Source organism: Oryzias latipes, chromosome 12, assembly GCF_002234675.1.
Source record: "Oryzias latipes chromosome 12, ASM223467v1".
Taxonomy (NCBI): domain Eukaryota; kingdom Metazoa; phylum Chordata; class Actinopteri; order Beloniformes; family Adrianichthyidae; genus Oryzias; species Oryzias latipes.
The window spans coordinates 6,295,869-6,530,879 of record NC_019870.2 but is presented as its reverse complement, the minus strand read 5'-3'; the positions used below and the strand labels follow the sequence as shown (position 1 = coordinate 6,530,879).

General features: G+C 39.6%; 5 protein-coding genes, 1 long non-coding RNA gene and 1 other non-coding gene across 18 annotated transcripts; 2 read left to right on the top strand and 5 right to left on the bottom strand.

The window, feature by feature from the left end:
* Positions 1-2,563: 2,563 nt before the first annotated feature.
* dab2ip (DAB2 interacting protein) lies at positions 2,564-156,237 on the top strand. Of its 8 annotated transcripts, none has more exons than XM_023960457.1 (17): positions 2,564-2,933; positions 50,114-50,223; positions 59,890-60,008; positions 111,935-112,088; positions 117,235-117,333; positions 121,621-122,175; positions 135,293-135,437; positions 137,960-138,104; positions 139,310-139,546; positions 139,624-139,825; positions 140,194-140,381; positions 142,766-143,642; positions 145,950-146,087; positions 149,066-149,131; positions 150,078-150,280; positions 151,448-151,535; positions 153,027-156,237. In XM_023960457.1, exons 2-17 carry the CDS (start codon positions 50,149-50,151, stop codon positions 153,192-153,194), a joined length of 3,459 nt encoding a protein of 1,152 aa, XP_023816225.1. In that variant the 5' UTR covers positions 2,564-2,933; positions 50,114-50,148; the 3' UTR covers positions 153,195-156,237. The 8 variants fall into 8 exon arrangements, with proteins under 8 accessions (XP_023816225.1, XP_023816224.1, XP_023816222.1 ...); XM_023960456.1 differs by having other exon boundaries at positions 50,114-50,232; XM_023960454.1 differs by lacking the exon at positions 2,564-2,933 and adding an exon at positions 28,068-28,728 and having other exon boundaries at positions 50,114-50,232.
* On the bottom strand, positions 138,093-186,336 carry ttll11 (tubulin tyrosine ligase like 11). Of its 3 annotated transcripts, XR_002874249.1 has the most exons (12): positions 185,320-186,336; positions 175,694-175,793; positions 175,424-175,557; positions 173,811-174,101; positions 173,447-173,731; positions 170,882-170,977; positions 170,701-170,813; positions 165,191-165,433; positions 163,705-163,811; positions 161,714-162,034; positions 160,685-160,764; positions 138,093-138,175 (listed from the first exon to the last, which is right to left on the bottom strand). XR_002874249.1 is itself a non-coding variant. In XM_023960464.1 (11 exons), exons 1-10 carry the CDS (start codon positions 185,794-185,796, stop codon positions 161,724-161,726), a joined length of 2,157 nt encoding a protein of 718 aa, XP_023816232.1. In that variant the 5' UTR covers positions 185,797-186,336; the 3' UTR covers positions 160,322-160,764; positions 161,714-161,723. The 3 variants fall into 3 exon arrangements, 2 of the variants coding, with proteins under 2 accessions (XP_023816232.1, XP_023816231.1); XM_023960464.1 differs by lacking the exon at positions 138,093-138,175 and having other exon boundaries at positions 160,322-160,764; XM_023960463.1 differs by lacking the exons at positions 138,093-138,175; positions 160,685-160,764 and having other exon boundaries at positions 160,766-162,034.
* Positions 186,337-187,603: 1,267 nt separating this feature from the next.
* Positions 187,604-194,355, bottom strand: fam69b (family with sequence similarity 69 member B). The gene is made up of 5 exons (XM_004074675.4): positions 194,006-194,355; positions 192,731-192,865; positions 190,952-191,059; positions 188,926-189,102; positions 187,604-188,818 (listed from the first exon to the last, which is right to left on the bottom strand). Exons 1-5 carry the CDS (start codon positions 194,069-194,071, stop codon positions 188,006-188,008), a joined length of 1,299 nt encoding a protein of 432 aa, XP_004074723.1. The 5' UTR covers positions 194,072-194,355; the 3' UTR covers positions 187,604-188,005.
* Positions 194,356-196,430: 2,075 nt separating this feature from the next.
* On the bottom strand, positions 196,431-196,558 carry LOC111948395. The gene has a single exon (XR_002874387.1). It is a non-coding gene; the product is annotated as a small nucleolar RNA SNORA17 (small nucleolar RNA).
* Positions 196,559-198,488: 1,930 nt separating this feature from the next.
* On the bottom strand, positions 198,489-200,071 carry mrps2 (mitochondrial ribosomal protein S2). The gene is made up of 4 exons (XM_004074529.3): positions 199,963-200,071; positions 199,667-199,783; positions 199,480-199,600; positions 198,489-199,266 (listed from the first exon to the last, which is right to left on the bottom strand). Exons 1-4 carry the CDS (start codon positions 199,985-199,987, stop codon positions 198,720-198,722), a joined length of 810 nt encoding a protein of 269 aa, XP_004074577.1. The 5' UTR covers positions 199,988-200,071; the 3' UTR covers positions 198,489-198,719.
* Positions 200,072-201,118: 1,047 nt separating this feature from the next.
* Positions 201,119-210,073, bottom strand: ppp1r26 (protein phosphatase 1 regulatory subunit 26). Of its 2 annotated transcripts, XM_011481506.3 has the most exons (6): positions 209,641-210,073; positions 207,496-207,596; positions 203,896-207,100; positions 202,017-202,131; positions 201,866-201,930; positions 201,119-201,796 (listed from the first exon to the last, which is right to left on the bottom strand). In XM_011481506.3, the coding sequence occupies exons 3-6, from the start codon at positions 207,027-207,029 to the stop codon at positions 201,757-201,759; spliced, it is 3,354 nt and encodes a 1,117-aa protein (XP_011479808.2). In that variant the 5' UTR covers positions 207,030-207,100; positions 207,496-207,596; positions 209,641-210,073; the 3' UTR covers positions 201,119-201,756. The 2 variants fall into 2 exon arrangements, with proteins under 2 accessions (XP_011479808.2, XP_011479809.2); XM_011481507.3 differs by lacking the exon at positions 207,496-207,596 and having other exon boundaries at positions 209,641-210,072.
* On the top strand, positions 208,788-213,602 carry LOC105355196. 2 transcript variants are annotated; one of them, XR_909676.3, is made up of 2 exons: positions 208,788-209,291; positions 213,137-213,602. It is a non-coding gene; the product is annotated as an uncharacterized LOC105355196 (long non-coding RNA). The 2 variants fall into 2 exon arrangements; XR_002874258.1 differs by having other exon boundaries at positions 208,788-209,395.
* Positions 213,603-235,011: the final 21,409 nt, after the last annotated feature.

The following is a 235,011-nucleotide window of genomic DNA, read 5'->3' as shown; positions in this document are numbered from 1 at the left end:
TGACTGAATAATCATGTATGCTTTCCTGTAACCGAGCTACAACTACCGTTCCTATTTTCTGATGTAGCACCAGACTGGAAATAAACGCAGGCTTAGTCCCCACCAACAGTCCCGCCCACAACTCAGAGGCTAATTTCTGATGAACTCCTGCCGCTCTGCAGAAACTATGTCCTGGAAAACATAAAAAGTTTTTTTTTAAAACAGCACAATCATAATTATGATACTTAAAGGCAGGAGACGCAGAGGGCAGGTCCATCATTTTTAACACACAAAAATAAATAAATACTTCTTGGCTAATAAATTTCTTTTGTTTACGTAACAACAACAACAAAAAATTCATATTAAGGTTTTCAAATCATTTCAAATAAACATGATAAATGAAGCGACAAAGCATACCAGGGCTTGCCCACTCTCTCCATACATTCAATACATTTTGTTGGAAGTTTTTATTCTGCTCTTTTTACATACTTTTCACCTGTTGTCTCGCAAGGCTTTTGGATCTTTTTTTTTTTGTTTTTCTTTGGATAGTCCACTTTGAACAGTGTGTATGAAAGCCCACTTCAACTTTGATGATGACTCAAACAACAAACCTGGGTCCAAATAAAAAGATGGGTGTCTGTTTCCTAGAAATAGACTATTTAGTGCACCAAATATTGTAAATTAAGCAATTCAATTTAATGTATACAGCCTATTTGTCTTAACGGGCTTTACAATTGTACCAAACAAAAAAATCTGTTATAAAAAACAATAGCAGATTGCTAAACTAACCAGACTAAGCTAAAGAGGGCATTTATGCCCTTTGACCCTCCTTTTCGGAGCAGAACATCAGAGAAAGAAACACAAATGAAGTGTCTTTTAAGTGGAAAAAAAAAACAACACCCAACAGTTAGAATCCATAGAAGTGCTAATGAGGAACATGTTGGTTAATGTGGCTTAATGAGAAGATAAAAGCTCTGTTGTTAAATGACAGTCTTAGTATTTCTTGGGACTTTTTTATTGCTATTTTTTGGTGTCTTTTGGAAAATACCACCCCCAGATGAGCAGCTATATGTGACATTTTCTGAAGATTCATTTCGCTTAAGTGTAAAAGCGAACCAAACTGAACTGAGATGTGAAGGCCTTTTTTTGGCTGTATGACTGGATAGCTTTCATATAGCTCCCCATTTTTGTTGCACCCCTATGCTAGGTTGGAGTTTTGATGGGTTGTAAATTTGCGGGAGAGCAGGTAAGCAAAGGGATGATGGGAAACGATAGCCTCCTCCTCCACTATGTACCAACAGTCCCACATAAAAATGGCAAAATCAGAATTAAAAAACCCCGCGGAACGCTTTTACAATTGATCAAAGAAGATCAGAGCGTGAACTTTAGCCAAATATGCATCTGTAAATCCAAATATATACCTTATACCTTTACATTTCTAATCAGCCAGCCTGTAAATCTACACATCACTGTTTATAGTAGGAAAATCCTGTATATTATATTCATGCCCAACTCATATCTATACGTATATTTTTCTTATATTTATTATATCTTGATATCCTGCACTTACCACTTTTTGCACTTAAGTGGTAAGACATAAACAGCATTTCATTACCTTGTACCTGAACATGTGTAATGACAATGAAATTGAATGTAATCCCAAAAAAGGGTTGTTATGCGGATGGATTAGCATCACAACACATTGATTAAAACACTACTGTGTTACCTATAAACTCTCTAAAGTTTCCATGGTCACCTTTTCCGATATTCACTTCTTTTTTTGTGTTAGTTTCGGTTCTGAGCCATTAGCTGTCAAAGCCAAAGGGCTCTGCAGTGAGATCATCACGGGGGAGCTTAAGGTGGTCAGATGAGTGACAGTAAAGAGAAAAGCAGCCTCAAGTTAGCTGGTGTGAAAACAAAGGGAGGGATGAGAGGGGGGGCTGTCGCTCCTATAGACAAACGCCTTGACAAATGTCTTACTGGAGCAGAAACATGAGAGCGTTCCTCTGTGGGCAGAGTGGGGGGACCGGGGTGGGAGTTGAGAAAACAAACATGTCAAAAGAGGCTTGACCTGTTCTATCTCATGCACTACCTGGATAGTTTTGTTCTAAATCTGGGCTTTTGGTGGGATAAAGGACTATTTTTGTCTGTTTATGGATTATTTTTGGAACTTTTGCAGCACTTTGTTTTGGTTTCTTCCTGGAGGCGTGTTGGATTCGAGGTTTAAAACCACGATGATGATCTACATCCCTGTGGAGGGTAGCAACATACCTAGCAAACTTCAGCTAATGCTTTAAAGCTGGCGTTTGGTCGTGAGGCCCGGCCTGACCCAGTGGTTTTTGGTCAGCCGCAGCAACGTCTCTGATTGGCCAAATGGGAGGTATAGGAATTCAGCCTTTCTGAGGTCTAAACCCCTCCTCCTCCTCCTCCTCTTCCTCCTCCCAAGCTCCAGCCGCTGATGCGCGACGGCATTCCCTGTACATGAGCATGCACACATTGGCCCTATGCGAGGGGGTTTGGAGAGCAGGGAGATGTTTGAAGACAGAGACGGGAAGTGAGGGAAAGCAAGACAAAGAGAGCTCTCTCCTGCCCTCTATTTGTGTGAATGAGGGTTTTTAGGTTTTTTTTTATTTTAACCCTCTATGATTCTGAGAAGGGGGGGAGGATCTGCGTCCTGTTAAGAGTCAATACCCCTACAGGAGTCCATAAGGACCAGCCCCACTCCCTAACACATGCACACACCACACAAACACTAGCACACTGCAGCCCCTGCCGCCCAGAGGAGAACACACACAGACACACACACACACACACACACACAACAAAACCAGCAAGGAAGCAAGAGTGTGAGAGGGGAGGAGAACATTGTTTGGAGTAACCACTTGTTGCTGTTCTCTGTGGGTCGGAGATGATTTTGCTTCAGTGTTCTCGTCACCGGAGGGACCTCATCTGAGGTGAGCCGATTTTTTTTCCACCCTCTTCCCTGTCTTTTCATTCCTCAAGGGGAAAGAGAAGAGTTCCAGCTCTTGTGAGGTCTTCTGTGGGATTCCTTTCTTGCAGAGAATGGCGGAGGGAGGCGGGAGGGGAAAGGAGGAGGTGTGCAGGGAAGAGTTTCTTGTGGAGGGGAAAAATAAAATTATCACTCTGATCTGTCAGGGAAAGTCACAAAGTGTAAGCGGTGAGGATAAAAGTGCTGCTGAAGAAGTGTTTGTCTCAGAGACACAAAGAGCTGCGACATGTGATCCTCCGCTTCTCCAAGTGGGACAACAGAGTAAAAAAACATGTGCCGGCTTGGACTCCCTGACAGACATTCATGCACCTCCTCCGGGCTGAAGTAGTAGTCTCGTTTGGACTCTTTTGGATCAGTCTTTGAGGTGTTGTTCAACTGCTTTGACCGTGTGGAGTCCCCGTTTTTTTCTTCTTTTCCCAGCTTGATTATAGTGCCGTTGTAGATATTAGCTCACTGAAGTGTGCACCCTCGTCATCATTCCACCGCTAACATGTGTTTACATGCTCAAGTCGATTACCCACACACAGAGGGCTGAATGTCAAGCACTTAAAAAGTTGTTCTCTTTCAGTGAAATGTCAGTCAGTCGGGGTGTTCTTTTTTTTTTTGCAATCTTACCACTTTTTATTTAATGACGTTACTTTTCTGAGCTTGTGTCAATCTGCAGCAAAGTTTGGGAGTTTTTCACCAAGAAAACCCCCCAGAGTTTCAGATGTTAGTGTTTTTTTTTTCTTTTTTTTTTTTACAAAGTGATAGTGAGGAGCAGTGCGTCTGGGCGTGGGGCGGGCATTGTTGTGCTATTATTAGCGCGAGCCGGGCCGACCAGCAGCTGTGGGGAAGGAAGTGGGCTTGGGGAAGAGGGATTAATGGGAATTCGGAGCGGGAGCTCTGGGCCGACTGCTGGAGCGGCATTCCTCAGGCAGGAGAGTCATTGGAGTGGACGGATGAGTGAAAAGAATGACCCTGAGGTTGGAGGTCAGCGGTGCTCTGGACTGAGGCTCTGAGCTGTAACTGCAGATTGCAGCTGTTGTACAGCTGGATGATTTAGTTGCTGACTGAAGCCTCTCCACTCTTCCTCTTAAAGCGCCTTATCTGAAACCATCCAATTTCCAAGTAAAATGTGAGAAAACAAATGTCTCCCAAATGAAAAGAGTGGTGACAATAACAAATGTCCTTACTGTGAATGAACAGTACTGCTTTGTACTTTGAGATTTTAAAATTTGCATTTAAAAAATATTATTTTAATATTAGTATTTTAAGTAAGTTAGTGTTATTATTATTTTTAGAATAATAGTAATCTTAGTATTTTAAGTAAGTATTAGCATATTAGTAATTTTAGTATTTTAAGTTAATATTGTTATTTTAGTAATAGTATTAGTAGTATTTAAATTTGGTAATAATATTTTAACAATGATTATAGTAGTATTTTGAGTTTGCATAAGTAGTTTAGTAATAGTATTACTAGTATTTTAAGTTAGTACTAGTATTTTAATAGTAGGCATATTAGTAATGGTAATACTAATATTAGTATTTTAATAACGTGTTAGTATTTTTTAATAATAGTATTTTAAGTAAGTATTGTAGGAATAGCAATTTAAGTTAGTAGTAGTATTTTAGTAACACTAATATTTGTACTCTAAGTTAGTATTAGTTCATTTGTTATAGTAATATTAGTATTTTAAGTTAATATTAGTGTTTACTAATAGTAATATTTGTATTCTGAGTTAGTATTGGTGCTTTAGTAATAGAAATATCATTATTTATGGTTTGTACTAACAATTTAAGCTTTACTATTTTACATTTTACTACATTTCTTTTACTAAATGTGTTCCTTACGATGAGCTGTTTTGAACTAGAAATGATTTATTTTTGATTATTTAACAAACATCTAATGCTTAATAGTATAAAGTGTAACTGTAAGCAAATGTTCTACAGGACTGCAGTTGGCTATTACTGCCAAAATACCTGCTGTACTTAAACTGGACTCTTCTAATCACAACTTAGGTTACACTGTTGCCTCATAGCAAAAAGTCCCTGGTTCAAATCCCAGCTGAGTCCTTTCTATGTGGTGTTTATGTCACTCAGTCACATTTGAGATCTGGTTCAACACAGTTAGAACCTTTTCTGAGTGAGTACTCGAAAAGTACCACTTACTATTTGTAATGCAAAGGGTCAGGTAATGAGAGGACAGTTGTTAAAACGGGTCTTTTGGCCAAATATTTTTACCAAAAGATGCAGAAGTTTAAAAAGATTGCCTTATTAAGAATACTCTCATAGATCCTATCCTTAATAGCACTGCGCTGTATTGTCACATCAAAGTAACCTTCTTGCAGAATTGATGATACTCTTTAGAAGGTGAGACTTTTCATTTTTGTGCTTGACAGTGAAAAATTAAAAAAAAAAATGCTGGAAAAAAAAGACATGAATGACCTGGGACATTTACATTTAAAGCTATGCTATTTGTGCTGCTTTTGTTTTATAACATATTTTCTTTATTCTTTATATAGTTTAACCCTTTAACACTGGAGATGTTGCCAGTGTTGAAGGTTTTAATCATTATTTACCGTAAATCAAGTCTTCCAGACTGTTTTAAAGTGAAAACTCCAAGGCAGCAGCTTTTTTGAAGGCAACCCAGAACGGCCAGACATAATAACGATTATTCATTTAGTCCCTGAAGGTCATTGCAACTGAAGCAGTAGATTGTTATAGCATATTTTTAAGCAACTCTGTTCCTTTCTCTCGAGTTTGTCTCCACTTCTTTTTGGATTTCCATTACTGATGAATGTAAAATAGGAATGGATTACCTTGAAAGTGCTGCATTTGCAAACATTTTTGCCATTTTATTAAGGAAAGGCCTTCAATTCAAGGGATTGTAGGTCACAAACAGGCTCCATCCTTTACCATTTTTATATGACGAGTGACCAAACAAAAAATGCATTTTATTTGCAGTAAAAGTGAAATGCAAGCAAGCAAAGAGCATGCTTGCATGACTTGAATTTTGCTGTGTTTTCATCATGAGTCTAGAAGGAGAAAGGTGTTTGAGTGTTTTAAAGCAGCTAAAAGTTGGAGCTGTTTCCAGTACGGATGGGTGACATAGAGTTTTTATATCAGACCATAACGATATATATCACAATATAAACCTAGCCATATTTGTCAAATTTAAACACTGCTCATAAGAGAACTGTGTAATCATCAGCAGACTGTTTAGATTTAAATATTTCTGTCTGAAATATTAGTCATCTTTAAGCTTAACAGGAACATGATTAAAGCATAAGCTTCAACTTTCAAAAGAGATAATAAATAAACCAGAATGCTAAACTGCTTGATCAGTTCCATTTAAAAACAAAACATTTATTCTACAAAAAAATGGTAAAGTTAAATAAGCCAGGAACTACAAGCAAATTCTTAGAATGTATTGTAATTTAGACTGTTGCTGTTGTGCAGGTTTGAGACCTTTGTTGTTTTTGCTGGAGAATCGTCATTTATTTTAGTCTGAGATTGAACTTGTTTGGTTCGGGTGATAAGAAAAGGTTGGTGGTATTTCCAGTTTTAGCAGAAACAAGCCGTCTGCACAACTTGCAGTGCACCCTACTCTGTTTTTTGTCAGATTTTAAATAACCGAAGCACCTCCACACAGGGGCCAAATTTGATTTTTGAGTCACCGGCCAACTTAGCCGCTAGATTAAAAAAATCCACCGTCTAAATTTATTTTTCCCAGCTAAATTATAACACTATTTTACAAAGAAACACCTTCTACCTTCATTTTTTTTTTTTGAGAAAATTACATTGGATAAAAGTAGTTTATAAACGGTATAAACACGTCTTTTTTGTCATCTAACTGTATAGTCTATAATATCTATTAGATATTTCCTACTTCCAGGTACATTTTATAGTAAGTTATAACAAGAAACAGCTGAAAACAGTATAATGTTTTGGATTATTGTCACTATATGTTGTCAACATTAAAGCTGCAGCTCTCTCACGAGGGAAGTGGGCGGAAGGATTCAGCACAACATCTGACAGGTCACAGTAGCTACAAAGCACAGTGGATTCAATTCTGTCATTATTTAGAAAATACTGTTTTTTTATTATTGTCCTATGAATCAATCTTGTTTTAAACCATGGTCCAAGTGAATGCCCGATTCTGATTGGCTGGTGGGTGTGGATTAAGTAAGGGTTAACGGCTGACGAAGTGTGCATTATCAGAAATTAATGCTCGCCGTGAAAGTCTGAACCGTCCGACGCGAAGCAGAGAATGGTTGCTTCCGCGAAGTGCGTTGATTCTGATAATGCACAATTCGAAGGCCATTAACCCGCTTCTACCATGGTCACTTACAAAAGAAAGAAATAATCAACCAGTTTTTAATACTTTATGCTTGTCATTTTCTCGGTTTGGATCGCTTTTTTCACTAAAAGCGGGCTATTTGTGATGTGGTGCGTCACAAATAGTCTATCATGATAGACAAATAAAAGTCTATCATGATAGACTCATTCTTTTATCGTGGAAAAATTATATCGCAACATATTTAATCACCGTTTTATCGCCCAGTCCTAGTTCTCAGATTGTGATAAACACTTTTTCTCTTTTTCCAAAGGAAACGCGCCTGGAGGGCTTTTAAATAAATATGCCTGCAACTGCAGTTTGCCTGGATGGTTTTTTTTTGTTTATTTTGCATGGATTTTCATATGAAAGGCCTTGGCTCGCCCTCTCTCTCTCTCTGTCTCTCTCTCTCTCTCACATGGAGTCCATGTATTCATTCATTCTTTTCATTGGTTTCTAGTCCATCACAAGTCCAGACAAAAACAAGAAAAACAAGACAAACAGCCATCAGCATTCGGCTTTGCTAAATGCACGCTGTAATTTGTTTCATGGTGAGTTTCTTTTTGGGAAAAAAACAGCTAGAACTGTTGTGAAACTCTTTTGTTAAAACTTGTCTTGAGCGTATTCACTGCATCTCTTTTCCTGAACATACTTGTTTAGATATTTCGGATGGTTGTGAAACCGAAGCACAGATGTGAAAGGTGCCTTTTCCTAAATTTGGAAATTTAAAGTGGACCTGATGCAAGGTGAATCAGGTAAAGAGGGCCACTCTGTCCTTAAAAGTACCCTCTAGCCTGTCAAAGCCTTCTGCTCCCTCAAAAGAACAATACCTGCCCTCATTTTTTCTAATTTCCTCTCTTCCATCATAGCCAGAAAAACAACTATCCAAGTGAGATTCACCAATCTATATCCAGATACTGATTTTGTTTGACAGTAATAGGTGGCCTGAGCACATACATGCAATTTGGATTGTGGTAGAAGGAGCTGGAGGTTGTTTGCTCCATAGCATACCGTGTAATTACAGTACATGTGTTTGGCAGGCTGCATGATGTCCATATGTGCCCTGATCTCCGCTTTACTGTGTCCCAGTTTCACTCGGGCTTGAAGAAATGCATGTGGTTGTATTCTTAAAGGCACCTTCCGGACTATATGAGCATCAATTTGCCTTTTCTTTGTTTTTTAACGTTCGAAGCACTTAGGATTACAGTGAAACCTCTCAGCCAAAGGGCTTTATCATTTTTTCCTCTTACTTTATGGACCTTTAGACCATAAAGGTCTGAAAAACTTCACTTAAACGTAAAGGACTTCTAATTAGGGAACAAAGTAGCTACTTTAGGGTTTTGGGGGAAAAAAGACATACATTGATTACAAAACAAAAGAAAATCATACTGTTTTGTAGCTTGTGGGCCACTCAATCTGTTTTCTACTCTGCAAATATAAACTTTTCCCAACATTTTTTGTCAACTGCTCCAGATTAATAATAATAAAAAAAGAAGAAATATTGAGAAATACAATTTTAAGCTTAACTTTCTTTTATATATGCCGTCCATCTTCAGAAAAAGGTCACAAGAACCTGTTAAAAACAACTACATTTTGATCAGATTGCGACTTCGGAGTACGGGTTTGCATCTAATCTGTACAAAAGAGTTAAAGAAAAATGTCAAAGAGTTAAGAGTTAAGACAGTATAGAGCCTAAACCATGCAATTCTTCAGCCTTTTATAGCAAACGAAATCCATGTATGTGATTATATATTAATTTTGGCACACTATTTTTAATAAAACACATTACTTATTTTCCTGAGTTCTTTTCATACCTGGAATGAATCGACTCGATCTCTGAGGCTCCGCCTTTCTCTCTGTGTGGGTGCCACCCATTTAATAATGTCAATAATGAGTAATTTCTCACGAAAATACCATTTTAATACACTTAAAAGCTAAAAAAAAATGATTTTGGATGATTTTGGCCCTTTATGACAAAAGATTATTTTAATATTTTTTTGTAAGGAAGACAAATTAATTCAGAAAACATCATTGCGTAACACATTTTTGCTTGATTTAAAAAGTGCACATAAAATTCACTATAAATATGATCAATTACAATTAATTTAATTAAAGGTAAACATAACTCACTGCTAAAGCAGCTGGAATACAGATGTCTCTGATGTTTCCTAAACAGTGGCCCTTCTCAGCACATTTGTGTCTTAAACTTTCCTAAACCCTTTGTTATGTGGACATGTTTGCTGTTTGTGTGAGTGCTTTTTCCATTGTTGTGTGCTCAATTTTTAGTGTCGCCATTCTGCATGCAGATGTTTCTACAGCTGCTGTTAATACTTTCATGAAAGGCCATAAAGGTCCTATACAGGAAGAAGCCTCCATTAAGTTTTATGAAATATTTATGGCAAGTAATACATCATTTTAGTCAAAAGATCAAACCCATTGTTTCATATCAAACTCAAATGGGATCATTTCATGGATGATTATTGTGTATTTTTTTTAAATCATTATTTACAATAAAATGGGGGGAAATAAATAAAATAAACTAAAATGCTACATTTTTCCAAACTTTCTTTTGTTTTTTAAATTTAGGCAAAGCAAAAAATAAATAAATAAATAAATAAATAAATAAATAAATAAATAAATAGGTGACATGACAATTTTACCCAGTGAGAAAAAAGAAACTCATCGCATAAACAATGAGAAGAAACTACAGACAATCTATTGACCAATGTTTTATGGGTAGATTTTAAGGTGGTGTAGTTGCTTGTTGAAAAGTGGTTAGTAGCCCAAACCAAATGAACTCCTGGGAGAATCCTTTCCCAAACAATCAAAACCTGGATCCTGGACTTGTCCAATTCAGACATAGTTATACAAAGCAAATAAGTCTGACAACTTGAAATATATATCGTTTCAAATGTTCCACAAATAGTGGATGTTTGTGAGATTGTGTGAAGGCGGGCCATTTTCCGTCCTCAACCTCTCTTTTGATAAAGCTTTAATGGGTTCATGCAGCAGCAGGGGTTGACCCCCAACTGAGGTTTTAATTGGGAAAAGCATTGAGAGCAAAGGTCAACGTTAGAATAGGATCTTGGCCTATAAACTGAAGTTCAACATGGGAATTCTCCTAAAGAGAATGAAATCTGGATGGAAAATTCGATGACAAGACGCTGTCAACCACAATCAATCATTATTTGAAAAAGTATTGAGAAAAAATTAAGTGTTTTGTTTGCTTTCCACTCAGTATTTGAAAATGACTAATCTGACTAGTTGGTAAATAACATCGTTGGTCTGTTTTTTAATGTAATTTATCCAAAAATCGTTTGTTTTTCAGATAATCTCTTTAGGGGTCACAGGTATTCAAGCAGCTCCATCTATCCCTCTTCTCCAAGTCCTCATCCTTTACAATAACCTTCAATACATCCATCAACCTCCTCTTGGTCTTCTTCTAACCCTCTTTCCTGGCATCTCCAATTTCAGCATAGTTTTACCAACGTAATCTAAGGAAATTCATTCATTCATTCATCTTCTGCCGTTTTTTCCCTTTCGGGGTCACGGGGCTACCGGAGCCTCTTCCGGTCACTTGAATGCAGGGGACACCATAGAAAGTTCGCCAGTATGTCGCAGGGCATCTAAGGACATGTATTTTCTTTTATAGTCATAAACAACAAAGTTTTCAGGAAAAACGCAAACACTACGCTTTTTTTTTGGCCTTACTGAAATTAATCTTTAGTCTGTTCTTAGATGCAAATCTACTATTTTCAGGAAATGAAAAGGAAAAACGTCAAGTTTTTTTTTTTTTGTAAAAGGATTACCAAGGTTAGTAATGTTCTACAATGGATGATAAAAAACTGAGAGAAAAGGTTCTAATCAGTCCAGAGCAGTTTTTTTCAAACCTGTAAAAGCAGTGCATGTGTAGTTTTTAAGATTTTTATCAAGTTTTCTTAGAGTAAAGTTTATTTAGGGCGGCCGTGGTGCAGCAATAGGGTGGTCGACCTCATATTGGAAGACTGCAGGTTCGATTCCCCCATGTGTTGAAGGTGTCCTCGGAAAGACACTGAACCCCACCTTGCCTCTGGTGGAAGGTTGGCGCCAGTGTGTGAATGTGTGTGAATTGGTGAATGGAAAAAAAAAAAGTAAACTTAATGAGACGGTTGAAAACGCAAAAACCAGACAGTCCTGCAGACACAACATGCTGACATCTAACAAAGCAATGGCTGTATTGGAAAGTGTATGAAATATTTGGAACTCGTACTTGTTAAAAAAAAGTTCATTTGACTCTATATGCAGATTTATTAGGATCAAGACAAAGAAAAAGGCATTTTGATATAGAAGTAGGGAAATTAGATAGAATCACTTAACAAGGCAGATTTGTGATCAGCACAAAGCTATGACTTTTTTTTTTTTTAATGAGGCTCTCTCTTCACGATAAGGGTGTGGACTCTTCACTGCTAACTCCACCTCCTAAAACCGTCTGGTAATGAAAAGAAAATGCTTTCAGAGTGTAATTGTACACTATGGTATGCTGACCTAATGTTTGTCATGAAAGCTCAGTGAGGGTTCACCTGTAGGATCATCAGCAAATTCATAGAAACCAGAAGCAAAAAGAGAAAAGTGTTTTGTTGCTCTGAATATACTGTACCGGGGGGTAAAAATGAATGAACAATTCTTGAAGTTCTTTATGAATTAATCATGCTGCACAATGCTATTTTACGAGAGCTTTGGGGCTTTTTTGTCAGTTTTTCTACCAGTTTAACAGGAAAAGGTTGCTTTTTGTTTACATTAGTTAAGTTACCACATTCTGTTTGCTAATTTGACAAAAAATAAATAATCTGAAGTAATATATGTTGACCGGTAGTCTAACTTTATACAAAAAACACGAATACTCTAAAAGATTTAGGGATTTTTTATTGTCCTGTCATTACAGGTGTAGGGAGTTTTTCTTTTCTTTTACAGCTCAGATTTGAAATGCTGTGGATTTGGGTTTTTTTCTGTATTGGGAAGAGAGTGAACCCAACAGAGCTTCAAACTTTACTTACTGTTTCTTTTTTAACTGCTGGTTTTGGAACATAGTAGTAAATGCCATGGGTCTCATTACAGGTTATTTATCCAGTGAATATGGTTTTCAAATAAAAAGGGTACCATATTTTCCGCACTATTAGGTGCACCTCAAAGCTTTAGTAAAAAAAAAAAAATTTAAACTTATATTCTGCATTGCCTTTTATATGAGTTAAATCTGGTTGGGCTTACTGGTGCCAAAGTTATTCTGAGAGGTACACAGTCAAAATGTGTGGTTGGACAATATTGTGAATACACCATCACGGCTAATATGTAGTGGTATTGGAATTTTTTTTTTTTTTTACGTATTACTAACAAGGTTGCAAGTTAACATAGTCACAGAAACATTTTTTTTAGTGGCATCAGTCTGGCTATGTCTAAATTCCTTCCCTACTCACTACATAGTGCACTATATGGTGCATTTAACGTTTTGTAGAGCTGTCTGAATCTACAATTTCAAAATCCCCTCTTTGCGAAAAACAAGTGTGCATCGCAGCACACTTGACCACAATGCATTGCAATTTAACAATTTTTACGAAAAAAATATGTTTCAATGTTTTTTTTCAATTAACAATCAACATTTTCAACATCAGAACACAGTGGATTCATAAATAGTCGTTGCAAAACGCTCGTATTGATTAGATTGTCACTTTGTGTAATTGGTGACCTCATAAAAAAAAATTTGTAGTGAGCTTGGTGTCCGAATTGCCTTTAAAGTTCAGGACACTGAATAGTCCCGCACTATATCGCTTTTTTAGTAGTTAGGGTGGGAACAAGTGTTGTGTTGCAAGTTTGGTAGTTGTAGGTGTTGTGAACATGCCAACAAAGCTAACGTGTAGCCGTGTTGGACTGTGTTGCAACAAGATTGGGAGTGAGCGTAGCCACAGTAACATTTGTTTCAGCTGTATCAGCCTGTTTTTTCATGTGTTGCCTACAAGGTTGGTCGTTGTATGTACTGTGAATAAGCTAAAGCAACTAATGTGGCTAATGCTTCCTACCGGACTAATGTGTTGCAAAGTTCTAGAGTTACTAAGAACATAGTTAATAAAATCTGACTGACGGACAGACTTATCTCTGACTATTTTTTTTGCTTAATGTGGCTTATCAAAGGACAAAGTTCGAAAACAGAAAATTGATTGACTGTGTGCCTTTTAATCGCGCCCTATAATGCCCGAATACATTAGCTAGAAAACATAAGAGCTAGGGAAAATACAAATCCATTGTTTTATTGATTTAGTTTTATTTTGATGAGAAGCAAATCCAACTACATGCTTGGAGTTATTTCTTAGCTGTACTCTAAGTTTATTGCACGCATTCCAATAGAAAAATCCTGCTCGTGATTTCAAAGGTCGACTAGAATGTCAAGAGGCAAATCTCACAGCAGGACAGAGGGAAATATGAAGTTCAAATCCAGAGTGCTTCATTTCCTTTCAGGAAGCTTCTTACGTCACATTTACCTGGCTAAATAAAGAAAAAGAATAAACAACAAAAGAGACTTGACATAGTCACATGTAAATAAAACCGCCCAAATCTATTTCAGTCACTGCTAAACAAATAAAATGTCCTCGCCATACTTTTAATTATCTATAAAGGAACTAGGGGGTGTATTTTTAACTCCAACACTAAGATTTTTTTAGCCTTGATTTCCAGTAAACATTGAGTGTCTGGCTTGTCTTTATGTGCTCGAAAAACTCCTGCAAACTGCTATGTAGCCCATCTTTGCTCTCCTCCTGTGTCCTGTCCTCGATCTCTGTGTGGCTTCATGCAACGTAACTACTTTAACAGATGAAGACGCTCCGCTTCGGTCTAGTGAGGAAGGTAAAATATAAGCTATTGAAGTATTGCTGTTGGCAATGACAAAGAAAATCCACTCAAAGCAAAGTTATATCCCAAAATGTTCTTAGTGGTTGTAGCCTGTTTGTGGATTCCAATAAATGGTTTTCTTTGCTTTTTTTTTTTTTGTTCATCTGTCTTTGTTCTTGTCAAAGAAAGAAAAAAACAACATTCTTGTCTCTTAATTCTACATCCTGTTGCAGTAAAGTTAAATAGACGTACCTCGCCTGCTTTTAAACAGAGAAAAGCAATTTTCATTTGTCTTGTGCTGCTCAGAAGCTGCGTGTTATGTTTAACTGTCATACCGACAGGAGCCATGCTGCTCTCCGGTTTGTTTTTCTGAAAACAACCAACCAAAATGGAGTGAAACCAACGTTTGTGCTGCCAGAAATTAATTAACTTGTGTTTGCTAAGGGGGACAAAAAAGTACGTTTGGTAAAAGTTTGTTCTTCTGGTTCACTGTAAAGTCTCTCTGCATCTCAATTAGTCTCACAGCACAACGTTGATTTTCGTTTTTCTTTTCATATGGTGGTGTGTGACTACAGTATTCAAACAGTGACTGATGCTTAGGAAAACACAAGAAACCTCATATGCATTTGTGAGCCAGTTCTGTCGGCGACTTTATTGTGAAAGGTTTCTCTCCACGCGTCAACAGTTCACAGAAAATGCCAGAAAATGTTTTTTGATTTGGGCTGTTGTGCGGCAGAATTCAAGAAGGTGTGACTAAGCTTTAAGGCGATAAAAATCCAAAGGTTTGCACCTGCTGTGGTATTTCTTTCTGGGTTTTAAATTCTATGAGATCTGACTATTTTCTAAAACTTCACACTTTGGCTTTTTTTTTTTTTTTTTGCTTTGGATCAGATTGCATGTTTTAGGGATATAATTTTCATTGTAGTGACTTGCAGAGGGAACATATTCAAAGTACAGCGGCAGCTAGTAATTGGACCTAAACAAGGGCTTTCTCCTGAAGTCTCGACGGGACATGGTTCCTGGTGCTCTCCAGTCGATCATGTCAGTTCCACAGGTTCATTCTGGGACTACAGGGGAGGTTGAATCGGGGATACCATCTTATTTACCATTTATCACTGAGGGTTCGGTGTTTTGGCCAAAGAAACTACCCTATTTTCCACACTAAAAGGCACACTTAAAACCTTAATTTTTTTCAAAATATGACAGTGTGACCTATAATCTATAGGGCCTAATAGATTATTTTTTTTCTGCTGCAGACAAGATTGGGTTTTATTGTAAATATGCTAAGGCAGCTGACATGTAGCGGTTCTGGACTGTGTTATTTTACATGTCACTGATAAGGTTGGAAGTTAGCGAAGTCTAATAAAAACCCGGTTAATGCTTCCAACATTTCGAATGCCTAGCGTCTTACAAACAAGTTCTCGAGTTTCTGTGAACGCAGATTATAAAGTCTTATGAATGGGTTTATCGTTTAATGCACTTGGAATTCAGTATGCCTTATATATGATATAAGTTTGACGGTGCACCTTTTAATTTGGTGCGCCCTAAAGTGTGGTAAATAAAGTCTTTTTTTTTAAATAAATAGCTAGAACCATGAAAGTATTCTCCCTTGGGACCAAAAATTGACAAAGAAATGCAACTAAGCCAAAGGTTTAGATGCAGTCCGGATCTGCCTGACTTCACATGCTCAGATTAAAAAAAAAAAAAAAACTTTCATACATTCAGTATATTTGTGTGGCATTTCTTGACAGATCTCAGAGATTATTGTGCATTCAAATTGGCTGTTGAAAGTTGCATTTTTCAGATTAAACACTGAAACAGGGACATCCTCAGAAGTTGAATTTCTGACAGGTATTAGAGCATCTTCTAGCAGTGTAAAAATCAGTATGATCGGAATTTGGAAACACGCTCTTAAATGAAACAAAGTGTTTTTAAATGTGTGTCAAACTGAATATTTTATAGGCAATTGACAGATTGCTTTACAAGCAATTATTATTAATCTGAACTATTTATTAATAGCTTAACCATACTCTTTTCAACATCAACATTTCCAAATGGGGCTACACGCTGGCACAGTGGTCGTGCCTCACCGCAAGAAGGCCCTGGAGGCCCTGGTTCAAATCCCGGCTGGGACCTTTCTGTGTGGACTTTGCATGTTCTGCTTGGGGGTTTTTTTCTGGGCACACTGGTTTCCTCACATAGTCTAAAACATACTTCATAGTTTGATTGGTATCTTTAAATTGCCCCCGGGTGTGCATGTAAGTGTGTGTGACTGGCAATGTGTTAAGGGAAGTGTTTTCAACTGGTGTGCCGCGGCACACTAGTGTGCCGTGGGAGATGGTCAGGTGTGCCGTGGGAAATTACCCATTTACTGATCTAAAAACATTTCTCATCTCCAGGATTTCCGCTCTTTGTTCATCCAAACAGGCCATGATAAAACACTGAGTAGTTAGGAATGTGAAAGTTCGTAAAATACTGTTTTCTTTGTGTTTATTTGATTCTATTAAAGACATTTTGATAAGAAAGACGGTACCGTGATTTAGCCGTAGCTTCAGCTCTGTTTACGGAAAAGTCCCGCCCCTTTAATTGTCTCCACCAATTAATCTTGGAGCCTTAATCATACGTCATCAGTCTGACCAATCAGAAGTGGTTAAAGTCTTCACTTCCTTGTTCCGTTTCTGCTCATAAAGTCTCTCGGTTCCAACAAAAATACCAGCTAAAGCTCGTCTTTAGCGGTGTAGCTTTCCACGGGATCCGGTGTCAGACCGTGGAACAAGTGAACAAAACAATGAAGCTCAGAGAGTGTCTGCGATCGGCGGCAGTTTCGCACTACATCTCCCATGATGCATCAGGTCAAAGTGACAGCGTCTCAGCGTACAATGAATAGTCCCTGTAAAATGTCTTGAAACCACAACGAACACACATCAAACAGTTTTCTAAATCTTCTTGATGAAATCAGAAGAGTTCTCCTTCAAGGTTTGTGTTTATTAACAGCCAAACATCCCAGAGTTTGGTCCAAGTCATCTTCCTAACTGAAACACTTTTCTCATAAGGTCGGTATTATTTTATGCGTTAGATTTAAGAAGAAGTAATAACAACAGCTTTAAGGTGAAGTGGCCAACAGACACAATTAAGCTAAATTGAAACAATTTAATCATCTAAAAAGAAATAAAACATTTTTGTTAAAGTTTTCAAAGACTGCATCTTTAATTAACAAGAGAAAAAGTAATAAAACTTCAACAGGTTAACTTTTTGTGTGACATTGATATGTCTTTTTGTGTAAATTCTATCAAACATATTGCGATCTTATAATTGTTCAAAAATTACAGTTGCCTTTGCATCAAAATTGAAAAAAAATATTTAAAAAAATAAATCACAATTTAGAAAGATTTTTTTTTTTTTTGTGAAGTCACATAAAATTGTATTTTAATAAACAACTACCAGGGTAAAATGTCAAATAATTTAGTTGAAAATTATCACTGAAAACTAACATCTTTTAGAAAAAAACATTGTGGAGGGACTGTACATCAATACAGACTATAGAGTTGCCTTGGCTCAAAAAAGGTTGAAAAACACTGTTTCAGGATGTACTCTGCCCTTGCGCAACTTTAGCTGGGTTGGCTCCAGCAGCCCCATGACCCAAAAAAGAATGGATACATTTCAAAATAAAGTAAAATGATTGATTACCTTTTTCTAATTAGTTGCAGTTCGGTCTCCTGCGAGATTTACAAGGTAAACCGATAAACACAAATGTGGCATTGGAGTAGTTCTTTACTTTAGCTCTGTTTTTAACTTTAATTTTTAATGGTTAGTTTTTTACCATTTCTGCATGTGAGAATTGGGTGCATCAAAACTCTATTTATTGTATTTATGGATTCAGCCAAAGGTACAAACTTCTTTGGTCAACAATAAATGTGTTTTTATTCTTTAGTCTTGTACTTAAAAACAACTCAAAACACATACATGCACTTTTTTGTAATCTGTCTTTGCACATATGCTCATCAAAAGTTACCTACTAATTCATCACATAAACCGATGAGATAATGTAATGTATTTTTATGGCAAGACGAAAAAATCCTACTCTTTTTTTTGACGGTACAAAATGTATTTTCTGACATTTTTGCAATGAAATTTCATCTTTTACCTTGTTTACCAATATTCCTTGTAAAAAATCCAAAGTAAAGAAATGCTTGGTGAAGAATAGTACCGTCTTTTTTCTGTTTGCCCCCAGCAGACGGGGAAGTTCTTTGAGGTCAAGTCTAGTGACAGTATTGCTAAATTCAATGACACGTACAGCTTGTATTGTTGCCTGATCTCTGTTCCCCTCTGTAACCTCCTTCTTTGGTCCACTTTGGTTTCTCATGGTCATTCAACAAACTTTGCCTATTGTTCGTGTGACAATGGGGTCTCTATGACTGAAAGGGGAGAAACAATCCTTACATGCGCTGGGTCTAGATTCCCTAAATTCCAACATAAAGAGCATTAGGTGTTTTGCCATGCATTTGGAAACATGATCAGGTGGTTTCATCCGTTCTGTTTTGTTTAAGCTTTTCTCTGCTGATGCTTTGGCCAGAGCATGCATGAGCTGTAGCTGGCAATTTTAGTCAAAAAAAAGAAAGAAAGTGGTCAATTAAAGACCCAACAAGAAATGGTAAAGTAGAAGGTGGGTATAAAGAGCAGCAATGAAAGCTTGAGGAATGAACTAAGTGGAGGATAATTGAGGCACTTTGGTAATTATATGTTTCTTTACCTATAACTGCTCCACTGCTTCTTTCTGTCCTTTAATTTTTTTTTTTACATCTCATTTTTTTAAGCATAATTTCCTGTTCTGACAAAGACTGAAGATTACAGATTATTTTGATGACAGGATTTGCTCACAGTGTTTGGGAACAGACTGGAAATGTGTCATTTCAGTGCAGATTAGGACACCACAAACAAACAATAAAAGGGAGAAAAATGTTCATTATTTCTTGTTCCTGGCTTTTCGGTCCTTAGAAGCTTCCTCCAGGGAATCCCCAGCTGCTCCCAGGTCGGTGTGAAAATGTGCCCTGATCCCCCAGGATGTCCTGGGTTTGTCCCTGGGGTTTTAGTCCTCAGCTGTGTGGGACTTTCTAAGAGGACAGACTTTCAGTATGTCACGTTTCAGAAACTGGTTCAGATTACAGCATCATTAGCGACCTAGGATTAGTTTTTTTGTTTTGTTTTCTTTCTGCTTGGGAGTTGTAATCCAGCAACAAAAGTTTTTATTAGTTTCCTGTAAAGTTCCAGATAGCGGTTCAGGGACGAGAATGTGTGCAGACTTTCAGAAGGAGATCGTTTTTGCTTGGTTATTCCCATAATTTACAGCAGTGGTTCCCAACCCCACTGGTTGCAGACCGGTACCGGTCATAGAACAGTTGGTATTGAGCAACAGAGGGGAAAAAACAGCATGACCTTCAATTTTTTCCGTTTTATTTAGTTTTATTTTGAAAAACGACTGGCCTCTCCACCACATCCGACTCATTTTCAACACATCCACTACTATTTTGAAGCAGCTGCTCCAAATGCTAAATTGAAAACCCCAAGTTAGCAAAGTTAACCAAAAGAAAACATATTTGGAAGGTTTCTTTTTGGTAAAAAGAGCCAGTGAGGAAACAGAAGAAGAGGCTGCGTTTAAAGACCCACTTCCGGGTTGCTCCTCTGCCTAGCATGATAAGGCACACCATAAGAAGCACGCATTCGTTCAACACACCTGCTTATTCACTTTTGCACAAATACGGGCATGGGTACTTGTGTGTAGCTGTCGGTGTGCAAACGTCTTGTCAGATAAATCTTCCATTGTTAATGTATGAATATACATCCAACCTCTAAATAGTTAACCAACGGTTGTGTGCAGACGATTTGTAGATGTAGAAACTAAGTCATGCAATTTACTTATGACAGTCTTATGTTTTGACTTTGTATTATAGACTGCCCCCCCCCCCCCCCCAATCTCTCCCATTGTAACTCCGTATCCCCCATCTCTAACATCCCACTCTATTTCTTTCTCTCTTCTTCTTTCTAACGTGGAAACGCTGTCTCACATTAAACCGGTACGTAGCCTTAAAAGGTTGGGGACCACTATTTTACTGAATCAAAATGCAAAGAGGCTCCCAGGCTTGGCTCCAGCGGATTCCCCTGGTGTTCAGTGAAACAGAGGTGTGCACGGGGGCATGTGTTCCCAGTGATCTGTAGCTCTGACACTGCTGAAATGATAAAAACAGATGGCCAGTCATTTAATCTGTGCTGGACTGATTGGAGCAGACTTTGCTGCGCAAGCGTTTGCTGAAATGTCAACAGCAGAATGGTGGCTATTCAATCCGTAATCCTGACATTATCCTGAGATATTCTCACCACACTGGCTCCAATGTTTGCACTGGACAGACAATCTACTGTGGAGGTACTGTAGCTCAAGCTGTTTCATTTCTCAACAGGTAATAGAAAAAAAAATAATTAGAAAAACTAGTTTACGTTTTTTCATGTAGTTCTTTACATATTTCCGTGATTTTTTTCCCCCCCAAAAAAGATGAGCTAAAATTAAGATGAACTGAATAAGTAAACTATTTGAATTATTCAAATCTTATAGTTCTTAATATGTTCAGAAAATGTTGCATGTCTGATATCCCGCTGTTGTCCAGGCATCATCTGTGTTGGAGGAAATGCAGTGGTGTCAGAGAGAAAAACTTCCTCCTTATTGCATTAGCATCATTCAAGTAAATGTTATTATGGCCACACTTCTAAATATAGCTGTGAGCTGCAATGAGAGCAGCTCCTTGGAACCACGTCACCATGGTAACCCCGTCCAACCATGTTGAAAAAGTTTCTAGAGGCATGGAAAGGTGTGCATTTTTGCTCATGACTGCAGCCCTCCTGGGATTAAATAGGAAAAAAAAATTTGTGGTGTGAATTTCTCCCTGGTAAATGGATGCATAAGTCTACTATTTAGCTAAAATCTTACAAAAACCGTATAATTAGGCAATAGATAAACATCCTGTTCATCCACTAGCTTTTTGTGGTGGAAATTAAAAACTTAAAGGGATGTTTAGTGGATTCTACCTTCAAACTATGGTACTAACATTTTCCTTAAAGGTCACACAGCCACTACGTACATGGTTCACATAGTGCATGGATGAAAATTGGTCATTCGTGAATATATCCGGAAAAAGTAAGGAAAGTTGTGGTCTTTCTATCTAATTTTCTCAGATCTATTATGAATGAACCACGCTAAAACAACAGAATAAGCAGAAATAAATCACACAAAGAACACGTAAACCAAAGTAGAACATGATTATTACGATTATTTGATGTTTATATGCATTTCATTAGTGAGCCGTGTGTCAGTTATGTAATATGAACGTGATATGTGCTCCGTATACGCGTCATCAAAGTTATATATTGGTGGTACATGGGTGAAAAGTCTGTTAGACATGCGTGATATGGTCTTGGAAAGCCACAAATTTAGCAAAAATCATGCTTAAGATTTACGCAATAATTGCGTAAAACTACGTAAAAAGCACATTAATTGCGTCATTCTCATCCGAGCTAATATTTTGAACGGCTCAAAACCAAATTCACGTAAAGACCAGTTGGCCGAAACCATCAACGGGCATCTGCGCGTGTCAACGCATGACGAACGCAAGAAACACTTGTGAGTTAGGTATATCACACATGTATCATGAAAGACCGAAATTTCATACGTGGAAAATGCGCAAAATGTTCAGTCACTTACTACATCCTGAGTAGCTTTCTGGTGTAAGACATGCAGTTGTGCAGCAGATCTGAAAAAACTCTCTCTGGAGTTGAGCCCATTTGACAAAAGAAACAAAGTTTTTTTGGAAAAAAGGCTGCAATTTCTGCCTATTTGTCGTCACACTAAGAATAAAGGTTAAAAATGTTTCATCTATTAGGTATTTCTGCATCACTGGGATCTCTCTCACGCCTTTTTTTTCTACTCTCTAACTTCCTATTGGTTCCTTTTATTCCTTGTACCCCCCTTCTCGTCTCTCCTGCCCTCTCATTTTGTGTATGGGCCTGTTTTGGGCCAGCGCGTTCACACAGCCTCCTCTGTCCTCCGTGTCTCTGGCCTTGTTTAATGAGTTCTGCTTGGGACGGGGCACTGCAGTTCGGCCTCCTTCTCTGGAGGCTAGCTGGAGTGTGATGCATGAATGAGAAGAGGAAGAAGAGGCCAACCAACACCAAAGCAGAACCAGTTGGCATGAAGAAGCTTTTATCCCAGAGAATTTTCACGGGCTTCGGTTTCAGTGATGTTTGCAGCTGCAGGTTCCACCATAAAGGGCTGCAGTGGATTCTTCCTCATGATGATAACGACATTAAGGCTCATGACCTTTTCTGTAGTGGAGAATGTGGGATGATGTTATTTTCAGGCATTTATGGTTAAATGAGACTATTTTAAACCAGCTTTTATAAACGTTATTATAATATACATGTTTATTTTATTATTTGCTCATAAAAAATGTCATTTGAGAGTAAATATTCAAAGAATGATGTGAAATCTAAAGAGACATTTGTCATCATTTATAAGATCTCAAAGAAAACTGTTGGAAATTCGAAAAACGTAATATAAAAAAATCAAAAAAAAATTTTAGGTTTGTGGACAGTTTTTTTATCTGTTCCAGGAAATTTTGTTTAGTATATTAGAAATCCAGTTCCTTGATTATTATTTCACTTACTTTATTTATATAGAACAAATGAAAAATAACATTCCTAGATATCCCAAGGAAAAAAAGCTTACATAAAAAAAACATCATTTCAGTAAAAGTAACAGTTAAATTTGTTTTACAAGAAAGCAACAGATAAGACGTCACTTAGATTATTTGGTTTATATTATAATTATTTTTGTGTAATGAACTGTACTTTCACTAAATCTATTTTGTTTTACCCAAAGAAAATCGACACATTTGTAATTTATCCTTGTCACAAAAGCAGTTTTGTTTTGTTTGTTGGTTTGTGTAAAGCATTAAAACATTTTAACAAGGGATAATACGACGGGAAACCCCCAAAAAATAAATATTTATGTAAATGTCATCATTATTTAGCATGAAATGTCATCAAGTAAACGTGAACGTTAGGGGTTTTTTTTTTGTTTTTATTTACAAAAAACGTAAAAGAATGAAAGATGTTCTTATTCCTAAATGTTTTAAAACCTTAAACTGGACCCCAAAATAGCTAGTGAGTCGATGTTTTAGGAGCAGCAGCATTTATCAGGTCCTGATGGTGAGCAATGAGATCCTGTTGCCGCCTGCAGCTGTAGTTCTCCCTTTCTTCCACAAGGGGTCACTGCTGCAACAGACCTGACCTGCTACTTCACTGACTTCTCAGTCAATTGAGCGGTTAAATGAAAGGATTCGAACAGATTTAATCCAGAAATCATTTTACACTTATATTTTATTATTCTTAGCAGTCCCATTGCGTTGTTTTTACTCCACTGGATAACTTTTTTTTCCATAGATGATTAGTCCCCACTTTCTATTAAACATCTAACAGATTTCAGTTTAAGAGGGCTGTGTAAAAACTTTTTTTTTTTTTTTTTTATCTTCTGTTAAAAGTGGAAGTTGTGACAGTTTAATATCAGCAGTGCTTTGTCTTAAGGTTTCTGTCTTGGTTGTTTATTACGTACCCCGCCTTCGCTCAGCAGTAGCTGGGACAGGAATATAGAAAATGGAAATCCATATCATATATCTTAGTTGTCGGTCATCAATGCTATCCCTGAACATGTAAACAGTTCTGCTTGTGCGTGCAGTAGATTTGCATAAGACAGAGTTGTTAAAACTAAAATTAGTGTCTCCAGTGAAGTGATCATTCAGGGAATCATCAGAATCTGATAAAAAAATGCAAATAAAAATACAATGTTCAGGTTGTATTTCTTTTTCTTCACATAAACAACTGTGGCAGCTGATTGCTGACTTTGTGTGACTCATTTATGAGAACTAGTGTTTACGATAAGTTTGCATCCAAAATGTTTCATAATATTGCACGTTTTTTTCTTTTTTTTTCCTGCTGTCTTCTGAACCTTTCCAGCTCATTTCTCGCATTCATTCAGCAGGTAAGACAAAAAAATTTAACTTATCATTGCTTTTCTTTTTTTGATGAAACCAAAAATTACCTTTTTTATCGTTTCTGCCTGATTTCAAGAATAGACTGCAAACATTTGTTCATAAAATTAAAAGATGTTTAATTAAATGTATATTTCCTGGTTGGATGGAAAAACAGAAAACTCAGTTTTATTTCACCAACTACAACAAAAACTCAATCTTTTTTTTTTTTTTTTTAACTGGCTGGGGTCGTCGTGTCCGCCTTTAATTGTTGCATCTGACTGAGTTCAAGTCATAACCAAAAGCACAACAGAACAAAACAATAATAGCACTTTTTTTAAGTTTAACCTAACGTTTTGAAAACTTAAAAGTTGATTCAGGTTCCCGTCTGCTGAGATCCAACAAAGAAATGATGATGATTTCAACAGATGTTCAAAAATGTCTTCTTCTGCTGCAATATGTTGTGTTGTTACAGTAAAAGACCATCCGGTGGCTAATTATCTATATTATGGCTATTGTGGGGTATGTTTTTTAATCACAACTTTGTGGGTTTTTTTAACAAATCATGCAAATATTTGTAGTGCAGGGTGCTTATGTTCATAGTTTTTAAATTTGGGAAACTTTTCTGTGGACATACTTACATTTCAGTAAGTATTCCAGACATGACAATGCAGCATATAAATTAATTAAATCACTACAAATCATAACTGCAATGTGACATTTTAACTATTTGATGTTTTTTTCACTGGAACTGTTACAAAAAAAATCCAGAATATTGATTATTTGAAGGAAAGAAAGAGGCTTCTTCTCTCCACTCTGTCCTAAGGTTGCAGCTGGCGTGCACAAACCCCCCCAAATCTGTGGCTTTTTCCATGTATTCATCCTTTCACTGTCCCTTTGTGATAAAATATAAGGAAAGCCATTATCAGCACACAAACTGCACGGCCCTGACTCGCCCTTGCCTGTGTGCAAACTCCTGGCCAGTCTAACAAGATTCCATTGTGAGTGATTATTCCCACAGAGATTGCAATGCAAATAGAGAAGGCTGGACAAACCAGTCTGCCGTGGAAAATAATAGGATTCTGTTTGTCCTGTTTTTTTAGAGAGGTGGGGGGGTTATGGACAATTCAGGAAGCCAAATCAACCCCACTATAAACCTGCCTGTTTGTATTTATTCAGTGTGTGTGCTTAACTTGGGAGTAAAACTGCTTCGGCACAAGGTTTTATGTTTCCTGTGGCTCCAAACACAAGACTTTCAGCTCTACCTTAAGTGATAAATCCCCACCAAGGTCCAGTGAAGTCTCTCGGTGGAGCTGGAGGCCAGCAGCCCACAGTGGATGTTAGAGACGCATTCTCCGCTCCACCCTGTCGCTGAGGGGTTACGGGCTGAGGTAATGACAGAAATTCCGCTGTGAGTGCAGGGTTATGGCCCCCAGCGGCTCCCACCAGCAACCGGCGGCATCACAGCGAACAATTGAGCAGCAGCTGAAAGGAGTAAATGCAGTCCAGAGAGTGGGCACAGAAAGACTTTAATTAGGAGGAATCAGCATATCAATGCACCTTAGAAACGGCCAGAGGTTGGAATTTTAGCTAACTCTGCAGATGATTACCCCGGATTCTACGTGTTGTTCTGGAAGTTTTATGCTCAGTCACAGCTGGCCTTACGGGTGGGTACGGGCTGTCTGCAGGGGGGGGGGATGGGCAAACCTGTACGAGGCAAATTTTAAGAACCTAGACCACTCGGTGAGTCTGTATAGGGAAAAAAACTGTTTGTGCAGACGCTGTAGGTGACAGGTCATTGAGAACATTGTTACAACACATAAGGGTGAAATAGCTGAGACAGAGGTACATCGGACCAATTTTTCCTTTTTCAGGCCCCCCAAAACCTGCTAAGGGTGTCCTTAGCAGGGGTCTAAGGGGTCCGTTGTGCACTCAATACTTGCAGCCTAACTGTTAGAATTTAGGCCATTTCAGAGTGTAATTTGTGTGGGCGTCCTACGGCCTCTAAAGTATCATCTGTACACCCCGTGCATGCACATTAGCGTGTATGCAGCCAGTGCGCCCACCTTACTAACAGCTAGAGTGCAGCTGTACATTGTTAGTGCGTGTTTACTTACATTATCCTTAAAGATACACTTTCCCCACCCACAATGGTACGTTAATGTTCCTTTAAGTCTTACTCCAATCATCTTTTGATCTCCTGTAAAAGCGTTCCCAATGGTCTTTTAATTATGACATTATGGGCCAAAATAGGAAAAACGTGTGCCGTTTGCTGAGACAGAATTTCTACAGAGCGGCAGTAGTTCATTACAAATTAGCCTCTTAGTTGTGGGCCAGGACTGTTGGCATGGGGTGAGCCCACCTCTCTTTCCATCATCCATCTGTTTATATACTCTCCCACTAGTTTACAGCCCCTCACAACCCCAAGCTAACATTATCGGTGCGACAAAATGGCTTTCCAGTTGAAGCCAGATGACAGTTCAGATGAGGAAAACAAAGATCTAGTCGTCTACAAGTGGATGGATCAGAATGGAACGGAGCTGGGAGCTTGCAGCTGTTTTAGGTCCTACGTCACACCTACAAGCATTTTCCATCTGCATTTTTTCATCTGCTCTTAATAGACAACGATTTGAACAAACAAATACTCAGAAGTTCAATTTGAAGCATAATTTTCCTAATATATGTCCTCCATCATCAGAAAAATGCTGCAAGAACTTGCGACTTACAGTCAGATTAGGCAAGATGTCATTTTTACAACTTTTTCCATCCTCTCTAAATGTCAACAGCCTGCACTTCTTCAAAAATATGAAGACTTTGACTCCTTTCGTGCATATAATCACCATAACGTCTTGACTTCCTCCTGTGTCTCCAACTTTTCACAATAGATCTGAGTCACAGCCATTGATTTTATTTTTGTCACAATCATGTGCATTCACACTCACACAGACACACACTGTCCTCTGGACTCATTTGGCATCAAATAAACAAAAACAAAAAAAACTTTTTTCAGTGATTTGCTTAAAAAAGTCTTTTATTCTGAAAGATTTTAGCCAAAAAAAAATTAGAGGTAAAAACTGGTTGAAATCACCTTAGCTGCACTTGAAGCTTCTGCGGTTTGACTCGAAATCAATATTTCAAACCACTCTGTCTGAACTTTCTGGCCACTGCTGGGAACATAATAATGTCTCACAGATACAGTGGGATTCTGCCTTTCTTAAATGTGAAAGTAGATTGAGAGAAAATTAAGAGAAAAAGAGCCAAAGTTTAAATGATGTTTCTTTAACACATCAGTGAAGCTTTTAAACTTTGTTATAATTAAGAAATAAGAGATGATCAGAAAGGGGAAATATTTACTTTTTTGTTGTTTTTTTTAAGAAAAGCTTAAATTTCCAGAAGCTGTAAGCATCCTGATGTACAGACACGTGTGCTTGTGCGTTTACTTGAGGACTCTGCTCTGTCTACACAACCCTCATCTCCTTTCTATTGGTTGCCTAACATGTTTACATCTGCTTCTGGCAGTCTGTCACTCCCAGTCATGCCTTTCTTGTCTGGGAAGGCAAATTTAAGTGGACGTATCGTAAAACCAGGAGCCAGACTTTTAACAAATCAGGAGCTAGGAGTTTGATCGAAAGTGGGGACATTTTTATCAGTTAGGCTTGTCCCACAAAGTTTGATCAATATCTGTGAGTCAGCTGCAAATCTGGCTGGATTTGAGGAAAACTTTAAAAGCTGTAAACTGATTGCTGCGTTTGGAAATCCGTTCCACCTTGTCGATGCGTGTTTTCTAGGCATCTCAAAGTTTTCGTCCCGGTGTTCTCATCCACATAGCATGCCTTCCTCCTCTCTTTGTTTAGTTGTATACATTCTCCCCCTGGTCCCGGGAGGTGAGGATGTATGAAGCTGTGCTGCAGCGCTGTATTTTGCAGCGTTGTTGAGCTGAGGGGTTGGTTTTTCTGACCGTCCCTGACATTCCTTCTGTGCTCTTGCACTCTGGGAACAGGAACAGCTTTCCTGTCATTCAGGATACACACTCGCACAGTATTCCGGACGGCGTACAACTGGTAGCTTACTGTGGGAAACTTTGAGGGGGAGTTCAGAGCTGCAGAGCTCGTGGGACTGGATTCGCCTGCGTTGGACACAAGTGGATGCTTGATGTTTTAATCCTCTCCTCAGCAGCGGGAAGTGATTTCACAGAGGAGTCGATTTGAGCCCAACGCCACCCAAGAGCTCTGACTCAACGTCTGCAGAAGGACTTCTAAATGAAGTTTGTGGTGAACTGAGCTTGACCCCATGAGAACCTCGCCTAGAGTTGATCGGACATTACGAGGAAGAAAACTTGTTTCTGTTGAAGTGGTGAGCTGAGAGTGGCACCATGGCGGGGGTCACCAGGAAGGCATCAGGAAGACCCTCGTACTACTACAGGTTCCTGGGAAAGTCCCGACTGCAACGTCAGCGAAGCCGGTCCCGCAGCCGCACCAGGTCGTCTGCCATGAGGGGTAATAAACACTTGAATGATACCAAAGCTGCTCTTTTGGCCTGATATTTCCCTCCCAGGCCTGTTACAGAAGAGATGCAACCAAATACTGCAGCAGCTCAATGACTCTGACAGTCTCTGTTCTCAGTAGGGTTTGCAGATCTATGACGACTGCAACATGAAGCTAAAAATTGAGTTCTTCTTACTTTTTTCAGGACAGATTCTGTGGCGCGTTCACATGAGAACAAGTCTTTTGGTATTTTTAGGACCTCATGGCAACGCTCCCTTCATGTTGACGTTTTTCTAGTCAACAGTTTGGCGTCACAGTTCACAGAGGGATGCTTTTTGTCATGCGTGACAGCTCCCAGTTTGCTGCAAACCTGCCAAGTTCTACCCTGCTTGGGTGCTACTCCTGCAACTAAATTTGCTCTTTTGCAAGGCTTTCGGCTGCCTGATTTTTCTCACTGAATGTAGTTTTTTTTGCCCAATGTCCTCCAGCAAAATGCTTTTTAGTAGTAATGTTTGAGCTAACAGTTCTGTCCAAAAGACTGGATTTTTGTGATTAAGGGTGATTCTTCAGGCAATTTTTTCTCATTTTTAAGAGGGTTATTTTTAAGGCATTGCTAATAGAAGAGAGTTGCTCCGAACTCAAACTTATTTAGGAGCTCTAAACATCAGGAGCACTGCATCTCCTCCAGACTGCATCTCGATTTGTCCTCCCGTGTCCATCTGTGCTTGGTTTCTGCCTTCAGATGAAAGAGGAGCTTTGAAGTCGCTCCACTCTATCATTCACTTGTCTAAAGAGCGCACACGTGTGCATTCGAGCTGGAGTACAAAGACGAATGCAAACACGCCGGGCCTTGATCTTTGTGGAGCCCTGTCCTCTGAAAAACTTTTGCATTAAGGGACTCGCATGCAGGCGAGAGGACAAACTAAGGCTAAAAAAGACGTTTTATTTGTTTTAGTGGAAAAAATAAAAGCCTGAAAGTCGGTGGATTTATAAAATATTACACTAAAAACAGAAAAATACATTGTAGGTGTAGAATTTCAGATAGAACATTAATGCTTTTTTGCATTGATAGACAAGAACAGTCTAATCAGGGTGTTTTATTCTGGAAACTTCCTGTTGCTCATCTGTGCAACTTCCTGGCACTTTACCCACTTTGTGATTCGTTACAAGAAATAGATAAAAGTCTAATTTATTTAAAAAGAGCAGAGCAGAGAAGCACTTGTAGGATGTTAGGAGTCATAAGCGTTTTAATGAGCTATGGTGCTACAAAACAATGGAGCTCCATCAGAGTCCACAGCGGTCAACTAATGTGGATAATCCAAGTGTTAATGGTGCTTATTTATGTGGCAGGAAGTCTGTCCCCAAGGCAATTTATCATTTGAATGTCCAGCAACAAATGTTGGAGGTGAAATTAATACTAACAGTGGTCACATTGTCTCGAAAATAATGTCTCAGCCAAAGGATGACTAGATTTCTGCATGTTTTTTGCTACCAGATTACAAAACGTTCAATCCAAGTCTTGTTGAGGTGTGAATTTATACAACTAGGGTCAATTAAAGAGCAGGAATTAACCTTCAGCGTGTCAGAATAAGTCCGAACCAACATCTGCTGGTCATGTAGGGAAGCAACTCAGATTCAACCTTGATGTCATATAATTCCAGTTAATTTCTCCTTCATGATCAATTTTCAAACGGTTGGTACTTCCATGTTTTAACCATACATGACCACCAAATTTGAGTCCCTGATCGGTCGAAGTTCAACTTTGAAAGCATATTTATTGTCCTCGTATTTTGTATGTAGAGCCCACTTATGTACTTCTGTGAGCTTGAAAGTTTTTAAGCCCGAAACGTGCAACGCAGCTTTATATAGACCTTTTATTGGAAGTGGTCATTGGAACATGTGTTTCCCAGGCCAATGTGAACGCAGCATTAGGGGTTATTAAAATGCAGCTGTGGCTGGTTAAAATGTTGAATATCTCTTGGCACAGTTGTGAACATGAAACAAATGTTACAACGTACAGAATTACAGGATTTACTGCAATTATGTGTTTTCGAGGCACAAATGTGATCAAGTTTTCATTCATCTACATTTTGGTTTTATCGTTACTGTTTTCACTATTTTTATTCAAACATTTTGGATTTTTAAAAATTTTTCACACCAATAAACAACCTTTTTTTTTTTTTTTTTTTTTTTTTCTTTTTTTTAACTTGTCCTGTCCAACAGCTGGGCAGACAGATGAGAGCTGACGGCCTCTTGTGTTGGACATATTTTACTTTAACAATAGACAGCCTTTAATTGTGAAGGAAAATGTGCTGTAAAATCAAAACTCTTATTCACGCTTGAGCCAGTAACAGAAGTGTGACTCTGTCCTGAGGATGTGGCGGCAGCCCCTCCTGACGGACAGCCCGTCCGTGTGTCAGATCAGCTTACATGAGCTCATGTGTTATTGTTTTCACAGCGTGCACATCTGTGCGGGCTGTTATCTGTGGAACAAGCTGATGTCAGGGGCAGAACTGAGTCCTTTTCCTGTCTCGTGCCCCGGCTGGTGACACTGACATGCAAACTCACGCTTTATCTTTAGGGAAGATAGGAAGGTGGGCAGGTAGAAAAATACGACGGCCTTGTCCGATGTGAGGACTCGCACAGAATGTCCTGACCTCTTGATGCAGGCAGAAGATGTATTCCGACTTGTGCTGAGATTGAGCTCCTGTTCAAGTTGTCATGGCAGATTTTATCGTTCATCCACGCTTCAGTGTGACAGAAACGCTTTAATTCATTAATGCAAAGCAAAAAACTTTACATTGAGACATTTTTGGAGGATCTTAGAAAAGGAAATCAACTTTTTCTTTTGAAAACTCTTAAAACACATAAATTCCTACCATTTTAATATAGTCTCCAACCACAAAGAAAACCAGAAATTGTTTTTTTTTTATATTTTTATCAAGTCTAGATAAAGAGGTATCACCACTTCTTTATTGGCAATTATTGCTGAGGGCATTGATGGCCTATTTCAGTCAATCAGTCACTAACAGGCTGTCGAACAAAGGTGCTTAACAAAAAAAACATTAGTTAAAAATAATAAAAAGTCTTATACCATGGTCCGGGTGATTACTTGATTCTGATTGGCTGCTTGGGTTGCTTTAAAAAGTGATATACCACAGGGTAAAAAGAAGTTCCGGTCACCTAGCTTAAACGTTTTGTATCACTGCGCCGCCTTCTTTAAAACAACCTTTTGCTTCATCATTTGGACAAGAACAAGCGGTAAGAAGTGAACTTTCTCTCTGAACTGATGCTTTAATCAACCCATGGAAAAGATCAGCATTGATAACTCTTTATATCCCTGAGTCTTGACTGCAGCGGTGGTGCGGCGCGACACGAACTATTTGTTACGTGGTGCAGCGCCGCGTCGCACCACATAACAAATAGTTCGCTTTTTGTGAGAAAACAAGAATTAAGGACTAAAAACTGGTTACTATTTATTTATTTTGTAAGTGACCATGGAAGCAACCGTCCGACGCTAATTTGACAGGCTTCCACGGCGTGCTTTAAAAAGTGATAATGCATACTTTGTCGACCATTAACCCTTACATATTAGACACATGAGATTATAAGCAACAACAATAAATTTGAGAAGACACTGCATGGATCAAAGGATAAACAGGGTAAAAATGTACAAATAATATGCAATAAAAGCCATACATAAAAGCCTAATGAATAAATATGTTGATTGAATTACTTATTTAAAAGCTAAATTAAAAGATGTGTCTTTTCTCCATACAAATCTAAAAGATACAGTAATGGAGCATCTATACAAGTCAACACAAAATAACAATTCTTATGTTCTCAAAAAAAAAATTGAGCATTTTCAATCATTTTTTCCTCTTATTATTTACTGATCCACTAATTAAATTTGCATTAACAGGAACCTGCAGGTACTTCCTGTTTGGAATGCAAAGGGGGAGGGGTCACTTAATGGTAATGGTATCCAAAAAGTAATATTTGTCCCAAACTACCTTCATTTTTCAAAATACCTGCTTCCAATGTCATATCATATAATAACATAGGACCACAACGCAAAAAATGAAATCTAAAGCTAAATCTGGAAAAAATGTCTCATTTGCTGTCTTCCCAGAAAAAGAATCTTATTTAGAAAGTTTTTCAATTGCAAAATAATCTTTGTTATAGATAAGTCACTAGAATTTTTTAAAACTTTTTTTTAAAGAAATCTTGTTGAGACAATCTTTCTTACCCCATTGTCAGATTTTTTTTTTTTTGCTAGTCTAAAGAACAAGGTTTAAATTTGATAGAATTTAAAAGCTCATGTTTGGCTACATAAAAAAGTAAAGAACAGAAAAGAAAATCTGACAGGAAGATAGAAAGTCGGTGTAGTATAGGAAGAAGGGGGTTAAAAGGAAATGGTTTCAGGACCAGGGCGATCTGTGTCAAAGAAAACATAACCATGACGTGAACACGGTTCAGCAGTGGGACAATGGGAAGGCTGGTTTGGATAGAACACAAGTTCATTCTGGTGATTCAAAAATTGCTGTCAGTTCTTTGTAAAGCAGAAACGTTTCCACAGAAACATCACAGATAATCACTGTGATTCAGTCACAAAAAGGCAAAAAATAAAAAAAAAGTCAGTGTAAGTAGGGATCTGAAAGCATTCATTTGCTTGAAAAAAACAAGGACAGAAAAAAAAGAGAGGATATCAAGCGGAGCGCCAATGTTCAAACTTAAAAGTTCGCTGCTGATGGAAACATTTTTCCAGTTTCCTCTAAAACGAAGGAGCTTTTTCCCGCTGTTAGTTTCAGAGCACTTCTCTCTCTGATTAGGCTCATACTTGAGGGAACAAAGGCAGCACTAATCATCACACGCAGCCTAATTCTGTCATCGTTTTGACTTCATTTTCCCTGCATACATTTAATCTGGCCAACAGGCTGAAGACTATGTGAGATGAATTAGCAGACATTACCACACCGCGAAAATATTCCTTGTACTTCTGCCAGTTCTGCTTTGAAGGATAAAACTGATAATGTAGTTAATTAGCTTTCGATATGGTATCAAAGAAAGCAGAGATGTCAGTCAAAGAGAGAGGACACTCAAAATGTGCTACGGAGTCATAAAGGAAACCTATAAGGAATTCTTGCCTTTATTTTCAATGTTTAACCTGGGATTATGCGCTGATCTCTGTTGTAATCTCTCAAGTCTTCTCACCCGCCTGCTACTCTTTTTTTTTTTTCTTTTCATTTGGCGTAGAGGCTCTCGTCGAGGGATCTGGCTGACGTAATGTCTCTGAGCAAGCAAAAGAGTCCAATAAAAGGGGGGACAGGTGCAGGCTAATCCGCTTTAATCCACACATATCAACTCAGATTACACGCCTCAGTTTGAGAGCAATTTTAGAGAACTCACTGCGAAACTATGGGGGAGTGATCAACAAATCAAATAACAGCATGAACTGGTTATTTAGTGCAGTTTGAAAACGTCAGATTTTTGTTGTTATGCTAGCATACCCTGAAAATGGGAGTCTAGATCAGTGTTTTTCAACCAGTGTGCCGCGGCACACTAGTGTGCCGTGGGAGATGGTCAAGTGCGCCGTGGGAAATTGCCCTCATTCACTGATCTAAAAACATTTTCCATCTCCAAGAAATCAGCTTTCTGTGCATCCCAACTGGCCCTGATAAAACACTGAGTAGTAAGGAATATAAAAGATCTTAAAATTACTTTTTCTTTGTGTTTATTTAATTCTATTAAAGATATTTTGATAAGAATCACGGTACCGCGATCTACCTGCAGCTATAACTGTGTAAGGAAAAGTCCCGCCCCTTTAACTGTCTCCGCCAATCATTCTTGAAGGCTTAATCACATGTCATCAGTCTGACCAATCAGAAGTGGTTAAAGTCTTCACTTCCTTGTTCTTAATTCTGCTGATAAAGTCGCTCAGTTCTAACAGAAATACCAGCTAGAGCTCGTCTTTAGCTGGTTGTTCATCTCTTAGAAAAAAAAGCCGCAATTTCCTGCTTTTTCTGCCACAATTATCACAAAAATCCACGTGAGATTGCGGGGGGGGGCTGTCGATCAATACAGACCATGAATTTCTGCTTCTTTTTTTTTTGGATGCTGGTGTGCCGCGGGATTTTTGTCAGGGTTAAAGTGTGCCGTGGCTCAAAAAAGGTTGAAAAACACTGGTCTAGAGGACGCTACTGTGGATAACTGCCAATCTACCGCTACACACAACTCTTGGTTTGCATCAGAAAGTTGTTATTTTCTTCAAAAATACTAAAAGCAGACCAGCTGCTATTGTGACTAGTGCTAGCTTCTTGATTCTGGATAAAAAATAACCAATTGATCTACTACGTCTGTCTGGTCTAGAACAGCCTACCTTCCTTTTTTTGCCCAACACGTTTTTCTCATCATAACAAGATAGTAGAGTGTTGTTATCACCATATAACTAATGTGTTACGATTGTGAGTTAATGAAGGATGTTCTTTTTTTCATTTATCTACAGTCCGCAGTAAAACAAACCAGTTTGTTAGAGAAAATATCGAACACCAGAACTTATCAATTTTTCATTAATTACTTTAATCGTGGTCTAACTCAGGCGGCGATTGTGCTGATGTTGTTGGTCGTATACAACATTCAAATCAGTCATCATCATTTGAGATGGTCGACCCGGCTGAAGCTGCACAGGCGGGTCACTCTGTCTATAATCAAAAGAAAAAAAAACAATTTTTTTGTAATAGTAAGATAGTAAATGTCATTATCATGAGAAAACTGGAAAAAAAATAAGCAAGGTAGGATGGTCTCAGCTTTGTTTGTCCACAAAATCTTTTCATAGAGATGGATTTGGGGAAAATGTCTCAGATTGTCCCCCCAAAAAATCCATCCTCTAAGTCAGTTTTGGCATTTGCTCTTATTTCCTTATCCTTGTTTAAAACCCCTTATTAAATTCTGATCTAATAAACCAGATATTCATTATGGCATTCATTTACTGTGATTTAACACAAGAAGAAATCCAGACCTTGTTTGTTAGATCTAACTGTAATGTCCCAGCGGTCAAATAAAAACAACCCTTAAACTTTCCGGTGACACATAAATAACATGTTCTTTGAAAATACTGTAATACTTAAGCGTAGCACTGGCTGATTTAGATGCAGATTAAAGGGGCGTTTCATATCGACTTTGCACCGATATGAAACGCATTACTAATATAAACTGTTGGATATGGGATATCCTCTTTAAATCAACTGCATTTTAGCGCAAGGCTGCTTTTCTCCACTTCCAAATCCGCTCGAATTACATTACGTACGTAAAAAGTAGAAGAGTTACGGTGCTCGAAAGAATGTTTCTCAAGCCACTATATTTTTGAAAAGTTGCGTCTTCTAAAATCAGATTTATGCTAACGCACACATTCTTTAAAATTAAAGTAAAATCAGGGGAGATAATGGGTTTTTGGACCCTTTATTCTTTATCCTTTTTTCTTCTGATTTTTCTACGGTTTTCTACATATTACTGCCTCCACAGGTAGTGGTTGGAACTGCAGTTTTTCATCCAATGCGTGATTTGTTTATTAATTGGTGGGCTGCGATTGCATGCATGTATTTTCAAATATTTATTGGTGGACTCTTGTTCTTCACCTTTCATTGTGTTCCACCTTTGCTTGTGCTTTTTTTGTAAATAAATATGAAGAGCTTCTATTTATCGGAGGGCAGGTTTGACGACGTTTTTGTTAGTGGAAGTGTTGACAGCAAGTTCAAACTTTAAATTATTGTATTTAGTTTGTTATCCATTGGCACCAAGTCTGTGCAGTGTTTTTCTTTTCTGGCCAAGCGTCTGATGTTATTAAAGTCGAGAGGATCTTGGTCGGCGGCGGCACAAAATCTGCACAAACACAAACTTCCTTCTTCTGTGGCCCACTTCTTCTCCCTCTGCCCTATCTTCAGCTCCCTTCCTCTGCCTTCCCGTAACAAACCGCAGACAAAGGCGAGCATGCGCCAAAATAAACACAAAGCACAGCACTTTTCTTTGCATATCACTTGAACAGATGCGAATGTGGAGTCATTAAGATACTTAGATGTAGCACAGAATGTCTTATGCATTCTACACTCCTGACAGGTTGTCCGTGTTCGCAAAAAGTTCAGTGACTCTTGGTTCTTTGTGCTCTGGTAGTTTTAGTCGAGTTGCTTGTTTCCAGTGTTTCACCAAGGAGAACTGACAGCACCTCTTAATCAGCCTGTCATCTCTACACTGAGTAAATACAGAATCTTAGAGGTCAGAAGTCCAGTGCCGACCTAAGGGTTCAATGTTAAAACCTTTTAGTCTCTGTACAGCCCACTCTCCTCTTTGTCACTGAGGGTTTTGGACAAAAAAGTGTGAAAGTTCAGAGCTGCAACATGTGGGACAGCTTCCATGGAGTGGAATCCAGAGATCATTTACTGTATGTGAGAACTGGACTGAGTGAAACCTCCCCCATGGAGTCCCAAACAGGACACGTCTATGGGTCTATGGAACAGCTATTACTCAGTCAGTCTGTGTGTCAGAATAACCATTCTTGCTCTGCTATCTTTTTTAACATCTTCTTCCTAATACTCATCTTATTTAATAATGTTTTTTTTTTCCTGTAGTGCAAAATAGTCAAATTATAAACTGGCCAATTAAATGCCTTATTAAAAGTGGTGCTTGATGGTACAAGTAATGGCTACCTGATCAGTCCCCACATGCGCGATTATAACGTCATTTTCTCTTTGTGGCCAACATTACGACAGTTAAGGATTTGATTTAGATTTGCTCCTGTAGTTTGTGTATTTTTTGTACATTTGTTGTTCCTAGAATGTACACCTTGTAATGTATTATTAAACAATGAGAATATATAAAGATAATAAGTTCCCATTAGCATTCCCGGACTGTTCTACTTCATTTACAACTGTCCAAACCATTTAAACAGCGGATAACTCCATGATCGCACAAATTTCTGTTTTCTTACTTTTCCCATGACTAAATTACATCACCCTAAAATACAAGAAGGGGCGTGGACTTCCAACAATCTCACTCCTGATTGGTGAGAGTGGTTGCCATTGAAATGTTGACTCGAATTCTAACTCGAACCAATCACTGCTTACTGACGACAGCTAGCCAGGGGTGCGTCCTATACACAGGTGGGACTTATATGTGATTTTTAATTAATGAATCACAGTTAGAGGGCGCTGCAGATGTGTGTATATCACTGTTGGCTTCTGACAGCAACTCAGAAGAAGAAGTGCCACTCACTCCTATGGTGGGCTTGGTGGAATGTTCCAAAGCGACACAGATTTTGTGATTTGAAGTGATATGAAGAATTCAGTTGACTTAATAGCATGTTGTTTATAAGACAATAGTCTATATAATTATTCATATGTTACGCTGAGATTCCTCCTGTGTTTCATGAAGCTATATGCATAAATGTGTTACAGTATTGAAGCGTGAAAATATTCAGGTTTTTTTTGTTATTTATTCCTTTAATATGATTTTTATGAATGATTTTTTTTTATTACAATACAATTTTTGACTGCTGTAACTTATAGTCAGAGAAAGAGTTATTTTCTATGGGTGCACCGGACAGACGTGGTTTCAGCAGCGCCGCCAGCCGGTCAGCAAATGTTCCAGTCATCCTTTAGTTGTAAAGAAAATCATAAAAGAGAAGCGTTTGCAGGGATGCCAGTGAACTGAGAGAAGATAGACATCCAGGTAGAGAGAACACGGTAAACAACTTGACAGCCTGTGATTTTTTTTTTTTTTGCTGCAGATTTCAGCGGCCCGCGGAGAATCTGTGTGTGTTTGAAATCGCTTTTACCTTCCTGTCAAAACACTGGTCTGCATTCTGTGTGGATGCTCCTCTCCACTCCTGAGGGTGCAGACTTCTTAAACTGCAAACACATGCTGCTGTTTGAAGCAGGTTTCATTCCTCATTAAAACACACAGCTAAATTGGATCTAATAAATGTTTTAATGTTGACAGTTTGAAGCATTTTCCAATCATTAAAGTCTCTCTATAGTATTTTTTATTATAGTATGTTTTAGCTTTAGTTTTCTGACCAATTACCAAGCCTGTAGCCCCTCATTGGTCTACAACAGGAAGCTTTTTCATGTTGCAGTGGTTTGCACCAAAAGGCAGACAGCTGGTAAATGTTGTGGAATAATAAACCAGAAAGGAGCTTTATGTTTGCTGTTAAAGTTTCAATTAAAAGTTCGCATTAGACTTTTTATCTTTTTAGAGTGGATTACAGCTTATCAGTGTGCAATACAAACCCATATTTGGCCTTTTTGACATTTTTTTGGCAAGATGAATACAGAAGTTATGGTTAATTGGGTTTTTTATCTGATGCAGGGATCTCTGGAGCCATATTTGACTCTTTTACCTCTCTTCTGGCTGAGCAAAAACAAAATAATAGCACATTTTAAAAGTAAGGGTGACTAAATTAATTTAATTTCTAAATTAATTAATTTAATTTAGATTCATTCAGTTTAAAAATGTATGGCTGAGATGCACCTAGAAGTGAGATAAAGTAAACGTTTTTACATCCCTGCTGACACCATGAGGCCTTGTTCATTCAGGGCTTCCTCCAGAATGTACAGATTTCAAATACTAAGCAACACTTTGGTTAAAAAAAACGGACTATTTTCCTGATTGTTCAGTTTATTTTACGAGTTTATGGCATTTATTATTTTTTGTTGCACAACAGATAGGGGAGTGGCTAAAATATATATTTGTATATTCTTCATATACTTTCTCTACTCGATAATAAACCAATGAATGCATGTTTCTTCCTGGGATTATTTTGAAAGGAAGCTATACGAACTTCTGTCAAAATAATAATAAAGACCTATTATATATTTAGAAATAACTAAAAAAATTCCGTGTTCTCTTTATATTTCTGTTTTCATGCAAGCCAAAAAAGAATAAGAATGTATATTTATTATTATTTTGGATCATTTTGTTAGTCATAAAGGCTTTTATTTTTAAAGGAAGCCACACGAGTTTCTGTCAAAAATGAAAAAATAAAAACTATTTGACAATATGAAAAATGCTAGTTTCTCTTTATATTTTTTGTTAAATACAAGCCAAAAAAGAAATACCATTTATATTTATTATAAAAGTGAAAACGTAATGAATGCAAAGTGATATCAAAGTAAGATTTTTCGTCTCCTACTAGGATTTGAATGTCTGCAACCCTTAACAGTAACAGCCCTAAATGGTTCTTTTGCGGTTAAGGGTTGCAGACAGTTCTGCTTTAAAGTTCTGTTTTTTGTTTCTGCTTTAATGTTAAAATCTGCAAGATTAAATATAGAAACCAGCCTATTTTTAAGATGACTGGGTTTGTTACTCAGAAATTAATAGGCTCATCCTGGAACTGAGGACCCAAGGTCATAAAATGCACAACCATTTCCAAATGTCTGACATCACAATCATAGATAGAAACTTATGCAACTAATTGATGCGTAAATTATTTGGGAAATCTTCTTGTAAATAAAACTTTTAAGGAAGTCATGCAGCCATGAAAGAAGGAACAACCTCTTTTGAGAACATTTTTTTCCATTTTCTCATAACTCATAAAAATATTTGTTTCAGATCAAAATTAGATCAAAATCAGTCAGCTGAATAATTTTCTTCCACGGGATTCATTAATTTAAGGGACTAAACTATGTGCAATGACCTCACAAGGTTTAAAAATCAATAGAATAAATTGGTTGTCTAAGAAACAGCTGGTAATTGTCAGTTATAGTGTTCTGGCATTCAGGAATAATTATTTCTCTGAACCGGTTCATTTTTAAATTATTCTTCTTTTAAAGGTCCTAATTTGTTAAATCTTGTTTTTATGTGTCTCATTTGGTTTTAGGTGAAGTCGATACCTATTAACATTATGTTAGATCCCAACACTTCTTAGTTTTCTCACTCAGATGCTGCAGACTGTATCCAGAAATCACTAATTCCATCCACTCCATCTTTTTTTCACAGCTGGTGTTTGTGCAGGGATTTTCTCTTTGCTGGTCAGGTTACAGAACACATCTGCTGGGTTTGATTAAAATATCAAAAGAAAAAAGAAAAAAAAATCCCCAGCATTTAATAATTTTTTTCCGCTTCTGCTTTGTGTTGTCTTTTTTCAGATGAGTATTATTCAGTCATTGTGACCTCGTGTTGTTAATGGATCAGCTCGTGACTCATTCCATCTGAGGTCACATTCACCTGAATGCCACTGTCTCATGCAGGAAACCAGCTCCATGCTGACCCTGGAATAGACAGAAAGGACTCAGGAAAACGATTAGTCCTGCAGGGCATTGTTGTATTTTTAGTGCTGAGTTGATAAAATCGATTAATCAAGCTTAATTGATCAATAATCAATCCATAAAAGTAGAGATCAATCTTGTATGTCTTTCCTTTTCCTGTGACCTAACGCATAACAGCAGTAAAGCCTAATTTGATGCTAACGCATAATGGAATCTAACTATCCGTCAACCTAAATATACATTGCTGACTAAATCTGAATATCTTCAAACATTTATGGATTATTAAAGTATTTTAAATATGTCTAAATGTGTAAATTATAACTTGAATTGAATTGAATTTAATCGAGTACATTGAAAGAATCAAAAAGAAATTGTGAATTGAATCGATCCAGGCTCTGGTGACACACAGCCTTACGTATATTCCCCACAAACTTGAAGATCATTTTTTGATCCTTTGTAAAATCCTTCCCATTGGTTTCTTAATTATGATAATGTCATTTTTGGCCAAAAATCGAGAAACCTGTGTCGTTTTCTAGGACAGTTTCTACAGAGCAGCAGTAGTTCATTAAAATTTCCCACTGTGTTGAGCTGTTGGTGCGGAGCAACCCCGCCCCCCCTTCCCAACACCTAGAACTGGGAGAACCATCTGTTTACCTGTTCTCCTGCTAGCTTACAGCCCATCACACCCCAACCTAGCATTACCGGTGCAACAAAAAACTGAATCTATCTAGACAGATGCCAGTTCAGATGTGGAAAACGTATATGGACTTATCCATCTACAAGTGGATGCATTATATTTAATACATAACAAATATAATCTTTTTTCCAACAATTATTTTCCAGATTCACACCTAAATAAATAAAGAAACACTGAGAAATGCAACTTTAGCTTAATTTCTTTATATGGTCCTCCATTATGGGAAAAGTGTCATAAGAACATGTTAAAAAGCAACAAAATCAGTTTTTATTGAAGTGGATCTTTAAACTGACTACTTCATTAGCTTGCATTAATAATTGTATCAGCAAGAACATTTAGAGTCTGTTTTTGTTGCCATGTTTTACATGTCAGACAGTTTAAAATAGTGAAAATGTGGCTTTTTCTGGGCACTAAAATGGCAGTTCCCGCCAACTTATTGGTTCCTTTTTTTTTTCTAAAGAAAAGTGTGAGGAAAGGCTTTTCGGAAAGATTTTCGGTTTTAGCTTAAAACCACTTGAAGAACATGAACAAAAAAGTGAAGAAGTCATCACCAGGCAAGGACAATGAGTTCCCCTGAGCGGAAAATCCATTAACTCATAATCCGTAAACCTATTTCTCTGATTTAATAACATGCTGAAAACTCTACACAACAGCCTCATCCTTGCATCAACTCATAAATTTTTTTTCTTTCATTGAAAAATCCTTAATCAGAGCCATCATCTCCAGTCAGAACATTCCATGAAACAGTCCTAGTAGAGCGACTATATGTGTCTTAGGAGTCAATTTTTATTAACATCATGAGATACAAGCACAGCACTTCAGCGGCGCCACATAAAAGAAATTCATTATGCAAGAAAAATATAATCTTTTCTGTTCCTTTAAATATATACTGTCTGCGGCAGAGTGTGTGACATATAACCGCCCACCTGTCGGGCTTGAAGAGGTCTGGAAGCCTTGAAGGTGACATTTAGCTTTTAGTGGATGAATCTTTTGTAACCGTTGCCTCCATCTCTGCTGTCTATACCTTTCTGGACAGCTGTTCTTGTCAGATTTGAGATGAAGGACATCAATGCTGTGATAAAGTTTAGGTTTACTTCATTTTACATTTAAGCACTAATAGTGATGGTTGAGGGGATGTTGGCAGTCCATCCAGCCTGTTATAGGCAATGCCCACCCTTGTTGTTTTCGGCTGTAATGAATACCATCTAGTTATTTTTCTATTTTCCTTGTTTTGCTTATCATGACATTTATAAGCCTTTCAGAGTAAACTATATCAATATATAATAGTATACTCCCTTTAGCACACAAAAGAAGACATTTTTTATGAAATATTTATTTTCGCAGCTCCTTTTCCTATCTGGAAGGAAAATGACTGGATGTCTGAGGCAACGTCTTTCACTCCTTGTGGGTACCGACATCATGACATCCAAGCTGGCCTCTGCAGCGTGTTTGCGTTTCGCCCACGAAAACAAACAACTTCTGAACTTTTGCATAGATGGATGTGCATATACAGTAAAAATGAAAGGTGTTTAGCCAATCACCGCTAGCTCCATGGAGAAAAATGGTGTTTGTGTTAGCCTGGGGGCCTTGGTGGCAGTGGAAGACTAATCCCTCTTCCTGGAAGGGGCCGTTCCTCACTTTGTGATGTCACAATGTGAGAACCGCTTGTTTTCATGGATTGGGATGGGCTGGTGTTAAGAGAGCAGGTTTTTATAGGAATACTCAGAAATGCGTGAATGGATTAAAATAGCGCTTTGGGGTAGTTTTTCATGAGAAATTAACTTAGCTTAGCTAAAAGTTGATTTTGCATGATATAGGCCGTTGAATAAATACATATATTCTCATTAAAATGCACATATGTGAAAAAAGATATGATCATGTCCAGACAAACATGTCAGCTTGGAAGCAAAAGCACTTTTTTCCCCATGCTAGATACGGACTTGGCTTGAAGTTGGGGACATGTCTTGCTAGCTGTCCACAGGTGAGCTTGATGTGAAATAGTCTAGATAGTAATAGTAATAGTAATAATAGTATAGACTATTTCACATCAATCAATTTAATTGATTGATCGATTGATTGATTGATTGATTGATTGATTGATTGATTGATTGATTGATTGATTGATTGATTGATTGATTGATTGATTGATTGATTGATTGACAATCAAGTAAAAATAATAATAATAATTAATACTTTATCCCACAATGGGGAAATTCTTCTCCGCATTTGACCCATCCCCTGGGGGGAGCGGTGAGCTGCAGTCTGGTCGCGCTCGAGGGACGACAGCTGGCTGGGGAGAGCGGGGATTGATCTGCCAACCCTTCGGTTGTGTTGTTGGACGAACGCTCTACCGCATGAGCTAAACTGCTGCCCTAAATACTGTAACTATCAACTAGAAAAATTGATTGTTAACTATTAACTAGTAAACATAGTTGATAATTAGTCATATATGGAGAAGTTTGATGACTGTAGCTTTAATATCTTCAGAACTATTGAACATTTTTGATCCGATGTGATTCATATATCCATTCAAAATTCTTAAAAATGAGTTGTGACGTTTTTTTTTAAAACGTTCATATTTCTTGTGACTCATTGCTGCGATCCTGATTGGGGTACAACAGCAAATTTCGATTGAGTCGGAAACTACATCATCGGGTCCTATTTCCGATCTCTTGATCAGATCGAGACATACCTGGTTACATTAAAACCCTTCTATCCTTATGTTCTGGTTGTTGGTAACTTTCCAAAAGGTCTCTGTGAGATTTGTAGAAGCCCCCTCATATTTGGCCTTCCACATCACCTTTTCCTGTAACCACTACCAGGACCCTATAAATGGATTTGAAGGTGTTCAAAGGCAAGTAATAACAGAAATAGAGCGTTTCACTTGGCATTTGTCTACATTTTTGAATAGAAGCATACTTAACACTTTCATATGACTCTTAACTTTAAAGATTTAATCCAAATGTCTGCGAGTTGCTGCTTTGCCCCAAATTATCATCCGTCTTCTGAATCTCACATAAAAAGCAAACCCTCTCTTGAGAGTCCTTGAAGCTGCATTTATATGAGGACGCCTTCATTATTAAAGGTGAGTTTGGTGCACATGCTCACCTCTTGCTCTTTGTGTGTCAGAATCTCCTTACTTGCTATAAGAAGAAGTTAGGATAACAGGATAGTCATTGATTCTCATCATTAAAATCCAATTTCCTTTCTTATAAATGTATGAGAGAACTAGACTGATTTTTGACAGCATGAATCTCAACTTGCTCCTGCATCTACAAATGGGCGTGTCATCCATTCACGAGCATGTCCTAATGAAGTCAACGGAAAAGCAACAGCAGGGCGTGAATGACTAAATGCCACTGCTTTATTAACAAACCAGTGATAACTGCTCCTGCTCTGTTGTTTTTGAAGGGACTTTACGGATCACCTCATAGGTGGTGGTCACATGACCGTGTAAGAGGAGCTGTTTTTAACGCACTCGTGCCTCTGGGGCTGCCACTGATCTTGTGTGGAGAAAGTTCATCTCAGTTGATAAGACACTGATTTGGTCTGATGCAAGAGATGGTCTGAAAGTTTAAAAGAAAGAACTAATATCACCAACAGGAGCAAAATAAAAAAAATAAAAAACAAAGACCGCAGAAAACCTTAAACGTCTCAATCCTATTGGCTTAAAGAGCTCAGGTCACTGCGGTTATTTTTGAACAATCGGATGCCTTCATATTCTGAAGGAGTCGTGGTTAATTTAGATCTTCGCCAACCTTTGCACACCTCAAATATAGTTCACTCAAAGTGAATAATTTTGTTTACAATCCAAGATCAAACCCCCCACGTTGTTCTAAACTTCTCTTTAATGGTTTTCCTCTGGAGATTGTGTTTTAATGGAAGTTTTTTAGAGTAAGTGTGTGGTTGTTGGTTGCTAACACAAAGAAGAACATCGCAGCAGTGGAAATTTCCCATGATTTAGTGGAGATGCATTGCAGACAGATGTGGAAAGCGTGTGGAAGCATGCGTCTCAATAGCAGTTGTTTCACAGTTAACCCGTCTGCGCCTGTGTGCATGGTTCCAGTTGGCTCCAGTTGGCTCTTGCAGCAGCCAGCTGTGCACGAGTGGAGCGACTGGCCTTGTGAAACGAAGCCCCAGAGGAGTGAAGTTATGGAAGTTGAGCTACTCTAGCTTCGCACTGTCACAGTTGTCAGTTATAACTTTTATATCACGTATAAAATTATTACATATCATGTAAAAATTACATAATTGACACACGACACACTTCTGTGACTTAAACCTGGTTCATTCATGATACATGTGTGAAAAGTTCATGTAAAGACCTGATCTTTCCTCTGCTTTTTTCCCGTATATCCATTCACGTATGACCCATTTTCATCTATGCAACATGTGCAAAAAGTACGTATTGGCTGTGTGACACGTACTTTAGGTCAGCCACAAACTATCAATTTGTGCCTTTTTTTTCTCTCAGTTACTAAAAGTAAATCTTGCAAATGTTCAATTTTTACATTTCGGTTGATTTAAATCAGGGGTGTCCAACTCATTTTCACTGAGGGCCACATCAGCATAGTGGCTGTCCTCAAAGGCCCAGATTTAACTTCTACAACGAACTAAATAAAATGAAAAATAAACGTAACTACTCCTTAATGTTAAATAACTCATTATTTATTTATTATAAGATTATTTATTTATTATAACTTTAAAGTGACAATTTCAGTTGCATAGAAACATATGTTTGCTTGTTACTCTAGCATAAATCCTTATACATTTGATTCTGTCAGGTTAGGTTATATGGACAGTGTTTAAGTCCTAAAGTATAGCTGCTCAATCCGATATTTCAAGGCTGTTACCTCCTAGATATGAATAAATACACACCAATTTTTATTCTTTATTTTAAGAATTTAAAAACTTCTTTGCTCTCGCGGGCCACAAAAAATGACATGGAGGGCCACATTTGGCCCCCGGGCCTTGAGTTTGACACATGTGATTTAAATCATCATCATATTTGTTGAATCTAGGGTTCATACGGTCAACCTCTGATCGGAAGATCACCGGTTTGCTTCCTGCCGTGACTGCCCTGACAGGCTGCACGACACTGAACCACACATTGCTGCTGGTCCTTATAGGTTGGCAGTAGTATTCAGCAGCAGAGTGTGTGCTTGGATGATTTGGACTGTGACTGTAAAGCAATACTTCACGACAAACTTAACACACGTACAACAATGGTACGTTCAATTTTCATGACGTCCCTTGAGATTGCCGCATGACAAGAAACACCTACGCTCCCCTTAACAGCAGCCACTCATCTCTACAACCCTCTATGTGCCCAAACAACCCCAACATTCACATACACTCGTAGGGGTCCAGCCCTCCGTTTGACTAAGGCTTCAAAATAACATTTTTCTACATTTTTGTCTCACTTTAAAATGGTTTTAAAACCACATTAAATGTTCAAAGAGGATGGGGAGATAATGGTTAAAGTGAAACTATCTGACATCTACATTCCACCCCAAATCATTTTTATTATAATTAATTCACTGTGGGTCCGGCCCTCTCGACCTTACAAAACAAGATTGAAACATGTCTGTAGGAAAGAGCATAGCCAGAAAACTAGTAAAGCAAACAAAGTGCTGTCACTTGATTTAAAATATTGAATAATTTCTGCACTAAAAAGCAGCTTAATACAGATTTGTATGTCTCCACTTCTGGCAGTGCTCTGTCAGATTGTTTTTTTTTTTTGTCTTTGAGAAAAAGACAAATCCCCTTTGAAGACTGAAAATGAACCGAGAGGGCAGACACTAATTCTTATCAGTTGGTGCGTCTTCCAATGCCAAGCTGGGTTAGTTTAAGTCTGCGAAAAAATGAGAACAGTAATACCTTCTGAAGAAATGAAGAGCCAATTATCCGTACCGTGTGCATGCGTGACAAAAGGATTTACAGCATAATTCTGCTTTATTCTTAACGCAGTCTCACACATTTACTGTAATTCTTATTCCATTAGTCAGTTTTGCGACTCATTTGAATGATCTAAAGTCATCGGAGCGACGCAGTGACCTCACAAAGACCTCCTAAATGTGCAGATTACGTTAGAGGACCTCTGAGTTCACCCCATGAGACTTCTTTTATACTTTGTTGTAAACAGCCATGTAACAAAAGCCCAGGTAGAATAGTTTGTGTTTCTTTAGTGCGGATGAACTACCATGGACCGCTCCCAGATGTCTGAAATGTGTGAGGTCTGCAATCCTCAGCATCTCTCACATTCCTCTTAGACGTGTCCAGATCTGCTGCTTCTTCCCTCCTACAAAGACTTTTGACTCAGAAACCTCCATGATAATCATAAATTCTTTTTTTTTTGTATGCTTTTGTCTAGCAAACGCGCAAGATTTTATCATTCAGACAATGCTGTTCTTATTTAATCCTTGTGCTATCCTAGTCACTTTAACATTGGGAGTTGGGTCATCTAGACCCACTAGACAGTGCTCTGAACCTTTTATCTTTAATGATTTGTGATCTTCACTGGTGTCCATGGATTACATGAAATCTTTTCACCTTTGTCATGGTAGGGAGAACACGTCAATGTAAGGGTGGGGTCATCTAAGATATCACAAGGGTTAGAAATAAACAAAGGCTAACATTTTAGGTAATTTTGATTTTTTTTTTCAAAATAAAGTACTATTTTTTAGGAAAACTCTTTAAAATACAGATTTAAAAAATAATGTTAAACATTGACAGAAAACTTTCAGGGAAAAAAATTTGTTTTTTTGAAATAAATCTGAGTTAGGATTAAGATTTTTATCCTTAAATCATGAAAAAATGTTGTCATATTCAGTGCCCAGAACATTACATTGATTTGGATTTTCTTCAATAAATATACTTTCAGTTTTATAAGTCAGCCACATTTTCTCAGACTTTCTGATCCAGAAACAATATAAAGACTAGCTTTAGGCTAGTTTAAGAAAGGTACTCCTGTAGAGGCTTCACTGCCTTTAAGGAAAGTTTTTGAACTTTTTTTAAAGTTTGATAACCTCAAAGGTAAGTCTGCTATAGTGCAAAGAAAAAGAAAACATTTCAAAACTTAAAAAATTGTGAAAATTGTCAATTTTTTTATTTGATTTGATTTCCTTTTAATTTTTCAAATGCAAAATCAAAAAAGGATAAATATTAGGATAAACATGAGAGGGAAAGTGATAGAAAGCTAAAAAGAGGAGAAGCAGAAGCCTCAGTCTGCTATAAACTGAAAGTACACTTTTTTTTCTCAACACGTGAGATTAAGACTAATTGTTGAGCTTCAGAACTTTTTTTCTCCTTAGCTTGTAAGACATACCAGACTGCATGGTGGGGTAATGGTAGCACTGGTCCGTCACGGTACATCTGGGATGAAAAAAAAAAAACAAAAACTAAATTTCTAAATGATATTCTCAGAAAAATCAATTTGTGTTATCTTTCTCATCTAAGATTTCCTTGTTTCAGGGATGCATGGACGTTTAGTAGTTAGTACTTTCAATGGCCTTTCTGTACACATTTAATATCACTTTGAACATCACCACTGATTGATCTACGTGACATTAAAAATATGTTTAAACCTATTTATAACTATCTACTTATGTTTAGAAACTCCACACATTTAAGAGACTTTTAGATGCCATAAAAAGAAAGTTTCAATGACACAATTTCAGCCAAAGGAGCAAAAACAGCCAACAGAAGGTCCCAACTTTGATGTCCATTAAAATATGAATGTTGGCTATGAGGATAATAATAGTAATGTTTAAGTTCTATTTTGTTAAATCCCTTTTTTTGGAGGGAAATTTTTCAAAATATGATTTGACATTAATATATGAACATTTTTTAGGACAGAGCTGATTATTTAATGAAGGTGTCCCTATTTCTTGACATGACTATTTTTGTTTGAAAGGAGCTTGTATGTGCTGCCGTCTAAAGTAAAAAAAATGTTAATAATATAATATATTATATATGTATACATATATATATAGAGAGAGAGAGAAAAATACAGCACTTTTTGATTACATTTTTGTATATATTTAAAAGCTGCATTTGATAAATGAGAAGCTTAATGGCCACAAAAACATTTCTTTTGTTTTTCTTCAAACTGTGAAGTAGGACTAGCTAAATCTTGTTGGGAGTTTTGGTCAGTAAAAGGCTTTTTAGGCTAATTTCTTCTGCTCACTGTGCTCTGACTAAAGACGTTCCCAGTGGTTCCTTCAGAAACAAAACAACCTTTCTCTTCACATTTTCTGCAGCAGACACCTTTTTTCTCATAACCGAGTCACATAAAAGGACGTGCTAAATGACTAAGCATAACTAAAAGTTTTTTAGTGGACATTTAATAATAAGCTAGTATTATTTTAATCCAACAGTAGAAAACATAAAATCGCCCCAATCTCTGTAGTCCGTCATCCTAAATCTCTTTTTCTGTGTGCAGAGTCTCCTCCAGAGAGGACAGGACGTCGGCGCAGCATGCCCGGCTCCTCCGACAAATCCTCTGCCACCATGGAGCCGTCCTCCACTGCCGCTACGCCTTTCAGAGTCACAGTGAGTACTGTGAGTGCGCTTTCATGTCCCCGCCTCTTTGCTCCCCCCGACTTTACCTCTAGCTTGAGCCGGCGGTTCTTCACGGTCCTGGTCGAGGAGACTTTGAGGTGTCCAGACGCCAAATGTGGATCTCATTTAGCGTGACCATGGAGTTCTGGGAGAGCTTTGCCGTTTGATGTCTGCTCATGCACACACTGCATTCTGCACTCAAATCCTCCATTTAGCATCCAGTATGACTGACAAGCTTCAAGTAAGCTGTCACACACACACACACACACACATCCCAGCATCATGCCTCCACTCTGTCAAACACACAGCACTTCTTTGTCAGTCATCTTGCTGCAGAAGATTTCTGCCATGTTTAATTCAAAAGATAAACAGTGAGTTAATGAAGCAGAAAATTCTGCCATGAGTCATCGGTTTAGAGATAATTAGCAATTAGCATAGTGTATTCCCATTAATAAATAACTGGTGGGGAGATGACAGCCCAGAGGTGAAGAGTAAACACTTAGAGTCATGCCAGCAGGGCTTGTCTCATTACCAGGCCTCCTTGGAAACTCTGGGCGTCTCTGTGAGGGTCTCTGTTGTTTTGCTATTGGCTTACTTGGTGAAATATCACCTCAGAACAACAAGTTTACCCGATGAAATATCAGGGGTTTTACTTGTTGCTTACAAAAAAACAAAAACACTGAAGGAGCTAAGCCTACAACTCAGCTACTGAGGTTGTTTTTGACCCAGGTGAGGTTGACGCGCATCTGTTTGCTCCAGTCATTAAATGTCCACTCCCATTTTGTATGGCGATATTGACATTTATTTGCTGTCATTTTACATACATACTTGCGTGTGACATTGACCAGCCTGCGTTCTTACGCTCGTGCGATACTGTGGTCAAAACCCTTTGCCCTTCCGGGCCAAAACACCTGACAAACACTGTGACGTCTTCCTTTACATACAGAATCTCCCTACTGGCAGTAAGGTGAATTACAATCACATTTATGGCTCCTACAAACACTTTCAATTAAAATGTGTTTTTTTTTTACATGGCCATCTGATGATGAAGGATGTATATGCAAACAATAAGCTCAAAATTGCATTTCTGAATATTTCTTTAATCAAGTCATTGTGATTAAGGAGGTGATGCAAAAATTCAGTTTCCCAAAAAGCGTAATTGTGTCGTAGAAAACTTAGGCTACAAGCCGCCGATTACAAGGAAAAGAGTGGCGGTGTTGCTCTGCGCAGACGGAGCATTTTTTCAGAAACAATGTCCTAGAAAACGACAGAATATTTGATTTTGCATATAAAAAGCACAATCATAGTAAATAAAACAGTGATAAAGCTTTGAAAATACATCAAAAGACAGCGGGACTTTAATAGTAACTAGTAACATCTAAGTCAGTGATAAGTCAGTTATTTATTTAAAATTGACAATCTTTTGGCAGTTTTTTGACAAAACTAACATTACATGTTTGATAAAATCCAAATATTCCCTTCTAACTTTGAACAGTTTGTAGATTTAGACGGCTAACATCTTTGACTGGCTTTTGGGATGTATATTTTTCTTGTAGGGTAAAAAATTAAAAAAACAAAAAACAAATAAACATAATTAATTTATCCTAGCATATCCATCCAGATGATTTTAGAGCTGAAAAAGAGGTAACAGAGTCAGATGTGGGGTGAATGTTGACTAATTGACTTTGAAACAGCGTCTTCAGGTAAAACATAAGGATGCGGAGGCATCCTGCCTGAGTCACATGACCTCTTAACTCCCTCTATAGATCTAATTAACCCTTGTACTATCCTAGGCACTTTAACATTGGGAGTTGGGTCATCTGGACCCCACAAGACTGTGCGCTGAACCTTTTTTCTTAAATGATTTGCGATCTTCACTGGTTTCCACGGATTACATGAAATCCTGTTCACCTTTATCCACCTTTGTCATGGTAGGGAGAACACGTCAATGTAAGGGTGGGGTCATAGGATAGCATAAGGGGTTAAAGGCTGTAGTGATGTGTTACAGCTGCCCCCTTATGGATTTTCTGGGTATCACATTCAAAATTGCAATTATTTGAACACCTTTTTTTTTAATAAACATTGAACTACATGAAACATTCTGGTATGAAAATGTTCTTTTTGGTACCTATGATTTGGCTCACTTAAATGCTTTTTCTCTTACGAAAACAGAAAAAGAAAACTGGGAAAAACTTGAACTTGAAAATGTTGTAGTCTTTAAAAGCTAATCGCAGACTTTGAACCAGAAAGCCCATCAATACATTATATGTCTTTATTTTGAAGTTGTAAAATAATAGCCATATATGCAAAATAGGTTTGGATCTGCTAAACTAAATTTGTGGATCTGTAAAAAAAAAGGATTTGTTGACTAATGTTGTGCTTTTACAATAACAATTTGATCTTTTTGCTAATAGAATAGATGTTAATTGAAATTATAGTGTTTCAAACAGAAGCATAAATGTTTTTTGTCATGACTGTATGTACTGTAGTGCAGGCGAATCAAAATATCCGTCACTCTCAGTGATGAAGGGCGTCTGCCTTCATGGACCATTTTTTGAAGATTCAGTTCACTGCAGTCATAACGGTTTCTCCTGATGAAAAAATAGACTGGCAGCAGAATATAAAGCCAGGTTTAAGTAATGAATATTCAAGACAAGAAATGATGGAAGGATCCAATTATTAGAATCATTTAGCGATCTGATTGGCTAGTGAGAGGCAGGATGCCAAGATGGTTCATTTCAAACAGTCAAAACAAAACTAAAGTAGACAAACAACAGAAATATATAGCTATACATAAATAAAAATAGGAGTTAGCTTTAGTTGTTTTTTACTACTTTAATGGAAGAAAACAGAGTTTCTGAGGTTCACGCCCCGCTGATTGCTCCCACTGACCAATTGATTTTCAGGTGGGTCTCAGTTACCCCCTCACTCCCTTCTCTTTACTCGCCGTCTCCTCAGAGAGGAGCTCAGGTGGTCTAATCGAATCACCCCGTCCTTGTTTTCATCACGTTTTAGTTTGGGAAAGACACTCAGGCTTGTTGTGAAAGCAGGGAGCCCCCTGCTGATTGGCTGAGCACTGATTCCATCAGCCCCATTATGGGAGCCTCAAACTGCAAGAGAAGTGAAATGAAGATGTTTCAAGCATTTTAGGAGCAAATGGAAAAGAAAACTTCAACTCTGAGCAGATTTATTGTTAGAGTGTTTAAAAAAGTAAAACAAAAAAATCTCCATGCCTGCTTTGTGTTTTGCTCGCCGTATGAGAGCTGGTAAAGACAAACGTAAAAACAGTGTGATTCAGTACATATTGATGGGATTTCTCAATAGCCTTGAAATTTGTTTGATCCATTAAATGGAAATGTGATTTTTACACCTCCTCCTCCTCTGCTGTCAGCTATAGAAACATGAAATGAGGCTGGAGTAGACACATTACTATTAAATGCTAAATTTGTTTTACAAACACGAAAAGAACAATGTGGATTTATTGGTTTATTTCACGCAATAAAAAGAAGATGCATTGTATAAATATATATATATAATATAAAAATATATATATATATCAAAAATCAACAAGCTATAACAGAAAATATGTTTAAAAAATAGATTTTGTTGTGGCTAAAGTAAATCCTACAAATTTTAGTGCTATAGTAATGAATTAGTAAAATAAAAATAGTATTGAGAGCATTTATTTTATTGTTCAAATAAAAAAGAAATACATTTATTTTTGAAAAAGCACTTTCTATTCATAGCTGTAATATGGTAATATATATATATATATATATATATATATATATATATATATATATATATATATATATATATATATATATATATAATGTGTATATATGTATGTATATATATATATATATATATATATATATTTATTACTGTTATTTTTAAGAAAACTTTGTAAAACCAATAAAAATTTGTCTGAAAGCTTTTTATGAATATTTGAAGTATTTTTCTCTGAAACAAGCGTAATTGATTTCCACCCAAAAAGAAACATAATTTAACTGCAACAAGATAGACTTTGTACTGTTGCCAGATGGGCAGTAATATCTACTTTCTTATGACTATGTATTTTAATTTCACAGTATTCAAACATTTTTAAAATTTCCGGATCAGAAAATTAAATAAACTTTTTTTTAGATTTTCTCTTAATGATTATTTGAATTATTTGGACCTAAGAATCCACTTCATTTTGGACTTCTATTTTATGACAGTGCAATAAGCCAAATCTACTTTATTTTGAAATATTAGCATCTGGATGGTTCAGTTAGCTGGGTGTATGACTGACGAGCGAGAAACCAGGACTCATTTCTCAGGTGGCGCAGTGACTTTCATCCAGAGTCGTCCTTGGGCAAGACCCATCACACTACTTCACACTACGTAGCCACAATGGAGCCCAAATCTGGATCTACCTGTGCCGGTTCCCACCCTGGATAAAAACGCAGGGCTGTGTCTGGGAGGGCATCTCTGCCAAACCACCTGTGCAAAACAGTGAAAGCTGATTCACTGTGGCGACCGCTGACGCGATGTCCTGAAACGTAAACCACAACTTTATTTTGAAATATTACTAAAAGCCTCAGTCACTAAATCTATTCATGTATATTCGTGAGACAAAAATAAATCAATAAAGACTTCATCCATATTCCAGCTGATTGCAGGCACAGCTGTGGGACCATGTGGATAAAACGTTCCAGGATCAGCTTTATCTCAGCCTGAGTTGTGCGCCATAAATGGTGTTTGTGGGGGCTCAACAACCTGGTGGAGTGCAGGGGTCTGACAGCAGTTACACTCTGCAGACCCCTCCAGACTTCTGCACAGGACTTTCCAACCTCAGCCCTACAGGAAGGCGCGCTCCATCCCATGGTGCTGTCAAACCTCTTAGTTTATCCCATTCAAGACCAAGGTCTTTAGTTTGGTCACAAACTCCGTCGACGTTGATAGAATTTCATGGTTTCTTTTGTACACAATTGGAAAAGACAAATAACCGCAAGAACACACAACAGAGAGGAACCAATCAAATTCCGTCCTCCTCGACTATCTTTTGTCTCCCATCTGTCTGAACCGATTTCCACGGCAGAGCTGTTATCCTCCGCTGACCTTGTCACTTGTTAGCTTTAGTTTTCTCCTCACTTTCCTCCTCATTTAGCTTCATTTTGCTATCAGCTCGTGCTCTGCCGCCCACACGTTTCCCATTTATCTTCCTCCTGTAGGTCATCCTTCCCCGGTAGCCGCTCACTGTTATTTTCTCAGGTTTTTTTTTTCTTTTTTTGATGTCTTTTCTATTTCTGTCCTCTCTTTGTGTCTGTGTGCATCCCTTTTCTTTCTTTCTTTTTTGCATTCATTTCATAGCGTGAAGGTGAATTAAATGCTGACATTTTTGCAGTGCGCCTGCAGTTTTGTCTACCCTTTTGGAGTTTAATCTGGTTTTAATATGGGCAGCAGTCATTCTGACTGATTGTTATTTGGGAAACAGGCATCTGACCTTTTCACCCTGTCCTGTATAGCTCTGCAGCAGCGATTGCGAGACGGATTATGGGGTGCAGAAGAAAAAGCAGTTTTATTTTTTGCTCCTTTCGTTTTGTGTTTCTGTCACCTCACGGATGGTTTCTGTTCGCCGCAGACGCTCAAAACGAAGCATTTTAATATGTTTGCTGTGGACAGGCGCACAGCGGCAGGCAGACTCATCCTCCAGGGGCTTCAACTGAAGAAGCATGGAATTGCTTTGACGCTGAAATTGATCGTGAATTATGATATGAGGAAATGAAGAGAGGTGTTTGTGTTATTACCTGTCTACTGCACCGCCACTGTTTTTGTCAAGTTCTGTTCCCTTTCTTGCTATCTTCGGCAGGAAATCATACACAGGTCTTGTTCAATTAAAGTAAAAAACATAAAATGTAGTTGTTTTCTATTGTCCAGTAGGGCCTTTCCCGGTGCATTCATTCTCATATAGTAGAAATCCATTGACTGTATATGAAAACTGGATCGAGTGAGTGTGATCTCACTTAGAAAATGACTTTCTTCTAGATCCAACTAAATGAGGTTAATGCACTCACCATTATTTTGTCAAAAATTATCATTTCTATGGCAAACAGCCAATCAGGGGTGAGCTTGTGAGAAGTCCACAACCTTATCACTTGAAGGTGGGCTTGGGACAATCTGTCAATCAAACGTTTTAAACGTTGGATGTGACACCACCTCCTCTGTTGAGGCCTCTGATTGGCCAGTTTATTGCTTTAATAACTTGCACCACAGAAAAAAAATATCAAGGAAAAAAATGTTAGCAGACCTAGAATGGTTATTCTAATAAATAGAACGACTGAGTAATAGCTGTTAATTTCTCAATAAAAGTTTTGGCGTCCTGGAACCAGTGGGTACTTTCTGTTTGGAATATATATATATATATATATATAGGGGGGGAGTCACTGAGTCCAGTTCTCATTTACAGTCAATGGAAGACTGCAATCTTTCAACTACATTTGGTTGGATTTAGATGCCATATATGTTGAATATCCTGTGCCTCGTAATTGTAAGGTTTAGGTAGGAGTAATGTCAAATGGTGTATAGATGTGTAACACTTTTTTTAAAGTGTAATGTTTAATTATCATCAGTTAGAACTGATATGTCAACCTTCTGCTAATAAAATGTAATCATTACCAAAGAATGGTAAAATCAGATGAAACTGCATTAACAATAAGAACTGGATTTTTTTATCGCAAATTAATAGGGGTATTCAATCGATGAATTGATTTATATTCCTACGATCCAACCAGATCGATCAGTCTCAGGAAAGTTTTTAATTGAATCAATATATACTATTATGAAAATAGTTTCAAAATGAAAAAAAATCTATTGTATCAATGCTGCAAAATACCATTTGGATGACTTTATTTTACTATAACGTAAAAACGACCTGGTGCGTCACAGTGGACAACGCGTGATGGCAGTAAAAAATAATAAGTCCATCATTACAGTCCAATGTGTGGAAACACTATGAAGTTTGCAAAGACGTGACCAGACAGTGTGGAAAAACAACAGTGGGCTGAACTTTATGAAACTAAGATGTGAATGGATTTGCCATTAATTCTTGTTCACTTGTTTGTTTGTACACACTTAATTTACACCTGCACTGTTCCATACGTACTTATCGTATTTATCTCTGAGTCACGCTGTTTAAATTCAAAATGAACCAATATCGACTAAGAATCCTATTGTCATAATAAAATTATGATGTGAATTGAATTGTTGTTAAAATGAATCATTACACCCCTATAAATGAAGGACTAAAATGAACAATGTCAACACGTTAAACCCTACAACTGAGGTTTGTTCTTCATTTGCTCACAGATTCAGAGAAGATAACAAAGACTAACATAGAAGGATTTGTTGACAAAAACAAATACAAATGAGTCTGTCACTATTTCCATTTTAAGAGAATAGGCGAAGGTGTAGAGAGTGAAGAGACTAACATTTGTTCATCTGGGAAACAGACAAGACTGAAAAAGCAGCACTCTAGCTGTTTATAAAAAAAAAAGAAAAAAAAAAAAGACAGACTCTGTTTCTTAAAGTTACAAAGGTCATCCAGTGTTTGCAGATATTCCCCATCAGACTGTGGTGGAGAGTGCATTTTATGTACATTCATCCGTCTAGGCTGCAGCAGCACAGGCAGAACCTTAAACAAACCAGACTTTTTCAACACAAAAAAGTATTAACTGTTTCAGGTTTCTGCTCTTGCAACAAAAACAGGTTTGTTCTGCCTATAAAGCTAAATCTAAGGCTAAATACCTACATCTGTGAGGGTAATGCCTGTCACATCTGCCCTCATGCCATGTCTTACTGCCACTACGTACGTTTTTCACGTATGTAATTTTGGTATTTGTGATTTGTGCATGATACTGTGTATGTCATTTGTAGCATTTGTCATTCGTCGAGGGCTTCAGCCAACTGACCTTTACGTAAATTCGTTTAAAAAAAAAAAATTGTTGGTTCAGAATTACAAAGTTTACGCGTCTTTAATGTTGTGTATACACAATTATTCCGTAAATGTTGTGCAATCATGCGTAATTTTTGCAGGATACATAAGCACATTTGTGGCTTTCCTCATCTGTTCCATGCGTCCAACGGACATACATACCATCGATGTATCACTTTTATTTCGCATAGACACCGCACATTCGTAATTATCACATAAACTTTGGACCAGATTTGACTTTTACGTTGATTTATATATTCTCTGCGTGGTTTACTTGTACTTCTTCCGTGGTTCATTTATGACACATCTGTCAACATTTCACGTAAAGACCACTACTATAAAGAAAAGCATCACTTTTTCAGTATATATTTACGATTGACGAACTTCATCCGTGCCATTTGCACAAAATGTCCACAGTGGCTGTGTGACACGGCCTTTACAGGTGGACACAGGCTGTGTGTGGGTGAAAAATGTGTACAAAACTTACATTATTCTTACAAATACTATGATGCACTTACCGCGCACACAACTATCGAACGTTTTATTATCCTTAAAGTCACTGCAAGAGCCTTAAAGTAACTACAAGACACACCTACGTTCCCTTTAAAATGCAGTCGCTATGACCCTTCACGGGCACCGTACAACCCAAAAACACTCAGCATCCATACGAGTCAAACCTCATACAGGAGCATGTGACTAAATGGCCAAATAGTTTTGTCATTTAATAAAGGGTGTTTGATATTCACCCAAAAGGGATATTTCTGCAGAATAACATGAGCAAAGTGGTCTAAATTGCAAACTAAACCCACTTTTTAGGAGCTGTAACCTCTCTTTGAACACTGCAGATAATGAGAACAGTTCTTTCATTGTTTCTGCTACGCTCCGGTAAATACTCCTGCCTGAAATATTTCATCAAAAGGCAACTGTAATGCATATTTTTGATGATGAACGCTCTCATCACTGGCTTTAACTTCACCGTCCTGACACAAGCGAGTCTTTTGTTGTGAGCCGGAGTGCCTCCTGATGGCAGGTGGTTTTCATCAGGACGTTAAGGCTGCTTTGTGATCGGCTGCCAAGCTGTGTGGAAGTCGCTGTCTAATTATTCCTGTTGCATTACATTGCAGCCTGCGGAGACCTATTCACACTGTTGGTGGTAATAATTACACAATTGTGTTTTCTTGTCGTGACAACATTAGGGAAAAGCCAATAAGCAGCCATCAGATCGTTTTTTCCTCCATAAACTTGAAACATCTCACCATGTCTGCGCCAATCATCTCATTTGTTCAGTCTCACTTAAAAGCTTGCCAGCTGTTTCCATGGAGACGGCGAGGTGTTTGGGGTGTTGCAATTGCAGATGTTAGACAAAGAAAAATGAGCTGCAAAACGAAAATCAAACCTGTCAGTTTCACACGTCCGCCCTCCAGAGCGGCCCCTTTTAATCTAATTCATTCGTGTTCTATTTGTCTGTGTTAGAGTTTGATGGCATGTAATGCATTCTGTGCAGGACTTCCTTACCTCCTGTGTTCAGACATGATCAATATCCATGACAGGTGACCTCTCTATCTGTCAAATATAGGATATTCTTGTCAGAAAAGTATCTGCTGTATAGATGTGGCAGACGTGAGGCTCTCTTTCCTGACAAACTAGGAGTGACATCACATTTTCTACTGTTTGTCCTTCAGGGTTTCCTGAGTCGACGGCTGAAAGGCTCCATAAAACGCACCAAGAGTCAACCCAAGCTCGACCGCAACGCCAGCTTCCGACACATCCTTCCTAACTTCAGGAGCTTCGACCATGACCGGTACGTCCACACAGCCAGCGTTAACCCTTCAGCTTTTCTGTTTACATCCTGTTTGAATTAGATAGAGTAGGTGAGAGTTTTTGTCTTTCAAGGCTTAGCCTGATGATGTTCTGTCATAAGACGTGACATGAGGACAAGGTTAAGGGCTGAAGGTCACAGTTTTGTTCCTCTAGAAACAGAGATTTTGCCAAACAATTGGGGTGCAGATGTTCTTTGAACAAAGAGCTCAGAGCTAATTATTGTTTTCAGATTTGGTCCACTTATTCTAAGACTGTAAATCTGTGAACATCAGAATGTTTTTGTATTGTAAATGTATTTTGAAAACTCTGTTTTCATGAATATTTAACCCTCTAAAGCCCATTAAAGCACATAATTGATAGAAAATCCAAATTTGGGGTAATAAAGATGTTTTTTTTAACAAAAAAACCCCACAATTTCTTTATTGATATATAGATAGCATCAGTAATGATACTTTGGGTGATTTGGTCAGTTTTTGCTCACTATAATATTTGTTTAGGATGCAAAAAGTTTAACCTGAGTGTTTAGGAGAAACAAAAACACAAATTTGGTCCACACATTTTTAAGATGGTGTAACTGTATTTTAAAGAATTATCAACAATGCAGCAAGTAGTCGTTTAGAAATTTGAATAACAACAGATGAGTTATTTTCACCTTAAAGTTTTGAAATTAATATAACTTTTCCCATCAAAAGTGTTTTTGTTAATGGAAACTGCCATTTCAAAATGACAAGTTGAAGCCTCTTTACTGCCCCTAGTGGAATGATGATGAACTACAGGGCAGAGAACACGGTCCAAGTCATTTATAATGGGTTTTTAAGGAAGGTTTGGATCATGCTAATGAAACTTGATTCTCAGAAATTTGTGTATCAAATATGCTACAAATGGTTATATTGGGTTAACATTTGAAAAGAAGGTTTCTGCATGTGTCTGCTTCACATTGGCTTAAGTTCGATTGTGTTGGAATTGAAAATGAAGATTCGAGTCAGCCATGATGTGGGTTTTGCTGCCTACACTCCTTTCATAGACGGCCTTCTGAGTGTACTACCCCTCCGTTTGGCTTATGCCAATTTCCGGAATTCATTCGATTCAATTAAATTGATTCAGCATTAACTTCTTTTTCAGATTTCCTCTCTTAGACTTGTTTTGCTTGGCAAAGAAAAATAAATGTACACATATAGGACTTGGTTAGTGCTATCGCCTCCTGGTTTGTATCCAATAAAATGAATGAATGACAAAGCACAGTGTGTGTAACTGGGCTACAATTTTAGAATCAGAATCAGAATCAGAAATCAGAATCAGAAAAAGCTTTATTGCCAGGTTCGGTAGAGTGCACTTTACAGAACGAGGAATTTGACTTGGTGTTGGCAGGTGGTGCATCTCAGATGAGAAAAAGAAAGTGCAAACAGTATAACATACAGATAGTGCAATTAAGGATGAACCCTTATCACTTGAAAACTTCTTGAAATAGTGGCAGTATATTAAAATATATATGTAAATATTCTGGGGTTTATTGAGGATTTTGTTTGTTTCAAGCGGTAAAACTTTTGAAACTTTCATGCATTTTTGTAGAAAGCAAGCATCAGCTACAAATGAGGCTCATGTTTATCAAAAACCAATCCACGCGTGTTGTAGTTAATGTGACAAACTTAAAGTTGGTTTGCATCCGTAAACTGTGATGTAACGGTCTATTTCTTCGAGGTGTGATAATTGCCAGTTCTTGCTAACTTTGACTAACCTCCTCAGGCTTCCAGCTGCCTGGCAAAGCAGCTAAACACCCGCCTGCATAACCAGATCAATTAGGGCTGCAGTCCAGGCCCCGCTGTCTTGTAAAAACCCTTTTGCTCTTGCTGCCGATCCTCAAATGTCTCTCTTTATGCATGCAAGACTTACAGCTATCACTCCCAGCACCTATCTTCATCGTCTCCGGTTAAAAGCCAAGGTGCCCATCTGTGGGTCTGAATTAAAGAAAGCATTGCATTTGTGGAGATGTTCTATAGCTTTCCATTTGACAACTTGGAGCTGACTTTATACAAACTATCACAAGAAAACGTCAGGGATCCCTCAGAACATGGCAAACAATTTCTCTGGTTCAGACAGATGAAGGGAGCTGACTTTTGTTTGTTTCCGTCCAGTTTCAGTTTTTTCTGCCTTCTGCAATCTTGCTCCTATTTTTTTCCCCAAAACCTTCCCTTTAAACTATTAACTATTGACTACTCAGTAAGCTGAGCAGTCAATAGTAGTCTGGAGTCAATAGTAGTCCGGAGTAGTCTGAGGTCATGCTTGAATTTCTTTTCCACTTTACTACATAGTGCACTGTATAGTGCATTTGCTGTTTTGTAAATCTGTTCAAATTTACAATTTAAAATTTCCTAGAAGTCTCTGCAAAAGAAACAGTGAACATCGATGATCACTAGATGGGCAAATATAGGCCCTGGTGCATTGTGCTACAACTTTTTTCATGTGGAACCACTTCCTGTTTGGAACGTGAGGCGAAGAGGCCACTCAGTCCAGTTATCGTATGCAGTCAATGCTTTAAACTTTAAAAACCAAGTCCAGATGACAACCTCTAACCCTTGTGCTATCTTAGATGACCCCACCCTTGCATTGACGTGTTCTCCCTACCATGACAAAGGTGGATAAAGGTGGAAAGATTTCATGTAATCCATGGAAATCAGTGAAGATCAAAAATCATTGAAGAAAAAAGGTTCAGCGCACTATCTAGTGGGTCTAGATGACCCAACTCCCAACGTTAAAGTGCGTAGGATAGCACAAGGGTTACACCAACGAGTGTGATGGAATCTACCAGGATGAATGAGAGTCTTCATAGACATAAATGTGGGTTTATTTTTCTTGAACATCCCTAAGGTCTTGTCCTACCTCCTTCGGTTTGCTACTGACAGAAAAACAAACCCCTTGTAGAAGGATTGAACATAAGTCTGTTAATATTCTGTAGCAACACATTAAATATCTTTGAAACATTGAAAAAGTTGAAAAGTTCTATGTCTTAGGTGTTGTCCTTTAAGCAAAGAAGTAGTTCCCCCACAGGGCAGAAAGACTGAAAAAACGAAAGGATGTCCCTGACTGAAACTGGCAGACGTGCTGATGAGATCCAGGAAGGACAGAGGGAGGGAAACCCACAATAAACTATGTCAACTCCCCCAGACGCGCTGCTTAAATGTGAAAGATGCGGCACATGCTGAGAACATGTAGTTCTCTATCTTTAACCTCCAGTGCTGAACAGTACTGTGAAGGTTAAAGAATGATATACTGTATACCCGATCAAACCTGCGTGAGTTTGAAGTTTATACTCAAAAGTAATTATCATTATGCAGTATGCATTCTGAGCCCTTTTTTTATTCCTTATTAGGAGAGAGCTGAGAAACAGAGCCCATAGAGAACACAACATTTACACCATGTGTGGGCTTCACTCTGAGATTGTTAGGCCTGGCAGCCTGAGGGAGTCTCCAGAGTGGCACCTGTGGAAGCAGAGCAGCTGAACCTTCACTCTGAAAAATTAATCAGTGGCCGGACACTCTCTGAGCTCTTGTATCTGTTGCAATGCAGCAGGGTGTGAGCAGACTAAGAAGTTGGGAGATTACTCTCTTGACATGTATGGATAACATTTTTTAGGTTCTCTTATTTAATTTCCCACTTTTACTCTGGGTGATGTAATCTTTTAAATCTATATTTTATGTGACTGTTAGTTAAATAGAAAACACCATATTTTTTATCATTCATCCATTTTCCAAACCCATAAAATCCCTTTTGGGGTCACCGGGTTGCTGGAGCCCATCCCAGCTACTGTTGGACAAAGGCAGACCTGGACAAGTTGCCAATCTGTACTTTTTGTTTCGGTTCAAACAGATGAATGATAAATCAGACGTATTGCTTTTGCTCATGTTTTGTTGTAGCTGCTGTCTTCTCCACGCACAGAAACACACCCAGGTGGGAGGAGCAATGTGAAACAATGGCTCTACGTAGTGTTGATGCGCTGATATGCAACACTTTACAGCAGTGAAGTGTTTACGCCATAAACATAGTCAGCTGATTCTGATGCTGAGAAAAACAGCTCTGTGTCATTGTGCAACTTTTCCACCTTTTTACAAACGTAAAGTGTTGCATATTGGCATAAAGCCGCTTTTCACTGCATCAGGATTCTTTGAAATTACGCTAACCATGATAATGGTCGAAGAGTTTGTTCAAAGAGCGTGTAGTATTTTGCTGTCGCCGGTGACAGTATTTAAGAGTAAAGGCTGTGAATTGTTCTGCTTAAAAAGGTGAAACTATTTCCCCCAAAGCTTTTCTGTCTCACTAACTTACGTTTACGAATCATTTTGTAAGTAGTTTAAAGAAAACTTAACTGTCCTATTGTTGTTGAGGAAAAATAAACTGCATCCACTGAGGCCTAATTTAAACCTAACTTTGTGAATGAGAAAGGACAGCCCAAAACACAGAGTTTCTCTGTGAATCCTAAAAGTTGACAACCAATCCACAGAATACTTGAACCCTGGACCGGCCAGTTAAATCATATAATCATACCGTCACTACTGCAGCAGCCACTTGACCTTGGCTAAACTTGGTCATAAACACCAGTTTCCTTCAAAACTGCTTTAGGATTTGTCATCAACAGCAGGGTTTGGCATTGAAACAAGAAACAAATTTCAGTGCACTTTTTAGGAAGAAGCATTGATGGGCAGCAATAAAAGGTAAACAGTGGTCTTTGTGCAGTGATATATTTTTTATTTTATTTTTTATTTTATTTTCAAATTAAAAGTATAAAATTCTAAGTTTATCTTGAAATCTAGCCGTTTTAAGTTTTAAAGTTTTCTATTCAAGTGTAATACAGTCAGAAATGCTGTTAAGTAATGCAATAGTATTTGTGCTTTTATCAATTTTATATATCATTTTGGGTCATATTACCTATAGAAATCATTGCACAGATCAACATAATGAGCTGCTAAGACTTTCTGCGATCTCCCTGAGATTCACCTCAACCGTTTCTGACTTTATTACTGTGGACAGCTCCGTCCCCTCCTGTCCCGTCTTCTCCAGCCCCTTATTCACTTATGGGAATATTTGTCTTAGTAGATTTCTCGGCAGCAGGAGCTGAGTAGAGCAGACTAATTGCGATTATGAGTTTGTAATTATCTGTCTGTAACTGTGAGAGGATCTTAGTGTGTGTACATGTTTTCCTGTTTGGAGAATGGCGGCTCTCTGAATTGAGGCCCTGGCATCTCAGATGGATGCACTCTTCTTGTAGCTTCTTTCTTAGTTCGTCAACAATCCCAGAATATTTATAGACAAAAATGCTGAGCCAAGTTATGCTATTTACTTAAATGCAATGCAGACATTTAGCCAGGTCCTTTGTAAACAATATTAACGTCTAGATCTGAAAAAGATAGAATTGGCCATATCATTAATTTCTGTAGACCAATTAAGTTCAAGTCCCACTCCAATCATCTGTTGATCTATTTTCAAAGCGTTCACAGTGGTCTATTAACTATAATGATGCTGTTTTTAGCCAAAATCAGAAACCTGTGTTGTTTTCTAGGAGATAGCTTCTGCAGAGCAGCAGGAGTTCATTAGAATTTTACCTCTGAGTTGTAGGCAGGACTGTTAGTGCAGAGTAAGCCCACCCTCACTTCCCATCATCTCTTTGTTTACGCATGCTCCCACTAGCTTACAGCCCTTCACAACCTCAAGCTGACATTGGTGGATGCATTACAATGGAGCAGAGCAGGGGGATTGTGGCCCACCCAGCGTATTTTCTACTTTACGAATAAACTAAATCAAAAAATAGTTCTAAATGAACACATTAACAATTCAATGTTATCATTTTTCAATGGGAGTAAATTGTTGTACTAAAGCAAGCATACTTTTAGTAGTACCAAAAGAAAAAGTAAAATCCGCCAGATTTAAGATTCTTACTTTGTAGAAATCTCTGCTTTTCTTTTGTAAATAAATAGGATCAATGGGGTGTTTTGATTTAAATGTGTCTGTTAGAAGAAGCAGTATTTTTTTCTTGCATGACGAGAATGACTCTGAAACCCCAGCAGCCTGGAACATGTGCATAAAAAGTAAAAATAAATAAATAAATAAGTGTTGATGGACGGATGATTATCTTCCTCACTTCAGCTGCAGCGTGGTTCAAAAGCCAATTTAAAAAAAAAAGTAAGTGACGGAAAGTGAGCAGCAAAGAGTGCGAGACATCCTTCCATAAACCAATAAAGTGATGACATTTAGAGTTATTAAATTCTGTAAACATTCCCCAGGTGATCTGACCGTAATATTCTTTTTTTCTGTCTTACCGCTTTTCTCCTGGCTGTCTCACATTTGCTGACATTCCCGTTTGGCTGTCCCTTCAGCTTTTCAGACGTACTTCCAGCTTCTTTGTTTTCGGAGCTGTCTGTCACCCTCCTTCCTGCCTTTTTACGTCCCACGGCGGTCCTGGACTGAAGCGCCATTTTGTTTGTTTTTTGCATTTCTTCTTTCTTACTGCACCATTAGGCAAAATGTCGCCCCCGTCACATACTCAAAAACTCACGCAAATCTGTAACGCCAAGTACCTGGTGAAAAGGAACTCTGAGTATAGTGAAAGACCCCCCCCCATAAAACATGATGACATCAACTAAACCTCTCATGGGGCTCAAAAATATTTTTAAATCAGGTAACCCACGTATTGGGGATATTCAAAGAGAGGCATGAAATCATTATGGGATGGCCACAGGACCTACAACTTGGCCGCCATTTAGTGTCAAAGCGTGAAATTTGGCGATTTTTCACATTTTAGCACAATAAGGGAAAAGAAAACTTTTGTTCTATCGATCTTCTCGAAATTTCACACACGCGCCACCAGGTCAAGTCTACAACAGAAAACCAACTTTTCTTGACCTTTGACCTCGAAAAGAGGCTGACATCTGGAAACCTTCTACTATTTTAAACTCCTTCTAGATATTTCGATCTATCACCTCTTATCTCCTTGAACTAAGAAGCTACTTTAGAAAAAAATGCAGGTTGTTTCAATTTTGCATGGCGTTACCACGGCAACCTTGCATAAGTGGCGTTCCCCTGTTGATCGCTCTTTTTTTACCTGAATATTGCGAAAGCTAAACAAAACGACATGACATACAATAGGAACATATTAGGAATGTGGCCGTGTTTAACAAATAACTTCAGTTGCCAAGAATATTAAAAAGTTTAATTTTGCCAATTCTTCTAAAAATTATATAGACCTGTTCATCACCCCCAGGTGACCAAAAAATAAAATGGTTGCTATGGAGATAAGACAATAGAACAGCCACTATTTTTAAGAATGTTTTTTATCTTTTATTTCTTATGAATTTGTCACATGCAGGGGGCTCTAAGGGCAGGTAGTGTCTGGGGGCCTGGGAACGACACTTGCAGTTTTATTTGATATATTTGTTACTCCTTGCTAATTGTGGTGTTTAAAGTTACATCCCGCCAATAGATTTTTGCAACATTAAACCATTTATCCCTCAATCCTTTTCTGCTTGACCGGCTGTGCTTCACTTTGTCATCAACACTCCTCCTCGCCATTCTTATTGCTTCACCTGTTTGTCTTTGTTTTCTTGGTCAAAAGTTACTGAACCTTGCCAGGTTGATGCTCTTTCATAAAACACACATACTTACAGTATATTTCATGTTCATTTAGATATTAATTAGTTATTATTAATAGTGTTACTACATGACGGTTCCAAATGTGGGCACACTCTTGCCATTGATCATTTGTGTCTCACAGCAAGTGCAGAAGCCTGGAAAACGTGCAGCAAAAGAATTTCACTTTGGGATGAGAACAGTCAGATGCCTCTTTCCAGATATTTTTTTTCTCTTTTTTTTGCCAATATGAAGAGAAAAAAGCCGGCAGTGCTTTAATTATTTTCACTGCAGCAGCATAATTAGACAGAGGAGGAGAAGGTCTACTCCTCCTCTCTTTGGCATCCTGCCTCTTCTCGCTCCCTCATAACCAATGCATCAGCAGGATTTTGTGTTGATGAAACACAGCTCTCTGGATAATAATGTGTTTCACACAGCAAGTTTAACTTCCACTGTTCATTATTGAGCTTGATCCCTTACAGACCAGAATGGATGCACTCATCAATAGCACCTCAAACCTTCAGCCTTTAATTTGGCGATTATTGTAACAGCATTTCCTTCCTCTGTTCAGGATCAGATTCTGGATCCATTCAGTGTTAAGTTAAGAGCTGAGGACATCCTTATTAACAAAAAAATGATTCACTTCCCAGCTTGGCAAGCAGGGGGCATAAAACAACTAGAGCACGTAATTATTGATAGAAGATTCATAACCCCCCAGGAACTTCAAGACAAACATGGAATAAATAACTTCTTGGAATATCAGCAACTTAAATCAAGTATTACTAAAAAGTATAAAATTAAAGACGACGATTTAAAGCTACCAGATGTAGTTACCACTCTGATTAATTTTTCAATGAATAGAACTCTCTCCAAAATATACAAACTTTTATGTAATTTAGATAACAATATTGCCCTTCCAACAAAAAAATGGGATGCAGATTTGAGCATCAGCACAGATGAAAGCTTCTGGTCAGAACTTTGTCTAAACACCTTTAAACTGACAAAAAGTCCAAATCTGCAGCTAATCCATCTCAAAACTCTTCACAGAATTTACTACACTGGACAGAGGATGTTCAAGATGGGTCTCAGTAACTCAGACATTTGCGAGCACTGTGATAATAATCTACCCGACAGCTACATGCACGCACTGTGGTTCTGCACGCCTGTCCAGGCTCTCTGGCAGCAGGTATGTGCCGATTTATCAGTCTGGCTTAAGGTTTCAATCACTGCCTCACCGTCACTTTGTGTGCTTGGTGACATGAGTGCCATCGATATAGAAGAAGGATTAGCTTCTATCATTTTCATAACTCTTTGTATTGCCAAAAAAACTATTTTAATAAATTGGAAAAACAAGAAAAATATAAACATAAGTCAACACAGAAATCTGCTGTTTGATCATATCAGCTTGGAAAAAATGTCAGCCCAAAGCTCAAGTAACTTTGAAAGAATTCAGTCTCTCTGGTCTCCTGTGGTTGACTCCATGACTTAGGGGGTGGGGGGCTTGGTCGTCGCTGCTCCTTGCCCTTCTGCCGTGGTTTGGGGTGGGGGTCGGGGCTTCCGGTGCCTGGCGGGGGCGGTGGGGGGCTCCGTTGGTCGGGGGGTCGGGTCCGGTGCCTGGGTGGGGCGGGCTGGGGCGCTGCGTGGTCCTCTGGGCTTGGGTGTGGGGGTGCGTGGTGGGGGGTGGGGTGGTGGTCTGGCTTGGCTTGGGGGGGTGGTCCCTTTGCCTGTGCTGGGGGGGGTTGGCGGGGGGCCCTGCTCGGGGGGGGGGGGGGGCAGCGGCGCCGGATGGGCTGCCCATCTGCACCTGGGGCTGGGATCGGCCCTTCCCTGGCTCTGGGACGGGACGGGACAACCCTCTCGGGGCCCCCGGTCGCTCTGGGTGTCGCCCGCTTCGGCTGCGGGGTCTGGGGTGGGGTGGGGTGGGGGGCTTGTCGGCCCTGTCCTGTGGGGGGGCGTTCTGGGGGGGAGGGGGGGGCCCATTATTAGTACGGGTCGGGGGGGCTAGCGGGTCGGGGTCTCCGCTGAGGCAATCAGTGGTTGCCTCGGCCGGTTGGCCTCCTCGGTCCCGTCGAGGCCTGACCAGAGCTCTTCTAGGGCCGGCGTCTGGGGGTGGGGGCCTGGGCTTGCTCCGGGGGGGGCGACGCTTTCTGGCTCCTCTCTCTCTGTGTGGGGTGGGTGGTGCCGGGCCTGGGGTGTCGGCGCCTCCGGGGGTGGGCCCCTGGGCTGGGTGGCCCTGGCCCCTTTGCTGGGGGTGGGCAGGGGGACGGCTGTTTGACCACCGGGGGACAGTCTACCAGCTGTCCCCAACTTACCCCCTTCCTTATATAACCTCATATTAGGGTGAGGGGGTGGGGGGTCTAGCCTGCGATGCGCCTTGGGGGGGGGCTACTTGGGAGTGGCCCCCCTCCTATGGTTGCCGTATGGAGTGGGCCCCCCCTCTTTCGGTTTTATTTGCACCTTAGACATGTAGGGTCCTTGGTAGGGGGGGTGCTTGGACATCACTGCAAGCAAGCAGCTGATGTCCTCCTGGCACCCTACCCGCCAATTTTAACCGCACCTTAGACATTTAGGGCCCCTTGGTGTGGAGGGTGAGGGGACATCACTGTGAGTAATCAGGAGATGTCCCCTTAGTGCCCTACTCGCCAATTTTAACTGCACCCCCCTTAGTACACACACCCCTCCCCCTTCAATATATACATTCAAACATAAACACACACACATGCACACAAACACCCTCTCAAACACCCATACACGCACACACATTTTACAAGGAAGGTGGGACCTGGGTCCATCTGTCCCCTGCCCCTTCCCTGGTGGGGGGTGTGGGCCCCTTGGCGATGGCGGCCGTGTCCCTTGGGTGCCGGCTCCCTGGGCCCGGCGGTGCTCTCTCCGCGCGGTGGGGGGGTTCATATTACACCTGAGCCGGGGGTGTTCGTGTCCCTGGGGGGTGGGTCCTGGTCCTTGCCCCTGGGCGCTGGGCCCCGCCAAACTTCCAACATGGCCGAGCCTGGTCGGGCCATATTTATAACATCCCTTGTGGGCCGCCCTTTTTTCCCCGGGGTTCCCCCCTCCTGGGCGGGGGCGGCGGGCCCCTGCCTTGCTCCTACCTGGACCAACCGTGGGCCGGGTGGGTGGCTGCCTGGAGTGCGGAGCGGGTCTCCCTTGGGGGGTCCTGGCTCGTACCTGGGGTCGGGGCGGGGGGATGCCCGGAACTCCTGGGTGGTGGTGGGGTGCTCGTCTGGGGCTGTGGGCGTCCCTCTCCGGTGGGGCCCTGCGTTGGGCTCTTCCGGCGCGGCGGGGGGCTGCTTTCCTGGCTGGGCTGGGGCGGCGCTCTCTTTCCCTCTGCGCCTCCCTGCTCTCTGGCTCTGGGGGCCTCGCGGCGGTCCGGCTGGCCCTGGCCTGGGTGGCGGTCTTGGTCGCCCGGGGGGCGGTTGTTCCCTGCCTGTTCCCGTGTGGCGTTGGGGGAATTCCGGCTGCCGCTGCTGCTGCGGCGGGGGTATGGGTGTGGGGGTGGCTGGGCGCTCCTCCTCCTTCTTTTCACATTCCACCATCCATTTTAGAAGAACATAAACACTCACCTGAGCACAGGTGTTAGCTCACCTTTGCACTAATAGTTTGCATGATTGAATGAATGAAAGATTTCACACTAGTTGGTTTAAAGGCATAGGTATGCGTTCGTGAACACTATCTGTTTTGTGTGCATGTTGACATGTGGACATTTTTGCGGCTAGCAGGTGTGTTGATAATATTTGAGTGTGTGTGAACAGGCCCCGCCCTTTTTGTACTACATTTGAACCGTACCGTAACGATAAACAACCAGTAAACCTGTCTGCTCTATGCTGCTTCATGGTCTTACCCCTCTTCCCCTCCTATTATCACCCTCCTACCCCCCCTCTCTCTAACATCCCTCTCTCTTCTTCCCCTCTTTCCTCTTCCGTCCGGTCCAACACCAAAGATTTTCAAACATGATTGAAATTAATAAATTTTGGCCTCAATTACAAAAGGGGTTTATTCAGACATACCTTTGGTTTGTCTGAAGATGAATAACCCCTCTTGTTAAAATAAAATATGTCCAACACAAGAGGCCCTCAGCTCTCATCTGTTTGCCTAGCTGTTGGACAGGACAAGTTAAAAAAAAAAAAAAAAAAAAAAAAAAGTTAAGAGCTGAGTGATCTCAATGAGGAAAAATCACTATTTACTCATACAGCACTGCTTTTTTATTTTATTTTATTTTATTTTTTGCAAATTCAAGGTTTAGGTTCATAGCACATAGTTTGCTAAGTAGTTATAGCTCATCAAGAGCATTGAATCTTAAAACATTGATGTATAATTATTAGTTTCTTGAAAGAACTCCAGTGCATGTTCTTACTACTACTACTGCCTAACAAATTGGAATGAAACCACTAAACTTGAAAAACGATGTGGTCCAAAGTAAAAAAGATTACGATCAATCAATGTTTTTAGTTTATTTTATTTATACCAGATAACTTGTTCTTATTTCATATATTTAGTTGAAATTTCAATTGTATGCCTTGTTTGGGAAAACATTTATGGTTAAAAACTAAATTGTTTGGATAAAAAATGTAGCTGGTCCCTATTAAATAGTTTCAATATTCACTTTTGGGAAGAGACAGGACTTTCAGAATGTCTGAACTGTTGTTCACTCCATGCAACAGAGCGTCATTCATGAAAAATGTTTCATTTTGCAACCATTAGGACCATTTTATAGACCCGCTCTAAAGAAACTTGGGTCTTTGGTGTTTTTAATCTGTTCTCGTAGCATTTCTTTCACGATAAAAGACAGAATCAGGAGCAGAAGAAACAAATAGATTCAGATTTATTGTTTTTGTCTGAGCTGGCATCTGGTTCTAAACTGTACAGATGGTTAACTCCAATATCACTCGCCATTTTTGTTGCACCGCTAATGTTAGCTTGGGGATGTGAAGGGCTGTAAGCTAGCGGGAGACAGCGTAAACAAAGGGTTGTTGGGAAATGAGTGAACTCCTGATGCTCTGCAGAAACTATGTCCTTTTAGAAAACATTTTTCTTAATTTTGCCTAAAAATGGGATAATCGTAATTAAAAGACCACTGGGAACAGTTCCTCAGTAGTTTAAAACATGATCAGAGTCGGATGTTAACTGGTTGATGTAGTTTTTGAAGAAATCCTTTTTTTCAAACTCAATGACTGTGTTTAAATGCACCATATTTGATGTGAAAACATTCTGCTTATTGGGTTAGGTGTGCTGCAATGATAGGAACATTCCCATGTACAAATCTGTAAACATTTTTTTAATATAATTTGGGTCCTGCAATGTTTCTTTCCCCTCCTGAAAATAACTATATCTTACGTGCATGTTGTGATGAATGCTACTATTAATGTTTTTTTGTAGAAAAAAAAGTGTTTTTAGGTATTTTGCAGTTGGAACCAAGACGTTTTCTAGTCTGTCATTCATGACCAGATCACCCAGTTGGGTTAGAACACAAGGGTTAAACTCATTGACTGTATATGAGAACTGAACTGAGTGAGTGTGACGTCACCCATAGATAATGCCTTTGTTCCGGCTCCATCCAAATTATGTCAAATCAGTCGCCATTTTTTTGCAATCCGAACGTCGTCATGTGGGAACCAGATGTTGTCAGTAAGCAGTGAATGGTTCCAGTTGGTCTGAGTCATCATTTCTATGACAGCACTAATCAGGAGTGAGCTTGTTGGAAGTCCACACCCCTACCACTTACTAGTGGGCTCAAGAGAATCTGTCAATCAAAGGTTTGAACATCTGACGTGAGGCTACATACTTTAATGAGGCATGTGATTGTTCATTTTATAACTTGTACTACAGAAAAAATATGAGATATGATAAAAGGGTAGCAGAGCAAGAATGGTTATTCTGTCAAATAGAATGTGAGTAATGACTGTTTATTTCTTAGTGGAAATCAATGGGATTTTGGCTTTTTGGAGCTAGCGGGTACTTCCTGTTTGGAAGACCAGAGGGGAGGGGTCAGTGAGTCTTGTTCTCATGTGCAGTCAATGGTCAAACTCCAGACCTCGAGAGCCAGTGTCTGACCTTTTCTAACCAATCTGCTATTGAAGCTTCTTAGTGGCAAAACACACCTGACCCAGGTAATCAGCAGCAGGTAGGGCTGGGTTTCTAAAAAACCAGCCGGATGTTGGCCCTGGAGGACTGAGTCCAACACCCCTGGAGGTTTCTAATTCCATCAAAAAATCATGTTGAAAACCTCCTAAAAAAAGTTCTTGAGAGTATTTATTCCGGCTTTTTTCTTTTTTTTTTTTTTTTAACTTGTCCTGTCCAACAGCTAGGCAGACAGATGAGAGCTGAGGGCCTCTTGTGTTGGACATATTTTATTTTAACAAGAGGGTTTATTAATCTTCAGACAAACCAAAGGTATGTCTGAATAAACCCCTTTTGTAATTGAGGCCAAACTTTATTAATTTCAATCATGTTTGAAAATCTTTGGTGTTGGACCGGACGGAAAAGGAAAGAGGGGAAGAAGAGAGAGGGACGTTAGAGAGAAGGGGGGGGGGGGGGTGATAATAGGAGGGGAAGGGGGGTAAGACCATGAAGCAGCATAGAGCAGACAGGTTTACTGGTTGTTTATCATTACGGTATGGTTCAAATGTAGTACAAAAAGGGCGGGGCCTGTTCACACACACTCAAATATTATCAACACACCTGCTAGCTGCAAAAATGTCCACATGTCAGCATGTACACAAAACAGATAGTGTTCACGAACGCATACCTATGCCTTTAAACCAACTAGTGTGAAATCTTTCATTCATTCAATCATGCAAACTATTAGTGCAAAGGTGAGCTAACACCTGTGCTCAAGTGAGTGTTTATGTTCTTCTAAAATGGATGGTGGAATGTGAAAAGAAGGAGGAGGAGCGCCCAGCCACCCCCACACCCAGACCCCCGCCGCAGCAGCAGCGGCAGCCGGAATTCCCCCAACGGCATACGGGAACAGGCAGGGAACAACCGCCCCCCGGGCGACCAAGCCGGCCACCCAGGCCAGGGCCAGCAGGACCGCCGCGAGACCCCCAGAGCCAGAGAGCAGGGAGGCGCGGAGGGAAAGAGAGCACCGCCCCAGCCCAGCCAGGAAAGCAGCCCCCCCCCGCCGCGCCGGAAGAGCCCAACGCAGGGCCCCACCGGAGAGGGACTCCCACAGCCCCAGACGAGCACCCCACCACCACCCAGGAGTTCCGGGCATCCCCCCGCCCCAACCCCAGGTACGAGCCAGGACCACCCAAGGGAGACCCGCTCCGCACTCCAGGCAGCCACCCACCCGGCCCACGGTTGGTCCAGGTAGGAGCAAGGCAGGGGCCCGCCGCCCCCGCCCAGGAGGGGGGAACCCCGGGGAAAAAAGGGTGGCCCACAAGGGGTGTTATAAATATGGCCCGACCAGGCTCGGCCATGTTGGAAGTTTGGCGGGGCCCAGCGCCCAGGGGCAAGGACCAGGACCCACCCCCCAGGGACACGAACACCCCCGGCTCAGGTGTAATATGAACCCCCCCACCGTGCGGAGAGAGCACCGCCGGGCCCAGGGAGCCGGCACCCAAGGGACACGGCCGCCATCGCCAAGAGGCCCGCACCCCCCACCAGGTAAGGGGTAGGGGACAGATGGACCCAGGTCCCACCTTCCTTGTAAAATGTGTGTGCGTGTATGGGTGTTTGAGAGGGTGTTTGTGTGCATGTGTGAGTGTTTATGTTTGAATATATATATTGAAGGGGGAGGGGTGTGTGTACTAAGGGGGGTGCAGTTAAAATTGGCGAGTAGGGCACTAAGGGGACATCTCCTGATTACTCACAGTGATGTCCCCTCACCCTCCACACCAAGGGGCCCTAAATGTCTAAGGTGCGGTTAAAATTGGCGGGTAGGGTGCCAGGAGGACATCTGCTGCTTGCTTGCAGTGATGTCCAAGCACCCCCCCTACCAAGGACCCTACATGTCTAAGGTGCAAATAAAACCGAAAGAGGGGGGGCCCACTCCATACGGCAACCATAGGAGGGGGGCCACTGCCAAGTAGCCCCCCCCCAAGGCGCATCGCAGGCTAGACCCCCCACCCCCTCACCCTAATATGAGGTTATATGAGGAAGGGGGTAAGTTGGGGATAGCTGGTAGACTGTCCCCCGGTGGTCAAACAGCCGTCCCCCAGCCCCCCCCCAGCAAAGGGGCCAGGGCCACCCAGCCCAGGGGCCCCACCCCCGGAGGCGCCGACACCCCAGGCCCGGCACCACCCACCCCACACAGAGAGAGAGGAGCCAGAAAGCGTCGCCCCCCCCGGAGCAAGCCCAGGCCCCCACCCCCAGACGCCGGCCCTAGAGGAGCTCTGGTCAGGCCTCGACGGGACCGAGGAGGCCAACCGGCCGAGGCAACCACTGATTGCCTCAGCGGAGACCCCGACCCGTTAGCCCCCCCGACCCGTACCATTAATGGGCCCCCCCTCCCCCCCAGAACGCCCCCCCACAGGACAGGGCCGACAAGCCCCCCACCCCACCCCACCCCAGACCCCGCAGCCGAAGCGGCTGACACCCAGAGCGACCGGGGGCCCCGAGAGGGTTGTCCCGTCCCGTCCCAGAGCCAGGGAAGGGCCGATCCCAGCCCCAGGTGCAGATGGGCAGCCCATCCGGCGCCGCTGCCCCCCCCCCCCCCCCCGAGCAGGGCCCCCCGCCAACCCCCCCCAGCACAGGCAAAGGGACCACCCCCCCAAGCCAAGCCAGACCACCCCCCCACCCCCCCCACCACGCACCCCCACACCCAAGCCCAGAGGACCACGCAGCGCCCCAGCCCGCCCCACCCAGGCACCGGACCCGACCCCCCGATCAACGGAGCCCCCCACCGCCCCCGCCAGGCACCGGAAGCCCCGACCCCCACCCCAAACCACGGCAGAAGGGCAAGGAGCAGCGACGACCAAGCCCCCCACCCCCTAAGTCATGGAGTCAACCACAGGAGACCAGAGAGACTGAATTCTTTCAAAGTTACTTGAGCTTTGGGCTGACATTTTTTCCAAGCTGATATGATCAAACAGCAGATTTCTGTGTTGACTTATGTTTATATTTTTCTTGTTTTTCCAATTTATTAAAATAGTTTTTTTGGCAATACAAAGAGTTATGAAAATGATAGATGCTAATCCTTCTTCTATATCGATGGCACTCATGTCACCAAGCTGGCTTTTTTCTTGACATCACCCCTTATTGGAGCCCATCACCAGTGTCAGGGGCAGAAATCTAACAATTGCATAAGGTCATCTGAACCAGATTGAAGTTTTGTGTTTTTGAGGAATCTTTCATCCATTATCACCATTATTACCCCTCAACTTCCAGAAACCAGTTCTCCTTCAGAGCATCTCTAATGCTTCTGACATCTACACAGCTCGGGGAGCCTTGTTGCTCTGTTGGTGTTTAACCGTGCCTGAGTTTCTGTGAGACATGCTCGGCTGTGGGTCTCCTCTCGTTCGTTCCCTCCCGGGGTAATGAGCTGTAATGGATGGGGCCTTGAGCGTGACTGGAATACAGAAAGGCCCATCAAAGTGAAGCCCTGCACATCCCTTAAAATGACTGCTCAGTTGGCAAGAAAACACACTTTTAATCCTTATTTTAGCCTTAATTTCTATCCATACTACTCACATACGCTCATTTTTTGTTTTTTTTAATAGTAGGGTTATTTTCATTACTAAAAACTCTACTGTGTTTTTAGACGTCTTTATTAATGGAAAAGAAGTAAAACAAACAATTCTTTTATGTTTACTGTGTCATTTAATGTGTCCAGTATGCAAGAACAAGCTCTGTGCAAATAAATAAAATCCCAAACTGAAAAAAGAAATTCTTCTGATAAATATATTTCAATGGAAAACAAGCAGTGAAGAAATACTGATGGTTTTTTTAAACTTTTTTTTAAGATTTTTGTGAATATTTCTTTCAAAAATGTGAATTTTTCACAAATTACTCTTAATAAATTGTCTGATGGACAGAGGTTTGCAGTGCTCTGCAAAATACAAGCATGAACTGTGGAATGACAATCATTTTTGCAAAAAAAGGGGACTTTGATATTAACTTTAAAAAAGCATGAACAATATTAAGAAAGAATCTTTAAAAAAAATGTCATAATTAAAGACCAAAATTACGACTGAGTTTTAGAGCCACCAAAAAAAAAAAAAAGTTAAATTACGAGATTTTATCTCGTAAATTTACGACTTAAAATCTCGTAAATTTGCGAGAAAAAAGTCATAGATTAACAAGGAGAAAACACTGAGGTTGTCTGTTTATCGGAGCCTAGCTTGAAGATGAAATATGTGGAGCCATTTGTGAAGCTTTATTTCCGGATTATTATAGGTTTAAAACAAAGAGATTCTGAACCTTTTGTTGATTCAAAATCAGATTATTGTCAGTGGAGCCGGCTTTCCGGGGTTTTGAGTCGGTAAAGCAGAGTTTTATATGTAAAATAAGGAGCTCAGAGACACGTTTGGGTGTAGAGGACCGCTGCAGCCTTTATCCTCCTTTTCATTCACAAACCCTGAAGTTCATTTGTCACCTAACGTCATCAACCTTTCATCAGAACACCAATGCGGAAGTAAACAGTGTTACATACGCCCCCTCCTACAGATGAAGCGTCCCGTTTCAGCATAAAACAATAAAGAGGAATGAAAATAGTCTATTCTATTAGCATTAGAATGTTGAAAATGCCCAAAAAGTGCTCCTCCTCAGACGGAAGCGTCACACAGACATAGAGATCTTGTCTTTAATGGAGGAAGAAAGGATTGAAGTGGAAAGCTGGAGGGACACCGATGACTTCATTGGGCTGCAGAGATCCTGCAAACCACCCATCAATAAATAAAACATTAATAAATCAAACAAATGAGCTTCCAGACATTTGGAACGTTATCAATAAACATTCAGATCACCTGTTCAACTGAGTTTAGTCGGTCTGCTCTGCTGCTGCTCTGCAAGCTCACTTCCACTTAAATCTTGTAAATTTACGAGTTTTTTCCCATAAATTTACGAGTTTTTATCTCCTAAATTTACGATATAAAATCTCGTAAATTTACTTTTTTTTTTTTTTTGGTGGTCCTAATACTCCGTCGTACAAAATAGATATTTTAAAAATGAACAAAATAAAACTTAAACTGTTAGCTAAAAAAAGTTCAATCTCAGAGAAACCACCCCCCTGAGCAATTTGCCAAAAAAAATAAAACGTTTTCTTTGTGTAAGATGGAAAAGGTAGAGAGGTTTAAAAGATGTGATGTTGTCCTATGAACCTACATTTACTCTTTTCCAGTTAAGATTCGAAACAAGAACAATTTTTAACTACTGATTTGAGTTTTGGTGAAAAGAACAAATTTCACGCCCTGACAAACAGTTGCGGCGCCGATCTTGGAAAGCCATGAGTTGAACCCATTCCAGTCGGTGCGATTCCGCCTGCTGTTGACGTTGTGAGGCAGCCCAGAGGACTGCGTGGAGTCTGCTGAAGCTGTGCTGCAGCGGCTGAACACGTCACTTCACATAAACGGATTCGAGCAGACAGAAAGTCATCTTGGCGGACTCAGGGAGAGAAAATCTGCTTGATTACAAACTTTACACACTCTCTCCTTGCTTTCAAATTGAAAGCACATGGAGATTTTCTGAGCATGCCCAGTAGACGAAGCAAAAAGGCAAGATATGATAGTTTATTTTTCTACTCATGGATCAAACTCATGGATCAACCCTGAGCAGAAATGTTGTCTATCCAATGACCTTGGACAGAGTCACAAATTGGGACTCCAGGCACTTATCTAAACTTTTGCCACAAATTTACAGCAACAAAATATTTGTTCCTGATTTATTCATTATCAGCGCCTTTCAGAGAGTGTGGAGGTTTAACTAAATGTTTGAAACTCCATTCTTTCTTCAAATGATGTTTGTGTTTGATGAGAGAGATTGCAGAGCAGCAGAGGACATATGGCTCAGTAAAGAAATAAGATAAAAGGATTTACAATATTTAGATTGGCATTCTGGAGGCAGAGAGGTTTGAGAAGAAAAGGGTCTAAAAGGAGGGTTGGTGTGACGTCAAATCTTAAGTGGAAGCATCTGAAGGATGTAAAGGTTTTACATTTCACCATCTGTCTATCCAGCATGTCAAAGAGCATGTCTGGCATTATTCTCGCTTCCTTTTTATGGCGTATAAGCCAGCGCTGGCTTGGGTTGCTAAATTGAGCAACTGGCTGAGTTTACTTGTCTCTATTTTGCATCCATAGCAACTGAACTGAGCGAGATTCCTCCTCGTTTTGACGAGAAACCTGCAGAAAGTTTTTAAAACTTTGGTGCAAAGATTCTGTGTTTCCTGAAGAACAATCCTGCAACAACTGAGGATTTAATTGTTCCATGATGGTCGGTGTTTTTACGTTCAGATCTATAAATCAAAGTGGATGCCGGTGTCGAACCAGGATCAGCTTCAAGGAAATGAAAAACCAGATTGTACTGTTTTTTTATATATATATATTTAAAAATAAAAAACAGTTTTGTTGAAAATTTATATATATAAAGAAATGCGGAAACATGAATAACATGTTACCAAATGAAAACAAAAATATGTTTGTAATAGCTTCCGGTTATGTATTTTACATTTTAGTGTTTTGTTTCTCTCCCTCTGTCCTTTCAGTCCTCAAATTATATTCTCCATTCAGACTTAGTTTTTGTCCCTAATTTTATGTGTGGACGGGGCTTTGAGCCCATTCGTTACTGGAACATGATTGACATTGGGTAGTTGAGGATATGATGACGTCATTTCTGCTTCAGAACAGCGTCTTATGGCGGCGCCGCTTGTGTCAACCATCCTCTGATGTAACCTATATGTCGGAGAGCCTTATCACTTATGTAGGCCACATTTCAAGTTTTCAGTATCTATAAATTTCTTTTAATTTACTTTTTTTTAAACCCAAATTCTCAATATAAATGTTTTTTCGTGTTAAAATGTTTATACCTTTTTGTTTGTTTATTTTCTTAGAGGTGACCCTGATTTGACTATATTTTTTTTTCCTTTTTGTACTTATTTTGAAAAATTTTGAAGAATAGAAGCTTTTGGGGATGAAGATTTTAGTTTACTACTTACCTATCGCACATATCATCATTGGTAGGACACGACTCCACAGATCTTCAGTCTTTGAATACTCTGGAAAACAAACTCTAGTAACGTAAATCTATTAATAAACGGTGAACACATTTGTCAGCCTCACATTACATCTCTGCAGTTCACTAAAAATAGAGTTTTTGTGGTTCTCAGACCTAAACTTGTAAAGCCTGAACAACTAAAGTGAAGGAACAATGCAGACAGATTGACTTATGTGGCGTATAAGCAGCTCAGCTCTGCTAGTGATGCCTTATCAAAATAAAAGCCTAAATATATGACTCAATGTGCATTTGTATCTGAAATGTTCCCTTGTCTTTTTATTGTTTCCATTATTGCATGATTTGCCAAACATAATAGGAGCATAAAGTTAGTAAATATCATGGTTTATTTACTTTTTTTAATTGTTTTTTTCAGAGCCTAAAAAAAGATTTCTGGTTCTTCCATCCTCCAAAGTATAAATTGAATGAGTCGTTATAGGTATAGATAAAAGTACAAAAAATACAATTTATAATAATTTTATCCTTTTTTAGAGTAAAGTTTTAAAGTAAGTCCTGGTATTTTAAATAAGTTTTTTTTTTGTATGTTTACCTTCATAATTTAGAAATGCAGGACGTGACGAGAACTTTTTCTCCAAATGAGTCACGGCCGGAGACATTCTCACAGCAAAAAGGGCGTGTTTGTTCTGAGCGCGCTCACTATGAGCCCTGTCTTGTCTGAGTCTTTACACTGTGCTTTTAAAATCAAAGACACATGAAGTTACAGATTTTTACCCTGTATATAAATTAAATAATAATAAAAATAAAAATAAAAACTGATAAAATTCACTGCATTTTTCAGGGATTGCTTTAATGTAAAACTGAAGTCTAAGCAGTGCTAGTGTTGCTCTTTTCTGATATGTCATCAGTGGTGAGGGGATTGCACGCGTTCTGAGTGAGATTATTAGACATCATTTTTAGTGTGGAGTCTTCAGGAGCCGTGGCCTTTTAGGTACATGTAGTTAATTCTATGGAGGGGGGTATTAGTGATTGGTTTTTGTGGAATGAAGATGGGTAGATTTAGTTTTACCTAATAAGATTAAATGAACCAGAAAGAATGTACCTTTTTAGCTTTTAAGCTGATCGGATAATAGAGGGTAAGTCTGTAAAATGTATGCAGCACAAAGAGCTGATGGGCATTTCTGAAAAGAAGGCAGAGATCAAGAAAGCTTTTCTGGTAAGAAGAAGAAAAAAAAACAATTAGTCTCTTGAGGCAAAAAAAAAAAGGAAAAAAATCAGCCAAAGTTTCAGGTATTTTGTCACACACCTGACAAGATGTGATTATCAGCGTTTCATCCAAATACTGTAGAAGAAGTCAGCTTTGATTCACTACAAACTGGAAAAAAAAACAGATGTCTGTTGTGAAAGAGAAGAAGCTTTGCAGCAGTCTAAGTAATTCTAATTGAACGGTTTTCTCTCATCTCAGGTAGTAAGGGTTTCATGTTGACCCAGTTTCTATTCAAACTACACTTGTTTTCTGAAGTTACATTTTCAAAATATTAATATATGCAGTATACAATTAGCAGAAAACCAGTGATTTAATGATAAAAAGTTGCAAAATAAAGGCTGAAAACTGTGGAACACGAGACAGCAAATAAGTCACATGAATGCCTGATGGTTTGCTCACTTCTCCAAGCGTTGATCAAGATTTTTTAAAAACGTGAAATGTTTTAAATGTTTTATGGGTTTTGCTTCCAACCACTAACTTTTCCTCCAAAAACCCAGAAGAAGGATCTCTCCTTAAAGTCCCACTTGGTTTGTTTTTTATTTTGTCCCTCCCAGGAAGGAAAGTCTCTGCTGGGATGTAAAATGTAATGAAAAACAGAGAAAAACATGATGCATCTGCAACCACAAGTATGATGGTTCATTAAATATGTATGACTAAATCAAAATCCTTTCATATTAGCTAGCTTTAGCCAATGGAACTGTTAGTTGCTGTTACTTTTTTATAAGGTTAAGCCAAAATACACCGCTCTATAGCGCTCTCTGCTGGACGTATGACTAATTTTAAGAAAGAATCGTCTTTTAGAGAATTTTAGAAGAAAATGGAACTATTTTTTTAAAAGCCATGGAATTGGAATTGATTTATTTCAAGCAATCAAAACAAAAAAGAAGAAGAAATATATCCATAGTTTATCAGTATTTATATGTCTTATATCTTAATATATATTTTTAGCTTTTACCATCTTATATATTAGATAAGATAAGATAAGATAAGATAAGATAAGATAAGATAAGATAAGATAAGATAAGATAAGATAAGATAAGATATTCCTTTATTCGTCCCACGATGGGGAAATTTCCTTTTTGCGGCAGCAGTACAGGGCAGAGAGAGAGCAATATATAAAAGAAAGTTTTATATCAATATGGAGTCAATATACTCACATATATACACAATATACACATACATTTCCCAAAAAAAATTGCACAGGATGACCATATATCGGTTATTGCACAGGATAAAAGAAATATGACAGAGCCGATGATTTTGGTTAACGTGGTTCACTGGGAGCAGTTAAGGTTGTACAGTCTAACGGCAGCAGGTAGAAACGACCTGCGGTGTCGCTCCTTCAGACACTTAGGATGTCTCAGTCTGACGCTGAAGGAGCTGCACAGAGAGGACACGGACTCATACATGGGGTGGGCGTCGTTCTCCATCATGGATGATAGCTTAGCTACCATCCTCCTCTCTCCCACCTCCTGCACTGAGTCCAAAGGCAGCCCCAGAACGGAGCTGGCCTTCTTCACAAGCTTCTCCAGCCGCTTCCTTTCTGCAGCCGAGATGCTGCTACACCAGCAGACCAATCCATAAAAGATGGCTGATGCCACTACAGAGTCATAAAAAGTCTTTAGGAGTGATCCCTGCACTCCAAAAGACCTCAGTCTCCTCAGCAGATAAAGTCTGCTCTGTCCTTTTTTGTACAGTGCTTCTGTATTGTGTGACCAGTCCAGTTTACTGTTGAGGTGAACACCCAAGTACTTGTATGAATCCACTCTCTCTATGTCCCTTCCTTGGATGTTCACCGGTGCTAATGTAGAGTGAGTGTGCCTGCGAAAATTAGATTTACTGTTTGCAGTCATTACTCTACAGAAGTAACGAGTTTATTCTTTTTTTTTAGCATTTGCTGAGGAATTTTGTGCCTCACCTTTACTCTTTTACGCAATAACTCCTGTTTAAAACAATTAACTTGCATTTTTCTGAGGTCTGAGGATGGAGGACATGTGGAAAGAAAATTAAGATCAAAATTGCATTTCTGAGTATTTATTTATTCAAGCGGGCCACAAGCTTCCTCCTCCGCTTAATTCTGACGCATCCATTTGCAGACAAATGGATCCATGTACATCTTTGTTTCTGAGCTGGCTTCTGGCTCAGAACTGTACGGCTTGATAGCTGCAATATTGCTCGCCATTTTTGTTGCACCAGTAGTGTTAGGTTGGGGCTGTGAGGGACTGTAAGCGAGTAACAGATGGTCTTGCCCACAACTCTAACAACTACTGCCGCTCTGCAGAAGCTAAGTCCTAGAAAACAATACAGGTTTTTTGATAAAAACAGCAAAATCTTAAATAAAAGATCACTGGGAATGCTTCGAAAGTGGATCGAAAGGAAATTGGAGTTGGTCTTTTAATATAGAAAAATTAAAAATGTTTGTACAGAAAATTCCAAAATAGTTGGAGTTTTGTTTTTATTTTTGAAAATTGATGCCAAACAGGGAAAAATTATAAATTGAAGTGAAATTAGGTGCTTCTGGTATAAGGATGCTTTAATGTTCAATAAAAAGGAAGTTTTCAGTTAAAATTCATTCCAAATATTACACCCTCCTGTGTCGTCCACCTGGTTCCCCTTTTCTGAAGCCTCCCTTGTGTCTGACGTGAACTATTGTTTGCTGATAGGTGTGAACCTGTGACCCGCACATGCACGGGTGTGCGTGAGCGCCTGAGGAAGCGGGTGATGTCATGTTCAATGACATCACTGCAGACGTGCAGGGAGTGCAGATTAGTGGCCACGGCTCCTCTGAGCAACCCCTCCACGGCTGCCCCGTCTTATCGGTCTGTCCTTTCCCAGCTCTTATCCTCATGCAGCGGCCCTGCCACCCCCTGAGCTCCAGGAATAGCTCCCTTCTCCGTCCTGCCCGTCCACCAATCCCGACTTCAATTGACCGTGTCAAAGCCCTCCCACCTCCTGCCTCTGCCTGACTGGCACCGAGTCTTCTAGCCGAGGCGGAGTTGGACTCTTGATCCGTGCTTGCAGACCATCTCGCAGCAGCTAGCAATAAAAACGGCACTCCTCGCAGCAAAGTTGACAGGACAAAGACCACACACGCTCCCTCTGGAACCACCCAGGGAGGGGGCAGGGCCAGGCTAGGCTGCCCATGCTCCCTCCACAACTCCTGCAAGCTCCTCCCTGTGGAAGCAGAAAGGGATGGAGGATCCAGTCAATCACTGACACAGAAAGAAAAGCATTTTAAAAGGAGTTTGTTTTGAGGGGGAGGAACCCAAGGAGACACGGGGAGCAGAGCTCCCTGCCTTTGACTTCAATTAATGAGGAGTGAGGGGAGTAAACAGAGGAGGAAAAAAGGGTGTGTGTCCCAATTCGGAGACGCCATGGGAAGTAGGGCATGCCCTGGTGAGGAAGGGCGGGTTGGGGGGGGAAGCATTGTGGTGCCGTTTCTCCACCCCTCGCCTTAAAGCAGCAGCAGGAGGAGAGGGAGACGCAGTTGGGCAGAGAAGGAGGAAGAGCGGCGCGCGTGAGGAGTAAGAGGAGGCGAGCAGTGATCTACATGTACGGCGGGGGGAAAATGGAGCTCTGAAATCGCCTTTGCCCTGATCCGTCTCTGCCTTTCCCGCCTCCTCTCCTCCTCCTCTTCTTCTCCTTCTCGGTATTTTCCTCTCCTTGTGATTGCTCTGCGAGATTTTCACAATGCTTGGTGAGTGCTTTCCTGCTCCTCCACATGTACTGTCTTGCCATCTTTTGTGTAGCTTGTGAGATAAAGATTTCACTGTGTTGCCGTGATGCGAGAAACCGGCTCCATCAGACTGTTTACACTCCTTTGCCTCTTCATACTCCAGCTGTGCTGCTCTGTTTGCTTGTCTCTCAGTGGCAATGCAAGGGAGGTTGCCCCCCTGAACAGTTTTCTCAGCTGCAACCTGCATGCATTCAGAATAGAACCTCATAATTATCCTCCAAACAAGTTTTTCTTTTTGTTTGGTTTGATAGTCCGTCCAGCCGACCGAGTGTTAATCCTGCTTGTAGCTGCATCCCATGAAACCGGCCTGTGTGACTGAAACCAGCCAGCTAACACAAATCAGATGACTGGGCCACACTGCGAGGTCAGCTGCCGGTTTTTGGCCAACGCTTCCATTCTGGATGGATGTTGGAGACTATTAGCGGTTCAAAGAGAGCCTGTGTCACTGTGGGAACCACGCCGCCGTCCTCGCAGGGGCCGCCATCCGCAAAAACCCCTCTGGGAGTCTCAGTCTGCACGTTTATTTATCTGGGAGTAAGTCGCTCCAAATTATCACACCGACCATCACTGAGTGATTTGCATTTCATGGGTGAATGATTAAAACATAGCTGCTGATTAGGATTTGATGTCTCACAAACATCCATGCTCCAGTTATTACACCGTCCACACAGCTGCAGCAAACTGAAAGACATATACGCTTCTAAAAACAGACTTTGACAAGGATTGCAGACTGGAAACAAATGCAAAGATGCATAATTTTGTGCAAAACAAGAAGTTCTAGAAAGATTTGTGGTGAATTTGCAGGTATTTTATTGTGTCAAGTAAAAGTCACCTCTAATTGTAAAATAATTCTTGTTAAATTTAGTGGAAATGTCATTTTGTGCCTCAATTTTAGCATGTATAAAATTATTGATTAAGAAAATATAAAAAATTTTCATAGAAACTTTCTTTTTGCACCCTCAGGGAAAACGTTTTTGAATCAAGATTTGCTTTTTCAAGTGTCTAAAATTAACCAAAAATGTTTGGTTTTGGTCATTCCCCTGCAGAATCCAGTACCAAAGCCCGCCTGGTGGCCTTTCTGTTGAGACAAAACTGAATTTAAATGCGTGAATATGCATACTCTGTGGTTTTGTGCAACAATATGAGGATATTTTTCCTCCATTCAAAAGCAGTGACTGTGCTTGCATGTGTGAACAAACGTTTCCGCTTGTACTAATGTGTGTTCACACGTTTGCATCCAGAGGTTTGCTTCTGTTGGGAGCGTGGATGCCTGATCTGAGCGTCTGTGTTAGATAAGACGGACTGAACAGGATTAAGGCTGCAGGAAAAAGCGATGAGGAGGATGAAGAGGAGCTGTGGAGGAGAGAAAAATAAGATGACTGAAACGACAGTCAGCAATTGTTTATGCTCCAACGTTCTAGGAGACTAGAGCTCTTTTGTACATTGGCTGTCTATTCAGATTCTCATTTTCAATGAAATAAAACACATTTGATGTTAATTTAAGCTGTATTAGTGCATTACAGTGTGGTGCAGTTTCACTTCCAGCTACTTTTTTTCTGATTTTGAAACAGAATTCAGCACTTTTAAAGTTTGGTGGGCCTCTCTTTTGAATGCTGGCCTTTAATTCATCTGATTTTAAAAAGAAATTTCGTTTCGTTTTGGTTTCGTTGCACCAGTATAACTTACCTTTAGATAATAAAAGCATAACAAGCCACTTTTCTGAAAGGATAAACCTAACAATGCAGTTACAAAGTCATATTTACATTTCTTTAGTTGCATCTATGACGAATAACAAAAGTAGGAATACATCTTTTTGGTAATAATTCACATTTTTGAGGAAATAATGGTGGTTAAAAGAGCAAATAATTTAAATCTGCAAAGAGAAAAAAAACACAAACATGGGGCTGACTTAGTAAACTGGATTATTTCTAATTCTTTTCACATATGAATGGTTTATAAATCTGTGCTAAGTGGCTTAACAAACACATTCGTTTATGGGGGTAAAAAAAGGAAAAAAGCAGCCAAGATTACAAGAAATGAGGAATTCCTGAAAAATAGGCTTCAACTTGGAGAATTGTTGATTTTTGGGAGATTTTTATTTTATTTTCTGAGAGACTTAACATCAGTGTGGATCATCTCTGTCATTTCATTGATTTACTGGAAGTGGATGAAGTGGAGCAGAGCATTTGACCAGACACGTGCCCATAAAGGGTGGGAGGGGGAGGGGGTATGCACGGGGGCTGCTGCCAGGGCTAAGCACTTAAACAACAATATTTAATTGTGAGCGCACGGATGTCTCCCACATGATGCAGCACATTTTTAAGGCTTCATTAGAAGCCAGCAGTTTGGCTCACGTGTGCGGGATTTATCCGTCAGACCCCGACATGAGAGTGGCATTTAGGCTCGTTGGAGTCCAAGTGATTAACCTGAAAAGGATTTGGAGCATGAACGGGAGACGGAACGTCAGGCCTCCACACGAAATGTCTTGTTTTCGAAAAAACGGTGGAAGTTTGGCTCTGCGGAGAGCGTTCGTCAGCATTATTCTTGATCCCTCAACCCTGTGTGTGGGAAGGGATGAAACAGGAACATATGGCTACAGTGGGGCAGTGTTGTGCAGTGTCAATAATTGAATCATTCATTTGCTCTCTAATGCCCTGAAGACTGCAGTGCAGAGTCAATAAGAACAACAGGGACAGATAGCTCACATCTTTCTGTAATTCTGTGCTTTTCCCTCATCTTTTTAACCAGAAGTATCGACATTTAAGTCTGTGTTTCTGCCTCCGTGCATCACTTCAGACACCAAACAGGTTCTGATCCCATCAGAACTGCCTTTGAATTCTAACGAGCAAAGATCCGTAGGCCTATTACACAGAACCAGCAACTACTGATACAAATGAAATCTTCAGCAAATTAGACAAAGAGGGTTTGTCTGAAAATCCTATTAAGAGGAAGAGTTAGGGTGAATCCTAATTCTATCTGTTTAAAAGTGATCCCGCTGCTAAGTGCTGCATTTCTGGTCAAAGAGAGTTCACAACCACAGAAGAGGATTTAATTTGGTCTGTTTTAAAAGTTTTTTTAGTGAAATTGGAGCCAGGATTAAAAAGTTCTTGTTTAGGAAGATGTTTGATGAAAAAAAGATCAGTGTTCACTGTTCACAATAAATATGAATCATAAAGAACATAAAGTCATAGAATTCAATATCTGATTGCCCCATGCCCTTAGAGCCTCCTTCACTCAAAATAATGATACACTTGTTCCACAAGCGTCACATGGCTCATTAAGATCACTTTTCTTTTTCTTTACTGTATTTTTCACTCTATTGGGTGCACCTAAAGTGTATTTAGTTTTTTAGTTTTTAAACGGTAGTACTTTATAATTCTGAGCGCCTTACATACAGATTCATTTTGGTTGTGCTCACTGATGTGAAGCGATTATAAAAGACACACGGCACTCTGTTAAAATGTTTGGCTGTGTGTAGCGGTGTCAGAGCATTTTTTGTTTTTTTTCATCAACGAGGTTGGGAGTTATTTTAGCCAAAGCAAGGTTTGTTTTAGCGGTATCAGTCGCTTTTTTACATGTTAGAAACAAGTCTCAGAGCTACTGTGAATAAAGTATGAGTTTCTCTGACTCTTTTGTCTTGCGCCTTATACATGACGGAATTTTGTAAATAGACCATTCATTGACAGTGTGCCCTTATAGCCCGCTGCGCTTCATATTAAGGAAAATACTATCATTAATTCTAGATTGTTGGAGCCACAAAAGAGCCGTGGTGCTGTTAACACCATCTCAGGGGACGTATGTTTCACTCCTGAGTAGCACAGATTTCCATTGTCTTTACAGAAGAAGAAAAAACAGCTTCAGTGAGGTCCATTGTCGCCCCTCTTTATCTGGAAACACTCGCATCTGACAAAATATCCTCTAAAAACATCCATATAAATATCCAGGGCCCATCTGTTTAAGGTAGTGCTTAGTCTTCAGTATGCGCGACCTCAACTTAGTGTTTCACCAACAAGATAAGAAACTTGCTGAGCTCAGAAATGAATCATTACTCTGCAGTGTTTGGTTTTTAAGTGTGGTTGGCAGGACGAGGGGCCTTAACTAATGGCTGCCTTCTCCCTGAGTTGCCTGATAAAATGGCAAAGGTTTTTACATGATGCTTGTTGAATACTAACGTTGATAAAAACGGGCACTTAAGGATTCTAAGAAACGTAAGAAACATCCAAAAAGTCCAACTTGAAACTTTTTTGGCGAGTTAATGAGTTTTCAGTAAATATTGTGTCTTAAAATATCAGGTTCATGTGAAACGACAAACCAGTTAAAGACTTGAGGAACCAGTTTGTCTTTTAGCATGTACTGCTGTTGGTTTTTAAAGTCCCACTCCGATCATCTTTCGATCTATTTTCAAAGTGTTCCCAGTAGTCCTGTAATTATAATTTAGCAATTTTTAGCCAAAACCCGTTGTTAAGGACATAGTTTCTAAAGAGCGGCAGTAAGTTATCAAAAATTTGCCTCTGAGTGGCTGTTGGTACTAAGCAACCCCACCCCATTGTTTTCCTTCCCATTGCTGAGAGCTCTCTGTTTACACTCTCCTCCAATTTACAGACTGTCACACCTCCAACCTAACATTATCGGTGCAACAAAAGAGACGAGCATAATGAAGCTACCCAGACGAACAGTTTTGTGCCAGCTCAGACGAGAAAAACGAAGACGTACGTAGATCTAGTCATCTAGAGCAGAGCAGGGAGCTACTAGCCCGCCCAGAGTATTTTCGACATGACAAATACGTTATTTTTTAAAGCGCATTTTTTGTCTGCTCCTGACTTAATTGAAATAAAGAATAAAGAAATACTCTGAAATGCAATGTTGAGCTAAACTTTCTTTATAAATGTCATCCATCATGCGAAAAATGCCACAAGAGCATGTTAAAAAAACAGCAAAGATGTCATTTTCATTGGAGTGGGACATTAACTTATAGATTTAAAGACTAGCTGTATGTTTACCAGAGTTCCCTGTGCTTTTTCTAACAAAAAAGACATTTAGAAATGTTAAGAAAGTTTTGTTATGTAATGTCATCGCTCATTCAGCAGTGTCCCATACTATCTTTTTTTTTCTGGTTCCTTATTGGGTTTCATTTTTGAACATTTCATTTTGATTTCTGTAAATCACTTAGGTTTTCTGAAACGTTTCTTTTTTATTTTGTTTAATTTTTTTGGAAGTGTGTTTTGGTATGTGGATTTTTTTTTTTTTTTATGTTGATTATTTATAAAAAATATTACTATTTTTTTCCATTGAGTGATTTGCACTTCAGGGTTTGGATATGGAGAAATGGAAATTACTCTTCTAGATATTATTCCGTTATTTATTCGGGAGAGGGGTACTATAAGGAATAATCTAGTTTACTTTTTTTAAAAGGACTTCCTGTAGTACAATCTGCTACTACTTGAGAATCACTGCCTTAGCTAACATTGCCGTGTGGGACAGTTTGAAGAATGACCTGCCAAAATGCTTGTTTTGTCTAAAAACCCATAATAATCTCATGTGTCTGTGTTGGTTAAATATTCATTTAGAAGAAGCTTTTCTTGACAGTGACTCTCTTAGGATGGAAGGACAACTATTTGAGAGATCAATAAAGATACAGACAGGTATTGAACCAGCAGCTGACTCCAGAACAGGCAGTGATACATGATGTCTTCTGGTTGTCCTTGTACTCTCCTCTGTTGACTCTGCTGTCATCACCCCCTTGTCCCATACTTGTCATTCTTTGTCCACCCATCTCTCTGCTGTTCAGACTTGTGAAGACCTGCTTGGAATGTACAGTATCCTGCCTCTTTCCCCCGACATCCTTTCTTTTCCTCTTGTCCTGTATCGTCACACATGCAGGTGACACACGGTAAACAACTTTGTTGTAGCGAGGGAACGGTGGCGAATTCCTCATGGGTAGAATGTTAGCCTCACTTATCTCATGACCCCACCCATGTTGCTCTCTGCTGCTGTACGTTTGGCTCCCGGCCTCGCATGTGTTGGCAGATTTTTTTCTCAGAAATCCGTTTCTAGCCTTTGCACATCGACGCACAGGCACAAAACGTACAGGTTTCCACGTCTCCCAAACGTCAGCATTCCACGTCTGCAGCAGCTGCAAATTCAAAAAACCCTTTGAAAGCTACAAAAGCTCGCCTCCATCTTATTTTTTTTCTTGTTTAGGAGTACCCCACTCTAAACAAATCTGTGAGGGCTGATATGATCACAGCGCAGACCAGAGGAATGAGGAAATCCCCCCCCCCCCGCTCTCTGTTTAGTCTCAAAGTTTTGCCTTGGCTTTGTTGTTAACCTTTAACCAGCCTTTTTTCACTACAGTGTAACGTACAAGTCTGTTTACTCTAGATTACAGAAGGCAGCCTCAATCCACGGCTTTCAGGGCAAGGACTATGTTGAACCTTAACTAGTTTCGCCTCCCAAATGAGGCCCAAATTGTATGGGAACTGGAAAAGCTGTGCACTTATAAGGCGCTTCTGCTGCCCACTTCACAATGAGAGGCATTGTTGGGGAAGTCAGTTGATACCAGTTCACACAGAGTTCCTCCACGTCAATTTGACATGGTTTCACTCAAATGTCCCACCTTAGTTAGCCCATCGGATTATTTTTTTTCAGATTACCGTATTTTACAGACTATAAATTGCTCCTGAGTTTAAGACAAAATCACGTGTAAGTCGGAGGAAATGTATTTAACAAAACAAGAGGGGAAAAAAAACATTTCATCTTGAAAGGCAAATCCTAAAAATGCAATAGAGAACAATAATAGACTGACGTATGCGCACTATTCTAATCGAGTTCAGGTTCATGAAACATAGAAGGTATTGAATACGTGTCTAGTATATCAGAGCAAGATATTAACAATTATTCAGACAACCAGAGCATAAAGAACATGCTAACAAGTCAACAAAACTCTTAATACCACTTCAAATCACTTCTTCAATGCACTTTTAGCATACGGTGTTCATACTGGACTGTTGCTACCAGATACCAGTGCATGTACTAAGAGTTGGAAGAGGCTTGATGTGAAACGCTCAACAGGTGTAAATCTCATGAACCTTGCTACAGGCTTTTTCTGTCACAGCTTGATTCCGATATATTAAAGACTCTGTGCCATTTAACTCCAGCCGGACACAAACCCCAATTTTCTCCTCTATGATACATTTTCAAACAGTTGGCACTTCGGTCACACAAAGGAATGTCATCCAGACGTCACTACCAAATCAGAGTCCCTAATTGGTCACAGTTCAACTGGTTTAACTTTTAAGACGCGGATGTACGCATAACCTGGAAACAGACTTGCGTAGTGAGGCGTGAATGCGATAGTTTTGAGGGCGGAAGGTCAAAAAGCGCATATACACACGTTTTTACGTAGACTTTTCATTGGAAGTGACAGATTTAGAAGGCGTTGCCGAGGCCAGCACAGTCCTTCTTCTGCATTGCTGTTATTTTCATACTGACACACACTACAGGGCCCTCTAGTGGTTGTTAGTGGGAAAATAATGAACATATGAGCCTTTTTTTTCTTAAATCACATATAAGTTGCATCCCCCGCCAAACTGCGCAAAAAAATACAACTTATACTCCAAAGTATACGTTGCGTTTGTTACTTTTTTATTTTGAAAGGACGCAACAACACATGGCTGTGCATGTCTTCGCCCTAATTGTCTTCTCTTTTGTGCGTCCCCTCTCTTTCCTTCATGTTTTATTTCGTTGAGTTTTTCCCTTCAGCCAAGAAACGGCACGGTTCCCACAGAGCGTGGAGCTGAAGGCCGAGCCATTGTTTCCTGCTACAGGGGGAGAGAAAAGGGAACAGGAGGGGATGGACTTCCTGGCTGCCAAGTCAGAGTCCGTGTCAGCAGCAGAAACAGACGGGGAGGTGGATTTGATTGTGACAGAAACACAAATTCTGCCTGAAAACCCTTTTTCTCCCTCTTTTATCCCTCTTTCAGTTGCTTTCTCTGCCACTACCCTGTTTGAGTTTGTTACATAACAACACAGCTGAAATCTGAGCTAAATATAGATAAAGAAGAAAATATTAAAACGACATCTCAGAGGATTTAAATAAAACTGCCAGAAAGTTTGTGATGAAAACGAGAGTCTGCAGGGGGGTTGATCTGTTTCAGGTCATGTAATCACTTAGATCTGGAAGCAAATCTTTGTACAGTATTGCTGCTTCATGACTTCATCTGAGTGTAATGTTACCACCATCTAAATCCAGTGGAGAATGGGCAGGCTGGTCCCAAATAACAGCGCTGTCTTTTTAAATGGGATGTGGAGAGGGGTGTGTTTCGGAGCAGCAGTCATCCCGAGGGAGCGGTTTTTGGTGTAGCGCGCAGGGCAGAGGCTCCAGCCACGTTCCCAGAGACTACAAAATAGTCGGCAAAGGTTCAAGAGGAACAGCCGGGAGGAATGCAAACTAAAGCCGAGGTGTGCGTTTTGGGGCTCGCAGGGGGTTTTGCTGGACCATGTTCCACATTTTCAGTAGATCGTAAGTGCGGCTTCATTCTCACATTCTTCATGGGTGTGCTTGTGGCTGTGGAGAGTTGCAGCACAGCTGCCGGATTTAGGGAAAACCCTGTTCTTGCATCCACCCACATAGGATTGTGCTCTGTGGCTTCCATCAACAAGCTTCTCTTCTCATTTTTTCCCATTTTTATGTTCAAAATGCCTTCTATGAGTGTGGAGACTGATGTCAGGAGGGTTCTTTAAGGAAGCAAAAGTACAGAAAAGCTTAGAAGTTTGTCAATGACCTAAACAAACAGTGACATGCTTAGACTTGAACATGAAAACTATTCGATGCCAGAGGCAAGTCTCGGCTTCAGAGTGCAAATATTATCCTGGTCCTGACAGCTTGCTCTGCAGTTTAGAGACAATTATAAGCTAAAAATGCATCACCCCATCCAGCCATGAGAGCAGAAAGAAAGTATAAATAAGAAAGATTGATATTTTTGCTGAACTTTGCCCTGATGTGTGCGTGGGAAGCCAGCTTCTGTCCTCCTTTCCTCTCTCCGAACTTGAGTGCTCGCCTCTTTCTTTGTCCAGTGCCACAGGGGTGTTTGAATATTCAGGTCAAAAAAGGGAAAAAAATGGTCACTTCCTCTTCTTCGCCACCCCTTTCGTGTTGTTTTTAGAAAACAGCCGGGCTTCCTGTGCTTGGATCTAATTAAAAGACAGACGGATTTTTGAACCGTGGTAAATAAAGAAGAGCTCCATCTCCATGACCTACACAGGCTTCCATGGCTTATTGGTCCAGACTGATTCGTTGGTTTTACTTCTGTAAATTCTATTGCTCTTTGACTCTAAGACTATTATTTCCACAGTTAATGGCGTTAGATGATAAATTGATGATGGTTATCGGAGACAATAGCGAGGAAAATGTCGGGGTGGATGTGTGAACTTCAAACAGTTTTCTTGGCTTATTGACAAATACTGCTTTGGTCTTCATTCTAATATTGTGGGCTATCCCACAACACTTTATTACTTTTTTTATTTCATGCTGTTGTTGGTAGATATTAATTGATATGATACCGATACCCAATATCTGGGGCAAATATTCATTTGCTGTTAAAGTGAAAAATATTGGCATCAAAAACTAGAATTTGTCTCTCAGTACGGGGAAGACAAACATTCCTTTTTAAAGCACATTTATAGACCGACTACTATGAAAACTGTGGGTTGTTTTTTTTTTGGTGTTTTTAGTGTGTTCTTGGAGAACAAAAGTAAAGAAAATTAAGCTTAAAAGTGCATTTCTGATTATTTCTTTATTCAAACCGCTGTGAATCAGGAGCAGATGAAAAAAAGCCACTGGGAAAAGCTTGTAGGTGAAATGTCAAAATTACTACAGTATTTGATATTGCTTGCCTTTTTCATTGCACAGGTAATGTTAGGTCGGGGTTTTGAGGGGCTGTAATTGCGGGAGAGAGTGTAAACAATGGAATGATGGGAAATGGGGAAAGGCTTACTCCATGCGAACTGTCCCACCCACAACTTAAAAAAAAGAAAAGTCCATGGGGAACGCTTTTTAGTAGATCAAACGATGATTGGAGTGGTACTTAATCAGGGTAATAACTTTTGTGTTAATGTGTTATTAATGCGTTAAAAGTGCAACCCGTAATTTTTTGACAAGCAGAAGACTGACATGTTTATTACAATATCAGGAGTTTTTTTATCTTTAAGTACTTTTGACACGTCCGGACTACCTCCAGAGCTTCTCCACATGAGAAACCGTTTCTCAACAGGAAGAGCAAACAAATATTGGTGCCGATAGTCGGTTGACCCCTAATCCTATGACCATGTTACAGAGGAAAAAATAGTTTAGAATAACCATTTCTTGAGGCACAAATATTAACTTTCCTCAATTTGCCTGTTGTTTGTATTGTATGAACAGTAAGCAACAATCATTTGACACAAACCATTCATTCAATTTCTTCAAAATGTATTTTGTTTAGGTCATATTTGCTAAAACATTCAGCTGAGATTTCCATTAAATCGAGGTCATCGAGCTAAAGAGATTAGTATTGCGGCTGGCTTCTGGTCAAAACCCGAAAGCTGTGGTTATGTTCACTCAAAACGCTGCAAGAGAATGAGGTTTTAAAAAATCAATAAACTCAATTCATTGTGATGGACCGGTGACCTTTGCACGATGGCACCTGACCCGGAACAGGATGCAGATTTGAAAGTGCGTGATAGAAAAACCACCTTAGAACAATCAGATTTTTGTCATATTTTTTTGCTTGAGGTGACTCCATTTGTTTCTCATATGTCAAAAATGCTGCAATGTAATCCTTATTATTTGCTCTATATAAAATGGAAAGTGGATAGCGTTGTTCTTTCAAATTCTGAATTTAAAAACCTGGCGGACATCACGTAGAACGGAGAAAAAGAAACATCAATATGAACAACATTAATGATTGGAGAAGCTGAAATGAACGGATTTGTTTTCCTACAAGGCCACTTAAATGTGATCAATTATTAATCTGGTTCCTGTAAGGTATTCCAACAAGTTGTTTTATAAAAGCCCCCAAAAGATGCAGTAATATCCGGTTGAGCAAGTGACAGTCTCGTGTGCTGGCTCTAATCACGGAGAAGCCAAGAGTGGCTTCCCTGCATCAAAGATACAAACACTGCTTCCTCATATTGATCCTGATCAGTGCTCCTGGTGGTTTTCATCTCCATTTTCATGAGCTATGAGGCTAAAATCGATGCTGCATCCCTGATGCTCATCCGTGTGACATCTGACCCTTGACCCCAGCTCTAATTTATGGAGTCATTCCGTGTTTCGACCTCTGGCCTTGTTATAAATTCTCTGTCATTGAGGTCTTTTGTTTGCTCAACAGCGCTGATCAGTAGACTGGGGGCCTGCAGGCTACATGTGGCACTATAGCTCCCAAAATACTAATAAAGTCACAAATTGTTTGAAGAAACCTGTACTGTTAGATATTGGTTTTTCATATTCTACCAATTAGCTCTTTTATGATGTCACATTTCTGTCCACTTTTAAAAAAAAAAATTTCATTAGTGCACAAAAGGGGGTTTCCCTTCTGTTTAACAAGGGGGCGGTGAATACTTGGCATTCAAACTGCCTCAGTGGGCGTGATCCAACACCTGTCAGGCCTGCTGCGTCTGAGCTTCTTTGTGAAGTGAGGATTTGGTGAGTCCAATACTGTATACCAAATAACCTAGGAGTAAAATATGTTGTTTATCAAATATCAGAAAAGATTCCAACTAGGAAAGCAAAAGGTTACTTCGAAAAATCTAATCTAATAAGAAATCAAATCTAGCCACACGGATGACATAATATGGTTAAACTGAACTGTAAGTGAGTCTCTTATCTATTATAAGTTTGGCTGTTTTGCACTGAAAGGACTGAAGTGATTTTTCCATATAGAGATCACTTATAAATATATCTAATTTAACTGGTTTCAACGTGGAAGTCTTTTCCAGAACAAAACTTGGAGTTTTCTTCCTTTTAATTTGAGCTCATGATTTAAAGAAATCTCACCCAAAACTTTTTTTTTGAGGTAGAAATTTTTGAGCTTATGTGGGTAACTGTGTGGGTAATTCCAGGTTTTTCTAAAAAAAAACTTAACGTATATCTTGAGCCAATTAAAAAATGTTTGCAATCTAATGGAATTTTGGTCAAATTGTCCAGATTTCTCTGACAAAACCTGTACATAATTCTGTTGGTGACACTTTGTTGTTTAAAAATGTTGGGTATCTTTTATGCTACATCAGGGGATAAAAGTTGCAGTAAAGAAAATAAAAGAAAAAGCCCTACTTGGCTGGAATCACATGCTAGTGCTGATTTTGTCAAACTGTTATCAGTATTATTCAAATTACAAGTCTTACTAAATATATTTGTCTTCTACTAAATTTAGGAAGCAATTCTTTTAAATTTTAAACAATAGGTTATTGACCATGACCTAATTGAATACATTTCTATTTTTTTATTTAGAAATAGAAAAATAAATAACAAAATATATATATGCTATTATATCTCATTTTTAAAGCTGGCATTACTGGGTTTGTTGTTGATTCTTGATTTTTGGAGTAAAACTTTGTACAAGCACAAGCCAGAATAAGCTGTGTGTCATTTAGGGGTTCATTTAGGGGTTCATCAGTATAGGCTTGGCCAGGTCCAGCAAAGTCTGATGTGGTCAACCAATGTGTTTAAAACTTAGCAGTCATTTGCAGATCACCAGCTGTGATCAGCATGTCTTACAGACGGCTGGTTTGATCATCTTCATCCCGCGTCACATTTGCAGCCAGCTGTTCTGTCCTCCGATAATCAAAGCACGACCTCAGAGACAAACCCCATTGCTCCTGCGACCAGCTTCCTAGCAGATGTTCCTGAGGTTGTGCTCTCTGTAATCGAGCCGTGTGTGCTACCAGAACCTGGCTCGGCGGCTGCTTTGGCTCTCCTCGCCGTTGCTCTGCAACCACCTGATCTCACTTAGCAGCCAGCCTTTCTTTCCCACGGTGCAATGTGCCTGCCAGACGTCTGAGTCAGGCGTCCCTACAGACTCTAGCAAAGGAGGCCTGGAGTAGCTGATCATTTATTATTCTTTCCTGTGCAAGCATCTCTTTTTTTTTCTTTTGCGTGGGAGTGGTGTGCTTATTTTGTTAATTTCTGTACCTTAAAAGCTTCCTTCCTCTCTTTGAGTGAAAGGCTGTTTTGTGCAGAGCTACTACTTACATACCTACTGCCAACATACGTCTCAATCTTCCAGTCAAAGCTTTAGCCCTAAACCCTCTTTGGTGCATGGATTAGGTGCCTTAGGTATGTTTTTTGCTCCTTCATCCCAGTGTAATCTGTGTTTTTGTCTTTCATTAGAAACATTCCGTCTGAGAAGTGAGACATTTTTACTTTTTTGTAGCTTTTTGTAGTCCTTTTGTGTGATGTGTCAATCATTTACAATAGGCAAAAGTCTTGTTGAGAATCACTTTATGGTAAGAAATATTATTTTTCCTCTTTTCCTAAACAAAATATGGGTCTTTATCAAGTCAAAAACTGCCAAAAAACATTGCAGCTGAATTGGAAGAGTGGAGGAGTTTTACGAGAACTTTGTGGTGGTTCTGCATTTGAGATCGTTATGAAACATCCTTGGGCCAGAAAGACCATTCCATAAGTTATCACGTTTTGTTCTCAAGTCTTGGATACGAGGAGTATGAAAACCGATTCATGGGCTGCAGGATGGAAGATGTACGACAGCTGATGCTGTTTGTTCTCTCAGCTCCAAATATGGACTTCTGAGGAGTTTTTCCTCAAACTTTTGTGAAACAGTTAGAGCTCAATTGGTAAAAAAAAGGAAAAAAAAAAGCCAAGGACACTCAATGTCCTTGTTGTCGTTTGTGGAGGCATTTCATTGAACCCATAGTCACAGCTGCCCTCAGGGGTAAATACGGGATCCAGTACATGTCCTTTCTTAACAACTAATGTGGTGTAAAGGCATTGTACGACAGCATCACTCATATGACAGAATTGCTTTCAACTTGCATTATCCTTACAAATACTTCACAATACATTTACCACTTGCATAACAACGGTACGTTCCGTTTTCATGACGTCCCTGAAGATCCCTTAACTGCCAGACACACCTCTGCTCCCCTTGAAGACCCACTCCTATGCAGATTGTGTCTTTGCTGCTTTTAACACGTACATGAATCAGAAGCAGAAAAACAAAAAGATGCTTAAAAAAGTGATGCAAAAAGCTAGAATCGGGGGCCCACAAGCTCCCTGCTCTGCTTCATTCTGATGCATCCACATTCAGACGAATAGATTGATGTACGTCTTCGCTGGCATCAGGCTATAGACAGCTGGATTGCTCCAATATTGCTCACCACCTTTGTTGCACCGCTAATGCTAGGTTGGGCTTGTGAGGGGCTGTAATCTCACAGGAGAGAGTGTAAACAAAGGGATGATGGGAAGTAGGGGTAGGATTACTCCACACCAAGGGTCCCTCCCACAAAATCAATCAAAAGATGACTGGAGTGGGGCCTTCACGATCCCGGACAGCACACATATGGGTCAACCCCACCCCCGCCCCCACCCCACGTGACTTGTGACTTGTATTTTGGTGCCATTGCTTCTGTTGACTCCCATAATGCTTAGAGGTTAGGACATTTTTTCTTGGAGAAGTGCAGTGGTCTGAAATCCCTGATTAACCGGACAACATCTGATCAAACTTCTGTTCTCTCGTCTGCACTTTCGCTGCTTTTTCAGTGACAAACAACACGGCCAGCCAGGGCTTAGTGAGGTGACGGCTGAATGAGCAGGAAGGACTTCTGATGAGGAGCATCAGCATAGATGTGATGCGTGCAAAATCTTGCTCCAAAGGGTTACTCACAGAGGCTGTAAAAGCCGGATTATCGCTGAACCTCCAGCTCATCCTCTGCGATGAACGAGGTTTGCTCCTCTCTTCTCTTGACCCAATCCTCCGACTGGGTCTCCAGGGCCCCGCAGCCACATTTCAGCTCATCTCACACATTCTCAGCATCTGGCAGGACCCCCCCCCCCCTCCCCCCACGCACACACACCGTTCACTGCTGATTTTTCTGAGTCTAACTGAAGCCTGCTTTGCTGTCTGTATTCTTCCCCCAACTGTTCAGACGACAGGCGACAGATGGAAGCGTCTATGCACAAAAACAGACATTTTTATGGTTTTATCTGAAATGCAAGTGTGCTACAGGATGGGATGGTTGAATTCTGATGGACTAATCTTCTGTAATTACTCACCCTGAACTCAGAGGAAGTCTGAGCACAACCTTTACCCATGCTGAGGATGGCTATGGGCACAGATGAGAGTCATTATAAGCAGCGACCTTTGCCTATGTCGCGGTTCTTCAAAAAAGCTGTCTCATGTTCTGCGCTTTTCATTCAGTTATCCTGACAGGTCTTTTATCTGTGTGTTGCTGAACTCAAAAATAAATGAGAAGGCACAATATTAAATGCAAAAAATATAGTTAGAGCAGCAGACGTTTGTTTTTCTTGTTTGTTTCAGCAACAGTCTAAATTTATCATCCTAGAAAGAAGAGTTTTCCCTGGAAAAGTATTTGGAAAAATAGACTGGAAATCCAAGAATATCAACACAAAATAGCAGAGTATTTATCTCACATCAACTAGTCTTTCGACCATGGTGCAAAGGCAGAGCAGTCGACCTTTGATCGGAATATAACAGTTCAATTCCCCCTAAGAAGGTAGTAAAGCCTTATATAAATATACAGCACTTACCATTTATAAAACCAATAAACTTATAGGTCATTATTAGGTTTAGATGATCAAAGGCTTCTGCTCAGCTTCCCAACATTTGAAAAACAATGTTTATTATTCATCATAAGATTCTTTTTTCCTATAGAAACATTTTTGAGGCAACTTTCATCAAAGCAGACGTCTTGCATACACTAGTAGCAAAGCGATTAGTGGAAAATAAATAAATATTCAAATGGCCTCAGGCTTAGAAAGGAAGGCAATTATTTGAGGGATTTTTTTTTTTTTTTCTTGAAGATCAATAAAAAGTACACAAGAGTATTGTGACTTCTGCCTTTATTAATGCAAAGAGAAAACTTCCCTGCTATTGTTTCCTGCTTTATGTCAATAAAGTAAGTTCAGGATTTCAGCAAACAGAGTAAAAACCCCATCCGTTTCCTGTATTTGACACATGCCCTGGGAGAGTTTTGAGCTGTCAATGCAGCGCTGACTCTATATGAGAACTGGACTGTGTGACTCCCTCCCCCCCGGACCCCGTCCCCCCGACGCTCCAGTCACAGGAAGAACTCACGGGCTCCTTGATGCGTTAATCCCATATACTTCTATAGAGACATAAACAACTCTTATAAGTCATTTTATTTGTCAGAATAACCATTCTCGCACCTTTTTTTTAACCCTTTTCTTGATAATCCAGATTTTTTGTCATGATATGTAGACCAAGTTTTTAAAGTTTTAAACTGACCAATCAGATGTCTCGAAAAAAATATTTAGTCTTATGTCAAACGTTAGAAAAATTGTATTGACTGGCTTATCCCAGCGGTATGGCGGTCGACCTCTGATCGGAAGATTACAGGTTCGATTCCCGCCTTGTCCGCCCATGTGTCGAAGTATCCTTGGGCAAGACACTGAACGCCGCCTTGCCTCTGGTGGAAGGCTGGTGCCAGTGTTCAGCAGCGGAGTGTGAATGTGTGGGTAAATAGATGAGTGGGACTGTGACTGGAAAGCGCTTTAGAACTTCAAGGAAGGTAGAAAAGTGCTAAACAAGTATACAACATTTACCATTTTTAAGTGGTAGGGGTGAGGATTTCCATAAACCTTACTCATGATTGATGAGAGTGGTTGCCATAGAAACATTCCAACATGGCAGCATCTATATTGTTTTAAATGCATCTCAGATGTTGATAATGTAAAAAGTCAACTGGTGCGTGTAGATATTTCAGGGTTTTTTTAATTTTTTTTTTTAACTTTACTCAAAAATGATGCAAGCAACAAAAAAAGGGAATTCCCACAAAGGCCAAAAACCAATTCTTGGTTTGTATAATTTCCCCTCTCTTTATCTCTTAATACAAAGGGCAGGTAATCTCTGACCTTAAGCAGGAGCATTAAAGTGGGAGAATGCTGAGCTATCAACTCATATGCCTTTGACTTGTTTATGTGTTCAGTGGACTGCATAGTCTTCAAGTAATGTCTAATAAGTGTGCAAGTGGAAAAGCTATTGATTGTTGTAAACGTGCCAAACGCAGAGACTGTTGTATTCACAGGAAGCGCTCTCAACCGAACGCCTCAGCATCCATCATGTTTCTGTATTCTAGAGTTTAAATGCTCTTGAGAAGAGCCAACTCTTAAGGTCAAACATTGACCATTTCGTATATTTTGGTTCCTCTTATCGCAAACAAGACAACACATAGAGGCTTTTATTTTGGAGATCGACTCCACTTCAATACAATATAGTCTTTGACAATCACAGCCCTAAATTAATTTACTTGTTCTTAGATGTCAGTGTGACAGCGTTTTGTGGTGCCACCCACTAGCTCAGGCTGTTAGAAGTCTGAAGTGCTTCTAACTGCACAAAATCTCAGACGGGTTGTTGGTTTAACTCCTTACAGGATGCAATGGGAGAGAGTGCTTCCCAGACCCACTTTCAATCCATTAGTTGTTTTTTCTTTCCACCACACCCACTCCTAACCTGGTTTGTATCGAACGCCGGCAGAGCGCCGTCTGTCTGCTTCCCACTCGGCGCTGATAAGACTGGGCCTGATCCAGGGGCGTGGATTTCTAAAAAAGTGAGGGAACATCCAGTGAAACTGGCCAGCAAGATGTCTGGATAAAGAAAATCTCAACACAGCAACACAGAGGTGCTGGAAGAGGATCCTCTAAATTGAATAGTCTCCAGTTTGGTTGTGAAATTTGTGCTATAGAAGCTGTAAAAGAAACCGATAGGAAGTAGAGCTCATTCATGATGCGCTACACGGTAGTGAAACCAAAGAGAGTTGTTATGACAAAATAACAGAAAACTACACATTTAGTGCTGGTTCATGACCGCTCAATTATATACAACAATTCCTTGTCTTTTAAATCCTGCAATCGATCTTTCAAAATGTGCGTAAAGGCATGCAAAGCTGCAGTGAGCTAACGTGAGCATGGAGACATCAACTTTAGCTTATTGGCAGAGAAAACAAGAGACAAACTTAGAAAACTTGATCCGATCAACATTATGCCTCTCCTCACGTCTTTATGTTTTTTCATTTCCAGTGTCTTTGATTTATTTGATCATGTATGCAAATGTGAACGGACTTACAATTCTATTGATTACTGATACTCACTTTTCTACGTCAGCTTGAGAGAACCCGCTCCTTTTCATGGATTGGGAGGGGCTGGTACTCAGAGCGCAGGTTTTTGGAGGAATATTCAGGGTTGCGTTAGTGGATCATAATGCCACTTTGGGTTTGTTAATAGAGATGAATTAATATTATAAAACACTTAAAAGCTCAAAAGGTTGAGTTTGCGTGATATAGGCGGTTTAAAAATCAATATAAAGAAGAAATGCTATTGTAAACCTTTCCAGAGATTGTTCCATGAGCTTTGAAATTTCTGGAAATAAAAGTTGGTCGTTGGTTCTGTAAAATTCAAGATAGTTATTTTATGTTTTTTGTTTATAATCAATTAATGTAGTTTTGATTGTTTTGGATTTTTTTACACATTGAAAGAATAGAAAAAATCATTTAATTTGAGCATTTTTATTTTTTGATTACAATAAGATAAGATAAAATAAAAATACTTTATTGATCCCAGCCTGGGAAATGTGGTTGTTGCAGTGACCGTATGCAGGCTCAATAAACAAACAAACAAACAATTAGTGACAATAAGGGAAACAATCATGTCAGATAACAGCTCTAGAAAACAGACATCGAATAGGTTTATCTATGGTAAAAGGATGATGAGTTATAAAGCCCAATTATGAATTACTATGACACCATATTCAGACCAAAATATAAATGTGTCATTGCATTTTCCTTAATGAAACTTAAGAAGAAGAGAACTGGAGGAGAAATACGAACAATTTTAGGTCAAAAGTCTTTACATTTATGAAAATTGGCTGGTGTCTCCTTTTTAATAATTCAGTGGGATTTCTATTTAGACTGAAAACAAGTGAACTTTCTAATTTAGAATAAGAAGAATAGTTTCATAAACCCAAAACTGTTATATGGTTATATCTATCAGTGGCTTGGTTAGATTACTGGTATAAGGATATTTTAATTGGTCAGACAGTCCAGACATATGATTTATAAAAACATAAATGCAACCAATTTTTTGCATGACAATGCAAGTCGTCTCATTTTGAAAATCAAGTCTAAATCATAGCAAAATCAAATATAAAACCATGAAAATTAGCTTAACTGGCGGAGGAAGAGCCTTGATGATATGGGATTGCCAAACTGTCATTTAAGTTGCAGAAATTTGCACTCAACAAAGATATTTAGATATTAAAATGTTAGATTGTGGAAATGAGGTTTGTCACAATTGAATTATATTAAAGACTTTGGAATTTGTTGCACATTTGGCACATTTCAAGTGAAAACTTTAGTGACGTTTTCTTAAGAAAACAGAAAAAATGAACGAACAGCTTTATATTCTACTCTGTCCGTTCAAATGCATTTCAGTAAAGCAATTTTTTTTTACCTAAAACACAAAGCATGTCACAAAAATGAATCCTGTGTCTTTGTCCGTTTAATTTTTATTCACGCCAGTTACTCCTTCCACCATTTCCTGAAATTCTGACAGCTTCTTTTCCTCCAGTTTCATGGTGGCTTTTCACCCCAAGCTGCTGGAGGTTTCTGTGCTGGGTTTCTCCTGCATAGCACCTTAAATATTTAGACTACCAGACCGTAGCCCAAAAGAGAAAAAGATTGACTGGCAGCCAAGAGAGGGGAAGGGAGATAAACAGAATAGGGAAAAGATGTGCAGCAGAGCTCCATCAGGCTGAACCTACTCCCTCCATCCTCAGGTAAACAGTGAAACAGGCTCTACAGGACAGAGACGGAAGAACGAAGGATTCTCAAGGACGAAACAGGCTTTCTGTGGAGAGCGGATGAATGATGGGGGAGGGCAGTCAAACATCAGAGAAATAGGAGGATGAAGCTCCATTTGTAATGTTGGTATTCATTCCCAGCTTATTTTTCATGTGTTAGATCAGTTTCCAGCAAAGTGGTACATGAATAATAAGCTCTGAATCCCAATGTTCACGACAAAGTGTGACATTGTACATCACAGCCGCCTGCAGCTGTGAAACGTTTTTCATGCATTTCCATCAGTATGAAACTTTCACCTTTCTTTTTTATTACATTTTACTCATCAATTGAACATATCTCGATCTGAGACCCTCAACCAAATTTGGTGTATTTTATTGGCAAATATTGTTAAAAAGCATAAGAAAGCCTTAACCCTGTACACTGGAGCATTGAAGTCTTGAGCTCCCATTGGGTTCTGGTGGGTTTCTCCTAACTGGGTGTGGTTATGGGGCGGGCCTAAAAAATTGGTTGGGGTGTGTGAATTAACTTATGAGAGATTTGTCAGATATGGAGGATGTGTGCATCTGTCCCTCCTATCCATTGCCGTCATGGTGGCCCTCAGCTGAAAAGAGCCTCTACTTGGCAGGAGGTGAGGATACTTCTGTGCTGGAGGGGGGTCTCCTCCTTATCTCTGGGGATGGCTCTGGTGCAGCTTCCTGCGTTCCGTGTGCCTGCTTTGGTGTCCCCAGGGGTATGTCTCCACTCCTGGGCTGCCTGGCTCTATCGCCCCTCCTCTGAGTGTTTGGAGTGAAGCTGGGGGGTAAAAGTATGGGGTTGCTGTTTCTGCCTTCTTAGGTGAAGCACCAAACATGCCTCATTTCAAAGCACCACACTAATAAGAAAAAATATCCTAAAATAGAAGATCACTTCCTTACATTGTGTGAACCTTGTTAGATACTGTACTTAACATCTCCCCCAATCTTTGCATCACTATCCTCCATCCCCCTGCATGTCGCTCATGAAGGCTCCACTTTGGTGGCCTGGACAGTGTGATATCCCCCCCCAAGGGGTCAATGGTGTCATTTGGGGGTAGGTTGCTGTTGTGAAGTGTGATCTTCCTCGCCTCAGGGGCTTTGACTCAGACCCCTGCAGATTGACTGATTGCCTGTTCGAATTGAACCTTTTAAATGGAGGGAGGGGGCAAGGCCATGGATGTATGAAGGTTAAGGATTGTGGGTAAAAAGGTGATCCGATGGCTTTTCTTTCCTTGCCCATTCTCTGTCCCGCGTCCTATTGTAGGGTTTTAGGCGTCTTGCCTCCTGCTGTACGGTGTGGTAGCTGGGAAGGCTTTGCCCGTTTCTGTACCTGCATGCTCCACCCTCCGGTGATCCCACCTCTATTCTTACACCCCTCCAGCTGTGATTTCAAATTCCTCAACTGGTGAATGCTTTGCTTCATGGCACTGACCCGACACACTATTGACAGCCATGATGCTCCATTCAGGAGTAGCAGCTGTCATGAGTTGGAGTTTATTCAGTGCCTGAGATCAAATGTTTCTGTGGCTTTTGTTGTTGAGCTCCTGTGGTTTTTGGTGGGGGCATCCTACTAAACATTACAACACAATCTCTCAAAAAAGAAAAGAAAAAGTGTAACACAGACCATAATTCTAACTTTGCAAATACACAACACTACATATTTCTTTTTACTTTGTCCTGCTATTTTGTTCTTCACAGTGAAGCCTAACAGACCAGGCTGTCAAAGATGGCTGCTGGTCACACACAAATGTATATGCATTGGAAAAATAATTAGCTAGAATTAATATTTTTAATATTTGGTGCCACAACTTGGTTCTATCCACTAGTATAGATTCAAAAATGATAATGTGTACACAATTATTAATGTATGTACAAACTCATGCATAGCTATGCAAGTTTCTTTGATCGTTTTCGGACACTACGTACAAACCGCACGACCACGGTGCAAGTTAAACAAGGATACACTTTAACCAATCAGGAACTCTGATTTGGTAGTGTCGTATAGATGGTGTCACTTTAAATTCAGTGCCAACCGTTGAATGAATAATTGGGATTTGTGTCCTATGACACCAAATCTTTCAAATATCGGAATAGAGTTGTAAAAAGAAATAGGCTGGAGCAAGATTTGCGAGATGAACACCACTTCAACATTTCGCACCAAGTGTCCAGCTGTGGGTGATGGATATGCGCTAGTAAACAGTAGAAAAACCAGTCTTTGTCTGGTATGAACACCATGATCGAAAAGTGTTTAGCCTGTTCTTGAACTTGTGCCACGTGCCAGGTATGTTTGTATCCTTTTAAATGAAAGGCAGCATTATTTATCAGCCTGACACTACTGCTTTAATGTTACTGTGGGGGAAACAGAGTTATATTTCATCCTTTAAAAGGAGCTGCAGTTTCTCAAAATAGCCTCTTTGTTTTTGCACGATTACCACTTTTTGCGTGGTATTGAAGTGTTGAGCTGGTTTTTACAGCTTGTTTTTGTTTAAAATCTTGACTCACCCTCACAGTTTGCATATGAAGCTCATCCTCTTCCCAGTATCCACTCATTTGACTGGCTCTGTTCTGCCCAGTACCCAGTCAGCCAATCACAAAGCAGAGTGGGGCGCAAACACACTTCCTCTGCAGTCCAGCTGTGGAATTGTCAGGATCTCATATAAATACATGATTGTATTTAATTTTAAGAGAATTTTACATTTTTTTTCAATGAGTTGTCCTTTTTTTTCATGCATTATTGGAATAGAGGCCTAAAAAAGAGTCAGGGTCATTATCCACTTCACAGTGAACACAGGATTTCACAACAAAGCTGGTAAACTTAACAAAAGGCTCCATGCTGTTAGCTAATCTGTGATTACGTGCTCTGCGTTTTGCCTTGAATGCTGCTCCAAAAGCAGCAGAAAAGGATGTACAATGAATAATGTTTCCACACAGATGGGATTAGAGTGTAATGTGTCCACAGAGGGCACTACTGGAGGAATGTTCTCATTACATCAGGAACGGACTCTTCCTCTTCCTCTCCCTGCCCACTCTGACTTATCTGACTCGCCTTTTTTTGTTCAAGTCAAATATTAAACATCCCATCTTCTCATTACCATGAGGCTGACCTTAACAAGGGGTGAGGTTATTAGGGCTGGATATAAAATACTGTAAATACGTAGACTGGTAAAAGAGTGTCAGGAGACTTTTGCATAATAATGCGGATTTTCTGGCATAAATTAAGTTGTGTTTGCTCAGTCTGAGTGACAGCTCCTCACTTTAACTCCTCCAAAAATAAAGAAAAGTAGGGCGACATCAAACAGCAAACAGCAAAAGGCTCTTTGCTTTGTTTCCTAATCTGCTGTGGCCAAAAAGGAAGTTAAAAAAAAAAAAATTTGGAGCCCTGCAGCTGTCTTACTCAGAGGATTGAACACTTTTCAAGACGCGCTCTGAGGTCTTATCATGAAGAAATGGGAACACGGTAACAGTTAGCGAACGTTGCCAAATTTTATTCAGAACTAATGCTGGACTAGAAAAAAGCCAAAGATGGACAGATTTCTACAAAGTACATCTGTTATTTAAAGTCAGTGTGACTCACTAAGCTATTTTCCAGAAAGAATCAAATAAACCAGTCGATGCAGGTTTTGAAGCTTAAAACTTAAACCTAAATCAGCTTTTTTTTTGCAAAGCAGGAGGTGGTTGAAAATAATAGCACATAAACATAAACACTCACCTGAGCACAGGTGTTATCTCACCTTTGCACTAATAGTTTGCATGATTGAATGAACGAAATATTTCACACTGGTTGGTTTTAAGGCATAAGTATGCGTGTGTGAACACTATCTGTTTTGTGAACATGTTGACATGTGGACATTTTTGCAGCTAGCAGGTATGTTGATAACATTTGAGTGTGTATGTGGACAGGCCCCGCCCTTTTTGTACTACATTTGAACCTTACCGTAATGATAAACATCCAGTAGCTTGTTGCTTTATGCTGCTTCTTGGTCTTATCCCCCCCCCTCCTATTATCACCCTCCTACCCCCCCCCCCCCCCCCCCCTCTAATGTCCCTCTCTCTTCTTCCCTTCTTTCCTTTTCCGTCCGGTCCAACACCAAAGATTTTCAAATATGATTGAAATTAATAAAGTTTGGCCTCAATTACAAAAGGGGTTTATTCAGACATACCTCTGGTTTTACTTTTTATATTTTATATTTTACTTTAACAACCCCTGTTGTTAAAGTAAAATATGTCCAACACAAGAGGCCTTCAGTTCTCATCTGTCTGCCCAGCTGTTGGACAGGAAAAGTAAAAAAAAAAAAAAAGAACAGAAAATAAAAGCACAGTATATGCAGGCAGACTGGATGCTCTTTTTTTTTATTGAGATATTTTTAAATTACAAACAGTTTAACAATTTAGTTGTAAAAAACGTCTGACAAAAAATTAGTGAAATATTTTAACAAAGTATTTCTTTATATGTTACAAACAGAATAAGCTTGCAATTTTTCTTTATAAAATCCCTTTTTTTTCTTTTATCTGATTTTTGTGGTCACTCTGTGATGAGCAATGACATTTGCTTAAATTCTGTCCACTAAAAGTTGCTGCTTTTAATTGAGATTTTAGTGATTTGTTGCATTTTGTTAGTTGAGAACTAAAATTTAAGGAGCTAAATGGAATTTAATCAAACAGTTTAAAAACTTTTTTCACAGTGTTTTATTTCAAGTATTTCAAAAAGGGTTACACAGAAGGTAAAATAAGGGGTGTGTTTTTTTTAGCTCAATTTGCAAGAACAGCAAAGTCAAAAGATGAAAAACTCCAAAGATGAAAAAACAATAAAAAAATGATTCAGATTTCTTTTTAAGTTAAAATGACTAAAAGCAAACTATGACATGAATGTCCGTGTGAGGTTATATAACGTATTTTTTGCTATTTATTTTGGTAAACAAGGTAAATACACATATTTTCTAGTCTGTAACTTCGATTTTTGGCATATAATTTCAGGTAGTTGTACCTTAGCATCCTGCAAATAGTGTATCCTGCTGCTACACTCATTTACATATTTTTATTTGCACTGCCAAAGATTATACTCCTAAACTTCCTCACGATTTAAAAGCCAGCTTTAGAGAGGGAACCATAACTACTGTAGAGGTGGATATTTAAGCACAAGTACCTGTTAGCGCTCCACAAATACCAAATGCTAAAGCATGCAACATGTTAAATTTATCCCAAAAACCGTACACATCACAACCATTTAGATCTACAATAAAGGCATAATAAGTCCAAATGTCCTTGTGAAAGATTATTTTAGTTATTCTTCAAAATAAAAGCTTTTTAATCAAGTCTTTATTTAAATCTGGACTAACTTTGTCTTTGAATTAAGGTAGAGGCCTTAATAAGTTGGTCTTAAGATGAGTTTGACTGAAAATTGATGGATAATCCTTGCACTAATATCAAGAAGCAGTTAAAAATGTCCATGTACTAAGAAAAAGCCCAATCCCCCTCAGAGATTTCAAAGTACAAACTCCAAATGTGCAGCTGAAAACCCCAAATTTAGAGAAAATCTAAAGAATGACATCAAAAGAGAAACGAGGTAGGCTGAGAGTCGCAGTTGAGGAGCAGAAATTGAACCCACTTGCAGGAAAAAATGAGCCTAAAAAAAATCTTTAAAAGACTCTTCATTGCTGCAAAAAGTATTCACAAGTTCTATAGAACTTTTCAGAGTGACTGGACCTGAATATTGATCAAGTTGTTGCCTTAGGCTCTTTCATATTTTACTGTATTTCACTTCCTGTTTACGGATTTCTGATTCTGAATGCCACCAATCAGGAAATCATTGTGGAAGCTGCTAGTGATGTTTGATGAGGATCGAGTGCATCTGTTGGCTGCACTTACTTCTTTCTTTTTAATACTTAGAGGAGCCACATTGCATCAGAAGTGAATCCATAACCATTTGTCCATTTCTTGCGATGTCATGTGGGGAGCTTGTCAACCCCACCCCCCACCGTGTCAATCATCCTCACAGCCTCCGTCTTCGCACTCCACCATGAATGCTCGCTGATGTGTGCCGTGCATATGCTCCATCTCTCTCCTCCACCTCCTCCTCCGGGTGACTCATTTCTCTTCCCCCTCTCTCCCAGATCTCATTTGATGCCGAGGCTGAAGGAGTCTCGCTCCCATGAATCACTGCTCAGCCCCAGCAGCGCTGTGGAAGCTCTCGACTTAAGCATGGAGGACGAGGTCATCATCAAGCCCGTTCACAGCAGCATCCTCGGGCAGGACTACTGCTTTGAGGTGAGGAGGCACCCTTCACACATCTGTACACATTCCCTTACGTTGTTTGGGTGAAGACAAACAACTTCATCAAGAAAATAAATTCATTAAAAAGTTACATAAGTTGGTCCCCTGTCAACGTTAAGGTTTCAGTGTGCCGCCTCAGGAAACACTTTCTAAATATCTCCATCCTGAGGTTTTTTCCCAAATATGGGACTCATGCAGATGTGGTTAAAAACACAAATCCCACTAAAGTGATGTTTACACGACTGCTTATCCACAAGCAAAAGTGAATGAATGTGGGGCTTTTAACACAAAGTGATCAATCCTGCTGACATGTGGCTTTGGAGAGCAGTGGTCATTCTTTGACCAGCCTTTATTTGGCAAAAGGGCCCGTTCGGTGATGCGCTGCTTAGAACACAGTGAAAGTTTACGTTTTTTTTGTGTTTGTTTTTCTGCAGAGTCCACGTGACTCTGCAAAAGTTCAAAATGCAGATTAGAATTCCTTAATTTTGCCGTCAGCTTGTCTAGACAAAACAATATAAAACAAAGACAATTTTCACGCCACATCCTGTTATTGCCACATACTTCTAGAGGCATGCACATGTTTTACGGGTTGCACTGCAGGTAAACACAATCCGCTCACAGCAAGGAGGTTCTGGTTTTTCCCCCAGCTGAAGCCTCTCTGCCTCTCTGTTCCTCTAAAAGCATGCATGCCGGGCCGAGCTCCCATTTCAAACTGTTCTTTGTAGCAATTATTTCTATTCAATTATTTCATTGTGATTGAAATGTTTCATGCCTCTTTCTCAACTAAAACAGCAAAATCCTGAGCCTTTCTCGGATATTAATTTAATCGCATCTTTTAAATGTTTAAAGCTTCTCTACTTCTGTCACTTTTGGGCAAATTAAACATTTAATTCATTTTTAAAAGTTTGTGAGAAATTGCTCTCCAATGTTGTTGAGATTGGGGGTAATCCTTGTTTTATTTTGTTGCAAATTCTTAAAGAAATCCAGAAATATGTCTAGAAAAATAAAGCAACTTATACTACAGCTGGGCTCCTTTATTCTGGAGTAAATGGGGACAGGTTTGTTTGTGGTAGAGAGATGATCAAAAGTCTCCATGTCATAAATGAAAATAAACTGAACATTTTACTATGATACGATCAAACAACTTGCGTGACACAATAACAGGAGGGTTGGTGTTTTTGCATTCTTGCAAAAGCATTGTAAAGAGAGCTTTTATTTTGGAAACTGACGATGACTTCCTGGAGTAAAAAAACAAAAAAGGAAATGTTATTCCCATGTCCCAAACCTCAATTCTCTAGTCTCTGCATGTGAAGCAACAATGTTTGCGCCGCCTTCTGCAACACACGTTCAAGTGACCATTTTTCAATGAAAAGTTTATGTAAATGGAAACGGAAACCTGATAAAACGTGCGGCCATTGAAAGCCCGTTGAAAGGCAAACAGGTGGAACTTTGACCAATCCAGCACTTGGATTCGGTAGTGACGTATAGATGGCGTCCCTTACAAACATTTTACGGAAACCATTTATGTATCCACTTTGTTCTGATGATAAAAACTCAGACGATTTATAAATAAATTAATTAAAATACTTTTTTTTTAAATGACAAACTGTTCAAAGGCAATGCATTGTGGTCTATATTCGCCATTCTAGTAAACAACATCTCTCATTAGTTTTTTACAAAGCTTTCTAGGATATTTCCAAGGCATTGAATTTTGGAAGTGTAGATTTGGACTCTACAGTGCTCTAACAGTAAAAGAATTCGGACACAGTGCTCGTCTCAAGTCTAAGTCCCTGCCTGGTGGTTGCTAGGTGATCTGACCTAGCTTCAGTTTTATTTATGTATTTATTTATTTTATTCAAATCAGTCTCGAATTTAAAGTGTTAATACTTTGAAGCTAAAGCGATGAGTAATCTCCTCTTTGGGAACTCAAAATACTATGAATGCGATGTAGATTTTCTACAGTTTCACTGCCCCAAATGTTTTTGATGACCAGATAAGGAGCTCAATGGAGCTCTTGAAATAATATGCAGGTTTAAAAATGTGGATTTTTTGTTGTTTTATGATAAATTAGGATTTTTTTTCATCAATATCTCTTCAATTAAAAAAAAAATATTTCTAAAAACAAAAATGTTGCAAATCAACAAATTACTACACATTTCCCAAAAAAAGTCTAAAACACGTTTTAAATAATCAGACTTGATGCTATTTACATCTCAGCAGAAAACATAAGAAACCTGTTTTTCCTAAATATTGTGTGTTTGTCCCTGGGATCAAATGGTTTCCTGTTTAAGGAGCGCTTTGACTGCAGCAGAAAAGCACGCTTCGGCCTCCTTCAACACACCTTTAATGCAAGATTTATGGAATACTGTGGACGTTAACCACACTGTCCCCCCCTTGAGACCAATCCAGATAAACGCTTTTTAGCATTTTTTTCAAAAGGTCACAGCCAAGGGAAGGGTTTTCTCTGCTTAACTGAGTAACTGCATTTAGATTGAGTTGACAGAAGTGTCTAGACTAAAAAAAATCTGACCTTTAACCTCAGGAGAAAAAGGTCGAAGATGCTAAGTAGCCATAGAAATATAATTTTAATTGTTTCTTTATATCTTCAAAACAAACAGAGAGATTTTGACGTATGTGAGAGTTTTCTGCATCCACCAACCCTGAATAATCACCATCCTGCTTTTTCAAATTTTCCGTGATTGTTTGTGCTTTTGTGCCCTCAACTTTTTCCGTCTTGTTGACTCATGTTGTTTACCGTCACAGCAGGCCATAGCAACGCTCCAAAACCCGGCATGCTCGTTGCTAATGAGCCCGATTTGACACTCGGCAGACATAAGGGGGAGAGCGAACGCCGGCTTTATATTAATCACAAACACATTCATCAGAACAGCTTTAGAGGGCGAGGATATGTAAGCGCTGTGTTTACAGCTCGTTATGCCGTCGTGTTGGAGGATACGGCGCATGACGACGCCCGAGGAAGCTGAAGATCGAAACCTTCAGTAGTTTTAATTAGTTTGTTTCTTCTTTCTGGGTCAAGTGAGGCTGAGGATCAAGTGTTTCTCTTAGCAGCAGAAGAAACCGTTTCTGACAGTCTTCTTCGTTAACGCCATGATTGTTTTCAAATGTTGGTTCAAATGATCCCTGATGTTTACCAACAAAAGTCTGACTTTTTGCTTACTCATAGCTTTTGTATTGAGACCTAAATCTATAAATTAAGAGTCAAAATTTACATTTTTTCCCCCCAAAAATTATACTTTTTGGGGAAAAATCAAACCAAGACAACATGAGAAAAACAATAATAAGTCAGAATTCTTATTATTTATTTAACTAGTTTTGTCAAAATAAAAGTTTAATTTCCAAGAGACTCATTAGAAAATATTACCTTACAAATTAAGAAAATTAAATCTTGGATGCTAACTTTAACGGTGAAATAATTAGGTTACAAATGAAGTCTGAATTATTGTAGGAACTTTTACAAGTGATTTTTTTTTTTTTTAGCATTAAATGAATACAAAAAAAGTGTTTTAATTAAAGTCAGAATTCTAACAGAGGTCAGAAATTCCCAGATCTGGTTGTTGAATTTTTTTGTTTTGTTTTGTTTTTTTACAACAAACTTTTTCCATTGATGATGAATGGTCTTATAACTCAATGTATTCCGTTAGTCTAAAAAGAAAATAAAATAATATTTTATTGTTCCCAAGCATGAAGAAATAAACCTAATTGTCATAAAAGTGTTTTATTTACTTTTTTGTCTTGAGAAAATTAGGTAAAGAAAAATGAGTATGATGGCCCATAAGTGCAAATTACATCAACAAATCACTCAACCCAAACACATAAAAGGTCACAACATCAATTAAGAAAAGCAAGAGAAGTAGTAAAATACATTACATTTTGACGTATAAAAAATCAAAATTTGGACAGTGATGTTTGAGTTTTGAGAAGGATAGAAAATTGTTAGTTTGTTTGTTTTTGTTTTATTTTTTTGAAACTGTGGTAAAGAGTTCATTGAACAATCGCTAAACTTTAGCAGTGACTGTGGTAGCTTAAATAAATATTCTCTGCTGGAAGATACCAAATGAAAAGTTGAACAAACCTCATCTAATTGTGATGCCCTACAAAACTCACCTTTTCCCATTTCTTATTTTGTTTTATTTTTTAACATTTTGATTTCTTGGAATTTTTTCCTAAACGTCTCCCTTTTTCATTTTAATTTTTTTTTTTTTTTTTGGTATTTACCTTTTGGTTTAGGTTGGTAATGTTGTTTCTTCACTATTTGTTTTTCTTTTATAATTATCAGTGTGATCTTTAACATGTTTTTGAGTGATTTGTTGATGTAATTTGAACTTCAGGGCCACCATACTTTTCCCTTCACTCTCTTTCTACTTTTTTTTATATTAAAATATTTCTGGTTTTAGGTTAAAATTTACAGTCAGCTTTTATAGCATAAAACACAGACAAAATTTACTCACATTGATATTTACTGAGTTTTGTCTTGTTTAAAAAAATATAACTGTTCATAGTTTTCCAATATTTATGTCATAATCTAAAACAAAATGAACCATTTTGACTGGAACATAAGAAAATCGTAAGAAACACAGTTTAAAAACTTCTCTTGTAGTTTGCAAACATTTCACATTCAAAGCGGTGAATAGCAGCAGCAGCAGAATCTGCCTCGAAAGCTGTTATTAAACAAGCAGCAGATTACTTTGCATACTTCCTGTCAAACAGCAGACAGGAAAATCCTGCCCCACATGCAGAAACAGACACATCCCGGTCTCATCCCATTCGTCCATTCCAGTGATCTGTTTTTCTTGTACGAAAAAATTACTATGAACTAAATCAAATGGTTCATTTTATAGGGAATTCATCTTTCAAGAAATAGAGCAATATTACATTCAGAGTTACTGCAAACCTACTGACTGTTTTTTTTTTTCCGTGTGCGTTTGGACTTTTTCCAATCCTTTTTTTGTTCTTTACCTCATTTCTCAAAGCTGAGTCACTCTAAGTCTCCCTGCAGGGGCTCTTTTAAAAGTATTTATGTATGAAAAAATCATTTCTGAACTAAGTGTTGCCACAATCCTTTCTGACATTTCTTAAGTTCGGTTTTTAAAGACCTTGTTTTGTTCCCCTGTGTCTGCAGGTCACCACCTCCACAGGAAGCAAATGCTTTTCCTGCCGCTCAGCAGCCGAGAGAGACAAATGGATGGAGAATCTGAGGAGGGCGGTTCAGCCAAACAAGGTGCGTCACGGCACCCATGGCGTGAAGCGCCCAAATGGATTCCAAAAAAGGTTATTTGTAACCCTGAACCTGATGGTGTCGACAGCAGGTTATAATTCGTGCCACCACGCTGATCTGTGATGCAGAGGTGGCGCACAGAGAGACTTAAGTGCTTTTGTCGTTTGCGCAGCGATATTGTCTATAATCCTGACAAACACAGCTGTGGCAGGGGGTTTAAGTGGCAAACACATCGAGCCAAGAAAAGCATCCTAATCACCCGGGATCTTCACTCCTGAGTCTGCCGGTGTTCGGAAATTGACTCGCTGATTAGAAGTTTGAGGGAGAAAGTTCTGCGGAGAAGTTGAAGGAAATGGGTTATTTCTGTTTCTCCGGCTTTGCTTTGTTCTCCAAAAGATGGCTTGTTTTGTGTGGGAAAGATGCAATTACTTGGGTTTTTCTTTTTTGGCATCCACGCAGCCTCAAACGGATTAAAGAGGATTTATTTATTATATATTTTTGGGCTAAAAAGACATCCAGGAAACATTTTCTTGCAAAACTCTACCTGGCACCTCACCCTTCCAGAGACCAGGGCGCCATGGCAGTAACAGGGTACGTGCACAGAAAAATAATTTTAAAAAATTGTTTTTTTTAGATGACATGTAATACAAAATTTTGACCTCCTCAGCCAATCACAGGAGGCTGTTTATTGAGTCGTCATAGAGAAAGCAGATTTTAGAAACTGGTTAAGCCTAAGTCCTAACTGCCCCTATGGGTGGATGCGGGCTGTCAAAGGGGTAAAAAAATGAGGCAAACTTGTATTGGGTATGGTGGAGGCAACACGAAATGACTAGAGTGTGGCATAAGTACAACACCATTACCTGTACGTCATAAGTGAGTGTAACTTACATTTTCCCTACAAAAACTTCATGATCCATTTATCACGACAATGGTACGATCCATTTTCCGGACGTCCCTCGAGGTGGCTGCACAAGCCTCAAGGGAACTGCAAGACATTTCTGAGCTCCCATTAAAGACCCGCTCCAAAGAAAATGGCGATATCTGTGTTTTTAACGAGGTCTTATGGCATTTCTTTCATGATGGATGACATGTGTAAAGAAAATTTGCATTTCTGAGTATTTCTGTATTCCGATCATTGTGGCTCAGGAGCAGACGAAAAAATGCAGTTGGAAAGAGCTTGCAGGTGTGACGAAGAAGCCGCTACGTCAAACTGCAAGCTCCCTGCCACACTCCATTCTGTTGCCTCCACTTGTTGACGATCAGATCCACATACGTCTTTGTTTTCCTCGTGAGCTGGGATCTGGCTCAAAACTGTACAGCTGGATAACTTCGGTATTGCTTGCCATTTTTATTGCACCAGTAATGTTACGTTGGGGGTATGAGGGGCTGCAGTAAGCTTGCGGGAGAGCGTGTAAACAGATGGATGACGGGAAGTAAGGGGTGGACTTACTCTCGCCCACAACTTTGTGGTGAATTTCTAATGAACTCCTGCTGTGCTGCAGAAACTATGTCATAGGAAACGACAAGTTTTTAAAAAAAAATTTTGGTTAAAACCAGCATGATAATAATTAAGAAACCACTGGGAACAGTTCTAATACAGATCAAAAGATGAGCAAAGTGGGTCTTTAACACTTGCGCTGTCTTGTGGGGTCTAGATGACCCCACTCCCAACGTTGGGAGTGGGGTCATCTAGACCCCACAAGACAGTGCGCTGAATCTTTTTTCTTCAATGATTTGTGATCTTCACTGGTGTCCATGGATTAAATGAAATCTTTCCACCTTTATCCACCTTTGTCATGGTAGGGGAGAACACGTCAATGTAAGGGTAGGGGTCATCTGGACCCCACAAGATAGCACAAGGGTTAAGTTGCCGCCGCTCCTCTCTACGACCCCTCCATGGGCCCGAACAAACCTGAAAACCTGCAGCTCAAACCCAAATGTGTGCATGTGACTAAGGCTTTAGGAAGAAAGAAGGGATTGAAACTCGGTTTATGATTAGCAAGGGCAGGCAGATTTTTTTCTTAATAGTTTTCGTTGATAGTCTGCAAAAGGTTAAGAGCTGCTCGAGCTCAGGCACTTAACGTTTAAGAAGATACTGATGGTGGAGACTGTCACAATTCAAGAACACCAAAAAAAAACATGAAAACCATGAAAACACCAAGAAAAAACATAAACCGAAGGCTGATATTTCATTTATGATTCAGAACATTTGGTAAAAAATGTTGTTAAAATGTAAAAAATGCTTGTTAAAAAAAAAGGTTTTTGAAAGATCCTCTGAAGTTTTAAAGTAGTTTAGCCTACAAACTTTATTTTCCAAATCATTGAATCCCCAGCGTACATTCATCCATATAGTTATGCTTTTATGCTGTTCAGCGCTGCTTGAATACATTCCATCTGACATTTAACGTTTGTCAGACGGACCAGCCGTCCATCATTGTTAGAGACGGATATAAGGAGGATTTGTCTGCCTCATACCTGCAGATGTGAGACGGTGGACTTTCTCTGCAGGAAAACAAGAACATCCTTGGGTTCAGACTTCTATTTTCTTTTTTTTTTTACCATGCTGTTTTAAAGCCGGTTATTACACTTTAATGTAAACAATGACTCACATCCTTCATAAAGTGAGCTCCTGCTTTCTTGTTGGAGGCTTCCGGAGTCCAGAGATGTAGAAGAAATGGCCATACATCCAGCTGTCTTCTTTCTGCTGTTAATGAGCTTCACACATATTCCATTTCTATTTCATTAGTTTTATTTTGAAAGTGGCTTTCATCGTCTTTCCCCACTAGTTTGAGGATTTTTTAAATCCATTTTTCATTTTAGCTGAACCCCAAGCATATTTTTGATCCGATTCTCTATCTCATAGAGTTTTTTTTCACCCCCCCTTCTAAGAACCAAACAACACATAGGTGAAGTAAAACTCTGAATTAGGCCTTTTTGAGCATTTTGAGGTACTTTATCATATACAGTGTAGCAAAAAAGTATTTACTCGGTCACCAATTGTGCAACTTACTTGTCAATCGTACTCGCTGATACTACGTAGTGGTGAAAAAACGGTGGTTTGTATTTGTCATATTTCTTTAATTTCTATAGGTTCATATTTACAACTTCAAGACAACAAACACAGACTTCGAGGTAAACTTGTAAAATGAAAACCCAAATTTTTGGGACTATTAAATTAGAAGGACCTTGTTAACTATGTGCCATAATTCTTGTTAAGTTTGTTTAAAACCAAAATGTTCAAGGCTAATAACTTCTTTGAAACCTTCTTGTTAAATTATGAAGGAAAACTATGTGAATTGAGGGGTCGGGTCATTGAAAACAGCTGCTGTGTTGGCAAACACACCAGTGTGCTCAGAGACTAATGAGGATTACTGAGAATTGTTTTTTAGGAAAACAGAAAGTGGCAGTTTTAGGGAAAGTTGAGTTTCGTGCTCCTTTCTTTAGTAATTCAAGGTCCAAATTAGACAATAGAAAACATTTTTTTACAAATTTAGGTATTTTACAGACAGCCAAATTTTGCGCCACAGAGAAAAATAAATGCTAAACATTAAGTTAAACTTGGTTTCTGTACAGACGTCAGGACTTCAAAAATCCAGAGACCTCATAGTTTCAAGAAGGTTTCACAGATCTTTTAATATTGGCATTTCATTTGATCCAATTTTCTGTTTAATGAGGACGTTTTTGAGGTAATTTTACTACAAGAAAGTGGAATTGCATCAATTTACCCATTGATTCTGTCAGAAGTCATCGCTCTTTTTTCCCTTTGGTCACCGGTGGGAACCGTCTCCAGAGTATTTAATGGACTTCCTCTTCCAGCAACCCCACCACACAGTTCCTGGATGTCACACCCGACTCTAATTCACTCAATCAATCACAGCATATTTAAACCCTGCACTGAGCCTCACTCAGTGCGAAGTCTTGTTTGTGCCACTCTGCCTCCATTACTGAGCGTTATATTAGGACCTGATCTTCTGTTTCCTGATCCTGTTTCTGACTCTGTTTGCCTGCTGCCTGCCCCAACTGTCACCTGGATCCTGACTACCCCTGTCTCTTCTCTGATGCTCTCATGCCTGTTATCTACCCCTCCCTACCTGACCCTGATTTAGCTTTGTGGAATTTTAGCTGAGCTAATAAACCTGCTGCATTTGGAACTGGCCGTCTGGCTGTTTTGTGACAGATGCAATAGGAATATGTCTGGTGTTCTGATAGCAGCTGTTAGTTCTTGACATACTTTCATAGTAAAAAAGTTTCCGGTATTTTTAGATAATCTGTTAACCTCTCTGTTTCCAGGACAACAGTCGCCGGGTGGAGAACATCCTGAGGCTGTGGATCATCGAAGCGAAGGACCTGCCGGCCAAAAAGAAATACTTCTGTGAGCTTTGCCTGGACGAGTCTCTGTACGCCCGCACCACCTGCAAGCTCAAGACGGACAATGTCTTCTGGGGGGAGCACTTTGAATTCAGCAACCTGCCGGCAGTCAGGAGCATCACCGCGCACCTTTACAAGGACACGGACAAGAAGAAAAAGAAAGACAAAAACAATTACATTGGACTTGTGAACATCTCCGTCGCAGCAGTCAGCGGGCGACAGTTCATGGAGAAGTGGTATCCAGTCAGCACCCCTAACCCTCCGAAGGGTAAAACCTCAGGGCCCATGATTCGGATCAAGGCGCGCTACCAGAGTATGAGCATCCTTCCCATGGAGATGTACAAGGAGTTTGCAGAGTACATCACCAACAACTACATGCTGCTGTGCTCGGTGCTGGAGCCGGCGATCAGCGTCAAGAGCAAGGAGGAGATGGCGTGTGCGCTGGTGCACATTCTGCAGAGCACCGGAAAGGCCAAGGTGGGTGGAACTCTTCCCCTTTTTCTCACGCTGCGTAAGAAAAAGACTAGAACATTGCTAAGAGGCATTGGAAAAGTTTAGAAAGGTGAGGCATTCCTGGCCTGTGACCCGCTCACCCCCTCCAGAACTGTAATAAGAGCAGACAGGTGATTTCCTCACGCTGTAGCAGCCGGTATTACAGTGTGAACTGGCGCTAATCCCCCTGGAAGAATCTCCTGCGGTGCTCAGAGGCAAAGTCAGCACAAAGCTGTCTGCTGTTGTCTGCAGCGCTGACAGCACAGGGAGGTTTGGTCTCTGCAGCCGGGGTCACGTCTCTGTTACAGCCCAGCAGTGAGGAAGGCAGGGATACACTTCCTAAACTATTTTACTAGCTGCTTAAAATCCTTTAGTCATTACCTTATTTTGCGGAATAGAAATTACTCCAGAGTAGAAGTCAACAAAAAAACACCCAGTAAAATAAAACCACTTTTGGGAGAAAAGTTGGTTGTTAGTGGGAATATAATGAATATAAGAGCCTCTTTATGTTTTCCAAATCACATATGACTAAAAGTTGCACACCTGGACTAACTGAAACCAACCGTGACTTATAAAATACATCAGTTTAAGTACTGAAATGAGGCCTCAGTTCTTGAGAGGTTTTACTTTTTACATGCATTATATGTCCAAATTCTCTCACCACTCCCTAATCCCTCTATAGTGCAGGCCTATCTAGTATCCTGGATTTGAAAGCAGCTCGGACACATGCTCTCAACTTTTAATTTTTAACTCTAAATATGAAGTTGGATGATCCATAAAAATATATTTACAGTCTTTTTTTTTATCCAAATGAAACATCAAACCCATTGCATTGTGGTCTATATTCCCTAATCTGGTGAGGACGGATACACACTGGTTTTTCGCAGAAACTTCTGGGAAATTTCCAGGGAACTGAAATTTGGATTTTATAGATTTGGACACCACGAGAAAAAGAAGCGCACACTATGAAGGGCACTAACCAGGTAGTGAATTCAGCTAAAGGCGTGAAGTTTCAAAACGAACAAGTGTTTGCCTTTTTGAATTGTCGTTCACCTTTCGGCATATCCTGTCAGGAGTCAAATCAGCTTTCACAAATTCGCACGGATGGTTTGGCAGAGATTTTTACGCCGGATGCCCTTCCTGAAACATCTGTATCTTATCTGGTCTGGGCTGGAGACCGGCACAGGGGGACCCAGACTTGTGGGGGCTGTGGCTACATACTTAGGTAGTAGCATGAAGGGGTCTTGACCAAGGACGCCACACTGGATGGAACTTATCACACCCCCACTGTTAGCGTTTTCAGGTGCAATATAGAAATAAATGCCTGACAGCTAGTGGTAAAACTTGAGATTACATCAACCTGTTCCATTAAATACTGGGAGACAAAGCTGAGAGAAAAGGGCAGAGTTCTGATGAATAAACGGTTTCAAATTTTACTATAAAATATTTTTTAACCTTATTGTTAATGACCTTTATGCTATTATTGTGACTACTTTTAGAATATGCTTTGGTATTTATTATAGTTTTTACCTCAGGGAGGAAAGAAAATGACTTAAAAGTTAAACATGGCTAAAAAAATAAGTATAATAATTTTGTTTTGCTCACAATAGAATTTAGGTTGATGTAGATTTTAGTAGCTCTATTTTGTTCTAATTTTACAAATGGGAGTTCCATCTATTTGAATCATTAGTTTCCATCAGTCCAAATAAATAATATTTTAGGAGAAATTTTAAACCGTATTCAGTAGAACTGATTTGAAGCATAAATCAAATCCAAATATGAAATAAAGACTTGCTTTACAAAAACATACAATTGTCCAATTTTAAGGCAATGTGGTTGAATACTGACAAAAAGTTGTCATTTCAAAAAAAAAATTCTGTCTCAAACTTCTAAAAAGATTCAAATTGAAAAATCTGAACTTTTGCACAAAGAAAAGTTTCATCATCTCTGCAGCCTAAATGTTGTCTCTGCCTCGTCAGCTTCCAGCGCCAGTTTTTTTTTTTTATGTATTTATTTATTTATTTATTGCTTTCATTTTACTTTTACTGACTTTATCTCATCAGCTGAGCTTTGAAACTTCCTTTGAGTCTATCAAAGCTTGGCAGAATGATGAATGACGGGTGCTTAAAAGCGATGTCTATCCGTGCTGCGCTGCCAGTCTGCTGGGTTAGGCTTCTGAAAACTGCTGATTGATGGAGGGGGGGATGGGGAGGCTCTGCTGGTCTCTGGAGAGAAGGTTAGATCTTTAATTACTTTGAATTAATCTCTTCCTACTGAGCAAAGCTCCAAAACTTTTGCCTCTCCTGCAGTTCCTGGATTTTTGCTGGATGTTGCTCAAGTGTCCTAAAATTGACATTTTCTTACACGTTTCTGTTCAGAAAGATAATTCTTTTCCAGGTTATGTTTAAAAAAAAGCTGTCAGGGGACTTATGAACAATCAGTTGCATCAAAATGTTGAATTTCTATATGCACCGTCTCGTTTCTCATGCAGGAATTAATGAAAGGGTTTGGCTGCCCTCTTCTTGACAGTTGCAAACTTGTAGGTTAGACATTAGTATGCAACACTTCTCAGTTTTTCTTTCTCCCTTTGTCATTTTTGTCATCCGTCACCGAGCAATTACAGCCGGCGCGTTCCGCTCTGTTGCGCACTCGTCTCCTCATGTCTGCTTGCTCTCCGTCTTTGTCTTCCCTCATTCCTCTTTCAAGCCTCTCTGCGTCTCTGGGCCAAAGCTCCCTGAAGAGATGTAATTACCCACGGCTGTTTTGATGTTGCACTGGTGAACAGGCACGCCCTGCTCACCCCATGCAGCGGCGACATCCATGCATGCACCTATGGGTGCTCAAGGCGTGAGCAAAAAGAGATCCCTGGGGGTCAAACATGCAGGGAGCCATACCAGATAGGGGTCCCAATCATTTTGGTTCACTGGAGTAAAAGTCACACTTTTGGGAGAAAAGTCTGATGCTTCTGAACAACAACTGAATGACGGCGGCTATCAGCAGTATTACTTGCCTCTCTGTGACCCAGTTTAAGGACTTGCTGTCCTGCATTAGTCCGAGGGAGGACAAAGAAAAAGCAAGAAAAAAAATTTCTAGATTCATATAAGATCTTAAAGTTCACAAGGAGAATGATCAGATTCTTGTTTTTGGACGACACAGCTGCTTCTTCTTCTTCTTCTTCTGCGCTGTTGTCAGTAGAAAATACTGATACGCACATATACAGCGCTCTCCAGTGGTTGTTATTGGTAAACATCTGCTAAATGGCAACAGGTTGTGGGAAAATATCAAACAAATGAATCTATTTATGACCTAAAAATTCACATATAAGTCGCTCCTGAGTATAAGTCGCACCCCCAACCAAACGATGCAAAAAACACGGCATTTATCTTCTTAACCCGCTGAACCCCTTTCAGGGTCATGAGGCTACTGTTGGACAGAAATGGAATACACCCTGAACAGGTAGCCATTCAGTCGCAGGGCAACACGATCACATACATGGATACCTAGGAGCAATTTAACGCCACAAATTAACCTATGAAGCATGTTTCTGGGCTGTGGGAGGAAACCGGATCGCCCAAAGAAAACCCACACATGCACGAGGAGAACATGTAAACTCCACACAAAGGATTCGAACCAGGGCTTTTCTGTGAGGCGAGAGTGCTAACCACTGCACCACCATGCAGCCAAAGACTTATCCTTCAATAAACACTCTGGTTGTCCGGAGTGGTCTTCTGCTGGGGACTTCATGTGCCGCGGGACGGAAAGCGATTTTCTGATGACAGACAGAATTTGCGTTCAGATAATTTAAACACACGTGTGCAGTGACGTATGTTTCAGAAGATGTCTGATTGGCCGTTTTGCATGTCAATTATGTTCTCAGTGAGGATTTTGATTGGCTGGTGGATTTTTTAGAAGTACTTTTTTTTTTGTTATTTATCTTTGCTGACCTGCGATCTACCCTCATGTTCTTGAAGATCGACTGGTCGATCGCGATCGACGTAATGAGCACCCCTGATCTAGACAGAGAATTTTAACATTTTTTCTTCGCCTGAACTTTTTCATCATCTCAATGTTTCAACCACGCTCCAGAGAGTTTATTAGATTAAAAATCAATAGAATTTCTACCTCATTTCTACTTTTCGAGTGTCTAGTTGCAGGGATTTGTTTCTGTTCATCAGGAATGTGCTTCAGCGATCCCACCAGTCCACTTTTGGACGGACCCTCTCTGACGTCTGTTTGTCTGGTAAAGGGATCTCAAGCTGCTGCTCTGCCTCTGTGAACAACAAGCTCCTCATTCAGGGATTCTTCAGCTGCTCCGTTGGTGCACCATGGCTCAACGTGGTGTGACAAATGACACAAACAGGCTGTTTACTGTTCTGTTCTGGGTCTTTTTTTTTCATGTTGGCTTCTGATGATGAAAAAACCTCCTTTGTCTTGAACCTTTTTCCCTGGTTTAGTTAGAAAAAACGAGGCCAAAAGGTCACTCTATAGCCGGGAGTGGCTTATGAAGTGATTGGAAAAAATATTTGACGGCATTTTTGATTAACCTTGTCGCCCAAAGGCAATAAGATTGAGAATTAAGCTTCCGTTGAGAGGACTAAGTGAGGTTTTCAAACTCTTAGGTTTTGCCCCTCAAGAGTTTTTACAGGATACTTCTGCTGTGATTATACTGGAACAATAATTGAAGACGCATCAGCGCCCCTACAACAAGCTTTGACAATTCATCACTAACTCTAAAACAGAAAATATGTGTTGTTTTATCTCATTTAAACAAATAAAAAATAGTCTTTAAAATCAAACTTCATGTCAACCTGTTCATTTTAAGAGCGGAGCTCAGATGACGTGAGTTTATGAGACAACATGTAATTAAACTGCTCAATAATTCCCAGATAATTACATTATTGATGGACTCCTGACAGCATGGAGTGATGGAGGAGAGGTGAGAGCCCATCCGCTGTAATCTAGTATCACCTTGCAGCAGCACACTCTCAGGTCACGGTGCCAGAGAGAAAACCTCCTTTTCTACATTGATCCGATCGATCAGCACTAAGACTGCTGTGATTGCTCTGTTTAGCTGTCGTTTAACAGTTTTCAAGACAAAGCCATTATTTTTTTAATATTTTTTTATAGGTTTTTAAAATTTAAAACAGATTCCTTACGAAACTGCGAGACCCCTTCGTTGTCATGATGTCCCCCCCCCACTCCGTTGCTGTCCTACACGGGCTGCAGTGCTAAAAACCGTGCCAAAGTGGAAATTAACACTCATTGACATGGTGATTGAGCAGGTTGCCTCAGACAGATGGTCACATTACTGTAATATGTCTGAGTGAGGGACAGGCAGCTGCTCTGGCCTCCTGCTTCCCAACATATAGACTCCTTTTCATCTCACTAAAACTGTTGAAACCTCATTTTAAAAGAAAGATCGACAATAACTCATTGAAAATGTTATTTTGTCTCCCCAGATATCGAGATTATGGCTCGTTATACTGCAGCTGAAATGATCTGAGACTGAATAATAACTTTCGTAAAGAAAATCAGAGGGGGAAAGTCACTCAGTTGGGAATAGTTTGTGTGGAAAGCAATCGATTTGGGATTTTTAAATATAAATTTAGGATATTTTGTAGAAAATTAATCAGCATATATGTTTTATATAGATATTAAAACAGGTTTCACAAAGATAAAGACTGAATTGGTCATTGTTTTGCCTTTGTCTTTGCTCTATGTTCTCTGAAGTACTGCGACTCAGCAAAGGGGCATTTAAATAAAGTTTCTTTTGTCCATATTTTTCATATTTTCTGATATTTTTGAGGATGAATTCTTGTGATATTTATTTAAAATGCATAACAGTTGACATTTTCTTCAGGACATTTCATAAAAATTGCATCTGCACCCTATTTTAATAACTTAAAGATTGGGTTTTTGTAGTGACTATGGGGCGACTTTGTTAACTGGGGCAATTTTTTTTGGGGGGGGGCAGGAACACAAGTGCAGATTCAAACAAGATTCAAAGGTTTGTGTTTAAAGCTGTGTTTTGTTCAAAGCTGTTTTCAGTTGAAATCTAAACAAAGATATAGCAAAAAGACGCTCGCCACAAAATCAAATTAAACCTAATAGAAACTCTTATTGACTCAGTGGTTTCAGCTCTGAGAGATGCACGGAAACCAACACAGATCCAGGAAGTGCCAGCCCCAACACGCCGGCAGACACGATGTTTTTCGCAGCTGACGCCACTCGCTGTAAGGCGCCCTCCGGTCAGACCCATTCCACGCTGATGCTGCGCTCAAGCAGCTCTGTCAGGAAACCTTTCAGCTTTTCCTGTTTCTAAATCATCTGCAGCTGGGGAAGGAACCACTTCCATTACACTCCCAGTCCTCTCCCCATCAACCCAATGTGACCCTCACAGGAAACGCAGCAGGCCATATTACTGTAATACAAGCCCCCGGCCTCCGGGGAGAGACCGGGGGTGGCACCCAATGAAGAGCAAAGGACGGAGAGGCTTTCTTTATTTCATTTCTTTTTTTAATTCCACCCTGAATCCATTCTCAGTTTTACCTGAGGCCAAAAAAAGCAGGATCATCCATCAGTGGAATTGTTAATGTTGTGGTTCCTTCCCGTCTCCAGACCTGCAGCAGAACACAGATTTCATTTTCCATCCATCCATTTACATTTGTGGTTTACATGAACCTACCAGCTTCAACTGGTCATTTCTTTTTCACGTGTTTGGCAATAAACTTCAGAAGCTCTCAAGACCCCCTCTCTACCTTTTAAACATGAAGAAGATGGACATATAAAAACATTTATACCACAAATAAATTTGAATTCCTGCTGCATATCTGCTATGTTCCATGTTAATTTTTTGTTTTATATACGCCATTAAACCAAGATAATGTGGTGTAAATCAAATAATTGCTTCTGTTTTTCAGGTACAGGCGAATACTGCTAGAAAAATATCCTTTCAAGGCTTTTTGCTGCTGTCATTCTGATTTGTATTACCATTAGAACAGAGCAGAGGCAAAAACAAACGGCCAGATTTGTACTTTTTTCTCCTTTTTCTCTTTAGAGGACTTTCTGTACTCACTTTGCGAGCAGAACACGAGGATGAATGGCACCAACAGCCTCCTGATGTCTCATTCGTCGCGTCATTTTTGGAAACTTTGGAAGAGAGCCGTCATCTGGTTGATTATGCCGTCTCCTCGGGGTTAGAGCTTTGAGCCAGAAGACTTGGGCTGCCAAATACGTTGCTGCATCTTAAAAAACTCAGATGAAAACGGGGTTTTTAACATGTTCGTGTGGCATTCCTCTGATGGAGGACATATATGAAGAAAATTAAGATTCGTTTTCATTGCATTCCTTCGTTTTTCTCGTCTGATCTGCCATCTGGCTCAAAGCTGGATAGCTCCAATAGTGCTCGCCGTTTTTGTTTTGTTTCTAGTAATGTGATGCTACATTTACACCATTCTCGAATGCACGTTACCCCATGGCGTTCACACTGGACCGTCGCTACCAGATTCTAGATCCTTGGTGCGAAATGTCGAAGCGGTAAAAATCTTGGGAATCTTGCTCCAGACCTTTTTCTTTTACAGCTGTACTCCGATATCTGAAAGACTGTGTGTCATATAATTCATATATCGTAACTATTCATTTCTCTGTGATCAATTTTCAAAAACTTGGCATTTCCATGAATTGAAAGGGACGCCATCCATACATCACTACCAAATTTTGAGTCCCTGATTGGTCAAAGTTCAACCTGGTTTACCTCTCAACATGTGATCAATGGCCACTAAGAGTTTTGTACGCAGAAGCCCAAAACAAACCTTTACACAGATTGATCATCTGAAGTGGTCACTTGAACGTAGCTTTAGATTGGGGGTGTGAGGGGCTGTAAGCTAGCAGGGGAGCGTGTAAACAGAAAGCTCTCAGAAACAGGGAGGGGAAAGGGGGTGGAGTTGCTTTACCTCAACAATCCCACCCACAACTCAGATGGGAATTTCTGATGAAACTATGTCCTAGAAAATGTTTTTTGATTTTCGTTAAAAATGGCAGCATCGCAATAAAAAAACACACTGGGAACGCTTTTGAAATACCTCAGAAGACGATCCAAATAAGACTCTGAAGAGCAGAAAACTTTACGGCTTTTTTTCTTGACATATATCTGCCTTATATTAAAAAGGAACTTAGTTTGGTTGGATGAGGGTCATTTTAAAGACAAACTCCACCCCTTTTTTATCTCCTCCCCCTGATCTCCCTGCACACTGGGTTGGGGTTTTTTCTAAGCATGGTTTGGTTGATGAGATGTGACGGCGTGTTAGAGAGCGATCTACTTCTCCTTATTAGCACTGAAGCTGAGGGAGTGGTGGTGGTGGAGGTTTAGGAGGGAAAACACTGAAGGATGACAGAAGGGAACCTGGGGGAGTCCAGCCAGTCTCTGGACACTTTTTTTTTTAAGCTTGTGAATCTGAATCCTAAAGTTTGGATCAGTAAATCACAGTCCTGGAAACAGTTTGGTTATTTTGTCGGATTTCATTAGAGGCAAAATCTTAGGAGGACTGTTCATGATTTATGGCACGAAAGAAGAAATAATTTCTTCCAACATCTAGTGAATTTATGATTCATCCAGAAGGTGACATATAGAGATCCAATCAAAGCAGCTGGAGAAAGCAGGGAAATTACATTTTTTTTAAAAGTACAAGGAGTTTTGTTGCTTCGACTCCTAAAGCTTGTATGAGAAAAGAAATACGTTTTGTGCTTCCAATAGCACGCTTGACGGCTCGAATATGCTCCACTTCCGACAACGCAGGTCACCACAGTTCACTCCTGACCTGACTGAAGTAGCCAGACGAACAGAAGGAAATGGAAAAATCTCCTGCAGTCCAGCCCCTTTCTTGATGTCAGCCCCACCGAAACAAACACCAGGAGAGGATAAAGCAGTGTAGAGACAGAAATCTTTATTTATTCAGTGTGTTCATTGTCTGCAGCAGGTACAGGACCAGTGCATTACACTTGTTTAAAGAGAAATCCTCATGTTTGACAGCTCTAATGTTCATTTTATTTCACTAGTTTTGGTGCCAAATGGATCATTTTATGGTGGTAATTTAAAAATATCTTTATATGAATCCCTTTTTTTAAGCAAAAAAAAAAATCATTTGCTGCTCATTTGTGGTTAAATAAATGATAATTTACGGAAAAAAAACGTAATAAATCTAATGGGTTTTTAAATAGAGTGTAACAGTAATATCACTTCAAGATTTTTCTCTGACTCTATTTAATAGAACAGGATTTATAGTTTTCACATTTATGTTGATGACTCCTTGTGTCGCGAAGCTGAATCCATGTGTCACCATGGTAACCTCATCGCAACCCATTTCCTGACCCTCTTCAAAGTTTTGAATGTCTTTTTTACAGACAGCAAAAAAAAATTGTTTTTTATATATGCAGGCCTGCTGAGAAGCAAGCTGCTGCAGCGAGATGCTGTGCAGTTACAGTACAGCGAGCCGGACACATCTGGTTGCCATGGAGATTGTGGGCATTTAGATGCTGCAGCAGAAAACTAGAAATATTTAATGGATTGTCCTGATTATTCTGCTGTATGTTGCTCACTGCAGGTGCTGAAAAACTATTGGTACAGAAAGCACACGAAGAAAAACAGAATATCTAATTTAATAGATTTTGTTTTTCTTGAATTGAACAGGTTTTCTTTTGTAAATGCATTACGATGTGCAAACATTAGAAACAGAGAAGTAGATTTGCATTGCAGAACTCACAAGTAAATGTGTCGGTAATAAAAAAATAAAAAAAGAAGAAGAAAATAAATATAACAGACCGTAAGAACCCTTGAAACCTCTTGAATTTACAAAACATACTCTATTGGAGCAGCACTACTTTACATCTGAGCTAATATTTATGCACTAATAAAAAACAGTGGTGTGTGTAAAGATTCAAACAGGTCACTGGGCTCTACAGGTCGGCATCATCTCAATAGTTGCCGTTTCGTTGAGTCTGACAGCGACCCAAAACCATCCCCCTTTTTATTTAGACACGGACTTCCTGTTCAATACATTATTAACTAATCCAGCAAAAGCAATCACAGCAAACCTCTAACGAATTATTGATATAAATGCCAACCTTCAAGATAGAGATGAGAAAAAGTGAAAAGAGATGGAGAGGAACGTGAATGGAGAGGCAGACACGCCCAAGGAGAGAAATCAGGATGCCGGTGTCTGCAAAAACGGAGAGAGACAAAAGGCAGATTTGGGGGTTGACCCGTACGAGTGCTGTGGGTTTTGGGGTTGTCTGGGCTCTTGGAGGGGCGTAGACAGGAGCAGCCACATCTTACCTTGTGCGTTGTATGCAAAAGACCCTTAAAGAACTTATTTGGAAAGTCTAGCCATAGTTGATGTCTTTATAATTCACTGAATTCCTCATCCTGAGCCGTTATAATCTGTCGCCTGTGATATTCAGTGATCAATGCTAAATTGTGAAATATTTTAAACTTCCTGTATGAACACACATTTTAGCTGATGGCAGTTTTTGTAATTATTTTTCTCTGAAAAAACAAAGTTTTGTTCAAGATTGATACAGATGCTGTTTAGATAACCCAAAATAACAAGAACAATAAGAGTACAAAAGCCCAAAATAAGTTAAATTATTTCAAACTTTTTCACTTTTTACGAATATATTCCACATTTTCAGCTGAGCTTCCGTTCTTTTGTAATTATTTCATCTTTGTTGTGGTTTTGTTCGTTGAGCTGCCAGAAAAACTTTCTATTTTGTCAGTTTTGTAACCTTTTTTGTTTGTAAAAACAAAAATCTGTGGTCCCATGCAGATGGAAAATGGTGTTTTTTAGTGTTTATGACATGTTCCTTCTGATGATAAAAGACATTGCATTGTATTTATTTGTTCAAATCATTGTGAATCAGGAGCAGATGAAAAAAATTTTGTTTCAAAAAAGAGCTTTTACGTGATTTAGAAAGTATGCTGGGCGGGCCACAACCTCCCGGCTCCGAGCTCCCAGCAACGGCGAGAGGAAAGGGGGCGGGGTTGCTCTGCGGCAACTGTCCCGCCCACAACTCAGTGACCAATTTCCAATGAACTACTGCAGAAACTTTGCTCTACAGATTTTTGAGGGTGGGATGTGTTTTTGCAACAATTGTGCATTTAAAATTCATGAAAACTCTTTGTGTTCTTGTGTAAACGAAAGACATAAATGTCTTTATGAGAAGCAGAACAGACTCAGACCCAGAAGATGTAATAAAAAACTTGATATTTGTTGAGATTAAATGTCCCTCTTGTGTACATTAATGCCCACATGTGTGTTTTTTTCTGCGCCTGTCGGCAGCGCAGAACCACATAGATCCTTTTCGCCAGATGACTGGCGGATGTGGAGCTGTCTTTCACCTCCTCCTGCGTTCTTTAAAGACAGAAGTCTGTCTCTTCTTGCTCTCCTTCACCCATTTCTCTCCCTGCCTCTGTCACTCGTCTACTTTCCGTCTCCCTGCTACGCTGGCTCTGGAGTTTAACAAGCTGCCAGGGGACTTACATGAGAGCACAAGTTGGTTGAAGGGATGTAAAGGAAAGATGACTCATCCCCACAACTCTTCTTTTTCAACTCCCCATTTCATTTTTTTAAATGTCCTTTTTTAGAATTACTTTAAGGTATAGCAGAGCTCTTTTTTTTCAAATAGAGCATTCAGTTTAAATATTAAAAGGTTTGCACAGAAATTGACAAATTGTGCAAAAATCTTGTGTTATTTTTTTCTTTTGGATATATTTTAGGGTTTCCGTCTATCTGAATCTTTAAGTATCAAATGACAGTTTTGGGTGACAAATGACAGGCTTATGTTTTTTTGAAATTTTCTCCCTTGGAATCTCAAAAAATATAAATATTTTTATAAATGCAACATATTTTTTTCTATGCTGTTTATATGCATTTATGCACAGCAGAAACACACTGAGGAAATTAGGTATCCAAGTTCTCAACCTTTTAGGTTTTTTAAGGTTTTTTGTAGCAAATGGTTAATTTGAAGCTATATTAAAGCAAAAAACATATGTTTCAATGATTATTTTGCAAAGATGAGCAGTTTAAAAAATGATTATTTAAGTCCTGTTGAAGTATTTACTAAAATGAATCAGACAATCATTTTTAATGTATTTTTATTCTGGGGTAGCAAACATGAGTCATATTAGTGCAGGAGGTTTCCTTTGATGCAGGCTGGATGTGCTGTGGATGTGAATCTGCAGATGCAGGGATGTGCTTTTAGGTTGTTATTTGAGATCTAGAAAAATCCCATCATCCCCTTGAAAAAAACCCAGAATACCTGTAAAATCCTGCCCATGGATCATATAATCCATTTTAACAGTTAGAAAAGATTTGTTTTCTGTTTGCTTTATATTATATTTGAAAAATTGTGTTTTTAAAATACAATTTGATTGATCTTTTACGAAGTGCCAGCCTAATTTTTATTATAAAAGCAGAAAATATGCTTAATCTGAACATTTTTTCTCTGTGGATAATCAATCAAATTTTATTTTAAGACTCATAAAAAGCTTTTGACTAAATACTTTTGATTCTTAGAGGTTTAGCTATCAAATTTGAAATAAATTAGTTTTTTGATTAGTTTTTTATTGGGGGAAAACATTTAAAATGTTTTTAAATATGAGGTGCTGTCACTCCTGAGCATGTTTCATATTATTCAAATAAGCCACCTTTAGATTCCATCAGGTTGTGACATTCGAATAGTTCAACATAATGGGAAAATCTGCTGTGTTTTTATGTTGTGGATGGCAGCTTTTGCTCATAAACCCACAGGGAATTGTTGGGAGTTTTGACAAAATAAAACCTATTAGTTTAGGAGTTTCCAGCTCCTAGATTGATTGTTTTGCTTTTCCTTCCTTTTTTACTAACGATAGACTGGGCAGGCACTCTGAAAAGACCAATTAATGGATTTTTTTTTTTTACTGTGCTAAAGTGAAAGCAATAAACTCGTCTTGTGTGAACTCCTGCATTAATTTCAGAAGCATCTCTGTCGTGTGATTTGACTGAGGTTCGGAGCATCACAATGACGTTTTGGAGCCGCTCTTTGACCCGAGACCTTCTGTCGTCTCCAGGATTTCCTCACAGATTTAATGATGTCCGAGGTGGACCGCTGTGGGGAGAACGAGCACCTCATCTTCAGAGAAAACACGCTGGCCACAAAGGCCATCGAGGAATACCTCAAGCTGGTGGGACAGAAGTACCTTCAGGACACCCTCGGTAAGAGATGCAGGGATTTGGAGACGTGCCCGCTTTTAATCTGAAAAAAGTTGTAGGAGTGGGATGCTAATCTCCTCACTTTCATCTACTTTTCCCATCTCTTTGCAGCCAGTAGTTTCCCTTCATACTCATAATATTTGTATTTGAAAGTATTTGAAACTTTAAGGTTCAGTTGTTGAACAAATTTAAAGTCAATTCTGCACATATGACCATAATAATCTCATTTTATGGTTTAAAAAAATACCCAGAAGCGTTACTCCTTTTTGAACTGGTTTGGTTAACAAAACAGAGCGTGGAAAGAAACAAAGTACTTATAAAATATGTTTAAAAGCGTACCTAGTACGTATAATGCATGTACAACTACTACGACATGGAAACTTAATCCTGCAGAAACTCTCCAGATTCTACAGATCAGCAAATTGCAAAAATCCAATATCCTAAATGAGTCTCTCAAAATAGTCTCAAAGGTTTCTGCCTTTTTTTTGTCTTTAAGAGTAAAAAAGGGGCCACAAATGTGAGACATCTATGGCTAAACTATGCAAAGAAAAAAAGTAACCTATAGTTTGAAAAATCCAGTAGTGAGCGTTTGTCCAAACTATGTTAAAGTCCAGGTTATAGATCGCACTGCACGGTCTTTTAGAGGTTTGGGCAGCGGCGGCACAACTCTTTGTCTCACGGGCCTCAAAGAGTTCTAAAATTTGACAAAAGGGCTCGACCAAAAGCAGATCAGAGAAAGAAATGACATGGAATCTGAACGAAAATGTGCTTTTATTGTGATTGAAAATAAATGTATATATTTTAAAACAGCACATTTTAGGGGTTTTATTTCCAAACTGTGGCTTTTGTTCTTATTTTAGTGCCAATTACAGTTATAGGTTGATGTCCATCAGGGAAAAATGCAACGTTGGAGAAATGCTGCGTTCATGAAATAATTGAAAAAAATGAAGGTCCGACATGAACATTAAAAAAAAAACAGGAAATCTTTCAACACACTATAAATTTAGAAGAACTTTCTTACGGAAGAGGATTAGACCCATGGAGAAGAAAAAAAATTCTCTATGGCCCTAATCCATATAAAAATGCTGACTTTTTTCTCAGAATTCTGAGATTTAAGTCAGATTTTTCTATGCCCTGTTTTTTTTTCTTTCTCCATGGCCTTAATCCCCTTCCGCACTTTCTGCACCTAAGCAAAGGTCGGATTTATTGGTGGCGCACCGTCTATGGGGACACACCAGAAAATAAAACATTGATGAGTGTTATCAATATGATTTATTCCAGTTTGGAATAATAATCCAGATTAAATAGTTTTTGGGCCACAAACGGCCCCTGGGCCATGACGCTGTGTAAACATTGTATGCTAACACATTTTGGGTAGCGGCAACTAACAGCACTCAAAAAAAGAAAAAGAAAAAAGAAATAAAAAAAGAATAAAAACCAGTAGCCAGATTTGACCCTGTGGGTTTTTCAGGGTAAAAGTGAGATTTTAGCAGCTGCAGAATGATCCGTTTTAGCTGTGAACTCAATTCTTTAGCAACATTTTCTGCTTTTGTCTTTGCTGTCACTCTGTTTGTTTACCTTCTTCTGATAATGACACGATGAATAATCTACACAGCAGCTAAAATCTTCTTCAATTTAAGGCGGCTTTAGGTTTCCTCCTGCCATTCAACAGGAGTTTTGAAGAAATATGGTTCTAGAGAGGAAATTAGAACTTTCCGCACAGTTTGTCTTTTTTGTTTTTTAAAGAAAGGTTGTAACTGTTGACGTGTCAAAAAAGTAAAGACATTTTATCTGTTTTCCTCAGAGAAGCGGAACGTTTCTCAAGTTGAAGAAGATGCCTCAGGCTGTCGACTAAAAGGCAGCCTGCCTGTTAGAGGAGAGAAAAACCCTTGGCTCTTTGATACTCTATATGTTAAACAAATAAAAAAGAGATTCTGACCGCTTCAAAAACAAAGATGGTGTGATCATCTTAGACACTGTTTTAGTATTTCAAAGTGTTAAACACTAAAAAATATTGCTTTGGTTTATCTCTTCTGTATGACACAGAAATATGAAGCTGACTTTTCTCATTTTTAACCCACATAATAACCTTTTTTTGAAGTGTAACTTGATTATCAGATAATTAAAATAAGTTTAATGTGTAAAGATTTCACCCCAGCTCAACCTTGTTCAGAACTATAGTCTATTATTCAGTTTCTAAATAAAGATAGCTGCTTTAAAAAGCACTCAGTACTTTTTTTTTGTCTCTGCTGCAAGCTTGACTGCGCAGTTCTCGGTGCATGCAGACCTCAGCATTAATGTAACAAAACATTGTTTAAAGGTAAACAACTTAAATAATGACATTTCTGCTCTTTGGACAGACATTTCTCCTTTAGATTAGATCAGCCTGATTTCCTTCACGGGTCACAGAGGTCCACTTGTTGTCACTTCATGACTTTCATTCACCTTCATTGGTACTTCTCCGACAAATGAACAAAGCACTTTTGTTTTGCTTTTATTATTGTCTTTATTTTTATTTTCCTCAGGTGAGTTCATTAAAGCTCTGTACGAGTCGGATGAGAACTGTGAGGTGGATCCTTCCAAGTGTTCCTCCAGTGACCTGCCGGATCATCAGAGCAACCTGAAGATGTGCTGCGAGCTGGCCTTCTGCAAAATCATCAAGTCCTACTGGTGAATGCTGCCGCCTGTTCGTGACGTGCTGGTTCTGATCTGTCTGCTCAGGCACATTTTTACTCAGGACTCTGTGTGAATTCAGATAAAAACTCTTTTAAAAACACACTTAAACTCCATGACTGGCTCTTGTACGTCTAAAAAAAACAGGATTTCTGTTTACTTGCAAATGAACCCTGGTGTGAGTGCAGACAGTTGTCCAAACAAACGCCCGTATCCCACCCGCTTCACCCACTACACCCTTACTTTCCCTTGAGTGTTGTATAAGTGACAACCTGTCCCCTGGCTGCTTCCCCATTGGGAAAAAAAATTCAGTTACATTTTTGTTCTACTGGCGGTCCACGACCTGTGTGCCCCGTACAGTTTTACACAGTTTTCACCCACAAACAGTCCATAACATAACAAACAATTTGCCACTAGATACAACAACCATCCACACATCCCTGAATTTCTATTATACTTGTACGGCTGGTTATAACTTCGTTAAGGCCCAAAGCCCTGATTCATCCAGGCACACACACACACACATTCACACACTGATGGCAGGAGGATTTCCATGCAAGGTGCTAACCAAGAGCACCATGGGACACTATCACACAGCACGCCCGTAGGAATAATTGTGCATGAACATGTTTGCTCTACGGGCTCACCCGCAGGTTGACAACCTTGCAATTTTTTTGCCTTTACAGATTTATCCATTTTTGCCCACAGACAGCCCGTATCCACCTGTAAGGGCAGTTGTGACGAAAGCTTAAGCAGATGAAGCAGAAGTTCAATGTGTGATACTCTGGCTGTTATTGGCCACTTTTTTGGGCTTTTTTTTTTTCTTTTTGCTCCGATTGTTTATAGACAATCAATACTGCCCCCAAATGGCCACCTGTTATAAATTTGTCAACATTTATGTGGTTTGGTAGATTTACTGTGAAAGTATGAAAGTATTTTTGGATTTCTCACTCGATCACTGTAAATCAAGTCTACGGGATTGTCCTGATGTGAAAGCACCACTAAAGTGGTTCATATCAGAGGTTTTTCCTGTGTTTACGGTATAATTTTGTGTTTTACTTTTTTTCTTTTTCTGAGATTGACTGAAGTTTATGTAAGATAAATTGTTGCTAAAGTTAAAGACAGATTTCCCAACCATTTCAGACCAATAACAAATGACCAAAGAGATCAAATAAAGGCCTTACTTTTTTTTTTTTTTCCAGCTTTTTTCCCCGTGAATTAAAGGAGGTTTTTGCGTCATGGCGGCAGGAATGTAGCAGCCGCGGTCGGCCGGACATCAGCGAGCGTCTGATCAGCGCCTCCTTGTTCCTGCGCTTCCTCTGTCCGGCCATCATGTCGCCCTCGCTCTTTAACTTGACGCAGGAGTACCCTGACGACCGCACCGCTCGGACACTCACGCTCATCGCCAAAGTCACGCAGAACTTGGCCAACTTCACAAAGTGAGTTGGGTTTCATAGCGGTGAGTCTAAAAAAACCTCCTTTGTCAGATCTGGGGTTGAACTCTGTTCTCCCTCAGCTTTGGCAACAAGGAGGAGTACATGTCCTTCATGAACCAGTTCCTGGAGCACGAGTGGAGTGACATGCAGCGCTTCCTGCTGGAAATCTCAAACCCAGAGACAATCTCCAACACGGCGGGTTTCGAGGGCTACATCGATCTGGGCAGGGAGCTCTCCACGCTGCACTCGCTCCTCTCTGAGGTGGTCTCTCAGATGGACCAGGTATCTTCTTCAGCATAAATGTTCAACTGGGAAGAATTACAGACGTAGGAAGACATGTTTATGAAACCTAACTGTTGAGGTTTCCAGACCGAAAGACGTAAATATTCATGCCTTTCCATCATTAAGATCCTGCAGCTCACAGAAGATGGTTTGAATCACGCTCTGCCTTGATGAGGAAGTTTATCCCACAATGATCAATAATTTATCACTTGATTACATAATCAGGGCATGAATCACGAAGATGGTGGTTGATTTTCACAGTGGAGGGAGATGCAGATGTAAACTAAAAGAAAGCTTCAATCTAATGAGAGGTGCAGAGGAGGATGCAATGTGGTGTAACCGGGCTGTGGTTCTGTCTGTCTTTGCAGAGCGTGGCTTCCAAGCTCAGCCCTCTACCCAGGGTCCTGCGGGAGGTGAACAACGCTCTGTCCAACCCGTCCTGCGTTCAGATGACGCCCGGACAGTCTTTAGAGCAGGGGAACTCCCCTCCGGCTGAGGCGGGCTGCAGCATCTCCTCGGGTCTGCAGAAGATGGTGATCGACAGCGACCTTTCAGGGTGAGAGACCGAGCCACGCCCGTAAACTAGAGGCAACCAGAATGATCCACTACTTCAGACAGATTTGTTGGGAGTGAGCGTAGTGGTTTTCGCTAATTTCAAAAATCCTCGTAATATTTTTTTTTTTTCGTAATTTAGCAAATAGGCGAGAAAATCAAGTGTGACGTTTGGTAGACCACATCCAGACGGTGATCTGATACTGATGCTTCGAAAGGAGACTCAAACTTGTTTGCTTAAAGAAAGATCATGTGATCGATGACGTCCGAAACAGTTAGGAGTAAATGATGTAAATGTCACAACATGGAACATGAGCCCTAAGAGACTCGGTGAAGCACCCAAAAACTGGCAAAATCCAATGTTCATAAACTAATAAACATATACATCTTATGTACATAGTCACACCCAGCTCTGCAAGCAAAAAAAAAAAAAAAAATGTCTTTCCCTTTTTTTCCACATTTGACAACTTTGGGAAAAAAAGAAAAGAAAAACTCACTAAAACTGAAAGCATCTTTTTTTTTTAATTGCCAAACACATTTTCCTCTTCTAGAGTCCACTGAAATCGATAAATAGATGTAATCAAATGATATATATGAGAGAGAAAAAAAATGATAAAAACACAGAAATAATGTCTAAAACATTTCCACTGTTTTGATTTTTTTCTAATTTGACTTTCTCTCTAATTTCTTCAGTAATGTTCAGCAACATCATTTATTTTATTTGTCTCCACAAAATGTTGGTGCTGAAAGGTGACAAGAAAAAATGTTTGTGAAATGTTTGCACTGCCAGAAAGTCACAACAAATGTACAAATTCAGCAAAAGATACGTGTTTAAACTTTTTAACATAAACTTATTTTATTACAGTTACTTTATTACATATAGTTATTTTATTATATTTTATTACAGTTATGAAATTTTTTATGAGCTTTTCACTAAACTCTAGTTTTGTTATTTTAACCATGAAAAACGAAAAAGCACTGAAACAAAAATGCTTTGAATGGAAGAAAAATGGTTTAAAAGACCTTCAACCACTTAATTTATAACAAAGTGGAATAGAATAGAATAGAATAGAATAGAATAGAATAGAATAGAATAGAATAGAATGTACTTTATTAATCCTGTGAAGGAAATTCTTGTGTAACAACAGCTTACAATCTACATAATACAATAAAAGCAGTAAAGAAAGAGTAAACTAGAAAAAAATGTTTGGATTTGTTTATAAAATGGAGCTCAAATACTAAGAAAATGATTTAATTCAAACATTTTCTTAAATAATTACTTTAAAATATATTTTATGAAATTGCTTTTTTTGTTGTTTTACCAATTATAAAATTATTATTAAAAATAATAAACAAAATCTTCCAGAAAGCAAACTTGCAGACAACTAAAAACACATTTTTGGAAACTTAATCTGCTGCGGATATCATTGTATAATAAAAAAAATGTGTTCTTTTTTGTGTCAATGGTTGTTTGCCTTGGCATCAACATTCTAAAGGTTTATACTTTGCGTTTAATGTTTGCCGTGTGCGTTCATGACGCATCAACTGGCTTTGTCTCAATTCCTTGTGGTGGTGAAAAGACGCTCAGACAGGAGCTTATCTGCCGTCCTCTCCCTCCCCGGAGACAAATTGGCAAAGAGAGACTCAAAACAGATTACAGTGAACAAATCGTAGCTATCGGTAAACAGCAGCGGCGTCATAAAACAGGCATGCAGGCAAAATCACTCGGAGACGACAGAATAAAGGAGAACCGAGTCAGACAACTGCTATCGCTGTGCTCGATCCACTCCAGGATCAATGGAAGTAATTACAGGCCGGCTCTATCTAACCTGACGGCAGATCCCTTCATTGTTACTTCATCACAATGTTTGCACCCAAATTGACATTGTGGGTTTGTGGGGAATCCACATCCACACAAATTCAAATGGGCTCACCATTCTCTGTCATTTCTTCCTCATTTATGAAACTTTGAAATGAAAAGAATGAAAACTGAGCTGATTTAAAGAGGCAAATGTTCAAAGACTGAAGGGTAATTTGGCCAGAGAGAAGGTAAAGGAACGAGGCGTGAATGATAGTCAATCGGTCCTCCATCTTACTGCAAAATGGAAAGAAGAATGTTTAAGTGAGGGGAGGAGTTGATTTTTTCTTTCTATGTAAAAAAAAAAGCTCTTTATCAAACTGTACTTTTTCGTCGGCTTTTTATTCACAACGATTTGGATAAAGAAAAACGTAGAGATGCAATTTCAATCCTCTATCATCACAAAAACACTACAAGAACATGTAAAAAAAAAAAAACTCCAAAAATATTATTTTCATTGGAGTGGGTCTTTAACTTATAAGTTCTAAACCTTTTACACTTCATAAACGTTTTTTCTTTATTTCTTTCAGATTGGTTGACTTCACCAGACTACCCTCCCCCACCCCTGAAAATAAGGACCTTTTCTTTGTGACAAAGAGCTCAGGGATCCAACCTTCTCCAGCTCGCAGTTCCAGTTACTCTGAGACTAATGAACCTGACCAGGGCATGGCCAATGGCAGCAAGAGTCTGTCCATGCTGGACCTCCAGGACCCCCGCAGTCTGGATGTTGGCACGGCTCCGAGCCCCTCAGACGGTCTGGGCGAAGCTTTACCCTCTGGCAGTTGCTGGGCAGCCAAAGGCCCTCAGGGAAACACCCCTGGAGGTCCCACGTTGAGGAGACCGGGCCAGACCACCACCACGCCAGGCGCAGAGGCCACTCCAGGCCGACCCGCTCAGCTTCTAGCGCCGCTGTCCTTCCAGAACCCGGTTTACCAGATGGCAGCCTGCCTGCCCGTGTCCCCCCGTGGAATGACGGATTCAGGCTCCGAGTGCCACAGTTCTGTCAGTTCTCACAGCAACAACGAAGACGGGCCGCCAGGAGGCAAGCAAGCCTTCTTGAACCCCGCCGGAGGAGGCGGAGGGAGCAGCGGCGATGAGTACGCCAGGCGCCCAGGTGAGGGAAACCGCCGGCAGCTGTCACTCACGGAGACACCGCACCAGCCCGGCGTCCCCAGACAGAACAGCGCCGGCCCCCAGCGGAGGATAGACCAGCCCCCGCCTCAGATCCTCAACCGAGGCCGCACGCCCCCAAACCTGCTCGGCGGCGGGCCCTACCCCCGGCCCTCATCCGGCAGCATGATGGCATCGTCTCCCGACTGGCCCACCGGCGGCGCCCGCTTGCGACAGCAGTCCTCGTCGTCTAAGGGCGACAGTCCCGAGACGAAGCAGAGAGTCCAGCACAAACAGGTGCGTGAGCCCCGCCCACTTCCACAGCGGTCTCACTGTGCGACTAGACGACACTTCTTTAGCAGAAGCGATTCATGCAAAGCATCTTGTAAAAAGGCTGAGTGGGTGTCTTTACAGACACACGGCTGTGACCCCCCCATGAACCGCAGCCACAGATAACAGTCATTTGCATACAGGCTGCTCGTCTCTGCACAACACTTTCATGGGTCGTGTTTAATGAGACGAGAACGGGGGGCGGCGAGGGCACAATTAGTATCCTATTAACTAAATATATATGCGAGCTGCACGTAGGCCTCATGGAGTCCTGGTTGTTTGTTCCTGCATGCGCTCTGCGGGACAGAATCTCGGTCGAACCAGCACATTTTTAACAATGCAGGTTGGTCTGCTTGTTGCTGGCAGGTCAGGGGTTTAGACTGTAATTAGAAACCCTGGGCAGGGTTGTTATTGGTTACCAGCTAAACGGGAGAACGTCTGCAGTTTTACCATAATGCTTGCTCTTCTCTTTGCTGAAAAAAAGGTTAAAAGTCAGTCGGTGCTAAATTGGATCAGCGGGAAAGATGTTACCGCTCCCTGCTGTCGGGTATTTCTAACCAGAAAAGGCCGCTCACAGCGTCCGCAAGAAAACCCTTTTCTAGAGAGTCTCCAACACTGTAATTTTAAAAAAAGTATGTTTTAATGGTGTTTCCAATGGTGTTTCCAAAGGAGACTCTGAGATATCAGTGAACGTTTATTTTAGTCGCAGTCACGCTTTTTTGTCACCCTGAAATTCTAACCCTATAACTCAGGAGCTTTAGCTCCAGCGTTGACATTCTTTTGACAGGTCATTTCAGCAGATTGAAAATTAAGTGATTTTACATCATTATGCAAACGCTTTACATCAATAGTGTGTTGCATATCTGTACAAAGCTGATATAAAAAGCCGCCCTTCTCCGCTTCAGATTCAGCTGATTGACATTGACTGGTTGAAGAGTTACCATTGGTCAAAGAGGGTGTGGTAACTGCAGGATTTAGCGGCTACATCTCTGGTGTTAAAGGGCTAAACATATATAGGGAGAATATTTTCCCAAAACAAAAGACCCTTATTCTTTCGCATTATGACTGTCCTGGAATCTCGTCTGTTTTAGGAAGGAAAATCTTACACTTTCATTTGGTTTCCTTTTGAAATGAATCCGCCAAACCCCCAAAGAAAGTCCTGCTCTTCCAACAGCTGCTCACACGGTGGCGGTATCGAAATAAAACCCCAGCCAGAGAGAAGCTGGATGGTTACCTGAGCATCGAACAAGCACACCTCACTAGATCTCCGTACCAGAGGTCACACAAGTGTCCAAAGAAAGATTGTCAGAGGAAAGAAGCTGCGGCACGCCGGCGTGAAATCGCTCTAAGAAACGAAATTAAGATGATTTGAGGATCCAAAATTAAACACGTGTAAATGTGGCCAACATTCATGCATAACTCACTCCTATGTTAAAGAAATTCCGCAGGACTTTGCACAAGATCCACTCATTAAACTTGAAAATTTATTGCTGTGTTTTTTATGTAAATGACAAATTTTTTAGACCCATTGTAAGTCTAAATGAAATTGAAGTCTTCAATTTAGCTAGATTTCTTTTTGTATTCGAGGAATACATACAAACTTCTTATTACATGTTTTGCACTTGCAAAATATCAGTGATTAAGTAAGCTTCTGCATCCTAGTGGATGTTGTTTAATGAGCGTCTTTTAGATGCTAATGAAAATTTAGGAAAGAAAAGCCAAATTATCAAAAAGATCAAGTTCCTGCTTTCACTTGAAAATGGTTTTGGTTTTATGAGAAAATGTCCATTTCTCTGTTATCTGAGAAAAGTTGTGAAAGTTTTAAAAGGTTATGGTCAGAAACCTATGAAGTCACAAAGCAGAAGGAACTGCTACTGGCTGAATGACCAAACCCCAACTTGTTTCCATCGGTTCCCATTTTCCGTGCAGCTTTGACAGAGTTTGACTCTCTCTGGACAGTCGACCTTCTGAACGATTGTTCCTGAGATGTGTGGCAGCTCAAGGCTTCTTGTTAGTTGTTCACCAGACTCTGTAAACACTTTGCCACGATGCCATGGCAGATGTTCTCAGCCACATGAGCTGGAGGATGGTCTTCAAAGTGTGCCTGTCAGGGTGTGAGCATCCATCCCACCTGCTGCTTCCAGTCCTCCACTTCCGAGCTTCTTTTTGTTGTTTCTGTAGAATTTCTTTTTTTTTCCCCCCAGCAATCTCCCTCCTCCTCATCGCTGTCACTGGCACTCAGCTCGTGTGTGTGTGTGTGTTGGTTTTCATTAGGCCCCCTCCCCAGTGAACCCCAGTGCGCTGGACCGCACAGCAGCCTGGCTTTTGAATATGAATGCACAGTATTTAGACCACGAGGGGCTGGAGACCGAGTCACTGAGAAACAGAGAGGATCTGACTCAGGTGGAGAAGGTAACCGACAACCTCAATTCCTTTCCCCCTATCTTCCCCCCACACACACACACACAAACTTTCTTCGAGCTACTCCTTCCTTCCTCTCACACTCATTAATCAGCCCTTGCAATCTCTCTCCTTCCTTAACCCATGTGCTATCTCAGATTGACGTGTTCTCCCTACCATGACAAAGGTGGATAAAGGTGGAAAGATTTCATGTAATCCATGAACACCAGTGAGGTTCACAAATCATTAAAAGAAAAAGGTTCAGCGCACTATCTAGTGGGTCTAGATGACCCAACTCCCAATGTTAAAGTGCCTAAGATTGGACAAGGGTTACAGCATTCAATCATTTCTTAAAATCCTCCATGTGACCGTGGGCCCAAAGTTTATGAAGCTACGTTCACACCAGCCTCGGCCGTGTGCGTTGAAGCGCCCACCTCCCATGAAAGGTCTATGTAAACGCACGTACAGTATATGCGTGTTTCAGGCTCCTGCGTTCAAAGCTCTTGCAGTCCCACTTCACTACGCATAGTTTCTACGACAGTATTTTGGGCTCCACACACAAAACGCGCAGCCATTAAAAGTGTTTTGACAGTTTAACTTGAATGAACTTTTACCAATCAGGGACTCTGATTTGGTAGCAAAGTATGGTTGTCGCCCTTTTTCAATTCACAAAAGTGCCAGAAAAATTAATGATTGCCGTTTGTGCTCGGCCAGAATTCTATCCCGAGCAAGATTCACCAGATTTGTACCGCTTTAACCCTTGGGCTATCCTATGACCCCACCCTTACATTGACGTGTTCCCCCTATATGACAAAGGTGGATAAAGGTGAAGAGGATTTCATGTAATCCATGGACACCAGTGAAGATCACAAATCTTTGTAGGACAAAGGTTCAGTGCACTGTCTAGTGGGTCTAGATGACCCAACTCCTAATGTTAAAGTGCTAAACCTTTTTTCTTCAATGAATTGTGATCTTCACTGGTGTCCATGAATTACATGAAATCTTTCCACCTTTGTCATGGTAGGGAGAACACGTCAAGTAAGGGTGGGGTCATAGGATAGCCCAAGGGTTACATCCTGAGCAGACCCCAGTGCTTTTTTTTCATCTGCTCCTGATTCATCTCTACTTGAATAAAGAAACAATCAGAAACATATTTTTCCAAACCCCCTTTAAAAGGGCTGTTCACATGATTAGTGTGTTCTCCTTATGGGACTGTTAACATTTAGAGCATATAGAGCAGAGTAGCTTTTGTGTCCTACAGGCACTTAGGTATCACCCAATATGCGGCATTACTGAACGATACATTGACCACCCGCTCCACGATCCTACGTTCCATTTTCATGGCGTTCATTGAGGTGGCCGCCCTTCTCCACAGGCCAGGACGACCCAAAACTACGGTGGCCAAGAGGTGCAAGCCACAACAACAAATCCCAGTACAAATGAACAAATGCTGAAACAGAACAGCAAATCACGAAAGAAATGACAGAATCCTGAGACACAAAAGCAAATCAAGGTGCAAATTACCAAATACCAAGTCACAAAAAGCACAAATGAACAAACCCCGAAACACAACGAAAGCAGAGACACGCCTTTTAACAGAAAGGGTATTCCCTTTCCGTTAGCAGCTGCTCCCTTTTGTTCATTTTTTCTGCTGTCGTGTTTTGCACTTACCAGACGGCTGCTAACTTTTGCTTTTCTTGTTGTGTTTCTGGATTTGGTCATTTGTAATGGGATTGCTTTTTGTGATTCGGTATTTGGTGATATGTACCCGGATTTGGTTTGGTGTTTCAGGACTCTGTAATTTGTTCTGCGATTTGCTGTTGTGTTTCAGTGTTTGTTCATTTGTACTGGGATTTGTCGTTGCTGTATCTTAAATGTAAACGCGTCTTGCACCTCTTGGCCACCGTACAAAACCATATGGGTCAACCCTTTGTGCGGTTGTCTAAGAACAAAAAAAACGTTGAAGGCACTGAACGTCTCAATAGAACGTCTCACTGTTCTACCCAGAACATGCAAATGTTACAGCATGCTTTATTCAATTCAAGCAACTCTTCCAAACCAAATTAGTTCAACTGATAAGCATTTGTAACAATTTGTAATTTTCTAGTTAAAGTTTTTGAATATATTTGAGTGATCACTAACAAGACGCATATTCAGTTTTATAAAAAAAAAAAAAAAAAAAAAAGCTCTTCATCTCACCTGAAATGAAGCTTTTACAGGCAGGGGAAGCTCAAAGGTTTCAGTAAAGAATCACCTTGAAAAACCTCCTCACACAGTTCTGCTGTCTGTGATGTCCATCTAAAAGAGTGTGAGTGTTTGTCCACGCCGTGCATCAACACAGGCCTGTTGTAGCTGCTGTGTGTTTGCAGCTGTGTGCGAGAGACAGAGAAGATGCTTTTTGCTGCTTCGCATCCTTCCTGCTTTATTTTTCCCTCCATATATGACGAGTACAAATCTCTCTGTATGAAGACCCACAGCTCAAGCAGGAAGAGAAAGCAAAAAGCTCTAAAGTTGCTGAGGCTCCAAACACATTTATTAAAATCTTACAGGTTAAAAAGGAAAGAAAAACAACATTTATTTAGTAGATTTATCAGCATTCACCTGCATAGGAGACATCTGAACACATCTTTGGCTTCAGACTGACGTGAGATGAAGGTGTAGAGTTTCATGGGTGGAGCCGATCTGACCCGGTATTGAACGGTTCAGTGATGGAGGAGAATGGCAGGTGGTGAGAAGCTTGGAGACATCTCCAAGTAATAATAAAAATAATAATAATACATTTTATTTAGACAGAAATGCGCTTTACTTTTTGAAAAAAAAAATCTCAAAGCAAAGGTAGTTAAGAAACTTTTGGAATTTTCATTCCTGTTAGAAGAGGATGTTGGAACGGAGTCAAGCTGCGTCAAGTAAAACAAGCGTTGTTTAATCTTCCAGACCTCTTTAGCCACTGGCTGCTGACCTTTTTTTTGTTTTTGTTTGTTTTTGTTCAGAAACTTCAGTCTCATCCAGTTCAGTCATGGAAGCCCCTGAGCCTCCAGTTATCCAACCATGATCTGGTTTGTGACAAATCGTATTTTTTTCAAGGGGTTAATTTGATGTTCTTTATCGATCTAACACACATACATTTATCTCCAATAAAAACAACACCTCCCAACACGTATTCACCTCTATATATCTGTTAGTTTGAGATCTGCGAACATAGAAATAAAACGCAAAAGACGGAAGTCACGTGAGACTCCAGAAAAAGATTTTTTTGCAGACTTCTTAGCTCCTGCATTGACGAACATAACTCTGTCTATGTTTATGAAAAGCAGATGGAGTTATTTGTTAAGGAAATTTAGAAGTGAAGTTAGGGCGAAAATAGTTTCTCCAAATAAAAAGACCAGCATATCTTTCCATTTATCTGTTTACTACCAGTTTCTGTCACTTTTGTGGGAATGATGACACCTTCGATGACTCATCAAACCAAAACCTTCTAATTTATTAATCAGATGTTTTTTAGTCAGAACCGTAAAGATGCAAAGAACTCATGAGTAGTAGTCATTATGAAGTGATGCTGAAGCAATGCATGCTGGTTACAAACCATCAGATGACCTTAAATCAGAGGTTTATGTCAGTTAACCTCTTTTCTGCATGAATAAGTGACTCCATACATATAAATGACATCAATATCACATAAATGCTTCCTTTCCATTGAACCTTTCCAGTTTTATTTTTTTATTTTTTACCTCATTTGTAGACGATTTCAGGCAGAGGTGTATTTTATTTCTCTGACTTTTTAACACTGACTGTCTTTTCTCTATTGGTTCTTTAGAAGATCTTCCTGATTTTCTATCATCTTCTGTTTCTGTCCTTAATCCTGGTGAAATATCTGAGATTATTTTTGTCAAAAAATCAATTCATCAGACGATGATAATGGGATTTTTCTCTTTTAGTGAAGGTAACAAAGATTGATTGAAGGCCTCATGAGCTCCTCCTGGTGTCTCTGCTTCTTGGTTTTAGTATCAGCAGGAGATCGCAGTGCTGCAGGAGAAGCTGCGAGCGTCCGTGCAGAAGCTGGAGGAGTATGAGGCCCGCCTGAAGGGGCAGGACGAGCAGGCTCAGAAGGTGCTGATGGAGTACCAGGCCAGGCTGGAGGAGTCGGAGGAGCGCCTGCGCAGGCAGCAGGACGACAAAGACCTCCAGATGAAGAGCATCATCAGCAGGTGGGAGGAGGAAGACGAGGAACTCTCCTTGTCTGAATGTCTGTCTGTGTCTGTCTGTTACTAACTTGTTTTTTGTGAACACAGAAGGAGGGAAGAGAGAAGGTATTTTTTACTTAATAAATTTTCTCTTTAACTTGGAGGATTTCAGAAAATTGTAATGACTTTTTAAAAATGTATGATACATTTTAAACAATAATTAATATTACTATATTTTACTAAATCTGTGAATTTTGATCACAATAATCCACAAAAGTAATATTTTAAGTTGGTCTCTTTAGTTCCTGTGATTGTTCTTTTTACTCTTTTATGTAAAATTAAAATTTAATGTATGTTGTGTTTGCCCAAATTTCAGTACTATATTTCATGCATATAATAATCAAGGAGTTATAGATATATAATCTCCACTTGATCTGATAAAGATGGATTATAGTAGTTATGCAGAAAATAAATATATATATATCTATATATATATATATATATATATATAGATATATATATAGATATATATAGATATATATATCTATATATGTATATAAAACACAATAGGGGTGGGGATAATATAAGTTCACTTCTTACAATCCCTTTCAAATCAAACTATTTGACTTCATTTGATGGTAAATATATGTAATGATTCTAATGCGATGTGTGTGTTGTGCAAAAATGTCTATTTATATTAAATATAATTACACTAACAAGTAAATGGCTTCAGCCTCTAACTTTTTTGTTCATGTTTTGTCTAATAAATGTATTACTTTATAACTTAAATGGGTTTGATGATCAATATATCAGACATCCAATGCTTTAGCATCTAATGACTATTTAACTTTCAACAGTATAGAAATTATGTTTGTTATTTTTGTTTTAACATAGGTAATATGAGATTTTCCAGGAAAGGTTAGAATCAATAATACTGCCCAAAATGTTAATGTCTGTTACTGTTTTCATGTTATTACTATCAATTGCAAAAAATATCAAACTCTTATTAAGTTAATATTTCTTGTTTTTTATATATTTGCCATCCCTAACTTTATTTACCCAGATGAGGGTGATGTAGCTCTTTAGAAAAGATACGTGCTTTCTTCTTATTAGGTTCTTTCTAAATCTTTGTCTTCTATTTAAATGGAAATGGGATCTCTGATTCTGTAACTTTCTGTAACACATTTCCAGGTTGATGTCTGTTGAAGAGGAGCTGAAGAAGGATCACTCGGATATGCAGGCTGTGGTGGACTCCAAACAGAAGATCATTGACGCACAGGTCAGGCAAGGGCTTTCAGAATGTCCTTTTAGCATACAAAGGTGCACAAAAGACCTCTGAAAGGAAATTACAAGACGGCGTGTTTGAGATCTGATGCACGCGGTGCAAATATAAACCCTTATTTTTCCTGTCAAAATGTTTTACATGAAAAGCTATGAGGAAAACAGACACTGGCACGACATGATGTGTGCACAGATTCAGACAGGAACACAGGTAATTAATCTCCTTCACACCTTCAGCGATGACAGCAAACAAACACATCTGCGCTGCCTTAAGCGGTTGCTGTCACCAAACAAACTGGATGGAAAATAAAGATGCAACAGAAAATCCTGCTTTTATTGGAAGAGTCAGTCTGCTGAAGAAACATTTCAAACTATTTCAAATAATTTGGTTTGAATGTTAGTTTATCCATTTATTTCTTCTAAAGCTCTAAAGTGAGGCAGATCTGTGGTACTTTTTCTCATCATCCGAGCAGCCAAACATGAAATGATGATCAGCTCCAAAGGCTGCTTGATTTGTCGTCATGACAACAGCTCACAGTTTAAATTCTATTCAACGGAAACATGACGAGATTTCACTGATGAACAGGCTGCTTTGATAACACTAGAATCATCTGTTCGCTGCAAGATGGTGGAATTAAAACCTCAAAGTAACATATTGATACATATGCATAGCAAAACAATAGAGCTTTATATAACATTTTGTTTTATAATGCATTCAGTCTATACTTAAAAAAATGCTATGTCAATTTATAAAAACTAGCCAATTTTCTTTAAACTTTAACTTTTCTTTGAACTAATCTCTGTTTAATTTAAGTAATTTGCTATGGCAACCAAAGAAGTTTTAAAATGGAATTTTAACAAATTAATTAAATATAGAACGCGCCACTAAAAATCAAATCATAAACTTGTGAAGAAAAATAGATGAAGTCAGTATTTTTGACAGTTTTACCATACCCCTACAAGGTTTTTAGATAATATAAACTTTTTTTTTTATATCAAATAATAAAAATAATTTAATATCTTATAGGAGTAGCATCGGAGATCCGATAAAAAGTTTTGTTTGTTGCTTTGGAATATGTTTTTATTTACTCAGTGTTTGTTAGAGTGTGTGATTTAATGCATGGACTATAAAGGTTTTTGGTATTTTGTATTTGTTTCATTCTAAAATAAATAAATGAAATATAGTTAAGAATGAAAAACGGGGGGCCTAGCATGGAGCCTTGTGGTATCTCATGAGTAATTCAGCTCATGCTGACATACAACAATTAAAACAAGGGAAAGATGAATATTTGACCATCTCTGGCTCAACAATAGAGACCGAATTTTCTTGTGTTCGTTAGTGTGTCCATGTTTCTGCCATTCCGAAGGCCTTTTCTTTCAGGTATTTTCCTGCACTGGTTTGTTGTTTCTGTTGATTATTATAATTATTTTATAAGTAAGATGTAATTCACGTAAACATTTTATTTTGTGTTTCTGTTCTTAATTTCAGGAGAAGCGCATCGCATCCCTTGATGCGGCCAACGCCCGCCTCATGGGCGCCCTCGCCCAGCTGAAGGAGCGCTACAGCATGCAGACCCGCAACGGCATCTCCCCCACCAACCCCACCAAACTGCAGATAACTGAAAACGGAGAGTTCAGAAACAGCAGCAACTGCTAGACGGACCGGCGCCTGCCCCGACCGAGGGCCTGAGTGTTGTACAGCATGCGTCCTCGCCTGGCTTGGAGAACGCTTGAGGTTGTGAGGTTGTGTTTGCGCTCTTTTAGGAGACTGTGTGGAAGGGACCACGTCACTTTAGGGGCCGACTCCAGCGTTGCAAACAGATCACCAGACGGCCTTTTTGTCTGGAGGGGGATAGGACAGAGGAGGCTTTGTACATAAAACACTCAAGGAGCATCCTGGCACGGCTCGACAACCCCACCCCAACCTGGGGACGAACCACTAACTAACCCCTCAAGGTGACGACCGCCAGTCCTCTCCCTCCCAACAGAACAGGTGACCCGTTCCAACGCAACAGTGTGGACTTTCTTTAGTTGACTGAAGAACTTTGTGATGCTTTTCGTTGAAGTTGAGAAAGAACCAAATCTGAACTGACATAGATATTTTCAGTATAAACTATAACATGTAGGTGTGTTCCTGAGCATCCCTCCCACCCTGTAAACCCCGCCCCCTTTCCCCTTGTATAGTGCACTTTGTGAAAATCTATTGGTACATGAAAGGCCTTAAGGAAGAAACACACCTCGACTTTATTCCCAATTACTGCAAAAAACATTCAAAAAAAGGCACAACTTCTACTGTGGATCTGTAAAGAATACCTAAATCCTAAATATATCATAGATACTAAAGTAAATAAATTCTATGGGATATAATATTAATGAAATCTAATATAGATGCAGTTTCTTCTATGGAGTATACAGACATACTATATTTGATAAATATGAAAGCAGATCTTTATTTAAAAATGTTAGCTTCTTCTCGGTCGTTTCTTTAACACCAAAGTTTTGGCTCCAGTGTTGACATTCTTTCAGCTAGAGTAACTCTTCAACCGTTTACGCAATGTAATGTAATTCCAGCAGATTCTGAAGCGGAGGAAGGCTTTGCGCCGATATGCAATTTTTATTTTAGCAGTCGAGTTTTTACGCAGTCAACGTAAATCAGCTCAGTCTCTCATGCAGCTTTATGTTCATAAAGTGTCGCACATAAAAAGCTGCTTTGCTCCGCGACAGAATCAGGTGATTCGCATAAACACTGGAAGAGGTACGGTACGTCAACGACAGCTCCAGTGTCAGAAACTCAAAGTGCTGACAAACAAAGACGACGGCGAGCGGTGATCAGCACCTCATCCTTTAGATATCTGCCATGCTCAGACCTTTATGTGATGTATGCAACAACAACAACAAAAAAAGAATATTTAATGGAAAAGTTTGCTTTCAAACAACTGCTTTGTGCTTTCACTGCTATGACAGATTACTGTTAATCGTACCGCTGGTCTTCTTTCGGTGCACGGGACTGGTGAGCCTCTGCCTCACACAGTTTGTTTTTTGTTTTTTTTAAACTCAAACTCCTTTACTTGTCAGAAGTAACTGTGTATCTGCATCCAACCTGTGATTATTATTCGTCCTTTGCGTTGTCATACACCTCCTTTAGATCTTCTGAACATGGCTCTTACTATTGGTTCCCTTACCCTCCTCTCTTTGCTCACCACCACCTATTATTTATGTGTGTGTGTGTGTGTGTGTGTATATATACACACACACACACACACACATATATGAGGTGTGAGGCTCTGCATGCTTCATTCTTGCTTGAGAGCCAGCAGTAGCATCAATATCACAGTTTTTTTTTGTTTTTTGTTTTACTTGCCAGTGTAACAGTGGTGGTCAATAGCTGCCTGCAAACAAATATATACCTGCTACCTGAATGCATCAAGAGGCAGGATGGCCTGAGAAAGTGTAAATACTCAATGATCACACTATTTTTACCTAATATTACCAGAGCTTTTTGTAAATGTATGTGTGCAAAAACTTTGCTGTATCATTTATGGAAATTGTACATAGAAAAATAGCCCAGTCAGTGATCTGTCCTTGTTGGGTGGAATTATACATTTCAATCAACTCTTCCATGTGTTCTCAGTTGAAGCTCTTGTTTTTGTATTTACAGTGCATTATTACTTGTGCAAAAAAAAAAAAAAAAAAAAAAAAAAAAAACACACAAAAAGATAGAGATCTTGAGATGGATACCTCTGAGGTTTTTGGCCAAGCAGAGTCCAAAATGGATCTACAAGCACAATCTTCTAGTTCTCCCTAGTCTAGCTCTATGCATTTTTTAGTTGTATTCGGCACACCTGTACAATTGAAAGTGATCCTTTACATTGTTTAAGCCTTCATTCTCATTCCTCATGCAATAGTAGTACTAGTACCACTACACAATGAAGACAAATCTCAATAACACAAAAATAATTGATGAGTCAACCTGAAAATAATTTCAGTTTAAAGTAGCCCTGCCCCTTAAGCTGCTTTTTAAATGTATTTTTATGACACCTCTGTGTATAACACCACCACAACACTAGGTGGCAGTGCAGGTTCTTTTGCAACATTTATAGCGGTAAAGAAACAACATCCAAACTCTCTACCAAAAAAACAGACACTTATTTTCCTACCTTTTTTCCAGAAATTTCGAAGATTAACAGTAGATATTACAAATTGAACCCTAAAATGTTTGGAATATTTAAACATTTGAGTCTTCAACTTAAAAAATTAATTCAGAAACGGTTTTGAAACCATTATAAAAGGCTTGTAATTTCAGTTTAGGCCAAACTGTTCTACTAAACAACAAAAACTGATCTCAATTGCCAAATATGCAATACTTTTCTCAAATTATTTGGTGTTACAACTTTTTCCTATAAAAAAGTGGAAATTTGACAACAGGCATAACAATTTTTAAAGTTAACAAATAATGGCAGTGGAATTGTTACACTAGAAAACCTGAGGAAAAAATTCAGATTTTTTTTTAACTAGCAGGCTAGTTAAACATTTAAACAGGAACAGATAAGCTAGGAAAAAAATGTATGTGTATGCTTCAAAAACAAGTGTTTCTTGTTTAATATTTACACAGCATCATTCAAAGAATAAGTTCTCTAAAACGAGAAATTGACAGTTCCACTATACATTGTTAGAAACTTGCTTGAATGTTACAAAAAAAAGATCAAATTTTGCTTCAAGAATCATTCCTTTAGCTTACAAACTTTGGCTGTTTAGGTAGTGCAGCTACATTTGACACTTAAAACTGTCATGTGACTTTGTTTACGGCGCCATATTGGCTGGATAGCTTTAGCATTGGGTAGATATTGCAGCGATCTAATACTATTTCAAGAGGTAGCCCACTTCGAAGATAAAAAAATAAAGAGTTATTACATTGCAAAGATTAATTCATCTGGACTCGGTGTTTACTGCGCTGCTGAATCCGACCCAATGCAGAGTAAGGCGACATCTATTAATATATGATATATACCGTAATGCTACACACATCTGAACTGCGGCTGCAGCATAGCTTTTGGTTGCAATTTCTATTTCTAATTTGTCAAAAGAAGCTAGAATGTTTTTGCACTTATGTTTTTGTGTCGACATATTGGTATCTGATGGCCGCTACGTATATCTTGCGCATAGTCCACGCATTAAATTTTGGTCTTTGGTGATAAATGCGTGTTACATGTAATTCATAAGTGTTTCTTGCATTCGTCATTCGTCGATGTGCGCAGATGTCCATCGAGGGTTTCGGCCGACTGGTCTTTACATGAATCCGATTTTGAGCCGTTCCAAATTTTTGGTCAGTTGAGAATTCTGCAGTTTGTGCATATTTGACAAATTTTATACACAATTATTACGTAAATCTTGAGCAATTGTGCATGATTTTTGCAAAATGCATACGCAAATTTGTGGGTTTCTACAACCGTTCCACATTAGTGTCACAAACCTTCCAGGCGAACATATCACGTTAAACCCATGAGAACCCAGCCTCATCTTTTCTCGACCCTTGTGCTATCCTATGACCCCACCCTTACATTGACGTGTTCTCCCTACCATGACAAAGGTGGATAAAGGTGGAACGATTTCATGTAATCCATGGACACCAGTGAAGATCACAAATCATTGAAGAAAAAAGGGTCATGCGGGGTCTAGATGACCCAACTCCCAATGTTAAAGTGCCTAGGATAGCACAAGGGTTAACGTGGTTCATTCGTGATACGGCTGTAAAAACGTAACGTAAAGACCACCCATTTTATCACTTATTTCATTAGCAGTGTGACACGGCCTTTAGCATAGCGCCCGCCAAAAAGTCAGTCTACACAGTCGGAGGCAGTGCATGTAATGATCAACAGGTCCTTAAAACTCTGACCTGATGACCTGAACAAATTACTTTCTTCCACCAATTTCTCCAACCATGATCCTGAATCATGAAGCAGCAGGTATCCAGTGAATATGTAGGCTATAATTTTCCATCGTATGAACTTCAACCACATCACAGCTCCACTCTAATGCTCCCAGCTAATATGGCGGCTTGTGAAGTCACATGCATACCCTCATTTTGCATTGTAGTAGCTTAGCATCCTAACGATTATGACTTTAGCCTTACGCTAAAGATTGGGTAACAGAAATGCTACAGGTTTTTGAATCTAGATCATCTCTGCATTTAACCAATTTGACTCTGCATTTAATTCAAGCTCATTGCTAAAATACCCTTACATTAAAGGTGTGCTAATAAAGCTAGCTCAGTAATTGCATGGAATTTGGTTTAATCACATTATAACTTATTGCTTATTGCTAAGCTAACTCCAAAAATGTTGCCATTTGTAATTTGGTTCAAAAATATTTTTTTCTGATTCCTATGAGCAGCAATTCCAGACTTTGGCAAAGTAAAGGTGCACATTTGGAGATTCTTTAGCCATATCAGTATTGTCTGGTTTTAAACTTTTCAGAAAATATAATTGACAAACTAAAATGGTCACACATTTGCACTTGTACCCCAGATTGAAGAAGCACTCAGCTGGATAATTCCACCCATGACCCCGGTTCAATGCATTCACCCTACAAAACAGGAGCTCAACCACTCGTTCAAAAGATTTATTAAAATATAAAGCTATAATTAAAGTCAAAGATATTGTATGTTTTCTATTGTAGAAAATACTTTTGTAAGTATGTTGAAAGTATAAAGTATTTGCTAGATTCTGCTTCCTTTGACGACAGTGAAAAAACAATAATGTACAGAAGAATTTGTGTTGACAAAATGTGGCTGTGCAATTTATGTACATTTGCAACTAGACCTATTAAAGTTTTATTTAGCTATTTTAAAATCTGCTTCCTGTGTGTCTCGTCTTCTTGGTTTGTCACAATTCTGCGACTCCAATGTGAGAATAAACATTTTCTTTGGAACAAGTTCAGCGTAATTCGTGTGAAAATAAAAAAAACTCAAAGTGAGTATGTATTGATGACAAACTGCCAGCGAGGAAATATCCTTCAACTCTGGATACGAAGAGTAAAGAGGGTATGATAGAGGGATGTGAGAGAAGATAGCTGACCTACACACTGCCTGACAGTTATCAGTCATTAGGGAAGTGCAAAAAAACCTTAATAAAAGTGGATTCATTCAATGCACATCAAGCTAAAATATATGGGGTCAAGTCAAAATCAGCTCTGAGTGAATAAAAAACCAGATTGTAAATTTGAAAGAAAAGAAAAAAACATTGTGAATTTGAAAAAATAAATATATAGTTGATTTGAAGAAAGTTAAACTTGAAAAAAAAAGAATAAGTGTAAACTGTTATGAAATTAAACAAAATATGTATTTTTAACAACTGTTTTTTCTTTTTCTTTTCGTGTTTTGTTTCTCTTCCTTTTCGCTTTCAGTGCTCAATTTTCAGTTTCAATTCAGACTTTTTGGAGCCAGAAGAGCATCTGTTGTTTGCATCGCCTGTGTCCTTCCTCCTCTGATGAACCAATGTCTTCACTGTAGCGCAGACAGTGGTTGGCGCTCTTGCATCACAGCAAGAAGTCATCTGGATTACCTGAAACACCAGTGGGGGACCTTTGCATGTTCTCCTTCGGCTTCCTCCCACCATCCACAACATGCTTCATAGGGTAATTAGTTACCCTAAATGCTCCCTAGGTGTGAATGTGAATGTGCATGGGTGTGGCCCTGCGACAGACTGGCGACCTGTCCAGGATGTCCCCTGCCTTCGCCCACGAGTGGCCGGGATAGGCTCCAGCAGCCCCGTGACCCCAAAACAAAACGGGTTTGGAAGATGAATGAATGAATGAAGCAATGTCTCTAGGGATGACCCATGGGTTTCAAACCCATCATCATAACCTCTGTCCCCTGATGTCAATCATGTTCCGGTGGCCGATGAGCTCGAAGCCCCACCCCCACATAAAATAAGGCCCAGTTTCAAAAAATGAAAAGTCTGAATTGAAACGGCATTAGGGATAGACATAGAAAAGGAAAAAACAAATATTGAAAATACAAAACAGCAGCTGTTAGAAATAATTGTTTTTTACTTGTTTGGTTACAGTTTAAAGTTTATATATATATATATATATATATATATATATATATATATATATATATATATATATATATATATATATATATATATATATATATATTTAAAGTTTTGGATATTTTTTTTAAATTAAAATATATATATTTTTTAATTCACAATGTCTAATGTTTACCTTATCACGTTGAGGGAAATCAGCAAATCAGCTTTCACTATTTCACGCAGGTGGTTTGGCAGAGGTTTTTCTTTTTTTACGCCTTATGCCCTTCCTGATGCAACCGTGTATTTTCAAGGCATAGGGAGGCCCAGCTAAGTAGCAGCATAAAGGCTCAGGGAATCAAACCTTTGTCCTGCGTGACAGTCCTATACCCCGCCTACTGAACAATTCACAAAACCTATTTATCAATTTTATTTTGAAATTTTTAGAGATTAAACCTTTTTTTTTTACATTTTTAAGTATCCCTTTCAAGTTTATAATGTGCACTTTGGAGTTGAAAACCGTTTCCAATTAATTGACAGTATGGAAACATAACACATCAATTCAAAGTTTTTGAATTTTTTCTTTCTATGTAGCTTTTCTCTAACTGGATTTCTGCTGTATCATTTGAACTTTCTAAAATATTTAAACTATTCAGAAGAGGTGTTCAGGCACCGAAGCATCTGGATATCCACACATCATCACACCTCCACCACCGTGCTTGCCATTTGTTTTTCCTAACAGTTTTTATTTTGCTTTTTCCTGAATGAAGCACTTTTTTTTAGATTTGGTCTCCTGTAATCTGAACAGTCGCTTTGCTGTTCATGACAGCAAACGTTTTTTTTTATTTTGCCAAAGTTTCACCTCTTTCTGCTTTTGCTGAGAATTTAGAAGTCTGTATATTAGTTTTCTCTTTATATTGTAAATAAACACCAAAGACAGGAAAATATTCCATTTATATTCCATTTGTATCACTACAATTTTCCAGGTTAAAACCCAAAAGTTTAACCGACGAAGCTTTAGTTTAAAGAAAAAAAACAGTAAAATCTTTCATTCAAACCTGACTTTTACCTGTAGTGATTGATGCTCAGAAGAACATTCACATTAAAGCCTGCATACCTTCCCGCGCGTTTGGCCGTTTGTCAGCGGTGTGTAATTATCCGACAGATGAAAGAACTGGAGGCAACGTCAGTCCACATCTTCTGGTAAAAGAAAAACATTTATTTTTCCATCGCCCTGAAAAACTCGTCAAGTATTTCTCCTTCATATGAACTTAACTACACTTCAGTAAATGCATCCGATCTACATCAGATTCTCATTCATGACAAACTTGTAACAATAAAAGTTAAGTGGGTGCTCTTTGCGTAGCTGACAGGTAAAATGGTTCAATTCTGTGCCATGCAGTTCCTTCTGAAATTATGAATCCCCCGCGGGAGTTAGGCGACTACAAAGCAATCGGCCTAAAAACATATTGGCCGAGGCTGCCTGACAGAAATAGCCGCTGACGCGATAGAGGATAAGCGAATACTTATTCACTTAACTCATCACTAATGGGCTCATGGAGGACAAACAGCTGAGCCACAGGCTGTCAATAGGCTTTCACCACTGAGCTGCACAAAAATAAATTCATCAGTGGATGGACACGCACACATGCACGCTGCAAAAAAAGCCTAGCAGCTTATCATCCGTGCAAATGGAGTGATTTGAAGAACTGCTGTGCAAATTTAAATGACTGAAATGCAGAAGTTTCTCCTTTGCAATGTTTGAGGATCTACAGATTGGGTGTTTTCCCTGAAAGGAGAGTTTCAATTTGTTGTAAATGTTTCAGCGAATAGCTGCCCTGGAGAATCGGTTAGAAATGAAAAGCAGCCGTTTCTTCCTCCTGACAGGGCCATGCTGCGGATGTATGATCCCACCAGGAGGGAAAGAAGGAATCCACCAGTCTCTTTACTCATTTCTTACTTTCTACTGCATCTCCCCTGCAGGTATCTCCTGATCTGAAAAGAAGCAATCAGACGGAGAGCAGTGCTCAGCCAGCGGGAGTTGGGCTGGTCTTTCTGTGGAGCTGCATGGGAGAAATGCACCCCAATTCTCCCCGTCTCCTGCGAAGAGAGGTTGAAGGCGGCGTTCAGAGACCGGTTGACTCGCCTCTGTCTCATCAGTTCTCCACGCTAGCTCTCAGCATGCGGGGCTTCAGAGTCTGCGGCGGACGGTTGTCCTGGCTGGCCGCCCTTCGCTGAGGCGCCGGGGAGGCCAGCTGAGAGTTAGTGTGGTACGGCGTCTGAGTCTTGACCGCTCGCGGTGGCGGCGCCCTGCTGCAGCTCAGGGAGCGCCTGTCCTCTGATTGAGGCCCGAGCTGCGCCTCGCAGAGCTCCAACAGGGACACCACCTGCTCCCGCAGCGACAGCGACCTGAACCTGCGGCCGGCCAGGTAAAAGAAGGCTTCCACAAACGCCTGCAGACCCATTCCTGAAAAGCAAAAGTTCATCATGACTGGAGGGGAAAGAGATTCACAGCAAAGAACCAAACAATTAACAAAATGTCAAAAAAAACAAAAAACATTTGCAGTATCATTTCTTTTTGTATCAATTATGATACGTTGGAATAAGATGCGAAAACATTGACATCAAGTTTATGGAAAAAAAAGCACCTTATTGCTGACTCACACATTTTTAACATGATGCAACTAATTATGAACTACCGTAATTTTAAATTCTTTCAGTACAGAAAACAGTCATTTAATGAAACGAACAACAAAAGATGGATTATTCTCAACCTAAAGTTTCAAAAATTAGCTAAACATTTCCAGCCAAAAGTGTTTTGGGGATTTCATGGAGGCAGCCATTTTGAAATGAGCAGGAAAAGCCCCTCTACTGCCCCTAGTGGAATAGTGATTAACTGCAGGGCAGAAAACATGGACCGAGTTATATACAATAGGATCTTAAGTAAAGTTTGGATCATGCTAATGAGATGGTGGTCTCAGAAATGCTTGTATCAAATATAATACAAATAGTTAAATAGGGTATAGTCAAGATCAAATACTAAACTGCTGAACAATTTCTAAATGAGCTATTTTATTTCTACAAAATAAAGAAACCAAGAAAATCAAGAAACATTAAAACACTTAAGTTTTTTTTTACTCTACAATCCATTTGAAATAGTGTGAAATACTTAATTACCAGTAATCATTTTGAGTGAGTATTTTATGTAGTTTAAAATCATTTAGCAGTGATGCTTAAACAAATAAACTGATGGGTCGTCATGACACGGTATTTGTGCTGCATTCAGGGTCATCCCAATCAAAGCAGAAACATATCTTCAAAAACTGAGCTTCAAATATTGGCGTCGGCCAACGTTTTGAAAACATCTTTGTATCTGATATCAACAAGAAACTCCCATTGTGCATCCCAACAATAGCTCGAGAAATCTTTTGAACGGAGAACTCAGATCTGCTTTTATCAATGTCTTCTACTCCTGGAGTCTGCAACATGAGGCGATGGAGCCACACAAGGCTCCTCCATTGTGGCTCTTCTGCTTCCAAGGAAAAATACAACTGATTTGAAAGAACACATTTGTTAAGATTGTTTTCGTCAATTGAGTTTTGTCTTAGATTTTAGCATGTCAGAAAGCTGATCAAAATCATGTTAAGACTTTTGATCTACTGTCAAGAGTGGTTTATTAAAAAAATAATCTTAAAGCACACATTCATCTCTTCTACTGCACAGCAGTGTCTAGTTATAGTCATAGGATAACCACGATCATTTAAATGTTATAGGTTCCTGCAGAAAAAATGTAAAAAAGAAAAAAAAGGCGTTTCTCTTTCTCTCAGCAGAACTTAGAGGCCAAACCTGAGCTGATTGTGATTCAGCCCGCAGAAACCTCCATGCTGCTCCATGCCGTCTCCAACCCATCCGCCCCGCCACAAACACCCCCCTGTCAAGGTGCACCGTCTGAATAATTCATGCCGGGGCGTCTCTGCTGTCACGCTCCGAGCTTCACTCAATTACACGAGCGCAGAGTCAGAGAAAAATCTGACAGGGGATGGCGAGCAATTATGTGGGGGCGCGTAATACGTTTAGTGTCTGAAGGATGCCGCGCCTCCGTCCTCCACATCCTTTTTACAGGACTTCCGCCGTTACCTGCTTCTCTGGAGTCGGCCGCAGCAGCCGCCCAGCGGCGTGTGATGTCGATGTAGAGGATGTCCACAGAGGCCATGGTGAAGTTGCTACTGCTCAGCTTGCAGGTCCTGAAACAAGAAAAGCTGAGTTGACGGAACGAGTGGCGTCTGCAGGGGAACGCGAGGGAAGCGTCTCATCCAGAGATCAGAGCGGCTTCAGGTTCACACAGACATACAAAGTATGCTCTGACTGTAAAAGCAGCGTCCAGACTCCTGCTGACGTTCCCCTGACCACTTCCTGTTCTACCTCCCTATTTCACCCCAGCTGAGGGTCAATCTGCACTTTGCAGCTCAGAAATGCCGAAACAAATTCTTTTTTTTTTATCCTTCTTTAGTGGCATTTTTCAAATGATGAAAGACATTTATAAAGAAAACTAAGATCAAAATTGCATTTCAGAGTTTTTCTTTATTCAAATCATTGTGAATCAGGAGCAGAGGAAAAAATGACATTTGAAAATACACTGGGCGGGCCACACCCTCTGCTCCATTCTGATGCACTACTTTACAGACGACTACATCCATGTACACTTTCGTTTTCCTCGTCCTCATCTGGCTCAAAACTCAACGGCTTGATAGATAACATTTGGATAAGAATGACGGTACCACGATTTCGCCAATAGCTATTTTTTAAAAAGCCCCGCCCCTTAAACTCTCTCTACCAATCATCCTTGGAGGTTTGAGCGATAGGTCATCAGTCTGACCAATCAGACGTGGTTAACGTCCACACGTCCCGGTGCCGACATGGCTCAAAGTTTCTCAGTTCCAAACAGCAGCTGAAGATCATGTTTAGCAGCGTTGCTTCCCACGGGATCTGTTGTCAGACCAAGTAAAAAGTGCATAAAATAACAAAACCTAAAGACATGAGTCTGTCCAGCTTCAACGCCAATGTTAGCACTACATCCCCCATAATGCATCGGGTTAACGGGACAGCATCTCTTATTGTGCTGCTGTTAGCCGTCATGAAGCACAACAAACGCAAACACGGAACAGACAATTTCAATTTCAGACTTTTGATAAAACTGAAGTAAAGTTGAAATCATCGAATCTATGGCCGAGCTGGCTCCTGGTTGGAGTAGTTTCCTCACATCAGAGCCAAGCCTTACATTTCTTTTGGGGGGGGGGTTCCACAAAGTCCAAAACATGCAGAAGAAAAACAAGCTGGTGCTGCGACAGCAGATCTGTAGGTTAAAGCAACACCTGGGTTACCATGGAAACGGACTCAAACACCTGGCTGCCTCTCAACACTGGCAAATGAGATGCTGCAGCAACAGCTGCTGACTGATGGATTATGGGATATTGGAGACTCCTTCATTTCAATCAGAAAGTATAGATCAGTGTGTTCATCGAGGCACTCCGTCCACTGTTCTTATGAATCCAAATGCATTTTTTTGTCCCCCCCCCATAACGAAAATTTTTTTTTGACCGTCTTCATTTAAGAAAATGTGCACCTGATGAAGGTTCGGAAGGCAGTGGGACCGAGCCGCATGTTGCCCTTGACCCCGAGGAAGCGTATGAACAGGCTGGCGATTCGCTCCGCCAGCCGCAGGTGGTTGAACTGTTTGGTGTACTTGGGGTAGACTTGCTTCAGGCACAGCGAAGGCTGATTCTCATCCGGACTCCTGCTGCCCGACTCTGCGTCCGTCTGGATCTCCTCTCTGGGTTCAGACCCCCTGCTCTTATCCTGGTAACTCCTGACGGAGGAGACAAAAAAGAAAGAAAAAAAACACTTCAAGCTTTAAAACAACACAACGTTAGTTGACTTTTTAGAACCTTCAGCTTCTCCAGATCTCTGCTGCACGAGTTCTCACCGAGACCAGGAGGCGGGCTCATATCACTCCAATTTGAAAATCCCTGCATTGGCCCCCATATGCTTTAGGGTGGATTTTAGCATACTTTTAACAGCTTTTAAATGTCTTAATGGTCTTTTGCCTTCTTATTTATCAGATCTTTTAGTCAAATATGAACCCTCATGGATCCTGAGATCCTCTGGCTCTGGTCTTCTAACCATTCTAACGGGGAAAACCAAAACTTATGGAGAGGCATCTCTTCAGCCCTCGTCTGCCAGAGGACCTGACCCGTCTTTTAGCTAATTTTACTACTTTTATTGTTTTATTTTGTTATTTATTCATTTTATCTTGTTTTATGAATTTACACCAGATTTGTAATGATTTATTTTGATTTACCTTATTTCAATGTTTTACGGTTTACTTTTTCGTTCTCATTTTTATTTCCGCTGCTCCCTCAGTTTAAACCTCTCCCTCCGGGGCGGCTGCTGTTCAGCCGCTGCAGCTCTAGGTGGGGGCCCGCATCGCCACTTAGCAGTGGTGGGGCGGCCCCCGCCTGTGATGCAGCATTTGGCAGCTGTTCACAGAGAGAGAGGTCCCAAATATTAACGTTTCCAACCACAAACATCTTCTTCTCGTGCTCGGCCTATTTCTCATTGTCCATCCCCATCAGTTAGGGGGTGGGAGTAGTGAAAGGGGTAGGGGGGGTCGTGTGTAGGTATGGGGAGGGGGGGCCCTATTTTAATTTTTGTGCTTGATTTTATATTATATATGTTGTTTCGTTTGTATGTAAAGCACTTTGTGTTATGTTTTTAGATGAAAAGTGCTATAGAAATAAAGTTTTGATTTGATTTTTTAGCCCCAGGATTACATCTTTGCGAAATGCTTTTCCTTTTTTTTTTTGTTTACCACTGATACAACAGATTTCAGTCTGAAGCAGCATTTTGAATCTGATCAATACTTTTACAGAACTTGGATCAGCTCAAACCAGCCTCTGCAGCTGCATTTATGTGCACTTCCACTAGCAGCTAAATCCAACTCTTTCATTTTAAAAATCCAGATTGTATAAAACATTATTTGGATTATTTTTTAGGGTAATTTTGGGAGTTTGAGCAGGACAGATCTTTCCTCAGGTTGGAAGTTTTTTCCAACGAAAAGGCGACAGACTGTCTAAATTGAGCTGATTTGATTGGCAGCAGGGAGGCGGAGCAAATGCCAGCAGCAGAACAATGAAATCCACTCTGACTCTGATTGCATTCTGCTTAATGAGCAGCCTTGTGTTGATTTTACAGAGCCGTGCTGTCTGAAAGGCTGCAGAGAGACGACCAGTAAACACAGCTGATTACAATTATATTTAGATTGGGGTTCAATTCTCTATAAAGTATCGACTCCCGTCTTGACTTAGTATTTTTTTTTTGCGTTTTACAAAGTGAAACAATTCTCATCTACATTCAAAACACAAGCCGAGCAGAACACAAAGAAAGTACTAAAATATTCATTTGAAATACTTAAAATAAACACTTCTTAAATAATTCTGAAGATTAAGAATAGTAATTGCACCCTCACTAAATATAGTGACAGTTTTTTTTTTGAGTGAACAAACTTTTTTCGGATTTTTCTAGTTGGCTTCAAAGTTCATGGTAAATATTAATTACAGTTTAGTTCTTCAGGTCACAAAGTTGCAAATCGCCCGACCATCACACTACCACCACCATGTTTGACTACAGCTGTGACTTTCTTTAAAGTTCAGCTGGTGTTAGTTTAGATGAACCAGGACATACACCTTTTGGAATAAATCTTTTGTTTCAACAGTTCATAACCCATTTATTTAAAAAAAAAAATTGGGGGATAAATAAAATTAGGCAAGATTCTGAGTGTTGCGTTTGATCAGCACCATCTTTTTTCTTAAAGTGCTCCATAAATCTCTTTTTGTGTGGAGTCCAAGTTTGAAGCTGGTACGAAAGTTGATTTTTTTTTATTTTTTTATTTTTTTTAGGAAAATACCAGATTACAACTCCTTCCCAAGGCCAAAGGTCACAAAACTTTGATTGTAGACCTAACCTGGTGGCTTGTGTGTGAAGTTTGGTGAAGATCGCTTGAACAAAGATTTTCTTTTCCCAAATGTGAAAATCGCCAAAAACTAGGCCCTGTGACCATCCCATAATAATTTCAGAAACTTCCTTTAGATATCCCTGAGACGTGTTGTGATTTCATTAGGTTATAAAATTATTAAAACTTTTTTTGAGCCCTATTCATTTGCTCCTATTCCTTTTCGATGATGTTTTCGTCTGCTGTGATGTCATCATTTTCTTTGGAGGGAGTCTTTCATAACGGCTAAAATTCCTTTCTGGACAGAGAAATCCGCATCTCTGCTGCGGGACATAATGATGTTAAACATGGAGGTTATTGTTTCCTCACACCAGCCAAGGCGCTTTTTTGAGATGTCATTTTCTTACAGATGCTTCATGAAAACATCAAGATTCTAGATTCATTTTTTTGTTTGATTTTGTTGGTTTCAAACCCAACGTGCTTGAATGGCAACAAAAAAAAAATCACCCCTGGGGAAACCTGTAGGAGCCTCATCAGCCAGAAGTGCAAACAAACAGGACGAGGAGATGCCGCCACAGCCTCAGACCAAACCGGTTCTCCTCCATAAATAATGAAGCCGTGTGGATGGCACCGCCGTGGAGGTTTGCGCTGCTGAATGTCTAATGGAATCGATGAGGCCTCCGCATCCAGAAGGACAGCACGCACAAGTGTGAAGGTGGCAGAAGAAGTCACAGGAGCACAAAGTGCGAAGAAGTTGAACATATTGCTATTCTTTATATGTAAATGCCCCAATAATTACATTGAACTAATTTATTGCAGAGCCACAAAGAAAACAAGAAGAAGGAATAAACCAGGCTTTAAAAACGGTCTCCTCTCCTGCAGAGCTATTAAGAATACTTCAGCTTTCCTGTGGGATATTTTAGTGCCTGTGAATGTACGTCTGTGCTGTAACGCCTCATAAATCACCAAGAAGAAAGAGTGCTGCACAATCCTCAACACTCACAATTAAACAGTCGTCCCTACTGGATGTTGTCATCGCATTTTTTCCTCCTACGCCCTCCGTTCTGCTGCTAAACCACTGCAGAGCTTTTTAGCCCCTCCTCCCTTTTTTTTTAATGAGTCGCTTCGTTTCCCTTCATCTTAACTGAAACTCCTTCAAGAGTGACTTCAGAATAGACTCTGCTTCCAGACTGTCTGTACGCCATCCATGGATGGAGCAGCTGTCGGCGAACGCCGCGCGGCGCCGCTCACTCACCTGCAGACCATCTGTGCAGCAAACGCGCGTCTGCGACCTCGGCTTACTTTAACGCTTCCTGACAGTTTGGAAACTCTGCAGCCGTGAATATAAAAGCAGGACGTTTCAAACTATAAACATCTGGTGATTTCATCTTATCTATGTAGTTCTAAATATCTGATAAGGTCCAGACAGTAAAATAAATATCCGGTTTGATTCAGTAAATAGTCACTGAATGTTTTCCATCCTACTGGAAGAAGACCTCACTGCTAAACGTGGATGTTGCATTGGGTTTAGAATCATTTTTTTATAATTAGGAATAGTAGAAATGATAAAACATTTAAACAATGATCGGCAAAAAGGTCAAATTGACTCTAACAGACAACATATTTTATAAACAAAAAGATCTAGAATGTTTTCTGCAGAAAAAAAAGGCTGCACGCGTCGTTTTTTATGCTTTCTTTTCGTTAGAACAGGGGTGTCAAACTCATTTTTACTGAGGGCCACATTAGTATAGTGGCTGTCCTCAAAGGGCCAGATATAATTTATACATGTAACTAAATGTAATGAAAAATAACTGTAACAATTCCTTTATGTTTGATTTGATTCTGTCAGGTTAGGTTATATGGACAGTGTTTAAGTCCTAATGTATAGTTGCCCACTCTGATATTTCAAGTCAGATTCCCCCTAGATATGAATAAATACACACCAATTTTTGTCCATAGTTTCGTCCATTAAAAACTTTTAATGCTCTCGCGGGAAACATAAAAGGACATGGAGGGCCACATTTGGCCCCCGGGCCTTGAGTTTGACACATGTGCTTTAGAAAGACAACTTGTGATGCAGACGGCAGCTTTGCTGATTCAAACTCAATGGGAAACAACATTTTTGCCATGTAATATATGCCTAAGTTATTAAACATCACTATGAAGAAATTTTAATTTAAAAAATGCATAATTTTTGCTAAATCAAAACATTTCTCTTAAATCAATAAAAAGAGTCAAACATTATCTCTAAATCTAAAGTGTTTTTTTTATAATTTATGATATATAACAAGAATGTATGCAAAATCCTTGATTTTTATTAAGCCCCACCACTGCAGTTCATTTTCCTGTAATATCAGATGCTTAAACTCTTCTTTAAATGTATTTTTCATTTTTCATATTTAAGTACAGTAAGCTGACATCTTTTTCTTCTTACAAGACTTTGTCGTTTTAGCAAAAGGCTTTTTTTTTTGCAGCGTCTCCAGAGATATGAATACAGTGAAGGTTTTACATGCAGGCAAACACAATGAAAATGTCATTTAAATGGTACCATACTTAGTTATGTCTGAAAACGGTATTCAAAGTATAGTCTTAGTGGGAATAAGTGAAAACACAAGTCTTTTTTTTTTTTCATCCTAACTTGCGGTGATTTTTCCGGATAAGAAAATGAAAAAGAAATAAAATAGATAATTAAAATTAGATAATAAACCTGATCAAGTTAAATTTACAAACAGAAGGTGAGTTTTCAAAACTCTACCTGAAAGTCAGATGTTTAAATGCAGCAGATTTCAGATGAAAAGAAGAAGGAAGTTCATTGAGAAGGTGTGAGCTTTCCTGCTCTCCAAAATAAAAGAGTCCTCTTTTTGCAAAGGAAGAAAAATCCATGTTTAGTCTTTGGTCATGAATTTGGTTTTAGGTGCAGTTCTGAAATGATATTCATTTTAGAAACAGAACAAAGAGGATCAGATATTTTAACAGACTCTAAGAAAAAGAGATGGATAAAGAAAGAGGAACGAAGAGGAGAAGGAGCAGCTGTCAAACCCTGATGTGTGCGCAAATGTGTGACTTTGGTTTGATAGCGAGCATTTCTGCTGGGAGCCACAGCGGTGCGTGTTGGTGCTGCTTACATCACCGGCTTCTTGTGGAAAGGATCCATGAGGCGCAGCGTGTCCCTGATCACCCCCACTTTCACCTCTTCATCCACCGGACTGGGGACAAACTCAAAAACCCCTGGAGCCACCTGGAACACGTACAGGTTTAGCACGAGGACGGGAAGGCGGGACAACCCTAGCGCCTGCAGACTCTTACTTCCTGCTCGTGTTCGATTCTCATACTTGGGTTGGAGTTGACCTCAAGTAACACCGGCTTCAGGTTCTTCATCAGCAGAATGTCAAAACCTAAAATCTGAAGCACAAATACATAAATCAACCAAGGCTGCTAGTTTATGCAGTATGTGCAGCTTGATGTGAGCTCCTTCAAAATAAAGCGCTAGTGGTTTTATTTTTAAACTGGGGCGACTTGGGGACAGCAAAAGGGAGGAGCAGAAGCCTCAAACTGTGTGAAACAACATCCATCCTGAATAATTGAGGTCAGGTGACTCAATTATAAACCGCAACCATTTTTAAATATGTGTTAACCCCAAAACACGTTTCAAAGGTCCAGGTAAATGAGAATACTTGTTTAATTGACTTACCTGGTAAATTAAGGTAAAAAATAAATAAATAAAAACTCCAAACGAGATACAACTTGAAACAGAATTCCTGAAGAAATAAACTAATCAGATGCTTCAAAGACTATCAGAATTGTGCAAACAAATCTGCAGTTTTTTGGACAAAAAGGAAAAATATGTCTGGAAAAATAAAAGAATGCAATAAAACACAGTGACATGCTGTGGGGTTTTTTTGTCATGTTTTTCTGGCACTGGAAACTACAATCTAAGCAGATAAAACAAGATTTAAAATAAATAAACTTCAGAACATCAACGCATTAGGAAGATATTTACTTCCTAAAATGATCTCATTTTTTCCCAGACTTATTAAAGAGGAAGATACGGGTCTAAAATAAGGCCCAGCGTTTATTTTCCCCATTTTTGTTAGACACATTAGGAATAAAAACACATTTAGAATGTCTATAAGATTATTAAAAATGTACAAAATATTTCTTTGAAGTCATAATTACTGTGCTTTTTTTTTCTAAATAGGGGCCTAGTTCTGGTTATGGTCATAATAAAATTGATGTATTTGATTAATAAAAATCAATATTAAAGTCTAGATGTTGGGGACATTTTAAATGTGAGTATTGACTTGAACTTGGTTGTGACCATATGAAAATAGATGCTCTTTTTGAATTAAACCCGTCTAGAAATACCCACTTTGGTTATCCTTTGATCTATTTAACTGCATTTTTCCATCTACTGCGGAATCACAACAAGAAATACTCAGAAATGCAATTTTAAGCTTCATTTTATATTCAATCTAAGTTCTTCTGGGTGATCCAGACAAGTACTAAGCTAAAGGCTTCATTAGTAAGACAACTACGTTCTCCTCTGTTTGGTTTTGTTGTAATAAAACATGATGGCATCCAGCTGGTCATTTTTCCAGCTTTTGTTTCCAGAAAACAATCTCCCGGAAAACCAGCAGCAGGAGCGATTCTGTTGCTTTAGCACATGCAAACAACTGTTATGCAGGAAGGGCTTCTTCTTTGTGTTATTGTTGTTTTTGTGTTATAGTGTGCACGTAGCACTGATCCTAAGCAGCTGCAGTCGTTCTTGAAGCTCGTCAAAATCTCTGTTGTTCCACTTTTGGTAGAAGATCCCAATCCCAGGTTGGAAATACTAAATAGTTTGTCGTGAAAGTTTGGACAGAACAACAGCTCCTAAATAAAAGGATCTACAGCTATTTAAATGTGCAGCTTTCCACACAAACACACATTCAAGGAAGGTGGGTCCTCTGATCTTCTGTACCCTTCCCCATTGCTGGCGGGGGGAACCGGGACCTCTGCAACATCCCATTTTTGTGTCCCATTGGTGCTGGCTTCCTGGGCCTGAACGGTCATCTTAAATGTGCTAAAACAATCTTAAGGCAGCTTGAAGCATTTAACGAATCAAATAAATCCATTTACGCATTTGACCAATCGGATGGACTCCTTTCATGTTAGATGTTTGCCTTCTACGTAGACGAGGGTCATTTGGAGAGTAATTTAAGAAATGTTCACTCTTATTTAAATTAAATACTTGCAGTGAAATGGAAATGACGTTTTTGGTTGTTTTGCTATTTGTTTATGTATCACAAGTTATACCGTCATCGCAATATTGGTGATTAATATCACAAATTGTGAGTTTTCCTCATATCCTAATCAATATGAATAAAGTGTAGTCTAAATTACAAAAGAGGTTTATACAAATATACACCGCGTGTGTCAGAAGATTCACAACCCCATGTTGTCATGGTAAAATCTTTCCAACACAAGAGGCTTTCAGCTTCAGCGGTTTGCTCAGCTGTTGGACAGGATAAGTAATAAAAAAAAGTGCAGCTTTAAAAGCAACTTAGGTTTATTAGATCATTCAAAAAAATGACCCATTTCATAAATTTAAAGCACTTGAACTGAATTATTTAGCCTCATTTTTTAAGGTTTGACAGAGTTTGATGGTTGTGCTGCAGAACTTTAATTCAATAAATATGTGGAGTAAAAAAAACTCCTTTTTATTGATAACAATGTTGATTATTTGTGGTGGAAGATCTAAAAGTTTTTTTTTTTTATATATAGCAGTCGAATGAAACTTCTGAATGTAAGAAAATAAAACGAACAAATAAATGTAGCTGCAGAAGATGAAGATTTATTTTGAAAAGAACATTTTGGACTCTGTTCACCCACCTGGAAGCAAGTGGGTCCTGGTTTTCCAGGTGGAATATCCGCTTGGTAATAAACCTTCAGCTCAGGCACAACAGCGATGACGGTCTTAATGACCAGAGCGATGATGTCCGACCACACCCTCTTTATGTCCACGCCTTTAGCGGCCAGCCGGTAGAGCACGCTGGAGAGCGTGCGCTTGCTGCCTGTGTTCTGACTGTCTGAGTGGACGAAGTTTCCGCTGTGGACGTTGAGGGAGTAGTTGGTGAGGTGCATGAAGACGTGGCTCAGGTTCTTCTGGCTTGGCTCCTGCGCGAGAACAAAAAAATAAATAAAAAAAAGGATGAAGAATCTGCGAACACCAAACCGCAGAGGGCTGTCCTCGTACCTGATAGGGCTCCGTGCAAAAACGGGTCAGGCCTTCTTTGGCGATGTAGATCTCCAGCGGTTCCAGCGACTTGATCAGCACGTAGAGGCGGATATCAAACTTCAGCTTGTCGATCAGCAGCGGCTTTGGGATGTACTCCTGGACTACGGCCTGCTTGGCCTGTGAACCCACCACCAGTTTCACGTCGGCGGGATCGCGGATGAGGTAGATGCCGTCCCCCTGGGACCCCCCGTCTGGTTTGACAATGAAAGTGGGGTTCACCGCCGCGTCCTTCTCCTTTATCAGACGGATCTGTGAATGAAAAGGAAATGAATGAAGGAGGAAATGACATCATGGCGTGGATTTCTGAAAGGCGTGAAGCCTCTTTGCCATCCTGTCTATAAAAAAAAAAAACTTTATAGACTCCAATTAATTCCACAACTTTTATGAGTAAAACTTATCAGGGCAGCAAAAAAGGCAAAGCCGTTTGGCTTCACAGACAATGTGGTTCTCACTTTTATCGAAACGATACAGAACTTTGAAGATGAGACAAGGTTTGATAAATATTACAACAACATTTGAATGGGAACTTCTCAAACCTGAACGGGCAAAAAGTTGTTTAACTGAGTATTTTGTTTAGCCTGATGCTTTGTTCGGTATTTCAGCAGCAAAAGCTGCTCACCTGCTGTAGGATGAACAGCTTACCTGCTATTCAGAGCAGGTGAAAAACAAAAAAAAAGTTCATAAACGTAAATCTTAATAAAAATTAAAAAAAACTAAATAAAATTTAAAGTGGTTGAGTGAGTAATCCTGACTAAAAGGTTTTTGTTTTTTTAGCAAGCACACATGATATCAATGTCAAAGAATAGGTTTAAACATTCAAAAAATATTGAAAAATTGTGTGTTGTTAAAAAAAATATTGTTTTGAAAATGGTAAACAAAATATAAAACCTTGAACATTCTCCTAATTAAAAGTTTTTTTTAGAAGAAACACTGAAAACTTCTTGAAGTGCCTGAAAGTGCAAGTTCAAAATGTTCTGCTGGCGCCCCCTGCTGGATGCATTTAATGTCGTGACATTTGTCTCGTGGTGGAAGACAAAATTTGAGATTAAAACGTCATTTCTGAGTTTTTCAGCAGAAAACTTAAAATATAGAATATTGTTGTTAAGTTAAAGATGGTAATGAAAGAAATTGCTTATTTGAGTCCTAAATGAAAAGGTTTTTATTTAATTTTAATACTCAAAGATAAAGAATTAAAGCTTTGATGTCTGAAGTTCCCTCATTGTAAGTAAAGGAAACATAATTTAGATAGTGGTTTGGCATATTTGAAATATTTACACATTTTATAGAGAATGGACCAAATGTTGTCTGGGTTTATAAGCCAATGTTATATTTAAATATAACTAAAAATGCTGGAATAAATCAACCAGTGGGGGTGGAAGGGAAACCAAACAAAGCAAGAAGACAAATTTACAGTTTAACATTTGACATGACTATAAAACATTTCCAAATATTTTCTGAGTGTTTATTCAGATTTTTTTTTTTAGTTTTTGATTGGTTTTCATCCCAAACCTTTAGAAAAACATCTGCATAAAATATTAAAAAGGAGGGAAGATGATTTCAGAGATGATGACCTGTGTGGCGAACAGCTGATGCTCCTCAGGCAGGATCCAAGAGCGCGGGTAGAAGTCGTATTCCTCAGGAAAGAGCTCCTGCATGGTCCTCACCGCCCTGCTCATGTTGATCTTTCTCAGCATCTCAACCATGCCTGCAGGAACGTTCAAGAGAAAAAACACACTCGATTTGCAGTAACGGATGCACAGTTTGTGAGCCGACCAGTCTGGCGTGAACATTGAAGGCAAAAAACGTGGAGTTCAGGGAGTGCAGGAGACGCTTTGAAATACCTGGGAACTTGTTGACCTGCCCTGAGACGATGTTTTCATTGTCATGGAAGGAAACGCCGTGCCAGTAGATGTCACAGGGCGCTCGCCTTCCCAAAGGAAACTGAAGACAACCGTGAAACAAAGACCAGATGAAGAAGAGTCAGAACAGAAAAAAACACGGTTTTCCAGGCTTCAAGGTTTTTTTTGTTTTTTCATTTGGTCTGATTAGTGTAAATATTTAAGGTTCTTTGAGGTTTGTTAGCTTCCCAAACACATCGAAGTGAAGCGATGAGTCACAGCAGTTTGAAAAAAATCACTAATGCTTCCTCTTTTGTCTTCATCTGTCAAATTTTCTGAGCACAAACTCCACAAAATGTCAAATGAATCACACCTTCAGCTCAGGTTACTTTTCATTAAAGAATTCACAGAAATTTTTCAAACTCATTACAGAAATGATTAAATAACTAAAATATACTTTACATTTCATCAAAGTCGTCATGCTTTTTATGTTCATTTGAGCTTGTGTTGTGATTTTTCTTGTAGTTACAAACCCTGAAGAAGGCATGTTCTGAATTTCGACGGACAAAAAGCACGACCCCACATGTACAATAGATTTGACTGCAACTATTGCAGAAATGACTTTGGCTGGAAAAGGTGAGAATCTGGGGCCATTTCCTGTTTTCACGGTGAGTGACAAACTCATGAGCTATGCAAAGGAGTGTGAATCATTCCTGGAACAACACAAAACTCTGGAAGCCACACTGACTCAACCTGAAAGAAGAACTAATGATTTGTTGGTAAATATTTGTAAACAAAAGCACTAAATGTACAATTTATAGGATCAAACTGCATTTAAATGATTATATGAACAGACAGAGATTAGGTCTGAGCGACCGTTCTAACTTAAACAGCTGTTTCTTAATGATGTTGACAGAAAAATCCTGGGTTCTAGGTGTCTTTTAAATATGCCGTTTTTAGCCAAAATCAAAAAACCTATGTCGTTTACTAGGACATAGTTTCTGGAGAGTGGCAATTGCTGAGAGCTCTCTGTTTACAAGCGATCTTGCTAGATTACAGCCCCCTGGTGCAACAAAATGGTGAGCAATACTGGAGCTGTCCAGCGTACGGTTTTGAGCCAAAACAGGAAAACAAAGACGTTCATGGATCTATTTATGTACAAGTGGATGCGTCAGAATGGGGCGGAGCTTGTGGCCCGTCCAGAATTTTTTTCTTTGTCACAAATAGGATCTTTTTTTCGTCTGTTGCTGTATTTAATCTTGAGCTAAATTAATTATGTCCTCTATTATAAGAAAAATGCCACAAGAACATGTTCAAAACACAATTTTCATTGGAGTGGGTCCTTAAAGCTTTTTTTTTTTTTTTAATGAATTAAACCTATTTTAGAAATTTACATATTTGACCTAGACCTTAGAAAAAATAATAAAGCCACAAAGTACAAAACTTTTTGTGTTAAAATTTAATTTTAAAAATTTATATGTTGGTCATTTCAAAGTAAAGTTTAAATTTCACATTTGATCTTTCTCAAACATAAAAACAAGGTTACTTTATTTCAAAATAAATTAGTGTTTCATCAGGAATCTCATTTTTTGTGTAGTTGATTAAAATTGTACTTTAACAAACTGGGAAAAGCGCCTTTAGATGAAAATTAATAATAAAAAAAAAAAATTCTACTTTTTAGTATAGAGGCAAAACTTTTAATGCCTCAAAGAAATACCTCCAAGGCCTTGGAGAGACCGACTAACCCTTAAAATCATTCTGATGCATATATATTTATATATATATATGTATATATATATATATATATATATATATATATATATATATATATATATATATATATATATATATATATATATATATATATATATATATATATATATATATATATATATATATATATAAGGCCTGCACAATATACCGCAAATTTATCGTTACCGCGACATCAAGCTGTGCAATATGCATTCCGCAAAAGACGGTGAAAATCGCAATAAATGGTTACCTTAAATGTGCTAAAACAAACTCATGGCAGCTTGAAATATTGAACAAATGAAATAAATCCCTTTATGTATTTAACCAAGCGGAAGGAAGGACCCGTTTACGTTGTTGATCAATCAGATGAGCCCTTTTACATTTGATCTTTGCCTCCTACGTCGACAAGGCTCATTTGGAGTATAATTTTTAAACTGTTGCAGTGAAATGGAAATGTTGTTTTTGGTTGTTTTGCTATTTGTTTATATACCGCAAATTATATCGTTATCCCAATATGGCATATCGCAAGTTTTCCTCATATCGTCCAGCCCTAATATATATATATATATATATATATATATATATATATATATATATATATTTAGATGACTCTATGCTGGTGCAACTTTAATGTAGATGTTAAAAATAAATCTTTGTCTAAATACATTTAGTCACATTGCAGATTCAGTAAATGTTGAATTTTAAGGGAATTGCAGCAAATTAAAGCATGTTCTTTTCATCATTGTGGTTTGTGGTCAGTTTATTGATGTGTTTTTGAAGCTGGATCGACAAGTTCCTGCACTTATCCCACATAAAAAGTCCCTTTTTTTCCTAAAGGAAGTTCATTATTTCCTCACAGCAGCACATTAAAGATGTGAGGGGCGGGGGTGTGTGTGTGTGGGGGGGGGGGGGGGGGGGGTTTACGAGAACATCTTTGCCTCTTTTTTGAGCAGGAACACCGGCTGATGCCACATCGGAAACGTGGGATTGCAAGATTTGGCCGCAGCAGGAACTGAAGGATTTTCTGCTTTTAGAAAAGAGACAATTTTAAGGAGTTGGCAGCGGTTAGAGCAAAAACGAGAACGATGGACACGTCCCACACACTGTTCCTTACAACCACTGATGCTTTCCTTTCGCTCACACAAACACTACGTTCCTACCGGGTACTATTATTTGCTTAAATATATGTCTTCCAGCTGTCATTTTACCTAAAAATAATGAATAAAATAATAATAAGAATAAAACTATACCTGCTCTGTGAAATAACATCTGAGCTGCTTTTTCACAGCAGCAACAATGACGATTTCTTTCAATGGGCTACAAACTTTTGTAAATGATCTAGATTTATTGTCAAAAAGCTTTTGTTCTTTTGTGATGCTAATGTGAAGGAAAAAAATCTATTTTCATTATACTTTGCTGCGGAATCAATGTGTTTGATTGATTTTCCCTTCAGAGCCCTGACCTAAACCCCACTGGAATCTGTGGGACAAATGTTACTCAGGAGAGCAACTCGGCTGTCAGCAGTGCAGTCATTTCACAGCCGATCGATGCGACGCTGCACGAGTCGACCAAAATATTTGTGGCGGCAAACTTCGGCACAAGTGACGGATTTCTATATTGAGCTCAAAAACATAAAACACGGTTTATATCCGCCTTTTTTTTCCACAGCGGACCTCTGAGAATCAATTCTGAGCCAGGGAAGAGGCTTCAGAGTGTTGAAAACAAACGTCATCCAACAGGATCCGACCATTCAGTGTATATGGGAACTGGACTGAGCAAGTGGGACATTACCCATAGAAAATGGCTTACGACATTTTAAAAAACGCACTTAAGAGCCTTAATTGTTTTTGTTTAAACAATCTGAAGCACCTTATATTTGGATTACTTTGGCTGTACTTCCTTATGTCGAAGCAATTTTGAGAAGTACACTGACAAAGTGAATATGCTAACGCGGCTAAATGTTAGCGGTGTCGGACTGTGTTATTTACTTGTTACTAACAAGGTTGGGAGTTACAGGTATTGTGGACATGCTAACGTGTAGCGTGTTACAAGCAAGTTCTGGAGTTACTGTGAACTCCTCGGCTAATAAAGTCTGACGCGCTGACAGACTGTCTTATTTATTTGCGTCTTATATTTCGGTCAATCTTAAACAGTGAGGTCAATAAGTATTTGATCACCCTGTGATTTAGCAATTTCTCCCACTTAGAAAACATGGAGGGGTCTAAAATTGTCATCATAGGTGCATCTCCACAGTGCGAGACAGAATCTGAAGAAACATTCAGAAATAACATTGTACAATTATTTTAAACAATTTATTTGTATATTACAGTGACCAATAAGTATTTGATCACTTGAGTTATACAACTTTAATATTTGGTACAGAAGCCGTTGTTAACAATTACAGATGTCAAACGGTTCCTGTAGTTCTTCACTAGGTTTCTACACACTGCAGCAGGGATTTTGGCCCACTTCTCCATACAGATCTTCTCTAGATCTGTCAGGGTTCGGGGCTGTCGCTGAGCAACACGGAGTTTCAGATCCCTCCAAAGATTCTCTATTGGATTTAGGTCTGGAGACTGGCTAGGCCACTCCAGAACCTTGATATGCTTCTTACGGAGCCCCTCCTTGGTTTTCTGGGCTGTGTGCTTCGGGTCATTGTCATGCTGAAAGACCCAGCCACGACCCATCTTCAACGCTCTGACTGAGGTAAGGAGGTTTTTGCCCAATATCTCACAATACAGAGCCCCGTTCATCCTCTCCTTAATACAGTGCACTCGTCCAGTCCCCTGTGCAGAAAAACACCCCCAGAGCATGATGCTTCCACCCCCGTGCTTCACTGTAGGTATGGTGTTCTTGGGATGATGCTCCTCCTTCTTCCTCCTCCAAACACGCCGAATGGACTTAAGACCAAAAAGTCCTATTTTGGTCTCATCTGACCACAAGATTTTCTCCCATGACTCCTCTGGATCATCAAGATGGATCATTGGCAAACTTCAGACGGGCCTTGACATGGGCTGACTTCAGCAGGGAAACCTTCCGTGCGATACATGATTTTAAACCATGACGTTTTAATGTATTACTTATAGTAGCCTTGGAAATGGTGGTCCCAGCTCTCTTCAGGTCATTGACCAGCTCCTCCCATGTAGTCCTGGGCTGATTCTTCACCTTCCTTAGCATCATCGATACCCCACGAGGTGAGATCTTGCGAGGGGCCCCAGTCCGAGGGACATTGACAGTCATCATTAGCCTCTTCCATTTTCTGACAATTGTTCTTTTCTCACCAAGCTGCTTGGCAATTGCCCCGTAGCCACTTCCAGCTTTGTGAAGGTCTCTTTGGTTTTGCCCATGTTGGTAGTTAGACATCTGACTGATTGTGTGGTGCACAGGTGCCTTTATGCAAGCTAACAGCCTCAAACAGGTGCCACTAATTTAGAATCATGAGCAGAGTGGAGTTGGACCATTTAAAAGCAGAACAGCAGGTCTTTGCTGGTCAGAAATCTGTCTGATAATCAAGTGACCAAATACTTATTTGTCAGTAATATTCAAATAAATAGTTTAAAAAAAAATCGTACAAGGTTATTTCTGAATGTTTCTTCAGATTCTGTCTCTCACTGTGGAAATGCACCTATGATTAAAATTTAAGAGCCCTCCATGTTTTCTAAGTGGGAGAACTTGCTAAATCACAGGGTGATCAAATACTTATTGACCTCACTGTATATGACAAAGTCAAAAATGATCAATTCTTTAAATGGTGCTATGGGGTCAAATTTGGATCAGCTTAAAGTGACTGAAAGAACCAGAGAGTGAATTTGAAAACAACAACAAAAATCTAAATTCGAAAACAGTCCTAAACTTGAAAGTAGACATTGTAAACTTGAAGGAATTAGTGAAAAATAAGAAAAAAATAATAGTATTGTAAACTTAAAAGAAATATTGAAAATCTGAACCTTAAACTGATCCCCAAAAAAATTTTTCTTTGTATTTTTAACTTTATTTTCCGTTACTCTTTGCTTTTAGTTTTCAGTTTCAATTCAATTTTCAAGTTTTCACTGCTGAGCTGATGCTATTTTGACATGGGGGCGGGGCTTAGAGCTAATTAGCTAATTGACATGATTTCCCAGGATTCCCAAAGAGGTTCCGGTAAAGTGAGGCCTTTTCTCCTGCGGAACGACGTGTGCTCAGATGCTTCCTCCACTCTGATGCACCAAACTTTGGGAGAGCATTATCATCATTATACCGTACAGTTTTTCCACACTACGTTCCCCTTTCACAGCCCTCCTGATTGGTTGATTTTTTTAGTGCAGCTTTGCCAACATGACATAAATCTTTGTGGCGATTTTAAAGTGAAAATGTTCATGTCTGTCTGAAGTAGTGAAGAGTCTCCTCTGTCACACATTTAGGAAATCATATCCTGGTAGCCAATGAGCTCAAAGCCCCGCCCACACAGGAAAATAGGATCGGCTCAGCAGCGAACATTTAAAACTGAATTGAAACTGAGAACAGAAAGCAGATAGAGAAACAAAAAAAATTGAAAATACAAATAAACATTTATTTGGAAAATTTTTCTTTTTTTGATTTAGAATTATTTTTTCTAATATTCAATATTTCTCTCAAGTTTACAATTTATTTTCTCAAATTTACTATTTTCATTAATTCCTTCAACTTTACAAAGTGTACATTAGAGTTTAAAACGGTTTTCAATTTTCTTTTTTTTCTAATTTACAATATGTTTTTTCATTTATTTCAAGCTGAACCTAACTTGGCCCCTAAAGGCCCGTACACACCGGGACGAATATTCGCCAGGCGTTATTCGCCAGCGTTTTTCGCCACGTTTTCGCAGTGATTGGTCCAAATCGGTCTGAAGCACTCGCCAATCAGGAGTCAGCGTGTCGAAAGTCCACACCCCTATCATTTGAAAGCAGACAACAGAATCTGTCAAAGGTTTCATCTACTGTTATTGAGGCATCTTAGAACTTATTATTATTCTGGCAAATAGAATGAGTAATTGCTGTTTATCTCTCAATAGAAGTCTATGGGATTTTGGCTTCTTGAAACGGTACGTCTTCCTGTTTGGAATGTGAGGGGGGAGGAGTCACTGCCCAGTTCTCATCTACAGTCGATGGCTGCAACAGAGCTGCATCGCATGAATTTGTTTGCATGATACCCTCCTGCTATCAATACCAACAATGATCCATGCAAAACAAGGTTTCTCTCCAGCTCCGCCTCTCCGGGTTTCACCAACTCCCAGGAAACGTGTGTGCATGAATCATTAAAACCCATTCAGCGTCAGCTTAGTCTGCAGCGTCCTTATCAGAATCGCCACAATCAAATTCTCGGGTATTTTCTGTGACTGTCACTCAGACCCCCCACCCCCCCTGGCTGCCATTATCTCTGCCTTAAAGACGACTAAACGTCTATTGGATTAGACGAGCTTAGGGCTAATAATTTCTTACCGTGAACAAGTATGCCATATGTGTAAAGTCAGCTGTCCTGCAGGCCAGAGACCGCTGCAGATGCACACATGCAGTAGTTTGAGGCCAACACCCCCTGAAACCTTCTTTAAAACACACTTTATATATTTTGAATCCCATTCTTGTGTTTCTGAAAACATTACAAATGGATACATCGATCTCTAACGGACCCCAAAGGTCATCAGTTTCCACTCCTGGACAGATGTTGACACCTACTTACAGACAACACAAGATCGGGGGGCATTTAGACTTTTTTTGGGGGGGTGTTGGCGTCTAACATGATGGTAATGTATCTGCTGTTGTTGACACCAGACCTTCGGGTCAAGTAAGAGGAGTCTTCAGGACAGCCGTGCTCTCATACCTTAATGCTTCACTTCTCATGCATAATGAAGGGGGGGGGGTGTGGGGGGTGTGGGGGGGGGAATCAGCTGCCTGCAGCAGGATGAAACTACATTAGGCTCCAAAATGAACGCCAAAGCGACATAAACCAGCTCCAACTTCTTTACATTTGTTTTGGTTTTAAGAAATGGTTTGATTCCTTTACAGCTCTAAAAGTCAAACTGATTCATGAAAAGGTCATTTATTTGGGTTTAGGTCACAAACGAAAACAATCAGAAGGCTTTTTTTTTAATATTTCCTGTAAAATAACTTTTTTTGGTTTATTCATGAATGAATAAACACCGCAAAAAATAAAACATGATGCCATATTTATACATTCAAAGTTTTAAATACGTAAGTTGTTGCCTGACCAGAGAATTTTTTGAATAAATTGTTACGTTTTGAATAAATAGAGAATAAAAAGAAACTCATGAGTTGATTAGTTTCTGAGCAAGATTTGACTGCTGTCCTTATCGTTTGTTTTCAAGGTTGAGAAATGTCAAAAATATTCATTTAGTGCGGTTTACTGTCACAGCAGTTACACCAAACGGACTGGAAAGTCCATGTAGTTCCAGCAGTAGCTATTATTGTTTGAACTGCTTTGTTCAAGTCTCACTAGTCTTCAGTCTAAAGTTCCTTAAAGACCCACTCTGATGACAATGATGATTTTAGAGTTCTTCACATGTTCTTGTGGCATTTTTCTGGTGATAGATATACTGAGACGATTTAAGCTTCAAATGGCATTTCTGAGTATTTCCTTCTTCAAATTGTTGTGAATGACGAAAAAAAATGCAGTTTGAAAACAAGATAATTTGGGACATAGAAAATATGCTGGGTGGGCCACAAGCTCCCATCAACAGGGGGGAAAGGGGGCGGGGTTGCCCCTCACCAACAGTCCCACCCAAAACTCTGAGGCAGTTTCTTTAATGTACTGAGACGTTTTAAGCATTCGCTTTTTTAATTATTATGTGATTATTTGCAATAATTATATGGGTAAAATACAGTTTTTTTTTAAGATTCTTTTCTGGCTCCAACACTGTATAGACGCTGTTACAAAACTCCTAGAAATTGCACTAGAAATATACAAAAACTATGTCAATTTGCTTTGATTTTTTTTTCATAAATGTATAACTACAAATATCTTTAACTGAGTGGTCTCCAACCTTTTTCAGGTCACAGGATAGTGGCTGGTATTTTCTAAATATACTAAAACTGTTAGTCCGCCGTTTGAGCAGCCTTTTTAGCAGCATCCTTGTAGCATTAGACAGCCTGTTATCCATATTTGGATTCAAAACTCCTGGTTTTTGTCTGTTAAATCCAGAATTCTTTTATTTTAATATCAAAGGCTCTTCTTCCGTTTCCTCACTAACTTTTCTGCGGAAAGAAACTTTCCAAATACGTTTTTTTTTTTTTTTTTTTCAGTTTAGCAATCAGAGCAGCCGCTGTAAGAAAGTAACGGACGGATTTTTGACACGTGATTGGGCGACTTGACAAGCGTCTAGAATGAGTCAGATGTGGTGGAGAGAATCCAGAAGTTGGAGTCCCCTGCTTTAACTGGTGTCCTTCTATGAAAGCAGAAACAAAAGCTTTTGAAATAATTATGGCTAACCTTAAAAAAAAGATATCTATAGATGGTGATTGACTAACCTATTGTTCTTTGCAGCTCTGCTCACATGATAAAGGCAAGAGCTCTCAACATTAGGCTCCAGAACTAAGTGGCTAAAATGGCCATTATAAAGCAGATCAGTGCAGATAAATCCACTGGCCTGGATTCAGATATCCGCTGCAGGAAGTCCACACACGGCAACGGTGAGTGTGGGAGACAGAGGTTTTCATCCTGTGACACCCGTGACAACTAACTAAGCTTCCTGTAATCCCAAACTCTCATGCAACTGGGAGCTGATGTCAGAGGTTATATTTGGATCGCTTCACCATCCAAGCTTGGATGAGTTCTCCACGCTTGTCCCTGTGAATTTTTGGGGGGGAATAAAGCAGAAAGAACTTAAGAAAAAAATAAAATAAACACACCTCTTTCCATTTGAGCTGCTTGATGCTCATCTTCAGCGCCTCCAGGGACGTTTTGGCTTTGGACGAGTCTACTGTCACAGGCCTCCTCTTTTGGGACTGTTCTTGTGGGCCACGGTTGATCAAGTAGTTCCCGTTTGTCTCGGATGTGCCATGAAGAAGGCTTCCAGACCCCTTGACGCGAAAAGCCCGCTCAAATCCTGGATTGTTCAAGTTTATCACAGCAGGAGCGAAAGCCGCGGGCCCTCGCAGGGGCCAGTCCGGGGCTGCTTTGACACAGCAAGCCGGCTCCCTGTGACCTCTGCTCCTTTGTTTACAGAGGACAGAGGACGCATCTGTCCCAGTGGTGGCAGTGATGCTGGAGGGGTCTGGGGAGGCGGGCAGGGAGGCCACCTGCTCCTCGGAGTCCGCAGCCTCTTTCTCTGCATCCTCACCCTGTGATTTGGTTTGCTCAGCCCTGACATGCCCATAATCGCTCATTATGCAAAAGTGCAATGCTTTGCTGGGCAGGGCACAGTTGTCCCACAGAGAATAAACAGACTGTAATGAGGGAGGCCAAAAGGGGAATCAGAACGCTGCCAGTTTGAATGGTTTCATTAAAAAGCCATTTTCAACTGAGAAGCAAACATACTTAACTTCACCGTTTGACAGCTAAAGATATAGAAGTGATGTTAGCAATGAATGCTCCTGGATACATTATTTTCATAAAAAACTTCCTAATTCTCACACAAACTGTCCGAACCGAAGCGGGCGGGACTCTAACGCTGCTAGCTAACCTTGACGTTAGCCGCTTCATTTAGCTAACACCTGAACGGAGTCCGCGGCGGCAATGAACGGCGCTCAGAACTTTCCGAACCGGTGTTTCTTCTACTAGCAGCGTTCGGTGTGCCGGCGGCGGCGACGGCAGCCACAGGTCTCCGCCCTGCGGTGCGCATGTTAACGGTCCCGTGTTGTCAGGCAACAGAAGGCAGACCAGCCCACCGACCGGCCTCCATCCGGTCCGCTTCACCAACAGCTGATGGTGCGTTAAAGGCTGTAGTAAATCTGTGTTACACACGGGCTAGATCCACTGTGGCTTAAAATACTCCTTTCCACGTTTATACAGATTTGTTTCCTTGCAAATGATCAATAAATAAATAAATAAATAAATAAATAAATAAATAAATACATAAATAAATAAAAAGTAACTGCGGCATGAAAACTATAACTCACAGGTTGTGCTTTTGAAACTCGGCATTTTGATCTAGCTTTTTTTAGTACTTAGACATGTTTTTTTCTTTAAATACAAGTGTTGGTTACATGTTTAATGTAGATATAAAAATCATGTTTTAGTTTTTCCCTTTCAAGTTGTTGGCCCCCGATGAGGATGGTGTTTCCGACGACAGTGAAGGCAACAAAGAGATGTCGCAGCCTTTTTTTTTGGGGAAAGGAATTTCCAAAAAGTGGAAGAAAAAAAATCCTCCTGGGCTGTAATTTAATAATTGGGAATATAAAAGCAAGTAAATCAAAAAAGTAAAAATATATTATTTTTAAAAAACACTTTTTGAATCTATATATGTGAATACATACTATGTGAATACATACTAATTTAACAATGAATTGGGGGGATGGTATGACATGCAGTGTTTTTAAGTATTTTCAGGCTGAGTTGAACCATGGGTCAAATTTGACCCATTCACACAAGGACAGCTAAATTAAAACCCTCAAGATGTTGGTTCTATTAAGCTTGCTGAGGGCTTTTCTGAAGCAGTCGCCACAAAAACTTGATCGTATATGAACTTTGTGGCGTTCAAACCGAGGCGACGTCCAACAGCAGGTTGCAGAAATGCACTAGTGAACAATAGAAAAAGACAAAGCCCCTCGCTGCTGGTCCAGTGTGAACACCATGGGCTAAAATTTGTGCCTTTATGAACATGTGTCACATGCCCGATGTGACTGACTGTAGCTTGAGACCCATAAAACTGTTTTTGATGTTTTTAACATATTTTTGAGGCATTTTTCTGATGATGGCAGACATAAATTAAGAAAACTAAGCTTAAAATTGGTTATTTTGGTAATAAAGTGTATGTCCTAGAAAACAACGCATTTTTGATTATGGCTAAAACAGCATAAAACACTGAGACTTGACAATAGATCAAAAGAGGATTGAGTGGAATTTCAACGTTGCTAGGCTTCCGACAGCTTCTCCATATCTCAACTGTGCTCTATTTGACTTATTTTTTGTTTGTCAGAACAATAAAAAATTTGAAATTTTCATGTCCAACTGAAAAATAACAGAGACAATTGATTTACTGTTTTTTTTTTATTATTATTGTTTGAGTCTTGATCTACTAAAAACCCAACAAGAATTCAGATCTTTTTTACAGTTGTGCACTCTCCCCCAGTCACATTTATCGGGTATTAGAAGAAACAAAAGGAAATACCATTTGCTGGTTGCTTTAATTTAAAAAACTAACTTCAACAAAAGTGTCAGGCAGTGTCCTGAGGAAAGTGTGCAAATAGATGATGCTTCACCTGAAAGAAGTTGGATGAAAATTAAAGCATGATGGGGGGTTTGTGGGATTTTTTCACCCCCTTTTTTTTGTCAGTTTCTCTCACATTGTTTCAAAGTTCACATTTTGGCAACACGGAATCTGTAAAAAACAGCTAAACTGTCCTCACGGGCGCAGGTTTGCTCCCCTGCGTGGTTTCAGGAGTCTTGCATGTTGGAAATCTTCTTCCACAGTAGCGTCTTCAGGTTGTTAAGGACTAAGGAATGGTGGACTTCCATCTGGCTGGCCAACCCGCTGAGCGTCACACAGGTGCGCAGCTGCTTTTCCAGGTCCCCGTGCAGGTCTGAAGGCGCTCCGAAGAGGAGGTAATCCTGCAGCAGCATGCACACTTTGGCCAGGTTAGGCTGCACCACCTCTGTGTTGCACTGCTTCACCAGTCGATCGCACGTGGCCGTGCAGTCGCGGCCGTAGGTGCAGTCGGCGTTGGTCTCGCACCGCCGTCCCTTCAAAAAGGCGCGCACCACCGCCTCTGACGCCACGCTGCGCAGGTTTGCCATCTTACAGTCATACTTGGCGTTGTAGCCCACGTGGTGAGGGCTGGCGTCGCATATCAGGAAACTCCCGTAGGAGCCGTGGAAAACCTCCTCCACAAACTCCAGCAGGCCGATGGTGATGCGGGCCCGGCGGGGCCAGGCGGGAGCCAGCCAGTGGTTCAGGCTGGAGCTCAAGGCTTCTGGCACCACGGCCTTCAGGTAGTGAGGCACCTCCAGCCTGTAGAGGGAGCTGTGCCCCACCAGTTCTGTCACATACAGGTCTCCGCAGAAGCCCAGCAGCTTGGGGGTGTGCTCCTTCTCTTGCAGCGCCACCATCAGGAGGAACTCGTTGATGTGGAGAAGTGCCCAGATGGACTTGGCCTCTGCCAGAGACACTTTACTGTCCTGGTTGACATCAGCCAGAGCAATGACCCTGTCCACCAAAGGGGTCAAAGTTAGCTGTTCTCCGAGGTTCACCTGCAAAAAGAAGGTTGGTTCAGTTTAGCTTGGACCAAACAAAGTCTAATTTTCATCTTGGCTACAATTTTGAAACCATTTCCTAAAAAAAAAAAAAAAAAAAAAACCTTGAGGAAACTGTGAAGCATGTCTTTAAACTCATCCATGGAGGTTCCACGAGTTGGTTTGTCGAACAAACTCATTTCCTGCCGCAGAACAGAGTCTGGAGCTCCGTCTGCGCCCGCTGGATCCTCAACCCCACACTTGACGACCACAGGCCTCTCCTTCCACAGCCCGATGTACACCTATTAAAAAAAAAAATTAAAAAAAGCCTGATGTTCACCTACAGCCCACAAGATGAAGCAAATAGGTCGATAGTGGCTCTTTGGGTTAAGGCAGCGGTCTGCAACCTGAGGCTCCGGTGCCACACGTGGCTCTCTGACCTCTCTTTTGTTGCTCTTTGATTGATAAAAAAAAAAATTTAAGAAGAAAGGCATTCTGTCTAAACGGGAAAACAAAACAATCAGATAAGTTCAACTTTATTTAACCCACAAACACTTGAAGGCACCAGGCTCCTGACTACAGTACCCACAATGCTCCAACAATCCATCAAGCGGTGCCGGTGTGGGTACCGGATCGACTCGGGCTGCCAGATCGTCTCGGGTTCCTTCGACCAACGATGACATCACACTATTATTTATTATTTTGTAATTAGTTTTTTTAATGCTTTCAACAAGTTTTAAACGGGAAATATCAACTTTTCAATCATAACTGTTAAATCCGATGAAGTTTCTGTAACTCCATAGTGTGGAATTCGATTAATGCTTAGGACTGTAGGCTGCTCCTTTTGATTATAGTTATCAATATGACTATGCTTTTTACTGAGATGAAAAAAAAGGCAACTGACATTTGGGAGAATTAAACCACGCTGCACACCATAAATAAATATTGTTTTTATACAGTCATACAATTGCTCAAATTGGAAAAATAAGTTTATATTGCCACTGGTTCTCCCTTTAATGCATAAACAGAACATATTTGTTCTGTTTATGTATTAAAATACAGTTTGCATTTGGTTTAACAAATATTTATGTCAGACATAACAATTATGTCAGACACCTTAAAATTAAAAATGGCATTATTAGTTATGAGTGAGAAAAACTTTACAGAAGGAAACGTAAAATCGCTAAGTAGTTTGTCCAACTGGTGTTACCATAGGGTGACGTCATTACTGGTCGAAGGACCCCGAGAAGATCTGGCAGTCCGAGTCGATCCGGGACCCACAGTGTCCCAAAGATGAACATTTTGATTGATTTTTTAGCAACATGTGCCACAAAAAAATTGATTTGAGGTCAGTAAGCATTCATACTTAAGGTGGATTATAAGAGAGATTGTGTATTATTGAACAAAATACAATGATTTTAAGTGTGCCTTAGGGTCCAAACAATAAATCTGATTTTAATTTAGTTTACTAGATTTACACATTTCTGACTGAGCATTAAAAACAATTTAAAAAAAAAGCTTATAGTTTCGTTGTTATTATTGTTATAAATCACTGCTGACATCACACCAATTACTATATCTGCTGCATTGACAGGATCCTATGTGGTACAGGATGTCTTTTATTTTGAAAAGAAAGTTTTGAGCTCTGTCAAAAGTTAAAAAAACTAATAGTTTGTTCATATTTATCATAATAATAGCCGTAACATACTGTAAATGCAAATCAGTGTCTTATTTTTCTAAAGGGTGTAGTTAGACTTAGTTGCAGACCCCTGGTTTTAGAGTTAGGTCTTCCTTTATTTTGTGTCCTTATTTCTTTGCCTTGGATATATTTATCATTTTGAGTCAAAACTTCAATAAAACAATTTTCTCATGTTTTGTTTCTTTTGGGCCACTGTTTGATTTTATTTGGTTTATGTTGATTTTTTTTTTCTAATTCTCTGATTTTTTAAATTATCGGATTATTTCCCTTGTGTGGTTGTTTTGACACGTTTATTTATTAATTTATAGAGTTTGCCCTTTTGGGGATTTCTATTTTTAAGATTTTTTTGAATCTTTCTTTGGTCCATTTAAAGACAACACATGCAAAAACTCATGACAAACAATAAGGAAATCTTTGAGCCATCTTCTTTGCATTCTAAATGCTCATTTCACCTGATGTGTGGAGGATGTGGACATGCATCGGTGCAAAGTCAGACTCCTCTGATCACACAACGCCTTGCAAGACGAGCCGGATATTATCCCCCTTCTGTAATGATCGCACTGAAAGAACAAACATAAATTGCAGAAACACATTCAAGAAGCTGCTTTCTCTGTTCTGGTTTCTTAAAACATTTCTCCATTTACAGCCCAGAGGTTCTCCTTCACAGCACGTGGGTGAAACTGCTGCTTTTTCTGGGTCTGCCTCCACATCCTTCCTCCAGCGACGCCTTTCACTGCACTTGACAACAGAAGACTAAACTAGCAGGTCCTTAGAATGAAGCGTGGAGGAAGATTTCCTCAGGACACATTTGACAGCTTGAGCAGGTCGTGTGAATAAAGTTCAGTTACACAGAAGACATGTCAGGTTTACAGGTTGAAAAAAAAACACACAAAAAAACATGATTTCCTGTTAGCAATATCCTCACTACATCAGGTTAAGTACTACATCACAATTACAGCTAGCTAGCAGCAGTAACAATACTGCCTTTTGCTTCGTTGTCTGCATTAAAGTGTTCAAGGCTTTACTTAGAGGTAAACTAGACCATTGATGTTGCTTTGCGTTCGGTTCAGGTGAGCTTTCACACACACCAGGTCGGGTGTGGACCAAACAGCTCAGTGTGAAAGTGCCCTTAGACTTAATAATAATAATGGATTGGATTTCTCTGCGCTTTTCCAGACGCTCAAAGCGCTTACAGTGTGTCCATTATTCAGTCATTCATACTTGGTGATGGTAACTACTGTTGTAGCCACTGCTGCCCTGGGGCAGACTGACAGAGGCGTGGCTGCCAGTTCGCGCCTACGGCCCCTCTGACCATCACCGGGGCATTCATACACATTCACACACCAGTGGAGCTGCACTGGAGGCAGGGTGGGTGAAGGGTCTTGCCCAAGGACACAACGACAGTTGGCTGGGGGGAGTGGGGATCGAACCGCCGATCCTTCGATCATCTGACGACCTGCTCTCCCACAGCAACAACAGCTTCCACTCTTCCTGAATTCCCTTTTCAAGCTACATTCCCTCTGCAACGCAAGTTCAAGCAACCGCTTTCCATGAGAAGTGGGTGTGAATACTTCCCTTTGCACAGCTTCAACATTTTACACCGAGCATCTTCCAACTGTAGGTGGCAGACGCTTGTAGACGGTAAAGGAAGCAGAGACGAAGAACTGCCCAGTGTGAACACCAACGTTTAAGAACCCGCGTTCTTGACCAGTGTGAACGTAGCTTTACATTTGTTTTATGTTTCTGTGGCAATCGGTGCTCCATCTACATTTAAGTACCAGGTCACTTATGCTAGGTTAGAGCTGCTCCAGCTGTAAAAAAATAAAATAAATAAAAAGTTTAAGGTGGAAACCTTCCGGGTTTAGTTCTTTCACACTAAACAAACACAGGTTTTGAAACATTTTATAAAAATTGTTATAACAGTCCTGCTAAAATCATGCTCTTTTGTGTGACTGTTAGTATCTTTCGGTACATGAGCAGATGTGATTAATGAGGACTCATCAATTTATTTTAACTAGGTGTTAATTGTAATGATTGCAGTAATTATAGTTTAGCTTCTCCAGGTCTTTCCTCTGTGGATGAAAGATTCAGAGCAGTAACAAAGCGACACTCCGGACTTAAAATAAACCGGCACTTCCTGTTTCAAACGACCAGCACTCACATCAACACCGATTTTTCGGATTTTCCTATTCAAGCTCCGTGAGACTGCAAAAGCTTAGAGCTGGACTCACAATGACCATGTGGCAAACGTGGCCCCGGCAGAGCTCGGCGTAGGACGCATACTGCATGTAGACGATCCAGCTGAAGATCAGAACGCCCAGCCAGGCCAGGAGGAGGTACTTCACCTTAATGGCTGGAAGACGCCCCTGTGGAAAAAAATACATGGCAGAAGCAAAAAAAAAACAACCCAAAGTCATGACAAGATGATGCACAGAAACATGTTCATGCATTTTGTTTATTACCTTGGGTGTCATTTACCATTTAGCAGAGCCTTTAATCCAAAGAAAATTACAAATTGAGAGCAAATTGGGGTTAAATCTCTTGTCCAAAAGCAAAATTACAACCAAGACTTGATTGACAGTTTAGCTCAGGGCCGTCCAAACCTTTTCCAAAGAGGGTCAGATTTGGTGTGTGAGGGCAAACATTTTTTTAACCCTTATAATAACATTAAATGCAAATGAACTGATTCATCTAAATTTTACTGCAATTTATTTATATAGATATAAATACATTTCACCCAAATGACAGTGATTTTCATATTAGATGACCGGAAATGACAGAAAAAGTCTGTTTGGACAAAAAAAAAACTTTTGCCAACATTTAATTTGGGTTTGTATGTAACATATTAACAATAAAATGTTCATTGCAAACTTCTAAATATAAATCATGTGAAGCAAAGAAAACAAAGAGATGATGGGGAGTAGGGGCGGGCCTGCTCTGCATCAAGTCCCGCCCACAATTAATTAACTCCATCCAGCAGAAACTATGTCCTACAAATTGGTTGGATTGTAGGCATTTAATTACACATAATCATGATTAAAAGAACACTGGGAACACTTTAAAGATCGATCAAAATATGAATATGCAATGTTTTTGACAAGAATTTCCACATCTAACTAAAAAGAGAGGCTGGTTATTTATCTATCATGCTTTTCCTGTAACTCCCAGCTTTAATTGAATTACTTTAAATAAATTTAAAAAAAACTGGCTTTTATTATGTTGAAACAAACATTCCAGTATATTTTTTCTTCTTTTTCTATGTGACACCTTCCAAGCATTATAGGAAAGATTTCGAATATTAACATTTCTCAGAGAAACGGAATTTTAATGACTATGTGTGAGGGTAGAAAGGCAAAATATGCGGTTTGGGTTTCATTTTGGGGAGAAATGTCATGCAGTGACGCATGTGCTCAGACACCATCAAACTCAGATGTGTTCAAGTCGTCACGCGGGCTCGTCATTTCCACCATCACCGAGCCAATTATTGAGAGAAATGGAGGGTGTACCTGCAAGCCTTTGTGGAGCGGACAGAAGAGCATCAGATGCAGCAGTCTGCGCACAGCCCTGGGCATGGTGAGCGACAGAGAGGCGCAGCGGAGCGACAAGAGAAGATCCCCGTCACGTCACATCATCACGGCGGCCCACGCCGTCGCCGCGGACACTCGAAATCCTTCACCGGGGCGTCCTTGAACGCCAGCTCCATGTGGAATCAGACTGCGCATGTACCACCCGCGTGCACCTGCGATACTGACAGATTTAGCCCGAGAATGTGAAAAGCGGCGTCGTCCTTGTGAGCCATGAAAACGGATGCACGGATGCTCACTCAGCCTCCCCGCTGGACCGCCCATAAAGGGGAGGAGCTTAGTTTTTTTTGGGGGGGGGGGGGGGGCACAAAATCTCAGCAGTTTCCCCGTAAACTAAAAGATTATTTTAATTTTTGTGTATATTAACGGGTAGATGTAGCCCCGCCCATTTCTTCATTATTGTTCTTTAAGAATTTCACAGTTTTAAGTTTTTGTTCTTTATTCCTAAATAGGAATGAACGTAATTTAATGCATTCTTCTCTCAGTTATAGAGAACAATTTAATTTCTCAATTTTTTTTGAATAACTGCAAAAATAAAATTGTATAATAAATAAACTGTCAATGGGGACTTTTTCTTGTTTTTTAAGACACTGATGCGTACAATCATTTTTAAAGTAACCCCTTGCAGCAAGGAGACTAATAAATCCATTTTATATTCTTTGCAAAAAATAAAAGCATCACAGGAAGGTCAAATGTTATAGCTGAGCTTAGCCAGCGATTGCATGCAACTTAGATAAATTGCATAATTATTTACATTTTCAGTCACTCTATTCTAAAAAAAAAAAGTAAGTAAAACATAAATGATTTTTTCTTTTTATTTTTCTTGCTTTCAAGTGTTAAACATTTGTATGACCATAACAAAAAAAGACACAAAATGAATTTGACAAAAGGAAAAAACCCTACAAACTAACATAATGCCTAAAAATGGGCCACAGTTGGCAATTAAAACTAAGCAGAAAGCAAACTTTAAACACACAAAAATATATAAATACATATTATAGAAAATGTTGTTAGACTTCTGGAAGGCATCATCTCTACAACCGTAAAGCACGGTAGTGGGTGCATCATGTGTAGCCCATTGGTGGTCCATGGAATATTTTAATGGTTGAAAGGTCCAATCAAACCAGTAAGTCAGCAAAAATCCTCTATGCTCGGATCTGAAAAGCAACCACAGTATATTTTAGTCCCTTGTACTTCAAATGTTTACGTTTACATTTTATAATCCTGCCATCTTTTGTTTTACTTTTGTGAACCAAACTTCCTGTTGTGTATATATTTTGTTTTTTGTAAAAGGAAGAAATGATGGCTTTGGTTGAATCAAAAACAAATATAAAGCATGTGGCTTTAAGGATTAAATACCAAACAAACTTGAACATGTGGACAAAACTCTTTTTGACTTTAAAAGTATCTGAAATTTAAATATGTATATGTAATCTTATTCAAAACTGACAAATGTCAAAACATGTGGAAGTGTATTTCTTTAAAAAAAAAAAAAAAAGTGTTTTTTTAATTTAATTATTTATGCTTTTAATTTAAGAAGGCCCCCGGTTCAAGTCCCGGCTGGGGGACATGAAAAACTACATCAATGGGGGACCTTTCTGTGTGGAGTTTGCATGTTCTCCCCATGTATGCGTGGGTTTTCTCCGGGATCTTCGGCTTCCTCCCACCGTCCAAAAACATGCTTCATAGGTTGATTGGCAACTCTAAATTGTCCATAGGTATGATAGTGAATGTGTGATTGTGGATATTCTACCCGCGACGGACTGGACCCCAGTCCAGGGCATCCCTTGCCTATGCCCAAGTGGCCGGGATAGGCTCCAGCAACCCCGTGACCCCGAAAGGGATAAAACGGTAAAGAAGATGAGTGAATGATTTTAATTTTTACACTATGACATGTTTTGATTTTAATGCATTCTACGACGAGCTAAAGCCCATCAAATCTTTTCCTTTCTTTAACAGTAAATTTTAAAACGATTATATATGTTTTTAATCTATGCACTGCTGTGTATTGTGATTTTAATGCATTTTCCTGTTTTGTGAAGCACTTTGAATTTCTTTGTGTATGAATTGTGCCATACAAACAAACTTGCCTTGGCTTAAATAGTTTTTTAAAAAAAAGAGCATGAAAAACAAAATTTAAAAGAAAAATTACAACGAAGAACCCCTGTTATTTATTTATTTAATTGAATGCAATATGCTTCCATAATAACAAAGAAAATGAACTGAAAGTCAGCTAAACAGGCTGAAAATTGCTGTGGATTTGTTGTTTAACTGTCGTTAAAAACAAACTAATTCAACTATTCTGGACAAAAAGTGATCAGAGACAGGAGTTCTGGCTCCACAGTAACATGTCAGGCCCGGTTCCATACTCAAAGTCCACCACGGGGGACCTGGAGCTATCGAGAGCCTGTCGCTTTCTGCCCTCCTAATGCACAGCAGAGGCACAGACGCCTGAGCTGCATCTCAAGGGGCAGCGTTCACTCTCATGTGTCCACTTAGAGAGTTTCACTGTCACAAGCTCCCGGCAAGACAAGTTACCATTCTTTAAAAAGCAGTCATGTGTGATCAGCTGGCCTCTTTCTCATGGGAGTCGAGCCATGCGTCTCCTCACTGCAACAGAAGACAACAATGCTGCTGTAAACACAACCAAGATGCTCTGATGTCCACAAATGAGAACAACAAAATACACAAATCCTCACACTTCCAGTCATTTCTGAGGGGAAATGCAGAGTCACAGTTATTTGTAACACAATACTAAAGTAATATATTACAGAAACATAACAGGTTTTGCTATATTTAAGTGGTGTGAGCCACTAAGAATTAATTTTGAGTAATATATTACTCATTAAATGTCCATTAACTTGTTTTTTACAATAGTCTCAACATGATCACAAGTTACTTTTTGCTAAATGAGGATAACTTTGACATTTATGGAAACAAATTGAGGTCAAGTTTCCATTCAGCGGGAAAAAACTAAATACAATCAAAAAACACAATATTTTAGTGTTTATGGATTCCCAAAGCAACAGCACTGTAAATACAGCTTTTCTTTGTTTCAGTAGTGCTTATTTCTATTTAGTTTATATACATATTTTTATTTTTCAATCACAGAGCAAGGGTCCTCGAAGTCAAGTCTGCATGTGAGCAACCGAACGTCTTCCAAGTCTTAAATCTTAAGGCCCCAAATATGGGACAAGTGTATACATTTTAATTCAGATACATTGAAAAAAAAAATATATATATATATATAAATATATTTGTGTGTGTGTGTGTATTTATGGAAGTGTGTGAAAAGAAATACATTTGCCATTTGTTTTGAAAGTATAATTTAGAATAAACCACAATAATTCACACTTACATTTCCTTTACAATGAAAGAATGTAAACATTTTAAGATGAAATTTGTTTCTTTTTACTCAATCAGTGCTGCAGAAAGATATAATTGAGTCATGCAGTCTTCAAGTCTGAAAATTGTTCGTGTTTTGCCTAAAAAGTTACTTGAATACCACGTGATGTGCTTTTACAACCTCACGTTTATTATTTGTTGCGTTTCCTCCAAGAATGTTGTAAATATTAATATATTAAAACTGCTTTAATACCATTTAAAAACTGCATTCACACGATTTCTTTTCTTAACTTGGCGTAACTAACGGCGAAAGAAAGCGACGTTTAACGAACATAAAAACTTTATTAAACGTTTAATCTGATTTGTTTTAATCTGACCTAAATAACCTGCTGCTCTGCTGAGCACGCGCGCAGGAACTTTTCAGTATGGAACGTTTACCGGAAACGTCACTTCTTTTAGGGAAATAAACGTCAAAGTGTTAGTGGTTCGGAGTTTCAGTTTCACTCGGATCGATAATGACGCAAGTAAGAAAAAAAAACCCGTTGTTTTCCATGAAAAAGTTAAAACCACCCACTCACCGCAACCTGGGGCGACAGCTGCTCCCCCCAGTGGCCAAATCGAAGATTGCTGCAGTAAACCAGTACGGAAGCTGCGAAGAACCAAACTTCATTTTGGCGGATATCAAATTACCGCCTTGTCAGGTTTTATTTTTAAACTACCGGTAGTCCGATAAATTTGTTGCGTTGAAAATGCGTATGGAATGACACAAAACTTTTCAAGTAAACCAGTACGGGCTTTCATTTAAATTCTTATGTTTCAGAGTTTACAAAATTATTGTAATTTAAAATAGGTCAAAATAAAAGTGTATGTTTTATCCAAAATCAGCTGTTTAGACCTCAAGATAATATAAATTGTAATGTAATATTGTAAATGTAATCGTTTTTTCTTACAATTGATTGAATTCAGATTAAAGAAGGAAAAATGACTGAGGCAGCCATTAGGACTTGTTATTGTTTTCACAATAACTGTTAGTTTTGTGTTGTAGTTCTTTGAGACACAATTGAAAAAATCATGAATTAGTCTTTTTATTGCACTGCAAAGAAGCGAACAAGTTTAGTTTTTGCTGAAATCCAACTGTAAAAAATGTTTTGTCTGGAATTGAGCTGATGTTACATGTAACAAGAACTGTGTTTAGACTTAAGAGGTTTATTATGACGACTTTTAGACACATTTATTGTCCAGTAAGAAAAAAAGTCTTTTACTTTGTTGCAAACTGAGAAATCAAAGTGCATCATGAGTTGGAGGGAGAAGGTGCATTCAGGCCATAAAGAAGCTCCATCTGCCTCCTTTTGTCTTTGGCGCGGTTGATAGTCATCTTAAATAAGCGGCAGTACAGCTCCATGGCGACCGGAGTGTCATCATTTCCCGGGACAGGGTACGTCACCAGACAGGGGTTGCAGTTCGAGTCCACCACCCCCACTGTGGGGATGTTCATTTTGGCCGCATCTCTGACACCGACGTGCTGCTGGAAGACGTTGTTGAGGGTCGACAGGAAGATGATGAGGTCCGGCAGGCGCACCCCAGGGCCATACTGGATGTTAGCGTTGGTGAGGAGGCCGCCCTGCCAGTACCGTGTGTGTGCATACTCCCCGCAGTCTTTGGCTGTGCTCTCCACCAAGTGGCCAAACTGGCGGCGGCGGCTGACGAAGAGGATGATGCCGCCTCGATATGCTATGTGGGCAGTGAAGTTTAGGGCCAGCTGAAGGTGCTCCACCGTCTGGTCCAGATCGAAGATGTCCTGATCCAAACGGCATCCATATAGATAAGGCTCCATGAGCCTAAACAGAGGAACACAAACGTTTCAGTCATCGTGGTGGATTTGATTATAAAACAGCTTTAGTACAGATTTTCAATCAATGATCCAAAAATAAAAGAGAAAAGAAAAGACTTCTAGTATTTCACAAAACAGTTGTCCCCAACACGCAGACAGTTGGTATGTCATTTTAGATTAAAAAAATAGAAAAAGGTCAACCAGGATTTTGAGGTCTGACCTGTGTCTGCAGCCCTTTTTGTGGCCCAGGTGCACCCTGGCATCAAATAGATCCTTCAACGAGAAAAGCTCCGCCACACGAAAGAAGTCCGGCTTCTCGAGAGGCAGGTTGAGGATTTTCTCTGCAAGCAAAACAATCAATTATAGTTCAGGCGATCCCGGAGTTTTTGCATATCCAGAGTACTCACCGGCAGCGTCGTTAGGTTGTAGCTGGGGCGATGAGACCGATGCTGCAGCGGAAACCGTCTGCCCGGCGCTTGAATACTTAGTTAGGACACCCCGAGAGTGTCGTATCCCCAACAGACCTGAAGAAATAGATCCATTATAGTTGGACATAACCGTAGCCAAACATTTCAGGCTAATACCAAATGTTTTTAATAAACAGAAAACGTCTGTTAATATGCACAAGAAGCTAAGTTTACGCATTTTTAATATATATCAAAAACAAACAACAGCATCTCTGCGTAAAACATTAATAACGTACCTTTTGAGAAAGCACGAACCGCCATGCTTACTTTCCTGCTTCAGAAGGTCAGGAGAGTGCGCATGCGCTGACATGTCGAAAGTCAAAACAGTGTCGTAAAATCTGCGCATTGATTGCATTGGCTTACACAGCGTCCCCATCTTTGTCACACAAATTACCATTTCACAAATTAGCATTATAAGCACCAATAACTGTTTTGCAGGCCCAAATTAGTATTTTGAACTCACAAATTAGTAGAAGTAATTAAATAAAATACTAATGTGTGCACAAAAGGCTGATCAAATTCAGATTTTTTTGGGCTACACGATAGTAATTTGTGCACACAAAATGAAAATTCATGGCCACAAATGATTAATTTGAGGGAACATTTTTCAATGCATGGTGAGCGAAATTCTTTAATTTTAAAGTGTAGAGTTTTACCTTACGATTTTTCAAAATCATTTAAAGATACCAACCACACATTCTTAAAATTGTCTGTATTCACTTTTTTTTGGGCTTTATTTCTAAACAATATACAAAGCATGATAAAAAACAACAGGATGCATGAACCAAAGGCAGTAATAATCAGATTTAAAAATTGAAAACTACTCAAAAGGGATATGCAGAATTTTAAGTAAAAATAACACCACCAGGATTATAACTCAGTATAACTTTTGTGACTTCACATAAAAAGTAAAAACAATTTTTACGTTAACTTGATCAAATTTAGTGCAGAGTAATAGACACAAAAGTCTTTATTTCTGTAAATGAGTAACTGAAAACTAAAACGGATTTTTAGGGGGTGTTTACAAACATTTATTTTTTTTAAATTACGACTTTAAAGTCCTAAATTTACAATAAAAAGTCCTAACTGTAAATTACGAGAACAAAGTCATACATTTATGGGGAAAAACACAAAGGTGGTCTGTTTATTGGAGCCATGCTCAAAGATGAAAGATGTAGCCTTTTCTGAAGCTTTTTTCCAGACAGGTTTATAAAACAAAGAAATTCGTAATACTTTTTTTTTTGTGTGTGTGGTGGCCAGTGGAAGGATGGAGAAATAAGAATATAAAAGTGTAGAAACAGACAGTTTAGTAATGCAATAATAAATACCAGAAGCATTTCAACATGTTAGAATTGTTATGAGAAGAGATTATAAGCAGGAAATAGATTGGTTGCTGAAAATACTCAATTTAATTAAAATGTGTTGACAGCAAATCTGACAAAACTTTATTTAGATTTTAACCTTGAAGTTAAAGCAATTTTTGCACTACAACAGGCAAATTTTGTGGAATAACCACTTCTTAAATAAAAAATAACAATTGTACACAAATGACCTTTTGTCCAAAAAACAAGAGAAAAAGCAGAATTATGACATTTTCAAAATTTCATTGTAGGAATACAATGACAATAAAAATCTTTGAATAAAAATAACTTACTTTAACCAGCAGGTGGCAGTAATGGCACAACAGCAGTCTCAAAGCAACAAAACTAGTAGTAGAAGAATAAGTCTTTCACTTTTTTTCTCTCCAACTTTATTTAAACAACAAACAATCACTGAAACTAATTTTTTGGGGACTATTTGGGAACAAATAGCCTTAAATGTCCCTAGAATTCAGGGGAAACTCAGATTATCTGAGAAATAAATACACAAAACAGCTTAAGAATTAAGAATATAAAACTCAGGATAATTTGATCAAAACCGGCCTTAACTGTAAACAACAATTTTAAGCAACAAAACCCAACCTGCAACAAAAAGTGCAAAATATTTCTTTCATAACCTGCAGCTAATAGGAGAACACAGACAAAATGAATTCACCGCCTTCCACTCTGAAGGGTACGGGTCTCTGTTTTTCTGCAAAAGAGAACTATATTAAATATAAAATCTTTTTTTTGTTAGATTCCTTGGAGAAAAGCCACATACCTGCTCTCTGCAACAAAGTCAAGCTTTCGTTTCACAAATTGTAAAGGAACAATTGAGGAGCCTCCCTGAAAAGATATTCACAAAACTCATTCCAGCTGGATTTATCTTTTTCTGTTTTTTTACAAAGTTTTCTATCCTTCTTCTTATGTACCTTATTGTGTTTTCTGACCAGGTACCTTCTCCTGAACATCCTGCTTCTCTCCTCTGATGTCAGAGCTATGCACGGACTGATGCTGATGCCAGGATCTATGGTTCTGCACAGAGACCTGGTTAAGGCAAAGCGAGCATTAATACAAAAAAAAAATTCCTTTAATGCACTTTTAATGCAATTTTTTTTATTGTTTTAACCCAAAAGGCTAAAAAAAAAGTCAAACTTTATTTTTCTGGATTTGTTCTTCTCCAATGACTGAAAATAGCAATTTATATCCCAGTAACAATAAAAAAAGAAGAGATCCGCTTTTGCTCAGATTTCACTCTTTATTGGACACTTTAAAGACACAGAAAAGTATTTCTTAAATTTTGAAAGAATAATAATAAAAAAAAGTTTACAAATATTTACAAGAACCCTGGATATGCGCAGCATGTTCAGTGATGATTGTTTTTTTTATAAACAAAAATAAATAGGCTTTTTTTATTTATTTTTTTTCCCACATAGAAAATGAACACACCAACATGTTCAGCTAGATAAAGAAATGCGAGTTTCCTACCAAACCGTCAGAGATGCTCCAAGCAGGTTTCATTGAAAACTAAGCTGTCAAATACAAATCATACAATTTTTGATGAGAAAATAGAAAAGCATGATGGGATTTTTTAAGAAAACCATACATTTTTTAAAGGACCTGACAGGAGCTATGAGGTGATAAAAGTGCAAGTTAATCGATAAATGTAGCAATAAAAATTGGTGTAAACAAGCAAAAATATTAGATAAATGATTGAGGGATTTATTTGAAATTAATTTGAATAAGAAAATTCATCATTATATGCTTTTATGGTCCTTTGAAGAGCTACGTTTGGACAGCTTTTTAGAAAGAAATAAAAGTGAGTTAAAAAATTGAAGGCAATTTTCTAATTAACTGTTCTTATCCATGTTCTGTGACGTCCACCTCTAATTAGAAAAATATGTACGCTCTTCTTTGTCCCAAGCTAAAAATGAAAGGCTGTTTGAAGAATATAAAGCAGAAATATTCTTAGTTTTTAATAACAAACCCCCTTTTTGTCTAGCTCCTTTTAAATTATTTCTAACGTTTGAACCATTTTCATCTCCAAATCTAAATAACTATGGTAATAAATGAAATGATCTCCATTCAAATCAATCCCCAGATAATTTATCCCTCCACTAATAAATTTACCCTCATTTTTTAACCACATTTATCCATTTTAACACTTTATTGTTGGCCCCTAATCCCAGCATGAATGATCAATACGGGTCCATCAGCGAATTGACTGACAGAGAATCTGTCCAAGCGTTACATTAAACTCATGTCTTCAACAAAGATCTTCTTATTAGCTTCGCAAAATGTTTGAAAGGAGTTTCTTGTCAGCTATTCTTATTCTCTAATGTTAAAGAGTTCTGCCTAAATACCTGTTGGGACTTCAACTATTGCACGTAGAGTATTTGACTTTTTCCTTCAGGTACATTTCCTTTTATTTTCGACTACAATCAGGCTTGAATTGAAAGCGGTTTAACTCACATGCTGCCCTTTTGTTTTAACACAATGGTCAGATTTTTCTTGCTTTCTGGTTCTTTCTTTAACCAAAACTCCACCGTATTGCTCTTTTAAAGAACTGATCATGTGGATTAACCTAAGATCACAAAACAATGGATAAATTCAAGAAGACACCACTGTACACGACTGTAGAATTGTACAAACACATAAAAACAGAAGTCTTTTTTTTGTTTCGTTATATTAACAAATTTTCCCTTAGAGCCTTTACATAAATAAGGAGTATGGTGATGAGATAGCAGGAGGAACAATAAAGAAATGAACTGATAAAGTGGTGGAGGAATTCTGATCAGAGCGGGTACTTACAACGCGGAAAAGCCCTGCTTCTTCCCTGGATCTTTCCTGCCGTCTGATTCACAATCTGTCTCATCTATAAACTCCTGCTCCTCCTCCTCCTCCCCCCTTCTGTCTGTGCTGACATCTATCTTCATGCTCTTGCCTTCTGCTTTTCTGTCATTTGGCATCTGGGCTCTCTCGTTGCCCTCGCGCCTTTCCCTGCTTTGAACCTGAACGTGGTTGGTCCTGTTGGTCTCCAGCTCCACAAACACACTCTTGTCTTTGGGCACGTGCACCGTGCTCGCTTTCTCCTGGGAGAACTGGGAGCTGCGGCCGGGCAAAAGGCTCTGTGCAAACGACGTGGTCGGGTGCTGCCTGGCAGCAGAATAAAAGTTCAGAACGGGCGGTCTGACCGTGGGGTTCGCATCCGTCTCCTTGGAGCAGGACGCCGGCGCTCTGCCGGTCTTTGAGGCGAACCAAGAACCGGCAGAAGTCTGCAGTTTGGGGCCCTTGTTTTGATTGGAAAACGTAGATGACGTAGTAGTCCCCTTGATCTCCGAGGTGTTGATGAGAAATGGAGTCCTGCTGACTGCTTTTGTGTCATAAAGGGGGAGCCCCAAACTCTGGCGCCATTTGTTTGCCTCTGCGCTCGAGTGAGAAAGATTGGGGCTAAAGATAGGGTGACCTCTTCCCGCTGTTTTGACCACCTCAAGGGTCTCCTTTTTGACTACGCTGGCCCTTCCTTGCTCGACTCGAGCTGCCCCGGCCCCATCTGCTGGTTCCAAAAGGCTGGGGGCGCTGGGTTGAAGTGAGGACGCTCGTGGCTGAGCGCTGCCTGGAGAGATGACCGACTGCAATCGCTGAGGTGTTGTATCCGGAACCGGGAAACTGAGAGATCCAAGGGGAGGACTTTTGGTAGAAACCTCAGCCAGCTGAGATTCCTGCTTGATTCCCGCAGCCTGGACGATAACCGTGCCGTTTCTCGACACGTCTCCATCTTTAGTTTTCTCCGTAGTGGAAACTTTAGCTTTCTCAGCCAGAAACTTTCTGATCTCCAGCTCAATGCTATCGTCACTGTCCACAGAGCTGCTATCGTCCTTCTCTTGAACATGCGGCAACTCCTTTCCATCTTTCTGTGTCTCTGTTCTGCTTTGATCCGTTTGCTTTTGTTGGGAAACATTCTTTTTGATAAATCCAAGCTCGTCTTTCAGCTCTTCCTTTTGCTTATGTGGTTTAGTCAAAGTGCTACATTTCAAAAAAGGCTCCGATTTGAATTTCTTTGTGGGTAAGGAGTTTCCCGATGCCGGTTCTTCGTCTTGGATGCACTTCCTGGGCTTCCTCTTCAAGTCCCTTATCTTTTTCTTGGACTTCTTCTTAGTCTTGAGCAAGTCTTTGATGGCGGTGTCGAGGTCCTCGTCGCTGTCGAGGGAGCTGCTCTTGTCTCCACCTCTGTCTGTCTTCTGCACTGCAACTATGGCTTGTGCGGCACCTCTGCTGGGAAGCTCCATCGATTCCTGTGCGCTCTCAGCTGGAGACTTTTTGTCCTGATCTGTTCCCAACATGCTCTGTGCAACCTTCTGCTTTCGTCTATGTGTTAAAGACAGCCTCTGTGGTTTCTTTTGAACTTCCTTTGCCCTCAGTTTCTCTGTTTCGTTCACACCAGTGACATCTTGAGAGCCGGGGGACTGTTTGTGCATTTGCGCCTTCTGCTCAAGGAATTTACGGATTTCTTGTTCGATGCCATCCTCGCTGTCAATGGAACTGTCTTCACTTTCCTCGATTGGGCCACTGATGGAAAGAAGCGGCTGCTCTGAAGACTTTGTGAGGCCACAGGAGTTCATGCCGAGGCTGTGGTGGAAGGCTCCGGGCATAACAGTTTTGGAGATGTCCAGTATTGCTTCTGCGCACATCAATTCTGCGGTTGTGTTAACTTTTGGAGGTGTGTAAGCTGGTTGCTCCTCAAAAGATTCTGGTCTAAAACAAAGTAAGCTGTTTCCCTTTCCCTTTGAGCTTTGGGAAAGAGTAGGCTTGGGGCCAACAACAGACAAGGAATTGTTTGATGATGTGGCCTGTTTGTCTGCTCTGCTGTGTTTCTTCTTGAGTTTGAGCTTACTCGTGCTCTCTGAACTTGTGCCTCCAACAGGATGCTCCAATGACTTCTTGAGGGGTTTCTGTCTGTCCAGGAAGGATTTCAAGACAGGCTTCTCCTTTTGTTGCTCAAGCTGGTAGCAGCGAATGGCTTCTTCGATCCCATCATCGCTTGTGGAGTCGGATTCCTCTTTGAAACTTGATGGATTCAAAGTTTCCTTTTGATTCTGCTGCCCCTTCTTTTCCAACTGGTATTTTTGAATTGCCTCCTCAATTCCGTCATCACTACTAGAGTCAGTGGTGTCTTCTTCTACCTTGAATTTGACCACGGTGTTGGTTGTTTTGCTGAAAAGGCCAGTTGGTTTAGAGGATGTCTGGATTGGCTCATTTGTACTTGCAAGGTTTGTTGAAGGACTTTTATCCAAGTTAAAGTTTTCATCCAGAGAAGCCTTGTTCTTGAGATACTTCTTCAAAGGTATGGTTGTCGGTGTTGTTAAGGTCTCTGCTTTAATCATTCTTGGGATCTGGTTGCAGGAAATTAAGGGCAAGTGACTGTCAGAGTTGTGCTTGAAAATCCCAAGAATGGGTGGATGTTGTCTTGGGATCTTGGCTGAGTGAAGAAAGTCGGAATCGGCCTTGCGTTTGTGGTCATCTTTCTCCTTCAGGTACTCCAGTATTGCTTCCTCAATTCCTCTGTCCACAGAACCGTCACTGTCTGAGTCACTGCTGTCGTGGTTGTTCATGGCAGGAGGACGGGTCTGCTGGTTTTCAGGAGGGCTTTTAGCTTTGGACTTCTTCTCCACATAAGATCCCACTGCAGCTGCACAGGCTTGGGTGCGACCATCCTGTCCCGGCAGCACGTTTCCCTCAATCTCGTCGCCCATGTCGAGTGAGGACTGGGTGCTCCTAAGGCTGTCTATGATCATCTGAACCTTGTCTGAGATAGGCGTGTCTCTAGTGGACAACTCCGTGTCCGAGTCATTGAAGCAAATTGGAAGGCTAAAGCCTCCAGGTGGGCCACATCTTCTCCATTCTGTTTGCGTTGCTGCGACAGGCGGTACATTCATCAAGTACATTCTAGTGTAGTGCGGTGGGGTCCTCGAACTTTGGAGTGCGGCTGCCTCCCCTGACACTCACATTGTTCAACCTGAGAAGAAGACAAAGATATTTTTTATTTAAAGAATGAGCTACAGACTTAACTCATAATCCAACAAGTGTACGAAACAATTCCAATTTCATCAATTTGTTCAACGATTCAAATAGTCAAAATATGCAAATAACATTTTCCAGTTTAAATCAAAATACATACACAAAAACATAATTAAGAATCCCTTTCTGTTCACCTTTTGATCTATTGTCAAAGTGTTCCCAGTGGCCCTTTAATTATGATGTTTTTAGCCCAAATCAAAAAACTGGTTGTTTTCTAGGACATCATTTCTGCATTAGGGGTGATACAGATCACAAAACTCACGGTTTGGATTCAGAGAATCAGGGGATGTTAGAGGAATTTACTACTTTTCATTCTTTCACTGTGTCCCCTACCGCTATAAAGCCCCTCCCACTGGTTCCAGATGGAGCAGCGGCTTTCTCCTGCCACAAAGCGGGACGGCTGCTGCTTCTCACTGGGAGAGTCTGACCGACTTCTGAAGGATTTAATAGAGACGTGCAGAAGCGCTTTAGTAAACTTCATCAAAATAAATAAACCTGGGCAGAATGGAGCAGAGCAGGGAGCTTGTGGGTTGCCATTGTAACTTGTACGTCACACGTTCAAGCTATTTCAAATGCTTGTGATGATTGGTGGTAGTGATTTAAGATTTAAAATAAAACATATGTAGAAATACAATTTTAAGCTAAATTTTTTTTTATGTCTTTAAACACCCAAAGCATTATTAAAAATATGATTTTTATCAGATTGGGTCTAAACCATTCCATTAAAAATTGTGTTTTTGGTATATTTAACATGTTCTTAAAGCATTTTTCTGATGGAGGATTTATAAAGAAAATTAAGATTAAAAACGTTTATAAATATTTCTTTTTTCAAATTGTTGTGAATCACAAGTAGACAAAAAATGCCATTTAAAAAAGCTTGTAGCTGTGACATATAAGCTACAACGGCATGCCACAATCTCCCTGCCCCGCTCCATTGTGGTGCATCCATTTACAAATAGATCCATGTGCATCTTATTTTACCTCGCTTGAGCTGGAATCTGGATCAAAACTGTACGGCTAGATAGCGCCAATATTGCTCACCATTTTTGTTGCGCCGATCATGCTAGCTTGAGATTGTGCGGGGCTGTATGCTAGTGCATGTAAACAAAGAGATCATGGGAAGTAGGGCCGGGCTTGTCCGCATCAAGTCCCCAGAAACTTTGTCCTAAAATATGACAATGGTCTTGCTCAAAAATGTACGGCTGGATAGCTCCGATATTGGTTGCAGCTAATGTTAGTTGCTTGGGGTTGGGAAGTAAGCTAGCGGCACCGTATAAACAAAGGGGATGATGGGATATTGGCACACGATTACTCTGCGCCAGTGGTCCCACCCACAACTCAGAGGTGATTTTCTGATGGAACTACTGCTGCTCTGCAAAACCTATGTCCAAGAAAACGACAGAGATTTTAAAAAATGATGATTATTATTATTACTTAGCGTAACAACAGCATAATCATATTAAAAACACTAGGAACACTTTGAAAATAGTTTAACAGAGATGAATAAGAGTAGGACTCAACATATATTTTAAAATACGTAATAGGAAATAAAGTATCTGAGATATACTTTCTTTTTTTAATTAAAGCAACACTGACGTGAAAATCTGTTTTAGAAAAAATAGTTACAGAAATATCCATTTTAACTAAATATTTCCACAAATGTAAATTGCAGCATGTCCACCTCGGACCTTCGGCCCCCGTCCCTCCTCACCGTTCCTCCGCCCCTGCAAGCCCGCTTCCAGGTCTGCATGCAACCTGCAGCAACCGGGAGGCGGTTCACGCGGACACCATAAAAACATAAACTACACCGAACTGATGATTAAAATCCGCTGGAAATAGCTCAAAGTACGATTATCGAAACTAGCTGTGGACACGAACGCAGCTTTTTGGGAAAACAAAAATAACAGCTTCAGAAGTTAAAAACGTCACTCTGCAGTGTGCCAACTTTATCTGATAAAGAATAAAGTTTTTCCACACATGTCAACATTCGAGGCCACCATTTTTTGTTTCATAAGCGGACATGTTTGTGTTGTTTGTCCCGAACTCTGCGCTGGCTGCCGCAGACCCAGCTGCGGCGGTCTCTGAAACCCTCTAGCGGCACGGAGCGCCACGCCGCCCGGCGTGCTTCGGTAGGAGACTCCGCAGAGCGACCATGTTTCCTCGTACCGGCCACGGCTGTCAAAACCCCGCGGTGGCTCGGCGGAAAACGGCTAAAACCCCCATTTACGTCTCGGTAACGAATTTTGTACCACAATATGTGGTGTTTTTTCGATGTGAACGAGCGGGGAGGCGCGGAGGAGTGAGGGGATGAAGCGAGGCGAGTCTCGAGAAGGCACAGGCGGGCCTCCCGGCTGCTGCAGCCCCGGCATTTTCTCCGGCGAAGAAAGCCTTTGTATAGAGCCGCGGCGCTCGCTCCCAGCCGCGGCCGTTTGCCCTCAAATTCCCCCCCGAAAAAGACGGACCTCGAGCTGGACTCACCGGGACGTGACACGGAAACGCGGCTACCGGGAGAACCGAGGCTTTTGCGGCGGTAATCGAGTCGAGGCGGTCTTTTCGGGTGTCCGTCGGCAGCTCTCGCTCCGCCTGAAGCTCGAGTCGCCCTCCTCCTCCGCTCCGAGCGCCGGGAGGACCAGCTTCCTCAAAGCAGCCCAATCAACCATGGACCCATTCAAATATGGCATCGGAAACCCGGAAAACACCGGCGCTCACATTTTCTGTCCTCCATCTATGAAATAGAACGAGTTGTTGTCGTTTATCAATAAAGTTTTATCAAAATGACCTGCCGGAACGTAGCCGAACCCTCAATAATTTGTCTCCTCTTATGAGACATTAGTTTATTTAGAAGGAGCACGTGTTGTTGTTATCAAAATGAATATTTCCCCGTGTGCTTTTCTAGTACTTTCTTTTACTTTGGTGACAATTTTACCACCCCCCTATATTTAATGGTTCAATTAAAACACTAGAATGTATATATTGTCTATATTTCAATTTGGAATGTTTGTGGCATTTTGCTGAAAAAGGAAGACGTAGAGAAAATTAAGCTCAAAATTGTATTTCTTTATTCGAATCATTGTAAATCAGGAACAGATGAAAAAATGCGGTTGGAAAAAGCTTGCAGGTGTGATGTAGAAGCTACTACGGCAAGCCAGAAGCTCCCTGCTCCGCAGTATTCTGATGCATCGACGAGTTCCATGTGCATCTTTGTTTTCCTCCTCCAAGCTGGCAGTTGGCTCAAAACTCCAACACTGCTCGCCATTTTTGTTGCACCTGTAATGTTTGCTTGGGGTATGTGGGGCTGTAAGCTAGCGGGAGAGGGTATTAATGAAGGGATGATGGGTAACGAAGGTAGGCTTACTCCGCGCCACCGGTACCGCCCACAACTCAGAGGTGAATTTCTAATAAAGTCCTGCGGCTGTGCAGACACCATGTACCAGAAAATGTCACAGCTTTTTTTTTTTTTTTGGCTAAAAACATCAAAATTAAAAGACCACTTGGATCACTTGGTACCCCCCCCCCCCCCCAGTCATCTATAGATGTCTGAAGTGGGACTATAAACTATCAAGGAGCATATTATTATAGATTCACTGTGATCATCTTGCCAGTGTTATTTAATGGTGATTATACAGTTTTTAGCCAAAAATAAAGTGAAAAAAATAAATAAAATAAACTGTCATTTTATTGGGCACTGCCTTCCTTTTGCTCCCTGTTGATGAGAGCTCTCTGTTTTCATGCTCTCCTGCTAGCTTAAAATCCTTCAAAACCCCAGGCTAACAGTACAAGTGCAACAAAAAGGTCAATATTGAAGCTATCCAGCCGTACAGTTTCTATCCAGATTCCAACTCAGACGAGGAAAACCATGACGTAAATGGATCTAGTCGTCTGCAAGTAAATGGATCCAAATGGAGCGGAGCAGAGAGCTTGTGGCCTGTCCAGCCTACTTTCTACTTAACAAATCAACTCTGCTTAAACTGCATTTTTTTCTCCTGCTCCTGATTTAGAACACTTTGAATAAAAAACACTCAGAAATGCTATTTTAAGATTCGTTTTCCTAATACATGTCCTCCATCATTAGAAAAATGTTATGTTGACAACACCAAAAACAAGATTTTCATCAGAGTGGGTCATTAAAGCTGCCGCTTTAGTAAAGCAATGACTGTTTTTTTGATGTGTTACAAGAAAATTGAGGAGTACATTTGTGGCCAAACCTAATTTGACATATGACCTTTGGCTCTAGATGAGAGCTACTTGTTTTTGGTCTTCTAGCCCAATTACCCTGTCTGTTTTCCAAATCTCCAATCCCCGCTTTCTGCCAGTTACCCGGATCAGATGTATTTATTCAATGAAAATGTGGAGGCACCTGATTGAGCTGATCACAGCCAGCAGGGCTTGAAGATCTGGAAAGCAGACAGTGCCGTGTCTCTTGAGGACCAGTAAATAGCTGCCCTGTTCTAGATGATCTGAAAGTAGCAATTTTTTTAATTTTTATTATTTCTCTTTTAACTTGTCCTGTCCAACAACTGATCAAACAGATGAAAGCTGAAGACCTTTTGTATTGGACATGTCTTAATATTACAATAAGGGGTTATGCGTCTTCGGATAGCCAAGGTGTATCTTTGTATAAAACCCTTTTTGTTTATTTATTTATTACATTTTATATTTTAAAGATATATTTTCTTTTTTAAAGAGGGAAAAGGGAGGGGAAAAGTGTGAAAAAGAAAGACAAAAAACAAAACAAAAAGGGGGGTGTTGAAGGAAAAAAGAGAGAGGGGGAGAAAGTGAGGGGATACAAGGGACAAGCTGCTAATTTGAGAAGGTTATGATTTAAACTTCAAAACATTTCTGCTAGGTCTGCTGGAAAGACAAATGTTACATCCAAGAGTGAAATTCTTACACTAATCTAAGCAGAAGATCTGTCCATCAATACATTGTGGGTAAGGAGTAAGGGATAAAGCAGACAGGGAGCAGTGTGCAAGTGTGGCAAGGCGTCAGGGCCACAGGACAGGCAAGCTCCGCCTTCACCAGGCAACAGCCATGAAACTGTTTATAATAAGGATATGGATCGATTGAATAAAGTGGAATATCGATTGAAAGTTATTGTAATCCTGTGGCTTATGGAAGTGTTCGTTTTTGTTGGATAAAGTCAGGAAAATGAAGCATTTATCATCTCAGTTGTTGTGTAAAACACTCTCAGAAAGTAGACTGGTCACAATGATAGCCATTTACAAACTGGGCAGTTCATTTCTGATGTCATTAATTGTATTCTGCACTGCAAAACGAAATCTAAAATGGGACGGTCACATTAACCTTAGTGCCTGACTCCACAACCCTCTGATAGTGGCTTTTTTATGAGACTAAAGTTTGAAACTCTGCTGGACCCAATCAAAATACATCCCTTAATATGTGAAAATTCATGCTATAGTGTGTTCAAAAATATTTATTTTTAACCTTTCCTATGTACACACATATTTATAATAAACGTTTCTTAAAGTCAAACTGTAAACACATTTATTGGGCACAAAACTTGACTTTTTGATATGGGAGTTGACAGAAAATCTCTCCTATCTGCAACCAGCCTCTAGTGGTCTTTGTTGGAATTGCAATATTTGGTGCTTCCTGGTTCAAGCTGAACCTATGGCAAATGCTTTAGTGGTGATTTTGGTTGATGTCAGTTCAAGACCAGATGTCCCAGGTATTTTAGATTGAAGCGTTGAAGCTTTAAGAGTCTTTTTTATGGCAGATTTGAAATGAAAGCCTCTAAGTCTTTTGATATTTGATCCATATTTGCATAAAAAAACTCACTAAAACAAAATGAAGTAAAAAATTGACTTTTTGTGGTCATTCATTCATGTTTGAATAGAAATGGATCTTTTTGTGACCACCCTTTCATCTGTCAGTGTCCTTTATCAACAAAAAGATCTTTTCTGCTTGTGACAGAATTGAAAATTGATATTAAAGTACATTTTTTTCTTTGCAGGATCGTTAGTACTCCATTGATGGATGACTCGATTTTTTCATGGTGGTGCAGAGCACCAGCAGCAGCTTAATGGCACATTGGTGACCTTGAAAGTCCTGTTGCCTGGTCATTCTGGTGGTTTCATTTGCATCTAAATGAGGACGACAGTTATTGGTAATTTGTGATAATGGACTCAGACTCAGCAATGAAAAGTGACATGAGAGAAACATGAGAAAAGTCCTCCAGATTCATTCATTTGATACTGACGCGGTGTGGTGGGAATGCTAAACAGCGTCGGTTGCTGTGGACGCGGCCCACCAACAGTCACCAGAGGAGAAACTGTTGCTCAGCACCATGGACAGCAATTCAGCTCGAAGAAGCCAGAGGGGGAACGGGACAACCTGAGGCGGGAAAAAAAACTCTTAAATGCAGATTTATATTCAAAATGTCAATGTTATTAATAAAAACTGAAACAAATCAACTGTAAGACCATTAATATATGTTATTTGTGACTGAAATGACTTTTTAATTGTTTGATTGTAAAAAAAATGTTTAAAAACAAAGAGTTTGGGATGTTTTAGGTTGGAATAATTACATACTCAATATGTTCTTTTATTTAGAGTACTCCAGCTAGATTGTTAGCAGGAACTAGCAGAAGAGAACACATCAATCCTGGCTTAGTTTCACTTCACTGGCTCCCAGTTGAATCTGGAATCAAGTTCAAAATCCTACTGTTAACCCATAAGGCCTTAAATGGTATGGCCCAGTCCTGTATTAAAGACCTCACAGTGCCTTATCACCCAAAAGGACACTTCGCTCGCAAAATGCAGGACTGCTTGTGGTTTCCAGACTTTCTAAAAGTACAGTTGGAGGTAGAGCATTTAGCCAACAAGCCTCTGTTTTATGGAATAAGATCCCAGCTCATGGAAGAGAGGCCAACACAGTTTCCACATTCAAAGTTAGACTTATAACATTCCTCTTTGGACAGGCTTGATGTCAGACTAGCTAGTATTCAGAGATTATTTAACTTACTATTAATATATTTGGATTAAACTAAATGTCTGCATTTAAAGCACAAAGAGATCATTTCTCATTAAAATGCTGGAAAAACTGACTTTTTTCTTTAGAAATGCATTTTTAGTTCACTCTCCGTGTTAATACAAAACGATTGAGAGACTTGCTGTCACATTTGAAAGTTTATCAGAAGAGTTATTGAAGCAGGAAGTCCGACTCTGTGAAGCTCTTTCTAACTTTACCAAGTTCTCCGAATCCTGCACTCTGATTGGTTGACTCCGCCTCCTCTAACCCCCCCCCCCCCAGGTCCATTATCGGACACAGATCAGTTTAGACACAAATTTCTCGCAAGGAATGTGTCAGAATTCAGAGCGCAGTTGTAGCGCACTTGTGATTTGCGCCAGCAGATTCGAGCACACGCAGAAGCACATTTGAGCAGTTGTAATCACAGATTTGAAGTTGTAACTCTAAATGAACACATGCAAATGGAAATTTGTCAGTTCACAGCAGAAGATTTTTACACACAGATGCAGATTTTTTTTGCACAAGTATTCACATTCTGTATTACAAGTTCTCAAATCAAATCTACAAGCTCGTCCATTTTGGAACATTAATACCTTCATACCCTCGGCTCTGCTCCTGCTCCTGCACTTGTACTTCTAGATCTAACAACTGCCGTCCACACCACAAACCACTGACCATAAACTTTTAATTTTTCATTCTTAACACTGTGTAGGCATTCTGGTAATGCATTTAATGGCTTGAATACAAAAGAAAGGTTGTGTCACGTTGAAAGAGCGTGTAACCCTTGTGCTATCTTAGATGACCCCCACCCTTGCATTGACGTGTCATTTCTAACATGACAAAGGTGGAAAAAGGTGGAAAGATTTCATGTAATCCATGGACACCAGTGGGGTTCACAAATAATTGGAAAAAAAAGGTTTAGAACACTGTCTAGTGGTTCTAGATGACCCAACTCCCAATGTTAAAGTGCCTAGGATAGCACCACACGTGGTGACAAAACAGAAACCAGCAGGAATGGGAATGCACATCTAAAAACAACCAGAAGAGGGAGACAGAGGGACAAATAACTTACCATGAAGATTTGGATTTAAATTCCACTATAACACTGATGACATCCATGTTTATGTGCCTTTGAAAAGGAATAAAAGCTCTCCATCACTTCTTTGCTAAATGTCTTGATGACATAAAAGCCTGGATGGCTTCAAATTGACTCAATTTTAACAAAAAAAGATGGAAGTCACGATTCAGCAGCCCTTCCAAAACTTCTGTTGTAGACCTGGAATCTTTAGGTCAGATATTAAAGTCAACCATTTCAAACCATGGCTTTAAAACAGACAGCACTCTTAATCCCAATAAACAATTGACAATTGAAGTTAAGTTTTTTTTTTCAATTTTTGGTGTGCAGGTTTATGTGGTTTCACAGTTTTCTAGTCTGGACAGGGTTTGGTCGATCATAGAAATGTTTTAGTTTTGTTTAGTGTAGGCTGTGGCTGCACTGTGGTGCAGTCGTTAGAGCTCTCGCCTCACAGTAAGAAGGCCTCCAGTTCAGGTCTTGGACCTGAAACAGAACATCTACAGGGGACCTTTCTGTGTGGAGCTTGGGTGTATGGGTGTACGATTGTGATTGTGGCCCTGCAACAGACTGGCGACCTGTCCAGGGTGTCCCCAGCCTTCACTTCTGGCAGCTCCGTGACCCCAAAAGGGAACTAACAGTTCAGAAGAATGAATGAGTTTAGGTTGTGTGCAATGTAACTGTTAACCCTTGTGCTATCTTAGATGACCCCACCCTTACATTGACGTGTTCTCCCTACCATGACAAAGGTGGATAAAGGTGGAAAGATTTCATGTAATCCATGGACACCAGTGAAGATCACAAATCATTGAAGAAAAAAGGTTCAGCGCACTGTCTAGTGGGTCTAGATGACCCAACTCCCATTGTTAAATTTGTATTATTTTAAGTTTGTGTCATAACTCCTATTTTAGCATTTCAGCACATTTGACTATTTAGTGTTGTGTACTTTCATGTAGTCAACCTGTGGAGCACCTCGGTCTCTTGGATGTAAAGTACTTTGTTAATAAAGATGGATTCTTTGCTTTAGGGTCTCTAGAATCACTAAATTTTCCACCCCTATTCTTTAGTCTCCATATTTTATTGGGTTTTATGCACATTCTTTTCTTCATGGTACACAGAAACTGTGTACAATCATCAGGAGTGCACAACTGTCACAAAGCCCTCTCCCCCTGCCACTAACACAAGGCTACAAGCCTGGCTGCACTGCTCCTAGCATGTAGAAAATGAAAAAGCATTTCTGTTAATCCATTTAATCGTCAAATTAGACATTTCTAACTGAATTTTGCTACATATTTACCAGAGATCTTTTTGAAAATGAAATGTCAAATACCATTTTCCTTATCATTTTAATTTAGTGACAGTATAAGCAGTGTTTAAGAAGAAAATGAAAAGCATTTTTAAGGATTGATTTTTCATTTTAATTTTGAGTCAAAAAATGCAGCTTAATTTGGAAAATGAAAAAATATTTCTGGTTTTGACTTTTATTTTTAATTATGCTAAAGAAATGCTTCCATAAAGGGAATATCTTTAAAAACCAAAACCATTTGAGTTAACAATGTTCTCATTGCTTCTAGAGCGTGAGGGTTCCTCTTTTAAAAGCTTTCAATGGGCAGAGAGATGAACTTTGAAGCAAAAAATGTAAAATGCTGAAAAAGAAAAATGTCTTTCAAAGTATTTATGTAAGGCAAAAGTTAATAAAGTAAATAAAGTAATGAAGTGATACACATGTTGCTTATAAGCAATTTCATGTAAATTACTGTAGCGGGTACATTTTATATGAAGGTTTGGTTCAGAGAGGTCTGGATGTTGCTCTGGGTTTCAGATGCTTTGTTGAGAACAAACAGAAAGATCAGGACGGCCCGGGGAAAGCTCCAAGCCAGCAGGATCAAGCGCTTCAGGCAAAGCCACTAACATGGCTGCACTGCTTCTTCTTAGCCCTTTAGAATCAACACTTACCACACTTAGAGCAGATCCTCTAACACTTTAGCGTGTATTTCAATATAAATACCTTTTTAACCCTTGTGCTGTCCTATGAGGTCAAGATGACCATTGACGTGTTCTCCCTACCATGACAAAGGTGGATAAAGGTGAAGAGGATTTCATGTAATCCATGGACACCATTGAAGATCACAAATCATTGAAAAGAAAAGGTTCAGCGCACTGTCTAGTGGGGTCTAGATGATCCCACTCCCAATGGTAAAGTGCCTAGGATAGCACAAGGGTTAATGGAAAGATTAAAGCATTTCCAACAGTATTTCATGCTGAGGTAGTTTTTTCAGTTTCTTGCCACTAGATGGCAGTGCAGATCCATGCAGGCTCTGATATTTTAAGATGCAAACATGAAAAACTGAATGAAATAATTCGGCGTTCACACTTTTAAGTGCTTTTGTAAAGGTTTAATATAGGCTAAAGCAACCATACATTACATGAAAACGTGAAATTACTCACTGTATCTTTTTCCACTTTGTCTGTCTCCTTTTCAGCTGGTTTTTTTGACTTAAATTCAGGTTTCTGCATTTATTCATTCTTTTATTTTAATTCTTTATTGAAATGTTCATACACATTAATTTGTATTTTGATAAATACGTATTTTTTTGAATGGCTTTCATAAGGATTTGCACATTTTAAGAGATTTTTCCAACATTATTTTCAATAAAATAGTAAATTCCCGTTTATTTTCTTTAGGCATTTGAATCCAGTTCGTCTGTTTTTTCTCTGCATTTTCTGTTTACTTGAGCATTGATTGTTTATTTATTGATTTTTTGCCTTGAAGTCTTTTTTACAGTCTATAGTGTCAAATGCTCGTGCTGCAAAAATAATTTTTGTCTTGTCTTGTCTTATCTTATCTTTCCATAACGTCTAATATTAATTCCATATCTCACCTCTAGGAGGCAGCAGAGTCATATTCTAGATTTTCTTTATTTTTTTGGACTCCCAACAGCTCCAAATGTAACCAGAATGCCATTTTAGAATACATTGGATGGGTTGATGTGATTTTATTTGTTTATTTGGCCCAAAATAGCAGTTTAATCCCGCCATCAAAAGCAAACGTTTTGGTTTTTGTGAGCAAGTTTAAGCACGTACAGCTGGAAGAATCCGTTTCTGTGGCTTGAAGATGGTTTCCAACACTTTGCCTTCACAGATGAGCCAAAGCAAGAACTTGTTAACTGCTTCATGTGAAATTCAAAAGCATACAAACTCGAAATAAACACCGAGGATGAGCCTTGCGAGGAGCTCACAGATGGTGGAAAGAGGTCTGACAGTGAGATGTGGAAAAAGGCTTGAGGATGGAGTTCAGAGAGACCCCGGCTGTGGCCTCGCTCCCACTCAGAACACATACGCCACTCCACCCACACACAAAAACATTAACTGCATGGTTTGTTGCAAAAGCAGAGTGTCTGATGTAACTGCAGAGCGCGAAATTATTTTCTTCTTGGTTGACAGCTGGTTTAATTAAATACACACTCCTTCTTGCAAAGTTAGTCAAATAATAGGCATTCATCTCAGATTTTTCTTATTTAGAGTTCCACGCCGATGAAAATTATGTTTTGGGAGATTTTAAAAAGTTTTTGTGGCATTTTACTAATGATTGCATTTTGAATATGTTTTTATCTGAGAATGTTGGGAATCAGGAACAGACACAAAAGAGTGTATTTGTGACAAGCTCCCTGCTCCGCTCCATTCTGATCCACTTGTAGACAAATAGATCCATGAACGTCTTCGTTTTCCTCGTCTGAGATGGAATCTGCCTCAATGCTGTACAGCTGGATTGCGCCAAGGTTGCACAACATTTTCTTGTTAGGTTAGGTTAGGTTAGGTTGATTTGGGGTTGTGAACTAGTGAGAGAGCGTGTAAACAGATGGATAATGGGGAAGGCGGTCGGCTCACTCCGTGCTAACAGTCCTATCCACAACTCAGAGGCAAATTTCTAATGAGCTACTTGTGCTCTGCAGAAACTCTGTCCTACAAAATGAAACAGGTTTTTGGATTTTGTCTTAAAACGACATACCGTATTTTCCGGACTATAAGTCGCTGCGGAGTATAAGTCGCACCAGCCCAAAAATGCATTATAAAGTAGAAAAAACACAGATAAGTCGCACTGGACTATAAGTCGCATTTTGATGGGAAATTTATTTGACAAAATCTGAGACAAAGAACTAATAACTTGCACAACCTCATATTACGCAATCATAGCAGACTGTTTATCTCATTATTTCACAGTAATTCTTTCTCATACTTATTTATTTATTCCTTTCATGAAGCATCATTGGCCAACTAATACTCTGTTTTCATCCTGTATTTGTAGAAACAGTTGTTATTTTTATTGCATTTCTGAATCTATGAAATCATTGGAAAATAGAATATTATGTTGTTAGCCTTCAAGATCTTACTGTAAAAAAAGTTTGCTGATTCTGTGAGTCACTTAACATACTCTTAACACTTAACATACCTCATACATCAAATTGACCCAGAAACATCATCTCTGTTCCTTACAAATGAACATAACAGGAGGGTTAACAATGTATTTATTTCAATTTATTTCTAATATAATTCGCTGCAGTGTATAAGTCGCACCCCTTGCCAAACTATGAAATTAAAGGGCTACTTATAGTCCGGAAAATACGGTAGTCAAAATCAAAAGACCACTGGGAATGCTTTAAACATACATCAAACAATGATTGGACTTTAAGGTGAAATTTTGGCTCGATTAAGAAAGTTAAAAACCGGAAACATCCCCAAAAAATCGTATTTGAGCAGAAGAGAAACAATCCAATGTCACCAGGAAGCCTCAGAGGGCTTTTGCAATTACGAATGTTTGCTTTGTGCTCAAATTGCAACCACAACACCCAAACAGAACAGAACAGATCAGTGTCCCGGGCATATCAAAGAAATGTATGCATCAACACTCTTTGGTTTGATCTTCATGTGGCTCTCTGCCTTCTGTAACTACCATCATTGCTGCTGTCTGTGACCCATCAGTGTAATCACCGGCATGATGGGTCCTTCAGTTAAAAGGGAACAGAATTATGAGCTTCATCACCGAATCAGATCCTGATTGTGTAATTAAAAATGTAATTACCTTTACTGGGGGGCATGGAGTTTGCTAGGGCACTCTTCTTGTTTCTCATTAAGTCAGTATAGTGAGTCTGGGGTAACATGATCTTTGCCATGAATTGTTTGACCCTTTTACAATCAGAGTGACGAGGGTGTATTTCTTCCTGGCTAGTTTATGTCTTACTTCTTCATTTTGTTAACACCAGTGGAAAAAAAACTGCTGGAAAAACTGCTTATGGGTGGAAAGGGGTTACATGTGCGCAAAAAAATGTACAGGGCACGCAGGTAGCTCGCACAAAATATCAAGCTCATGGACCGACAAGCGAGAGCGAGAAATGTATGCACTTTTTTGTGTGATGTACAGCGGCATCCCCTGTGCATCTTAAGTGCGTGAAACTAACAATAACATTACAGACACTTCATGATACGCTTACAACAATGGTACGTTACATTTTCACGATGTCCCTTGAGGTGGCTGTACAACCCTCAAGGGAACAGCAAGGCGCACCTGTGCTCCCTTTAACCCTTGTGCTATGCTATCTTAGCTGACCCCACCCTTGCATTGACGTGTTCTCTCTACCATAACAAAGATGGATAAAGGTGGAAAGATTTAATGTAATCCATGAACACCAGTGAGGTTCACAAATCATTGAAGAAAAAAGGTTCAGCGCACTGTCTAGTGGGTCTAGATGACCCAACTCCCAATGGTAAAGTGCCTAGGATAGCACAAGGGTTACGATGCAGCTGCAGCTCCTCTCTGCAATCCTGTACCGGCCCGAAGAACCCAAAAACGTGCAGCACCTGTACAGGGAAACCCCCATGCCCTGGGTGTACCCCCTCAGTCTTGGGGGTAAACCCCAAACTGAGACGTAAACTCCAATAACCAATTCCTGGTCCACCTGAAAATTTCTGTTCCTCGGTGGAATTCAGCAACACCAAGAATGCAAACAAACTCTCTAGTGGACCAAAAAGTGTGAGCATTGAAAGAGTGATTTGTGATGCTGGGTACACACCGGGCTTGGAAACGGGCATTTAAGTGGCCACTTCCATTCATGTATGTGAACGCGTGTAAATGTTCACGTGTTGCCACGCAAGTCCGTTTTCAGGGTCTGTGTAAAAAACACATGGCCATTGACTGCCGGTTGATAGCTAAACCAGTTGAACTTTGACCAGTCAGGGACTTGGATTTGGTAGTAGCGTCACTTTCAAAGTGCCAATCGTTTGAAAATTGATCGCAGAGGAGAAATGACTGATTGCATTTTGTCCAGGGTTGTTGTTAAATAAAACCAAGTCTTTTAAATATCATAATAGAGCTGTGAAAGAAAAAGCCTACAGCAAGATTCACTAAATTTGCACCACATTTCACAACAAGCCTCTTCCAAATGCGAGTACATGTGCTAGCATCATGTAGCAGCAGTCCGGTGTGAACACCATTGGCTAAAAGCGTGTTTAAGAATGCCCGTTTAGCGTGTTCTTGAATGCGCATCACATGTGTACGTCGCATTAGGATTATGGCAAAAAAAGACAAATCTGTTTTCTTCTTCATGATAATTTTTAACCTCTTGATGATTTAGCTGTTGTGGCTTCAGGGTATTGCAAAAGCTCTCTCTAATGCAAAAGCAAAGCAAATATTATAAAAGTTAAACATTTTTGGTACTTTCTGCCAAATGAGACCAATGAACGGTCCTGGAGTGAAGGTGCTATTCTTTTACACGCCGATGATGGGATTCTTAGCAAAGACACTTTGAAAACTCTCTTGAAAAAGATGTTCACTATTCCTTGTGACAGTTTTGTGTTGAATTTCTTTCCCTAATCCAAATGAGCTGAAGCAGTCAGTGTAAATTCAAACATTTCTTCTCCGTTTCTGTCTTGTAATCTTGTAAAGACTTCATGTGCAATAAAAGCAGACCCATTATAGCCAAATGAATTGTCCAGAGTGCAGTCTGCTTCTCGCCTGATGACAGCTGGGATAGGCTCCAGCTCCCCTGTGACCCCCAAGCAGACTGAGGCGTGTATTGAAAACACGCAATAATCAAGGAGATAAATTAAATTAATTCAGCTCTGAGCTTCTGCCGACTTCAATTTGTGTCTCAAGTAATGTCTGTCAGAAGGCTGGTTATTTAAACATGGCCGGTTGATCTCTTTCATTTGTCCTTGCTGTTTCTCAGCCTCTCACCTCATGTGTTATTACCAGTAGATGTCCTTGCTTTTCACAGTCTGAGGCTCTGCTGTTTCTAAGAGCCTCGGTTGCATAACCACTTTGACTGGATGAAATTTTCTCACAGATCCTGCAGATTCATTTTTCATGAAAACTCATTTTCCCGTTTTACTTAATTTGACATTTTTTTCCTCCACTTATTATTTAAAGTTGTATGAAATATGAAACAGTAGTGGGTAGATGTGATTTTCTTGTAAAAAATGTCATTTTACATCTATTTTTAGAAGGGATTAAAGTGTAGGATGACATGACAAAGAGTTTTGGAACTCTACAGCTGTGTAAACACACATTTTCTTTCTTTTTTTTTAAACTTTGGACCAAAAGGTATTCTTTCCAAGGACGATCAATACATTTACAACCTTGGATCCTTGCAGCCAAAGTTTAAAGACGATCTCCCAAGAGCTCAGAGAACAGCATCAGAGGAAATAAACGCTTTGACCCTTCCAACTCTCCATCATCCACACAGCATAGGATCGATTAGGTATAAAGATAATACATTTAATTTCTCTCAGGGGGTCAAATGTTGTCCATTAACCCCCCTTTCTATGATCAATGATTTAATACAACCGCAAAAATGTTAAGTAAATAAGCACAGAGAGGTAAATGCAGATGGTGCAGGACAAAAGTGTTCATGTAAAAAAAAATGTTTGTGCTAACTCAATCATTTTTGTCTCCACACTATGTTTTAAAAAGGACCGAATCACTAAAATGTATAGAATGTACCATTTCAACAGGCCTAACTATGAGGCAGAGCTGATTATATACAGGAAATCATTTCAGAATATTGTAAACATACGGTGACCATGAGATGCAATCACATCAACACATCATTTAGCGCAAAAACATGTTAAGGATCACGACTGTTGAAAAAGCAAAACAAATATGAAAAAAAGAAAAGGATGACATCTTAGAAAATAAAACAAAATTTCAGAAACCAAAAAAGAAAATGAATTTAGCAAAACAAAAGTAATTTCTGGGAGGAAAAAAAGAAATATTAAAAAAATGAAACACGATGAGAAAGTGGAAAAGTGTGGTACTATGGGACATCGCTGATTGGATTTGTCCTTATTTGACGTAAAGCTATAATAAATATCATCATCCAATCATCAATGTCCCAAAAGTTTCTTATTTTTCTAACATTCATTTTTGTTTTTTGTAAATTTGTTTTTGTTTTTTATAATTTGGTTTCTGGATTTTTTTCTTTGTTCTGTTGTGATTCAAATGTTTTTGCATTGATGTGATTTGAACTTCAGGGCCATCATGTACACATAACAACAAAAACCTTTGCCTGTATGGTCTGTAATGATCATTACATCATTACTCTTTAACACTGAGAGACTAAATGTAAAAAAGAATCCAGGAAACCACGTTGTATTATTTTATTTGAAAGAAATTCTTTGTATTACAGTACAGAAAATAAGAGCCAAATTCACTCCACTGTAAGGCGCATTTAAAAGCCTTACAATTTTTCGATAATCCGGAGTGCCTTATAAATACATTAATTTTGCAGCAAAAAAAATGTGTTATTTAGTCAATAACAAAAGTTCCTCTTATTATTTTGTAATGTAACCCATTGATAGTGGTCAGAGGTTTCCTGTCGGACTTTACCAGATTTGCATAATAAACCTTATTTGAGATGAACTGCAAACAGCATAAAGACAAATAGTTTCCAGGAATTCTTAATTTCCAAACATCAACCTGTACTGCTGATGGACTGGAAACCCCAAGGTCAAAGTGTGAAACTCCTTAGAAAGTGGCAGAGATTGAGAGATCCAGACTGTTAGTATCTGTTAGTAGGATGGTAAAGGCGGACCAACCAGACATTGTAGTGGTGGATGATGAACAGGAATGCTGTTGTGGTGGATGTGGCAGTGCCAAGTGATGGGAACATCAAGAAGAAGAGACATGAGAAACTGGAGAAATACCAGGGAGTCAGAGAAGTACTGGAGAAAGCACGGAACTGTGGAGGCCTTGGTAATTGGAGCACCCCTAAACCGGAGGAGTGGCTACAACAGATCCCTGCGAAGACCTCAGTCCAGAAAACCACCATGCAAGGAATGGCTAAGATCCTGCGCAGTCAAAATTGTTTTTTAGGGGAGTCACTAAGTAAAAAAGTGTAGGAATCATCCAGGAAAATGGATGACTACCTTTTTCTTGTATGCTTTTGCATTGTGGAGAGGTTTAATGCTATGAACCTTTCAAAGTCCCCCCGCTCACATGAATCCAAGCTTTTTTTTCAGATGTCTGGTTTTGTCAGTGTTTATTCAGGTTTTCAAAAAAAAAAATATGAGCTTCATAACCCAGAGGAAACCACTGTGCTGCACACTTCACCATCAATCTCCTCTGAAAGGATTTCACCAAAAATATGATGGAGTCTTTCCTGTTTGATTTCATCCTAAAAACACCTTTAAATAACCTAATTCAGACTTGCTCTTGTTATTATCTGCATTGCATCTCAGGCAGTCACATCAGTAATCCAGTACAGGATTAACAGTGCTGGAAGTAATCAGCGCTCCTGTTCAGTTCCTGACGGCTTGGAAGGAAAATGTTTGTCTAGTCGATGCGACTTCCAACCATCAGAGCCCCCTCGGGTTTCGCCCTGAGATTGGAGTGAAAGGTTGTCCATAAAATATGCATGTCACACATTACGGAGCCGGTGCAAATGTGGGTGTGTGCGTCCTCTTTTCCTCTTTTTGTGTTGGTGTGAGGGCTGCAGCACTGAGGGATTTCATGAGAGGAGGAGAGGTGTGGAGGCGTAGTGTAACACTCAGACTTTCAGTAGATTTAGGCTCCGACTGTGGAGAATTGTAATACAGCCATAACTCAAATGACAACGCAAAGCTGCAAGGGCTTTTTAAAATATATATGTATTTCACAAGGTGTGCGCCGCTCTGAACATCACTCTAAAATTCCAATGCATATTTAATGTTCTCGCCATGAGGCTGATACTTTCCTGACATAATTCATACAAAGGCTGTTCAAACAGAATCAAGCTCAAGATTTTCCTATTAGGTTCCGTCCAACAGACACTGCAGTCTCATCAGAGGTCACGGAGTCTGTTCAGTCACACAATCTTTAATAATACATGGAGGCTAATGTTTATATAAGTCATGCTGGGGCGGGTGGTGATCTTTTTATTCAGTGTTTGCAGTTCAGAAGCCACGGAGCAAGGCACCCGCGGGGGTTTAGACCTTAAATGGCACATTTGTCTTTAATCCCCACTGATGTGATGAATTTTGCAGATGGTGCTGGTTGTTTTTAGCGACAGAGAAGCAGCACCTTACATTAGCCGTCTTCGATTTCATTTTCTTCCAAACTAATTTCATGTAAAGCTGTGTTCACATCGCCCTCGGCATTGCGTGTTCAAGCAACCACTTTCAATGAGACGTCTGTGTAAATGCGCGTTTTGGGCTTCCACGTTCAAAACTCTTGCGTTTAAACCTAGCTGTGCACATTTTTAAGACCGCTTTCGGCCGTTTACGTACAAAACAAGAGGCCGTTGACCATGCGTTGAAAGCTAAACCAGGTTGAACTTTGACCCATGTAATACATGGAGGTGCCAACCGGTCGAAAATGAATGAAGAAATAGAAAATATTAATTGCAGTTTGTGCCCGGACAGATTAATGAGACACCAAGTCTGTCACGCATACTGTAGTAAAACTGGAAAAAAAAATTGGAGCAAGATTTTCGAGACTTGCAACGCATCAACATTTCACATCAAGCCTCTTCCAACTGTAGGTGTGCTAGTAAACAGTAGAAAAAGAAGAGGAAGCCCCTCCCTGATTGCCCAGTGTGAACACAAGGGACTAAACATGAATTCTAAGAATGCGCATTTGGGGGCATTTTTGAACATGACCATTCCCGATGCGAATGTAGCTTAAGGGTTCCCTGAATTTCCAAAGCTCTTTTTCCAAGCATACACAATCAACATCCTCTATATGGGGGCTGGGCAAAACATGGCCCAGGGCCGTTTTACTGTTTAATCTGGGCCTCCAAACTGGAATGAATTAGATCGATAATCATTATTTTAAAGTACATATACAGCATTCACCCCATATTCAGGGGGGTTAGGGACCACAGACATCCACGAATACGCAGTCAACACTGGAGCTAAAGTTCTGGTGTTAAAGGCTTGATAGATGATCATCACAGTCTTGTGTTTTGACATCTGTCTGCCTTTTGTGCCTAACCTTGCCTTATTTTTTACCACTAAATTCATCACGACAGTAGATTTTTCAGAGAAAGTGTTTTGAGCATTTAAGAAGCTGCACACAGCATCTTCACTGACATGCCTCTTTCTGGTTTGCAGTATTTTTAGTTTTCCAACTCAGTTTTTAGCTGGAAAACAATACATTTTTATCGATTGCGCACCACGACACAAATAAGCTCTACACAATGAAGTCCAAGCATCAATGTGGGACACATACAAAGAGATAAGTATAGAAGGTAACCGCAGTGCAAGATGTTGCTGAAGTTTAGACCAAAGGAAACTGGGACATTTTCGAAACTGTTCGGACTTGTTGCCATTGGGAAATCATTCTTAGGTGATTTCCACTGACTGTATATGAATGGTAAATGGCGTTTACTTATATAGCGCCTTTCTTCCTACAAGGACAAAGTGCTTTACAGTCACGGACCCATTCACCCAGTCACACACACATTCACTCACTGGTGGCTGCTCTGCTGCCAAACACAGGCACCTGCCTCCCACCAGAGGCAAGGTGGGGTTCAGTGTCTTGCCCAAGGACACCACGGCACCACGGCCGCCCCAGAACTGGAGCGAGTGAGTCTGACATTCACCAGGACTTATTTCCAGCTCCAATGAAATGACGTCAATTTAGTTACCATCTTTTCCATGTTGGAACCAGACATCGCCAGTGATTGATGGGTCAACATTTCTATGGCAACCACTCTTCTCAATCAGGAGTGAGGTCATTGGAAGTCCACACCCCTACCACTTGAAAGCAGGCTAACAAAATCTGTCAATCAAATATTTTAAACGTTTGACTTGAGACCATGTACCTTTATTGACGCATCTGATTGGTCAGTTTATGACTTGAATAACTTGCACTGCAGGAAAAAATATTATGAAAAAAAACAGGATTAGTAAGAACATGTCAAGAATAGGTAAGAATGGGTATTCTGACAAAAATAATTATTGAGTAATAGATGTCTATTTCTCTACAGAAGTCCATCGATTTTTGGCTTCTTAGAACCACTTACTGTTTGGAAGGTGAGGAGGGAGTGGCCACTCAGTCCAGTTCTCATATACAGTCAATAGTGAATACCCACAGTTGACTGGAGGGGTATCCAAACTTTTTGCAGACGGTCAGATTTGGGGAGGTGACAATATGTGAGGGCCAACCATTTGTCAAGCATTCTATAAACACTCATAACAACATTAAATGCAAATGGACTATTAAATGATAATTCTATTGCAATGAGATACTGTTTGTTTCTTCGCATAAAACAGAAGTACGCTTAAATACATTTTCCCCAAAATTACTAAAAATTTTATAATTGAAGACCAGAAATAAGTGGAAGAAAAAGTAAGTCTGGGAAACAAACCTTTTTGGTAACCATCTAATGTGAGTTCACATGAATTGTTACATATTATTCACTATTAAATTCTCATTGTAAACTTTCTAATTTAAATATTTTGAACAAGAAAAAAAATGTTGTTTTATTCAAAAGTACAAACTACAGACACAATTTTGTTTTTCATAAAAAAAAATACTCCAGTTTCCACATGTCCTGGAATCAGATATCTGTGTTAACTTTCCCTTTTATTACTTTCAATCGGCATTTTAGAAATGAGCTACAAAGTGTAACTAAAGGGTTTAGCAACAGTGTTGTCACAAGTTTACAATGGCTTATTTTGGAATTTAACCAATCACAATCAAGAAATGACACACGCAGTTTTTAGAAAATAATTTATTTTTATAATGGGAGCCTGCGGTCCAGTAGAAGTTTGAATGTTGGGTGGGTGCATTTGGCCCATGGGCCGAACTTTGGACATGCCTGCTGTAGCTGTAGCTTTTATAATCGTGGTCAGAGCTTGTTTTGCACAACACTGCCCCCAACAGACCAACTTTTCCTCAGCAGTTTTGAATCAACTCAAAAAAAAAAAGTGGAGCAAATGAAGGTCAAACTGGGTCTGGGAGACTGTTTGAGTGGTCCTAAAGAAACAGAATTCAGCCAATCACAATCAAGAAATCGTACACACAGTTTTCAGAAAGTGTGTGAGAATGGGAGCTTGTTACTTTCAATTTTATTGTGTTTTATGTTTTAAACTTGACGTTTTCTTTGATTTTGTGTTTATTCACTTATTTGTTAAATTTGTTTTAAACAGTTTTTATTATTGTTAGCTTTTAATGCTGTTCCATTTTTAATTGGGATGAAGTGCTTCATAAATAAAGATGATTTTCTTTCCAATAAACTTTATTGCACATTTTTCAATTTACAGAAATTCACATTCACAATAGAGAAACAATTCCAAATATCAAACACACATACACAACCAAACGACAGTAAAAGTTATAGGCCCTGTGATGATGATGATAAAGATGAACAAATTGGACTTGATGTTTAAACGTTGGTATATCAGATTAAATTTACATAAATGGTAGCTTTTCAGATTATATATTCTACCAACAAATAATAAAATTCTAAGTTAAAAACACAAATAGAACAGTCAGTTCTCAAAAATGGGCAGAATCTATGAAGAGATCAATTCATTACTGTTGGTCAGACGTGGAAAATGCAATGAGCTGAGTATTTTATGAAAACTCGTACTGTCCGTAGATAAAAAGAAACTTGGATCTCGTTCAATTTGCTGTTAACACTAGGGATCCCCTAGGGAGGGTTCCCAGCATGAGCTACTTCTAATGCACTTGGACCAGAGGAGGAGGCGGATTGATCCTTGGATCTGAAGCTGACCAGTAGGACTCAGCATATGCTCTTGAAACTTGCGAGACACGCTGAGTGGGACCGAACTCCCAGATAAAGCTGAACTATCGGATCCTCACAGAGAAGCTCTGCTTTGCATTGTTTCATCCCACAGCATTACAGCTTAAAGGGAACTTGCCTTTTTGGCAGAGGAGTTATGAAATGCGAAGGCAGCTCAGTAAAAAACAAAACTTCTCTTAGAGTCCCTGCTGCTTGCCAGCAGTATAACTGGCACAAAATGTACTGCTTTAGTGGGTTTTTGTTTCTCACTACCCAAACCTGCTCATATCATGGAAATGAAAAATAATTATTCTGCATGTGAGCGTCTTCCAGAGGGTCTTTGCTCCTGTTGTGGGACGTTTTTTTCACATGGATAGGTCAAAAAAGGAAATAAAACTCGCCTTTTTGAATCAGAATACAGAGTATAAAAGAAATCCACAATATAAATCAAATTACTGGCTGATTTGAGGTAAATTTACCTCACTGTGTGCTACAAACCCTTTTGGTTGGTTGCTAGGAGACAACACTGTAGTGCCCAAAGGTTTTTAGACATTTAATGTTCCAGAGCTTTAGTCTTTCAGCGGGAGTGTGAGAAACATGCTAGAGATGCTTGTGTTCATATGTGGGGTCATATCATTTTATGGTTTCAACCACATCTATGTATCACATATATGCAAATTTCTTGAGTAAACGGCATCTTATCAATGAACTTTTGACAAAAATTCAACTTGAGCCAGCAATTTCTTTAGACATACATAAGAAAACTGAAGAAAATATAGGTTTTCTATATACAAAAAACCTCTTTTCCAGATATTTTCCAAAGTCTTGAAGAATTTACTTTCTTCTTTACTATTGCCTTTTTCACACATCCCTCATCTCTCCAGTGGGGGGCAGTAAAGATCTTTGTTGGGCTGTGATTCAGCAGCATCAGTTGTTGTTTTTGTGTTTAGCTTTTCCTTAATTTCTGGTACATTTTTTTTTAAATCAATGCTTTTAAACACAAGCCATACAGCAGTAAGAGGCTGTGAGAAAAAAAAAGGTGTCTAAGGGTCAAAACACACACTTACACATTGTCAATCACTAGAGTGGAGGACATTAGATGGGCGCAACGCTTCAAACGACCATGTGAATTGAATAATTGATCATTTGGGAACAGCGTCCCCCTCTAAGCGTGCATTGGTTAGTCAAACAACAGCTTGTTCTTACGGTTAATGATGTGGAGGGAGAAAGAACATTAGCAAGCCCGAAGGGCATACAGAAAAAAAAAAAAACACGCACGGGCACAAACCCTCCCGCTCTCATTCCAAACTTGTCAGGAACCCTTCGTGTCAGCTGTCAGGCGACAGTAAGCTGCTCCTCCACTGCATGCTGTCAGGTGTCCTGCACTGGATGCACCTCCATCATCGTCATTTCCACTTCTTTTGGCCCATTCGCATCGTTAAAGGTAGTCAGTGTCACAAATTGAGGGTATTCTGAAAAACATAGGGGTATAAAAATCAAACGTCACTTTTAAAGCTTAAAACATCTGCGTTACCATGGTGATCCATCTTGTAGTTGTAATTCACCCCCCAGAAAATCTCTGGAACAATCAAAACTCTTCACAGCACCTTCCTAATGACTATGCTGTTCAGAATCGAGGATTGAAAAGAGCTGTACACATACAAACCAGAACATCAAACAGAAAAGACTCAGTGTGTCAGACCCTTCCCACGCCAACAAAACAAAATTCCACCAACAAGAGGATCGACTTCTGGGAAACACAAGGACATGTGCTCCCAAAAGCACCTGGACAAAAACCGCATCAGATACTTACAACAGTTTTATGCATGTGTGCATGTTTATTGTTTGTAGTCTGCAGTCAGGATTGTTGGGCTGTTTTGCCACTTACAATAGGGTATTTTTCGGGGGGGGAAATGCATACCTCAGAGATATAAAAGCCTTTTTTGAGCAATAGACACATATTTATGACCAACAAGTTCCAATTACTGCAGCAATACACTTAAACATGAGTGTTTATAGTTAATTTCCAGATTTAATTCAGTCTTAAAAGGGCAGGACATCATGACCTATTTCAAGAAATCCTATCAAGACACATTTTTTAAGTTCTATTGATACATTTCTTTAACTTATAACAATGGAAAAATATCTTGGATTCTATATTTCGAACTTGAGAAGGACAATATTTCAGTGCAGGATTCTTTTGGGGTCCCAACAGTAAACTGTGATCCAGTCTGCATTTGTTTGTTCGCTCGGATAATCCAGTTCTTAATGAGACTGACATTTCCCAATCTAACTTGAAATGGATCAGTCATAGAGTAAATACAAACAACATATAAGATAAACAAGATTTAGCAAAGAAAGACCAGACAAGAGATACGAACAAGAGCAACTCAAAAAGGTGTTTTAAAATGTGTTTTTGGTTAATTTGGTTATGGCATCTGTCGGTTTGTTTTCTTTCCTGGTTCCAGCTCATTTTGTGAAATACTGTCTCAAAATGAACATCTGTTGTGACTGCAGGACTTTTCCAGGGGATTCGGTCCGCTCAGTGTGAGATCAAACTGAATTCAAAGGAGGGCACTGCCATTTTTGACATTCTCATTTAAACAGAATTTATGACAGTTTAAAATAGTCTCGCTGTTTCATTAAAGTGATAAAAAGCTAGTGGGCCTTGATGTGACCACAGAGGCTCAGCTCTGAGTCAATTATAACATTCATTCACCTCAAAATGTAGTCTTTATTCTATGCTTTTCGAATTTTCCACCTTTTCTTCTTTTTTTATAAAAGAAATTAGGTATTCCTGTCTTGTCACAGTCAAACTGATGAATAGCTGAACGTCTACATAAATGTGGATTAAAACATATTTGTGTGCATTATTTAAACCTAAAGGTAAACATGAGGGGATAGAAATCAGTGGTCCAAGAACTGAACCCTGTGGAACCCCTCAAAAGTTGGAGAGTTCTGTGATTACAAAGAGCGATAGAGCCTCTCAGAATAGATCGAACCAGATTGTGAACTCTACCTGAATACTTTTTTTTTTCTTAAAATCATTTCTCCCAAAGTAACATACATTTTTTGCCAAATCCAAAAATCCCTGTTTACCACACATATATAACTGTAAATATTCTGCTCTGGCTGCTTCCTAAAAGATGCGCTGTGATCCACCTGAGGAGCAATCTAACGTCAGTTATGTAAGCTGACAAACCGGCACTGCCAGCACGTCGTGACTTCACAGCAGCTTTGGAGACAAGTTCCTGACAAGCAAAGCTAGCAGGAGCGGAGCCTCCTCAGCGGTGTGGATGAAACGAGACGGCTGGTCCAGAAACTGGGAACTCTCCTGAGACAAGCAATCACTTCAGCCTTCCGTGTCTCCATACTGCTGTGGTTGTTCAGTTACCAAGTGAAAGAAAAGCCATAAAACGGTGACTGGTTTTTTACGCTTAAATAAAAAAAAAACACTGTTTTTTGTTATTTTATGTCAGATTTTTTTCAGTCAAAAATGCTGTTGCACTGAATCTGATGTCATTTTATGCTCTCACTTTTTGTGACTGCTCTCATGAAATGTGCTGCTGAAACCCTTCATCATATGCAAAAATCTCAATAGGTTTAGTTAAACTGCAACAACATTAATTCTCTGCAAGTATTTTTGTCTATTTTCTAGTTTAAATATTTGTATTTACATTTTGTATAAGACATAAGACATAAGACACACTTCTAGGTAAATGTCTAATGAACTACTGTCGCCCTGCAGAAACTGTGTCCTGGAAAACAACATAATCATAATTAAGTGATCACTGGGAACACTTTAAAACAGATCAAAAGATGATCATAGAGGGACTTTAAGCAAGAAAGATCAGGTTTATTTATTTTGAAGAGCTTAACAAAGAGCTGAACATGCCTCCATGACTGAGTTCATTCACCCTTCAGAGACTTCCATTTACTCACCATTTGCTGCAGGAGCTACGTCGCTTTCAGCAGTACTTCCATGTCTCTGTGACCCAATTTGACAACCTGCTCTCCCACTTTTGTCTGAAAAGAGAGAAAAAAAGAATAACATAAGAGGATTTTTATATTGTGTATCTCGATGGAAAAAAGTAAAATATCATAAAGAGAAAGACGAGAACGATCACATTCTCCTCCATCTTGGTTTTGGACTCCTCCCACTGATCAACAACCTGTCGCGTGCCAAAGCTGACTACCTGATTGACATGACTTGTCTTCTTGGCCAAAGTTCAGGTTTTTTAACTCTCGATGGGCGCCACCCAAATTGCACCACCACGCTCAAATTGTGTTTAGTTTTAACGCAGCTTAACCGGGTACTTGTCCGCAGGATTTTTTTTTTTTAAACTTGTCCTGTCCAACAGCTAGGCAAACAGATGAGAGCTGAGGGCCTTTTGTGTTGGACATATTTTATTTTAACAAGAGGGGTTATTAATCTTCAGACAAACCAAAGGTATGTCTGAATAAACCCCTTTTGTAATTGAGGCCAAACTTTATTAATTTCAATCATGTTTGAAAATTGTCCGCAGGATTTAAGGTAAAAAAAAATGAAAATATCTGTCTCATCTACTTCACCCTCACTTACCCACGCCTGTTCACTATGACCTGTCGCCTGCAGCGTGCCTGTGGAAAACTGTGCATGAACAGTTTCACTCTACAGGCTCATCAGGTGGTCTACGACCTTGATATTTCTTGTGGGGAACCAACCGTTTGCCTATTTTTCACCTGTAGAAAGCCCATATCTAGGTGTGAGGCCAGTTGGGACAAGCGCATATCCGTAGGTGACACATTTATTTAAGGCCCAGAACGTTTAAGAGCCTTTTCTCCTTTTTCAATCTAAAAGACAAATAACTTTTCTCCAAAATGAAACTAAAATGAAACACTTTCTCTCAGAGAGTGACTCATTAGTCAGACTGGCAGAGTGAAGACATTTCTCAGTTAGACGTGTGAACTATCAAACACACAATTATCCAAGATAAAATAGCTTAAAAAAATCATCGCTGCTTCATTTCATTTCCTGTCTTCTGCATTTTATCAGTTTGGATGACAACATTTTAGTTACACTGAAGGAAGTTTTGTTTGCTTTGTTGTGTTTGCCATGATCTTGCTGTCACTCAAACACTAATGAGGATCAAGTCTTATTGAAAAGTAGAAAAAGAACCTATGTAGTTGCTGTTCCTTATTAATGCAGCTCTCTCAATCTTAAAGTGATGTTCATCTTCAAGGAGTTCAGGCAAAACAGCCTCCCTGAAGCTCAGAGAGGCTTAGAGCATCTTTGAGTCCCACATACCTCGTGGAGATTCAGGGTTTTGTTACAAGATGCTTTATTTGTAGTAGCAGCTTACGGGAGGTGAAACGGTTGAACTGAACTAATGGCCCATTCTTTCCTGATGACAGGATGCTGCTGAATCTGGACTTTGGCCACATGCTGCAAGTTTGTGTGGTCCTCCGCACCGCAGAGGCAGGAGGAACACGTCTGCCCTCAGGAATAAGGGCCGGACATCTTCTTCTGCTAGAAATGAACTCTATGTTTTTTCAGGGAAGTGAAAAATATCTTTGCTTGAAAA

Excerpts from the sequence above, each read along its gene's own strand:
- dab2ip (XM_023960454.1), top strand. The coding sequence starts at position 28,605 with ATGGCGGGGGTCACCAGGAAGGCATCAGGAAGACCCTCGTACTACTAC. Across the intron at positions 112,089-117,234 it reads GGCAGGACTACTGCTTTGAG|GTCACCACCTCCACAGGAAG; the intron begins GTGAGGAGGCAC and ends CTGTGTCTGCAG. Across the intron at positions 138,105-139,309 it reads AAAATCATCAAGTCCTACTG|CTTTTTTCCCCGTGAATTAA; the intron begins GTGAATGCTGCC and ends TTTTTTTTCCAG.
- ttll11 (XM_023960464.1), bottom strand. The coding sequence starts at position 185,796 with ATGAGCGATTATGGGCATGTCAGGGCTGAGCAAACCAAATCACAGGGT. Across the intron at positions 170,978-173,446 it reads CAGGACCCACTTGCTTCCAG|ATTTTAGGTTTTGACATTCT; the intron begins GTGGGTGAACAG and ends TTTGTGCTTCAG. Across the intron at positions 165,434-170,700 it reads TTCCACAAGAAGCCGGTGAT|GAGTTACCAGGATAAGAGCA; the intron begins GTAAGCAGCACC and ends CTCCTCCGTCAG.
- fam69b (XM_004074675.4), bottom strand. The coding sequence starts at position 194,071 with ATGCCCAGGGCTGTGCGCAGACTGCTGCATCTGATGCTCTTCTGTCCG. Across the intron at positions 189,103-190,951 it reads CCACATCCTCCACACATCAG|GTGTACATCGGGCTGTGGAA; the intron begins GTGAAATGAGCA and ends TTTTTTTAATAG. Across the intron at positions 188,819-188,925 it reads TGCTTCACAGTTTCCTCAAG|GTGAACCTCGGAGAACAGCT; the intron begins GTTTTTTTTTTT and ends TTCTTTTTGCAG.
- mrps2 (XM_004074529.3), bottom strand. The coding sequence starts at position 199,987 with ATGGCGGTTCGTGCTTTCTCAAAAG. Across the intron at positions 199,784-199,962 it reads GGTTCGTGCTTTCTCAAAAG|GTCTGTTGGGGATACGACAC; the intron begins GTACGTTATTAA and ends CTATTTCTTCAG. Across the intron at positions 199,267-199,479 it reads AAAAAGGGCTGCAGACACAG|GCTCATGGAGCCTTATCTAT; the intron begins GTCAGACCTCAA and ends TCCTCTGTTTAG.
- ppp1r26 (XM_011481506.3), bottom strand. The coding sequence starts at position 207,029 with ATGTACTTGATGAATGTACCGCCTGTCGCAGCAACGCAAACAGAATGG. Across the intron at positions 202,132-203,895 it reads AAGCAGGGCTTTTCCGCGTT|GTCTCTGTGCAGAACCATAG; the intron begins GTAAGTACCCGC and ends TGCCTTAACCAG. Across the intron at positions 201,797-201,865 it reads GACTTTGTTGCAGAGAGCAG|AAAAACAGAGACCCGTACCC; the intron begins GTATGTGGCTTT and ends TCTCTTTTGCAG.